Source organism: Chaetodon trifascialis, chromosome 8 (genome assembly GCF_039877785.1).
Source record: "Chaetodon trifascialis isolate fChaTrf1 chromosome 8, fChaTrf1.hap1, whole genome shotgun sequence".
Taxonomy (NCBI): domain Eukaryota; kingdom Metazoa; phylum Chordata; class Actinopteri; order Chaetodontiformes; family Chaetodontidae; genus Chaetodon; species Chaetodon trifascialis.
The window spans coordinates 10020002-10266347 of NC_092063.1; the positions used below are offsets into that span (position 1 = coordinate 10020002).

Here is a 246346-nt window from a genome sequence, read left to right on the forward strand (position 1 = left end):
TTTGTCACTCAACGTAAAATTTAAAAGCAGCGTTGCTTAGGTTTACTTAATGATTTGCCTATAATCAACACTTTAATCATCGCTTGGTGCTCCATATGTTCAGCTCATCATCAACACTTTCTCTAAACATACAGTGCATCTATATAGTCTTTAGGATCAACCTGACCACTGAGAGCAACATAAACACAGCACATATTGAGTTAACGTTAGTTTCCTTTTCTTACTCAGCAGTATACTGGCAGCTTAATAAAAACTGGACGGAAAATTTTCCTGCTCACATGTACCTCAGGTCCCAGCCTTGCAGACAGTGCTCTCGTCTCTCACCAGCAACTGAGACACAATGATGCAATTAAGGACTTTAATTTTCACGTCTGTTATGCTCCCATGGATACTGTCTTCTGCGGCAAAAGATGAATACATGGAAGTAAGAAAACCAAAGGTAAAAATATCTTTTCGGGTTTATACAGCGTGTAAATGAGCGGGTGGAAGAAATGCATAATAGTCTTGAGTTGTGAGAAAAGTATAGCTATTATGATGATTTTTTTTATTTATTTTTTATTTTTTTACAGAAAGACATTGTAAACTTTCCAGACTATGATACCCCTCCAGACAGAGACACTGACCGAGCAGTAGTTCCTAAAGCCATTGGTAAGGTTTGTTTTCGACAGTTTTCAACAACTGTTTCAAAGGCGATTATGCAACACGTGCTGAGGCATTCTTCCACATTTTTGTGAATGTAGCTAAAGCCCATATTATGTAATAATGGGGCTGATCAAGTGTCCTCATCTCAACTGTGTGTAGAGCATTTTAAGCTGCACAGTCACGTCCCAAAGACAAATGAGATCAAATGAAAATGTTCTTCTGTAAAAACAAGGTGATGGAACGACACTGTGATCTTTTCAGAGCTGCCGACATGTCTGCTGTGCGTTTGCCTGAGTGGATCTGTTTACTGTGAGGAGGTGTCCCCTGAAATGTCAACTGTCCCCGCGCTGCCAAAGGAAACTGCGTATCTCTATGCACGTTTTAACAAAATCACAAAAATAAGCAACAGAGACTTTGCAGACATGGGTAGATAAAAGTCATTATAATGATCAACTATAATGGATAATAACTAGAAAGAATGTCACCTTTCAAGCTCTGTGTTTTGTTTTTTACCCAGCCCCATTAAGAAGAATTGACCTAACTGGGAATCTCATCGCTGAAATTGACGATGGAGCTTTTTCAAAGCTTCCCAATCTTGAGGAGCTCATTCTGGCAGAAAACAGACTGACTAAACTTCCCATTCTGCCCACCACACTAATATCACTCAATGCAAATTTCAACAAGCTTAGAACCCAGGGTGTAAAGGCAACTGCTTTTAAAGTAAGTTCGCAATCAAGATCTCATTTTAAATGTTGCAGACATCATGTACTTAACATGTGTTTGGATGATTGATACAGCAGGCAGCCTAATGCAAAAGAGCATTTTTCTGTTATTGCAGAAACTCACGAGGCTGGCATATCTTTGGCTCGGAAACAATGAACTGACAGCAGTGCCCCATCTTCCAGAGTCTCTTCACGTTGTGCACCTGCATGTAAGTTCATCTGTAATTCACTGCAATCATAACAATTAATCAAGGAAGCTCTGTAGAAGCAATTAGAGTTCTGTCTGCTGAGTGGTAGCTACACAACGGGCCAATTTTGTGTCCTTAGACTGGTCTCCTGTGTCTGTTCCGCAGAACAACAAGATCTCAACAATAACAGATGAGACATTCTGCAAAGGTAACACCAGTTACTACATCAGGACCAACATGGACGAGGTGAGACTGGATGGGAACCCCGTCATGCTGTCCAAGCACCCGAACAGTTTCATCTGTCTACACGCTCTCCCTATTGGATGGTACAACTGAAATAACCAAAGCATGCTTTTGGTAAACCTTGGAGGGGAAGTACTGTGTAAAATGAAGGATGCACATACATAGATAGTACAAATAATATTTGCAAAATACAGTTCTTAAGTTACATTTTATATTAACAATCTACCATACAGTTCAAGACCTCTTACAGAAATTATTACAGAAATTGTGTCTTATTAAATGCTATCTGCCTGTATTAAGCACACCTGTGCCAAATCATCCAAGATGTCCAAATACAAAGAACCTTTGCATTTCCTTCTTTTATACCAATTTGGCTGAGACTGTTTTGTCTTGGCAGATGTTTTTGACATAACACATCAACATAGACTCTGTAAAATCAATATATGACCAGTGCTGAGATTTTTTCACTTGACTTCACATCAGTAATATTATTATTACTCATGTTTCTTAAACTGAATACCATATAAACAATAAAACCTGCATGTTGGAAGTGATTTTTCAGCCTTTCACTCTGGACTCCTTAATGACATTCATAACTGTGACACAGTTGTTGTAACTCAGTAACATGCTATGACATCCATCCCGGCCTGCTGGAAACAAGGAAGGGAGCAAGAGTCCAAGAATGTGTCCTTAGACGACACAAGTGAAGTCCATAATAAATCCGACCGTCGTTCACTTGGCTGCAGGCTCATTGTGAACGATCAAACCATCTGCTATCTTCTGCTGGTACTCCCGTTCTGATTTTTTCCTTCGGTAGACATCATCTGGAAAAACAAAAACAGAATTAAGAGACTGAAATGAGACAGGACTACTGAGGCTACATTGTGAGTGGTTCATGCTTGCCACCCATGTTTTATTAACAATATGGCAGACAATTTGGCTTGTCATAGCTGGGAAAGCACAGATGTAATTAATACACCAATGGTGAGCCAGTTCCTGGATGCTGGCATGGCTGTCTGGAACACTTAATGGAACTGATCCATCTTTAATGAAAGAATTAGTTTCACATAGTCAATTAGTTCCTGTGAAAAGGACCTTTAAGTTATCCTGCAGAATTTTTGCAAAGTTAAAAAAAAAACAGAGTTTGTGACTGCAACAAATATGTAATAGGGAAAGTAATGAGAAGCTGAGGAAATAAACTCGGGATGGGAGTCTGTTCTCTGCACAGGAAAACATGTTTCTCTATCCCTACATGGCCTCAGAATACTACAGGATAAAATATGAAGGGCAGCTTTTTATTTCATTTTTTAAAACGAGGATTTTAATCCTTTTAGCTCTCCTGAAGTGGCACATTTGAACACAACAGGAATGAAGGGATGTGGGTTCAGAGAGAGTAGAAACATATTCTGGTTCTTCTGAAATCTTTTGACTGATCCATTAGTACATCTACCCTCCACAGGTGCAGCTACAGACATATCAATGAACATCAATAATGTGATGTACACTGATGGAAAGTGCATTTACTCGAGTCCCGCTCTGAAGTACTGAGAGCACTTATACTTGAGTCTGTTTCTTCATGTTCTAATCAGTACTACTACTCTACTACATTTGTTATATAAAGAATCAGAGATCAGTTTATAAAACATGAACCACTAATGATAGATAGATAGATAGATAGATAGATAGATAGATAGATAGATAGATAGATAGATAGATAGATAGATAGATAGATAGATGTGTCATTTATGTCACTTCTCTATGTCACTTCAATTTATCTTTAAAACGTTAAGTACATTAAGCACACACTTCTGCACTTGAGTGCAATTTTGCATGCAGTGATTTTCTAATATTGTGGTACTTCTACAGAATGAGATAACCACTGGTGATATCTATTACAATATTATCGCATATTATGGCTGCCATATTGTCTTGATGTGCAGTATGTTGTCACTTCCTGCAGTCTGCATCTGTAGCTTATGTGACACCAAAAATATCATTACTTATACTGAGGTACTAAGTCAAAAAATACTGTGCTTTTTATCTGTCTGTGTTAGCAGCTGTGAGTACTGTGTCCTCCAGCAGTTTAACCCATCAGACTGCCTGCACTGTGTTTCCTTTTTCCATCTTTCTGTCACTTTTACCACATTTTCTAAAGACAGTGAGGCAGAGAGGAGAAAGGCTGGAGTACAGGACAGTGTGGGGACATATCTGAAGGTCAGCGAGGGTGTTGTGTCCCAAATCTCTAGATAAACACAGTCCAAACAGCATGTCCCCTCCATTCTGGAGTGCAAGTTACTGAAACATGTAACAGGGCTTTTTAAACAGAGTGAAGAACTTAATACAGCCTAATAAGTCAGACTGAACTAAATGCAAATCAGACAAGGAACAGCTCTCACTTTGAAAGTTTTTGTCTGTTATTGGTTTTTAGCTGCCGTTAACAAATACTCAAGAGGTAACTTACATACATAGGCTAACAGCGGCTAGTAGCCGTCCCCATCATGCTAACGTCCGCTAAATACCAACTAAAACCAGGGCTTTGCTAATACGAACACAATTTATCATTTTACACTCACAGAAAGTCTCTCTTCCTATCCTAACGTTGATCATGATCCACTCCATGACACCTCCGATGCAAAAGAAGATGGGAAGGAACCTGTATGTCCCAAGAACACGTTTACCCGGGACGAGGTCCAGAAGATAGGCGAGATTTTTACTCCTACCAAACATCCTGACGAACACAAATACACAAGTCGTGTGTCGATAGACGGTCCGTACTGTAGGGGTGAAGCTCCTGCCCTAAGCTGTTAAGCACGGACCTTTTACATGTCCTTTACAAACATGATGGAAGCCATGAACGTATGGGCGCTTGTTTTGTTGCCTGGCACCAAGCAAATGAGCGGCATTGTCTGGAATTTCCTGGAGCCTACGGTAGTTCTGACGCTGGAATATAAAACGAACGCACCCAACAAGAGCCGTAACATCCGGTTTTGTATGCGCGTGTACGTTGCGTCAAATTATGTGATAAAATGGAGTTAAAAAATTGAACAGCCCAATGAAGGTTTCAATGTCACAAAACGTTAATAACTTTGTTTTTCTTCTGTCCACACATTTGTGGAAGAAAAGATCACATAAATAGGTGTTTAAATGAGACAAAAGTGTGGTCACTGTAGTGTCACATGTTGTTTGCCTTTGTAGTTTTAGAAAAAATAAATGACCACTGGTTCAGTACTGACAGTGAAAATTTGTTTTCATGGTCTGTGCTGAATGTCTTTGGGGCAGATAGTCGTTTATCGTCTAATTGCTGTGCAGACAATATCAGCAATGTCACTTTGATTTAATGATATGGAGTTCGGCAGATTATTAAAGTGTGACTGTCAGTATTGTTTGGTCTGGTTTGTTAAATTGACTAATTTATGGACGTTTCAGTGTGTTTCCAGTTTTCGAAAGACTTTTCTATTGGGACTCAATAAATAATCTGAAAATAGGTCACTGGGTGGAAATCAAATAATCCCACTGGACTGGCAAACGAAACAAAAAAATGTTGGTTTCAACATTGGAAAAATTCTTTTCTGCTTATTGTAGTAGCTGCAGTTACTGAAACATTTTCTTCATTGCATTCAAATTACTCAAATTAGTTTTTGGACAGGGCACATTTGTAGCTGCCATCTATAATTTGTACTTTGCAACAGACCTACATCTCTGCCAGCAAATATTTTATAGATTTCTTTTAAATTGATGTCACATTGCTCAAGTACAGATAGTGGATTTACGACACTATTTGTCACATCCTTCTGACTTACAGTAAGACCTGTAGTGCAAATGTTAATTGAGACAAGGTGAAAAGTTCAGCCATAAAAAAAGTAAAATAATGATTGACAAATACACAAATGGGTTTATTTTGGCTGGGATGACCAAACACATCACTTTTGATATGAGCTCTAAAGTGTAACAGTATGGCACAATACCACAAAGCGCACACAGCAAATACGTATACATACACAAGACACTCAGACACATGCAACAACGACTTGGGTCTTAAGAAATAGTACCATACAAGGAGATTATAGAGAACTAGGAGACTAATTTTAAGATCTACTGTAAACTCATTAAGAAATTGGGCTAATCAGAATTTATTATCATTATAAAACAAAAGTATCCTCCTGACAGCTTGGGATCAAAAAAAAAAAAACTAAAAATGTTCAGTGTCTCTGTCTTGTCCAAAACATGACCAAGACAGCTTGTGTGTGGGGTACAAATCTTTTCAGTCCGTCTTTTCCCCTCAAATTGTGACCTAAATTTACATGACATTGATGCTATATGTAGGCATAAAGTCTAAAATCAGGGCTACCTGTTTACAGTCACTTTATTACTGACTTCAGAATAAACAGATGCAGGTACTGGAACCATAATAAATCACAATTACTCTTATTAAAAAAAACATTGTACCCATATTTTTAGCATCATTTGGTTATAATATAGTGTCCTACGTGGATAAAATCATTGCTATGGGGTCTTTCTGCTTCACAGGAATGCTGTTCTTCTTTTATAGGCCTTTATCTCAGCAAAGTATTCATTTTTCAAGAAATACTAAATATGCAGCGGCAGCACAGATAAGAAAGTGTTCCAATAAGATAACACTGTTACAACTGAAACAGGTGAATAAATCAAGAATTTACATTTTCATTGTTTTTATCTGTTTCTATCTGTCTGGACTTCTGCACTGTACCACACTGAGGGAAAATCGTTATCAGTGATACATTACTGAAACAGGGCTCAATTCTGTTCTTTTCTGTCACAATTTGTGTAAAATGAAGACAAATCAAACACTAACGTCACCTACAACACCCGTGCTGTAACTCAGTCTTCAACTTTGTGAGCGGGTCTGCAGAAAGTCCAGTGATGTTCCACCGTGTTCTCGTTTGCACGCTCACTCATATGATGCACACGAGTGTTGCGGATCGTGAAGCCTTGTTTCATTATGTAGTCCATGAGGTGAACCCTTAGGGACACCTCTTGATGGTAGTCACATGGTCCAAAGGTGAACGACACTTGGCAGTCTCTGGTGTCCATCATGTGTTTGTTCCACTTAGTGAAGTTGTTGGAAATACCTTCCAGCAGGCCGTGAACCTTCGTAGTTATGGTTAGCTGTGTGATGATGACAGCGACTGGGTTTGAGTATTTTGAAAGTTTCCGAGTACTAGAGAGCTCCACAACCTGCTCGAAGATGTCGGGAGGGTACAGTGGCTTGGGATCATTAAGGCACTGGATCAGAGGTTCGATCTGGTAGAAGTCGGCCTCTTTCCTTAGGAGGTCTGTCTCTGTGAAGTCCACCGGGAGGGTAAGTTCAGATGTCCGCAGGAAGTTCAGGATGTACCGGAAAAGTGTTCCATCTCGATCGATGAAATAATTCCCTTGGGAATCGCGAGTTGTGGGGAAATCTCCCCGGAACATAGCACCCAGCATAGAGTCTGGGTATCGCTGTAGGGTGGATAAACTGGTGGTGTACAGGTGGCCTCCCACGTTCAAGGTAACAGGAGTAGTCATCTAGGGCAAAAATGCAGAGAGAGGAGGATAAAAATCTCATGTTTATCACAAACAAACATCTCACATCGCTCTTATTTCTAGTCTGACTTCCATGCATTTCTTACCCTATGGCCCCAGTCTCCATTATCCATTTGTAGAACAATACCCACTTGGTCAGAACCAAAATAGAGAGGGAACAGATATGGTTTTTGCTTACTTCAATTTCACCTGTGGAAAAAAAAGTCACATTAACATGAGCTGTGACATAGTGTGCAGAAAATGAGGGACACGGTCACAGACTCAGTCAGGACTGCGACTAACAACCAGTTCCATTGTGGATTAATCTGCCCATTATTGTCGCGATTAATCGATTAGTCATTTGGTTTATATCAGAAAACTGTGAAAAATGTTGATCAGTGTTCCTCAAAGCCCAAGATGATGTCCTAACATGTCTTTTTTTTGGTCCACAACCAAAAGACCTTCATCTTACTGTCAGAGGCGAGTAAAGAAACCAGAAAACATCAACAATTAGGAAGCTGGAATCAGTTTGTGACTTTTTTTTTCTTAGAAATTACTCTGATTAATCCATTATCTGAATGGTTGGTTAAATTAATAGTTGACAACTAATCAGTTACTTGTTGCAGCTCTTGACTCATTCAAATCATATCGTTCATTTTGTGTGTGTGTGTGTGTGTGTGTGTGTGTGTGTGTGTGTGTGTTGGATTACATGAGTACAGTACATGTTCTCTCTGAGAGCCTGATTACTGCTTGCTTTGTGGATTAAAAGAACACACTGCATTAGAGCACTTGTGAGTTGTGTTCTTTGCATTCACTTAGACTTAACTTTTCAGTGTGCATGCTGTTTTTAACTCAACAGTCTCAGTGTAAGGTCAGTGTAGTGGCTGTCTGGGAGCTTTTGATCATACTCCATCATCAGAAGATGGAATTAAAACGTTCAACCTTAAGGCAACGAGGCTGTGAAGTGCTCAGAAAATAAGGGACTCTGAGCATCTGCATCTCCGTAACATCTGCTGATGAAGATAGTGTGATATTAGCACCAGCACCCCAGCACCTCCTCATATTGGTCAAGACTCAGGAGCAGAGGTGATTCATCATCATATGTCACAATGCCTCCGGGGCGAATTGAAAGTGAAACTTATCGCCGCTGAATGAACATAAACCCATTAAATTAGATTTTGTACGTTTCCCAGTTAAACAGCGACAATGCGAGTTTACTATCCAACGTTAATGACGTGGTGAATGCTAAGGAAGCGAGCTAACGTTAACGTTTGTCTAAGAGGCAGCTGGTGTTAAAAGTAGCCATCCAACCTCTTTCCACTTTCTCTGCTGTGAAAATGAAAGAAGCTGGCTAACGAGATGACATCGCAAGTAACAATTCTTAAATTACAACAATTTTCGTATTAAGTTGGATGCACTGAGCTATGCAGCACTTCATACAAAGCGAGTACCACACTGGATAGGTAGCCTGCTAGCTAACTGCTAGCTAGAGAGCTAACATAGCTAGTAGTCCGCGAACCATTGACGTTAGCCGCTGTTACTACCGAGGTTAACGCCGGGGTCTTAATTAAGACTGTCTGGAAGTAACATAGACGTTAAAACAAAGCCTTACCAGCTCGCCCTTTCCGCTTACTCCCCCTTTATTGTACAAAAACAGCAGCCTGCGCTTGGCATTTAACGGCTCAGCCACACATTCATTGATGTTTGCCGCTGGTCGCATCGAGCAGCTGTGATCGGCTCGAGGCTGCAGTAAAACTGCGCACACAAGGAGGGTGAAGGAGGGGAGGAGGTCCTGCTGCAAGCACAGGCACCTCTGCATGAATACACTCACACATCTGAACACAGCCACACAGATACACGCACTAAGCTTTTATTATCATGATTGACATCGCTAAGAAATGCGCTAGCACTATAGACCTCGCTCATTGTCTTGCTGTAAGATTTTCAAGCTTACGTATGCATATCACGTACAAGGGACATGTGAAGCATTGCAGTGCAAAGTGATAATTAATAGCGTTTGGATTCAGCAAGATTTCTTTGCGCCACCTCTGGCGTCTTGCTGCAAAATGATGAACTCCAGGATGAGTTTAGCTGTCCGACATGGCCTCTCCATCACCACAGAGTGTCCACAGTTCTCCAGCAGGTCCACCCTGCATCCAGGCAAGACCTCTGCAATGACTGTAGCTCCTGAGACATCCACCACCTGTCCAAATACAGGACAGATATCACACCTATAACCTGAAGTTTGTATTCAGCCGCATGCATTTTACGATGAATTTAGAAACAAAAGACTGCTGGATCACTGTATTATCATAGATTACCTGGTCTTGTTTGCCCCATATCACTTGTAAAGGTGCAGCGATCAGATGTAAGTGCTCCTGTAAGGCATATCTTGATTTCTCATCAACAATCTCCATAAACACTAATAAAAAAAGACACAAAGTTACTGGTAGGTCACATGGTCTATACGGTTCACTTACATGGGAAATCCTAAAATGTCTCACACCAAAATGAACTAACCTTCTTGGTAAAAATTGTTGTGCGGCTGCCGAACATCTACCAATCCTTGAAGAATCTAAACAAAGCAAACATGTTTAAACATGGTTGCCTTTGACAAATGCAGTGAGGTGAGGATTATTCTTTAACTGTTTCTGCGTGCAAACAGAGTGAAGACTATAATGCGTATATTTTCAAGTGGAGGCCTGACCTGCTGAGGGATTTTAAAGCGAACATGAGAACAAAGTCTGAACATGTCCTCCATCTCCTCGGGGGTTGTAGGGATTAACGGGATGTTTAACGTGTAATTGCTGTGCTTCAGGTCCTGCAGATGATTGTCAAATTTGGTCTCACATGGGTGTCTTATACCTGCAGGATAAAATGAGTGTTTTGTGATTAGAAACTGATGATGTGCAGTCACATTTTGTTTGAAACCGTGAATACAGGTAAACAAATGAAATGTCAGAAGCAGCAAATGACTGTGGGCATGAAAATAACGCATGCTCTGTATGAATGAATTTGCTTTTGAAGGAGCACTCCAGCTATTTAGTGTTGCACATACAAAAAGTTGGGGGATTTGAAAGAGGAAAATTCAAAAAGAACACAATCAAAGAAGCAGAGGCAGAGATAACCAGATGCCATAGTCATATTTCCATCACTTTTGGGGACATTACACAGATTTACATTCATTTTTATTCATTTACTTACCATAACCATAACCACTACTTGCCTACCCATAATCCTTATCCTAACATTAACCCAAGTCTGATGATTTACATTATGGGGACCTGTATTTTATCCCCACAATGTGACTGTGTACAAAGATTTATGTCCCCACAACATGAGTGGACACACACACACACACACACACACACACACACACACACACACACACACACACACACACACACACACACACACACACACACACACACACACACACACACACACACACACACACACACAGTGACTGACCGTCTGGACAAATGAGCGTTATGCTACAGATCTCTGAGGGGTAGCACGCTGCATAAACCCCGGCTACATTTCCTCCCATGGAGGTTCCAACCAGATGGAAAGGCTTCCTGTTTAAGCGAATGGTTTCCACAAACTGGGAAGGACGAGGGACAAAAACAGATTTTCAGTGGAATGATTTCGGTACCTGACAAATACGTCCACATAACTCATTGTTCTCTCTTCAGTGTACCTGACGGATCCTTCTGACCTGTCCCTGAATGGAATAATCCTCTGTGTTGGTGCGTGTTGTTCCCTCATGGCCAGGCATGTCCACGCACACAATGTGCAGATGTTTTGGTAGATACTAGAACAGTAGAGAGAAAGTAAATCTTAAAACCATGACTGTATGCACTGAAGCCAAGAAAGGCCGTAATAATTGGACTTTCATATTCAACTGAACATGCACCTAGTTGTGAAATTTCATGTTAGAATTTAAATATCACATAATTTATAGTATTGACATTTCTGAATTTGTGATTTGAATTCTGAGTTCAAAAATTCAGATGTCAGTCACTCATCTGAATTTTGACCTGACTACAGTATCTTTATCTAACAAGCTTAAAATGTTGTTTTGTTTTGTTTTGTTTTGGTTTTTTACATGATCTGGAAATGTCAAAGAGGGGAATTCAAACCAGATAAGGTCAAATGGATAGTTTTTCAGAGTAAACTATTTTTTCATGGCAACAAACTGTTACATTTAGTGTTGCAGAGCTGACCTTGACCACGCTGAGCCATGTGTCTTTGTGAGCAGAGAAGCCGTGCAGCATTAAAATGGAAGGTCTCATCCCAGGTTTTCCTCTGTAGGCGTAACAGAAGCGATAGCCGCCGCAGTCTGCGTAGCGCACCTGCAGGCCCAGAGTCCTCCTCCAGTACCTGAAGAGGCGCAGGTATGTCTGAGCTCATACACAGAGACATGCCGCACTGGAATTTCACATTTTAGCCACAAGATAATGAGCTTGGATTCAAATTTTTATGAGCATGTGTTGCCAGCATTGCCATTTTCTTCACAGTACTGTTCAGACAGATTAAGGGTTTCATGCTGAGGCAAATTTTGGGATTTAATCCAACACTCACAGGTCATCATGCAGCCATAAAAAACACAGGGGTCTTGGGTTTGAATATTTATCTCAATGTAAACAACATAAAGCTTCAATTATGGCCTGGAGAAGGCTGATAATGGAAAATATAAGGGAATAAATGAAGGAACTGGTTAATAGGTGGCATTCACATCAGTTAATAAACATATAAAGTGAATGGAGGAGAACACAGTCATCAACCTCACCAGTAATACACTTTAATAAGTGCGGAGGGGCAGAGAAGGACAGAAGCAACAAAGGCCAGGATAGGAATAGCCAGTGTTCCCCCCGCAATGAAAAACAAGTTCACCACATCTAGATCGGCTGCCATGGCTCACCTATAGGAACATTACACACACACACACACACACACACACACACACACACACACACACACACACACACACACACACACACACACACACACACACACACACACACACACACACACACACACACACACAGACAGTATCTCATGAGCATGTCAGCTGCATCCATACAATGTTTTTGTGGAGGTGGTAAATTACTCATCAAAATAACACATGGAACATCCTGCCATGCCACAACATGCCTTTTCAAAAAAAGTAAAAACTTACTTTTCAGATTTTTATCCTCCTGGTGTGACTGCCGGTTTACCCGCAATTCTGCTGATCAGCTTGCAGATGCTTTAGTTTATCTGCAGGTATTGTTTGTGTGTTGAAAGCAGAAATAGGCAACTTATCTTCCTGAAAGTTGAAATAAAAAAACATGTCCCTGTGGAGTGCAGTTGGTCCCGGCAGATTATCTTTGCCCTGGATAAACTCATTGATTATTAGTCATCATCGGGGAAACCGGGCCACCACATTATTCGGTCAATCCTTTAAAGTGAACGTACAGGCCAGACTTTGCTCCTGAATGAGTCCAGGTCAAAACTCTCAGCAATAAATTATACACAGATGTTCTGTACATCACTAAAGCTGCAATAAAGAAATTTACATGACAATACAAAAATACACTTTGTACAACAATGAAGGATAACTGCTGTGAATTACACAAAATATCTACAGCAGTCTTTTACAACAGAAGCAGCTAAAGTGAATAGAATAAATCTACAAAAAAGAAATTGTGTGTAACAACTGATTATTAACCAACTGCTGTGGAAACAAGGTATACAAACATGCCCCCCTTGCAGTGGCAGGATCACGTTCTTTTCACAAGTGTCATTTCACAGCAATTCGAGCTTAAAATGGCAAATGTGTGATATTTAGCGAACACTATCTAACACTGTTCCTCACAGCACATTTCCACAAGCTTTATTTCAATTCGTCTTGATGAAGGTGGTTTTCAGGCCCCGGCTGCTGCTGCTGTATGATCATCAGCTTTTGCTTCGGAGTATGAATCACAAACTGAAGAAGTGTTTGATGTTGAATAATTAACAGGACAAATGTGGTATTTTCCTGCCACTGAAGACAGTTGCTGTAACAATGCTGCATCACTGTGAGAATCATAGAAGACCCGGCTTTTTTTAGGTTCTTTCCAAAACCTCCTGCTGTTACTGCTCCAGGTTCTGTAACTCAGAGGAATAAACACCAGTTATGCCATAGAAACATTACTGATGAGCAGAACTTAGAGACTAACACTGTACAAATAAACATTATTCATTTGCCAAATGAATAAGTGTAAATATATGCATGTAGCTCTAAATTAAAATGCTTTATTTTATGGTGCCCTTGAGTCCTACACTTACCACTGGGTGTCATGATAGAGGCAGACTGTGGAGTGTCTCTGCTTTGCAGTCAGGAGTGAGGATCTGAGGGCTTTGTGCACAGACCACTGGGTGTCATGACATCCACAGAGGATGAAGCGTCATCAGCTCCGCTTCAGTTGACAGTGAAGCTTTGAGGGATTTGGGTACAGACCTCTGATCCAGCTGTGGAGTCCAGATTTTGACCTCTGTCTTAAACACTTTTTCTTGACTGAAGGGAGGACACAGAACTGATGAACTCTCAGAGCCTCATCATGAACATACTGCCCCTGAGGTCATACTGGCATGATACATCCCAGGATGTCCTGTGTAGCAGAATGCCTTAAAATGAGGTTATTTAAAGGTCCCTAGCAGTGTTTTACATGTGCTTGCCTGTGTATTTAATGCATACAATTTTACATTGCATCACAACTTTGAGCAGATAGTAAGTTATATTTTCTGAATAAGAGGGGAGATGTTTGTATAGAAAGATTCAGCTACACGTACAAAGTTAAAATCCTCAAGAGCAAACCCCAACTGACCCATCTCCACATTTTTTCAATTCAAGCTCAAATATTGTACAGCATCATAAAATACACATGTAAATTAGAGCTAATATGCGCCCAAGACTACACAGTGAAAATACCATACCAGCTGCCATTCTGCTGCATCTCTGGTCCACTACAGATGACCTACATACAAAGTAGAGCAGAACAAATGGACACGGCAACTCTGCAGAGAGGCTCGCCATGCGTGGGAATGATTCTCACATTTGGGTTTATATAGGACGAAGAGGATGTCCTCAATCTGCGAACATACACAGTGCATTCCCCAGGTTGCCCGAGCTACGGCCTCACGTCACATTAGCCGCATCATTCTGGTCATCACATCGTAGGCAGAGAGGCATCATTGGCGCAGCAAGGCCTGCAGGATGGATGCGACAGAGCCAGTGTAGCACAACAACAAAACAAAACAGGGTCAGATGCGTCACGATGGGCGACTCAGTGGTTTCCTCCAGAGCTACGACATGACAGACTTGGCAAAGTGTGAACATTTAGAAACAGGCATCCTGTTGAGAAAGAAACTGCATCCTCTTCCAGAGGCCTACCATCAGTGTGGTCAGCCTGCTTAAAGGGCATATCTGTGCTTAGTGCTTAACCCTATAATCTTCCAGCAGATGTTAAGTCCCCCGCAGTCAGTAGTCACATTAACTCAGATTATCCAACTCTGATCAAACCCTTGTAGTCTAAGCAGCCTTAAAACAAGAGAGAGGAGGGTTGAAACAGCATAGGGGGGTGCTGTTTGACAAGAATCTGATGTGATCCCTGCTGTCAGTGGCTGAATCCTCTGACCATGACAAGGCATATATATGTATATATATATGTGTGTATGAGTATTTTTCTGAACCTGTCATATAGGTCAAACTGCAGGCCACTATTACATCTGTCCCAACGTTGCGTGTATTCATCGTACCGCTGTGTATTCTGTGGGTACGCTTGGTTTTTTCTGTGGTGCGTCGCTGATCAGCTGACATAAGCGCCGCGCTCACCTGAGAAAACCTTTCTTCAAGGAGAACACTCTGCTCCCGGCTGTCAGCATCAATCAGCTTCTTTAAATGCCATCTGCAATACAGAGCTTTTAGAGGAAGGTAAAGCAGGCAGTATGGGATATGAGAAGATTGAACCTAACAAATTCTGTTGTTGTAGGGTAGATGATAAAACATCATCAAAACACATTTCCCTTCTCCTAATGTTGAAAACTTAAGAAAAAGAATTTACCTCAGATATACTGTGTGCAGCTGCACAAAGGTTCAGATGATTCAGAGGATGCAAAACCTACAGTAGCAGGTCTGACCTCATCTCCATAAAGCCTGGTGGCTTCAGTGACCTGCTTATGCAATGACTCTAAGGTGCAATTATGAGGTTAAGATCTTTAATTGAAGTCACGCTTACATTTTAGAGCTGTTATTCATGTACTGTAAACCCAAGAAAATATATTACTTCCCATCTCTTTACAAAATACATAGATTTTGTACTTGACAGACTTTCAGAAATACAGCAAATTGATTAATAATAGACATTGAGATTTTCCACAAAAATCATATAATGCATGCAAATATATAATCATCAGAAAATCCTGAATACCAAATTTAGGTCTGATCTTATTTACAAATTCAGATTAGTGTTATTCCAGTTTAAAAAAACACGACATTTCAAGTACGACACCAGTTTCTTGTTTTGACTAATGGTACGATGTGATACAGTATCACTAAATTAAATAGCATGCATTTAAATTATATTGTGGTGTGTGACATAATGCTGGCTCCTGACTGACTACTGACATAGTGAATGTGTGATGCTAGGATGTCTGGGTGGCAGATGATGTACAGTAGCTGGCAAAGGAGCAGAAAAAGTGGAATAAAAAAGCTAATTTAATACTTTATCATTACCATTACCGTCTATGGAAGCTTATCTTAAATGGAAAGCAAACTGTCACACATGAGTTGGGTACTTACAACCCTCAACTTGGCTCTGATAATGAAGGAAAACCATCTTTCCAGAGTTTACATATTTCTCTCATTTCAATTATCGTAATGAAAACAGCTTTCAGGACCATTAATCACGTTTGGCAGAAAAACGGCAAAATGAATTCCTCCTCAAATACCCTCCCCAGGTTGCTCACAAGTGGACGGTTGTTGAAAACAACTCATGTTTTGTGTCTGGGGCATTCATCATACACTCAATCAGGAGCTACATTACTGTGACAATATTTATTATTCTGACAGTTACAGAGATGTGTTACATTTAGGGAGGTTCAAACTCCAGGTGATCCATCTAAAATATCATATAGATTTAGAATGAATTAAGTGTGCAGATTATCTTTACATTCATTAACGGATAATCCTGTAAGTCACGATAGTAAACAAAAACAAGACCCAGATAGACTTCCTTCAAATAACAGACGTACAAACTTATTCATTTGCACACAAAACTGACATTCTTTTATTAACCTCTGTCATCTAAAATAGAGCATCTTAAAATTAAACAGTGTTAAGTATGAGCCCTCCTAATTAATAGTGCAGATATGATAAGGGGGCAAGTGCAGAGAAATCTGATGACAAATATGGATTCACGTGTGGTGTGTGTATGTTTGTGTGTATGTGTGTGTGTGCGTGTCGCCCTCAGGTCCTGAAGAGCACAGCAGCAGTCACAGCTGTTAGAGCCACAGCAACCACCGGCCCCCAGATCATCCATGGCTTCTGAAAAAAAAGAAAAAGTGCGACACAGAAATGGAAACATGAGCGTCACCACATGAAACCCGCCCATCCAAAGACCGCCAAAGCTTTGACAGAGGGAGCTTGCCATTGAGATCAATGCATTGCACAGAGAACACGCGTTAGCTCTTTCAGATAAAGATAAGCCCATCATAAGCCAACTGAGAGAAACAGTTGTTAAGCATTAGCCATCCAGACAAGACAAACAGATGTCAGATGTTTGAACTGTATGATTAGAGAGGTTAGAGTTTCTAAGACGTCAATATCTGGAGTTTATCCCCCCGAGGAAGGCATTCTGGGGAATTAGGAAAACCAGATTAAATCATGCAATGATCTAAAGACACTGATGAGAATGAAAGATGTAGGCCGACTTGACAGGAGTAACGTGTACCTTACTACCACAATGCGCCGAAGCACCAATACAGCAAAGCCAGGATAAGGCCGATGACTATGGCTTGAACAGGCAGCAATAGGGATGTCTACAGAATGGAAGGGATATTATAGTAATCAACTGCAACGGGACATACTTTAGTTGGGTGTAGCTTTATTAATAAACCCCTCAGTCAAAAGTCTGTGTCTGTAATTGGTGTTTGTACAAAATCTCAAAGTCACACACGGCTGTCAGTGTCTAAAAGCAACAGTAAAAGACAGTGGATGAGTAGAGGGGAGCAGGTGTGCTGAGAAAAAAAATATATATATACATTTATTGTGAATCCTACAAAAGATTCACCTTTTATGCCGGAGATATTTCACAAAATAAACAGATGTTAAATGCACTGTTGTTGCGAAATCTGAAGCAAAGCTCAACTCAAGGTGTGTGCTTCTTATGCAAATAAAAGATATGGTGTCATTTATCATTATTTCTACCCTTCATGCACTTCTTAATATATTATTTGTCAAACAGTTCTACAGGCTTTGGTTAAGACAAAAGAATGCCTTCTCCTTTCTGCTGAATGTATGACAGACCAGCACTCACCTTTGTTCCTTTCTCCTGTAATTCCTTCATGTTGGCTTTGCACTCCTCGAGTTCATCTGTGAGCGACTGTTTTTCCTGCTCAGTCTTCTCATATTTCTCCTTTAGGTCTGACAGCTCCGTCTTAGCCTCCTCACACTGCATAAAGCACATTATCATCTTTTACTTCAATTAATCACAAGACAAATTACTTTCATTATATTTTCATGGCGAATTTGGCTAACGAGGGAGCGTGCTGGGCCCAGAAGTGAGTACTGAGTATTGCTGATTGATTTAAGATGCTAAGTGTTTCTCAAAGGCTTTGTCCTCTCGCAGGGCTTCACAGGACGAGCTCACTCTAAAAGGGACACTGTGAGAGCACTCAGTTTCCACTTTCATTCAGTGACTGAAACAGCAACACCACACTGGGGTGAATGACTTGTGGTTCAGGATGACTTCATCTCTGCTTTCTGCTATTCAACAGAGCCCCTCCTGTCTGGGTGTCACAGCAGTGGCTCATTCCCATCCAGTCTGCTCAGCCCGACTGGGAGCGTACAGTAGTATGCCATGGTCAGCAGCAAGCTCAACCTCTGTTAGGCATGGGAGAGAGAGCTCTTTTTAACCTTGGAAAAGCATCCTCCAGGTGTTAAGCACAGCCTCTGATGCCCAGAGCAAATAAACATTAGGATTAGATGACTACAGAGAGCCGCTGCCTGGCTGATCGTCTTGTGAATGCATCACAACTTATCCTAATGTCCTGAATGGCCACCATTATGGTATTAATAGACTGTAAGATAGGCTACAGTGTCAAATTATGTATACAGGCAAATGAATTACTAAAGCAACATAACACACTACATGCGATCAGGGCCTGCCTCAAGCATGTCAAAGCAGAAAGTCCTAAGTTTAGGCATTGAAGCAAACTTATCAACTTTCTTAACTGGAAAAGTCACCATGAAGCCATCATTAACTGCAGTAAAATCCATTTTAAGAAAGAGGATTGAACACCATTTGGTGATTTGTTTGGATTTGTTAGTGCCTTGCTCACAAATAATCTTTACTACAAACGAGGATGAACTCTAAATGGAGATATACCATAGTACTAAAACATACTGGTTCAGCATATTTGATGTTTGGTGTCACAGCTTTACCATGACAATGGACCAAGGACTGTATCAAGGTTTTGACAATATTATTACCATAATCAGTACAGAAACAAAAAATATACAACATACTGGCTAGACAGATTAATGCACAATCATGTACTTGTGTGTTTAAGTAGAATAAACTTGACTTGGAGCCTAAAATGACACAAAGGGCTGCATTTGTGTGTGAGCCATTATGTGGCCAGTGTCGACAGCTGAACTGGTTACAATGGACCTACATCTGTTACATCAGTGGCAGGACTGAAAAATGCAACTGAACAGCAACAAGTGTGGACAAGGTGTAACTGTCAGGTTTGAGGGGAGAAGTATTCTTAGCCTTAGAAATAATTCCTGGGAGGGATTCTAGGATGCTTGACACTTGGTTGATGAATCTTGAGAACATACCTCTCTCTGCAGAGTCTTGCTGCGGCTGTCCGCTTCATCCAGCTGGGTTTGCAGACTGGCGCTGTCCTGCTGATGCTGGAGCTGCAGTGCCGAAAGTCTCTTCTCCAACTCCTGCTGGGATCTCTCCAGGGCTTTGAGGCTATTGCTCAGCTCAGCATTCTGGGCACGCGAACTACCAGAAACAAAATAACACGCAGTTCAATTGGTGAAGGATCATACAAAGAGAGGTGTGTGGTATACACTGGAGCAAAACGTGTTGGAACAGCGTCAAGCAAATGAGACAGAGGCAGCACAAAGGTGGGGGTGAAGTGGAGCTCTGGATAATGTAGCTCAGTGCACTGACCTGGCAAGGTCCTTCTCCAACTGCTTCTGTTTCTGCAGCACTGCCTCCTTCTCAGAGCGCAGTGCTGCACATTCATTCTGCAGGTTGCCCTTCTCTTTCTGGAGAGTCTTGAGGAGTTCGTCTTTCTCAGCTCTGAGGGAAGAACACTCATTTTGCAGGCTGCTCCTTTCCTTCTGGTGCTTATTGACAATGTCCTGTTTTTCAGATCGGAGGGCAGAACACTCCTTTTGAAGGCTGTTACACTCCACCTGCATGGACTGCAGCTCACTGGCTGTAAAAAAAAACAATAAAAAAATAATGCAATGGTGCAGAGCAGATGCTTTTTTCTTAATTGGCTTACAGATTCAATGAAAACTAATTCTAATAATATGTGTAATACTTTCTGTATGCTTGGACATGCGAGTGTACACCTGAGTATATACTGTAAACAAGTCTCTCAGTGAGTCTCTCAAAAGAGCCAATCAAGAGGTCCTTAAGTAACATGTTCTTGAGTAGTGATCAATGTAAAGATTTGAGAAGAAGAGACACTGCCTGAAATTTAATTTAGTCATTTGAAACTGATCTATTCTACTAGAAAACTGTCTTGTTTACATTCAATGCATGTACAAGATGACTGCAATTGTGTCAGCTACGTATGTGTCCTTTTTACCAGCTATCATCATCATATTTTGTATTATGTGTATTTGTACAATACAGCACCTTGTATTTCTGCAGTTTTCTGCCACTGCTTGCTCTGTTGCTGAAGGTCACGCTGTAGGTCGTCAATCTCATGCTCATATTTGGTGGCAGTCTGACGCCATTTGTCCAGGTCCTTTGAGGCCACTGACAGGTTAGTCTGGATAGCAGTAACGTCACGGTCTCGCTCAGCAGTGGCTGCCTCCAGGGCACGTTTCAGTGCCTTCACCTCATCGCGTGCACTTTGCAGCTCGCCATGTGAACTGGAGGATACGTCTATCTGCTCTCTGAGAACGCCCATTTCATCGTGGAGCTGCTGCAGCTGGCCTGTCCAAACCATGTTTACTCTTTAGATTAGTAAATATTTTCATGAGGATCGACAAAAAAACTTTCCAATCCACAAACACAAACGTACCATGAAGAAGTTTTATCTGTTTTGCAGATTTGTCAGCTTGTTGTTTGTTTTCTTTTCTCTCTTCCTCCAGGATACCTATGAAATATAACTGCATTATTTCATGCATTTGCAGTTGTCTCAGTGTGTAGAGTATAATGTGAAGACACTGGTGTGTATCTAACATCAAAATGAGCATTTTTACCTTGTAGCTCCATGTATTTGTGCTTCTCGGTATTAACCTGCTTCTGAGCCTCTCGAAGTTCATCATTCAAGCGCTGGATAATCTTTTCTGAGTCACCGGAAGACCCCATGTTTGATCTTGTCAAGTCATCTGATAATGACATAGACAAAAGAAATGATTATCCAAATAAGAAGATCATTCTCCAAACATGAGTGTATATAGCTGTATATAAGGGTAGAGCTTCTTATCTAAGTCACTGGTGTGCATACAAAGAGATTAAACTGTAACGTTTAAGCCATGATGATAGAGGCGGTAATGATGGCAATTCAACATGGTAAAAATAGAAGGATAACTCAAAGTTGCACCATGTTAATTTTGCCTCAGTCCCAAATATTTAACCAGGGCTGACATACTAGATGATTTCCCAAGATATTAAAATGGGACTATTACATAAACTAATTGCTAACCCAGAAATAGACACAACTGCATTATCTGCATTTTCTATCCACGCTTTCATTTCCAATTGTCCATTAAACCAGCAACACATGAGTCTCTGTCACATCCACATTACTGTAAACAATACACAAAGGGAATGGACAAGCCAAGGTTGTCAAGGGTCTGTTGTGTTTCCTAGAGGTGGAAACAAACCCCACAAATACTTGGGCTTTGCAATGCTCAGTGAATATTTTGATCCCCTAATCTACCATGGCTAGGAAAAGAGATGACCTCATCTCACGCTGAGCATTTGGCAGAGGGGACAACAAGAGTCAGGACAGGTCAAGCATGTGCACCATAAATGGACACATCAGAGGACCGAGACTGCCGTGAAATGCCGCATTTGTCATGAAAACTGTGATTTCACTGTGTCTGGCATGCACGGCTACACAAACACACAGCACAAATATACACACATATTGTTAATAGTGCTACCAGATGGCATTGATAAATGTCCCTAAAATAAAAGCGTATGAAGAGACTGCTCTGGGCTGATGGCACTCTCTGTCTCAAGCACATGACCACCCTGCTGTGTGCCAGACAAAGGATGGGTGGTCAGTGCAATGTGTGTATGAGGTTGTGTGTTCCTTCACACATGCATATGTATGAGTGAGAGTCAGAATGTGAGTGGGCTCCGTGTAAGTAGGGTGGCCTCAGCGTTCAGTTTGTGTGATAGATGAATGTCCTCCAGAGAGTACGAGATCACGAGAGTATTTGAGATGATAGCGTGCAACGTGATATCTTTAGTAACATTAGTTATTACAGGCATTATGTCTTAATGTCAGAGACTGACACCTGACAAAGTAATAAAGGGATTAGTCTGTGTGTAAAAATACCTCTCTGACTAGTTGGGGATATTGAGCATCACACTGCCTCAAGTGACGACAGAAAAAAAAAAATGTAGGAGAAGTCTTTTTTTAGCTCAAGTGCTGAAGGCTAGAGCCATCATGCTCTATCTTTCCCCGCTGTCCGTTTCCTTCCCAGTGAATGTGACGGTGTTCTTTAACGGAGTCAGAGGGTTAGCACTGCTCGCACAAAATGCTGAATATCTGCTGATCAAACCGCCAGGAGAGGTATTAATTTACAGCCACAAAATGTGCTGTATATGACTGAAACGGAGAGATGTCCTCATCATTTTTGAAATGACTGAGACAGTGCTGTCGTGAGGACAGCGTTGGTTTTGTGCTGCCTATATGCTGTGCAGTGTAGCATTACAAATTCATTCATCATGCAAAATTGATTCACTCACTGATATGCTTGCACATTGCATGGCATTATCCACTGTGTTCTTTTAATAAGCCACCCTAAATGTCACCAACACACATTTGTCAGGTGACGTGTCCTTTGTGCAAAGAGACTCCCATCTTCTAATAACATGTTGACACCAGAGAAATCAGCCTCTAAAACAAGGCCATCTACATCACTGTATGCTCTCAAGCCAAGCAACTGCCCTTACAGCTACAGACACTCTTCTTAAGCGTGACTCATGCTTTTCTCTCTCTCCACATTGGTAAGATATGCTGTGTCAGGTAAGAGCCAGGAACAGCAAAACAATGCCAAGACACTTCAATTCTGAGTACGTTTTCAGAAAAATACAAATAGGGTTACCTTTGATGAGTGATACATTATTCAAGGGATCACTCAGCTCTTTCTCATCCATTTGCTTATCTGCAAAAATAAAAATAAAAAAGGTATTACTACATATTATGTACAGAAATAGATATATAGCGCCTGACAACGTGGATATTTTTTTTTTTTTGAATAAGCATCTTAACTACATTATTGAGACTATGGTTGATGTGGTTGTGGTAAAAGATTTGAGTAGTTTTAAAAGGTCAACACAAACTGCATGCTCATCTATGAACATAAGTATATGTAGAAGAGGCAGCTGCGATAGTTGCTGATAAATTCCCTTGGAGGACTAGGTCACTGAACACACACAAATAAAAAGGTTAAGAATGATAATTTGGCAGGAATATATTACCTTAAGTGATCCAGGAGCTACAGGACTCTATGAGCTGAGGCTACAGCAGTCCCTGACATGAAGAACTCTTCTCCAACTATCAGATTTTTTCAGATGCGAAATGGAACAGTCCAAGCAGTGAGGGGGGGGGGGGCACCGAGGGAATGACGGACACTGTGTACCGGACCTCTCTGCTATTGCTGGACTGAAGCCAGTGAAGGCAACGTCTGGTTGAAGTAAGTGAACAAATACCTTGAGTGTGATTAAAATGCTACTCTAGAGCTATGTCAGATGTGTGTCCTCAAAAACACGACCCCCCTCTGTTTTGTGGCTGAGGTCCCCAGCCCCTCCACACTAGGTCATGCATCCGAGTAGGGCATCTCGGAAGCTGCAGCTGCATACTGACACAGAGGGGTTTTGTTCGGGGAGCTGAGCTGCTCTCTGGACAGTTGGTACTGATGTAAAAATCTACAGGATGACACAGAAACAGGAGAGGCCAGTGTGTCTCTTGTTTCGCTCTGTGTGCCACTCTTTCGTCACTTTAAATTCATAAATTATTGGCCTTTAGGGTTAGAGCTACATGTCATACTGAAGGGTGAAGTTGTGCTGCAACTATTACAGGGACAAACTGTATGTATTGTTTAGCTAATCTGTGTTGTTTTGCACTATAATTACTCACACCATGCTTTGAAATGTTACTGAGGTAAAATCAACATAATGAAAGACAGATTTGAAAAAGCATGTCACAGTGATATAAGCAAATAAATGTGGACCTCTGCAGGCTTTTAGAACTTATAGCGTCACATCAAAAATTCTCTGAATAATGTATGAAGTCCACACACAAACATGCAGGTTGAAAATGGTGGGTCACGCTTTAGAGAACACTGACATTAGTTAACTTAACACGTTTTATCCTCCTTATCATGACTGAATGAATTTTGCTGTGTGGCCAGATTCTAGCATGAGACCTTAACCTTGGTTAGGAGGGTAAGTTCGTAATGAGGTAAAGGTTTACAAATTAAAGCTGGAATGGTTGTCAATAATCAACCATTTCAGCCCGTTACTCTGTTCCAAATGAAATTTACAATCTTTACAAACCCTATCCTGGTGTCCTACGAAGGCACTATTCTACTCTAGGGAACAATAAAGAGCCTCTCTCCAGTTAAAGGGATTAAGAGCCTTAAAGAGCACACAGTAAGTGCTCTACAATAAGTGGTACCCACATAGATCTGAACATAGACAGATCTGAACCACATGTTATGGGTGTAAGATTCAATCACCTTTACTAAAGCTCTGCAGCAAAAAGATATATTTAGCTAAAACTAATGCAGTCTAATACAACAGCCATGGAATGAATCCTATCTTCATGAAGGTTGTAAATTTCAGGTTTTGCTGAAACTGTTTTCGAGGTGCTGACACGATTATTTTAGAGGGTTATAACATTCATGAAGGTACGATTTATCGCAGGGATCTTGCATTGGACTACATTAGTTTTAGTTAGGTGTACCTTACAAACTGGCAACTGTGTGTATAATTATGTATATGGCTGGGTGTGGAAATACACAGTATATCAGTCACTTTAGAAGGAATAAAATGTGGCTATTTTGTAATATTCATCCATTGGAAATCATAGGTCGTAAACTTTTGCTTGCTGTTTGAGAGGTGTTTATTTGACTTTATCATTTTGGACATTAAGGTAGTATTTAATATGTTAAATATATTAAATTAATATAAACTGAAAACTGATGGCAGTGGAAATATTGGGGTAAAGGAATTAAATTAGCCATTTTTATGATACTTCTGAGTTTAACGTTCACTTATCTTTACCCATCCCAGAGAAAATGAATTTAAGCAGGTTGCACACTCAACTGAATGACTTAAGTTAGCGTTGAATGGCGTTGTCATACTATAAAATATTTTTACCTCACATTCTATACAACTAACATTAAATCAACCAGGTTAATGCTATGTATCATCTTACGTTATATTTAGCTAGCTAAGCTAACGCTAGGGCTAAATCAGAATGCTACTTCACATTTAGCTAGCTAAGTTAAAAAAAAAACGCCACTTGATATAAACTTTATTGATAGCTATTTGTTTTGTTTGTGAACTGCTATCGCCTTAAATTTTGAGCTACAGAGCTAAATGTGACTAGAGGTAGTTCAGCTGCCGTCACTTACCACCAAACAGCTCCAACATATGACACAAGTTAGCATTAATTTCTTATAATGGCCAACTTAGCCTTCACTAATCAAATGAGGTTTAGCGCTAATTGCAAACGGGAGGTGTGGTTCGGCGTCAGTTGACGTCACCTCACGTTAGCTGCCATTAACTCCGCATCATGTCCCTGCTTAAAAAGCACGCCGTAAAGCGCTAATTCGGGAAACAATTGTGTGTTCATCCTTCTTTCACAACTTCATTGAAAGTTGCTTCATCGGTGTGGTGGGTGTTGCCTTCCAGCCTTACGTGTCAACCTAGCGGTCCGTGCGGCAGTTTCACTCACAGGAGTGAACCAGAAGTGATAACTTAGCCAGTGAAGCGAGGCAGGAGGTGGGAACATCACTGCAAGACGCTTCAGTCAGTTGACTTCAGCAACCAGATGTCCGACAAGTAGTTTATCTCATTTGCTACTGCTGATCTCGAGTATTTTCTGATCCCCGATGACTTCCTCAATCTCAGCTTGGATTTGGAGTGAGAGATTTTGGCTTCCCGAAAATGTTACATGGGCGGACCTGGAGCGTCCGCCACCTGGTGCGGAGTATCCCCGAATGAGACACGTACTGTACGCGTTGCCTCTGGCTGTCGGAGTTTTTCTTCTAAGGCTGCTGTTTGAAAGGTAAATGGCAGCCTTGTTTGCTGAGATCTATGGTGAAATTTCTCATTTTTGGTGCCTGTTATGTGTGAGTTCATAGTCTTGTGGGGCAGCCATTTGGAAAAAAACAAAAAAGACAGCTACAAAAATGGGAAGATCACAATGCAAATGTCACTTCTTGCAGCAGTCTTAAGACATGAGTCACTCTGCACGCAAACTATCCGGAAACTGGAGAGGACTAACTCTCTGTTGCATTCAACAAATTCCCTTTGATTCATAGTTGTACCAGCCTTATCCTCTTCCTGTGACAGATAATTATAGTCCACAGTCTGTGACAACATGCAAAGTAACTCCACTGGCTTGAGACACCAGTTTACCTTGCTCAGCAACGATGGTTTTCTAAGGATGGTTCAGGGAGGGGGAAACAGAAATAACATGTCATTATCACATAGTCCAAAGACTTATGTGATCCCTTAGAACTGTGCATTTCGTGCCTCGGGTTGTGGCTTTTATAACCAGTCTGTGCAGTAGATATCGCATGCAGAAAGGCAAAGTACAGCCACATTAGAGCTTTTGCAAACTTTCTGAGCTTCATTTAGAGCAAAATCACCTATGAAAGGGCAGCCCAAAGTCCAGTCTGTGCTTCTATTCATTCAGTCTTTTTCCATGTTGGGGGAAACTACTCCAGATAAGTGCTAAGTGTTGTGAGACTGCGACATAATAAATGGCTTCAACGTGAACACCGCTCAGCACAACCAGATGAACCAAATGATCTTGTGACACACATTAGTATTCTGGTTAGAGACTGCTGTCCCATCTCTGTGTCCCACCCTCTCACATGATGGGTCATGACACTCTGTTTAGACTAGGTGCAACATTCCCCAGGATTCCCTCGAACGCTCGCCTGTCTCTCCCCTGTAGGCCCTATTGTACTCTCTTAACCTCCCTCTGAAGACACCCATGCACGCCACACATTATTATATGGGAAAGCCGCATAAGTTCATCCGTTCGTGTCGGTGAGGGCAGCCCTTGGCCAGTCTTAGTTCTTCATCAGTTCTGTAGCCTGTACAAAGTGCTTAACTTCTCTCTCTCTGACTCTCTCCTTGTCTGAATGTGTCTCTGAATACCACACCATCTCTGTGTCCCCACCCTGCCCCCACCCTCTTCTTCTTCTTCTTTTTTTGCCTTGGTTTGTGTGTATACAGGCTAGTGGCCAAGCCCTGTGCCCACATACTTCAGATTCAGGCAGGAGTGCCTCGGCAAGCTCAGCCCAACGATGTCCTGGAGAGGCTGTATCTGTCCAAAACGGTACATAAGGCCCATGTTTGTTCTGTAGTCCATTAAATGCTCCTCTGCACGCTGGAATACAGACGTTCCTGCACTGGAATACACCACCGCAGGCGTAATGATATGTTCAATAAATATGTCATGTGGTGTCAAAATCATACCTACTGGGATTTCTAAGGAGCGATTTCTGTTTGCCCTGTACTGTCTTCTTTAGTGTCCAGACACGAGGCAGCTGGACGGTCTCTCCAAGCAGCTGGACTGGGATGTACGGAAAATACAGAGATGGTTTCGAGTCCGTCGGAACCAAGACAGGCCTAGTATGCAGAAAAAGTTCTGTGAGAGCATGTAGGTTCCTACTAAACTGCTGTATAGCGTGCACACAGAACTATCTCAGCTACTGCTGGATTGACCACCACAAGGTTGACGTTTGTGGTATTGAGTGAAATCTCTTGATAACTTTTGGTTGCCATGAGGTTTGGTTAAGACGTTCATGTTCCCCTCAGGATGAATTTGAATAACTTCCTGTAACATTTCATTGGCATCACGACATTCACATCAGTCTAATTAGTGCTTAGTGGCTTACGTTAGCATGCTAGCATGCTGGTAAACATAATAAATGTCAGCTTTTTCATTGTGAGCATGTTAGCATGCTGACTTTAGCATGTATCTTAAAGCACTGCTGCTATCATTAGCATGACTCAGTCTTGTTTTTTTCAATAAGCGAATAAGTGACATTGCTCTGTTTTCCCAATTCTACTGTTTTTTCTTTCACTTCAGGTGGCGATTTACATTTTACCTGGGGATTTTTATCTATGCCATTCAACATTTGTGGGTGGTGAGTTGAATTAGCATACTACATGCTTTTGGATAATACTGATATTGTTGCACTGAAGTTGTGTGGCTTGAGTTTTTTGGAAATGTGAGCAGGGCTTTTGTATATTTTTGTTGTCGGCTTAATCATTCACACATTTTATCTGTTTCTGTCAGTCGCCATGGATGTGGGACACCAGACAGTGTTGGCACAACTATCCTTTTCAGGTTAATAATTTTTTTCATGAACTGTGTAATCATCACATCCATCTGCCTATATTATAACTAATCTGCTCAAAACCAGAATGTTGGTTGGTCCAACTTATTTGTCAAAGGTGTTTCTGTTTCACTCTCTCCCAAAGCCTCTAAGTCCAGGACAGTACAACTACTATGTAGCTGAGCTGGCTTTCTATTGGTCTCTGATGTTTTCCCAGTTCACCGACATTAAACGTAAGGTGAGTCAGCAGCTGCTTAACTAACACTGTTATGCTGCCTCCTAATTAACACCCCACCCAATTACTTAACGCCCTTTTTATCAGAACTGCTTTGGATATTCCCTTCATATCATATCTAGAGCTTAACAATTAATTGAAATATTACTGAAATCACAGTATGTCTGAGTGCAAAATCCAAAGGTAAAATGTGTCACAATATACCATTAGAAACAAATCCTATTCTACACGTAAGGAAGAGGAAATGCTATAATTTTATTTTCAGTGAAAATTAAATGCAACAATCAACAATCCCACCAAAATTTCTTTATTTTTTTGCATATTGTTAAGCCCTAAACATTATCCATTTTTCTTTCTTTTTTTTTTGTGTGTGTTCGCAGGCTTAACTTTAAAGGAGCAATATGTAAGAATTTTACTCTATTTTACTCTTGTAAAGTCTGAATGCTAATCAGCTAGCTGCGGCCCCTCCTGCCACATTCCCCGCTGAGACACCCTCACCCCGGGCCTGAAAACCTCCTCCTCCTCCCGACAGTCAAAAACCTCTCTGCTAGTGGTGTAAACGCAAGCACTTCCCCTGGTGCTTCGCACTGCCAGTCCAGCCAGAGTCGGCTGCGTGGCTGACGAGCTGATGGCACCGATAGTTAACATGAGTTACTCTGGTGATAGCTGCCTCCTATTTGTTTGCTGTGGGAGTTCAACAGGTGGCCATTTCTTACATATTGCTCCTTTAACACGTCAGTGTCACCAGTGTATTAGGATTAACATATCATTATGTGCTCTGGCAGAACAGGTTGCACAATGAAACACTGCTAACCACAAAGATTTACACTGTGTTTTATTTATAGCCTCACGTCAGCCTGTCAGCCCAGTATTTACACAAAGCTTTCCAATTGTTGTTGTAACTGACAGTCTTCATGCACGAAGACCAGCAGAACTATTCTACAACCAACAACTTGATCTAATTATTGAGCTGCAGGTGCTTTTTACAGTAGAAGTAGCTTGAGCATCCTATTTACCATTTTACAACTCGCTCTTCCTGTCATCTCTTCATTTCTTTGATGGCAGGATTTCATGATCATGCTTGTCCACCACCTGGTCACCATAACACTCATCACATTCTCCTATGCCAACAACATGCTAAGAGCTGGCACTTTGGTCATGTGTGTACACGATGCATCCGACATCTTCCTTGAGGTAAAGAACTCGCAGCACCTGTTCTGAGAAGCAAACTGGAGAGGGCTGGCTGGAACTCAGCAAACACTTGGATGCAAAATGTTGGCACGCAGGAGCTGTATTGTGTTGTGAGCTGCTTGTGCTACCTGTCTGGCAGGAAAAAAACACATTTCACTATAGCATTGACAGTGACAAGGTACCACTGAAAAGTAGAAATTTAAAGGTATGCTATGGAGGATTTTCCTAAAAAAACCAATGTATACTTATACAAAGTAATCGCTCTCAGACCATGAGCAGCACGCATCCAAGTGAAAGCTACAAAAGTGGCAGACACAGCACTGAACACTGTTTACACTGAGTATCCAACAGTTCCTGAATAGTATATCTTTTAAGCATAAGGTAGTTTAAGTAGGTGTGAGCTACTTGAAACACCTGCCTGACAGAAAAAACACATCTCTTATTAGCATTTCAAGATGTCATTGCTAGAAATACAGAGATACTGGTGTGATATTTTCTTACTTTGACTCATGAATGCCTTATTTATACCCAAAGGCTGCCAAGTTGGCCAACTATGCCAAGTACCAGAGGCTATGCGATGGCCTGTTTGTGGTGTTCAGCCTAAGCTTTTTCATCACTCGGCTTGTCATCTATCCTTTCTGGTGAGACAAAAAAGGGTTTATTTACAAGTCACACACAATTACATACTTTTGCCAATTTGTTGCCAACTATTAGGAGACATTTTAAACCAAGTGTAACTAAAAGTTGCCATAATAATGTATTTAGAGCTCCAGTAACCTCTGAATGTGTGCCTGTGTTGCAGGATTGTTAACAGTGTTCTGTTTGAGAGCTGGGAGATCGTTGGGCCATACCAGGCTTGGTGGTTGTTCAATGGGTTGCTGTTGGTGCTGCAGGCTCTTCACATCATCTGGTTCTACCTCATCGCTCGCATTGCTATCAAAGCTATATTCAAGGGAAAGGTTAGTCTGGCTGTCTCTTGTGTCGTACAATTTTTAGCCTCGCTACCACCGCAGATTTAGAGGTGACAATGTCGGTCAGTTTGTTCCATCAGTTTTGTCTAGACTGAAATATTTCACCAACTATTGGACCGATTGCCATGAAATTCATGGTCCCCACAAGATGTCTGTGACTGACCTTTGTGATCCTCTGACTTTTCCTCTGCTGCCATCACCACAAGGTTGACATTTGTTTTTAAGTAAGCTGTCTTGACAACTATTAGACGTATAGCCGTGACATTGTGATATGAGTGGTCCCCAGGGGATAAAGGCTGACTTTTCATCTAGCACCTGTTGGTGATTTGTTAATTTGTTTCAGTGGGGACGGCCCAGTGGGAAGGTTAGGGTTAGGTTTGGCTTAACCTTAACCCTTATGGGTCTGGGGGTGTATTTTCAGCAGCACAGATGCTACTGAATAATCACAGAATTATTTTAAGAAGCTGTGTGTCTCTCTGATCCTCTGTCTTGCCACAAAGGTGACAGTACTCTGTAGAGTATATAGGCTACAATATAGAGTATATTGTTCATAGAATATTATAGATCCGAGATGAAACTGACAGAAGGGACTGTGTGAAAAGGCGCAATTACAAAGCCGCCTGCTTCTTCAGAACCACAGACAGCGCCATGGATTCATCAATACACAGTACAGTTAGGCCACTGATATTTCAGAGCCAAGGTCGGGACCAGAGATTCTAACTTGTACAAACCTCAGTTTGATCAGTGAGTCAGGCAGACGACCCCTCTGCCCCTGGACTCTCTGTGCTACTACTGGATGGGGAGGGAGGGATAGCAGGTTAACAAGGCCGGGTTATATTGGTCATTTTGCTAACAAGGGGGGTGGCCTCTCTCTGTCTCTCACCACCTGATCCGGTGAATCATCTGTTTGTTTTCATTTTACAGGTGTCGAAAGATGACCGCAGTGACATCGAAAGCAGCTCGGACGAGGAGATTTATTCAAATTGCAGTAAAAATCCCAGTCAGACCCTAAAACCAAAGAGCAGTCACACTGGTAACCTTAATGGAGAAACTCATGACCACTGAGTACCATGAGGAGTATTTACCTCCAGTGTGACTTTTACTCACCACCTGTGCCTGTGTGACCCACTCTGACCAACTGAGAAGACTTTAAACCTTTTTTTTTTTTTTTTTTTTTTTTTTTACACACTTAGATGTGCTGACTTGTGCAAATGGAGAGAGGACTTGGATACAGGGCGAGTCCATATGTGGAATACAGACTTGGCATTGTCTTACTAAGTCAGGTTTACTCTGAGGTTTACACCTGCTTTTTGCTCACAGGAGTTGACAGAGAAATGTGTGCCTGCGTGCATGCGTGTGTGTCAGTTCTCAGTGTTACAAATTGCAGCAAGTGCATAGCAGTGCGTGTCTACACTGCTACTGTCACAACTCGTTTTAAGTATGTAAATAGACTTTATTAGTGAAACTGGTAATATATGATACAGCTGTAAAACAGGTCACTGCATCTGCCTTACTGAATATATTGCAAAGACCTCTCTTAAAATGCCAAAGGTTTCTTAATTAAACATTGTGTCAAATCCAGTGATGATGGTGAACTTTACTGGATAATGAGTAAGGCTGCAATCATTGATGAATTGTTTGAGCAATAAAATGTCAGAAAATAGCAAATACGTAACAATCATAATTTCCTTAAAGGTGAACTTATCATATTGCTTGTCTTACCAGACCAACAGCCCAAACCCAAAGATATTTATTTACTCTCATGTACGAAAGATAATATTTTCAAGATTTTTTTGTTTTTTTTAAATGACTTAAACAATGAACTGATTATAAAAATTGTGTTATTTTTCTGTTAAGCAACAAGCGGACTGATCCACTAATCATTTCAGCTGCGGTATATACAGTGCTGTAGGTGATCCTCGGGCGGTCTGTGAAATGATGGGCTCATCTGTCCTCTTCAGTATCTTATTCTGTCGCACTCTTCCAACAGTTCAAAAACATCCTCACTGAAGTCGTTGTACTTCAGACTGAAAGAGTTTGAGAAACGAGGAGTAGTTAGATGTTTGATTAAACTGTAGTACGCTGGTTCAAGATTGTTTATTATAAACTGAATGAAATCAGGCTCACTTCATCTCCAGCATGGTCTCGCTGTCCTGCATGACCTGGACGAGGGCTGGGACGGCAGCATCAGTCATTAAATTGTTTCTCAGTTCCAGGCTCTTCAGGGTCTTACTGGCTCTTATAGCAGCACACAAGTCGTCAACACCGGCATCTGTCAGCTGAGTCATTTCAACACTATGGTAAGAGAGAGGCACATGACTTTAAATGTAGTGCACACGAGAATGTAGTTATTAAAAAAGTGTAAGGAGAGTGTTTAACTCACTCCAGTTCCTCCAACAGACAGTTTGGATGCGCAATAGCATCCCAAAGATATTTAACCCCTTGGTCACCAACATCACTTAAACCTACAGACAGGGACTTGAGTTTAGAGGTCCCACTTTTCAGCAATGAGCCCAGTTCCTTGAAGACTGGCTGGGTTAACTCGCATCGATTCATGCTGTGGGGTGGAGCAGAATACAGTTATCTGAATTTCACCAAATATCTGTGAAAGGTGGTACTTCATCACTGGCAAGTCAAAGGAGGATTGAAACAGGTGGTCCTACCGGAGTGTTTCTATTGGACTTCCAGGTCGAGTGAGGGCTTGGCAGAGCAGCAGCGCCCCCTTCTGGCCCAACTCATTTACTGACAGGTCTAACTCGGACAGAGAACAGTGCTCTGACATCAAGGCGTCCATCAAATGAGGACAGCAGTCACCTGTCAGTTCGTTGTCGAACACACTAAAATAAAAGACAAACAAAAGGTCACTGATGGCAGAAAAACACTTATATAAAAGATATGACTTCTCACACACACTGTTCATGTTTTTGAGTGTTAAGAGACACATTCAGATGGGGCCTTTTGAGCGTCCTTTTCACGTGCTCTAATCACTCTTGCGGATCATCAGAGGAAAAACATTGACAGCAGTTTTATCATCTTGAAACACACACTTACGTGAGGCTCTGCAGTTTACAAAGTGGGTGTTTTAGGGATTTACACAAAGCCTCCATTCCACTGTTACCAATCACGTTTTGTGTCAGGTCCACTTTTCTCAGCTCTGATTGGCCAGAACACAAAGCTGCTGATAAAGCCTCCATGGATTGCGCAGTCAACTTGGTGTCTCGAAGGCTGTTGATGAACAAAATAAGGTCATTTTTTAGACAGTTATTTAGACATACACAAACAGCTCTGACAAAAAACAATACTATTCTGAGTGAAGAACATACTTGAGCTCCTGTAGTTTGCAATGAGGACTATGCAGTGCTTTGCACAGTTTAATCAAGCCCTGGTCCCCGATCTCATTGCTGCTCATGTGTAACACACACAGCTGAGAGGCGCCTGAGGTCAGGACAGACACCAGCTCGTCACAGCTTGCCTCTGTCAGTTTGCATACTCGAAGGCTGGGTGAGTCAAAAGCAAAATATCAAGGACAAATTTACAGAACTCAGCGATTTTAAATCTAAATTGCTTGAGCTTATCTTACTTTATGTCCAACACCTTGGACTCTCTGAGTCCAGTGCAGAGGATTTTTAACTTTTCATCTCCGAGGTATGTGTGATAAAGATCCAGCTCCTTGGTGAATCCTCTTCTAAGGGCTGAAGCCAGATGAAGAACAGCACCGGTACTCAAGGAGCTGCTTGACAAGCTGGTGCACACGAGAGTAATCTTAGGTTTGACAACATACTGAAGACATAAATTGAAAGATAGCAGGGCATATGGACCTATACCGTAACTTACATTATCTTATGTGACAAGCTCATAGTTGGAAGCAGCGCCTCTGCTTTCTCCTCTGAAAAATTGTTTGAATTGTACAGATTCAACTGCTCAATCTCGCCAAGGAGACTGAAAACATAATTCAGAGCTACACTGTCCTTGTGGCTCAGGGCTCCGTAGCTGATGCCTATTCGTGCTGAGGGGTTGATGATCTCTCTCACCAAACTCTCATTTTGAGCTTGCTGAAGCAAATGGTAGCAGTGGAAGTGTTTCTCTTTGTAGTGTCCCTTCATTGCAGTCTCTGAAGTGCTTTTAAACCAGCGTTTAAAATCTGCAATTCGTCCCAAGTTCAGCTCCCCCAGCAGGATCTCCAGTGGTCTGCGCTGAACTGGCTCTGAGAGGGCTGACAAGAAGACATCTACAAACTCTGCATGGCCTTTGTGCTTTTCCAACATCTTCTCCACACCCTCAGGCGTCGACTTGTCCAAAAAGAAAGACACGGCCAAGAGGAACTCCTGCATCATTTGGGAGTGGAAGGAGAAGACACATCTTTCTGACTGGTCACCATCTACTTGCAAGAAAACACTGAGGGAGGTAAGAAACTGTTGGAAACCAAAGGAACCAATTTCCTCCTTGGTGCAGCTTGAATGCTGGTCAAGGAAGCAGTGAGATGCCATCTTGCCGAGGGCCAACACTAGGTCTCTGTTGAAGGCCTCGTTCAGGGAGAGCATCTGAATCAGGTGGACCAGGATGTCTACATACAGCTGGGATAATGTCTCAGGAAGCTTTGTTCCAGCATCCATCAGAGACTTGTATATAGAACAAACCGTCCAACAAAACCTTGGGGAGGTGCAGATATTATAAAAGCCAAGAGTCCTTTCCATGTGTATTAGTGCTTTGTTGGCAACAGCTGGGTCAGGAAAGAACCCATTAAAGTAGGCTTCTCTTTGTGGCTTTCTAAACCCCAACACTTCCACCTGGGTGCCAGTCAGAGACTTCACACATGCTGTAGATCTGGCTGTCACCACAAAGGCAGCTCCTTTCAGCAGAGATCCATGGAGCAAGCTGGCCACTACGCAGGACAGTGAGGCCGCCTGGTTGGGGTCAGAGCAAAGCGTGTGGACGGAGGGGTCCACGCTCTGTTTGCAGTGATCCAAATCATCAAAAACAAATAACACACACTCAGGCTTCTGCATGACAAGGGGCATGGCCTCAGGAGGGATAAGACCGTGATGGAGTAGCATGAGCGTCTCCAAGGAGAGTGCCCCATTGAGAGAATTTAACTCCCTGATCCGGAAATGGAAAACGTAAGAGAAGTTTTGAAGGTGGTCTCCTTTGGCCCAGTCCACAACAAGCTTCTCCAAAGCAGTGGTTTTACCCGATCCTTCAGGACCAACCAGCATCACATTTTTGATTTCACCAGACAGAGCAGTGTGGACGGCATGATCAAGGGAGCACAAGTTCTCCTCCACATTTCTGTCTGTCACCTGAGCTTCAGAAGTCAGCGGGGATATGTACTTGTTGTTGTGTATCACACTGACAGGCAGCTCTCCGCCAAGAAGTGTCGACATGCCTTTTGACATCCGGATGTGAGCCAGCACAGCTTCTTTGTCCATTGTGTAAACAACTGTTGAGAGAGACATAACCAGTCAGTGTGATGCTCTGCAGGCATGCTGCCTGCGTTCATGTTATTCATGTCTGTTAATTACAGGGTTGTGAGCTGTACTTCTCCATTTTGTAGGCTGTCTACGAACATATCTTACAAAGTAAAGTAACAGCAGAGCCAGGCAAAAAGACAACAGCACTGAAAAACAGTATTACAGTTTTCCAAAGAGAACCAGAGTAGTTACCTTGTACACGGTGATGTTAGAAAACAGTAAATGAGACGACATGCAGTCAAGAAAAAAAAAAAAAGTATCGTTAGAGAGCAGAAATATTTCTCTCTTAATGTTGGGGTAACGCCTACACTGACATTAAAATGAGTGGACGGAGCTTCCGGGACTGAAACTAGATCCCGTTAAAAAAAAGGGGCGTGTCATTGCGTCACCGTGCAGCGCGTGCACGCACGTTGGTGCCACGATTGAAAGCTGCCAACGCGGCTGACGTAGCGGTGAATGGGCAGGGCAGATGTTCCCCCGCCCCCTCAGCCTGACAGGTAATCAGCGACTGACACGCCGATGTGTTGGTAATATAATGTATAAAGTTACGTTAAGATTATCCTGGGCTTAAAACGGACCGGAGCGTCTTATGCACTCCCACAGGCTTTAATAGAACTGGCACTTAGGCGTAGCCCCAGGTTGAACGTTAAACGTTTTGTCATGAATTGACTGGCGGAGCATCATCCGCCATTTTTAGTGTCATTATCTGTCACTGTCACATGTCTTTTATTATCGGAAATGTAAAAAAAATACGCATGAAAGACAAATGTCCAAATCAAAGAATGTAGTAAAAGAGGCAAAGGAGCAATATACTACAAAATCTTTTGTGTTTTACACCTTCAGTAAACAGCCAGTGGATGGCGCTCTTATGTTAACCCTGTAGATAACTTCAGTTACCCTAAAATCCTGAATAACCATCATTCTTTGTAGTGTGTAACACATAACATGTTACAGCCTACACAACTCACAAAATGTCTAATATTAAGTTCCAATCCAACACACCTCCCCATCTATCTCAAACATTAACGACACACTTTGTCTGTCCTTCTGCTCCGTCCTGCAGAGATCTCCTTTTCCCCATTGTGCTCCTGCCCCCCAGTATTCGTCGAATCGTCACCCTACCTTTGTGGTGATTGCCAAGTACCTGTTTGTCAGTTTTACCTTGTCTGCCACTTGCCCTCCTGACCTTTCTTTTTTGTGTGTCTGTGCTCAGGTGTCAAATCCTCACCTGTCCTCCTCTGCACCCTGCCAGTCTATTCTCACAAAAGAAACTGGACATGTCACTTTCTGGTCTCTCTGGATTCTCTGCCTTGTCTGGATTCACCTAGTGCACTTTCTTTGAATACCCATTAAACCGTTACCTGTTAACCTCCTCTGTCTCTGGTATTTTGGGTCCTAAATACTCTAAAACATACTGTAACAGATCCTGCATTTGCATTTGCGATTGGCTGTTACAGCCCACTATACAACAGTGTTTACTGACCATGTTGAAGTTTCAGAGAGTAACAGAGTTGTACAAGATAAGACTATGTCGCTAGATGAGAGGCAACAGTGTCCAGGTGTTAGCTGGTATTCTCCAAAAATGCCCAATTTACTGTTGATATGACATCATCAGTCACTACAGTTCACTTGGTCTGGAACGTGATGTGCCTTAAACCTGCATTCTTTCTAATGGCCAGCAGGTGGCGACTCCACTGGTTACAAAAAGTCTGATCAAATATAAACTTATGAGAAAAAGACTCAAATTCTCACTTGATTTATTACCTCAGTAAACAGTTTTCTAATGAGTTAATGGTCTCAATCACTATTTATTCTTCATTCTTCTTCTTCATCACAGCATGATGTTCACTGTGTAAATTATGATCCCATTTAGAGTAAAATAGATGATTAAGCAGGGTGTGCTTTTGGGCTCACCTATCTTGTGATTGACAAGTTGTTACCACGGTGTGTCCTCAGGTTCTCAGTAAGGTCCATTCAGGATAAGGGTGTAGCAATAGGCATCTGTGGCAGCTGATTGAGCCTATGATCCACTGTGATCCACTATGATCCTCAAAAGCCCTTGCATTTGCAGTATGATGAACAGGGTGTCAGTGGTGACGTTCCCTGAAAAAAAAATGCTCTATTAATTTGCTGCTAATGCCAACTGAACATTTCTACTGTTGCAGCCTCATATTAGAAATAATTAACTGGTGAAACATGAGCTGACTTTTATTGCTATTATTAGATCAACCAGGACTGAAATCTGCAAATCTGAACTTTACTAGTATTTCCATTTTATTGTACTTTATACTTATACTCCATAAATTTCAGAGGGAAATTTTGTATTTTTTTTACTCAACCACATTTATTCAACAGCTTTAGTTACTTGTTACCAGATCCCAGGTCATTAATACAAAATATAATAAACCTAAATTCTGCTGTACTATAGATGAAGCTATCCAGCATTATACTGTATAGAATAGTTAAGATTAACCACACCTTTACTAAATACAATGCAAACAGAATGAATCATCATAATCCAATAATAGAATACTGTATCTATGATTCTGACTTTCTGTGCATTAGGGTGTGGGAAGCCCAAGTCACTAAGCCTTCACTGTAACCCAGCCCATGCAGATATGATGTTGTGAAAAACATTAGCTCCAGGATAAAGTGAGCTGTAGTTTCCCTTGACGAGCACTGGATAGCACCAATGAATTCTTTCCCCAGAGCCATGGCTGAGTTTCATCTGGTCATCTGTGGTCTGCATTGGAAATTTCATTATGTAAAGTGTAATTTTGTGCAAAAAGGAAAGACATGACAGCTTTTCCCAACACAAAATTATCCAAGTCTTATTTTAAGATACAGTATCATACATTTTCTCTGTTCAGATCAAATATACAGACTATAAACCAGCTGTGTTGCAAAAAAGTATATTTTGAGTTACATGCAATGCTGTTGTCCATCGCCTGTGCCTCAGAGGACGTTTCAAGCCTCTTTCACCTTTAACAGCATCACTGATAGGTGTGGTCAGATGTGTCCTCTGTTGAACCTGTAAACACACCCGACAGTAATGTCACTGGGGCCTGAAGTACACCTGCACATCACTGCAGGAAGGTGAAAAGTTAAACTTCTGGGGTCAACAAAAACAATATTTTCAGAGGATGTAAAGTTACTCTTTAACGATCCCCTCCAGAAATGTTTTTTCACATGTAAAATACACTGCGTGGAATAATAATAGTAATAACTTTCCTCTGATATAGTTCCCACAAAAAGTCCAATTACCTAGTCAAAGGTTTTTTAAAATTACATATTTGTCTCTCATATGCAAATATTTTTCATTTCACAAGTTGAACTACTGAGCACAAGATGTCTCCTCCTTCAATCTTAAGTCCATTCTCAGAGTTTGTGACCTGGAGGCTTCAACTTGCCCATCGCACTTGCATAAGTTGTGTATTGAACTGTGGCTATTGGCTTCCAGGATGAAACATGGTTGTATGCATACATATGCAGCTGATATTCAAGGTGAGCGCAAATAAACTTTCCTTTTTCAGCAGTGTCTAACTGCATATATGTCGTTCCGCAAAGTAAAGGTCAAACATAAAAGCAGCAATGCTGAATGTAGGGGGGGCTTCTCTCACCACCATCAATCCCATGTCTTCTTAATTGTTGCCCAAGAAAAAGAACACTGACAGCTGAATACATCTTTATTTCAAACACATAAAATGCCAATTAATCTGACGTAAAACAAGAAGGGAAATGAACAAATTACAGATTACAAAAAGATTCATGTAAAGGTTTGCATAGCTGACCATAGCTATCCAGCAGGTTGCAGTAGCGTGTTTTCCTGATTTAGCTGTATATTCTGTTTTGGGTCTCCACTGTTTTGATGAGAATTGCACCTGACTTTCGCTGGGGTTCTATGTTAACTGGGACAGCTGTTGGCAAGAGGACAGCAGAAGAATCACACACTGCAGACTGTCATGACAGTGGATATAATGGTGTTATCTTCAGCTGAAAATGCTGTTCATACCTTTGGTGGGCACTTCTTGGATATTGACAATAGAGTCCTGTCCAAGTCTGTCAATGAGAAAGCAGGAAATACCTTTAGGAAAAACCTAAATCAGCTTGAAATCAGTATGCTATTATGTTACGAGAATTTGGACGCTGCTGAGCTCGTCCAGTACAACTCACCTTTCCTCCTCTCCTTCCAGCAGCTTCCTGTAGGTGGAGATCTCTATGTCCAGGGCCAGCTTGACGTTCATCAGCTCCTGGTACTCTCTGAGCTGCTTAGCCATGTCTTGCTTGGCCCTCTGCAGAGCCAGCTCCAGGTCCCTGATGCGATCCTTGGCATCCTGAATGGCCCCCTCCCCACGCTGCTCCGCTTCACCTATCTGGGCCTCAAGGTTGGTACGCTGAAAAAGGTGCAGCCATTGATGGTGTAAGCATTGAATAAGATTTTCAAATGATGTCACTGAAGCCTGTGGTAACAGCCAAACCAAAATACTTATAGGCTATTACACAATCTGTTCCATAATAATCTGGTGAGTTCAACACTGATTGAGGATAAGCAGTAAGGTTGAAAAGTGTAGCTCTTGCTCTGTGTGATAAAGCAGATTTTTGCATTCCTCTTTACACCTGATTTGTCACTGATTTGTAGCACCTATCGACAAATAAAACTCTTTTTTTTCCAGACAATACAAATGCACTTGCCTTTCACTGTTAACCTGTCAGGCACTGTAAACCTTCACTCACCTTTGTCATTACAGCCTGGATCTCATTCTGCAGGCGGCTGATCATTCGTTTGAGCTCAGATATATCCCCCTTGCTGTTGCGCAGCTCATTGGCATACTGGTCTGCCTCAACAGTCATCTGGTTAAACTGGTGCCGGCAGAAATTGCAGAGGAGCAGAAGCAGAGGAACAAACATGAGCTCAGTAATTATCAGGTTTGACCAGGGTGGTTCCCGTCAAAAGGACGGTATTCTATTAGATTCATGAGCTGTAGCTTCTAAAGAGAAACGTGTTTTACCACAAACTTTGTCACATAAACCCTGACATGTAATCATTCTTCATTTATGTAAGGTGATGTATTTTAGTGCTTCACCTTCTTCTTGTACCAGTTTTCAGCTTCTTCGCGACTGTGGGCGGCAGCGTCCTCATACTGAGCTTTAACTTCAGCCACAATCTGATCCATGTTCAGGCCACGGGAGTTGTCCATCTGCACCACCACAGAGGTCTCCTTCAGGCTCTCCTGCAGCTCACGCAACTCCTTTTAATGAAACAACACGCACAGCGGCAGTGAGTAGATGAAATACATGTTTTATATACTGTATATGGGTTATTTGATTTAATATCAGAAGATTTTCAGTCAATAGTTATGTACCAAATCATGTAGAGCCTGGAGGAACTTGAGTTCACTGTCAGCACTTGACACCTTGTCTTCCAGATCCACCTTCGACAGATAGCCTGCATCTACATCCTGCAGGCAGGCAGTATAAAAACAAACAACTTTTTCTCAGTGCTTATACTTTTGCATTTGACAGACACAGTTACATTTCATGTGAACTGCTGTAAAATATCCGACTGACAATGTTTAATTTGAATTGTAGTAACATAGCAGTTTTGTAGCCCAACAAGGAAGTTTATTAGTAGAGAATTTGCTTGTAAAACTGAATGTAATGAGATTTAATAGAAATTATTCAGAGCTGAATCTGCCTAGTATCTATCACAGCCATCATGACTGCATACTTACCTTCTTGAGTATGACAAACTCGTTCTCTGCTTCATTCCTCTTGGTGATCTCATGCTCGTACCTGAAACAGCCCGCAAATATCTGATTACTCATACAGATTTGATCAAGCATGCACCATCTGTATGAAACTCTGGCTCACAGACTTAATAGTGGTTCAGTTCCTGTCACAAAAATGCCTTACTTTGTCTTGTACTCATCTACGTTTTTGTGCATGGCATTGTTCTCCATGTCCAGTTTGTTCCTGTCATTTTCAAGAGACTCCAGCTGTCTTTGCAGGTTGGCGATGTATGCCTTCAGCATGGGCTCAATGTTGGAGGACGTGGCAGTCTGTCCCTGCAGCAGCTTCCACTTGGTTTCCAGCATTTTGTTCTGCTGCTCCAGGGATCTTACCTGCGCCACAAGGAGGAAGGACCAACCAAATCAAATGGATTCTAACATCTTTTATACAGGCCGTGTAAGTCAAAGCCAATAATGTATCTGTGAGAATTATCAGAATCCTAAAAATGACACAAAAGAGTTTTAGTGAAATTTCCTCATACCTTATCAATGAATGAGACAAAACGGTCATTGAGACTCTTGATCTGCTCCTTCTCCTGGCTGCGAACAGCATAGATGGTGGGGTCGATGTCTATGTTCAGTGGTGTGAGCAGGCTCTTGTTGGTGGTCACGGCTGTAATTGGGGCCCCTTGGAATCCCCCAGTGCTGATCTTGGGGATGGAGTAGGATCCCATAGACATGCTACTGAAGCCCCCTGCGGACATGCGTAGTCCTGACCGGCTGCTGCGCTTGCTTCTCAGACTCATGGTTGTGCTATTTGGAGATCTCACTGCAGGAGAGGATGAGGAGTCCAGCAGGCGGTTGAGCTCTGTTGTGCATCTCCCTGTCTTTAGAGTGGTACTTTATAGACAGGCCTGGGTGTGGCAGTGATAGTGAAGTTATGTCGCTCCCCAATGTGGGGAAACCAGTCTGACACATGCCACCTGTTCTCCCACCTACCCCTGCTGAAAAAGTTGCATTGTTCCTGTTTCACCGGAATTCCAGCCTGGACTGCAGCATCAGTTGTGTTGCATTTGAGCGATGCACTAAGGTGCTTTTCTAGAGATAAGCACTGGATCCATTCAAAACTAGAAAGAAAAGTTGGTACTGTGATGTAAGAAGTCACCAAGAGCCAAAATCTTGATGATAAGTCAAAGCAAGTTTGGAATCAGAACAAATATTTGATTTAGCTTTATGCCCAAATGAGAATTCAGAGTTGTGTACAGTAGTGCTGCAGGAGCAGTCAAGGAAGCAATAAAATAAAAAAGTTAAGGGCAATTCAAATGAGTGTTTTGAGTTATTTAACCTGCAGGATTGTCTCATGTTCTCCATGGAAAATTCCATCCATCCATCTATCCATTGTCTATACCCGACTATCCCTTTCGGGGTTGCGGGGGAGCTGGAGCCTATCCCAGCTGTCACTGGGCGAAGGGCGGGGTACACCCTGAACCGGTCGCCAGTTGATCGCAGGGCAACAAATATACACACAACCATTCACGCTCACACTCACACCTAAGGGCAATTTACAGTCACCAATTAACCTAATGAGCATGTTTTTGGTCTGTGGGAGGAAGCCAGGGTGCCCGTAGAGAGCCCATGCGTGCACGGGAAGAACATGCAAACTGCCCGACCCGGGGATCGAACCGGTGACCCTCTTGCTGTAAGGTACCTGCTGCCCACCGTGCCGCCCCCTCCATGGAAAATTAAGGCCGCAAAAAGGTGACAATGATCCACTGCAGACAATATGTAGATTACCTAGAAAGTGTGTCCAAATATTATTAAACCATTTAAGATATACTGATTTGGGGAGGGAAGTGTGGATTTAGTCAAGTTGTAATTGGTGCTACAGACATAGTGTTTTCCTTCTTGATTAGTGTTATGTCATCATAAGTGGCAGGCAGTTGTAAACCACAAAACTGGGCTGTCCTGTTGATGTCAAACAACCTTGACTTTCCTTTCAAACTCTTCCTCTCTCCCTTTTCAGACTGATTGCGCAATCATCCCCTCCCTTTAAAAAAACAGCTCCACAGAAGTAAATCTCTTGTACAACCAGGGTTAGGTTTATTCTGGAGACTTATTCTGAAGCTGTGCCATCTACACTACATCAATACATTATTGTAGGTAAGTAAAGCGCTGTGTGTGTATGTACACCAATACTGGATATTTTAATCATCTTAAATGTCTGTTTTAGCTCCCCTCTTGTCAGATATGAAGATTGCTTCGTTTAACGTCCAGAGGTTTGGACTCATGAAAGCCTCAGATCCAGAGGTCATGTCAACGCTGGTTAAGGTAAAACAACCCAGAATAGTAAAGTGATTTCAGCCAAGACAGCCAGTAAAACATCAGCAATGATACACAGGGTTTGTGAATTCTTGGTTCATGTCACTGATGTGATATTTGGGAAGCAGCCAAGAGGAGATGAAGGGGTGATGTACAATAAATAAGTGTCAAGTGTGAAGATTATGAAGCTGTCATGTTCACAGAGACGAAGAGTGACGCACTTCACTGAGAGCTTTTATCTTCTGTAGATTGTGTCCCGATACGACATCATAGTGATTCTGGAGGTGGTGGATGTGAGCGGAGATTCTGTCAAGCACCTCTTGAAAGAACTGAACAGGTGAGTTTCCATCTTTCATTTCTGAATGAAGCAAAGTTGTTGCTCCTCACTTCGAGTGTGCTGACTTTCACTTCCATCGCAGCGTCAACACGACCCATCACTACGCTCTGCAGCTCAGTAGCCGCCTGGGAAGGAACAGATACAAGGAACAGTTTTTGTTTCTTTACAGGTAAGATATCGTCATATTGTGATATTTCTCCTAATGTAACCATCAAACAGCTGCACCAAAAAGCCATTTTTGTCTTACTTGAAGGGATGATGTCGTCGACCTGATTGACTGCTATCAATATGAAGATAACCAAGTAAATGATGTGGATGCTTTCGCAAGGGAGCCGTATATTCTCCACTTCAAACCCCGCAACACAGGTCAGTCTCTGCACTTGACTGGAGCTTAACAGGAAGTTGTGGCTCTCAGTGTCTTTGTTCATTTAATTCTGAGTCAGTTGCTGTAGACGTTATAATAACACTGTCGCCGTCATGTCTGTGCTGTGTCTGAGTCATCTGTGCATATGGACCTGTTTGTTTTTTCAAGGTAAAGGTGCCTGATTTAGTCTGACATGTGATTCAAATGAGCAGAAGGCAGGTTTATCAAGTTAAGTCGGTTTGCGTCGCCTGTGTGCATCCACACACATTTAACATACGTCATGATGGGGCATGTTTATCGGAGCCGAGCATTTGTTGTTGTTTTGGTTTGCAGTGCTGAAGGATGTGGTGCTGATCCCGGTCCACACCACACCGTGGGACTCGCAGAAAGAGCTGGATGAGCTGTACGACGTCTTTCTGGTGGTCAAAGACAAGTGGAAAACTGACGTAAGTTGCATCATCTTGTTGCATTAGTGTTTCACCTGAAAGTGCTTTAATGAATTCGTGGTCCAACATCCAACAACTTATCGTTCTAGTTTGCACTCCCATACTAGAGGAATCACAACAATTATATGGCTCCTAAATTATTACTAACTTATTACTTGGCTACTTTTGATGAGTTTCTCTGTGTTCCTACATCCAAACTAATAGATTTAGTAACCTTTTTAGTACTAAAATGACCATTTCTGATATCCTCTAGAACATAATGATCCTGGGGGATTTCAATGCAGATGGCGCATACGTCACCCATAAGGACATGAAGCAGATCCGCATTCGCAGCGACAAGAATTTTCACTGGCTGATCGGTGATGACGTGGACACCACTGCAAAAACATCAAACGAGCACACATACGACCGGCATGTGTGCATTCATAAACTCCAGAGAGGATTTTTTTTTTTTTTTTTGAGAAAGATTATTTCTGCCAGGAGGAAACTGCACATATTGGCATTATATCTGAATCAAATGAATGAATTCATTCATCTCTCTCACAGGATTGTCGTGTATGGAGAAGATATGCTGGCAGCCATTGTGCCAAACTCCGCCAAGCCATTCAATTTCCAGCAGGAGTTTAATATGTCAGAAGAAAAGGTGAGTTGTTTCTTTAGCCAGAGTTTGTAGATCAGCTGTCTGCTATCTGTCAATCTGGGATGCACAGCAGGATTTTATGTAAAGAATTTACTGCCAGCAGCTATACAGCCTTCATGTTTTGACTGATGGAAGACACTCCCACTGCTCTGGGCCATGGTGTGTCCTACTGGTTATCACAAGAGACAACACAAGTCTTAACTATCTTAACCATGCAGCTAAGTCCCAAACTGTGAAAGCACTGCAGGATATAGGACGTGTCATTTGAAAAAAATAATCAAATATGGCTCAATACCTTTAATTTGTTGAGTGCATAATTCAATATATGATAAAAAAAAAAACAACAACAACATAGGCCTTTCCATGTGGTCATTTTATTATTCATTGAATTTACAGAAAATGTGCTATGCTGTGAAATGCAATGTTATCTAGATATGAAATGACCTTTATCAGGATATTAGATTTTGGTCATAGCGCACAGCCCTTGTTATAGAGCTTTTTAACTGCTCTGTTTTGTGTGAATATCCCTCATTCAGTATACACATCCTCCCGCAGGCCCTGAGAGTGAGCGACCACTACCCCGTTGAGGTCGAATTACATAAAATTCCTCCTTTCTGGATGACAAAGAGCCAGCAAAGAGGTGACAGCACCGATGCCCAGACAGCATCAGGTAACAGAGGTGAAAAGCAAAACTATAATTTACTCCTTCCTGCCACTGATAGACATGGCGTGAAGTATTTGAGACAACAGCTGACCCACCTGTACTCAGTGGTGACCTCTTTTGGCATTTACAGTGCATTGTTGCCTCTTTGAGCATACGGTGAGAAGGAATGCTTGGAATTTTGAGCAGTTTCCTTTCAATCAGTTTACAGCTCAACCAAAGGTTTTACTTGCCTCCTGTTTCTTAAAAGCACATATTTAAACTTGGAACTGTCCACTTTTGTGATTTACCATTGCTGCCTTTGTGGCGATAACAACAAATAACTTTTACCCTAGAGGACTTAAATATTCAGTTTATGACACTTTCTTATTGTCTTGTAATGTTATTAAAAGAGCAAAAGCAGTAATAACAAGTGTTGTCAATGGCCAAAGCCTAGTGTAACTTATTCCTTTGCACCAATGCAAAGCCAAAATGCACTAAATTCATATTTAGTCAGAATTAACACCAGAACCTTACTAAAAGCCCAGCTGCAGTAACAGAGTAACAATAACTGTTGTCTCTGCAAACTCTGACTGGTAAAATTCATGAATACGTGTTTAAACGTGTTAAATGTATTTAATGTAAGATTCATTTTGTAAAATAACAGTATACTTGTGCCCTTTTAACATGCAGTATCTACATGTTTTATTTGGTTTTATGCAAGGTCTGTGGTGATTCTCAATCAGGCCATAAAAAGGTATGAAATTAAGATTTTTAAAATGATGTATCTGTCACACAGTTTGGCAAAGAAGCATCAAACTTCAAAGTCCTTTTCTCAGCTTCACTCTTTTAGTAGTTACTGCTCCCTGGCTTCGTAAAGCAGTATTACTGGATAATCTAGTAAAAACTCACCATAGTTAGTTTAAGCCAATCCCACATACACAGTCGCTCTGCCTTATTTACAGGAGCACCACATTTCAGGCTGAAAATAGTTCCCAACAAATACACAATTTCCTCCTTTTTAACTTACATTTGTAAGAAGTAGTGTTGAGCTGTTTCAGTAGAATATTTAATAAAGTGAAGTACATATTCATGACCTGCATGTCTTCTGTAGGAATGAGGGCGAGGAAGTGGTAAAAGTGCTGAGAAATGAACTGACACGCTGAATTTTTTGACAACAGGCCATCATCAGCCTTTAACATAGAAGCTCAGTGGACTGAAATAAGTTGAAACTATTTCCTCTAAACGGTGCTGAACGTTTAAAATGATGATTTGTGAACATTTCAGTCCCATTGAGGCACTGATACCCCATCATTTGCCAGACAACATCTATGTTTTTTTTTTTTGTTTTGTTTTTTCTCTCGCAGAGAGTTTGCAGGTCGATGTGCTGAAACTGCAGAAGGAAAACCTTTTACTGGAGAGAGAAAAACTTCAGCTGCAGATTTCTCTATTAAAACAGCGGCTGGCCACACTCCAACTGAAGGAATGAGGAGGAGGATGTCAAACATTGCTGCTCTGGTTAAGCTGCTTTTCCCTGATCATCACTTGTGTGATTTAGGATGTATGTTGCCAATGAATAAGTCATCGTTACATGTACATATGTCGATCTTTTATTGTTATTTAATGAGGTCAATCGCACTGATATGAAGCAGCACTGCGTCTGACCTGAGAACAAGCTTAATATGTCGTCTGCTGGTCAAACTGTGGAATGAAACTTATCATTGACGTATTATTCTGAATTCTGTAAACTTTGATGAAACCAAAATAAAAAAAATAACACAAGCAGAAATGGAAGATAAGCAGTTATTATTATTATTTTTTTTTAATCAGTTTTCTTTTTTAACGTAGTGACATTACGCAGCATCTCGCAGACAGAAGCAAATAAGGCTGTGACAGCACAGTGACGTATGCTGCATTCAAGTGTACTCCGTTTTTCAGGCTTTCCGTCGTTTAGCTGCTACTCCTGTAAGCTACATACTTTCGGTTTGAAACAACAGAAACTTGTAAAATTTTGCTTTAGACGGTAGATATTCATAAGATGCAAAAATAAATCGGCACTTAACTTCATTGGATGAGAACAGAGTAATACACACCTGCCGTCCTCTGAGGAGCGTTCAGTTTCCCGATATTCTCTACGATAGAGGAAGTAAACACTTCAGTCACGTGACTGCTGGATCCCTTCGCTCAAAAGGACCCGACTAGTCTGACAACAACAACAACAACTGTGCACGAAGGTGTTGACTGCGAGGCGAGCAAAGTTTCTCAGCCTGTACCGAGCCATCTCTGAAGCCACAGCAAACCATCGCTCACCTGTCCGGTAGACAGGCCTTTTCGATGCATTTCAGAGGACCGAAAACACCGCGGGGATCATGGATGTGCACGATTTGTTTATTAGCTGCAAAAAGGGCGACATTTGTAGAGTGAGGTAAATAAACGCTCGTGATGTTGCCTTGGCTTCGGTTGTCTTTGCCTTTTCGCTAAAAGCTCATTTAATATGCTTTGCATGGTTTCCTGTTTACCTCAGTCACGTCCCACAGAACATTAGCCGTCATTTATGTGACCAGCTGTGGGCTGCTGTCTTGCAGGAAAACAAATCTACCTGAATTGTTTTGTAAAAAGAAAAAAACACTGAAGGTAAACACGGAAGGCAGGGTTGCTAACATTAGCTTTGATGAGCCAGCTGGTTGTCTTTGCCAGCGTCTGTAGGTCAGCTCCTCGGTTTCCCGACGCAGCGTAGGTAAGATAAAGTTACTGTGCTGCTAGGTTTCCTGGTCGGATGCCTTGAGGTGTAGACTGGGGGAGGACACTCCCCCTGCAAGGGTGTGACCTGCTGGAGCAGTCATTAGACAAGACAACACAAGTCTTAACTATCTTAACCATGCAGCTAATTCCCAAACTATGAAAGTACAGTTCTCCAGCCCTGCAGGGTACAGGAGATATCTTGATGCAAAATATCAGCCTTTCAATGGATGTAGTGTTGATCAAAGGGGCCATCAGACACAGGCCTTGTGTAATGACTAATCCTAATTCATGTAATGTGCATGCAGCTGTGTAAACAGTGCATCTCACCCATTTTTCCATCTTCCATCCAGATGTGTGCAATCCCGCTCTGATGTGATGTCAAAGCGCTGTAACCACATGTCTCTGTTCTCCTCCCAGGTACCTTGTTGAACAAAGAGATGTGGACCTCAATGTAAGAGATAAATGGGACAGCAGCCCTTTGTGAGTAGCATTTAGGCAAGCAGTTTAACTCTGTGGCATGTGGCTCCTGTAACAGCTTAAAATGTGAATGCTCTTGTTTCTCAGATATTACGCTAGTCTCTGTGGCCATGAGGAGCTGGTCCAGTACCTGGTGGCGAGTGGTAAGGCTGGATTTATGTGTGTTAAGCAATGCCAACATAATAAAAATATAACTGTAAAACTGTTGTAGTTTGATGTTGTTATAATCTCCCTGTTTCTTTCTCTTATCTTTGCCTTCAGGTGCCAAGTGTGAGGCCAACACGTTTGATGGCGAGAGGTGCATGTACGGCTCTCTGAATGACTCTGTGCGATGCCTGCTCAAAGACTACAAGCGTGTCGGCATCCGCGCCATGCAGCGGGAAGACTTTAACTACTTTCTGCACATGTAAGGCTCGAGTGCCTGTTGGCCACTGCTGCAAATGATCTAATTCCTCTCCGGAGCAGTTCACTCTCATCTATTTTAGTAGTTTGTAGTGTGCAGCGAGCACAGTGTAGTACCTTTACGGCTTGCTTGCAAACCTGCACACCTCCACCTAAACCAAACATTTGTGTTTTTGCTTTAGGTTGCTGGAGCAGGGTCAACACAGTGACGTGAAGTTCTTGGTTCATGGACAAATATTTACAGCCCACCGCTGTGTCCTCAGTGCACGCTCGGAGTACTTCACGCATATGTTTCAGACCAAATGGAAAGGGAAGAACCTGATCACCCTCAAACACCCTTTGGTAGATATCAATTTAATGAATTATGTGTTGATGTGTGTTGAGGGATTTCTGATACACAACAATACAGGCATATTGTGTATATCTGTGTGGGTAAAATTGGTTTTGATTTCAGGTCAATCCTGCAGCCTTTGGAGCCATCCTGCAGTATTTTTACTCAGGTGTGTGTGTGCGTGTGTGTGTGTGTTAGAGCTGCAGATATTCTGTCCACTCCACAGTTTTAAGACTGCAAGAAAATTCAGTCCACATCATTTTACCATTCTGGATTAAATGGAAACACAACACAAATCTTGTATCTGCAAAATATCACTGTAAATAAATTAGCCAAAAATAATAAAATCAAGAAAGACATTGGCAGACCACCATGCTCATACTAGTCTACTGTGTGTGTAGTCCCCTAAAGGAAAAAAGTATAACAGCCCCGACTCTCTTCTTACCGTTTTTTTCTTAATGTTATAGGACGAATGGATATTGATGTAAGCCTTGTTGAGGACTCCAGACGACTTGCTAAACAGTGTAAAATGGCAAATCTCATCGAGGAGCTGGACAATACATGCAAGCAGGTGTATAAATTTGGTAAGACAGGACTCCTGGTGCACATTTACTGTACACTTCTAACACACAGCTTATCAAAGAGTCTCAAAATACCAAAATGCATTTTAATTCTAGTGTCTCTTCTGGAGCTTGGGTTGGCTTTTAGCCTCACGTCAATCATGTCTGTCTTGTCTGTTGTTTTTCCATGTCTCTCCTCATACTGAAGTTTTCAACAAGCCAGGAGTCTGTGTGAAGGTTCTCAGCTTGGAGTCTCACAGCTGCCAGCTTCAGGAGGAGATTGCTCAGCTAGCAGACTGCGCACTTCCCCCTGAGCTAAGAGTGAGGACATGGCTCACACTACACCTGCTGCGTTAACAGTCTTAATGAGCCCATGTTGACTCCACATTTTCTGTTGATTATCCCCAGGTTGGATTTGGTGAACTTCCCTTTAACAGAGTGGACCACTTCCCCACTTATCCTGACATCTGCTTCAGAGTCGACGGCTACGATTTCTTGTGTCACAAGGTTCGAATTACAAAATACACAGTATTCCTCAGTGACACAAAAACTGCCAGATCCTCTCACTCCAATGTTATTGCATGTTTGTCTTTGCCTCCAGGCCTTTTTCTGTGGACGTAGTGATTATTTTAAAGCCTTGCTGGAGGACCACTTCAGTGAAGGAGAGCAGCTGCAGTCCCAGCCCAGCACCCCAGTGATAACTTTACACAACATTTCCCATGAAATATTCATCCACGTCATGTATTATATCTACACTGATGGCACAGAGGTGAGTGCACGGCTTCTGTCTGAAATGATTTTGTTCTGCTGTTCATCAGGGTGAAAACATGTCGTTCAGTGAGAAAATTAAAAACAGTTGCTTGTTGTTCTGCCAGCCCAGAAGTCGTAAACAAGATGAAACAGAAGCCTTACGGACCAGTTTGTGGCTGACAAACCGGTTTCCCCTCGAGGCATGAGCCTGTTAAAAAGGAAGAATGTGTGTTTAGGTGCCATGAAGATGCAGCTCAAGTGTTCATTTTTTTAGAAATTGTCCTAAAATGATTTGATGATAACATCAACTTTCTGATGAGCTCTTTCTGTTGTATTCCACATGTGGAATTTATTATTTACACTTTCAAACTTAAAGCAACTACAATCAGTGCACAGTGTTGTGCCTGAACGCGTTCATTGAACGATAGTTCATGAACTCGTTCATATTTTGGGTGAACGTAAACTGAACGTACTGTATTACTGCCTGATGAACGTTACTGTGAACTCGTTCATTCTGGTGTCTGTGAACAGCACGCTCTCTCAGTTAAATTCGCTCAATAGGGTGTCAGATTTCTATAGAGCCTTCCAGGCGAAAACCCGGCTAAAACACACCGTAAACAGGCCTTAATATTTAGCGGAAAAAACACCCAATCTAACAACACCAGCCACCAGTGTCACACTGCCAAATGCGTCATCAAAACTAAAATCAGCATGGAGGCGTTGTATGATCATTTGAACGAGTTTTTTGACAAGGTCGGTGAGGATGGGAAAAATCTTACATTTCTGTGCAAACTTTGCCCGCCGGCTTTCAAAAAGAAAATCCGCACCTCAGTCACATGGGGTGAAAGCTGCAGCTGCTACTGGTGTGGACTGAATGGACAGCAGCAAAGCGTTAAAGCAGCAAATGCTGTCTCATCATTGCTAATGTAAACCCTGGTTGGATAAGGATTCAAAATTGGATATGAAGATGAAATCTGATGCAGTTACAGTGTTAAAACTGATCAAATAATTGCTGTCTGTGGTTCTATATGGGCTGTGGCAATAATTTTGAAAAGTAATAGCTCGCAGCAACAAATGGGAAAAAACTCTGAACTAGTTCATTTTTGGAACGGTGAACTTAGTTCAGAATTTTAAATTATGAGCTATGAACTGAACTAGTTCATTTTAAAATGTGTGAACTGAACTTTGAACTAGTTCATGTAGAAAGTGAACTTTCCCAACACTGCCAGTGGGTGCAGTAGTGATCGGGGGATGGCGCCACCCGACTCAGTCATATGTTAGGATTAGCTGTCAATCATGATGTTCCTTTTGGTAGCTTGAAGTCATGAATTAAAACCAAATTTATTAAATACATTTTTCATTTAAAATGTTTGATTTTTGAGTGGGACATGGTTCAATCATGTCCCATCTGCTAACATGGAGGGGCGGGATTTATGATGTAGAGTGCAGCTTAGAGTTCCAGCTTGTTCCCTCACTTTAAACTGTATTTTGCTGGGAACATCCACTAAAAAGCACAATAACAATAACACTTTTTCACACCCTTGAGAACTAATAAGCTGGTAAATTGGAGGTAAATTGGTTGAATTTTGAAGTTGAAGGGAGCACAGAACACACACAAAGCCCTTTGGCAACTAATGTTAGTTGAATGCTCGTCATCATTGTCTGACAGCTGACTGAATTTTTTTAATGCCCAGCTAACAACAGACACCGTGTTTGACGTGCTCTCCGTGGCTGACATGTATCTGCTGCCGGGGCTGAAGCGCCTTTGTGGGAAGACGCTCGCTAAGACGATATGTGAGGACAACGTTGTTTGCATGTGGAAGACGGCAAAGCTATTCCGTCTCTCCCGGCTGGAGGATCAGTGCGCGGAGTTCATGGCCAAGATCATTGATCGGGTGAGTGTCTTTGTGTTTACGGTGGAGGGGGCTTTATTTTGGCTGCGTAACGAGAGGGTGTCTGGGCTGCACACAACACTTCAGATTCATGCATTCTTTCTATGTACAGTTATTGATATTGTTAACAGATCCCAGGCTTTTCCTTTAAGGAACAGTTGGACATTTTGGGAAATACATTAATTTGCTCTCTTGCCGAGAGTTAGATGAGCAGAGCGATACCACTCTCCTTTCTGCACCTTGAATATGAATATAGCCAGCAGGTGATTAGCTTAGCTTAGCATAAACACTGGAAGCATTGACAAAGCCATTGCACATAGCCAAGAATAGTGTGAGCAGGTAACTGACCATAAGACAAAACAAGATTTAACATGTAAATTTGTGACCTTTATAGGCCAGGCTAGCTGTGTCCCCCTGTCCCCAGTCTTTATGCTAAGCTAACCATGCCCTAGCTCTCATGCATTTAGCAGACAAGCAAAAGAGTCATATCGATCTTCTCATCTATCTCCTGGAAAAAAGGGAATCTCCCAAAATGCCAAACTGTTCATTTAAAGGACAGACCTCTGAGGCCATACAATACATTTTGTTGTTGTGTCCAGGTGGTGGGGTCCATGTTGTGGATTTTCTTGTCAGCCACTCTCAGTGCCCCCTCAGGACAAATTAACACCTCTGTTACCTGTCTAACCTGTCTGTCACAGCTGGTGGAGCAGGCTGAGTTTGCAGAGATCATTAAAGAGGATGCAGAGTCTTTGGAGGACAGACAGGAGACCGACTCCGTCCCCCTGGTGGACGACATCCGCTACCACATCGCCAGCAACGTGCAGGCTTACAGCGCTATCGAGGACGCCAATCAGAAACTGGAGGCCCTGGAGGAGCTGCTCTGCAGCATTAATATTTACTGCTGAGGGGTCGGTCGGGGTGGTTTGTGGCTGCAGCTGCCGCATAGTTTTAAGCTCATCAGGTGGATGCTTTGGGAGGGGAGATGCGGTGGTGTAAACATGTAGTGAGAAAAACATACGCATCTGTATGTTTGTAGGTTTTCTTTTATTTACAATATATTGTAAAGAGTATATATTTTCAAAGGATTTTCTGAGGTAACAGGGACATATTCAGAGCAAGCTCTTTACGTTGGCTGTTAAAGTTTCTTTGAGTGAGAAATGCCAAAAGATATTTAGTATAAAGGATTTGAGGAAACTGAATTATATATTTACAACAGAATATCTTTGAATTGCACATGCATGAATTCATTTTAGTCACTTTTTCTAGCTGCTAGAAAAAACTAGCTGGTCATTAAGCTCTTTAAAGATGTACTTTTTGCCCCAGTAAGGTCAGCACCAGCCCTCACATCAAACTTGAAATTGTTTTATGCTAAAAGAGAGCTGAACAGTGCGTGTCAGGTACTGACAGTCAAAGATTTGTTCATTCATCCAGAAAAAACTTTTGACCTCTAACTCCTTATTTTGAAGTTACATAGAATATAGTTTTATGATGTATTTCACGTGCAGAAGCATGCAACCTTTATTTTGGATTTGGTGGCAGAACTTCACCTCCCTATTCAACCCCTAACATTCCAAGACTTATCGCTCTCTAACGTTTTCTGTCCTTTGTTTAAACCTAAAATGGAAAAACATTTTCTGCTGCCGTGTGTGACAGCAAACCTCTCTTAGCTAGTGTGTGCACAAGAAAATAAAGCTCTTAAAAACTGTTTGCATGTAAAATCCACCTCCAACACAAGTGAAACTTATTCGTTTTTATTTATTTCAAAATATAATCTATTGCTCAGTCTTACCCTGCTGTTACAAAAATGGATCAATAGCTGCTCTTGGTTTTGGTAATTAAATGTGGTATTGCAAGAACAAGTAGTGTTTGATTCAGTGTATCTCATGACTTTTGATGTGTGTCATCGTGGCTTCATAAAATGTTGATCGGTCTACAACTTTGGTCCAGACTGAACTATCTCAACAACTATTAGCTAGATTGCCATGAATTGCTGCTTATAAATAATAATGTAAAATGTACCACTACACTTAAGTGTTACTAATAATAATAAACATTATTTATATAGCACAGTTCATACATAAAATGCACTCCAAAGTGCTTAACACGAAAGCAAATGGCAATAATGTGCTAAAACAGTAAGAACAAGGAAACTAAAATATAAAAAAGTAGAATTAAAACCAAACAAATGAGAGCCAAAAAAAGTAAATGTTAGAATGCTAACATGCTAAACTAAGATGGCAAACGTGGTTACACCTGCTTAGCGTCAGCATGTTAGCACTGTCATTGCGAGCATGTGAGCATGCTGAGGTTAGCATTTAGCTGTACCAAAGTACTGCTTCAACAGCTCGTTGCTTGCATAGCTGTAAACTTCTTTCTTTTTTCCTTAAAGATTATTTTACTTTGTTAAATACATCTGAAAAAGTCTCACAGATGCCAGTTTAAGTTTTCCTTAAAGTATTCAGCATTTATTCAAAGTGGGGGAAAAAAATCCTTCCATTTGTTTTATCATTTGATTTAAAAAAAAAAAAAAAAAAAAAGCATAAATGTGTGCATGTGAGGAAGAATTTCCCTGGATTTACCTTTTAGATGAAGTGTAGGAAGGCACCTAGAGATGGCGCCATTTCTCAGCTTATCATCACTCGTGATGCGCTGCCTTTCAGCACACACAATGACTGTCTCTTAGGAAAACACACCTCTTCATGCAATGTGGGAAACACATAAGTGCTTCATCTGGGTCTCTGAATTCATGGGAACATTTTCTGAATGGGGCCGTTCGACAGTTGTCCATTTTTCATTCACTCGTTCATCACAAATCCACAAAGGTATGAAGAGGGGCAGTCAATAGTGAGGCACTGTTACATGTAAGCAGTGATTTAAAGGCGTGCATGTGTGCATGAGTGTACTTCCACCATAGTGTATAATTACCATCCCTGTTGGCTCCATCACTCTCATTTCAAAGGGTCTTGGAGGTAAAGACAAAGCTGTACGTCACCTTAATGGAGCCCTGAGGTTCAAAGCAGTGGGTAAGCTCAAATCTCAACAGGGAGTCACTGTGGAGCAGAGCTGCTGTTAGGACACATTAGAAAGCAGTTCAACCGAAACACTAAGGCCATCCCTCAGACAACAAAACCCTTGGCTTCCCGCCCAGTGTCTTGAAGGCTTACATGTTGAAAAAGACAAACAGCACAATTAGTTATTACCCCAGCAAGCTTCCTTTGCGAATGCTTTATGGCTGCTGCTAAGCAACTCGGTGTGGGTTTGGTCTTGGGTGAGAAAGTCCAGTTTATTGGGCTTCAGATTGACGACACACTGTGAGGACAAATGGATATTTATGCTCTGTACAGGAAGAACTTCTATTTCGCATCACTTTATTTAATTTCCACAGTGACTTTATTCAATTTCCATGGAGACTGTGTCAAACCAGCGTCTCTATGATAGACGCTTGGTGCCTCAGTTAGTTCCCCTTCAGTGTCTGTAAACATCTAAACTGGCCTCAAGCCAGAGCGGGACAGACTAAAGCCTGGTATCTGTGAACACTGGATGTTCATAGTTCCCAGAGGATGAAGCCTTGGTTGTTGCTGAGTTATTTCTACATCTATTCAGTGATTGCCATGGATTTGCTGTAGATATAGAGGATGAATGTGGCTGACTTTGATCATCCCTCTAGTGCCACCAGGCCAGAGTTCTCACTTATCCTGTGAAATATCTCAACATCTACTCAATGCAATGCTGCTAAATTTGTCCCCAGAGGATTAATCCCAATGACTCAGGTTATCCCCTGACTTTTTCTCCTCCACAGGGTTCGTGTTTGTAGTTTTGACTAAAACTATGGATGGATTTTCATGGAATTCGGTACACACAATCATGCCCCCCTCTGGAGGATTTGTAAAAACTGATGATCCTGACATTTCATCTAGTGCCATCATTAGGCTGCAGACTCTTGTCTCCCCCACCTTGATTGCACAACTCTTCTGTTGTCAGTTAACATGAGTAAATCTATTTAGATCTCATGGCCAGTGTGTTTCTTGGCTCAGTGGCAAAAACACTCTTTGCAGCCTGTCAAGCGATTAATCAGATTGTCCTTTTGCCCTTTGCGATGTTATTTCTTGAGAAATTTACAAGTGAAACCTATTAAAACACATAACAAAAATCTAACAGTGTTATTTTAAATGTGCTCAGCTGCCATGAATTATATGATTTAGATGAGTCACATGAATAACGGCATGAAATTCCTGCATCCTCTGCTTTCGGATGGCACCTATTAATCTAATGTGACGCGTGCTGTTCATCAATATGCTTATCCGCTACATATTTTGATATGTTGCCATCTATTGCAACACACTGGCATGCTTTCCTTTATAAAAGACACTGACTTGTACTGAAACAGTTATATTTAATTTTTTCTCCGTCAAAGTTATGACTCATATTTCTGTCATGTGTCCCATACGGTCCTTAAAAAACATTTTCATGCCTTGATGATTTCCATGTGTTTTTGCAGGGAAAAAAACAATGTTGAAGAGGGCAGCAAAGGGTAAAATCTCTTGGCTTCTGCCACTGCATGACTCATTGAGACGTCACTGTGACTTCTGTCTCCTCAAGGGCAAAAATCTAGCAGACGAATGGCAGACGAAACAGCTCCATTTTCTGCTTGTCCTTTTTACCCTCCTAACAATAAAGGTGTTTATCAATCTAGGTGTTGGTTTGACTCCTTGGCATGCAGTGCGATAAATACATAAAATTTTAGTGACTGTAGTGACAGACAAGAAAGAGCACTACTGAGAGGACAGAGTTTGGGTTTGGCCCTGCTGTTTACCTTTTCCTTGTTCTTTCTCTTTTTTTTTTTTTTTTTGCATTTTAGCATCTAAAATCTCTCTGGTCGTCCATTCTAGCTGATGCTGGTGGTGTCTTTCATTCAGGCTTTGCTGTTTCAATATGAAGGTTTACTTCAGGTGCTAGCTGGGTGACGCAGGCAGAACATGCAGGGCTGTGTCATTCATGCCATCTGTCTGCCTGATTTTCCAGGAACAAACATGCTCATCTCTACCATGATGCTTTTCTATATGTGGCTCTCATGTAGGGTTCAATACATGTAGAACAGACGGAAAAGGCTGCAGGTTGTCCAACACTTTAAGCTCCTTTGTACTTGTGCTTCCCTTCTTTTCACAAAGTAAACATTGTACATAACAGTGATAGTTACTCGTTACATTGCATTACTTTGCAACAATAGTCTGATAAATGTAGTGGGGTAAAAAATAAAATATTTTCATTTGAAGTGTAGTAGACTCGATGTAGCATAAAAGTAGCATAAAACTGAAATCCTCTCATAAAGTAAAAGCACCTCAATATCGTAATTAAGTCCAGTATTTGAGTAAATGTACTTGCATTTCACCTACTGCTTTGCAGGTTATGATTTTACATGCACACGTACATATATATCAAACAGTCCATAAAGCGGCACATTTAAAATGCTGTTTACACATGAATGCATCAGTAATAATTAGACAGTCACATACTATATCATTTGAATGCTTTTACTTGTAGTTCAAGTAACTTATTTGCAGTTTGCACAGTTACACAGTCCAAATGTGGGAATTCTTGCTCAGTTCTCTGAGTCATTTAATGAGGAAAAGACCATAAAAGAAAGGTGGAGTAACAAGAAAGGGAGATGGGAATATTTGGGTCATAAATTGATTCAAAAGGCCACAAAATGAAATTGAAGATAAAGAAATGAATGCAAAATAGACACAGAAATAACTCTCTTGTGCTCCAACATTATAGAAGTTCAATCCATCTGTCTTAAAGATTGTTGTGTTCTGCGATGGACGGACATGCACATTTGCGACCTTGTCGGTGTGTATTGATATGTCCTCACATGCGAAGGAAGACATAACTCACTCCTGCTGTCACTGCCAATATCCTAATTTGCAATTAGTTAGGGATTACCACCTGAGAGAGAGAGAGAGAGAGTGGTAAGCCCATACTTAGCTAGAGACTGACCTGAAAAGCTTTGGCTCTCTGTCCAACCCCTTTACTCCTTCTAACACCCGACTTTCATCTTTCCATGTTCAACATTCATAAAAAAAAAAAAGCAATGCTGTGTGATACTGACAGAAGAACTGCATATAGATGTATTATTCTTGGATGTATATTCTAGTCCCAGCCCTGGTTTGGTGCTACAGAACGCCTGCGTTTACATTTCATTAGGGAGAGTTAGGGCTTGAGCCAGTAGGTTTGTCCTGGCCAGCCATTACGTAAGAAATGGCACAGCAAAGACAACACGCGCACTAAACTGCATGATAAGTTCCCGCCAAGCGGATCTCTTTATAGGATTGTCTTGAAATGAGAGAGCTTCAGCAACCAGCAGTCACTTTCCCCCACTTTTCCACCGTCATGCTATGCAAACACCACGCCGAGGATGCCTGTAAAGTTTCAAAAACACCAAATGAAGCCGTTAACCAGGATTTCTGTTTATCTCCCAGCTCTGCGTGGGGGCTCCTCTTGGAAGTGTGTGACACTCAGATGCTTACACTTAACGTAGCCACGGTAATATGGGATTAAGCCTTACGTGTTCCCTTGGAGTATTAGCACCCAGGACGCAGAGAAGCAAGTGAGCCGGGGTCTTATTAGTCAGCTTTGTCGAAGATGGTGGGCTCTCTGAGAAAGATGAGTAAATATATCTGGCCAGTGCATCTGCAAATCACAGGAGCAGGAACAGTACATGAAATGCTGTGGTGCAGGTCATTGTGTTGCAGTTTTATTCTTCCAATATGAGTGCACACTTTGTCCTTCATCATGTGTCAGTCTTGTTTGTGTGTTGGTGTATAGTGCAATGTAATGCTCCACCTGAGGTGAGTCACAAGGTTGCCAGTTGAGAACACAGCCAGCTCTGCAGATAGATCCCAAACAGCGTCTGCATGAGAGACAGGATTACACCGTTACCATGTGACTGGTCTGCCCTTAGACAGACCTCTAACAAAAGACTAAGCTAAATCTATTCAGGACAACAACCTCCGGCTCCTGAGCTCCACGAACGTAAACAATCAGGCAGACTTCTGCATCAAACGTGCTGAGAGGATGACACATCGTGACCTTGAAGTTAAAAGGTTCTCGGTAGACAAGGAGTTTACAGAAAGCAGTGAGTTAGTGTCACCTTAGTGCATAAAATCAAAATCTTAATTACTGATGAGAGTTATAATATCAGATCTTTAGGCTCAGACAACAATTTAACTACATGTTTTTAGATTTAGACCTGAAAACATGTGGTCACATGACCTGATTCTCTATTGCTGATGTTTTCTTTCCTTGTTCTATTTTTTTTCTTCTGGTCTCTTTTCTGCTCCCTAATCAGCTTCTATGGTTGCAGAGTCATCAGTGCCGTCAAATCAAAACTGTGAACCTGAAATGTTCTCAGATTCCCTCATTACAAATGTGTCTTTCACTGATGTCGTCTCTGAAAAAACACACTAACGTTCACTTACTTTTGAGTACATCAACTCTTGCTAACAGACTAGCATCATCTGTGTATTCAACTTGATTGGTCGTCCTGTGGGGTCCTGTGTGGTGCTGATTGGTGCTTAAAGACACAAATTAGAGATTGGCTTTAGAGATAAAACCTTATTCTTCAAATGTAAGTAAAAAAAAAAACTACAAAAAATATTTTCGCAGTTTCACATGAACAGCAAAGTTTGAAAAAAGTCATGATTAAGACCTTCAACTAACATGACTTCACATTAATTATTATAAACATCACTTCACCATAGTGTTTAGGATGTTTACTCCATGGCATGCCTGCCATTGTAACTTGATACAAGCTAGATAAAGCTTTCTCTGCCTTGCGTGTGCCAGCTACTTTAGATTCAAGGTTGGTTTTTGTCACAGCTACAAACAACGAGCGTCCAAACTCGCATTTTTTTTTCAGTCACTTTCCTGTTTCCTGGCCCTTTCGGCCTCAGGCGTCAGAAGGCGGTTGTCCTGCTGACAGAGCTTTTGTTCTCTGCAGGAGAGAAACCAACGCTGGAAGTCTTTGCTTTTAAATACACTTTACTTACAAGATTGACATGAGAGGTTGCCCCGAAGGCTAATGAGGAAATGTGCAAGTAAAAGCAAACACAGCATAAAAATGAGGAACAATCTGTTCTTCCTTATAATTTGATTTGTGGGCTTTTGTTTTTCATAACATTGCACAATGACATACTTTGCCTCATTTCTGGATAAGTATTTAAAGCAAAAAAAACCCTAGTACATCTCAGCATTAGTCAACATGCCCTCACTTCCTGTTTTTGAAACAACAGTGTAGTTAAAACTGATCTTAAAGGACTCACTGCTAAAAATGATTCAATTAAAACATCTCTCACGACTGACCTTTTGATAAACACACTGTGCTTTGTATTAGTGGACGGCGTCTCGACGCTCCCAGAGAGACTTTACCTGCAGTACATGACATACAAGCACGTGGCTGTGCCATCTGTTTGGCATGGTTGGTACTCTGGATTAAGACTACACTACAGTGAACTACATGCACGAGTGTTGCAGACATAGGAAATAATTTACATGCATCTGTTTGGCTACACAAATATTTCATGCTGACACTCTGCAGATATAATGTGAAATACTGTATAGAGTTGGGTACCGCTGTCTGAGATACCATTCAGAAATATCTTAGAAATCGTAACTAATGGCTTCATTAATGGTTTACTGATCATCTAGTAATGCTTTATAAACCAGTTATAGACTATTAACAATAGCAACACTTGGGTTGCCAGATCGTGATACCTCACTTTGACTGGGCAGCCCATTTCACCACTGATTTCCAGCCATGTTGAGTCCACAGTCGTGCTAGCAGCTCTGAGAGACTGCACTCAGGCACAGTGGTGCTATTAGCCAAATGCTAACATCTGCACGCTAACACTCACAATGTTCCCTATGCTAGTCTAGCATATTAGCATGCTATCATTTGCTAAGAACTTCATTGGATCAGAATGACACTGGACCTATAATTGATTGTGGTAGATAAAATTCTCATACTTACAAACTTCATACAATTTACTCATGTACTGAAACAGCTGTGTATGGAAACACTGAGGGGTCACTGTGGGAAGTTTTTCTCTGAACTGCTTTTCCCACCTTCATCTTGTTGGCCTCCGTAGGTATATAATGCTTAAACTGACATGAACTGATGCGTGAAGTTAGATTTTGCTTTGTTTGGGTTGTGTTTGTTTACATTTGTATTTTGTGTGTATACATTCAAGGCTGATCTTATTTAATTCACATTGCTGGACATTTCCTGGGGAGATTATATGTAGGCCATTCATGTATAGGAGATAGATGCTGGTGGGAATACATATTGGAATTGTTTCATATCCAGTTAATTGTCAAGACATTTCTTTAAAAGCTTGACGTCAACCTGCTGGTGGCGCTAGATGAAAAGTCAGAAATAAACAAAGTCATAGAAGCATTTTGTAATGAATTACCAACATTTCAAAATGTATGATGACCAAACAGGAATGATAAACACCTGCAAATGACAACCTGGCAACCCAACATTTGTTCCTAATCATGGCTGATACCTAATCTAGAAAACTTTCTATTATTATTATTATTATTATTATTATTATTATTATTATTATTATTATTATTATTATTATTATTATTATTCTTCCTCTTCTTCTTCCTCTTCTTCTTCTTCTTCTTCTTCTTCTTCTTCTTCTTCTTCTTCTTCTTCTTCTTATTATTATTATTATTATTATTATTATTAGAAAGCCAGTTGCAGCTCATCAAGGCTTTTAGAGAGTGATTCCAAAATAACTGAGAAATCCCAGGTCTCTCACAGCGCATCAGACATTGAACGCATCTGCTAAATGTTCGCTGCGCTTTTGCAGATTATTGGCAAACGTTGCAAGTGAATGTCAATCAATATGCAAATGAAATAAGACCGCGATTCGTTATTATTACAGCGAGAGACTGTGGGGGAATGAGGGGAAGGGTGGATGGAGGGAGGCTGTCGCTTTAAGACGCTGTTGCATGGAGAAGCTGGTGATTTTCCACTCAAACTGATATTAAACGCGCACCAGCTCGTAGAAACAATGGTCTCACAGACAAATTGATTAAATTGTTTCACTCAGCGTTACAATAGGCTGCACAACAAGGAACAACAGGCTGCTTGAAACGAGGACAGGTAATCCGGCATCGTCTTTCCACATCAAGTCAGTAAATGAGGTTAATGTTGTTTTTATTTTTTTAAGATAATTGCAAGAACTGCGCTTAAACTGTCTTTTGAGATTATTGATAAAACATTATATGTTGAGTGACTCATTTGTCACCGTGTTTTGATGCGGGCCGATGGGCATGTTGATTCATTTTATTCGCTGATACAAACATCACATTTGCGGTCTTTCTCTTTGATATGATATCGTGCCCTAATTATTTCCCTCACGCTTCCGCTCAAGAAGAAAAAAAAGAGAGAGAGAGGAAACCTGCGCTTTAACCCTGCTGTCAGAAATAACTTAAGCAAATGATGTTTTGGTTATAAAAACGCGAGTTTGGCCTTTGAACCAGCCGATAAGACGCCGATCCCCGTTTCTCTGATGGTTGTTTGGAGGTCTGCGGTGATGCGTTCAGGCGCACCGCGGCTTCACAGACGTGTTGTGTGTGTGTCCCGCTCCAGGTGCACCTTCACCCTCTCCACACCCACAAGTCATCCACTGAATGAATGAGTGAATGAATGCTTATGTACCCTTTAGAAGAGAGCCTGATGAGCTAAGATGTTTACTAGCTTATATCTAAGTGGGACATACTTAACCTACTTCTTCTGTCTCCGCCCTATCCAGTTTATGATTGATTGACGTGTGTCCTTTAATAACCCCAATCCGCCTTCTCAGCAGGATAAAAACTGAGGGGTCACTGCACCTTTTTTAATTGGCTGCTGAAAAGTTCCAGAAACTGCATGCAACTTGCAACAGGTGTCTGTGAAGGGTGCCCCAAGGGCCTCCTGCAAAATAAGGAGTGGCTTGTGAATATTCACAATAATTTTACCCACTATTGATTATAAAAATGTGGTTTTCTCATTTAACGGTTCAATATTTCTCATGTTTCTTTCTTTTTTTTTTTTAAATGCTGTACATTCCCAATTTTATTCAAACTGTCACCATGTTTTAATTCAATCACTGAAAGTCATTCAAACCTCAAGACAAAAATGTTTTTTTCTGCTAAATTAAGAGATCATATTGTTTGATTGTCTTGTAGCGATGTAATTTCCTAGATCCATGTAAGACCCATCAAACACAGCACAGAATCATTCATCTTTACACAAATCTGAGCCTTGAATACAAGGTGTCTGATCACCACAAGCTGAGGATCGAATTTAAAGCCAGACTAGACGCAACAAATCCAAACTTATGATGGTTTCAGGAAGAAAAAAAAAAAAAAGTACGTTGAAAGTGAAAACTGAAGAGTGAGCTGACGACATGCAAAAACAACAGGTCCAGGTTGACAGTATGATTTATAAGATATGCTTTCGTTCAGCAGTAACTAAACACTTTCCACAGGCTTGTGATCAAACACCATGAGGCTTTCTCTTTATTAAAGGGGAACACTTTTATGAGCTGACACACATGAAAGAGGCTTTCATTCTGCTGCAAGCGTCCACCTTCAAAATACAAACCCTCTGGTCTCCCTCACAATAGATTAGACAGCGTCTGTCAAAGGTTGCATAACCAAAATAGTACGCAGAGCATGACACTGACCAAAATATGATGGATTATGGCGTCGTGCAAAGCTAAGAGGTGTCAAAGGTGTGTGTGTGTGTATAGTGTTTAACCCACAGCTTGTCATCAGCTGATCCTTGTACCCCATTTAACTCTCCAGCTCCTGCAGAGGAATCTATCAGGTTTTAATTGACTCAGCCTTTGCCAGCCTTTATCCAGCCATTGTAAGCACTCGGAGCAGTGAGTGGTATCTAAACAGACCACGGACAAGCAGAGGACACACATGGCCTTATTAGGAATTGTTATAAGCTGATACTGTACTGGTTTACATTTCCCAGATAACAGACCACATGTCATGAAAGAACAGAGGACAGCGAATCGAAATGTCCCGCATACCAGGAATTATTACAGCATATGCAAGAACAAAAATAGTTTTCACACAGAGATGCTTGGAAGTGGCGTGGTGATGTTGTGAAAATGTGCTTCAGATTTTAGCGACAGGAAAAAATAAAAAAAAGGCACTAAAACTCTGAATGGTGCCTTCAGTTCCTCCATTTGTTCATGATCATAATTCAAGACCCACCCACAGTGTTGGACCACCCTTTCTTTTTCCTCTGACTTGTCCTCTGTGTCTCCGACATGAATAAGAAGTGTGTGAGTGTGACACACACTCATCCCCCACCACTTGGCTGTGTGTATGTTTGTGGGCAGGGAGTAGTGAGAAGTGGAAATTTACAGTCTCCCATGTTGGTACCTGAGTTGTCTGTCACAGCGAGGCTGCATCCAATCTCTACTTTGGATTTAATTGTCTTTAGCCAAGGGGCGGGCCCCGCTGTCAGCTCCACTTCTTCTGACCCGTGGTGGCATGAAGGCATTCAGTACAGAGGAATGGTGACAGCTGAGGGAGAGGAACTCTATACATAGTCGCAGCCATGAAGGAAATGTAAGTTTTCTAACCTGCCTTGCTGGAAAGGAGGCTTGATTTTTACGGGTCTGAATGAAGTTTTTCTGTGTGAATGGGCTAAAAAAAATAGTTTTAAAAAGTGTAAGGGTTTGGTGGATACTGTAAGAGTCTGTTTGTTTGTAAAAGGGTTAAATAAATAGAGGAAGAACGGCAAATAGATTTAACTGTTGACTTTTGTGATCCATATTGACAGGATGTCTAGGTAAAGGTCAGTGATTTCAGTTGAACATCTGTCAGGATTTTAGCAGCAAAAATATCATGCTAAGACTTTTTTTTTTATTTTTATTTTTTATATATATAAGGAATTTATAGTCAAGTGTGTCTGGATTAAATCCCAAGGACAGTTTGTCTTAAGCCTTATCTGGCAGGCTGATAGCCTCCTAACACCACACACGCAGGTGAAAGCATACAACGAGCAGACGGGAGTAAAAGGGGGTAAAAGGGATAAAGAGAGAGAGGTAGAAACAGGATGAGAAACAAGAGTGGGCAAGAACTGATCCAGTTATGTAAGGAGGTCTGAGAATGGAAAAGCGGTTCACGTTGACTTGTCATGCATAACAGGAAGAGAGAGAGTCGAGAAAATGATGGGACACAGTGTGCGCACGGGGGCTTGGAGGGGCTGCTGTTCGAGCGTTAAGTGAGCGGCCATGTAGTTCCCGGTAGGAATGTGAGAGCTTTCAGGGAATCTTCTCCTTAATGTGGATGTTGGTAGACAATCCCTAGAGGGGGGCGCTGTTGTTGTCACTGCGATGATCTGAGTTGTTCTAATTTAAGTTCCGCTCATTAATGTCCATTTTTAAGTGGTCCATTTGTTCAGTTATACAATTTGTTTTCAAGAAAGCTCAGGTTAATGTTTTGGAGGCTTTTCAGTACAACCTGTTCTTTTACGAAGGCCTCGATGAACAACGCAGTCTAAATATAAGAGGAAGTATTTGATGTTGCTCTTTAAAGACAAGGAAACCTTTCTCTCTGGCATTACAGTTAATCTCTTGTCTTAGAATTAATTATAGCCTCATTGTTCCTCTTTTGTTCTTGATTATACACCAGCTGGGAGCTTAAATCACTTTCAGTCTTGACATGTCTTATTCAGTTATTCCTGTCCTATTAGGGTTTCTTTTCTCCTCTTTGGCACATGCGGGGAAATAGGATACCTCGGTCAGAAAAAACAAATCCTGTCTTTCTTGGAACAGCGGTGTACAGTGTAAACACTCAAGTGAACTTAAGCTGTCGTATCTTCCGGAGAGCAGCCAGGGCTTTGGGAATGCAGAGGGATATCTTCCCGTCTAAATTTGGATTACGCTGGACTGACTTGTTGCTGATACAGTAGCATAAGAAGAAAGCTAAAAGACAACTTTGGTGGTGGGTCAGGCGAGGTCTTGAAGGCGTGTATCGTGTCCAAACATTCCCTTCCTTTTTCCCTCTGTGACAATGTGCCCCCCTCTGAGCAGAAACAGTTGGAAAACAGAACTACATGTACAGCAAATCAAAAGCGCTGTTGTGAGTGTGCACATGCTGTCTGGCTCCACCGCTTGCAGCATGCACAGAAAATACAGATGTTTTTTTTAAATATTCTGTTTATCTACGGATAGAGTGAGTGATTGAGTCAGATAAAGAAAGACAGCAGGTATTTTAATTTAATTATCACTGTGTGAAAATGGGATTTGTAGTTTTATCATTGAATTACATAGCTCAAGGCATTTTCAGTCTCCCCCAACAATTCTCAAGTCTGAATGACCTCCATGCATCAGATTATCAAGATTAGCAGCCTAGCACTGTATATCATGCACTCAGTGGTTACACATCATGCTGTAACGCCATCAGGAGACAGCATTATCTCCCTAATGCTCCTCCCTATCTGTCCCTTATCCCACTTACCTCTGCCTCTCTCTTCTCTTTGTCTGTCTCGCCATCTCACGTGTCCTTTTCCTTTTTTTTTTTTTTTTTTTTGTGCCATCCACAGCATGGCACAAAAAGAGAAGCTCCAATGCCTGAAGGACTTTCACAAGGACACCCTGAAACCTTCACCAGGGAAGAGCCCAGGCACGCGGCCCGAGGACGAGGCCGAAGGCAAGGCTCCGCAGAGGGAGAAGTGGGCCAGTAAGCTCGACTTTGTCCTGTCTGTGGCCGGAGGCTTCGTCGGATTAGGAAACGTGTGGCGCTTCCCTTACCTTTGTTATAAAAATGGTGGAGGTAGGCAGAAGACACACAGCAGATGCTAGATGGTTAAGCCAAGAAATGGTGACTGTAGCAAGAAGATGTCTTACTCTGAGCTGTTTCCTGTCTCCATTACCCAGGTGCGTTTCTCATCCCTTACTTCATCTTCCTGTTTGGCGGCGGCCTGCCTGTGTTCTTCCTGGAGGTTGCGCTGGGCCAGTACACCTCTGAAGGAGGGATCACCTGCTGGGCTAAGCTGTGCCCCATCTTTACTGGTCAGTCCAAGAAACACTGCACATGCTCGCACACAGAAATAGAGGCTGCGCATCGGTGCCCAAATCATCCCTGACGAGATAATTTAATGTTTAACGCTGAATAAAAGTCTCATTTGTCCAAACAAAAATTCTGCCCTGATTTACTTCCTGTTTCAGGCCAGTATTCACCCACCCCCTCCCAGTGTAAATGGACCAGTCATACTTCATTAGGCTGCTTTATGTTGCGTGAAAAACATTACGCAGCACAGTGCTGAACATAGAGTATCATCAGGTATCACAGAGGAAGAATGAAACCAGTCCACTTTAATTCCAGGGTCAGCCTCAGGTAGAGCGCACACATGTGTCCGCGCCTAAACGCACGTTCATGTAAACATAAACAACACATAGCCATCCTTTGATCGCAGATTTGGCGTGTATAATAGATTGATGAGTTCTCGGTTACCATGGAAACAGACTAGCAAAAAACCCACCAAGTTGCCTAGCAATGGGTAGTCTCACGCAGCAGGTCTGCATGAAAAGATCATTTTCGTTGAAACGGAGCTGCGGTGGTGATCCACTTGTTTTGTCTCAGCTTATAGGATATTACAAACACGGTGTGTCTTCTGTGAGTGTCGTCAGGCTCGGCATCTCTCACCGGTCTCATGACCTGAGATCACCATGAGCTACTGATACTCTAAGACACTCTAGGACCCCTGATTCCTCTTAGGTGTAGCCCCTCTTACCTTTGAGTGACAGCTGTGGACAAGCACAGGAGCGCTGCACCCTCAGCAGCTGCCGTCATACCCTTACTCATGTTCACACCCGGGATGTGACATGAAAAGGGAGGAAACTGCGTGGCACCGGATCTCTAGCAGCTGCTGATGGTCTCCGCTATTCACGGAGCGCTGAGGCTGCTGTCTGTCCATCTGGCACAGCGTCTGGCACAGCAGAGAAAGTCCACAAGTGGTCACAAAACTGGCCAATCACAAATCTTGCCATTGTCCCGCCTCCGCCGCCTTCACATGTTTTTATCACACGGAGAATTCATGACTTTACTCCCCGCACGCCAGCACACAGTCGAGTACACGCACACAAACACACACCTGTCACCGCATTGGCTCATCTATCAGTTTGCATTTGGAATGTGGGAATGAGGAGGAGGGGGCAGCGGAGATGATCGGTTTAAAAATAATCTTGAGCAGTGGAAGAGTACCGGGGATTTCTGTGCACAGGTTCATGGCAAAGTCATCCAAAAATAGTATAAAAACACTGAGGACATTATAGCAGTAGATAGCACAGTCACGTCTGAGAAGTAATAAAGAGTTAGTTCTTTGTTCTTTGTTGTTTGCTTTTAAAGCTGTTCAGTAGCAGTGACTCATGCTGTTGAAATGTTTGCATTAAGCTTTCATTTTGTAGGAATTCTTCTTGGTATTTCAGAGTTTGTCATTTCCTGAGAAACAATAAAAAATCTTAATCACTCATCCTGCACTTGGGGGTGTATACATCCAGTAAAATGCTTTCTGAATTTACGCACATCCAATGCTACTGGCTGCTGTAAACGCCCTCCCTGGCAGCCTGTGTTTACTGGAAACATGTAAATATGCAGAGGCAGATAACACTCTGGCCATAACATGGGAAGAGTTAGTTAACACCAGACTGAAAATCAATGTGTTACTGCCTCTTCTGGTTGAAAGTCACATTCAGAATCACTGATGGGTGTGGTCAGATGTGTGCTCTGACCACAAAACAAGATTTCCAGCTGCTGTTAAAGCAGCTCTAATCAGTATTTTTATTAAAAAAAGGATCATATGACTGCTTGTATGGGAAAGATGTTGCTCATCGTGATTTACCTGCTCTGAGCCAAACAGCAGACAGACACAGTTAGCGACAAGCCGGTGAACACAGTGGAGCATTTAGCAGCTAAGGAGGCAGATATTTCCTCCAGGAGTTGGTGGAGACCAAAAAAGGAGCTTAAACAGATGCTGCTAATGTTTCTCTGTTTGCCATACGAGCTGCATGTTCAAACTAAGCTGTCACACAGGCGAAATAGAAATCATAACTTGGATGATGTCTTTAGTTAAATCTGCCTTCTTTCCATCTCCTCTGCAGGTATTGGCTATGCTTCTGTTGTGATCGTATCTCTGCTGAACATCTACTACATTGTGATCTTGGCCTGGGGACTCTACTACCTGTTTCAGTGCTTTCAGCCAGAGCTCCCCTGGGCTAAATGCAAGCAGCCCTGGAACACAGAACACTGTGTTGAGGACACAGTCCGCAAGAACAAGACCCTATGGCTCGCAGCCAACATTACCAACTTTACCTCCCCTGTCACAGAGTTCTGGGAGTGAGTAGTTACTGACAGCATGCCTATCTAACACACACAGACACACACACACAGAGGCTGTACAAAAGTAATGCTGCCTCTTTATCTTGCTTGCATAATGTGTTTAAACAAGCACAGTTCCTACAAAAGGTTCAGTTTACTTTTAGCTCTCCACCAGTTTATTAGAAACCTTATTTGTACACCACCTTTCATACGTTCAGTGCAGCTCCTCAAAGTTTGGCTCTAGTTGTCAAACTGAACTGAAATATCAGCTGGAAATCCCAGTCTTTTTCATGCATGTTTGCTTTGTTAATTTAGTGACAGTTTATCACAACAAGCGGCATTAAATCCGAAGTGTTTATCCAGCAGTGGACACTTAAATGTTCCAGCTTTAAAGCTCATCCAAATAGTCTTCTCGCCACTTTAAGTATATTCAGACTCTGGACAGGCCGCAGCCGCAGAGCAACACAGAAAGCAGAAGTCATGTGATTATTTGGTTTCAGCTTTTATTGCCAGTGTAATTAGTCACTTGTGGTCATAATCTACTGATGCCACGTGACGTGCTTCCTTTATGACACATCCTCTTCTGTTTCAAGTCCCACAAACTGCCACTAACCTGTACCTCTGTATCCTCTACAGACGCAACGTTCTGAGCATCTCCACTGGGATTGAGGACATAGGGCCCCTGAAGTGGGACCTGGCCCTTTGTCTCCTCGCAGTGTGGGTTATCTGCTTCTTCTGCATCTGGAAAGGAGTCAAGTCCACTGGGAAAGTGAGTGCTGAGGCGTAGACACATCCTGTACTTATTGTGTTGCTTGGATGCTGTTTGGCCTTTAGTTTTTACCCCAACCAGTCAGTGACAAAGCATTGTTGCTCTGAGAAAACCCACATGCTTGGAAGGCAGTTAATTTGGTTGATTTAAAGACACAAGCCTCTGCAGTCCTGGAAGTTACTTGTTGGCCAGACTCACTGTCGGCTGTAAACAGTAGACAGCCCCTCCTTAGCCCTCTTTCTGTTTCAGTCAGCGGGACAGAAACTCGACCAGAGTTTCTGAGGGAACTCTGTGAGGAAAATTATTAACACCAGTGGATTGATTTCTGTTTTTATTGGAAGGTTAACTGTGATTAAGGAGCCGTAAAATCATCACCCCTAAATCTTTAACCAGATAGCAGTTCAGAGAGTGAGAAGCTTTTATGCCTTGTAGTGCACCGCTTTGTGCTCTTCTGGACATGCACTCCATCTCAAACCCTCAATATGACTTCTGCAGGCGGCAGGCATCACTGGTCACAGGCCTTACCTACTTCTTCTCCGTGGAAATACTTGGGGAAGGGAGGAGGCCATACCAGATACAGAGAACAATGTTTCTTTGTGCTGCAGTCAGAAAAATATGAGATCTTATAAAGGAAGCATTGTTTATCCCTTAAGGATGATGACTCATAAGTCCTTAACTTTTTCAGTATTTTTTGGCTAATAATTCCTCCGTCCTGTCTAGGTGGTGTACATAACAGCGACTTTCCCATTTGTGATGTTGATTGTGCTGTTGATACGTGGAGTGACCCTTCCCGGGGCAGCTGAAGGGATCAAATTTTACCTGTACCCTGACCTGACCCGCCTACAAGATCCAGAGGTAGGATTCTCCTCTTCTTCTGTTATCGCTCCCAACTGTGACTCCTGACCTCATATCTTTCACATTTCTGTCTGCAGGTCAGGTATTAAAGGAATAGTTTGACATTTTAGAGTCAATTGACACCTCATGTCTGTCTGAAAAATGTGACACTACAGCCAGCAGCCAGCATGCCAGCAAAATCCACCTTCCATCACCGATAAAGCTCGCCAATTAATAAACTATAGCTCATTCGTTTAACACATGCAACCAAAGTGTAAAAATGTCACTGTGAGGTTACCACTCAACCAGGAAAATAACAGCTTAATAGCTTAACTGCCCATAAAACCACAACGCCATATTTTACTTTCGTTTTTGCTCAAACTAAGCCAAGGACATTTAACATGTTACTTAGAGAGCTTTAGAGGTGCTGGCTAGCTGTGTTTCCAGTCTTTATGCTAGGTTAAGCTAACTGTCCGCTGGCTGTAGCTTCGTTCACAGACAGATACTGAAGTGGATCTTCTCATCTAGCTTTTGGAAGCTAACTCACTGTCATGTAAATGTAAAGTTTTATGGGTCAAAGATAATTTTTCTTTTTTTTGTTACGTAACTCCATTACATCATTTCTCACGAGTGACTGGATGAACATCCAGACCAAGCAGCCATGTCTCGCCTGACTAGCCCCCGTGTGCCCCGTGCCAACGCTGAGGTGTTGAAATAAATGAGGTTTAATTTTGCCTCACATGATGTCCCTGAGGTTTCAGATAGAATTACTGACATCTTTGCCGTGACACTCTGTGGTGTCTTTATTGGAGCTTTGCTGCTGTGGGCATTGTGGTGACTGTTATTATATGGTAGCTCTATTTAATTTGTGGTTGCAATATTTTCACAATAGCAATGGATCACATATGTACTTTTCCGTGAAAGGGTTTGCTTGTAGTGATTACCCACGGGTAATTATCGCAGATCCCCTCAGCTCTACTGAGCTTTATAGCATCTTTAAGCTCATTATTCTGGTTTTATGGCTGTAACTTTCCTGTTCTGATTCAGCGTGACTCCTCGTGTTGTTTTTCAGCCATTTCCGGTTAAGAATCTCTAAAAACCACTACTTGATCAGGCAAATAGACACAGTTGGGGACTAGCTGGTGAACATAGCATTTAACAGCTAAAAAGTCAGATATCTCCCTAAGGAGTTGGTAGAGACCAAAACTGAGCTAAAAGAGAGTTAATATGACATTTACATTCATCAGGTGTCCAAAGACATGATTCCAAATGATGCTAATAATCAACCATTTGCAAATATTTTCATGCCATCAACTTAAAATGGGAGAACAGTCCTGTGCGCTTTTTGATTAGCTTACCTCATCTAATCTGGAAAACACTGCGAAAATCAGTCAACCTCTTTCTCTGTCTCCTCAGGTGTGGATTGATGCAGGAACCCAGATTTTCTTCTCCTATGCCATTTGCCTGGGAGCCATGACATCACTGGGGAGCTACAACAAATACAAGTACAACTGCTACAGGTGAGTCGTGTTTCCGCTGGGGGGAGTGGGACAGTAGTAGTGACAGCAACTCGTGTCAGAGACGGTTGCGTGAAAAGAAAATGGGAACTTCGGTTCCGCTTGTGTTCATTAACAACCTCCATGACATATGTGTGACATAGGGACTGTTTGCTGCTGGGAGGCCTCAACAGCGGTACCAGTTTTGTGTCTGGCTTCGCAATATTTTCCGTCCTGGGCTTCATGGCACAAGAACAAGGGGTGGACATTGCCGATGTGGCAGAGTCAGGTACGAGGGTCCAAGGTGATGGCAGCAGTGATGGTGGGTGCTGCTGCCAAAAATAGCAAAGAGACAACTGGAAAGTTATCAAAAGCAACAAAAGATTTTAAAAGAGGGGAAAAAAAGTGACTCAATATTTGTCTCGGAAACGATGATGCTGAAATGTAGAGGTATCGGCAATTGCACACTCCTTGAGTAAAAGCCTCAAAGAAACAGAATTGTTACTTCAGTGTGAAATATGCTCCAACCTTTCTGAGCGCACATCACACTGTATTGGTCGGGTGATGTGTGTTTTAGCTACACAATGAGCTGCGGTGTTTAAGAGCTCCTGTACTGGGCCACCCTCATTATTACAGGTGTCCTCATGTCCCACATTCAACCTGCTCATGTCCTTTAGTAGCTTTACATCTTTTTGACCAGGGGACATTGGAAAGAAGATTGGCAACATACTGTTTGTACTTTGTACTACGTGCACTGGCGCCCTGTGGTGATATTTCTGACCAGCAGCACTGCACTGTAAGACCAGTTCTGTTAACAACCTGTGGATCTCTTGAGGTGGACGCCACCGGTTCTGTTTCTGCCTTCCTTTGTACTTTATGTGGACTTTGAAGGAGATGCATCTTCTTTCAGCATGCTCGCTCTGTTCCATTAAAATTAAACTCTTGCTATCTTCAAGGCTGCAACTTGAATACAATCATGTGAAATCAGACTACAATTGTTTGACAATGACAGTAATTCTTTGATGGCATGCAAGTGTGTCCATGCAGGATGTCCCACCATACATGAAAACACAACCAGAATTCATAAATTACAGTTTATTTTTCATGCATTTTGCTCAGCTAAGCAATTGTGCTATTAGTTTATGTGATTGCTGACTTTGTGTCTCATGCTCTTATTATATCCTGTTGAATTGATTCATGGCTTTGGTAAAATCCTCATCTGCTTTATTTAGATTAGATTAGATTAGATTCCACTTTATTGTTATTGCACACAGTTAATACCAGTACAATGAATTTCAGTTCAGCATTTTACCAGATAGCTCACACAGTAGCAAAAGTGCGCATAGATAGGGGAGAAATACATGTGAATGTAATTTATATAAAAAACAAGATACAAAATGCAAAGCAGCTATGATATGTCATTATGCAACTACAATGAGTACAGAATAAACAGCACATAAGAAATTGTGTGTGCAGCAGAATGGTCTAGTTGTGTTGTATACAGTATAAACAGTAGGCAGTCATGTAATGTGTACAGTGTAAAACAGACAATATGTACAGTTGACTATAATTGTTGATATTAGTCACTATAGCATGAGAAAACACTGTAAGTAAAATTTTATTTCCTTATAGCTACTCAACACTTAAGGCCAAGAGTGAATAAACACTCAATCATCTCATTTCTGTCAACTGTTGGATGTATTCGATCATATTTCCTGTAGATTACTGGCAGTGCCAGACCCTGCTCAGCCTCTCTAGCTCAATCTTTACATTACTTTTCCAATCCCTTCATGTCGTCCAAGCTCAAATCAGATTGAAATGTTAATTCTGTCTTCTTGTCTCCATCCCCTCTATGCTCTCCCTCCAGGTCCCGGCTTGGCCTTCATCGCCTACCCTAAAGCTGTGTCCATGATGCCGCTGCCAACCCTCTGGGCCATCCTGTTCTTTATCATGCTGCTGCTTCTGGGCCTCGACAGCCAGGTCAGTGTTTTCACAATGACAGTCGTGTCAAGATATGTACAGAATAGTTAGCTGGTGTACTGCCCATTAATTTCACACATGCACTTGCTAGGCCACATGTTAGTTGGCTCCTGCCAGCCTCAATATGTAAAACACATTTAGTGTCTCTCTGATCCACAGCTAATGTCCCCAAGGTATCAGATAGCTGACAGATAAGCAAAACAGCCTGTTCCCACAAAGGCATTTTACTACCTCTCCACTGCACTGTGTGAGGATTATATCCCTTATAATGCCCTGTAAAACCCCATATTAAGTTTTTAGAAGTTGATGGACGTTTGCCAAACATTTAGTTTGCAAAAGTCATTAAAATGGCTTGCATGCAAGCCATCTAGCTTTGATATAAGGCAGATCTTTGATTAAAAGAAGATAATCTAAGCAGACAAAACATTTCTACTCTGGCTATATCACATTTCCTGCCTCCAAGTGTAATTCTACTCCTGTGCTAACTCAGTCCTGCACATGGCCGGCTACTCATCTCAGCCAACTGCAAGATCCGGCTGATGCTCTAAATTTGAGCACATGTAAATGCAGCTATCTCCATGAGAGAAATGGTGCCAGTGACAGAGTGTGTGTGTGGGGGGTGGGGGGTGCATTTTTTGACCATAAATTTCATGCAGATTTTTTGTCCTGAATGCTATATATTGTTAACATCGCTCACACATACATGCCACTGTTATGTAAGGGGTTTTTGTTTAGGCTTTTGTGCAACAAAGGAGCATGTTCTTGGTGAATAACGATAGTTTGAAGACAAGACAATTTCATAATTTTTGTTCTGACATTATGTAGTTTATGAGGCTATGCAGAGACACAGGGGAGCAAGAGCAAGAGACACAGACGGGGAGACGGAGACAGTGATTCACTGTTGCTTTGTTTCTGTTGTGTCTTGGTAGCAACAAACCAGTGCTGCAGAGAGGAGCCCTGTTTAAATTCTCATTACTGCCCAACAAAGACAGCTCTTATTCTCTAATCACTGGTTTGTAGAGGCAAAACAAGAGCTGCATGCACACAGAAGGAGACATTGATTTTTTTTTTCCCATGAGAACTTAATAGTGGCTTTTGTCCCCACAGTTTGTTGAAGTGGAAGGACAGATCACCTCCATTGTGGATCTATATCCATCCCTCCTCAGGAAGGGTTACCGACGGGAGATCTTTATAGCTGTGATGTGTTTCATGAGCTATCTCCTGGGACTTGCCATGGTAACAAAAGTAAGTTCACCAACAGTGGCTTCACGGAGCCTCTGCGCTCTTACTTGCTTCTGCTAGTTATCCTGTTTAGAAAAGGAAAAGAGACTCTGCACATTCGGATCATCGGCAGAGATAATGCAACAGATTTTCCACTTGCCTGTTGGCTGCCTCATTGTTAAGACCTAATATGGCTTCCTATCACCTTCACCACTCACATCCTGTGTGTCTGAATGGAACAATTCGGAATGCCGTTTTCCGTTTAGCAGTTAACTGTGTTTCAATGACGTCTCAGCACCTGTTGAACTCTGCCTCTGTTGGTTGGGTGCCAGCATTCTCGCTGCTTTCAACACCCTGCCCACCCTCTCTGCTTTAATACCCCCCTCTATCTCTGTGACTTTCCTTCCTTCCACATGCATCAGAGAGATAATTAATGCAGCTTTTCTCCTTTTCTTTTTCCAGGGTGGCATGTATGTGTTTCAACTCTTTGACTACTATGCAGCCAGTGGTGTGTGCCTTTTGTGGGTTGCATTCTTTGAATGCATTGCTGTAGCCTGGGTTTATGGTAAGTGGAAACGACTCTTATGTGATAGGGGTCTGTACTGTGTGTCGTTTTTCAAAGTAATGATCCTGAAGAGGTGGAAAAAAAAGCACAAACGTTCTCTTTGGTGGTAAACAAAGGTGTCCTAGTGGTTCTTTTCATGTCAGTAGTAAATACATTTAACTGCATGGAGGGGCGTGGTGATGGGGGTGGGGATGGTGTTGGTCCCATGCTAGACTGCGATTGGCTGCCCAGGGTTGCCTCCCATTAAATTAGATCTTACCATTATTGAAGGAAAAAATTTAGCCAAATGAGAAAAAAACCTAATTGGAATGAAAGCAGTGCTGCATCTTGCAGAAATCATCTAGTTTATTTAACATGTTAGTCTTTGCATGAAAGCATCTGGTTCTTTTTATGGTAATAAATCATGCATCTGCGAAACGTGCAGTTACTGTAAGTGTTTTGTTGTGTCCGTGAGGCTGAGTGTCAGAATAATGATGCCATGGTGGGAGCAATCCCTCATATTTGCCAATTAAATATTAAATATAACATTAAGTTGTTCATTTATCATCTATAATGCTAATTAGTGCACTGAAAACAGAAAATCTGTAAATAATCTACAGTCTAGCAGGCTACTTTCCATCTTTAGTCCCTTACCAGATGTTAAAAAAGGAATTAGACCGGACTAAAACCACATATTATGAACATTAATATTACAAAAGACAGGCACATTTACAGTCCTAACACACAGAGACCTCTTAATGCAATAAAACACATAGTTCACTACAGTCAACACTGAGGAAAGATAAATGATGACCTAGTAAGGTAGTTAATAACTGACAAAGCTGAGACTGTTTATAGTATATACAGCACATGGAACATGACTCAGTGGAAATATATGCCACAGTTTGGGACAAACAGAGATAAGGGACCATAAACCTGATCATGTCCAAAGGGAAATATCAGGGTCATCCTGTAATAATAATAACACGTGAACAGTAGAGACTGATGGTATATGATGTACAATGTTCATTATTTTGACCATGTGTGCTAGAATTAATTCTCTCTTCTCTTTGTGTTGGACAGGAGTTGATAATTTCTATGATGGACTTGAGGATATGATTGGCTACAGACCAAACCCATGGATGAAATGGAGCTGGACCATAATCACTCCTGTTCTCTGCATGGTGAGAGATCAGCGGCAGCTTTTTGTACTGTTGTTTTATTGTACTGTTGTCACGAACATGTGACGTGTTGATACTTTCAAGGTCACAGAAAGGTTTCCAACTAGTACTAAATGAAGCATGTGTTTTTCAGGGCTGCTTTGTCTTCTCCCTGGTGAAGTACAAACCCTTGACCTACAACAAGGTGTATGAGTACCCTGACTGGGCTATCGGTCTGGGCTGGTGTTTGGCCCTGTCCTCCATGATTTGCATCCCCATGGTGATGGTCATCAAGATCTTACAGTCTGAGGGACCCCTGATCGAGGTGAGCTGACTCGACCCTTTTTGTGCCTTTAAAGGAACAGTTTTACAATACTCTTTATTTGCCTTCATGCTGAGAGTTAAATGAAAAGATTGATATCACTCTCATATCTATACCCTAAATATGAAGACTCAGGACATGGTTAGCTTAGCTTAGCAGAAACACTGGAAACAAGGAGAAACAGCAAGCCTGGCAAAGTAACAGAATCCCCCAACCAGCAACTCCAAAGCTAACAAATTAACACATTAGATGTTTAATCTGTACAAAAATCAGTGTAAATAGGCTAATGTTCTGTAGCACTGCCATCTTGTCTACTTGTGGAGAACAACGTTTCTTTAGTCGAGTTTTCGAACAATGCAGAAATTATCATCATGAGAGAAACAAATTGAAGACTTTTAGCTAATTTAGCTAACCTCCCTCCAAAATGTGATAAACGCATCATAGTCTCCCATTCTTCAATAAGCAACCGAAGGTCACTTATGCTAGCTAATGTTTGCTTACGTTAGATAATATGCAATAAGTGGGGCTGTAAATATGTGAAACAGCATGAACATTATCTCACTTAGATTACCTCATTAGATTAATTAGTAGTTTGTGTTTTGTTAGCATAACATTAGCTAACCCTATCAATAACTAACTTAAATTTTGTAATATATTGCTCCTTTGCGTCTTAGAGTGTACTTCATACATTTCTGATGATGAGCAATTCCCATCTCTACAGTGGTCAGCTGGCAGTAAATATGTTAGCAGGTTAGATCGCTAGTTGTAGTGCTAGCTGTGCTACCCCTGTTGGTCACATGACCCTTGTCAACTTGGTCCGTCAAGAGTCAGGCAACCAGGCTGGATGTAGCTTCGTATTTAGCATAACGACATCAATGGCATCAATCTTTTCATCTAACGCTTGGCAAGAAAGCAAATACGCAAAATGTTTAACTTTTCCTTTACTGCGTTTTTTTATATATTGACTCAGTTTTAGATTCACATACACACAAATACAGATGTGAAACATGCTGAATTATGTGTTGGTACCACCGAGCCTTAAACTGCTCCAGTTTCTGATGATCTCAAACGTAATCCCTTGTTTCCTTCCCTCAGAGGATCAAAGCCGTGGCAGCCCCGGCGAAGTCAGGCGTGAGCTCTCGCCCGAAAGAGTACAGCTTGAAGGGCAGCGAGCTGACACAGCCCCTGGACCCAAACGGGAACAATGGCTTGATCAAGCCCACCCACACCATTGTAGAAACAATGATGTGAGCGCTCTCTGTGAGAGGAATAAGATTGATGTGCTTTCTGTGTTATGATCATATTTGCTAACATTGATAATGGTAGGTTTACATTGTCCAGTATATTCACATTAGAGATACTCTGGTTTGATTTCTATGAAGAGAGTTATATATTATTGTTGGAATTTTTTTTTTCCTCTTGTAATTTTTTTTTTATTTTTTACTATATCAATATTGTTGATGTTACAACTGTTGTCTCTGTAGTTGGCACTGATCTCAGCTTAGGCAGTATTTTGAGATAGAACATGTTCAATGTTTACTACCTTTCTGTTGATTCCGGAGAGATGATGAATTTGAATTTTTTTGGTGTATTAGAAGAAAAGATAAAATTCTCACTTCACATAAATTCAGTAAACTAAACGAGTAATTAAGTGTGTAAAAGGTAGAAAGTGTTTTAACACCCTGACTTGTTTGTGGCAGCCTCATTGCCCGAGCTAACTTCTAATCTCTTGTTGTTGTTCATCCCTGCAGTGAAAATGAATGTACCATGAGCCACCCACATCTGTCAGAGTACATATCTGTAACATGTTAAGTGGCAATATGCAGTGTATAGAGTTAATCTTGCTTGACGTCCTTTAAGTTACAAGTTGAACAAGGCCTTGGCCAAATACTGTGAGAAATGCATTATGAAGAAGATCCGTCCTCAAAAACGGTTGAAGAGGAAGTAAGGGAAAAAGGGAAGTGGCATTTTTTTGAAGTATTTGTACACTGCCTGTGTGACTACTATCAGTCCCAGTGCATTTATTGAAACCTCTCTTTGCACTTTATATGTCGTTTCACCTTTATTGTAGTATTTGTTTTTATTGTTGCAAGGTATTGCAGTTACATTTGCAACCCATTTCAGGAGGAAACGTTTTTAGCTTCTAACTTTTTGATATTGTAAACTTTGATATACAGTATCTAGTTATCTCCTTGCTAAGACAATGACAAAATAGACTAGGCTAATCTGACATCCAATGTTCTGATTGATAACTGTTCATGGGATCTGTGAGAACATCACTTAAAAAGTAAAAACCTAACTCATATCTAAACATCCTAACCGCTCTATCCCTTGTGCTCGTTTCAGCAGCAGACGTGCTCTGCAGAACTACCACTGGATTCTAGTTTTTCATGTTTAGGCATTTGTACTGTAGAATTTGAATTGTTTGTAAATCACATATGCCTTTTTGTAACAATTTTATACTGTACATCATATGAACACCATCACAGATTAATTGATTTTATTAAAAACTCAGCAATTCGTCATCTAAATATTGGTTACATTGTGAGCCTGGATTACATTTTTCAATACACAATATTCATTGAAGCAATGGCATTCTTGGCTTCTTCAAAATGCACCATCATCATTTAAAATAATTGCGCTGTTCAATAATTGAACAACTTGCACAGCTGAGTCCAGAATCTGAAGGAATTGTTATCCTGAAGCATGTGCAGGAGCCACCACAGTACCGTGCTGCTTTGTCCATAAAAACTTGTGCTACTTGGAAATTCAAGTGTACCAAAGTATTTTTGTCTCACAGTTGTCCCCTTTGAGATGCACATTGCATCTTTTCTATATAGATTACAAATAAACATGTTTTTCTTTGGGAATTTCTTTGTGTCAGTATCTTTTATTCTCTATATGCACGTCTGAAGCATCTACACCTGTAAAGAGGAGAAATGCCTGCACACTAATGTACAGTATTTATTTCCATCAATATGTGAGATATTTAATTTTTGAGGCTGAAAATTATTGAGTGACAGGACTGACATGTTAGAAGCTTTATAATATGGCCCACAGTTGACATGGTACCAATAAATACTGGTGCTGGAATCATACAATGGAAGAAATCTACTATGGGGATCAAAGGAGCGAGGAAGAGGAAGAACCTATAGTTAGTACAAACAACATGAGCTAAATTGTTGACGCAGCTAGCTATAGTTTTACCCGTCAAGTCCCCTCGAAGTTTATGCAGTACACACAAAAATGATTGATAAATTCCTCATTATTCCAAAATTTCCATTCCTTTGAGTTTCCTACCCCTGAACTACACTGCTGCACTCCAGCACTGAAGTGTGATCATTTTGGAAACATAACACTCACGCCCATCCATGAATCACCATCAAGGGATTTATTAAGAATAACTCAATTTCATTTGCATCTTGTCAATATAGAGCCTAATTAAAAGAAATTCCCAAATTGGAGGTTTCAGTCTCAATTCCGGTCCTCGGGCCCCACTGCCCCTGCGATCAACTGGCGACCGGTCCAGGGTGTACCCCGCCTCTCGCCCGTTGACAGCTGGGATAGGCTCCAGCCCCCTCGCAACCCCAAAAGGGATAGGTGGTATAGAAAATGGATGGATGGACGCAAAATGGATGGATGGATGGGCCCCACTGCCCTGCATGTTTTAGATGTTTCCTGCTCCAACACACCTGATTCAAATGAGCTGCTCGTTATCAAGCCACTGAAGAGCTTGATGACGAGCCGATCATTTGAATTAGGTGTGTTGGAGCAGGAAACATCTAAAACATGCAGGGCAGTGGGGCCCGAGGACCGGAATTGAGAAACACTGGAGTAAATCCAGCTTACTACTGGCCAGTAAACTGCTTAAAAATGACTGCCTGCAGATATACATTTTGAAATGCTCAATTACTCCCTTGTTGCCAATCATCTTGTTTTCTTCCACTGTACCTGCATTATAGTTCCAGTAGGATCCATAAAGTATTCTATTGGTACCTGATTCATACATGAAATTACATTAAATACAAAATGTAATCCAGACTGTAACAGCTAAATACACTAAATACATTTTTTAGCTTGTATAACTAACCTATGTCACTCTACCTGGATAACAACTAACACACCATAATACCATATTACAAATAACATGTGAGCAAAAAAAATGGTGTGCAATATGTGAATTAAAGATGTTTCTTTCCAGTAATCAAACTTTTACTTTGTCCAACTTGTTTCTACATAGATGACATCAGAGTCAACAAGTTGTGCAGCAAAATTTTCAGCTACTTTCCAAGTTATTCCAACTTGACGGGGTGTTCATTTGAATTTTTCTTGCTGGAAACTCATATTTCCAACACACACATGAATGCAGGAATAGAGTATTATACAATGGCTTTGTTCAGCCAATCACAATCAAGGACCGGAAATGTCAGTTTCCTAAGCTCAAACACTACACAGATGATTTAGAGACTGAATCTATTGTCTTCATAGACATGCAGGCCATGCAGGAATGACTCCAAGCAGGATATCGCTGCAGTACTTAACAAACACTGTTAAGTATTGCTCCCTTTAGTTTTGGACTGTGAGCAGTAAATTTGATCATATAACTGCTCTCCCCCTCCAAACTTGATCAATAGCCTTCCGTCTATGTTGACTATATGAGACTTTTACAAATCAAAATACATCTTGATTCCATCCCTATAATAGCTGTATATATCCACTTGTACGTATGTTCTCCATCCAGCCGAGCATACCACCCTGACCTACTTCCACTCCCTGTGACTGCTCATTGACACCTGTCCTAAATCTTTCAGGGTGTCATCCCACCATCAATCTAACATCCCCCAGCAGGTGGTAACCGCAATGACATCTCACCCACCGAGATGGGTCTGTCTTATTTGGGCATGTCTCTAGTTTACGTCATCTAGATGATCAACTTAAGTGACTGGGTGCAGGCAAAAGGGAGCACTACAAATGCGTCGTGGAAATGCAACAGCACTTTGTGAAATTACATTACCTGAGTTTGCAGATGCACTTCTGTGAAGAGTCAAGGGAGAGACAAAGAGCTAAGACTTTGGATTTTAACAGCTGTGCACAACAGTGAAGTACAAAGAAACTCAGCATTTGAATATTAGGCATTGTAATTCCTTCAGTGAAATTCTACTAGCATTGCATAAAAGGCTAGAAAGTTCACTAGGGAGAGATCGAGCACTTGTCAATTATTAATGAGTCCTTGCACATTTATTGTGTCACAGTCAAAGAACTGGTATGGGTGGGCCAATTCATTGGTGAGGCTAGTCAACACGATTGACCGCACTAGAAACTGTGTCCCAAATCCACGCTACATACTGATTCTAAACAGGCTTTTAGTGTCCTCCCAATAGAAAAGTGACAAAGTATATCAATAGCAGAGTGAATAGGGTTGATTTTAGAGTGTGTTGCTGTTGATAGACACTTTTCTCCCACAATGCAATGCACAAAGGTAATGGAGGAGCTACTCACAGCAGCTAAAATCAAACAAAATTGTGGGTGGTGGTGGTGAGACATTAAAAAAAAAGTATATGAGGCTATGTTAGCTAAGTGCTAGTGTCAGCATGCTAACATACTCAGGATGACAATGTTAACAAACTGGCATTGAGCTGGTATGTTTACCATGTTTCACATGTTAGCATGCTAACATTCACTAATTAGTACTGCTGAGGCTGTGGGACTGTCCCATAAAGTGGGACTGATGATGGTGCCAGATGAAAAGTCAGCTTATTAATCTAGAGTGAAACATGAATTAGATGGGAAGAAGTTCAATATTTAGTTATTTCAGAAAGTGTAAATGATATATATTCTAAACTCACTACATGTAAACTAAAATGTTTCAAGCATTTGTTGATTTCAATGTTGATAACAGACAGAAATCACTATTTCTGCAGTATAAATATCCTGAATCTCAGTCAGATTCAGTACATACTACCGCAATGATGGGGAAGACTTCTGACTTGACAAGGGTAATGCACGAACAAACATTGCTGAAAGGGCTGGCTGTTCAGAGGGCAAAGTGTGATTGGAAAAGGTGCACAAGCAACAGGGACGACCACAGCCTTTGATTGTCAAGCAAAAGCTGATTCAAGAACATGGGGGAGCTTCACAAGGAGTGGACTGAGGCTGGAGTCTGTGCACCAAGAGCCACAACTCACAGACGTGTCCTTGAAACGGGCCACAAGAGTTACATTCCTAGTGTCAAGCCACTCCTGAACCAGAGACAACGCCAGAAGCGTCTGTCCTGGGCTGAGGAGAAGAAGAACTAGTCCACTGCTCAAGTCCAAAGTCAATACAGCCGTCTAGCAAGAGATTTTAGAAAACTTCATGCTTCCGTCTGCTGAGAAGCTTTATGGAGATGCTGATTTCCTTTTCCAGCAGGACTTGCCACCTGCCCACAGTGCCAAAACTACTCAGAGCTGGTTTGCTGACCATGGCATTACTGTGCTTGATTGGCCAGCTATCTCGCTTGACCTGAATTCTATAGTGCATCTATGGGGTATTGTCAAGAGGAGGATGACAGACGCCACAAACCCACAATACAGATGAGCTGAAGGCTGATATCAAAGCAACCTGGGCTTCCAAAACACCTCAGCAGTGCCACAGGCTGATCGCCTCCACTCCACGCTGCATTGACGTAGTAATTCGTGCAAAAGGAGCCTAGACCAAGTATTCAATGCATAAATGAACATACTTTTCAAAAGTTTGAATTTTCTGTATTATAAATCTTTCCTTTTTTAATTGATCTTAGGAAATACTCTAATATTTTGAGACACTGGATTTTTAAATTTCATGAGCTGTAAGCCATAATCATCAAAATGAAAACAAAGAAAGCTTTAAATATTTCAGTTTATGGGTAATAAATCTAAAATAGTTATTATTCCATTATTTTGGAATGAGTTTTGTAATTGGAGAGAGCCAAATCAACTATGGTTTCATAACTTTATTCTCATAAAAAGAAATACATTTCTTAATTTATAATAAATTAAATAACAAAAATAAAATAATATTCAATAAATCTTTCAAGTTTCTTTGAAACAATTCCTGATATATTCAGGGAGGATGTGAAAAAAAAAAACTGTGCAGCCACATTCAGTATCACAGCTTACATGAAGATACTATACTGTATGCGCATGTACTGTAAATAAAAATAAAGCACTGCATACCATGATACATTATACAGTAAAGGTACAATACAGTAAATTAATATAAAACCTTAAAAATAGGCCTCTGTATACAACATGACATTAAATATAAGACGAGACTGAAATCAAGAAAAAGGTACCGTCCCATGGATGAATCAGTCTCTAAGGCTGCTCTAAACGAGATGTTGCAACTATCTCACAATATCATCACGGCAGCCAATACATGAAACCAAACGTGTTTCTTATTTCCGGAGAGGCAGCTTTGCCAGATGAGCTGCACAAAAGCTTTATAAAAACACAATGTCATGATAAAAAAAGGGAGCACTCTCACAAAGGTCCTGTTGGAGCATACAACAATTTTGCCAGTGTTGTTTTCGTATAAGGAAGATTACTTGCTGAGGACAAACCCTACGCATGCTTTACCTGCTTCTAGACACTGGGAGGAAAAACAGCTACGGCAGAGAGGAAGGAAACAGATGATCAATCCAGTCAGATGTGAAAGTGAAAACAAAATCATTCATCACTGAAAATTGAAAGGCATTTCATCCTCCGTTTTGGGAAAGGATGTGATTCACTTAAGGAAGCATAGTGATGGACCAACTCATAAGTCATTCTGGTGCAATGCCACATAGAGAGACGCAGATTCACTCAGTGAAAGTAAAAAAAAAAAACTGAAAGGGGAATTTGAGCAGGTCGTATCAGAAAAATGTGCATTATGTGCAAATGCGGTGTGCATGAATGTGAAACTGAAATGAACATCTTTGTAAACATGTGGCTGGCTCATCACTGAACGCTGAAGCCTCTCTGGAACCATTCAGAAACCATTTCTCTATATTGGACACCCACTTTAAAGCAGAAAGGTTAGAGTGTCTTCACAAGCATTCCTGGTATTAAGATATAACGGGATTTGAAATATAGTTAATGTTGCTTGGCAAGTAGCAGAGAGCATTTATGTCTATTTGGAGGCATTACCCCCTCTCTAGGGCAGGCAGTGTGGAGGTGAGACTGGAAACGACGGCAGTGAGCCAAGTTGTGGCTGAAATAACTCAATATGCACAATGCGGCTTGAACCTTGAGTCCATTAACACCTTGTGCATCAGTGTGTTTGTGTGTGTGTGTGTGTGTGTGTGTGTGTGTTTCATATGCACGCAAAGCATTGCATGTGCATATTTTATGTGAACAGCAGTTGGGTAAATGCTCTTTCATTGGGAACAATAGGCTCATTAAACCAAAACATAGTGTACGCAGTGCGTGTGTGTGCAGCACTTGACTCTCTGGAGCTGAGGCGTGTGTGTTGACATCCTGGCTCAGTCAGAAGCTATGACTCCCCTGTTATATAACCCTGCATGTGGCTTTGCCTCTGGAGGGGGAAGTGGTTGGGGGGGCTGGATGCCCTGAAGCCAGAGCCTCCTCTGAACTGCATCATGTGAACGCAGTGACTAGAACCGGCAGGAGTGAGCACATGCACTTGTAACTGTGTGAGTGAGAGAGGCTTTCAGGCGGTGAGAGTGGCCGTTTCTGGATGTTCTGCGTGTTGAACACGAGTGCATGTCTGTCTGAGAGGTACAATGTGACGAACCTAACCGTGCTTGACGAGATGTGTGTGAGGTCCCGGCGGAACAGTGATTTCAAAAGCGAGTGTCTATCCTTGCGGTCACAGGGCGATGCTGTTGGCTCTGCGCTCTGGAAAGCAGAACAGCGAGTTTGAGGGGTCGTCACAGTTGTCGGGCAGCCCAGTGTCTGCTGCTGCCAGTGGATTCCTGCTAATGACCAAATCCAGGCCGTCTCCTGCCTCTATAATTAAGGGCACTGTTAGACAACAGTCCAAGTCCCTGGTCCTGACACGGTTCACCTGGAAGATCAAAATTAATGAGATCATTCACCATTCAACGTGCTACGACATATTTCTTTAAAAGAAATAGTTGCTTGCTTATTGCTTCATTGTTGAGAGCTTCGTTTTATTTAGTTTTCTAGCAGGAAAGCTATGAAAAACACTTCCAGCTATGGGCCAGACACATAGCAGGGTCTACACCCAGAAAACACCAAGAACCCCCCCCCCCCCCCCATATTTAAATGTACACAGACAGATTGCACAGAATAAGCTTGCTAATTCTCTGTTTCCAGTTGCTAAGCTAAGCTAACTGTGCTAGCCATGGCTTTAATATTTTTAACTCTCTGAAAGAAGTGAATAAGCATATGTCTTAATAAAGCCAAGAGACCGTTAGCATAGCAGAATGTTTCCTCTAGCTAGTTACCCTTGTTCTCAGTCTTTATGCTAAGCTAACCGGCTACAGGCTGCAGCTCATAGACTGTGTATAAAGATGGACGACTCATTCCACTTCTTTCCACTATACAAAATTAGGCTTAAATATCCTGATACGGATGCTGCCATCTTGCACCAGTGACATCCTTTGGAGCCAGAGTCTGTGCAGTCCTTATCCAGGGATGGAAAGGTGGTATCGATGTCCTGCCCATACACCGTCTCCGTTGCAGATTAGGGTCAGCTGACAATGATGTTACGCCCCCTTTTTATAGCATCAAATAAATAATTAATAACAAACCAAACAGAAAAATGAGCACTTCACATAAGCGTATAGAATAGTATGAGAAACCGTATTTGGGAAAAGTGTATTTGATGTGTACTTTGATTTTTTTAGTTTGGTCCATGTCCCATCAGCTGACATGGAGGAGGCGGGGTTTATCACCGAAATTACAGCCAGCCACCAGGTGGCAATCGTGATGGTTTGCTTCATTTTTGGGGAGCTGTCATATCATCCGTCTTTATATACAGTCAGTACTGTAGCTATACTGTACAGAGATATTGATCCTCTCGCCTAACTCTCAGCAGAAAGCCAATAAGCAAATTTCCAAATATGTCAGATTTCTTTCATCTTAATGTTTGTTGGAACAAACAGTACCTGAAGAATGCGGTCGAAAGGTTTTAACCCTGCTCGGTCAGCGGGGCCATCCGGGCGAATCATGTTGACATAAACCCCTTTCTCCAGGAGCCCGTCGGACACACTGAAACCAAAGTCGTGGCTCTCAAGGTCCTTCCTTATGGTCATCTGCAAAAACAGGGAACCTCAGAGTTAATGGATATTGTATAGCACAGCACATATTCATAAACATACAGACTTTTACACATGACCTTTGACACTATGTGATAATATGCTGCAGCAATTTAGTATTTCACCTTTATAAAGCTGGGGGACTGGTGAGAGACTTAAAAAAGGATGGTCAGAAATTAATCCATCAAGGGTCAAAAGTAGTCCAAAAATATTGGCTTCTACTAGTAATGCAACTCAATAGCATCTTTCATTGGATCCAGTTGCCTCCTAAATGCCTGCAACCTCTAAACTGCACATCTCCGGTTTCTAAATAGGCTTCACGTTAAAAATTTAATGTCTCCAAGACTTGACAAAGCTCCCTCCAGAGTCTCAGAAGACCACATACAACATTAGATATTAAACGACTATTTTCTCAGGCTGAGTCAGCAGTGCTCTCCTTGCCAAGTAAAGGGATTCTGATTTGATGTTTCCCTTTAACAGCCAGTACTAGCACTTAAAATATAAATGAATACAGAGTGCTAGATGAGAAGATGGATGCCACTCTTATAGTGGTCTGTTAAATATGGAGCTGCAGCCAGATAGTTAGCGTAGCTTAGCATAAAGACTGGAAACAAGAAGAAACATTTAGCCTGGCTTTTCCCAAAGATAACAAAATTCTATTAAAAACATCTCTTCAGCTCACTGACACACATGTTGTGTCTTGTTTTCTGTCTCATGTCCGGTGACTTTCTACAGCGGATGCTAAGATGAGTTAAGCTTAACGAACAAGCTGCTGGTAGTAGTGTGGGAGTGGTATTAATCTTATCTAACCTTTTGACAAAGTGAAGAAACTATTCCTTTAATTTGGTGACCGGATGAAAGACACAAAGCTGTACAATAGTCTGTAAAATATAAGGTGTGCCAGGTATTTTATAGCCACGTATTTTATAGCATCTTTACTTCACAATTGTAGTAATTGTTGCGCAGCTATTGAAGTGGGTTTTTTTTTTTTTACAGTACTGTACCGGTGTGTTTTATTGTGTCCACCTTCTACCTGCTGTATATACTAAACAGCGGAAGTTTTTACAGCCACACACCTATGTGTCACTGTTTCTCTTTGGACTTAGACCGCCACTCCAACAAGGTCAGTGGGTATAGTCATGACAAGAAACAGCTTTAAGGTGAGATAACTTTCCGTGATATCATGTCGGATGTGTCAACTCAAAACATTTTTAATTTCCATGCTGCAGGACTGTGATGCGTCCTGTTATTGCTGCCCCAGTTTCAGCCCAGTCAAGATGTAAAGATGACAGCAAACATGCAAGCAGGCACAGGATGGGGTCACAGCGTGTGCAGCTACCTGGGTATTGTATAATGAGTGTTGTGTGTTTTTGTCGTACACACACTGCAAGTCCTGACTGGCCAGGTATCCACTGGGTCCAGTTACAGTGTACCGACAGGCACGGTGAGTTAAGGAAAGAAGGCACACAGGTATAAACTTTATAATGGGCAGATTCCCTCAGGGTGCTGTTGTTTGTACCATGTTCATCAAGCCGTGAGTGCAGCTGAGTGATTGACCAGTGATCATTAACACTTCAGGTTGCAGGAGGCAAATTACAGTGCACTTATATAGTGTATATAAGAGGTGTCAGACTTTCTGGATACTTTGAGAATATGCTCAGAAAACAGGTCAGATAAGTGAGCAATGACTTTGTGTTTAAAGGTCCAGTGTGTATAATTTAGTGACACCTAGCAGTTAGGTTGCAGATTGCAACCAGCCGACTAGCCCTCACCTCACCTCTCCCCTACAGAGGCTGCTCAACCCATGAAGTGTTGGGTTTGTCTGTTCTGGGCTACTGTAGAAACATGGTGGTGTAACACTCTGTGGAGGAAAACCTGCTCCCCCTGTAGATATACAAAGCTCAGTCTAAGGTAAGGAAAACATTTATTTTCAAGTGATTATACACTAATGGACATATAATTAGGAATATTATTTTTCTGTTCAATCACACACACTGGACCTTTAAGAGTAAAGCACTTTTTATAAGATTAATAATATTACAGGGTATGGTAATATTGTTACAAGGTAAAAGGAAGATAAAATGGATAAAATAGGGTAAAATATAAATTTACTTTGGCACATTATGAGGCAGACATTTTAAAAAATATATATGGGGTATTTTTATTGTTTTTAAATAATCCTAATTTAGTTTTTTACATTATTAGTGTTGCTAGGGATCAAAACATTAGGCTGAGTATGGGCAGCTAAATCATTAACAGAACTACCTTGTGCAGTGCCAGGGTGGTAGGGGACAAAATGTCAGAGGGGTCCCCTTTGCCCCGGGACGGTCCATCTCTGGCTCCGGTTGACATGTTCAGGTTGCTTTTGTTCTTAGACTCGCTTTGGATTTCCTCCCTCTTAATGGGACTAATTTCAGATGGAAACATTGAGTTTTCATTGGTTCTGGTCTCCTCTAGGTAGAGACTCAGAGCGCTACCTGTCATGGACGCCTGGAAGAACACAAAATCACAGGGATTATTAGAGCATTGTGTATGAAGGGGAGAAAAAAAGGCTTCCATTTGGACAAATAAAAACACATTTAACCTCTCATGAAGTGTGCGCAGGGCCTGATTAAGAGGCCAGCAGGTGCCTGGCCTGCCTTGTCAGATTTAATAACAGATTACACACTGGAGATTATCATAATGCTTCATCTGGCATGGTCATTTCGGCTGACACCGATCTATGAATACATGAGTAGGACAAAGCAGATGGAGGAGGAAACGGGAGTGGGAGGGAGGTGCAGATGACAGGCAGGCCTACCTCCAGCTCCCTGAGAATCTCTGACTGGCCGCAGGTCTCGAGGTCCTGCAGAGCCTGGGACCAGAAGCTGTCTTCCTGGTTCAGGGTGCCATGGCAACGAGGGGGGCTGACGAATCTATGACAACGCAGGAACCAGAACATGAGAGCAGCCCTGTGGTCTCGAGGCTGGAGCCGCTTACAAAAGCAGCATGGGAAATGCAGTTTTTGGGGCCGCGTGCTGTAGAGTCCCTTTGGAAAATCTCTCACATTGAGGGTTTACTGCAAATTCTCTCACTTGTGGCAGCTCAAACACTGAGGAGTCCGCTAGATTAGATAAAGCCTTTGAAAGAGTTCAATTTTACAAAAGTCATCCAAAAAATAGCAGAAAATTGAAAACATGTGACACAAAAGTTCAAGGGGGAAAAAAAAGTGTGAAGAGACAGATAAGGCTGATGTATCCTTGGGCGCTTTAGGTGCTTTCTGAGGAAGCGTTTTTTGGTGTGGACAAGGGGTGACAGAAAAAGATGCATCTATGTGAAACACCAAAGAGCTCGTGGGCAGTTAGTAAAGCAGATGAGAGAGAGAATACCTGAGAAAGAAAAGAAAAGGACAGTTTGGAAAAGCACAACACATGAAAGCATACAACACAAAATGAATTCAGCTTGCCTTCATCAGTGAACCCAAGAGGGGAAAACAAAATCACAGAAGCTTTGATTGACACACAGTGGTGGAAAAGGTACTCATTTACTAATAGTATAGGAATATTATTGGCCAAATACACTCAAAAATATCAAAGGTGAAAGTAATCGTGATACTGATTTAACAAAGCGTATGCAGCATTTTACTACAGCTGCTCGACGTGAAGCTAGTTTAAGATACTTTACATATAGTTAGCTCGTTGTCCAGTGGTACCCAACCCAGGGGCCGGGCCCCTCTGAAGGGTCACAGATAAATCTGAGTGGTCATGTTAGATGATGAATGAGTGAGGAAATAAGAAAAATTCTGCTACACAAATCTGTATTAATTCTTGAGCAAAATATCCAATAATTTTTCCTCTTTAGGCCTTAATTATGTAAATTAAACAGTGTGATAAGTTTAGAGGGGAAACTTCTCTTTGCTAACAACTTAAAGACATCTGAAACATCACAAGGCGCCCCGACTACGCACGGGCTTCAGCTGTGAATTAAATGTACTTTTCCACCACTGCTTGTGCACAGAACGTGATTTAAACCAAATCAGCCCTTTACTGTGAAATCAAAAACACTCAAAGCTGCACTGACATGAAACGAGATGTTGGCGGGAAGGAATCTGCAGGTGTGTGCACTTACCCAGGCATCTTGTCCCATTCATCCTCAGTGAATCTCCCATCATACAGCGCTGACTGATGGTGGACTAGGCCTACAGAGCTGGAACTGGTTTGGCTCCTGGGCTTCGAACGCCGCCACTCATTTGGATTGAGCAATATATCGGATGCTTTGTGAAGATATGTCCCTGAAAAACCGAGACAATCCACTGACCTCATTGGATGCGGCACAGGAAATGGGTCTTTTTTCGACAGCGAGTGTCCTGTGAGGCTCACCTTGGCTACCGTAGCCTGCGTCAAACCCTGAGCTATCCCAGGAGCTCATTGCAGAGTCTATACTGGGCACAGTGGCAGAGTAGACCTCAGAGTGTTTGCTGGTCTTCTGGAAGTCTGTCAGTTCATCCTCTGTGTCACTTAGAAACGCAGCCTCTCTGTCCGGAAGATGCCGGCCATCAGACTCTGGAAATGGACAGCAGATCAAATCAGCATTAAACAGGGAAGAGATGCACTTGCTGTCATTTCTATGGTATCACTTTCAGTGTCTGTAAGCTTCAGAAACACCCAAATCATTGCACAATTTCAAAAGCATACTGGTTTTCTTTACAACCTTATTTTTGTGTTTTTTTATATCTTTATATTCTCTGTCTATTGTGTATTTGTATTGTATTTCTATTGAGTATAAATAAAGTAATAAAGTGCTTTCTCACTATGAGATCAAGAGGAGAGCGTGTGATCTGTGAGGGATGAAGGTAATCTATAACTGAACAAAAACATTTGGAAAAAATTAATGACAGCCAAAATGAAATGTGAAGTGAATTTTAATGTTTGTTTTTGATGTCATAAAGCAACACTATTATGCATCCTTTTAACTCTTATGATCGCCTATCCTTTATCTTAATGATTGATTCCCCAGTTTTTTGTATTGTGCTCATTTTTGTCACAGTTCTGAAACTGTTGTTTGTAAGATCAAGTAAATAAGTCATAAGTTGGGGGATAGGAAACCTACGGTCGGCTTGTTTTTTGATCTTGAGGGTGACCGACTCGCCGGCCATCTGCAGGAGATGGATGGCTTCGCTCAGCGGCTTTCCTTTCAGACTGACCCCGTTGATGGCCAGGACTCGGTCCCCTATATGGATGGCCCCGGTCCTGCAGGGTTGGGAGAGCAGAGGAGACAGAGATACCAGAGTATACCAGACAGTACTGACAGGCTGGCCGGGAAGCCTGTCAGGCTGCCAGCGCGCTGACCGAGATGGAAACAAAGAGGCTTCTTGTTACAGAAAAAGACGAGACGGCCATTGTGTGCGGCCTTGTTTATTTTAGAAAAAAAAAACAAAAAACAAACTTTTTCCAAAGTGGGCCGCTACAGATTTGACTAACCTCAGCCTAATCTAAGTGTCACCATCTTCTCAAATAACTATCTTGGCCCCCGGCCGGGCACTCCTCACCTCTCACCTCAGCCCTCCTCTCACCTCTCTGCCAGGCCTTTCTTGGTGAGGCCGGAGATGACAATGGGGTCAAAGGGCTCCTCTGTGCCAGAAATCGTGATGCCCAGAGGTCCGTTGTATCTCTTCAGCTCAACGGTGTAGATAATAGAGCCTGACATCTCCAGCTCATCTGCAGCACATGGGGGACACACATCGAACACTTCTTATGATAACACACATAGAGACGTTTGAGCAAATGGACAAATAGTAAGAACTATTTAACAAGAGAGCAGCAAGAGAGAGGTAATGCAAGAGAGCATTACCTCCTTGCTCTCCATTAATACTGGACACAAAAACAAAGGAAAATAGGCTCTGGGTTGAAAAATACCTGTTTCCCTTGAATATATTTGGAGTTTGGGCTGTTGGGTTACCAACAGTTACTATTTTCTGACATTCATATGGACCAAGCAATAAATCAATTAGCAAGTAGTTGCTACTTGTAGCCCAACCTAGGGGTCAGGCCTCCTTCAAAAGGGTCACAAGATAAACCTGAGGTCACAAGATGATTAACAGGGTTGGAAAAAAGAAAAACAAAGGTTCAGCTGCACAAATTTGAATTCACTGTTTTGGCCTTTTTTTCCCCCTTTTAATTGGATAATTTTACTTCTTTAGGTCAAGAACAGTTATTTAAGTGAAACCACTGGAGAAGTTTAAAGGGGACATCACTTGTTAGTGGACAAGTTAGAGACATTTCAAATGTTGTCAGAAGGAAAGCCAAAGAGGAACCACTGGATGTATGTGTTAATTAATGTACCAATGTTGTCCTCATCTTTCTGGATTCGGAGTTTGACCATGTCCTCGGCCTGCTGCAGGACGTGCATGGCGTCCTCCATGGTGCAGTTCTCCAGACGCACACTGTCGATGGCCAGCAGCCTGTCTCCAGGCTCCAGAGTGCCTGTTCTACCGGACACAAGAGTGAGAGGATCACAACTATTAACTGGAAGCAGGGAGCTGCATCTCCTGACTCAGTATGAAAATCCTATTAACCCAGTGTCTCAGTGGGATCCTTGGGGGTGACCGTAACCTCGCCCTCAACCTAATCAACACTGAGCCTTCTGAGATGTAGCTGCTCTGCCCTACTGATCCAGTTTTGATAGCTCAATCCAATTAGTCGTCTATTACACAGTGGATTCACCATACAATTTTATTTTGTTCATGAATAATCCCACATAAGCCTAGAAAACCGAGTTCACTTTGGACTGTAAAGTGTTGTGTGTCTCCCTGAACTGAACAGACCATTTTTGTATATATATATATATAAAAAATGGATGTGACTGAGAGGAGCTATAAGCAGTAATATCATTAGCTGTGAGTGATGATGGGACATACCTGTGTGCTATGCTTCCTTTCCTGATGTCAGAGATGATGAGGGGCTTCCCAGGTTTCTTACTTGCTGGTAAAATAGAACAAATATCAGAGTTTCTCTTCTTAGGATGCATGAGATGAGGATGAAACCGTGTTAACTCTCAACCTTTTAACAATCACCCCAACTTCCTTTTCTCTTTGTTGCACTAATGAAACTTCCTGTTTGTGTTTTTCAGAGCTAGTTAGAGCTGAAAGGGTAATGATGAATAGCAGTACTGGCCTGTTTTATTCAGGGGTAATGAGGTATGTACCCTCACGGTTTTGCAAGCCTGGGTTTTATGGATCACAGAACATTGATTCAAAGGAGAATTACAGCGCGCATGTCTGTGGAGGATTATTGAGCAACACTGCCCCCTGCTGTCTGTCTTGTGAAGTAACAGACTCACCACTGATGGTGATGCCCAGCTCCACGCTTCTCCTCTTGGGTAGTTTAACGTGGAAGGTGCCACTGCTCGGAACCACTGACTCTGATTGGGATTTGATGTAAAGATAAATTTAAGTAGGAAAACACAAATATTATACAGATCGCACTATAAGAAATCATCTTCACAATACGATACCTGCGACGTCAAACTCAATCTCCACTGTGACCTTATTGGCCAGAGCTGAGTCTCTGAGCAGCTGATGGGCTTCCTCCAAAGTGCCATCTTCAGTCGGGATCCCATTAATGGACAATAGTCTGTCCCCAACCTGCAGCAGCCCACACCTTCACACAGAAAAAAACAAAATAAAAGAAACACCTCTCAGTAATAAAAGACTCATATACTTCTTTAAAAAATATCAGCAAGTAGAGCTTTTAAGTCCTCGGAGGAACGAGTGTCTGACAGATAATGAATTAAAAATGTTCTAAAGTTGCAAACAAACTCCCGCGTGCTGTCTAACTTGCATTCATTTGTGACTTTTCAGTGCTCAACTTTCATCAGGCAAATGGTCTGTGAGAATGAGAGGTCATTTTAAATAGGCTGTAAATCTGCAACCAATCACATTCCTGGTGTGCAAAAGGAATACAAAAATACCAAACAACAATTTAGTATGTGACAGTCTCCAATGTCATACACAGAGCTAGAAAAGTACAACACTCTGTATATCATAACAATGATAAATGTACCCCCACTGCTTCATAAATGACTTTGATGATTAATAAAGTTCCAACATTTTGGGTGCTTAACTTTCTATTAAATCTGCTAATGGCCTCAATACGCCCACACCAACATCAGCAACGCTCTGTATTCCTGCTTCAATGACATGCTTCTGACGAGTGACACATTCAGCCTTTATGACACCGCATGTCACATAGGCTGAATGTTTAAAATGCCATCTATAAAGTGAAATACAGCCTGAAGGCTTGGCATAAACACACTGACTCGCTGACCTTACTTGCACTTGAAAATCACCTCAGTAAGCAAGCACACAAACAGAAAAGAAAAAAAAAAATCACACATCTATCACACATTTAATCAGACCCCTAATTGCAAGGGCAAACACAGAAGCACTGTCAACTGCTATTAATTCACTAACCACTGCTGCTCATTAACCTTGTATGGAGGCTGACACGCCAACATGCAGTCTGACGCTGTACTTGAGTCACTCCTGTCCAACTGCTGCTGGACTAATCGTGTTACAAGACCCAGGGGAGACGGCCCTGCACTGCCGGCACAGACACCATCATTAATCTTGCAAGACAAGGACAGATACGATGCACTGGCCTGATCGGAGCTGGGTGTTAATGAGACTGCAACATGTAGTCTTGATCAATACAACATTACATGCCAATATAGGCGGCTTTTCACCAATAAAAAGAACCACATGATGCATCAATGTCTCACAGATAATGTGTTCTAAATCCACTGCCGCTACATTAGAAACAATCTTGGGATTAAAGTTACCATTGTTATAAAATGCTGAGACTGATCTGGTGACCTCTGACCTCACTCAACAAGGAAATAAACCATCACCATGCCAAGAGAAGACAAGCGCTACAGCTTTTGGCCGTTGACCCCTTAAAATGATTGTTGCAAACCCTACCGCCTGCCAGTTCAACCAAAGACCACTTTTCTCCTTGTTGAAATCTTTTTAAAGAAAGAAAAAAAAGACTAATACTCTACAGTCATGCTAGCTCCCCTGCAAAGCTATACTTAGGCACAGTGGTGCTTTGAGCTACATGCTAACGTTAGCATGCTAACACACTCATTGATGATGTGTGGCAGGTGTTTTTTCTTTTTTCTTGTTCACCATCTTAACTTAAGCAGAGGCGGTTCAGAAACAAGATGGCACGCTTCCGAGCCATTTCCTGTATCTGTGAAACAAGGGTTTGCCCACTTCCTGCCCCTTTAGGAGCCTAGCCGCATGTTGGATAATGGCCAATTCTTCTGCCCATAGTCACCAGAGTAAATATTGGACCCATTTTTCCACAAGCCACATGTTGTCTGAACACTCTGACACTAAAATAGCGTTTTCCAGACAAATTAGGAGAAAATTGACTTTGTTCAAGACCTGGCTCTGTCTCAGCAACACAGTATTGCAAGATCTTGAGCTAGGATTAAGCTAGCCGATGAAAATTAGCAACAAAATAAGGCTCAAACATGAAATTTATACTGTATCTAGTGTTGCATTGGTTACATGGACAAGCAATAGTCCATCAGTAAAACCTTGGAGTTAAAAATGTCCAATGGAGACAGGAAGTGAATACCATTTCATACCTATGCTAGCATTTGTGGATTAGCATTAAACACGCGACTGAGGCTGATGGGAATGTCTGATGGAAAGCAAAGATGAGATGAAAGCCTGAAATAATAAGATCAACTTTGCATAGCAGACAGTATGTTTCTTCTGCTTTAGATCATCTTATGGCCCCTCAAATTCATCTTGTGACCCCTTCTGTGGGCCCTGACCCCCACTTTGTAACCCACAGTAGCTCTAATGTGCCTGCCTTCAGTTGAAATACTCATCAAGACACCAGGCTAAAATTAGCCTTTTTTCCACATGTGGCTGAATGATTAACACTGGGGCCGCCTAGTTCAAGGTGACTCCCTATATGATATTTGTTTACTCGTTAGGTGTCCCAGCGCGTTACCTCTCAGCTGGGCTGTCGGGCTCGATAAAGCGGATGACCGGAGGAGCGGACAGGGTTTCTGTAGCAAAGACACCCCCCTGCAGCTGGATCCCAAAACCTGTGAGCGGATCCCCCCTCAGGACGACCTCGCTTGTTTCCACATGAAAAACCTGCCCCCCCGGGCCGACAGAACTGGACGCCAGAGATACTGAGGGACAGGGATGGAGGAAGGGGACACATCAGAGAGAGATATTAGTGGAGAAGTGACAGATAAATGGAACAAGAGAGGGATTGTGGGAGACAAAAAAATGGAGGAGGGTAAGGGGAAGAGACATGCACCCACTGAGACGACAAGGGAATGGAAAGGGAATGAGTCACTTATCAGAGTTTATGTCAGTCATGTTTACGTCAGTGATCAGTCAAATCTGTTCACACACTGAGGGGGCGAAACAGGAATGAAAGGTGTTTTTAACAGAGCTGTGAAACATCTTTAAAGGGTCAGTTCACCTAAAATACAAAAACTGGTAGTATCTAGGCCTACAGGTAGCCTTTAGTCTACAAAGCAATACAATGGATGTGAATGGAACTTCATGCCAGGCTCTAGCCTTGTCAGCAGCTCTGTGAGCCTGCACAGAGGCACAGTGGTGCTTTCAGCTAAATGCTAATGACAACATGCTCATGGAGACAATGCTAACATGTTTGTGATTAGCAAGCACAGTGTTTACCATGTTCCTATCCAAGTTTAGTGCGCGTATCATGCTAATATTTGCCGATCTGCACAAAAGTACAGATCATGACGCTGCATGAAAAGTGTTTTCAAAGAAACAAATAGTCTCTGTTGAAACTATTGAGTCTGACATGGTGAGGTCTGTGTCCACGGATGGAAAGTCTGTGTGTTTGAGTAAATACAATGTATATACCAAAGAGCCAAAAGCTAATAAAAAGCTGACAGAGATGTCTGCAAAGACAAGTTAAATCCTTCAAATGCCCAAACAAATCCCTTTCACCTCCACTGTATTAACTTGGAGGCAGAAATCTTGCATACACACACACAGTTGCCACTTTTTTAGGTACACCTGCCTAAAACTAATGCAGTTTAATACAACAGTCCTGCAATAAACACCACCTTCATGGCCTCAGTGGGGTGGACAAAATAATAGAAACACCTGTAAATCTCACAGCTCAGAAGATTGAATGAGAAAATGCATGTCTTTGATTTTTGGTTGACCTGACCCTTTATTGCTGAGCAAAAAGGGTGAGGCAGGCACTGTGTCATACGTGAGCTCTTGTGGTCCTTCTTCCTGTTCCTTCTCTTGCCAGTCGAGCTGCGGGGGCTGGTGGGAGCAATCGGAGGGAAGGGGCAGGGCAGCGTGTTGCTACCCTGGCTGCTGAAGCCTGAGGTGGCTGTAGAGGAAGGGGAGAAGCCACCACTCACCAGAGCTGAAAGGAGACATAGCACTACACGTATCAAAAGGCCAGTACAGTTAGAACAAACCACATCAAGCATGACATTTTATTCACGTCCACAGCAGCAGCACACGCTCATGGGAACACGCAACAAAAGAAAGGAATGTGGAAACAGTGTCGGAGCAAACCTCTTGGAAAAGATTTAACAAATGTGCTGAAGAAAAGGCTCCTGCTATGGTGTCTCGCCAGCAGCAGTGCTGTCACAAGTGATAACTTACATTTGCAGTGGTCCTGCTGGTTGTGTGGGTGGCTTGGGCTGCTCCATGTCTTGCCGTGGCTGGCATGTGGGGGATGGCAGTAGTTGCTGCTTTGGTCCCAGTGATGATGGTTGCTCTTCTGCACTTTTACTGCAGCAGTATGGAGACAAACACATCCATTAGGTAAAACAAATCTACTCCTCTCGTGTGCACTTTTCTAAATTCTACCCATGAAATCACGCTTTCATTCCCATGTCTAAATTTGTACCACACTGCACTGTGCCTGGAGGATAATGCAGAGCACAGTAATTGATATTTAATGTTTCCGTCATGGTACACTAGATTAAATCCTGTGGTTTCATGTATTTTGATGAGCATCTCAGAATCAGTTCAACACACGGTGCAGAACTGGCTGAATGGGAAGTGGCGAAGGGTTTACAAAATCTTACTTTTACTGGCAAGCTTCCAAAAGGCTACATGCAAACTGGAGATCATTTTTATCATTTCATTATCAAAAGATCCCAAAGGTGCAAAAGCGATGTGAGTAAGTTGACCGCTGGGCATGATGTTGTTGTGTTGAGCAGGAAGTGGCAGTGGCTGTTAGGAGGCATGTGGATTGACCTTGATTGGGCCCAGCTGAAAGCTTGATTAGTGATGATCCAGCGTGTGTGTTTCTGCATCTGATTGGCAGACGGTTTGGTCATAATGTGTTTAAATTTAATCCTGTGTGATAACATCCATTTTTTTTAAGCAATTTCAGCTGACTTTTCCCGCTTTGAACGAAATGGAGATGGCAGATTGTTGCTAATTCTGAAAGACATCTCATCCCTCATGTCAAAGCCTGTATAAGGCCATGCATTCAAACAGTATCTCTGAAGCACTCAAAGGGAAACAACTGACCTCCTCCTGTGTGACACAACTCAACGATGAACCTTTCTTCACAGATTCATGCAGCTAAAATTGTCACCGCCTGTTACATGTGACAGTAATCCTTGCTGCTTCATTTGCAGGAGTCTAATCTCTGACAACTTGCCCACATGGATGGAGGATTTGCTGGAAACATGCATGACTGCAGTAGTGCCAGGGACGTTTGCCATATTCAGGGAACCTGGTTAAATCCACCCAAATGTAATCAGAATACACACAGGAGGAACCTCCGGGCCTTCTCGAAGAACCAGTTTCTATCAAACTCAATCAAAACCTATAAAGCTTCAGCTCCGACAGCTTACGTTAAGCTCACCTTGGGGAAGCTCTCCAAGAAATGTGTTTTTCCAATCTACGCTGGTGGAAAGAAACATTAACTCCTAATCTCTTCATGGCCATATCAGTCTTATTAAATCCCTAGAGGAGATTAGACAAATTGCATCTTATAATCATGTCTTATCCTGGGGTGGAAAGAAGCTGTGAAAATATCGTTTTATCACAATGTCATGGCGCCTGATTCAAGACTGAATAATTATTGAATAGACATTTCAGAAGACAAGATAAACGCCTGTAATTTCATAGAGAAGCGATACCTGTGCTGCACGTTGAATTGAGACGGTTCAGTGGTCAACCGGAGCCTGTGCAGTTCAAATAATTCACGGAGTAGACTTGGAAAGTGTTCGTTTGTATGTCTTTTTCAGATGATTTAACCCTGAATGAATGTAAGACACTGATCACCAATAAATCAGTAAGTTCAGATTAAAGACAGATGTGTCCTGGTGCAGACTGGACCAGGTGACAAATTAGCTAAGGACAAAGAAAAAACTGCAGAAGAACAGATTCAGTGTCCTCAGACAAGACTAAACCACAGCTTATTTGTCTTTGTCATGTTGTATAATTTGATTTCTCACATGCTCACATGTTAAGGAGCCCCCGCAGCTGCTGACCCAGAAACAAGCCTGCAGAACATGGCACGAACATGATCTCTGACAGAGAAAGTGTGTGTTTGTGTGTGTGTGCCAGTGGCTTGTTGGTATGCATAAGAGGCCGAGTGCATACCCAAAGGCAGTGGGATTGTGGCTGGCAGCGCGTGCACACAAACACACAGAGGCTGATTCACAGCACGTGGAAGGAGGCAGCTGGGAGGCAGCCAGGCTCCTTACAGCTGCAGGTAAAACAGCTCAGAGCAGAGCAGTCACAGTACATATGGTGAGGACGGCATGCTGGGACTCCGGCCTGTCAGCTGTGTATTCTCCACAACATACACACACAGCTTCTTCAAAGGATGTTAATGATGAGGTGCTGAAACGACTGGTCGACTCTGTCCTCGGTGAATACTTTGCATTGGGCTCCACAAAACTTGATTTGGTAGTTTGCCATGAAATTGTGACATATGTGCAGTTTTACGTTTTTCATATGCTGAAAAAAGCCCATCTGCACAATGTACATATCTTAATACACAGATCCTTTGTTTAAGTGAAAGAGTCACTACAATAATGTAGAAATAATCCATTACAAGTATTACTTATGTAAACGTACTTTATTAAATACAGTATTAGCTAACTAGACTTAAAAGTATAAAAAATAAAAGTACTAATTCTGCAGAAAAATGTCCCCTGTGACTGATATAGAATCATATATAACATTTTAGATTGATAGTGATGCAACAATGTGTGATTTTACAGTTGTTGCTGGTTGAGGTGGAGCTAATTTATCTACTTTACTTTACATGGTGCTGCTTCTCATGTCTCTCTATGGTGTCTATTTCGGATGCCTCACAGAGGTTTGTTATGCTTTTTGCGTCACACACCTGTGTCTTGCGGCCTGAGAGGAAGTCTGCTCTGACTGGCTGGGAGGATTTCCAGTTTCACGACATCACATGTGCTGGCCAGTAGCTGCGTGGCCTCCATCAGCGAGCAGTGCTCTGCGCTGGTCCCGTCGATGGACAGAAGGATGTCACCTACATGCAGCGCTCCACACCTGAGAGAGGGAGACACGGGCAGATTGTTCAGGAGAGTTTTTGCTTGGTGGGAAAGTGTGTGTGTGTGGAGCACAGTTTCACCTTTCCACCACGCTGGCTGCCTTTATCTTGTCTATAATAATAACTTGTTTGCTCCTGTATATTGTTGTGGTGAGGCTGATCCCCAGGGTGGCCGAGGGACTTTTCACAATCTCCACCAGCAGAGGGCCTGAGGCCTGCTGCACTGCCTCTGAAACAGAACAGACCCACAAAGAGCAACAAGATCACTGGATGCATCTACAGCTGGATGCTGTAAATTCTCACATGCAACATATTGCACTCAATGATCATAAGCTCTAAAACATACGTGTTTCATATTTTCATTACTATGGCACTGTCATAATGCCTGATAACAGCTGAGCTGACAACAGTAACATCCTCAGTTTTTAGTGCTACTTATTGCGTGTTGTAAAACATGTTTTACAGCTGAAGTTCCTCTTTGAATTGTAGAAAACAGGATGCTCTAACAGATGAAAAGATGCGAAAGGATCCTGAATGCGCTGGTCTGGTCAGTGTTTTGGTCAGTGCTACGTGTTACATGAAAGGTGCTCACTGTGAATAAGGCTCATAGCAGAAGGGTGAACACTGATGGTGAGAAACACTGCTCAGAAAATGGATATCTGACATTATTTTTGGGTTACTGCATGTAAATCTTAATGTGAAATAACATAAAAAAGACACACAGAGAGACATTTTACTGTCCTCTGTCTTTTGACAAAGTTCCTTTGACATTTAACTGTCCTGACTGGAGCAATGATAAAGGGGCACGTCGTTTTGGGTGCAGTCATGAACGTGCTACTTTTGTCTGAGCTGTTAAACTTCTGAGTGTTTGTCAGATCAGGACAAATGAAGCGCTGCTCACTATAAAATGATGTGATGTCTGCTGTAAATGTGAGGACTGCAGCAGTGTTACACAGGCCGAGCTGAAGCATTGAGGAAAAACTAGAACCATCTTACCACTGAAAAATTGTTCAGATTTTTCCAGATTTCTCTCCTAAAATAAACATCTCACATCACTGTGAATCCTCTGACTGGTTTGGTCTGGAGGCAGGAGGTCTGAATCCTAAACTCCCACATACAGAAAGATAATGTGTGTCAACTGTCCTTGGTGACCTGCCCTATTTTGCTCAGAGCAGTGCAGAGTTTGCGATCTTATGGAGAGTTAGTCACCATGATCAAATGGAGGTCATAATCTGTAGTGAGTTCCTGTCGTCAGTGGCGTGTTTTACTACTTCTTCCCTCAATGTTGAGGAGCTCAAAATAGATTTGGCCCGTTCCATACTCTCAACAGTCAGACTGACCTGTGTTTGCTGTTCTCTCCTTTTACAAGTTGGCATCAAAACGAACAGAAGAAACATTATAAAAACTGTGTGACCAAATAATGCTGGTATGCACTGTTTATTGTACTGGAGACCCATCAATAATTCAGTTAAAGGGGCATTGCACCAATGTTTTATAATACCTTCTGGGGGGGCTTTAATTGCGTAATGATGATGATGTCATGGTGATGTCATCAGTGTTATCTTAGCCTGGGCATGGAGACCACACATTTATATCAGAGAGGCTACATTACAAACCGGAGAAGAGGAGTTGGAAAGACAGGAGAGGTTATCAGGCTGGGAAGGTCTAACAGTAGCTGTTGCATTATGGGAAATGAAGGATCCAGTATTTTTGGAGTTTAACTGACACCAGTTTTACAACAAAATTGTTTTTGCTTTTTATAAATGCTGGAAACTCCACTAAAAATGGGCGATTGACTCCTTTCCCATTGCCAGTAGATGAGTTTCTGTTACAGAGATTACTTTTTATATCTCTTACTTCAGTCTCTCTTTCAAACTCGAGGCCGACTGAATGATCATGAGCATTTTGAGTTTCCTTGCTATTTATGCACCAAAGTCCAGAAAGGAGTGAAAATTAGCGCGTTCACCCAGGTGTCATGTTTCCATCCCTGTCATTTGGAGCTGGAGCTGATAAATATCCTTGATTACTTCAGAGTCATTTGACCCTGCAGTGAATGGTGGTTGTACCCTTTTCCAATGAAGATAAAAGCCAGATGTTAGCGGTGTTAATGAGTTTTCTGTCCAATGTAAAGGGGTTTAAAAGTCTGAATATTTTGGCCGCTGCTGCTTTGATCTTGCACATTCTTTTTGTACTCTGTCGCTTGTTAATCCCCCAAATTTATAGAAGTGTTATGCTAAATCACTGGAGCTCCCCTTTAATACACTGCTTTTAAAGTCTCACGTCCAATCTTATTTTATGATGTTAAAAAAATGTTAGCAAAGCGGAGACTGCAATGACTCTGGCACAGAAACGTCATTTACTTTTAAAACAAATATTGAGATTAAACCCTGCCATGATTCAGGCGTGTAGACAGATCCACACATTATAATGAAACACTGAACATTCCCCATCAACCTCTTTCCTCTTGGAAGTGTGCTCACGGGCCAGTGTGACTCCCCTGGTGGCGTCTCCAGCACTGACACTCACTCACATCCGCACAGCCAAACGGTCACATTATTTACCCTCAGAGCAACGCTGCCCTACCATGCCTCCACATATTCCCTGTGTGTGTGCTCACCCATGACAGAGACGTCATACTCAATCAGGAACAGGGCTTCCTGGCCGCTCTGCATCAGCATGGTCAAGGCGTCAGCGTGCTTCTCTCTGTTTAAAGGCATCCCGTCTATGCTCAATACTCGGTCTCCGGCCTTCAAAGTGCCCTCTCTGGGGAAACACAGAAGGAGACGGAGAAGATAAAACCCAGGCGACCAGCGCAAGATGCTCGAACAAGCGTTGAAGCACCAGTCACAGTAAATCATTAAACAGTTCCACATGAGTGTTCCCTCCCAGGTGAGATGGAGGATAAACGAGATAAACGGCCGTAAAGCCTTTGAAGGTGAATTACGTTTGCTCCAGTTTTCTGGTGCTCTCAGTTTTCATGGGGAAAAGTGCAATGTTGCATTAGCCTCAGGATGAGCAGTGCCCTTTCTGCTTTGAAGATAACATACACAATGTGTGTCACAGCCATGATTTCATGCAGCGGCCTGAGCGTAGAGGGATGCGAAAGATATAACGTGCACGTCAAAATATTGTGGATTTTAAATCATCGTGACGCATAATTCTATATGGATGAGAGATAAATATTTTCATTGCAGGCAAAGATAAGGCAATTAGTAAAACTCATTGGGCCATACATGGAAATACACACTATAGAAACATGCATGCATGCACCCATACATTAATCTGAATAGGCTCATTCATGCATGCTCAAGAAATAAATGCATACATGACACACAGATAGCTACGCTCGTACTCACACAAACACTGTGAGTCCATGTCCTCACCTGTCAGCGGGACCTCCGGGCCTCACGTAAGTAACCACCAGAGGGCGAGACCTGCGCCAGTCCTCATGAAAGCCTCCTTAAAAAAAATTTTAAAAAACACAGCAATGCATCTGAGCAAGATGAAGCAAATTATCTTTTACTGATCTACACAAAAGCGTCACGTCCACCCACCTCTCATGACGAACCCAAAGCTGTTTCCCTCCTTGTGTAAACACACCTCTATGGTTTTGGTCATGACTCCTGAGGGATTCTGGACTGAGAGGGCAGAAAATTATTATTAGAATCCTCTAAAGCAACGTACAAAGCTTTCACAAAACTTTGTGTTGTCTGAGCGTTGAATCAGGAGAGCGTTGTGGAAACATGTTTAATTAATCTCAGTGGGGAAATTAATTCTCTGTATTTGACCCACACTGATGATTTAGGAGCAGTGAGCAGCCACAGTGCAGCGCCCGGGGACCAACTCTGTTTCTGAGGCCGGAGCCTTGATCAAGGAAACCCAATAAGCATTGATCTGCAGGTCGAAGGTGTCTAGATGTCATGGTTAACCCCGGGCTAAAATAAGTTTTAGTCGTTGAGGCTACAATGATTTTAATTTAATGACTATAATTCATCACGAAGCCGGTCTGCTACACAAATATACAAACGGCACTAAAATGAATGTTTATCTAACTTGGTGTCAAAAAAACTTTTTAACCAAATTTAGATCCATTTTAATCTAGACATCAAGAAATCTTTTCACCCACAAATCACCAAATCATTATACCCAAAATGCCTTGCAATGCATTTCAAATGCAGAACACCTGACGAAATGCAAGCATGCAGAAACGATGGAACGGACATGTGAAGCTTAAATTTGATGCTGAGGTCTGTTTGTGTTTTTGTTTTATTGTCTGGAGCTTCGACGAATAATCTTATTCCCATCCATTGTGTGAGTTTAAAATGCACACGTCTGAGCATTTGTTGCGCTCTCAGGCAGAACATTCATGTTGCAGAACTTCACCTACCGAATGGGGGCAGGTCGTACTCCACCTCCAGCACCACGCGCTCCCCGATGTTCTTCAGCAGGCTGATAATCTCATCATGGCGAAGCTTTGACAGGTTGATGCCGTTGACTGACTTGATGTAGTCTCCTACATTCAGCTGGTCGCTCCTGTGGGAAGTCATGGACAGACCATGAAGATGAAAGCTGGGATACCAACCAGGGGGTCCCACATCACCAGGGGCCCTAAAAGCTCTAAAATCTCTGAGTGTCAATCAGTTTTTGGAATTGCGAGTTTGTTACCAGAGAAAGTTGCACCATAATATCAGTTATCAGCATCTGCAAAGTGGCTTGTAGTGACAGACCCTCTCTCTGTCTTTCAGAACTTTTCAGCCACTTTTGTCTCATTGTTTTAGAGTGACAGCCCCCAACTTTCACTCTCGTCCCTCAAAACTCGCTGGAAGCTACCTGTTTGTTTGAGTTAGGCCCAACAACAGGAGCCCAGCAGCACATGTTGGCACTAGACAAGTTGATCCGGCTGTCGTCAAAATGAGATGTATCTAATCTGAAATTAATACTCTGCTGTGGCAGGTTTTTACAGCGTGATCCCACTGATCCAAAGAGGCAGAACAAGCGCTGTCTACTGTGAACATTTACACAAGTAATCATGGTTGGTTGTATGCATTTGTGTGCAGACAGTAATGATAATTTGATCTTAAACCCCTCTGCAGTACGGACACGAACATAGAGAGCCAGCTGTGGAGAACAGCGAGCGGATGCTGGGGTGGGATGGCTGAAAGCGTCTCCTCCACAGACCCGGACAGAGATGATTGTACATGGTGTCTCACATATGACATTCTGAGTCAACACGCTGTTCATTGGAGAGCAAATTAATTAAAAAGATGCTCTGGCCTGCTCGTCCCTCTCACCTTTGGGCGATTGCCAGTCAGAGCTGACAGCGGACAGAGAGAAACGTCTTAACCAGCAGAGCCGACCGGCCTGTCATCCGGTCCGGTCTCGTCACACGATGTCACTGCCGGTCTCTGTCTGCATGAGTGTCTCTCCACCCAGTAAATTAGCCAGCACTTCCACACAAGCATGAACTCAGCTGTTGGAAGACAAGCTGCTTGGAAGAATTAGCACAGTGTCTGTCTTTAAACCTCCTAGGACTTGACAAGCGAATGGCGCATTTGGCCAAGACGTTTTCAGGAGGCCTGCGTCATTCTTGTGTGTTATACTGTGTCACACGCTGCTTAATCATCATGAAATGTGAGTCCTCCACTACGTTTTCCTTTCATGTGTTCGCCGTTGGGGAAAATGAGTTTAATGTCGTTGACGTTGGGGAAAATGAGTTTAATCGAACGTTGATTAATGAAGTAATCTTTGAACAAAAGAAAACAACCTGACAAAAGATTTCTATTGAGTAATTACTATCCAACAGTGACTTCAGCAAGAGGTGGCGATATAAAAAAAGAAATAATTAACATCTAAATTTCAACTGAGGGACACATTTCTTGGGGATTGAACCCATAAGCTCTGTGTTATTCTGTGCATCGAGCTGATCTAACACAACGCCTTCAGTCCTGCACTTGGGGCTTGCTGGTGTAACTTTGCAACACGTGTACATTTGTGGGAGCAGAATAACAAGTGCAGACAGCTTGATGTGGTTGCCAGGTTTTAACCGCATCACAGAGCAGAGATCTCACCTGGCAGCTAGCCCACCTGGCCGTAGGTTTGACACTCTGGGCTTGCCGTCCTTATCGGACCCTCCGGAGATGGTGAGGCCAAGACTGCTGCCTTCCCTTTTCATCAGGTCCACCGTGGTCACTCCTCGGTACTCGTCTGCTGACAGATACAGACACAGGCACAGATCCACAGTCAGCATTAGCGTCTGCTTGACAGAATCACCCTGTCTGAGAGGCAACGAAAGACTTTTTCTTCATCTTTCTTTCCTGAACCTCTCACAGAAATGCTCTCTGACACACGACCACATACTTTATTTTCTCACTGTTCTGTCTTTTCCTTGTTCCTTCACATCTCTCAATCTGAGTGAATCTTTGTGGCAGGTTCAGGAGGAGGAGGAGGAGGAGGAGGAGGAGGAGGATGGAGTCAGTTTTATTAATACCACACTAAATACTGGTGATGGAAAGAAATTGAATGCATTATTACAAAAAAGACAGACTCATCAGGTCATAAATTGAAATCCGATGGTTACTCTTAAGTGAATGAAAATGATTTTGACCTTAACTCTGATGGATATATGTGGCTATACGGTGTCATCAGAGGACTCATTCTGTCTCGTGGTCCACGTTGTGCTGTGCTGTTAAATCGTTCCATGAGAAGTGCGGTTTAGTGCAAATGACAGGTATGCCGCACATGCGTTTTTTTCGTCTTATCTAAGCATTCAAAACAGTGCAACATCAAGCGAAACATCGCAGACACGTGACTCTACATGCACACGGACAAAAAAACTCAGCACGACTCTTCTTTTTGAGGACCTAAGTGAGTTAGGCACAGGAGCATGAATCAGATGACAGAACGACGGCAAAATTATGTGAAGTCAGGTTTGACTGTATTGTACCTGAGAAGCTGCGCCTCTGGGACGAATGCGACTGGTCAGCTGCCCCGGACTCCTTGCTCCCCTTTGAGTATGGTCCTTCATCTGAGGAGACAGCAGGGAGGTATGGAGGTGCTGTTATGAGGCACTGTGATATGTTGGGAAACTCTCCAGCAGAAGGCGTAATGAACACAACCATCCATTGCACATCATGACAGCTGCACATGCTTTAATGCTTTGCACCCTGGGTAACGTGAGGGCTCTGGGAGGGAAACAGCACTTAGCCAACAGCCACATCCATCCATCAGCCATTAGCCAACCGAAACAGGGTGATCAACCTGAACTCAGGACCCTGGAAGGTCATTCCACTTTGTTTCCACAACAATCCTATAAAAGGGTCAAGGGTTTAAAATAGCTCCTCTCTGTCTGCAGCAGAGACCCTTCAAAACCATTAATTTAACACAAGAATACATTTGCAGCGAGCTTGATGTATGCAACCACTAAAGCATGGGAATTTTCCTGGAGGAACAGCATGCGGTTAATGGACTGTTCGGGCATGGAGAGAAAATCATCATTTTCATGTCATTTACAGCAGCTGCTACAGAAAGCTGAGAAATGTTCAATCTGCTCTGCAGGGAAACTGATTTTTTTGTATTTTTTCCCCCCCGCAGTGGGACCCAGTTCTGACACAGCACACGGTTGGCCTCAGATTAGCAGAGCCACTGCTCGGCCATCTGAACCTGGATGCAGCCGGACAAACGTGTCAGCAGTCACAGTGATGAAGAAACTTGACTTGGCACTTCTCTAATCCTGTCCACCGCAGATTACCTTTTCAGCTGTCCAGCACAGTGATTGAACGTCATATTAGAAACTCACAGAGGAGCTGTGCTGATCCTCTCTTTAAGAGTGGAGGGGCCACGTTAGTGTCTTACACTGCAGGCATTAAATTTAAGTAATAAAGTGGCAAAAAGACTGAAGTCTCCAATGACTGCTTTGATGCAGAGACTGGTTAAATACATTACTTCTCTCATACCTCATATTCAGAAACTATGGAGTTTATAAACCAGAGGTTTTCAAGGCGAGCAAGATACTGAACGGGGTGGAAACAACTGACACGGCTCATGGAGACAATATAGCACTCCATCTTGGAATGATAACTCAAATTTGAACACACAGACACGGTACCCATGCTTTTAGAGTCAGTGTGACTATTGCTTTCAGAGGATAATATTACATGTACAGTCAACATGGAAAAACACAATGGAATAAACAGTCATAAATCCACTTAGTACAAAGGTAAAAGACACTCCTTATAACTGAACTCACCTGAGAATCATCAAATTTTCTCTAGTGTCAAAGTACCTGAGTGATAGTTGCCTGCACACCCACAAGCACATTGGAAATAAACACCCCTAATAGCCAAGGTTTGTCAAGGTTGGTCACTTTGCCAAAATGTGAATACACATATAGGCTAAATAAATTTGCAGCCCACAGCATAACTCACTGAACCCACAGCAATGTTATACTTCATGTTTACATCCATCCGAGACTTAAACCACCAAATAGAAGTAAGACAAAGAAAAATAATAGGAGTAATAAAATATTAGCTAAATAAAATTGATCTAAATTTTGGGGGGGAATTTATGGGTTGTCAGGTGTCTTAATTTTGTCTGCAGGCCTGTCAGTATATCAATTCTTATCTGCACTGATGTGTAAAGACTGAACTGGGGGAAGCGAATGCTGGGAGGGCATCAAACCCACTGCCTCCTCTCTGTCCACATCAAGTTTCCACATCTGCCCCGTTGAAGATGAGGCCTTTAGACAGCTGAGAGGCATGGATCCTTTGTCAAAGCCTCTCTGACCTGAAACCTTTGGGCAGGCCCTGCAGTAAAGAGGAGGATTCAGCCTTCTTGTGCACATAGCAGCACGAGTGAGACCTTAGCTCCAGAAATAGCTACAAAATAACTGGACTTTGCATATTATGGCAATGCACGGAACATACATATGCATGATATGGTATTTCACACTAATTTACACACATCCTTGCACAGATACCCTGTCCAGTAGCTGTGAGGCACCAACACACATACACAAAGTGAGTGACACATCACAGACACATTAGGCTGAGCAAAAGCCTCGTAACCACGAGGGCTCCTGAGGGCCCCTGACAGTCCGGCAGCTGTCATTGCAGTCAAAAGGCAACATTAGCTGTGGGTAAGGCAGACCCAATGCGCTGCACGTGACTGAACGCTACTGTACCATTAAGCCATACCTCAGCCATCCCCCTCCAGCTTAAAATAACCACTGCTTACCCTTATGGCTAGAATTAAGATCAGGATGGAACTGATAAATAAAAAGCCCTGACAATAAATCAAATGTTCTTTAAAAGAAAAAATCTCCGCTCTGTTGTCGTTGAAGAGGAGGTCAGTTGTTGGCTCAAGGATGCGCTTTGCCAGAGGAGCTGCATGTAAAGCAACTCAGACGAAAATAAAATCATACGCTCCTGCATAAATATGTGGCGAGTTAATTAACTCCTGATTTAATTCAGGACATCCGTCTTATGACCAATCAGAATGTAGGTTAAATATCGGGGTGGCACTGACAATGACAGTGAAATCATCACGCTATTTTCAGAAGCAAAACTTTATTTATAAACTGGGCCCTGCCAGACCCAGTTCACGTTGCTATATCTGCCCCAATTACACATGGCAGGGTGGTATGCAGAGCTGGTGGTCGTGTCCACTCACATTTAAATCTCTTTCAAGCCATCACAACTATAACACATGCACTGCAATGAGTCTACGCTCAAATTAATATTCATTCAGGCTTTATGCATTACAGATTACAAAGAAAAGGACAACTGAGGTAATACTTTTCAGTGGAGTGGCTGCCCCTCAGATTAACTCCACATTTAAGATATAAGCTGCTCTTTCCAGGTTGGTCAAAGATCCAGGTGATCCCTGAGCCCCCTCCTGCCACAAATCCTCCACTGCAACACCCAAGCTGACCCCCTTCGCTCTGCATAGATCACAGTGTGGTGCTCTTACCAACGCTGTTCTTGGTGTCTCTCCTCAGACCACACAGCATGGCTGTAGTTTAGTCAGCGCAGCCACCCCCGGGAAGTAACCTTGCTGATTTGTGGTAGCGGGCAGAGAGCTGAGGTTCCACCTGAGGTAAAAAAACAAAAAAAAGTAGGCAACCCGAGAGACCGAGCCTCAGCCGCTCAGATAAAACACAAACACCATCTTCGTTTCTTCATTCCTTTGCCCCAAGTCCAGCATTTCTTTAACCTTTGTCCCTGTTTGAAAAACCAAGCGAGGAATTGAGCTCCAGAGGGCAAATTCTGATCCTCAGATGCTCTCTAGCTCCCTTCTCTGTTTAAACTTGTTGACAAAAAGATGTCTTTTCTCCCCAATCCTCAAAAATACAAATCTACCAAGCCGTGTTTTTCAGTAAAATCCAAAGCAGGGAGAGCAATGGTTCATGTCCTCTTCTCGCTGTGGTTCCATTTTTGAGCTATTCTTTCTAATCACTCGTCCTTTTTTCTCGAGGGTTTATCATCCCCCGTTCATACACTCACATGAGCTCACACACAACCCCTCTCCCTCACACAGAGCCAGAGTGAGTGTGTTTGCTCCCTCTCTCTCTTCCTCTGCCAGAGGGGTTCAGTGAGGCAGGCACATACAATAGTCACTCCCTCCCCCAGCACACACACACACACACACACACACACACACACACACACACACACACACACACACACACACACGCACACTCACTCTTTATCCATTTCCCACCAAGTCAAACACCCCTTGCATGCACATCCTCAAACCCAGCCACACACACGCTGAGATTACACACGGCAAAACTGCACACCCTCAACTCTCTGCACAATTAACACCACCTGCACATTCATTGTCAGTGTAAGCCCGGCACAGTGTCACGTTTCTCTCACATAGAGACTGCACCCATTTTAAAGCGCTTGTGTCTGCACAGTGCTAGTATCTCTCTCTTTCTCACTCAGACACACACACACACACACACACACACAAAATGGAAAATGCATATGCAAAATTCCTGTGCAGAACAGCTGCCTGTTTGAGAACATGTCACAATGTTATTCATAAAAGCAGTTGTCGTGCACGAGGCTGCGGTGACAGATTGTACTTCTCCAGTGAATCAATGGTGTACAAATAGATAGATAGAAAACTTTATTGATCCCCAAGGGGAAACTGCTTTGCCACCCGATAAAAATACATACATCCACTTAACAAACAATACAAACAATTCCATACCATTGCACAAAAACAGCTGTATCGACATGGTTGGATACTTCATACTCAAAACAAGTGAATTAAATTGATACAGGCAAAGATAAGTAAATAAATATACACCTCCAGAAGGTAAAAAACAACAAACAACCACTAGTTAGTGATTGTTGTAAAAAAATCTGACTGCTGCAGAACAAAGGAGCGTCTGAGTCGTTCAGTAGAAACATGAGGCATCACTAACTGCTCACTAAATGAGCTTTGAGCTCCTTAAATGTATTGTGGAGTGGGTGGTTTTCGTTGAGAAGGACTGTTTTCAACTTCTCTTCAATACAAATACAAGCCAAGAAAGAAAAAAAAAAGAATATTAAGAATCTGAGGGACTGTGTGACAATCAAACACACTTCCTCGGCTAATCCCAGGCCCCTTTAGAGGTCCCTCCACCCAAACACAGAGGGACTAACAGGTCTGCTGGGGAGACCCGCACCTGTCTGACCATTTGTCAGGCACACAAGCCTCGACGCCTGCCGCTTCCTGACCCCCTCTGCAGCCACCAACAATAACAAACACCCTCCTCCAGCCTCGCTGGCAGCCCCTCGGCGCCTCTTCTGCCTCATTTGTTTGGCTCGCTGCAGACAAACTGTTGTCATCACTGAGACTTTGGAAGGAGGGAAATTAAAAAAAAAACAACCCATGGTGGGCTACAACACCAGCAGAAACCGCACTGCGCACCAAAACGCCCAAAACTCTGAACTTCATGATGTGAAATTAAACCCTCTGCTCTACAAATGCTTATTTTACAGATGTGTAAAGTGATAACAAACATTTTTCCATGTTTCTACCCGCTGTTGCATGGGGCCTAATTAGTCAGCTGTTCCAGTGGACACAATAGCCTGCTCTTCGGTGTAGATAATTTCCTCTGAGACTTTTGTCCTTAATACCCCATTTACAATGTGAGCGAGCGTAGTCTTTCAGAGCGAGACTAATTAATTTCCAACAGAATAAAGAGAAGCGGGAGACAGAGAAGTGTGTTAGACTGATAAAAAAAAAAAAAACCTCTGAAAAGGCAAATGTTGAGTTGGAATAAAAATGGACTCTTCTGCGTTTCCTCTAGACTGTTATTGATGCAGAGCGAGTGATAATGTGATGATTAGATGATGAAAGTTGAGTTTTAGCATTGACCTTGACATACAGACAAAGGTTAGGAAACAAAGTAAAGCAGAATTTATAAAGACTTGAAAGGTGCTAAATATTTAAGTCTCTCGAGAAGAGAATGTCCTGTGACTGTTTCCACGGTTTACTGCTGGTTTGTACATTTTTCCATGTTTTATCCACATTATTGTTAAATAACCTACATTTTTATTTTATTTATAGACAAAGCGAATATTCCAGGCCTGAATTAATCTGCTCCTCAATCAAACTGACCACACTGCCATCTCATGGTGGTCGGATCTAGTTGCAAGTGAGAGCCTGAAAAGAAAAATGACTAATTCGTTTGTCAGCCAGCACCGATCAGTGTGTGACAAAAAAAACAACCAAAAGAGCCAGAGGATGAGGATGTGTCACACACACTCATCCTTCAGCGTTCACCTTTAATGTCGATCAAAAGCCCAGATTTTAGTCAGGCAATGCCTGCTGCACTCATGCACACACACACACGCACACACCCCTTAACTCTGTTTTTAAATGGTTTTGCAATTTGGTGAGAAACAACAAAAATTATTTTTCAAAACTGCATAAATTGGCAAATAACTAAAACCTTTAAATGTCAGCTCTTTTTAATATTAAAGTGTGAGATTTAAAGAACACATTACCAAAGACTAAATAAATAAATAAAAAGACGTCGGCCTCACCTTTGGACCTCCCTCTGATGATGCCCAGTCGACATCTGAGGGAAAAGGAGAACATCCTCCTCTTTCCTCCTGAAGACCGGCTGCCTTTCCTCAGGGAATCTGTCTGAGGGAAAGCAAAGGAGAGCTGCTTGGGAGCGAGGCGCCCCTTTCCAAACACCACCCTTGCTGACATGTTCATTTTCTGACCAGTGATAAGGACCAAAAACAGATTCTGCCCTCTTCCTGACACTCTCACCATCTCCGAGACATCGCAGTCTCTGCCTGTCCTGCTGTTTCCATGTTCTCCTCCCCCTCTGGAGAACTTCCAGCCATCTCAGGTGAGTCTTTCCAAGCCACTCCACAAGCAGGTGCAGGTCTTTAAAAGAGGAGAGACTCAGATCCAACACCGTGGCCGTGTTCTCCCCCCAACCATCATTGGTAATTCACTTCCTTCGGTTCCAAACAGCCACAAGCTGACTGGCTAAATAAATGTTATGTTTTTGCGTCTCTGGCAATGTCAGTTTTACCGGAACAGATGGTGGAGGGCTCAGGGCTGTGGGGCACAGCTTGCCTGCCAGAATGCAATGGAAACTTTCTCTGCAGGGAGCCGGCTGTGAACATGGCAAAATAATATCCGATCTGATCTGCCATTTCAACGCATTAACTTTTGATAACATTTTATTTAAGCTACTGGTGTTGCATCAGAGTGTCAGCTGCAGATTTATCTAAACATGCAGATACATGGTACCAAACAGACTGCTTGGCATCAGTGAAAACCCTGAGAGGAGACTGTGAGTCAGCCTCGTCACGGTCTTAAAGTACCAGTCTGTGAATCCAGTCTTTGCTTACTTTATTCTACCCTGATACAGCGTGTTATTAACAGAGCGCTCTGCCAGTTTTACACATGCAGATCAGATTACCGGTCATGGCTGGCACTGCTCAGTCTGAGAAAACCACCGCATAATGTCACCTGTGGCTCTGAAGGGAGCTGTCAGTCCAAGATAATAACCCAGATGATGCCATAGTGATGTCATCGGGGTTATCTTGGATGAGGCCAGAGACTACACCCTGCCCAGGATCAGTTTCACGAATAATCAGTGGTGGTATTGCAATTTTTTACTTAAGTAGCAACGCCACTTTCTACACTTTACAGCTTTATGTCCTCCATGCAAGGTTGTACTTGAGTAGAAAAAAGTTGATCAAAATGTACTCAGACTATCAGAAGTCTGACTGATCTCTGAACACTTAAGCAGTATTTTAATTCTAGTCGAGGTGGACCTCATGCATTTCATTTATAATGATGCAAGCATCATATTTGAAGAAGCTGATCATGTTTTGTAAGAAAGATATTGAATGCAATCACAGCCGTAACTCAAATGTAATTAAGTAAAAAGTACAATATATGCCTCTGAAATGTAGTGGAAGTCAAAAGTCATATGAAATGGAAACACTCTGCCGTGTGCGAACACCTTGTGAAGTATAAATAAAACAAGAACGTGATAATGTGCTGATCCATTCTGTCAATATCTGCTTATTCTGAAATTGATGCAGCAACACGTTTCAAACAAGTTGGGACAGGAACAACAGAAGACTGGGAAAGATGTGGAACGCTCCAAAAACACCTGATTGGATCATTCCACAGGTTAACAGGTTCATTGGTAACAGGAGATAGGATCGTGATTGGCTATGAAAGGAGCATCCTGGAAAGGCTCAGATGTTCACAAGCTGGAGGATGGAGTGAGGTTCACCACTTAGTGAACATGATTGTATAAAGGATGTTACTATATGGGCTCAGGGACAATTTTACTGTTTAGTAATGCTTGCATTGTTTTTAATTTGTATTTTAAACAGCACAACTTTTTTGGAGTTTGGGTTGTTCAAGTACCTGAGTAAATGTATCAGTGTGCCTATTGTGTTTCTTTTGATAAGGACAGTTAAGTGACAGAACTGATGAGCAGGAACATGAGGATGTTTCCCCTTTAGGAAGGGTCCAATTAACGGACATTAAGACATTATGGGAAATGTAGGATTCAGTGTTTATGGGATGGGATTACAGGTCAGTGTATTTTAGCGTCTGCTCCATCAACTTTAACCAGTCTTTCTTTTTTTTAACCGTCTCATAAGTCCCCCAACTTAATGGTAGTGTGATACCAAACTGCTGGAGTGCCCCCATCTCCTTGGATCTTCAAACTGGAGATCACACAGACACGAGTTCATTTTGTCTTTTCAAAATGTCCAAACTGAGCTTTCGTGCACGTGTTCAGACTCGTCGCAGAACAACACAAAGCCTAAGTATTTGACGACCTGGAAGAATTTTGGTAAAAATGGAATAAAACAACGATGCAGTCCAGAATATTCTTTGACAGCAAGAAGCCTTCTGAACTGTAAAAGCATGTTCTCTTTCAAAAGCTACCCCAGATCACATCTTGGAAAGAAAACAGTGTTATACAAAGTTATGTAGCCTCCTCCATTTATAATGTGGGTCAACACTCTTCTTCGGGCGTCTTGCCCCTTTTGTTCTGTTCCAGTCTCCAGTCATCTGGAAGGAGGTGAGGAATTACCCCATTTACACAAGGGAGAATACAACTGGCTCTGCAGCCATCGGTGTAGATGCCAACTCATGTGCCCGAGTTATTTAAATACTATTTTGACACCTGTGTGCCATGTGAAAATAGCTTTCCTCTCTGAAGTATCATACACCAAATGAATGACCCATTTATAACTCCCTGGTCTGTCCTACACCTGTTAACACACATTTCCCTTTTTGAAATTAGATTTCCTTCCACCAGTGTTATCAGCTTTAATAAGGGTCACAAGCAAACTTGTCCTGATGTTGTAAAAACATAAAACACTTCTGGATTACATTACTTCTGCTGTTATCAGGTCCAATCAATCTGAATATCCCAACAGCCAGAGGACAATTTCAAGGTGTGAGTCTGAACTGCCTAACTTCCAAACATTTCAGCCAACAAACAACCCATTAAATTTCAAACTACGAAACAAGCCTTTCTCCTCCTTAACCAATCTGTTTGAAACTTCTTGAAAGATGGATATTAATATCATGTTTCACTCGTTCAACAACCCTGCTAACAAGCACAGAAGTGCAGAAAAATGGTCTACAAGCCAGTTTCTATTTTAAAGCGTTTATTGTGAATAACCAGTTTATTCGTTCTCCTCACTCCTGAGCCTGGCGTTGGGGTTGGTGATCTTGATGGCCAGCTGAGCTGCCCTCTCCACGATCAGCTTCCTGTTCTTGGAGGACACGTTGTGGGCGATCTCAGCACAGTGAGTCCTGCAGAGGTAGAGGGACAGGTAGTAAGACAAGATGTTCAGTGTTTTAAGTGTTGCAGCTTTCAGCTTGAATCGACCAGTTCATCTTCAATGAGTCGATGTTGCTTTTCAGGACATTTTAATACCGGGATGAATCACACTGGTTGGTTGTTTCACACTGACATTAAGCAAAAGCCACACTGAAACTTTTGGTGTTTCTAAAACATGCTATTAAAGAGACATCATGGCAGCGTCACCAAAAACACCACACTACATTAAGTCTCACAATGCTGGAGCACCAATCCTTCCTCGACCATGCAATCGATTATTAAAACTGAGGATGATGAATTATGCAGTTGCTAAATGTGAAACTATTAAAACTTTGAGAAGGAAAATGTTCCTGTGTCCATCTGTAGTGCTTTTGACTTTACTCTTGCAAAACAGCACAATGACCACTGCAGCAAAAAACATTTCTATCACCCTAACAGTCTGTTGAAGTTTCTCACTTATCCAAACAATCAGTACAAAGGTGGGAAAAAGCAGACTACAATCAATACTTAACATGCTATCTGAACTATTGATATAACAAGGACCATTTAGAAAAAAAGTAACTTAAAATCTCTAAAATCATTGCCACCATGTCTGGAATGAACCCGATTCCCAGATAATGATCGAAGCCTGTTCACAAAGCAGCTTGATGAGCTCAACAAATGCTTAACTGCAGCCAAACAGTAAAACAACATTGACCAGACTGACATTTCCAATGTATTTATGTGCTCCATAATAATGACTGGCTGCTCAATTTGCTGCCAGAAGCCGCCTCCAAAAAGATGGATGGGGAAAGCCAAATATATTGCTTGAAACACAGATTATTTCATGGTTTTAGACATTGTTGGCAAGTCTGAATCTACTCACTCTGTGGTGATTAACAGGAGAGACAGTTTTAGGCATAAGCTGTCGAGTTAGCTTGCTTAGCTAGTTAACATTATTTAAGTCATACACCATTTGAGGCAAACCATCTGTCTGTGCAGCATACAGTTACACACAATCTCTGGAAAACAGATCAATTCAACCCTCTCTGAAATTTGCTGGACATTGATAAAGATGCTACTTTGAGGGTTTTAGTTCAGTCTGATTTAACTTTTTCTGAGATTAAGGAGGCAGTATCAGGGAACAATCCATGAGACAAGCAAAATAATCTCACCTCTTCTTCGAGAACTAAAAGGATGTGACTGCAGCAATATAGAGGGGTTTGCTTTGAGCTGTGCTTGCTTCTTGCTGTATTGTAGTAACTGCTGCCTGCTCGGCCCACCTCTCCTCCACTGTTCACTACTTTTAAATGCTGATTTAAAATAAACTGACATGAAAACTAACGCAAAGCCTCTTATCAAAAAAGATAAATGATGCTGGACTTCCTCATACAAGTTCCTGCTTTTATAAAGCAAAAATACTTGTCACCTTGTGATTACTTTAACCAGATGTCAAGTGCTGGACTATTACAAAGACAATGTCAGAGCAGTTTCCAGCCTTCTGAATGAGGACGGCTGTGTGATGTGTTACAGGGTGCTTCTGCATGGTTACTGATCACAGCCTACAGTATTCACTCTGTTGTGTTTAATAAAATCCTAAATTGCCACATAGCTATGGTAGATTATACCAGTTCAATTCCTGCTGCCATTCAAGTGTCAGTTCAGTCAGTTTTCCCTCCGAGTGTATCTACACGTGGGTGGTGTTCTTTGATAAGGTTTGAGATCTGTCACAGACTTCTGTTGCCACCTCAATATATTTACTAAACAGAATTTCTTTTAAGACACTCAAGGCACTGAAATATGACTTGGAAAACCAAACAATGCTCCAGATAGTCAAAAATGTCAGTTAATCAATCCACACATACCTCAAAAATATGAAATGGATTTTTTCTATGAAAGCTTCAGTCAAAAACTGGACTTCAATTCCATTCACCTCTTTTATGATCAAGTAACAGTAAAAGTCTCAGTGAGTATTTCAAAATCTCTGCAAATAGAACAAACCTTTTGCATCCCTGACAACTTCAACTTTGGTATGCTGGGAGAAGCAATCATCTTATTAACAACTTACTTGTTACTCATCATCAGGACCTCAAGTTCCTTGACATTGTGGACCAGGAACTTCTTGAAGCCAGTGGGCAGCATGTACTTGGTCTTCTTGTTGCTACCATAACCGATGTTAGGCATCAGCATCTGCCCCTTGAACCGCCTGCGGACCCTGTTATCAATACCTCTGGGCTTACGCCAGTTTTTCTGTTGGAGATATCAAAACATATTCAATTATTATTTACTTGCAAGTCAAACCTAGGAAGTAAAAGCAAAATTTCAACCTAGCTGAGAATGTCCTGTTTTTCAAACTCTTACCGCAATCTTCACATATCTGTCAGATTGATGGCGAATGAACTTCTTGGTTCGCTTCTTCACAATTTTGGGCTTTGTGAGGGGCCTGAGGGCTGCCATGGTGACTATGGACACAAAAAATAATTACAACTAATTAACCATGATTATGTCAGCTTCTGTGTTTCAACATTATACCACAACGTGCTACGTACTACTGGAAGTTTATTAGCATGAAGCACTATGGGTAAGTGGGGGCAACATGAAGAACTGTAAGAAATTTAAACATTAGGTAGAGCATTGTGGTTCCTGCAACTGGCGCACAGACTAATACAATACTAGCTCCCACTGACAAAACGATCAGCCGGCGACTAACAGCAATTAACGAAGTGTACATTCACTTTTCTGTTGAGCGAGTGTCAAGGTAAACGTGTGATCCAACTTCAGCTAGCTGGCTAGCTAGCTTGTACGATGTAGTCAATGTTTAGCTAGCTAGATAGCCATGCTACCGTACTCCATTTACTCCGCTCCAACGATCTAACAGAAATAAAAACAATTACGTCTAATGTTGGCAATTACAAATTATTATTCACAACGTTTACCAATAAACCACGCTGCACACCGGGCCCTTAATGAATACTACAACCCCATTTCACGGAGAGAGCGCTAGCAAGCAGTCAGCCGCTACAGAAGCAGCACCTTGCTCCAGAACTAGATATTTAAGCCGGTCTAAAATGATAAAATAGTTAATTTTATCTTACATACATAGAATGACCGTCTATAACTGGTAAACCATATCCAGATGGGCAAAAACTGCCAAAACTTTCTCGGATTAACATAGATTGTATGAACTCACCCGCCGATGTAAATCCAAAAGGGACTTCGGCTACGGCGGAAGGGAAGAAAAGGACTTCCGCGAGTGTCGCAAAGGCTTATGGGTAGTGTATTTTTTCCAGAGTACTGCACTTTAAGACACTTGTGGTCCACTTTACACTTATTTCTTCAAAATCTGTGCAATGAAACAGTATGAATTTCATAGTTTGTTGTTGTTGTTAGTTTGTTGCTCACCGAATGTCATTTTATAAAGATGTGCGCACAACTGTACGCCCACCTATCACATTTGTTGACTGTTCATGAAGCAGATTTGTGCGCACTTCCTGATCAGATGAATTTTGGGGGGCGAGAAGGGGGTGGGGGGTTCTGCACTTCTCTAAACTTTGTGTGGCCACATTATTAATGAAGACACATGTGAGCATTCGAAGCTGAACCGAAAATACCACCAAGTGAAGTTCCGTTCCTGCTCAAGAAGAGGAGGCGGTTCTGACCGAAATGCAGCATTCGTGGGTGGGGAATGAGAAAAGGTAAATGATCTGCCTTTCATCACATGATTATTGGTGGTAAACTGTTTGTGCGTGGTTATTTAGAGCATGTATGAAGACTTGGGCGGGTCGTATCTTCTCGTTTAGTTGTTGTCCAGCGCGTTGGCATGGAGAATCAGCCTATACTGAAGTGAGCGTTGCTTGATGTTGTATATTTTAGCTCCAAACTAAATACAGAGCGTTTTTTCCATCTCACTGGCCTAACTTTCGTTTCCCGTTACTTGCAGTCAGAACCGCACTTATGGAGTGGCCAACCCCGGTTATGTACCAGCAGCAGAGGGGGCACCCGGTAAGATCCGCACAGATAATCCAGATTTTGTGCTGACCTTTAATCTCGATGTTGTGAGGACATGGATGTGATTTTGAGTGTCGTTATTGCACGCTTCTTCCTATTGAACAATGCGCGCGCACACGCATACGCACATGCACACACTCTCACACACGCACGTGAGTGACGTCGCTTCTACGTGCAGGTTAAACAGAGGTTTGCGACGCGGTCCGCGGCTGTAGAGGCTGTGTGCGCGTGGGTTTTGCCTCTTATAGTGTCGGGTGAAGGAAGTAAGCGTGTGTGTGAGCGTTTAGTGTGTCTGAAAAACATCCGAGAATGGAAAACACAGAGAGCCAAGGTAAGTCACTCTCTCTCGACGCTGTCTTCAGGTATTCTTATCGAGAAACATGTTACAACTTGGAGACGCAAACATTCAGATGGATTCTCTGCAAAATGATGCATTAGAGTCCTTAACTATTTTTTAATAGGCTGGTGGTTTGTGTTAGGCATGAAAATATTTTACAAGATTTAACATTTGAAAGTTTTCATTCATGTGAATGACTGAACTGGTTCTTCTGGTTTCTTTTAGCAATGTTCGCCCCACCCGCGGCTGATTCCCAGGGCCCGAGCGCTCCTCCGGCCAACATGTTTGACAGCATGCCTGGCTATGAAGGAACGGTGGCGGGAGGAGGAGGTACAGTACTGTATGCCGCACGTACTGTTATATTCACTTCCTGACCACTTAGTCTACTTTTAATCCAGTGCAGCAGCTCTGCCACACATTCTTCTATGCTCTATTTTAGTTAAAACTTTCTGAGCTGTGTTTATTTAACTACACGTTTATTACAGAGGTGGTTGTTAGTGATGGTGTTGTACTGAAGTGCGCCCCCCCCCCCCCCGTTTCTAAATGTGGTGTCCAAAACATTAGGAACACCTCTCCATATTTTGCAGTCCAGTACAACACCCCTGCAAACAACTTGAAGAATAAATAAGTCAAAACTTAACATTAGAAGCTGTGTAAAGGTAGAATTTACGGCTGAGCTGTTGTTCTCGGATTTTACAGGTGTGCCTAATAAACTGGTCACTGACTGTATATTAGGCATGATTGCTCTTAGGATAATAACAAAAAACTATCAATATCTGCTGTAGGTGGATTTCTTCCCCCTCCCATGCCAGCTTACCCAGTTCCTCAGCCTGAGCCTGGACCAGAGCAACCACATTGGAAGTAAGTCTCAAACTGTTTAACTATTTCCTTTTTTTTTTTTTAATTTTTTTTTTTTTTTTTTTGGGGGGGGTATGGTTATTACAAAACACTTTACAGATTACAAAACACTTTATACACTATGACATCTTGCACTTCCTCTTAAAAGAATAGACTACATGACAAACTGTGTCTCATTGCCTTCGCCTCTTTCAGTATCCCATCTATAAATGAAGATACAGCCCGGGAGGCGTTTGCTCTGTTTGCCTCCAGCAAGTGCTGCTACAGCTCAGCACCAGCAAAGGATGGTGTGATCACCAGCATGGAGGCATTCAATACCTACAGGGTGAGAGGATGTCTGTGCGTGTGTGTGTGTTTGGAAAACCTGCTTGAAAAGTGTGTAAATCAGTAAAAATAATAGCTTGTATAATAGTTTTAGATGTTCACTGAATAAGCAAAGTAAATGCCTCTAGATCATTTAATATAACCAGAGAGAAAAGGAAAATGACTCCCACTTCTGCTTTGTTTAAGTACCGCCTGGAAACCTTCACTGAAACAAGATCTACGGAGTGGAGTCAGGAGCCATATCACGGTACAGTGCTGTTACTCTGCGCCGATTGCATGAGTTGAAATCTCTGTCTGTTGCTGTCAGTCAGCTGTTTGGTGATACTGATAATTGATTTATTTGGATCAGGCCAGTCAGTGGATGCCTTCGCCCAAACACCTCCAGGGCCTTGGGATATTCCTGCTCAAGCCCCCAGCTTTTTCATGGATGGCAAACAGAGTGTCAAGGTTCCCTACACATCATCTGTGAAGGTAAATTATATAACACGTGTCTGGAGAACAAAAAAACTCTTCTAATTGCTTTTATAGATTTTCCCTGACAAGAAACATTTCTTACACAGCCCTGCCACGTTTGTGTGGGAATTGGAAGAAAACCTTGCAAAGACTGTGCCGGTGCTGGCAATGTAAGTACTTTCCACAGACTTCACTGAAATGGTTACTTGAAGACCTTCATCAGGATCATCTGATCACATGATTTATTTTCTTGCTGCTGTCAGAAAGTTTGTTGGGTCTGCAATGGATCTGGTTTCCGCCACGGAGAAGATCGATGCAACCACTGCAATGGCAGAGGGAGGGAAAAGTAAGTGTTATCCATTGCATCTCATAGATTTCTAATGAAGCAACAGTGACAGTAAGTTCAGTACTATTTGTGCTTCTCCTAAAAGACACTGATAGCTTCTGAATATTACTCTGTTTATAGTTGCAGCCACTGTAACGGACAAGGATCGAAACAATGTGACACATGCCGTGGAAAACAGCAGCTTCTGGTCTACATCAAGCTCACTGTGAAATGGTGCCAGTTCCTCATCTCTCAAGCATGTCTGACATCATCAATATTTCTCATTAGCATGTAACAGCTGTAAAATCAAACTGGATTTCTTCTTTTCTTTCTGTACATTTTCAGGACTAACAACATTGATCACTATGTTGTGGAGCAGTCAAGTGGACTGCAGGTGGACAACCTCAGCAAGGTTTCTGGCAAGGAGCTTTTCAGAGACTCTCAGTACATGGTAAGTTTCTCACTTTCTCAGGGGGCACAAGATGAAGGTATGGGACTATTATGGTTTCTTAATATCTAAAACATGCAGGTTGCTTAGATTTAGTTGAAAAAAAGAATGTGTGGGGGTGTTTGTATGTGTGTGTAGTTCATGCCACCATTGCATAGTGCGCCACTCGGGCCATCCTGATCCAAAAAGTCTGGAAACGCTACTGGTGTACAACTACAGTTTTTGTGTTCTGGGCTCTGATTGTGTGTGTAAAGATCAGGGCCATGCAGAGACCTTTGGAGGGGAGGTGCTCAAAGTTAAACGGGGGCACATGGAACACGAATTTGAAACACCATACAGAAACATATCTTGCAATATAACCAGTTGAATGGTAGCAACCCATATTCATAAAGAATGTAACATGGAATCACAACATACCATATCATTGTCCACACCTCATATATCTGTTAGAGGCCAGTGCAAAGCAAAATTAGTCTCTGTTTTACCTGATGGGATACATTGAACAGCTTCTGTTGAGGGGGTTGGTGAGGAGGCTGCTGCTGCTGCTGCTGCTGATATGACATTTCATACCTTTTCAAAAATTGTACTGTATAGCCACGAATTTAATCCATTCATAATCTGCCCATTATTATTGCTAGCGCTAAATTAATAAAGTAAAACATAATTAAATGATATAGAAATCATGTATTTAAATATTTTTGTGCTTTTATTCAGTTTGACTATCGACTTTGCACAAGACAGCAAGGTTCTAAAAGTTCTATAATTTGTATGCATATTATATTTAATTTGTGTGTAAATGTTATAAACAAACAAGTACTGATATGTTTAAATGAGAGGTTGAGAAAATCAAAATTCAAATTCTTCTATTTTTGTTGTATTTATATTGTAATAGTCCAAAATTATGTGAATATGCATATTGTATAGTTTCAGTAAAATAACATAGTCTATGCCTCATTGCCTCTAGAAACATAGGAAAAAACAGCTTGACAGTAAAATAACACGATATCTCTCTAATGCACTTTGCCCATGACAAGAGAAACATACAGAAACAAACAAACAAAAAAGCCTTACATACTTTCCCCCCACAGCACGCTGTGTGTGGTTAACTAGCGGCTGTAACTTGTGAGAGGTGTGTGTGCAGAGTTGAACGACACAGAGGATGCTCATTGCTCACTTCACTTCGTGTGAAGAATACACCGTGCAATACGCTGCAAAACCTATTCACCAGACCAGTTGTTTACTCCCTCGGGTCTTCTTCGGTTTTGTGAGACTAGCAGTGGCCGTCTCCAGCAGCTTAGCGATTAGCAGCAGGGCACGTCTGGGCACGTCAGGGCAGCGACAGCAGAGTGAGGGTGCGTTGTGAATCATGTGACCGACCAAGGTAGATCTAAATTATTATTATTTTGTTTTATTTATTATTATTTTGGGTCACACAGACGGACTTTCACACACACACTTACAAAAAATATATATATGTCACTTTGCCCCCCCCCCCTCCACATGCCTGGTAAAGATCCCTCTTTGCCTAATATTTTTCTGATTACTCTGTGCAGGTGTACCCAGTGATGGGCTTCCCTGACCCTACAGTGGTGAGTGCCTCACAGCGCCTGGTCAATGAACACCAGGGCAAGTTCTCCCAGACATCACGCATTCTACAACAGGTACCATTTTGATGTGAAATAATATTTTGTTACTGGCAGTGGTGGAAGAAGTAGTGACATGTTTTACTGAAGTAAAAGTAGTAATACCACAGTGTAAATTTACTTGTGTTACAGTAAAATGTCCTGCATTTCAAATCTTACTGAAGTACTTCAAAATATACAGTACTTAAAGTGCCAAAAGTAAAAGAACTCATAATGCAAAATGTCTCATTTCAGAAAAATATGTATTAATAGATTACAATTATTGCCGTGTTAATGTCTACTGTACAGTACTAAGATAAATGTACATAGTTATATTCCACTGCTGGTTAATGCATTAGATCAAAGCCTAGCTCTGTGTTAATGTGTTTTTGTAACATGCTCATATTTGCTTTCTCTCTCTGCAGCGTCAAACCATAGAGCTGATCCCTGTCACCAAGGTGACCTACTCATGGAAAGGGAAATCACACCTTTACTTTGTTTATGGGAATGAGTTCAAAGTTAGTGCAGATAACTATCCTGCTACCTGCTGCTGCACTGTCATGTAATTTCAGTGGTGGTGTATGAAGGATTTTCCTGACTAGATCATTGGATACCTAAATAATTCAGTTTTACTCTCAAGTCAGTTCTTCTGATGGGGATTTCTCTGATGTGTTGCCAGTTTTGACCTTATGAAAGGTAAACAGAGGCTAACAACTGGTTAGAAGGTCATTTTTATTGTTGCTTTCCGTTTGTATGCATGTACCTCAGAAACAAATTACTTATTAATACAATATAAACCATGATCATGCAATATTCTCTGAATCATAACCTTTTTACTCTCATGTGGCAGCAGATTTTTTTTTTAACTATCACTAAATCCAAATATTTGATACTGAATATTATTTTTGCAGAAGTCATACTTTTTATATAGTACGTATGTTAACCTAAACCGTTTGCTCTCACGGCAAAACTAAGTTTTTAAGTAACTGTAAATCTGTAACTGTGTGTGATCTCGTAGGATAAAAATTTGTAATTCTGCCTTTGTATTAATTCAGCCATTTGAATAAAGGATATTTCGCAATGTTTTGCTGTTCAGTCGTTTCGTCATAAAAAGTGGACTGTCGCTTGTGAAATGACGTAAGGAACGTGTTCGCCATAATGATAATAAACCGTGAACACAAAGCTACAATAAAGCAAATTAAGCCTCGGCTCTGAAACGTTGATCGATACGTAGATATTCACCTAGAAGTCATCAAGTTTGGACTGATATCGGTGGATACGAATCTTGCTAAATCTGGTAAAACCGCAGAAGAACTGAGCGGAACAACGAGGTAAAGTTAGCACGCTAGCTAAGTAGCCAGGTTTACCTGTGATGCTGCTAGCTAATACCTCTATACGAGGTTATATGTCCAGGCGGGTTTCAGCTATGACTTGAATCTGACACAGTACGCCTTGCATGTCCAGACAGACCAGGCCTAATATAAATGACTACACTGGAATTCAGGAGTGACCATTTTAAGAGTGTCGCTAGCGGGCTAAGTAGATCAGCTTCCTTGTTTAGCCACAGCTAGCTAACGTTAGCCACATATCGCAACAGGCAGTGTGTTGAGTTTGTTCCAGTAAGTATCGGCTATGAGTGAATGTGGGAAAACACGCAGAGTGTTGCAGCTGAGATTGCAGTTCCTAATGAAATCAGAAAAGATGCTAAGATATGTTTGTCGATATGCTAACTTGCAAAGTCCTGCGTGTTTGACAGTTGCAGTCTCTGGAGGGCAGCTGCACCTGCACACTCAGTTATGTGACGTCTGTGAAGCATTGGAGCGAATCTGCTCCTTCGCTCTTTGTTCTGTCGACCGTAGCGAAATATCTATATTTATACACACACACTGTGTGTGTAACCACAGTCATGCTTTCCTCTGTTTCCTGTTTTCGATGCTGCTTTTGTTGACTTTTTATCATTAACGTTAAAAGTCTCTACATGCAGCAGCATACTTTGTTCCAGCCCTCTGGGGTCGAAGATAAAAGGGGACTAACTTGTAAATAATGTCTTACTGATGAAATGTACACGTATTAAGAGCATGCCATCCTGACAGGCTGCGCTATGGCGTCGGCATCTGCCAGTGTGGACTCCAAGGCAGAGCTGACTGCTCTACTGGAACAGTGGGAGAAGGAGCAACAAGGCAGCACACAGGAGCTGGTCAACATCCTCACCAAGTCAGTAGCTATGCTTCTTGTGTGCTCTCAGTTTTGATGACAGGTTAGATCCACAAGCTGTGTTGGTGTGCCTTAAAGATGGTAAATGTGTTGATGTGCTGCAACTTTCAGAATCTCAGAGCTGGTTGAGAAAGAGACAGAGGAGTACCACAAAGCAGACCCAGACCCTTTTGATGATCGACATCCTGGTATGGAAAAAAATAACAGCAACACATGATGGCAAGATTACTGGAGGTTTTAAATATTGTCCATGTTTTTGACATTTCCCTCTTGGCCACTAGGGAGAGCTGATCCAGAGTGTGTGTTAGGGCACCTGCTCAAGATCCTGTTCAAGAATGATGACTTTATGAACACAGTAAGAGTGCATTGAATTCAGACTGTTTAAGTGCAAAATTTGTAGCATCTGAGTCACAGGATGATTTATTTATTTTTTGACCCTTTGCAGCTGGTGAACAGCTATGTGATGACCAGCAGAGAATTCTCCCTCAATGCAGCAGCTTGTCGCCTGCTGCAGAACATCATGCCTGGATTGGAGACAGCTGTAGTGTTTCAGGAAAAGGTGGGTTATTTTCTGAGTCCATGATAATCCAGCGCTTTGCTCTGTTCTCTTCTTCAAACAACGTGTTCTGTTTATTTGAGCTGTTATTTTACCCTGTGATGTTCAGGTAGTTTTCCAAATGCCTATCCAGCATGTTGCGTTCAAGGTACATTAGTTATTACATGTTTACGCACCTTCTACTGGTGACTTTATATATTTGTGTTTAAGCCTTCTGACATAAACAATGAAGTCAACCATCACAGTAAAAGAGGAAGTTGCATACAAAGGAACGACCTCGGGCACACTGCTATCTTTGGTATTAAAGTAGTCACTGAGTCAGTAGTACTGAACAGCAACCCCATGAAATTTAGGTGACCAGACAGATTAGCTCTCCAAAAATGTGGTGTTTGTTTGTGGAGTCACAGTCCAGCCTGCAGTTTAGTTACTCTTTGACCGCTGCTCTGTGGCAGTTGACATGAGGACACGGATAAACTCTTTGTTTAAAAACAAAGTTCATCTAGATTAAAACATCTACAGTATTGATAATGTTGTTCAGAACTGCACATGTGAAATTGTGATGGAAGCCATGATACATTTATGTTTGACCACAAAATGAGAATGAGTCTGGATAAAAACAGTTATCATTTTTATGATTAAGAATCTGTTCACATTGTCTTTCTATATGTATTTCAGCCTTTTCCTGCATTTTTTTTCCTCAGGAGGGCATTGTTGAAAGGCTGTTCAAGTGGGCTCAGGAGGCCGAGCAGCCCCTCCGAATTTATGCGACAGGCTTGTTGGCCGGTGCTATGGAGAACCAGGACATTGCAGCCAACTACAGGGAGGAGAACTCTGTTTTGGTCAGTAGTGCATTCTGCTGTCTCAAATGTCAGTTAGCGATAGATGAGGTATAACAACAACGGATAAAACTGTGTCATCCCACAAAGCATCAGAGCAGTTTGCTCATCGTTAGTAGTCGTTGTGCACGAGCGACTTTTCATCAACTTGTTTTCCATGCTTTACTTTGACAGGTGCCTTTGATGCTGCATCGGTTGCGTGAGCTTCAGGATAAGGATGCTGAGAACAAAAGGGAAATCAAACGGCCCAGCCCCAGGAAGACTTTGAGTGAGCCTTTGCTACCTTTGGATGAGGAGACTGTCGACGGAGGCTTTGAAGAGAAGCCTTTCACACCGGGCAGAAACGGAGGTGAAAGGGAGGGGACGGGGCCAGAAGAGGATGGCGAAATTCCCCTCTCAACCATCGAGCCTGAAAACGAGCATTCGTTCCGTCTCAACACCCCTCATAAGACCAGCAGCCGTGCCAACTCGGCTGTAAAAACCATGATGAAGCCCATGTCCGCACCAGGTTCGCTGACAAACCAAAGCGCGTCTGATGGTAGCAGTTACCTAAGAAGGAAGGCAGAGCGGGAGAGCGGCAGGACCTCGAAACACAAGCTAAATTTCTCTCTGCCGGAGCCAGAGAGGAACTTCAGTGAGCTTTCCAACAGCAGCTGGTCTGAGATGAGCCCCTGGGTGATTGGCAACAACTATCATCTGTACCCTCTGACCCCAGAGATCGAGCAGAGGCTCATCCTGCAGTATCTCACACCTCTGGGAGAGTATCAGGAGGTTTGTCTGCCTATACATTGATTTGTTTTTCACTTCATGCAAGTTATGCATTGCCCTTGTCTTGTCACAGAATCTCCAGCAGATGTCAGTCTTCCTTAATTAAAATCAAAAAAATGATTCTCTTCTCATACCAAGATAAATTGGTTTTGAAGGGTCTAACAGGCCTTTTTTTTATGTTTTGACATTGGTTCCAGCAACTAGCCAGTTACAAGGTATTTATGTATTCTTGATGCCTCTTCCTCCTGTCTGCAGCTGCTGGCGGTGTTCATGCAGATGGGAGCTCGTGAGCTGCTCATGCATTATATGGATCTAAAGCAGACCAATGATGTGCAGCTCACCTTTGAGGCTCTCAAGGTAAACCCTTATCTCCTGTTGTTCGCCCTCCAAGGTACTGAAAAAACACAAGGTCAAGCCCTTTTAGACTTACTTCTCTACTTTTCTCGCAGTACCTGGCTTCACTGCTGCTACACAAGAAATTTGCTGCAGAGTTTGTGGCTCATGGAGGAGTTCAGAAGTTGCTGGAAATCCCCAGACCCTCTATGGCTGCGACTGGCGTGTCTCTGTGCCTCTACTACCTTGCCTATAACCAGGATGCCATGGAAAGGGTACAAAACAGACACACATCATACAAATAAACAGTGACAGCTGGAATATTGCCATAAATGTGCCAACAGATTTTTTAAGCTTTATGTGAACCATAGAGCTAAAGAGATTTCTAGAGGTTGGCTGTATCATTATATTGCATAAATTCTCTGGAACTTTGTAAATAGTGATATTATGATGTGTCTCAAAAGCTGTCTTTGACTGAACCTAAAGACTGCTTTACAGTTTAGTTAATTTTGTGAAATGAACACCAAATTCTTCTATCTTATTGGTCATCATTTTCACTTTATAAATCCTCCTCTGGTCACGTTGGGCTGCATCTCTGCATGAAAAGTGCTATACATATAATGTTATTGAAATAATTAATAACAATGAATAATTAATCAATTTCATGTCAACATTAATATTAAGGTACGTGATGGAAATCCATGCTAGATTTGATCAGTGTTACAGCTGTAGTCTTAGTGCACATTTATATTCATTGTAATGTGTCCTCTGCTCTCAAGGTGTGCATGCTGCCCCACTCCATCCTGTCAGATGTGGTTGGTTACACGCTGTGGCTGCTGGAATGCTCCCATGCATCCGGCTGCTGCCACGCCACCATGTTCTTCTCCATCTCCTTTTCTTTCCGTGCCGTCCTGGAGCTCTTCGACAAGCAGGACGGGCTCCGGCGCCTTGTCAACCTGGTAGGACAAACCACGTATGATCCTCACCTCAGCCATGTGAATTTAACCATCTGCATCATTCACAGAAAATCTGATATATTGGAGATAAACTGAGCAGTCAATGCGATATCACAACATAAGACAACAGCTGCCCATCGTGCACTAATGTGTGATGCGATCTGACTGTTTCCAGATTAGCACGCTGGAGATCCTGAACCCTGAGGACCAGGGAGCGCTGCTGAGTGATGATGAGATTTTCTCCAGCAGGCAGACGGCCAAGCACACCTGCATGGCCCTGCGCAGATACTTTGAGGCCCATCTGGCAATCAAGGTGGAGCAGGTGAAGCAGTCCCTGCAGCGCACAGAAGGGGGTGCCCCCATTCACTCCCAACCCTACTATAAGGTACGCAGAGGACAAAAGATAAGTGAGATTGACATGCAAACGTTTTTAAATGAATTATTCAGATATTACGTTTCATTGTGTAATCTTGTGTTGTTGATGCCAGAGTTTGTGTTCCTATCTCGTTCCCCAGGCTGTCAGCTACAGCCGTGAGCAGGTGGTGGAAATGATGGAGTTTCTGATAGAGTACGGTCCACTCAGACTGTACTGGGAACCAGCAGAAGTCTTTCACAAGCTGTCTTGCGTCCAGCTCCTCCTGCAGCTCATTTCCATTGCCTGTGACTGGAGGACCTACTATGGCAGGTATGAACCAGGCAGTAGTTCTCATCTGTGGCCTTTTCCTTTGTTACACTTCCCCTTTCTACTTATTAAATGACTGTGATCTTGTGAATATTTATCTTTCCCTGTAGGAGCGATACGGTGCGTTATGCCCTTGACATCCTGAGTATCCTCACAGTCGTTCCAAAGACACAGCTGTTGTTGTCTGAGGCTGTCGCTGTGCTTGATGAGGGGGGGTCCTCTGTTTCTACTGTTGGTAAGTCTTATTCTATAAGATCCACCAAAACCTTGCTTTTAGTTGTTATCAGCAGTATTATTAGTACAACTTTTTTACTGATCTGGAGCCTGGGAAAACACATTATGAACAGGCGAATCTCCAATTTGTACTGGTGAGCATGGAATCAAGAAAAAGATGGTGGGAAGAAAGAGCGAAACTGAGAGTAAAGGTTTAATGTCTTTCAGTTCATGACATGAACCACTGATACATGTCATTTGTTACTGTAATTCAACTACTTTGGCAGCAGTTAAAAATGTAACTAATTACTTGTTCAAAATAAATGATGCAGTTGCAATTACTGAAATGAAATGGACTCAACTCTGAAGAAAGTCAACTTAGAATATGTAATATGTAATAGCATTACACTCTGTAGAATGTAATAACATGCAGTAGCCTTGCATTTTTATTTTTGTTTCTTTCATAAGGCCTGTGCCCAGCCCTGCAGAGAGGTGACACAGCTCCAGGTATTATTTTCCTGCAAGGTTTTTCATTAATTTGTTTGTTTTTTCCTCTCAGGGATGAGTATAGTCCTGGCAGTGGCGGAGGGAGAGGTGTTTGTAAATGATGCCGAGATTCAGAAGTCAGCTCTGCAGGTTGTCATCAACTGCGTCTGTGCTCCGGACAAACGCATGTCCAGCATTGGCAAGTTCATCGCAGGCACCCCTCGTCGCCGCCTGCCTCAGCAGACCAAAGCCAGCGAGAGCGTGCTCATCAAGATGTGGAATGTGGTGCAGTCTAACAATGGCATCAAGGTAAAAGATGTTGACCAACTTACCCTGCACCGCAGAAGGATCTCTTCATCGTGCACAGGATTTATATGCATTCTCCATTATGGTTTGCTGGTTCTGTAAATCACATGTTTTATCATCAAGCCAAATCTTTTTCTGAAAGTGGACTGAACAGATGGAAACCTCTTGGTCAGGAATGTCATAATTACAAGTTGTGTATTGCCTGAGCAGAGAATTGTGGGATGGCAGTCTCTTTTAAAGAAGGGTACATGTTTCCTAAAATAAATAAGATTTCAAAGGGAAGCACTGAGGCATCTTTCCTTAGCATTTAGAGAATTTGTCCACTGCTAATCAGGGCTACAGCCAGGTCAGTTCACTTAGTTAAGAGTCTTCCTAATAAAAAAAAAAAAATAAAAAAAAAAATAATAATAGTGTTATAATAATAACAAACATTTTTAACATGTCCTCAGTTCTGTCAGCCAGTGTTTTTAACTTCTATTTTGCTTCTGTCCTGTAGGTGCTGCTGTCCCTGCTGACGGTGAAGATGCCCATTACAGATGCAGATCAGATCCGAGCTCTGGCCTGTAAGGCTCTGGTGGGCCTGTCTCGCTCCAGCTCCGTCAGACAGATCATCAGCAAGCTGCCTTTGTTCAGCAGCGGGCACATCCAGCAGCTCATGAAGGAGCCCGTGCTGCAGGACAAACGCAGCGAACACGTCAAGTTCTGTAAGTTTGCGGCTGAGCTGATCGAAAGGATCTCTGGGAAGCCGCTGCTGATTGGCACGGACGTGTCGCTGGCGTGGCTGCAGAGGGCCAGTGTGGTCGCTCAGTCTCGGATCTCCTTCCCTGAGAAAGAGCTGCTGCTGCTTATTAGGAACCACCTTGTGGCCAAAGGTCTTCATGACACAGCCACCACACTCACCAAGGAGGCAGACCTCCCGATGGCCTGTCTGTCTCATTCTTCTCATTCACCTTCTGCTTTTCCTCCTGTCGCCCCCCCACTCCCTTCCCCCTCTGTTGCAACTCTCCCCCGCACCCCACGGCTGGCCAACGGTGTTGGGTCAAGACTCGCAAACCATCCCTCTCATTCATCCACCCCAGGATCCAGCAATCCACAAACACGTCCCTCTACATCACAACCCACTGGGTCCTCTTCTGCTGCTTTCCCATCAACGGCCGTCCCCCACTGTAGCAATGGCTCCCCGCTGATTGGACGAATTGTTTTCTCTCGCGAACGGCAAATGGGGTGCGGCGCTGTGAGCTGCAAGAAACCTCGGGTGCTGAGGCAGAAGTCTGATCACGGGGCCTTCAGCCAGACTCCAGCCATGAAGAAGCAGTTTGACAGGCACCTGCCCTCCCCGCCTGCGTTAGACAGCATCATCACGGAGTACCTGAGGGAACAGCACGCACGCTGCAAAAACCCTGTGGCAACATGCCCGCCTTTCTCTCTCTTCACCCCCCATCAATGCCCCGAGCCTAAACAGAGACGCCAAGCACCCATCAACTTTACATCCCGACACACACGGAGGGTTATATATCCTAAATACGGGGGAGTGGATGGAGGCTGCTTTGACAGGCATCTCATCTTCAGCAGGTAGGTGGCTTTGTTAGATTCATGTTTCCTCCCTTGAACACAAAGTGCGATGACACAACGTTTCTCTACACTCTTTATTTTTTCTGTCTCCCAGGTTCCGTCCCATCTCCGTGTTCAGGGAGGCGGACGAGGACGAGAGCGGATTCATGTGTTGTGCCTTCTCAGCTCGCGAGCGGTTCCTGATGCTTGGAACGTGCACGGGGCTGCTCAAACTCTACAATGTGTTTACAGGGCAGGAGGAAGCCAGCTACAGCTGCCACAGCTCAGCCATCACTCACCTGGAGCCCTCTCGGGTCTGTAGAGAAAGCTGTTTGCGTATCAACAATTGCATGCCAGGTCTTTTCTCTCGCTGCTGAGTGTAATCTCGCTTGTCCTTGTACATCTAAGATATTTAAAGTTCTAATTCAACATATGTTTTAGAAATTGTCGCTTTACTTGGAGAGTAACCGCCTTCGCTGCTCTAAAACCACTGTAAACCACGGCCTCCCGGGCCTAATTGCTTTCATAAAACTGTTCTTACATATACCTGGCAAGGTTTCAAAGCAAAAAAATGCAGTAATTTAATGGTAACAAATAATCGTTCTTCCGCCAAGCAATGTAGTTCTTCAGCGACATTTAGCAGAATGGTTGCCAAGCAACACAGACACAGCAAGACACAGATACAGTGGAAAGCATGCCTACAGATTGGGCCGATTAATAATATTTATCTGCATATCGCCATTAATTGTTTAATTGTTGGAGTAGTGAACTGTTATGTTAGCACTACTCTGTGCTGGTCCAGGGGCGTTTGACTCTGCACAGGTGAGTTTTAATTGCGCAGAGCCAGAAGCAAGTATATTACTTCAGAGTCTTTCTCTCATTGTATTTTGGTAAACTGGAGGTGTCACCTTTTCCTGTTTCTCACGGTGGCACAAGTCTGACTGGGAGCCTGGTTTAGCTCCATTTTGGTGACTGTTTTAAACTCAATAGTCAGACAGAGTATTTTTATATGCCCTAAAATGTATGAAGGAGATCTTTAACCGTCATATTTTGTGTTTTTAGGATGGCTCTCTGCTCTTAACGTCAGCCTCTTGGAGTTACCCTCTGTCTGCGCTGTGGGGCATGAAATCAGTGTTCATCATGAAGTAAGTGATGTTTGCGCAAGAGACTGAACCCCTATTTTCACCAGCCACATACAAAATTCATTCTGTCAAGTAAAAATCTGAAATAGTGAAACGTTGAGAGTGCGAAATTTCCAGAAAGCGTGTAGGACATGACTGCTGTCCGACCACAGACGATCGATCAACAGTTCAGCGAAGCCTGTCTGCGGTCGCACTGCCTCCATGTATGTTGTCTGCTCTACCCAATGATGAAGCAGCTTTCTGCTGTCAAAAGAGGGAGCTGCAGAAAGGAGATGAAATGCTGTTTAATTATGCACGCTAACAGCCTGAGGGCTGCAGTCTTCACTTCATGGGACACAAGCACTTGGCTTCATTCATCTGCACAGTTTAACCAAGGCAATACTGGGACACTGCCGATGGAGTCAGATTTGTTCTACAATGTCTTAAAGCAATTTTAAGTTTTAAACTATGCTGCTATTGTACTCACGCTGGCTCCATGTTTTTGATTAAATTTTGAAATGTTGCTTGTGTCTTCAGGCATTCCTTTCCAGGCGATCATTACGTGGAGTTCAGTAAGCTTTCGCAAGATCGAGTCATTGGAACGAAGGAGCATATAGCACGAGTACGTATGTCAGCGTTTTTCTACCCACGATTGTAGGAAATACAGAAAAACATCACCTGTCAATGATGACTGCTTACGTTCTGCTCGTCTCTTGGCCAGATTTATGACATCCAGACAGGACAGGTGACTCTGACTCTAAACAACCCAGACCTGGCAAACAATTACAAGAGGAACTGTGCCACCTTCAACCCGACAGATGACCTGGTCCTGAATGATGGCGTGCTGTGGGACGTCCGCACGGCTCAAGCCATCCACAAGTTCGACAAGTTCAACATGAACATCAGTGGCGTGTTCCATCCCAACGGCTTGGAGGTCATCATAAACACAGAAATTGTATCCTTGAGATGTCAATACTTGGTTTGATAAGAGCACACTGCAGTAGGAGTTAGCCCAACTGTTTAGATTAAGAGTCTACGGCCATGCCAGCACTTTGAGCTAAACGCTAACATCAGAATGCTAACATGCATGCACAAACATCTCCTAGGATAAAATGAAGAAGTGATGACGTTTTATACCCAAAAGGTGAAAGATCAGCATCACTGTGACCTCATAACGTTCTTTAGAAACACTTTTCTGGTCATTATTCAACACCTTAGCTCAGGAACAGAAGGGGAGATTTTGACCACATTTCACATTTGGTCAGATACTGAACTAATCTTTGGCATCCACCTTAAAACTGTGGTGGTTGTATAGATCATCAATTTGTAGCTTCTGTGCAGCAACATCCATATTTGAAGCATTGTAGTCCACCACAAGCTCGTTGCTCCTGCTGATATCGGGCTTCAGGTGATTGTTGTTGCACCACGTGATGAAGCTCTCTATCAGTCCTCTGTGCTCTCTGTAAAAATAATCTTTTAAGTGAAATCATGTGTCTCTCTTGAAATTATTCACTGGAATCATACATGTCAACATAGTGACAGCTTCCATTTTGCCCAGAAATACACTCAATACTCTTTATTGTTCAAACTCTTCGCCACATATGTTACCTGAGTTTGGAGAGACATGGATGTAAAGTGCAGCCTGACTGGTTGGTGGAGGCCTACAGCTGTGACATATACAGTCTCTTTAATTAATTGCTCAGATTAACAGCCTCGTTGCTTTGCATTAAGAGTGCTTGTTTAATATTGGACCTAACTGATGATTGGACAGAAGAACATTTCATAAATCTGACCAGGACCAAACCCCCCCTCCTTTTATATCAGTGTTTAATTTTGTAGTTGCTCCAGTGATGAGATGACTATCGAGCTTTTATTTCACTGCTAAACATTAAATATTTATTGCACTGAAAATTGATTTTACTACCCTGGGGATGGTTTTAATCGCTGTGCAATTAAACTCGTAGCAGATTTAGTTGATACAAATGAAAAAGGGTGTAATGGTCCTTAGTTGGAGTTTCAGTGGGATCTGCGGACCTTCCACCTCCTCCACACTGTTCCTGCTCTGGACCAGTGCAGAATAGTCTTCAACAACAATGGAACTGTCATCTATGGAGGTAAATAAGCCGCTGCATGATGGGTAATGTGGAGCATTCGCCAAAATGCTTGTTTAGCCACGTCTGGTCTCTCTCGCTCGTCGCTGTTTGCCGTTACGGTGGTGAGGCAGACTGTGGCATTCGATCCAAGTGCACGCTCCATCAGAGGGAGGCAGCAATGAACCAAGTGTAACCGTATGTTTCGTGAGGGTAGGCTACAGCCGACACACTCGTAAAGAATAAGATTCATTTTCTAAACAGAAGACATGCACTACAATACAACTACAATAAAATGTGCTTAGAGGGAATTATTTTCACTGGACTTTATGATTGTCCTGCTAAATGAGCAGTAATAACCGAATAACAAAAGCCCAGCCAACAGCTCACTCCACAGTCGGTGCAAGCGTGTGAAAGGTGTGTTTGAGTGAAAGGCTGATAATTATGAAGCAAAATGAGCATGTGTGTATTTGAAGAGAGGTGTGAACAGAGCCTGTAGAGGTGTGTGTGTGCTTGATACCACAGTCACTCAGAGCCATATGGGCTGAAGGCTCAGTGTTGGACCAGCAACAGAGAGAACCAGCTGGTTCACGCCACCCCACAGGAAGAGCCATGGGCGCGCTGTAATGGCTCTGCCCATACGACGACTGATCCTCTCAGGAGCCCAGACCACGGCTAACCAGCTCGCTGTGCACAGTTTTTATTTATTCTCTCATTCATGCTCTTGCCCTTTGTTTTTTGCAGCAATGTTGCAGGCTGATGACGAAGACGACATGATAGAGATGCAGATGAAAAGTCCCTTTGGTTCATCATTCAGGACCTTCAATGCCACAGACTACAAACCTATTGGTAAGGCGCCCTCACCTGTGGAATATGGGCAGAAAACAGCAATTTGCTAAAACCTTTACATTAAATCTCTCCTTGTTTCTCCTTGTTTGCTGTTCAAATAAACTCATCTTTTCTCCATGTCATTCATGATAATTGTAATACTGTAATAATTTATTACGTTATTTACTGTAATATTTTCTGCGTTTATGTTCTCAGCCACGATTGATGTCAAGAGGAATATATTTGACCTTTGCACTGATACCAAAGACTGCTACCTGGCTGTGATTGAGGTAAATGCTCATCATAATCTGGTGTTAGGATGCAGTCATTTTTTTTCTAAAAGGGGGGATAATTTATATATCTTTTAAATATATCAAACAATTTAACTTCCTTTTCCTGCGGTCCATCCCACAGAACCAAGACTCGGTCAACACGGACACAGTGTGCAGGCTGTATGAAGTTGGCCGACAGAGACTTGCAGAGGAAGAGGAGGAGGATGAGGAGGATCAGGTTCTAATGTTGCTCTTTTATATTGAGGTGTCTCCTCAGGGATTAAAAATGAGTTGTGGTTTACCTTTTTCTTCCTGTGCTCCAGGAGGACGACGATCAGGAGGAAGATGACGACGATGACGAGGATTCAGACGATGACGTCGATACAGATCCGCTTATCGCCGAGCTGGAGAACGAGAACGGCGGCGAGGATGAGGACGATGAAGAGGAGGATGATGGGAATGATGAATTCACGCCCTCTGATGAGGAGGTCGCACGGCTTCTCGGTGAGGATGTGGACGTTGGGGATGACGACGATGACGACGACAATGACGACGATGACTCTGATAATGACGATGTTGATCTGGATGGTGACAATGGTGAGTGAGCGACACGAGGCTCCTATAAAGTCTCACAGTCTTGGTGAGATATATTGATTCAAGCCATTGAAAGGTCCTCAGTGCACCTAAATACATTTTATTTGCCTTCCATTTGTCTTTTCTGTGTTGTTAGCTTGATTTCACTGCACGTGACTTTTCAGTTCTTCAGAGCTGGCTTGAAATTTATCTGCAGATGTTGTCAGAGCAGCAAGTCTTTTTGCCCAAACATGCAAAAGTGCAGGTGCATTCACACTTGGCTAGTTTTGCAAGTAAACCCTGTACACACATACATACATACAAGTCATTTTCAGACACTCATGACTTCTATCCTTACAGGGATGATGATATTTAGATTAAAACTGGCTGTTGAGAAAATCTCCCAAACGTTTGGTCACAATGAAGAGTTTGATAGATGTAACATTATATGATGAAATAGACAACAAAATAATAAAAGTATTGTTAAAGAAGAGTGTCGATAACATGACGACTGTGATATCATGATGAGGTTTTGCCATCTGAGCAGTAAAATTAATGAATTGTGCTTGCATCGTGAGTACAGATAATGGATAGATAGACAGCAGTAGATTAAAGCAGTCAATTATTTTGAAACTGGATGTGTTTAGAAATCAGGTAAATCATTTTGTTTACCAAAAAGTATTTACTGAAACTTGTCCATGGAATTAAATCTGCTTAATCTTCAACACAGTACGTTGTGACTGCAATTATAATAACTAATTGTGTCACAAGAAATGAAGTGAGGAATTGGAAACACTTTGGAGAGCGCCGTGTGGAGAAAATAACACCAGAAACAATAACACACGGTTTCAATACGCTCCTTGTGTTGCCATTATTTCACAATAAGAGTACACTGAAAATCAGTTTGCGTTCAAAGAACCACTCAGCTGGATGAGAATTAACAGGTTCTCTTAGCTTGATAACGGCGTGTTAGCCTGGATAACTTGAGCTACATTTGAATGGGGCCTGGGATCTGCTCTCTCAGGTAAATGATGCATCGAGGCTGATGTTTGGTCCAGTTTTCATGCTTGTCTGGTCACTGTGAAGAAATGTTGCCTTCCCCAGTGGACTTTAAAAACTGCTGTCTTAGTTTATTCTGGACCTTGAGAGGGAATAACAGAGGAAGCATGAATTTGAGAGAAAAAAAAAAAAGATGTGCTCTTTTACATTTTGCCAAAGCTGCTTTGTTTTTGCCATTTTGGCAGTTTTACTCTTTTACTCCTATGCAGCACAAAGTCTCTGCATCCCTGCATTTCTAAATCCGTAATTCTCTATCGCACACACAGACAGCTCCGACAACTCTGACCTTGAGGATGACATCATCTTATCCCTGAATGAGTGAGGAGTCACTGGCATGTGGCGCTGAGGAGCCGGGTAACATGTCAAGACTTCTGCCTCACAGACATTTGAGCTGGACAGGAGAGCAGAACAGGAGGCAAGAAAAGAGGATACTATCAGGAGATAAGGTGGGAGATAACTTGGAGCACTGCCAGACTGAAACAGTAGGTATCTGCACACATTGAGACTCTGAGTGACAGGACCAAGGAAGTCTCACGGAGATGGAGGGTCGGAGGGGGGATGAGGGAACCAATGCACACAAATTGACTTAATAGTGGGCAAAAATGATTGTATTTGATATAGTTTTATAAAACAAGTGGGCTTGCTGATGAGCGAAATGGCTGGGGTGCAGATGCAGTGAAGAAGAGTTTTATATTTTATCACATTTTACGGCTCTTTAAATGAGCCTCTTCATTTGATATTGATTCACTCACTTTTTAAGCCTCTGTTTGGTCACAGATTACTGTTTGTAGTGAGAAAGGCTTACATTGCAGGGCTGTGCGTCTGCATTTGTGTGGCAAAGGATACAATGCTCTCTCAAGCTTGTATTTTGCCAGACCGCCAAGAATAATCACCAAAAGGTAATGAAGTATTGAAGTAGGCAGCTAATGTAATGCACAAACATGTTGCCAGTGGTTCATTAAGCATCACGCCCACCTTCAGGTTTTCTTCCACCACAAACCGATGACCAAAACGTCACACACAGCAGTGCCATTTGTTAACATCGCCTTCAAATTTCATTATGTAAATAGGGAAATTAAAACAGTTTTGAGCTCTTGGATTGTTGAAGAAACCGTGACTAGTGTGAACACTGTAAGAAAAAGACTATTCACACCTGCTCACTGTCAGCACATGACGTACTATGGAAGTTTCTACAGCTCTCTACCATTTATTTTATGCGCCATTATTGTGCCACACAAGGGTTTGGGTGTAGTGGAGTTTTTTTTTTTTTTAAGATTACAGGGTTTCCTGCTGTTAACAGCTCAAATCAATCACATGGATAAAATGTAACTTAATTTAATGTCAAAAAAAAAACTGAGAATTTATCACAGTGAGTTTGGTTCAGGACTGATAATACAGCTGACCTCATCCCTTGGAATAAAGACTGATCTTGCTAAATCTTGAAAGAGAACTTAGAAGCATTGGACGTAAAAGATGGTGGTAAAATTCAGCCTAATACATCAATTTCAAATTGAAGTTTCCCTGACGGGAGGCTTCAAAATCTCAACTTTGTGAAAACAAATGCCTTGTACTTGCACATGTTTTGAAAGCAGTGCAAACATTTCATGATTTCTCTCATGTTTTTTGCCTTGTATCTATTCATTTTGCCTGTTTTCTTTTCCATAAGGAGACTTTATGTTGACTTTCTTGCGACAGTTTATGTACAGCTTGTATGTATCTAAAGTATTTTTACTATAAATAAAGCTACAAAATTAGTTCTATGTGCTTCTTCAATGAAGTGTGAATGATGCTTGCAGGCAGTCCATGTTTAGTAAGCTGTCATAGCAGAGGTGTGGTGAACATTTGTTTCTCTTCAAAGGAGAAAACTGGAGAGCAGGCTGAAACTGGTGTCAGTGCAAAGGTCAAATTCACACATGAAGTTCATCAATATATCTTTTCACCTGGCAGCAGGGAGCTCCTGAGGGGAATCCTTAAGTCTTTGGAGCATTAGGGAACTTACCTTTTGTTTTGATAGAACACAGGTGATCTAATGATCTCCATAAGGTTTTGTGCTTGCACTATTATTATTTCCAATATACCCATTTTTATTCCAGCTCTCATAATACCCACTTTTATGCAGATGATACAATCTTCTATATACGCCATTCTTCTCCAAATTGAGCCACATAGTGATTCCTTAAACATTCTTCAGATAAAATCTGCATAACCTTAAACTTGCACTGGCATACACCAAAAGCAACTCCAAGTGCTGCATGTACAGAGTGTTAACAAGAGCATGAGTCAATATAATAAAACTAGTGCAAATCGAAATTCACACACACACTAGATAAGCTGGGGCCATGCTAAAAGTGGCCTCGCTGTAGGTCTTAGACGGGACCCTAGGAACAACCAGGATACAACTACCAGAGGACCTGAGGGATCTAGTTGGTACATATCTTAAAACCGTTTCAAACAAGTAGACGAGAGTGAGCCCACGTAGTGATTTGTATACCAACAAAAGATTATTAACATTAATTAAAACTAGATTGCCAGCGTTTAAAACAGGTGTAATGTGTGCTTTCATTTTCGTCCTGGTGAACACATCAGCAGCCGAAGTTTATATTAGTTGAAGTTGATCTGCGGCTTTGACGATCGAGATTGATAAATACTGTCTCCGGTCCTCTCATGCTGCTCACTAACAACAAGAATAGAACTACTCACTACTGCTATTGTTTGGAAATGCATCCCCCTAAAGCGGCCTCGGTAGATCACATCTTTTCTCACATTTGAAAACTACTGTTGGTCAGATGAGACCTGGGATTGGTTAAGTCTTGATACCACATGAGTAAATACCAAACTGGTACTGCCTTCTGGTACTTGGCACCATAGGGACTGAAGGACTGAACACTTGAAAGTTTGGTCCAGTTGCATGAATTTAAACTTCATCTTTTAGAGACATCTCTGAGTCTTTCTCATGCTGTCTGTATGCATGTTTGTGTGACTGGCTGTGTTTGTGTTGTTGTGTGTCTTATCTCAGTTCTGGTTCTCCTGCTGTACTCTGGTCTCTCTTGCAAAGCATATCTACCTCAATAAATAAAGATTATGATAATATGTTAATTCTATCAGCCGTGTGCCTCAACGTTAAGGCAAAAATCATAATCTGCTTATCAGTAAAGTTAGTTTTGGTAAATTATTCTGATTTCCAGTGAGATGAGATTACAGTCTTCCCAGCTGCTTTTAAGTGGGAGAAACTATGCAGGAAATTGAGCTAATAGACAACCTACGAGGGAAAGTGTGCATTGCATGAAGAATTAGCAGCAGATGATATACACACACACACAGAGACCCACATTTATTGCATGTTAAAGTGTTTATATGCCTTACATTTTCCACAAACTGACATTACTCATGTCTTCTGATTGTTGAGTGATGCATGCAGGGATTTGCCACTAAATTTTCCTGTGGCCTCCGCTACAGTTAATAATAGCACACATTAAAATAGTCACACAAACCACATTAAGAAGGATCAAATAAGTCTTCTAAATTGTGTGTGTGTTTGCGCACGCTGGCACAGGCACATGCATGTCCATGTGTGCAGACAGTGATTATTTGTACAGGCAGCTCAGAGTGCGTGAAATGTATGATCCTGGGGACTGTAAAGGAATAAGAATGTGTGTGTTTGTGTGAAGGCAGGTGATGGATGAGTTGGTAGGACATGCTTCTTATTACCTCCTCAGCTTGCTCTTATTGTCTGCTGGCTTTGGGAGTGTTGAAACAGATAGCAGCTCTCACTGTATTAGGCAATCCCTGTTTGCAGTGGACCTGAGTCTCATCCTCACAGAGCTGCAGCATCAGAGCTAAATGTGGCCGCTGCGCTTCCCAAGCCGAACAAGTAAAATATGGTTAAAAAATGTGATTAATGCGTGAGGTGCTTTCAAATCTTTCCTCATGTCAAATATCCATTGTGGCAGGTTTTTACCGTTGGTGTGCAGTACTGTCACTTGAGCACATTTTCAGCAAGTATTGGAGAAGCTTATAATTTGTTCTATTTTATATTTCCTCCAGTGTTTATTAGCTGGGATGCACATTTAGCTTGTAAAACGCCCCACACTCCTCCAGCTTTATGTATGTGATTGGAACACCGCCCACAGTGTTCCACTTGAGGTAATAGACAGATGGGAGTCAGTCACAGCGTTGCTATGATGGAGAGAAATTACCCTGCTGAATACTGCCCTCCCTCCCACACTACATCAAGCTCACTGGACGCTCAATATTCACCAAATCACTCTATTTTTCTACTCATGATTGCCTTGTCTATAGGACAAGACAGCTTAGTGCACTGAAATGACCAGATGAGCAGTAAGTAGTGGGTGAGATACTGTATGACAAAGCTTCTTGCACCAATGCTGTGTATTCATCTGGTTTATAGCAGTGTAAGTCTGTGTTTATTAAGTATGTTCTATGTCAGCCTGTGCCTTCAAGTCCTCTGCACTTCATCCAAACTGAAATTATTATCCCATATTGATGGATTTTTGTAGCCTGTTAACTCCACAGGTTTGAAGCCTCACAGCAAAGTAATATGCATATCAACTTTACCCCACAGACTGCTTTAACAGCAGTGACTCACTGCATGATAAACCGGCATGCCGTAACCTCACACGTTGGTACTTTGTGCACAAGTCTCAGCTGAATTCATTGCATCACATACAGTATGCGTCATTCCCATTCAAATCAGTCAGCTTCCACGCACACTGCCTGAGCTGGAACACATGGTGTGTATTTTATAGGCCGATTACAGTATTTTATTTGACTCTTAAGCCATCAAGTGATTAATTAAGTTCCATGTGTGGAAGTAAAATATACAAACAAGGTAACTGCACATTACTAATACCTCTTCATCTGAATACAGTTACATCCACAGATTACACTCTGCAGTTGGAGAATGCAGCTAAATTTTTGCCTGAAACAAGCTTCAACTCATGTCCTGAGTGAATTCCAGGTGACATCCACTGCACCATGGAGTTAGACTGAGCACAAGTCACAGGTGAATGAATAACGCTGAACTTACTTTATGTGGTTTTGATCATCTGTTATATGTGAACTACGTGTATAAACCAGCCAGTGGCTGTGTGATAGAGGTCTGATGGGAAATCCACAGTTTGCCAAACCCATCAATCACACTCCAAGCTGAAATCTGCCGTTAGGAATTGGTTGCATCTCATCTGTGTGGGAGCATGACTGCACTATGACAAAGCATCGCCGGTAGTGGGTCTGTTTCTTTGAAATGACTCAACCAGGAGGTGCTTCCCCACATGGTCCGGCCTGATCTGTAACACCGGGAGCTACTTTATGGCCAACAGCCCCCTGAGCGACTCATTCAATCAAAAAAGGCAGCCTGCCAGCCACCATCCAGCAGCCTAGCAGGAGAAAATGCAGTTTGTGTTTGTGATGGATGCAACTGCCATGCAGAGAGAGAGAGAGAGAGAGAGAGAGAGAGAGAGAGAGAGAGAGAGAGAGAGAGAGAGAGAGAGAGAGAGAGAGAGAGAGAGAGAGAGAGAGAGAGAGAGAGAGAGAGAGAGAGAGAGAGAGAGAGAGAGAGAGAGAGAGAGAGAGAGAGAGAGAGAGAGCATATATTTGCAAACGCTTGACACATCAGTGTTGACAAAACGAGTCATGTGACGACCGTGAAGATGGCGCAGCTTATGGTATATTGCAGTTTCCTCAGCGTTTTCTTTCACCTGCTCGACAGTCGGGACCGCTGAACGCTATCGCGACCTATTACCTCCTAATTACCGACCGATCCAGCCCGTGCACGCGGGCTGAGCAGCCTATTGTGGATCAGCTGGCCTGGAGCGCGATTGGCTAAGAGGAGGGGAGGAAAAAAAACAACAAAAAGACAGAAAAACAAAGAAATTAAATAAATAAGCTTCGAGGAAAAGAATTGTCTCCGTTCCACTTGAAATGCGGCTGCAGTAACACCTTTTGTGGAGAGCAGAAAACCGCTCGCCGCGTGCGTGCGTGCGTGCGTCCCTGCGTGTGTGTGCGTTACATTAGGTGGACACGGAGACTGCATCAGACTGGAGACGCACGCCGGGACATAATAGAGCGGAGATATTGAGGCTTTGATGGTCCTTCCTCCCCCCTTTGCACACACAGGCGTCAGGATACTGATTCCGGTCGAGACATGTAGTCCCGTGTACGAGCAGCCAGCGTCGTTTGTAGCCTTCAGCTCACGTTTTTTTTTTTTTTTTTTTTTTTTTTAGCAGCATCATCTCACGATATCGACATAATGTGGCTTGCTCTACCGGAGGGAAAATAACCAATTATGTGGATACCTACAGAAGAGGAGAAAATCGGAGTTGGTGAGTCAATTACGCCCGTTATTGATGATTTACGACGTTTGCTTTCTCGCTTTTTAATTGACTTTAATCATACAGCGATGTGATGGCAGTCTTTTTTTTTTTTTTTTGCACGAGAAACACCCAGTTTTTTGTTCATCGGCACCCCGCAAAGGCTATCCAGCCCATTTCTTTCTGCTGTTATGCCCATTACACCCAATGAAAAACATACACTTATAATGGCTGATATACAAGGCCAGTGACTGCATAGAAAGGGAAATTGCGTGGGCTGATACAGCCCACAACCCACCACTTTAAAGATGCTATCGCAGTCTGTACACAACCGCAGGCGGTGCTTTACATCAGGCTCCTACTCTCAGTTTTGTGGTGTTGTTAAAAAAAATGCGTCAATGTAGCATTTTAGCCTTTTCTTCTAAAGAGCATATGTGGAGGGGGGGAGCGGGGAAGGGGAAAAAAAAGGCGATTCGCGTTGAAGCCACGAGGGGGCATCGTGACTGCGTCCCCCCAACAGGTGTAGGCTGGAGTGAAGCTGGAGTCTACCTGTAGACAGAAAACTACACTGCTGCTGCTGCTGCTGCTGCTGCAGGGACTGCACTGTACACACACACACACACACACACACACACATACACACACTGTACATCTCCTCCCTGCGTGTGTGTGCACTTTGACCCCGACAGAGGGGCAAGCGTCCAGTGCAAGATCAGCATTTCTCCTGTCAGATGATGATTAAAAAAGCAAACATGAAAGCGAGCTGCATGCAGTCTGAGAACTAGAAGAGGCACAGATAACGCCATGAGGAGCCGTGCGGTCAGTATAAACTGGCCTCTGAACCCCACAGCCACGGCCAAAGTGTCTATAGCGTATGATTATACTATAGAGGCTTTTCATTAGGGGGAATGAGTCATGTCCAGATGCTCTACTGCTTGTTACTTACAGGGCTACTCATGCTGCCTCGCACATGATACCCCCCACCCCCCCGCCACACACGCCCACACATATACACTTTGTTTAGAGGCATTATTACATTTGTCATGACCGTTTCATAAAGATGCAGGATGAGAGCCCCGACGGCAAATCCACCATAATATCAGCACTTCTAGTGGCTGTACAGTAATCTTATCTCATTAATCCTTTTCTTGTTCGTCCATTTAGAGCCACTGCAGGGCTTTTTTCAAGCGCAAATATCATCGAGGGGGTTTGGGCAAGGAGGGAGGCAGAAAAGAGGTAGTTTAGTGCGGGGAAGCAACAGTTCGGCGCAGCCTCCGCATCAGTCGGTGTGGAGTGACCTGGCGCTGTCCGCGGTGCTGAAATGTGGAGATGACGCTGTCCACAGTGCTGAAATGCGGGGAGCTGTGTACCTACACAGTACATACTGTACCTTGTAAAGGCAGGCCGTATGACTCTGGTCAGTTCCCCCCCTCCGCCTCGCATAACATAAGAGGTTCAGTTTTTCTCCAGCATCCTTGTGGATGAAGCCTATGCTGCTGGCCTGCTACATTTACTGTCAGTGCAGCCCCATACACGGCCTGTTATCATCCCCTCCTGTCTAATCTGGTTATTAGTGGAACCATTTTGCATATCTTCTTTGCTTATTTTGTCTCTCACCAGTATCACCATAGACCGATATCAAACCGAGCAGGCCTTTCTGTTCCCCCGTGTTGTCTTAATGGGCTCCGTCTAAACAGGAAACAGTTGGAGACCACCTCATGAAACGTTAATGCCTTTCTTAGAATCGCTGCCTATTCATTATATTGTTCTTGGTTGTGTTTATGCAGGGAATAATGTTGCAAATCACTTCTCACGTAGCAGCAAAGGCCTGGGTTGAATGTGCTGTGGTGCTGCTCAGCTCTTTCCACTCCAAAACTGCAACTGATCATTATTTTAATCACCAATTAATCTATAATTAGTTGTATTGTTCCCGAATCAATGATTCGTCTGTAAAATGTCGAAAGTACCCCAAAGTAAATAATCATTACGCTATAAAAAACCTCAGCTATTAATTTGTAAATATTTGGAATTTCATTACTATCAGATTTTTCAAGAAGTATCAGCATTTTTTCACTAACCCGTCCTCAGTGCAGTCTTCTTCAAATGGTTTGGTTCTGCATGTTGAACTTTCTTTTTCATTCTCTTATTTGCAAATGAGTCACTGATGGATTTCTCTCACATAAGCAGCAATATTGAGAGAATTTATTTACACTTTTATTGGAAAGAGCTCTGACTTACACTCGGTACCTGCCCACATGAGAGTGGAATGAATCAGCTGGCTTCATCTGTGGCCACATGGACGTGGCTCAGACACAGACTACTGTAGCAGTACACGGAATAATCAAGCGGGCTAGGCCACCATTATCTGAAACGGACAGCTCGAGGATCAAACGTGTCCATGACGGAACAAAAGACAGAGCTAATGTTCAGATGAGGGTGGGATTAGAGAGATTAATGTGGCCCAAAGTAGCATTTCTTTGTGGTTTTAGCTGTGATTTTAACTCTTAATCTGATCCGCGGTGTAAAGTTGCTCAGCCTCATTTTGGTGAGCACTTCTTGGATTCATCACAGGCACTGCACCACAAAGTTCACAAGTACTGTAGTTTCTTTTACCCTAACTGACATGCACAAATACGTATTGTTGCATGTGTGATGGTCAGGCTCATGGCGATTTAAAAGTGCTGTATAATAAGGTCATCTCGCAGCTACACAGACGCCTGCGGCTGGGTAGCATGCCTAGATTTCTGTGACACTGATTTGGGATCAGATGTGGTCAGATTCTCCCCTGCCTCCATGGCAGAAATCCCTAGTTTAGCAAGTCTTCAGTGCAGTAATGTCTCTGAGTGAGTGAGTGAGTGAGTGAGTGAGTGAGTGAGTGAGTGAGTGAGTGAGTGAGTGAGTGAGTGAGTGAGTGAGTGAGTGAGTGAGTGAGTGTGCATTCAAGTCGTGCTGAACAACATGACTCAGTGGGCGAAGCCCAAAGAGCGTTGTGTAATTTTTAACTTAGCTAGATCTGGGACAGGACTACTCAAGCCAGAAGAGCCGGACCTTCATGGTCTGCATGCACACTGTGCATTACTGCAACAGTTTAAACAGTTCAGTTTCAGTTGTACCAGCTATGACTGAGACTGGAACTAAAAGGAAATCCAAGAAAGTAAATTCGTTTCAGTGCTGCAGCTTAGATGAGCACAGCGTCCTCTTTAATAAATGGTTTCTCAGTACGGTGGTGCCATTAGCACTCAGTTGTTCTGAAAAAATAGCAGATAATTTATAAGCCGTAATCGTGTTTACTGTTGTACTGGCAGGTTTTTGATGACATCTCCGCTCTCTCTGCAGCACATTTCTCCCCCGGGGGTCGTTGTACAGTCCGGAGCTGTATGTGCCTCTCACTGATTCTAAAGCAAGGTCATCAGGCCATGCATGTTGTGTCTTAAGCTTCACTGTATTACATGCAGAGAGAAAACATTTTTCAAGACATGGCAGCATGTAATAATATTCGCACAGGAAGATGATGCTAGCCTCACCTAATCTGTTGTAGAAGAACAATATATATTTAATATTATAGCTTACATACTGGCTCAACAATAGAACTGCACAACAGGAAAGTGAAGGGAAAAAGGTTAAAGGTCATCCTCAAACACTCAGACTGGCTTTCTATTGAGTATTTAGTGAACACTTTTTGTCCAGACATAATTCTATATTTTATTAGTGGTTTTGCTGCAGGGAATATTGCAGATGACAAAGAGCTAGTAATGTGGTGAACACATTAAAAACTCTGAATGTGTGTGTGTGCCTGTAATACAAGGCAAACCTCTCAACATAGACACAATGTTTGTGGTGGGTGCTACAACTCTCTTTTTTAACACCATGGAGAGCTCCCTTTTTTTTAGTTTTTAGGTGCTGTTCTGGAAAATCAGCTCCAGCTTCTGTTCTCACTTCACGCCAACACAGAAGACTGGGTCCTTCAGAGACTCTTTTCAGGCAATAAAAACTTTTTTGTAGATTTCTGAAGAGTAAATCTTTACAGGATGCAGGATTTTGTTAAATAGTAAAACAGCTACTTTGTAACTGTGGATCTGTTTGATTCTTTGCACTTTTTACTTTAAAATGAATATCGCCTGGCTATAGGTTGGAGCTCTGCTTGGTTATTTTGGTTGGAATATAACTAAAATGTACTTCTCACTTATTTTAACATAGTTTCTCTGCAGAGGGATGAAGCAACACATACACAATTAAAATAAATCCATTATATATACTGCAGAAGAGGGCAATACAATATTATAGGTAAGGTGGATTCAAGGGAACATACAAACACTCAAGAGTCAGGAAATAAAACTGAAAATTTCAGGTAATTTTTAAAGTTATGTTGAAGCCAAAAATAGATAATTTCCTGGATGTTTTTGTTGATTGTTTGTGCTGATATCAGCTGATGATAATCACAGAAGCAAGTCAGATTTTTAAACTCACAGTCCTCCATTAAAGCAGAGTGTGTGGTGTGGTCTTTGTCGTTCGGTTGTGTATGTGTGTGGTTCAATGTGTGCATGGAGCCACACATGTACACAAAAGGTAGATCATATGTGTTGAGGAGGGGGCAGGTAATAAAAGATATTTTTCTCCTGCTTGCTCCTTATGATCATGGAAAGTGTGTTGTATTGTTTCAGATCTTGTGTTGGAAGCGTACGCTGAAGTGATTAAGGTAACCAGTGAAATGAAAATGAAATATCAATCTTAACTGTTTCTGTAGTTTTTGGAAGAACGATTCAGCTATTCCTTGTTTTTGGTCTTTATTTATCTGCTAAGTCGATAATCATCTTTTTGCTGCCGTCAGCATTTTTACTTTGCTTTAACTGCAGCCGAAAGTCACGACCAGATGACTCAAAAGAATCCAGCCCTCGTCATGTTGTGAAGTTACTACTGTTGGGAACTCCTTATCTCCACTGTAGGAGCTGAAGCTTCTCAGACTGTGAATCCTGCTCTTGTATTTTGTGGTGTCACAGTGGGGGGATCATGAAATCTTTAAACCAGGGCCCTGAACTGAGTGGGCCCGTACAGAGTCTGGACCAAAATGCATTTTGTGCTCTGTAGTTGTCACTTCTACTTCGTCGTGAAATGTTCAAAACCCAAACAAGACATTCCTAAAATACAGAATGCTTGAATTGTTCTATTATGTGAGAGCAGCTGGGATGTTAGAATATGTTTTTTATTTCTTTGCAGGCAAAATTTCCCCCAATGGATGAGCGGGAAAAGTATATGAGTGCTGTTTAAAAGCAGGGTCAGAGCTGTGTTTGATAGTTAATGAGTAAATGAATGTAGGTGGTGTTTGAGTTATGTTATGGATGAGTTGATGTACGTGTGTCATACATAGAACAACGGAGGTGTGTTGAGTGGAGAGGAAAGTGAAGGACAGCTGGAGTCTCCTCCTGTGCTCAAGCACCATAATTCCTCCCAGTGAGTTACTGGTTACACAATAGCGGCCATAAGATGTCATGTGGATTATGAATGCAACTAAATGGAGGAACAGTCTGGACTGATATACTGTGGCTGAGTAGAAATGTTTGCTTTTGCCAGCGTTTTCTACTGCCTGTCCCGTCAGTCCTTCCAACATCCTACGTTCAACATGTTGAAGTCTAAAGATGAATTTTGCTGGTTATGCTTTGAGGATATGCTAATGCTCTGCAGCTTTTAGCCACAATGAAAGAGTGTTTACACAGCTTGGACGTTTTGTGAGGGAGGACTATGAAAATATGAGCCTGTGTGATGCTCCCATCTCTCTCTCGAACATGACAATCTCATCCCTCTCTGACGTGGCCTCTGCTGAAGAGTTTTCAAATGGTGTGAGTGCACGTTTTGCAATTCAAATGAAATAGAGGCCATTAAAGAATAGGACTCTCAAATAGGAAATACTTAGCCCTGGCTGGAAAAGGGCCTGAGGCAGGCTGGAAAAGGTAACGAGGAGACTCTTTAAGTCTATCCATCTCTGCTCCTCTAACACCTGCCCAATAAGCTTGACTTGACTCCAGTGTCATGCAGCATCCATAAGCTTGCCATTTTAAAATGCCCAGATCCCTGCAGCAGTTACAGTGAAGAAAGAAAGCCCTCCAGTTTGTAGATGATCTGTTGCCATAGTTACCCGAGCACAGGAACTGAGCACTTGTTACCCTCAAACAGGCAACGGAGCCGAGCCCAAGCCCCTCCTTCTCTTCCTCCCCCTCACTAGGTCCCCTGGCTAGTTCATTAGCATAATGATTCACACCAAACTCTCCTTGAAGGGCCACCATTTGTAGGTTTTTAAAATCGTCAGTGGAGCCTTGTCATTATTAAACAAGTTTGTCTTTGCTGAGGCTTGTGTACTGTATGTTGCATGGCTCACGTTGCACTGCTGCACGGATAACAAAATGTTTCTCCGTGTGGTCGAAGACTGCATGATGCTGTAAAAGCAGGTGGCATGGAAGATTTATGCTAATGCCGATTCATGATAAAGCAGCGTTTAGCCATACTACTTAGCAGTTTGTGTGGGCTCTATTTTAGGATACAGTTCAATTAACTTAACATTGCACAAAAATAAGGCCGCTTAAGAATTAATTGCCTATTAAAATGACTACTCACTTCAGGGTGGGAGCTTGTTTACAGTTTGCTAAGCAGTGGTTCCTGTGTGACACTGTGCTTAGATGTTTGCATTAAACAGCTTATTAAAAGCACTGCTAAAGCCCCAAAACGCTTGCTGTGGGGAGACACTGCAATGTAAAGGGGGCACCTTTGCTTAATCACATGCCACAACGATGAAATTAAGCAGAGAGGCTTATCCATGACATGATTTCCCTCGACAGTCAGCACTTACTCTATATATAATTACTATAAGGTCAATTTTTTTTACAGCACTGTTGTCTCATGACTCCTTTTTTATTTTTCTGCACAGTGATCTGCAACTTCCGGTCACCAATATGTCAGGCCCTGGTCCTGGAGATTGGGGAAACTGTACAGATTCTGGAGAAGAGTGAAGGTAAAAGCAGTCCAATATCCTATGGATACGCAGATGCACAGTTATTGTGTTTGATTGTAAATGATAGACAGTTCTGTACAGCAGAGAGATATCAGGTAGCTTACTTAACGTGGACACTACTGTTGTGAGGTGGTCATTTTCGCCCAGGGACTTAAAGTCCTCAGTATTTTATCTGGGAAATTGGGGAATTTAGCTACTGGGGGGAATTAACATCTTTTTTAGTATGGGGTCTAGTTAGTTGAGTTTATAAGATGTTGTTGGTTTCCATTGGGATTTTCTTGAATGAAAAGTACCATTTAATAGAAAATTTTGAGAAAACATCACTGAAGCTAACTTTTTCGGTGTCCAGTGGGCCAGTGGGACTTCAACTCATGTTCCCAGCATTTCTCAAATCCTAGCTATAGTCCTGTTTTAACCTATTTATGATGATTTAGTCTAGTCAAAGCAAACTCAAATTGTTAGCTTTACTTTGTATAAGAAGCATTGTTTACTCTTATTGTAATGTTATTGTAACAGTTCTTATTGTAACAGGTAATGTTATTAGAATGACGTTCAATGTTAAAGAGTACCACAGTAAAACGGTGTAATGGCTCATACTGTGAGCTGTACATATATATGTTTGACTGTAGTGAGGTTCTCTCATATATATATGCACTTTGCTCTTCCTTCAGGTTGGTACAGAGGCTTTTCCACCAAGAAGCCTTCTATCAAGGTAATTGCAACAGCATATGCAAAACACTATTTTGACATTGTGTTGATTCCAGAAAGACAAAATCCTATTTGGATTGTCAAAAAAAGAAAAAACAAAAAAAAACCCCCATACCATTAAAATTTTTAATGTGTATGTGTAGAGTAATTCTGCAACATTTATGCAGAATGTTAATTAAATACATTTTTGGAGAACCAGTATTTAAAGGAACAATATGTAAAACTGTAAAGGAATTTACATTTAATAATTCAACTTTCTCAGTTGCCTCACGGACTGTGGACTGATTTCTATGCAAAGGACTCTGGAGGGTTTTCCGAGAAAATCCTAAAATAGTGACATTTATGTGCACTCCAGAGTGCCTCTCAGTGCAACACTAGCTAACGTTATCTTAGAAATGGAGTCCGCAAACGTCAACAAATGACTGTCACCCACCACAACAAAGTGAAACCTAACATTATTGCAAAGCATGTGAAATATATTGTAATATTGCAGTTTTAACTAGCTCACGTTAGCTACCATTAGCTCGCTTGCTAACAAAGATGAATTGCTGGCTAGCCAACGTAAATATTGCCATGAGTGGATAACTAATTCATCCAGACTCCTGGGCTGATCTGCCTTGTAAATTGGCTATCTTGCTGTTTGCAAATTACTTTATCAGCTAACATTACAAAGTAAATAATGCTGATCCGTGCAGTGTGCGGCCACAGGCGTCATTAATAACAAGGGTTTTCTGAAAGTTCCACATATACCTTTAATATCGGGTTAACTCAGATTTTATCAAACAAATGCAACGTCACCAAAACAACTGTATAAGCGGTTGCTTTTTAATATATAATAATCTCCTCCTGAAGGTTGCATCAAAGAGCAGTGCATTTTTGTGAATGATACTGTGATTTGAGAGATGTGCATCCCAGAAATAACTTTGTCTAGACAACAAAGACCTTAATGACTGATTAACTTATTGAATAGGGCTTTGATTGGACAAAAATAGAAATCTCCTGACCTGTATTTCCAGAGGCGCTTTCATAAAGACACCATTTAAACCAAGCTCTTGCTTCATAGCACAAAAGCTCCAAATGTAGTGCCATCTCCAAGAAGTTCAAGATGTACACGATATAAGATAATGTAATGACAGTATAAAATACAGTAAAATAGATACACTGTGCATCACCTGTGTATAAAGCACACCTTGGTATGAGCACATGATAGGGCTGGCACTATCATTTCTTTGAAATTGTAGTGTGGCACTTCACAGATTAAGAGAGCACCGTTCTGAGTACATGCTGTATTTCTATTGTGCTGCTTTTTCTGCTGTGCAGAATTTTTGGAAAATCCACATTTTGTTTTTCTTTTAGCCACCAGATGGTGCAGTTAGTAATCTGAAAACCATTATACCAAAACAAGCTATTTAAAAACATACAATAAAAATAAAACTCCAATTTAGTTGTAGTCATAACAGTAAATAACTACTTACATCTTTGGTCAAGGCAGAGAGAAAGTTAACGTGGAAACCAGGACTGAGCAAAAGAATCCAAAGCTCTCTGCATTCAGTTCAATCTGTTCATGCAGCATCATTATGATAAATCCTCTGCACAATGCTCAGAACGAGGAGACCATAGCTGCAGAATTCAGAATTATACAACACAATCACTGCTGACAGAGATCAATACTCTGCACTGCAGTAAATGGTTATTACATATGCTTCCCATGATTGTTCAGCGAAGGATGTTTATGACATACTCCGTCCATCCACGATGATGTGTAGCAGAGCGGGAGAGTCATCATACAAAGTTGGAGAACAAGGATGCAAAGTTTGCAGAGTACAAACAGTAGTATCACCACATACACATATAAAAGATATATTATTGGAAACATGAGTGCAGCAGGTAATTGCTTCTATTTCTTCAAACTGAAAACTAAACTGAAATGTCAGAAGTGTTATGTGATGCTGCTGGGATGTTTGAAAGAAAGCACAAAAGCTGTCCAGTCCTGGTAAATGTAGGTGTTAGTGGCTACATGCTGTCCTTCTCTACTCTCATCAGCTATTTACAGTTCTTACTAACACCCTTCCATTTTGTTATGTATGCTGCCCACATTCATTCGCCCCCATACTCTCTCTGAGCTGAGAGAATTAGTTGTGCTCACTACGGCCGATTCTTCACATCTGGCAGATTAGAATAATAAAGATGAACTGCAAGGGTGGCATTTGGCACCACTCAGACTCTCATGCCCTTCCCCTGCTAAGCCAGACCACAATAAGGCTCCTGCACGTTGCTCTGCCTTTCGTTTCTCTAGTGAGTGAAATCACTATGGGCTCCTCTTTTTTTTTCTTTGCATGCCAGAAAATGTGAGCACACAGCAAAGCAGAAATGTTCAGAATGCATACAAAGGGAGTGTAATCTTGCATTTCCCTCAAACGCCAGCAGAACTGTGCAACCTTTTTCTTCTTTTACAATTGTAGCACTCAACACAGTTTAGGTTACTCTACCTAATGGCACAAACATAACACAAAACTGTACATCTTGGTTATGCATTGCAGGAGAATTAAGAACCTAATCCTGTCACACTCAGTAACATCTCTGCTCCTTCCTCTGTCCACAGGGTATTTTCCCAGTCAGCTATGTCCACTTGAAGAAATCCACAGTGACCAACAGAGGGTAAGTGTAGGATAAAGTGTTGGCATTTGAGCTTGTGCAGCATCATAATTAAGGATGCATTTATTAAACATTTGAAAAATAGATATTTTTTTGAACTTTTAAAACATACTCCACCCTGATACATCAGAATAAAAAGAAAAAAAAGGGACACAAAACAGAGTAGGAAATAATTGTCCATTCATTCCCAGATATGCTGTATCTCCAGTGTCCACATCCGCCATAACAGAAATGTCCATACAGGCTGGTTCCAGTCTGGAGATCAAATAAACTGTACATTAAGTCACATTCAAGAGGGCCTCTTAAATCAGCACTGATATGCTTTCTGATATTATCAATACAGCGACCCCAAATTGTGACAGATTTACAGCATGAGAAGAAGAGTACCTACTTCCAAATAAAGACAGGAAATCATTTCCATTCTCAAAATATCCTTTTGAGCTGTAACCATACGAAGCATTAAAGCCTGCTGGGTCTCATATCTGACCCAACAGTTTCTCTCTCGACACTGATTCTGATGCTTCATCTCAGGGTATCCACTGGTACCAAGTGCTGATATGATACCAGTGATCTCTTTTCCCCAAATATAAAGTCTGTGTTGCTCACTGTGTGGATGTCATTGGAATCATGGCACTGGGCATTTCTGTAGTTTTATATCTGAGTCGGCGGTCCGCTGTGACTGAATGCATGTAGCTGATAGAAACACAGAATTTTAGAATCACGCTGGCAAAGATACTGTACTTAAAGGCTGTGAAGAACATTTTTTCAGTCACGACTATGATCATCAATCATCACTATGAGTGGTGGGTTTCTACATGAACACAAAGATTTCTGTATTTGTTTTCGTTCTTGTTATCCTTACTGGTTTGAAGTGGGTGGGGCCTAGTTGGAAAAAGGTGATGTCATGTATTTCCATACACCAACCAGAGTATTTTGCTTGTCTTAGCAGCGCTGTCAATCAAATATGACCAAACCAGTGTTGAGTGTTAAACCAAATGTTTCCTTTTCCAAAATTGAACTGTAATTGTTGCTTTTTCCATCATGAATGTTTAATGTAGAGAAATACTTATGATTTGAAAACAACATCAGTTATGTCATGGCCAATACCAAACCATTAAATGAGGTCAGTATTGGCACCGATACTGATCCAGCGTCAGTGTCAGAGTGCTGTATTCCTAATCACAATAACAGCAGAGTTCTCCAAATGTACTGCAGGGGGTCCACACTTAACAGAATATAGAAATACATGCTACCCTCAGCTGTATTTGGTAATGTTGCAAATATCTATATATTGACCTCAAGTAGCCAAGTCTTCATGGTTTTCAGATTTATGATTTTTTGTTATGCGAAGAAATGTGTTTCCAGTCCAACACTGCACGACATACAAAGATAGAACAAAACAAAGATGTCTGTTTGACAAAGTTTGAAAACGAATGCATCCAAAGATAGACTTGACTGTGTTGGTTAACCAGTTTGGGCTGGGCAGTTTGACGATATGACAATGCTTTTAATATGTCTGACTGCTTCATTATTTATTTCTTCCAAAAACTGTCTTTGCAATCAATTATAGTCTATAAAGACCTCCTTTTGTTCTACCTTTTTGCCACCTAATGCACATGTACTTCAATACTGCAATATAAAAGTACACATAACCTGAAAGACAACCAGTGTCAGTCAAACCCAACAGCCACACTGAGAAACACCTTGTACATATATAGAGAACATTACATCATCTGTGTAAATGTGTTTATTATGAAGCAGACACATATAGTAAAAGAAAAAAGCCTGTTACATTTATTGCATTTTATGTAGGAGGGGATTGCAGCTCAAAATACTGAAAACCTGTTTAAACAGCATCAGCCGTGCTTTCTCTCGACAGATCCATCGCTTCAAAGACCTTTATTGAGACATAATGGAGCATGATATGAGCAAAATGATAAAAAAAAAACCCTTCTGTTTATTCTTTACTGGTCGGGAGCTGATACAGATTCTGATCAATGCCAGAGCACGACGCTTTGGTGACGCTCCAATCTTCAAGACAATCACCATCAGACAGCTGTTGTCTTGTATGCGCATACTCTGTCACACACACATGTACACACAGCGGTCATCTTCAGTTCCCGTCACAATAGCCGGTCATGGCTGTAGAGGCCAGAATAAAGGTGAAGACAAAAACAGGCAGCAGAGCTCTTTATGCTATGGATCATGGATGTTAAATCTGCAGGCTGGGATCTGCGGCTCAGTGTGGACTGGGAGTTTGCAGTTACATCACCACCTTCCAGTTGAGCTACCACATAGCAGGAGGACTCTCACTTGCACTCAAACAATTAAAAGTGCAGACTTGGAAACTGACGTTATTATACTTCCTCGCTCCAGGAGTTGCACTTTGGGGAATCTGCTTTGCTGTCTCATGGAGTTAATGAGGTGACACACCTACTGCATATCTGTAGTTCTCCCAAAGCATCCCTACCACAGACAATCATCCTGACTCATTTGGTCATGGATGGAGATTCTACCCTTGTTGCAAAAACTATGATACAGTATTAAAGATAATTCTTTGCAGCATAGGGCAGAGCTTAGTGAGCAAAGTGCAAAGTGCCACAAGAGATCTAACATTTGGTGTAATGTTTTCCAGTGACTGTGATCCCACAGGAAGGATGTGTGTTGTGGTTTTACCAGAGTGCTCCACATCCGTTCCAAACTGCAGCCAGAGAAAATCTTCATGATATTACCTCCTTTTCATTTAATAGCTGTTCTTTAAAAATCTGGCCTGTATGTTTGCATTTGTCAGTGATGTTACTTCACTTTTGTTACTAAGACCATCAAATGTGCCTTATTTAAACAGCTCCAAAGCCTCCACACATGTCTTCTGATTTAACATATGTAGTAAAAGAAATTGAGATTTCATGGGTTGCAGGTATTTACTGACCTTCAACCACTAGCCTAGTGTTAACCCTGGTGACTCCAGCTGTGAACTAAACCAGGTGATTTGTGAATGAAGGTTAGCAAGCTAGCAAAGAAGACACAACCCGCCAATAAGATGGAGTTACTGAGATTTTTCCTTTTTTTGATGATGGCTAACTGTGTTCTCAAGCCTGCAGCCACTGCACAAAGCTGGCGTGTAGCTAACTACGAGTGCTAACACCATATTCTGTGACCACGGTAAAGTGGGCTAAGTTGTATGGATGGTACTTTGCACGAGTGATTGTTGCTATCAGCATTATTCAGTCTTTAATATGGGTGAAAGAAAGAAAGTCCCTGATGATATTTCAATGCTGCATATTTGTGTTTAATTTCACAGTAGGGTCATAATTTCTGTTGACCTTTACCTGAGGTAAAATGCTACATCCAGTAATTATTAGTTACTTGGCATTTCTTCTCCTGCCTTCTTTAAAGACTGAATAACACCAAAAAAAAAAAAAAAAAAAAAGAAATCAGGGGTTAACAGAAACACATGAAGGTCGCAATTTCTTACATGGGTCATCAGAAAGTGGGAACACACTTGGCCTGGAAAGTGAACAAAAATATGTAGCATCTAAATATGGTCATGTACTTCACCCTCCTTTTACCCATTTTAAAGACCTAACAACAACAATAATAATATGTTTTTTTTTCCTTTAGGCTGTGTGAGACAGTGGTGCCCCTTGAGGACCCTATTATCACAGAGACTACATCCACACTGCAGGAATGGGGTGTCTTGTGGAAGCAGCTCTATGTGGTCAGTAGCGCTATATTACAGTACATCTCACTCATATCAAAACAAAACACTGAGCAATAAATGCGAGACTGGATCTACCATAACCAAGATTTCCAGGGGAGCTGGGAGAAAAACAGCCTTTGCAAAGAGAAATTGCATCCATCGTTGTTTCTTTTGCATCCTCCTAAGAGGTTTTGATGGAATAGGCTTTTCCAGTATGTTTTCTTCCCTGCTCTTAATTCAACACCTGGTATAACTTGGTCTGCCAGCAAGAGTAGTGAATAGCCTGAGATACAACCCAAACATGCAGTGACAGCTCCTTTAGATATTTCCCCATAGCATGTCGCTCTGACTGTCACCCTACATTTTCATATACTATCTATGTAGGAACAGAAATGGTGGTCAGACACAGATAATGGCCTACAGACCTGTCACATGCAATTTCATGCTGTGTCATTCAGCCATTTATTGATCTTGGCCTGCCTCTCATAGTTTCTGCTTCATCTTAAGATCCACCACTGCTTACCACCTTCAGTCAGCTTTTGCTTGCCGGGCAAAAGTGATTACTGGAAACCTAAAGCATCCTTAATCCTGCTACATGTCGAGGGGCCAGGCAGAAGTGGTTGGTAGGGTTTTGAGTTGGGAGCTGAGTGGATACGTTGCGGAGCTGGCAGCGAGTTTTTACATAACCTCTCACTGAGGACTGCTCATGCTCAGAGCAACTAAGGAGCCCCAGGCATTGGTGTGGTGATGTAACTTCCTCTGAAGCTCGACTAATGTGAAGCGCTGATTTAACAGTGCTCGTTTTGGTGCTCACCCCCTGTGTGATATGGGCCATGTTGCCACAGTTGCATCCATAATAATAGGATGTAGCATTGGCTGGATGTTGATACATTTCACCTTATTGTTGCCAATTACAATTCATGGTATTACTTCAGGGAGCAATGGCCTAAGCATAACTGTGTATCTGTTATAATGTACGTAATTAGCCCCACAGAATAGATGTCTTAAAGGGCTCATCAACCCTGACAAAATCTTTGTTTTTCAGGAGCTACCATCCTTTGAGAACATGCAGTGTTTATTCTCATTAAATTTACATGGGCATTGTGGCAGCGCTTAATCTTTGCATTTATGTAAACAAACCTGGGTGGTAATGTGGACTTGTCATACCATTAGGGAGAACAGAAAATGCATGAATTAAAAGTGTTGTCCTTGGTCTGTGAGAGATGCAAATTCAGGTCAAAGCAGACTTGCAAGAGAATTTTTTAGTTTTGTTTCATTAACAACATCAATGGGCTTTAAATCTCAGCAGCAAAACATAAGTGGGTAGAGTGCGTTTAGAAGGTGATTTTTGTCCTGATCGTACTTGACATGACTGTAAAATAAATCACCAGATTCTGACATTAGAGAACCGTCTGCATGTTGTTTGTCTCAGTGTTCAGCTTTATAGTTACAGAGCACTAATACACAATTAACCAAGCTGATGATATCAGGTAAACTCTGGGAAGAGTTTCATTAAGAGTCTTTACATAAATGCTGCAGTAGGAGGAGATCACATATCCTAACTAAGTCTTTTTTGGCTGCTTCATTAGAAACACAAGGTGGATCTGTTCCATAAGCTGCGCCATGTGATGAATGAGCTCATTGACCTGCGTCGGCAGCTGATCCAGGGTCATCTCGCCCAGGACCAGACTCGTGAGATCAAGCGGCACATCACCGTACGGCTTGACTGGGGCAATGAGTGAGTTACTCTCGCACTGAGCACATTATTGAGAGAGTGGGCATGCTCGACAGCAAACATTTGTTTTTAACTGTTGGCTACTGAAGAATACCATATTTCTTTGGCACTGGAGAGATCTGCAACACTGGATGAGTGGGTGCGTAATAGCATCCTCTATGATGTAATTTCATGGTCATTTAGCAGATGAGTGAATCTCAAGCGGCTTAAAGTCAATGCACATCCCCCTGGAGGAACTGTAACTTACTGTTGCCAGTTTCAAACTCCATCAAACTGAGCTGTGACAGGCATCCATAATGGAGATAAAGACGCGAGGGCTCTAGCTCAGCTAAGGAGTAGCTTTATGTGAAGGGGCCATCTGTCAGTTTAATATAAGATTCATCGCAGAATTTCTCATAGAAGTACACAGACATTCACTTTGAACTACATCACTGCTCATATATGATATATGTTGATATGTGTTAAAGTAAAAAACACTCACAAGTGGAGTCTATAAGGCGGTGTATTTTACAGCATGCGTGCTGAGGCCAGTGCTCTGCAGTGCAGGCTGACCAGAGAGCTGTAGTGATCTGATTTCATGGTTAAAAGATCACAGCAGCAGTGATAGTACTCCATTTGAGGCTGCACAATTGTGTTTAAGTCAAGGGTTACAGAGTGTGGGTGTGATATACAGCAGCATGAAGCAGACATGTAAGGTAACAAAGTGCACTGACCTCAGCACTGAACCTAACCTCTTTATCCCAAAGACCCTTTGGTGGTTCTCTTTAATACAAACTCATGTTGAGCAGATAAGTACCGTTCAAACCCAGAAATCCTCATTTCTCCACAAGATCCCAGTGTTTCCAAAGATACCAGAAATGTCTTACAGACTTGTTGGAATAAAACAATGCACAAGATTAATCTAAAACTGTCTGTTTGAGCCATGAAAAATTGAGTCTTCTGAGTATTTAATTCATTATATCAGTGATACATCGAGCTGGAGATCCTGAGCCAAACTGACACAGAATACAGTTTATATGAACAGAAGTTTTAAGTGGTGATGCTTTTTTTGTGTGTATTTACATGTTTGTTACCTTCTATTTTCACTCCACTACATTTCTGAGGGAAATATTGCACTTATTTTTTCAGTATTGTACCCTGTTACATTCATCCCGCAGCTGATTGTTTTGCAAATCCAGGCTTTGGTGATGAAAAGTGACAATTTCATGATGCATTTCTGGAGTTTAAGCTGACAAACATTGACAATGATGGTCATGATAATGGCTCCTTTTACAGTGATATACACATCACAGCACTGATTAATGAAACGATGCAGTATTTTAGTGTTTTGTAGCTGTCGAGATGGAGTTACATTTAACAAGTTTAAATACTGCAGCTCACGATGTTTGATAATTAACCTTGTGTTTTGTTACCTTACAGCAAAAGTTCGACATTTTGGGAAACACGCCACCATTAACTACCTCTGTTTCTTGACCATGAACAGTTGCCAGGCAACCAGCGGAGACTCCAGGAAGTTACTGTGCTTAGCCAAGAGATAGTCTGGCACATAACCGCCCCCAGTAAAACAGCAAACTGTCATTTTTACACTTCAGGTTTTGTTACGGATTAACAAGATATATCATGTTAATTATTGAGCTTTAGAGGTGCCAGGAAGCAGATTTTTCTACCTGTGGACAGAGCCAGCTTAGCTGTCTCCTCTTGTTTCAAGTCTTTTTGATAAGATAAGCTAACCGGCTGTAGCTTCATGCTTATGAGAGTGGCATCAATCTTCTCATCAAATTCTCCACCAGAAATCGGATAAGCATGTTTCCCAAAGTGTTAAACTGTTCCCTTAATATGCAAACTAGTAACTACAGATGTCGAATAAATGTATTGGAGTAAAAAAACAACATTTTCCTCTGAATTTAAGCGCAGTACTTGAGTAAAAGGCATGTTTATAAAGGGGTGTTTGCAGATTATATATATTGCAAAGTTGAATGAGGCATCTAACTCCAAGTAATGTGAGATTTTAATGCCTAGATGCATTTGATGCACTCAGTAAAAGTTGAAATGTGATACTGCATGACTCAGATCCTCATTTTTTTTAAAACAAAAGCTCTGATTCCTTCCTTCAGTACTTTTTTTTTGGCTGCTGTCTCATACACCCCTAATCTCTCTTTCACCAGGCACCTTGGCTTAGACCTTGTTCCCAGGAAGGAGTTTGAAATGGTGGATCCGGATCAGATCAGCATATCAGAGCTATACAAACTGGTATGTTTCTGGGATTATTCTTGAACCAGTGCATGCTGTACAAATTCACCTCATGAATTATTAAAGGCAATGAATTAATCACGTAAAAGTATGTTCTTTGAAGGATAAAGATGCAATTAATACAACTCTGCAGCATGTACGTACTACAGATATCTGTTGCAATGACTCAAAAGATGCTGTCTTTAGACACCATGAGCTGTTTTTTTTTTTTTTTTTTCACTGTATGCCTTTACTTCATGGCACAGCCTGGTTTTGCATATAAGAATGTGTTGTTGGATGTGTAGGGATGTGTGAATGTACCGATTATCAAATCATCCATAAGAAGGTGACTCACAAGAGAAAGGGAGCGCGATTCAGCTGTTGGAGCTGCCTCATGTGACCTGCTCTTTATGCTTATCTTACCGCCATATTGAGTGTGTCCCTTTCCTTGCATGCACGTGACTGACACAAACGTGATTGCCAGCTAGCAATGCAGACATAATGCAGAGTGACAGGCCCAGGTGAGGCGATGGGAAAATGCATCCAAATTAATATTTTATTGGTATTTTTTTTTTTTTACATAAATTAGATATTTTAGTCCTGGTTTGAACAACCGACCAGTTAAAGACACATTTCCATAAATGATGAATGCCTCAAATGTATTTCAGTGATATGGGACTTTCAAACCTATAGGCTATACACAGAAAGAGGAGACTTACTGAAGCAGATCCAATTTTAGAAATATGCGATTACAGCACAGATGTTATGAAATCTACTGCTGGAGACTGTTATCTAGGAGGGAGATCCTTTCTGGTCAGGAGTTGAAGCTCCATATGCTGATCAAAACACTCTCCAACTGCCCCGCAGCCTCCCATTATCCCATTGCCATGTTTCTCAGCTTTGCACGCAGAACGTTTGTGCACTAAATGCTCTGTCCAGAAACAACAGCGTAGCTCTTCCTTGCCAAAAAGCCTCCTGACTCTGTCGATGAAAGTGAGCTTGTTTTTGGCAGGGCACAAGGCCTTGGCACCTCTTCAGGTAGGGGAGTAGAGGAGTTCTTTCAGGCTGCTGAGCAGAGAGGTGTGTGTGGGCGATACTGGCTTTGTCCTCTCCTCTCCCACACACTCACGTTTTGCCTCATGTGGGCTTCTATTAGCGCTGCAGGAGAAGTAGTATAGCCACTCAGCAACATACGTAGGTGAAATTTTTGTCAGATTTGAAGCATCGACCGAGGCATTGCTCGGGTAGTGTGTGTCTGAAGCTGCTATAAGGTAAATAAGTTCAATGCTGTGTGGGAAGAGTAAAGAATGGGCCGACTGATCTGACATCTTTGCTTTCAACTTCGCTCTTTTTTAGCATGTATCCAGCAGACACTGTGGTCAGCAAAGCACAAACCAGGTATGGTCTTTTCAAAGCTGTTTATTTACTAAATCATCAGAACCTTTCATACTGTGCCAGTCCCCTCAACTCTCATTTTATCTTTCTTTTCCAAACACTCTTTGCACCAAACGAGTCGCCTGCAGTCAGGGCACTCTGCTATGACACGATCACAATTACACTCTCTACTATTGGTTGCCTGTAGTCATGGTGATCAAGGAATTTCTCTAGTTGCACTAGAGGAGGATAAAAGCTTGTAGGGTGAAAAAGCCTTGATGTAAAATATATATTACAAGGTGTCACCAGTATGCTCCACAGCAGCCTCACACCAATGCTGCCAGAGTGGGTCAATTTCCCACTGGGACCACATATACCCCAAGATGGTACTATGGCACAAATGGTACTATAGGGCACATTAGATAGTTCACTGTCCACTGAATTTCATTTGTGTGGAAACACCGGTTTCAAGACTTGTTGCATTAGCACTCCATTTAGGGATTCGGTGTGTTTAATATGTAATTTTCAGCTAGACCTCAGTAGATCTTCCATCAAGGATAGTTTTTCACTGAGAGAAGGCCTTTGAGGACCAGTTACTCATTTGGAGAAAAGCACTTGTTTGCTCTATTGAATTCGATGTGGAAGATTGCTACCACTCTTGTGCCTATCCATTAAATATGAAACCATTACCAGCAGCCAGTTAGCTTAGCTTAGCTTAGCACAAAGGCTGGAAACAGGAGGAGCAGCTTTCCTGGCTCTAACAAAAATGCCTACAGGCACTGTAGCTCTAAAGCTTACAAATTATCCTCCCATGAAACCACAACACATCGTTTGTGCACTTTTGTACAAGAAATAAACAACATATAACTTTAATTAGTGAGCTTTAGATGTGCTGGTACGTGGATTTTGCTACCTTTGGACAGAGCAAGCCTATCTGCCTCCTCTTGTTTCCAGTCTTTGTGCTCAGAAAAGCTCACCGGCCGCTGACGGTACCTTCATATTTAATAGGCAGGTGTAAATCTTCTCATCTAACTGTCTGCAAGGAAGCATATTTCTGAAAATATATAACTAAGGATAAGGACCCTGGCAGAGTCCTTTGCAACTGAGACAAAAATGTAAGATGAGATGGACGTAATCACTGTTGTCATGCATCAAATAAATACAGATGTTTTCATCACAGGAATGCAGCCTCCATGCAGTTTCCCATCATTCATTCATCATTTCTTTATTTCGATGACAGCCTGTATGCCTACTGGGTTTACTGTAAATAGTATGACTTGTGAGAGGATGAAATTCACTGCAGAGCATTTATGAATGAATTATTCACCCTTACAGTACCCCCACTGATGTGTTAAATCAGCTTATGTATATACAGAGTGGCAGGTGCTTGGCCTGGCTTGCAGTGAGGACCGTCTTGTTAGCGGTCACTTTCTTCTTCATTCCCAGGGTGACAGCACGAGACAGCGCCATGGTGACGGTTGCCGTGTCCCCGTGTCGCACCACCTCTTCATCAATTTGAAGAGCTTTACTTACAACAGCATCAGCGAGGATGCAGACGTCTTCTTCTTCCTGTACGACACTCGTGAGGGCAAACAGATCAGGTACACAGAGGAGTCTGAGCGCACGCACAACAGCCCTGAATAATCCGACAGTGAAATATGCATGTGTGCAAGGGCAGAGAGATGCATGCTAACACACACACACACACGCGCACACACAGACACACGTGGCTACACACTATCTCTGTCCAACAGATTGACAGGGGCAAAATGTGGTCGACAGACACTCTGAAACTGTGAGCTGGCTCTCTTTGCAGTGAGAAGTTCATGGTGAAACTGAACAAAAATGGAGGACCAAAGAATCCAGAGAAGGTGGATCGTCTGTGTGCTCTCTTCACGGTAACCTATTTTCCCTTCGAGACATTCAGTACAACCCTGATTCCAAAAAAAATGGTTTGGGTAAAACATAAATAGAACAGAATGCGATCGTTTTCTTATCCTTTTTGAACTCAGTACGGACACAATGCATTTAATGTGTGACCTCATCAGCTTCATTGATTTTTGTAAATATAAGCTTCTGAATTTGATGCAGCAACATGGAAAGTTGTGGAAAAACACCTTTTTGGATCATTCCACAGATAAACAGGTTCATTAACAGGTGATAGTATCATGATTGGGTATGAAAGGGGCATCCTGGAAAGGCTCAGTCGTTCACAAGCGAGGACGGAGCGAGGTTCACCACTTTGTGAACACATGACCGTACTGTAGAAAGGATGTTACTACATGGGCTCAGGAACACTTTATCGGTAAACACAATTTGTATGCAAATGCTTGCAACGTGTTTTTATTTGCGTTTCATACAGTGTTTGAACTGTTTTTGGAATTGGGGTTGTATATATATATTTTTATATGACCACATTTTTAATGAAAAAGTAATAGAATTATTATTATTACAGAGTCTAACATGTTTCATCCCATTTCTCTGTAGGACCTGAGCAGTAAAGACTTGAAGAGAGACCTGTACATTGTTGCACATGTCGTAAGAACTGGTAAATAATGTGCACCTTCATGTTTAATGACAGAGATTTCTGATTTCTCTGTGCTGCTTCCTAGCAGGTCATTCTCCTTTTTTTGCGTCCAGGTCGTATGCTGCTAAACGACTCAAAGAAAGGCCCGCCTCATGTGCAGTACAGACGACCTTATGGCTGCGCTGTTCTGGCCATGAGTGATGTTTTCCACACCATCACAGACCTCAAAGAGGAGAAGGACTTTGTGCTCAAAGTTTATACGTGAGTCTGCGTGTTCTTCCTCTTCATCTTGATTATAAGTAGAAAAGCACAAAAAAGGCATTTTAAAGTGTGAATATTATCATAAAAATGGTCTGTGTACACTTTTCCGTACCAGTCAGTGTGATTGCTTGGTGGTTGCATGGCTTCTGTGCTTTTGGAAATAGAATGAAAGAATTTATGCAATGAAGCGGGAACGTGTGAATCTTCTGCGGATGTCTTGCATGACAACCTAGTGCTTCAGTGTTGATGCCTGGTGTGTTTCGACCAGAATGATAATGAAGTGTCCTCTGGAAAATCAATAGCTGCTCACCCCGGGCCTGAGATAGGGCACTTGGCGTGTTGTGAATCTGGCTGCTTCTGTTAGGCTTCGCCACAGAGAGCCACTCCTGTACGCCGGCCAACCCAGCGAAGGAGGGAGACACAGAGAGAGAGAAGGGAAGAGACCCAGAGAGATGACACTTAGATAATTGAGCAAAGCTGGAGGACAAAGAAAAATAACACCGAGCTCAGCATTTTCTCCTGTCAGTCAACAGCTAGAATGTCTCCTCTGTCCTCCCCGCCGTCCGCTCCGGGTCAGAGGTCATTTATACACTTTGCCTTCCTGTTGCATGACATTTTTCTTGTTCAGTACTTTCAGGATAACCATACAGCTTAGTGTGAAATAAAGATTTCTAAAATAGAAAGCTGTCGTTTTTATTGGATTTCTCTGCTGAGGCGAAGAGCTCTTCCCTTTAAAAAGCAAACAGTGATTCAGTGCTGAGCTGCCTCCAAACTGTCGGCTCCTATAACACTCCAGTCTGTGCATTTCCCCATGCCATCCCAGGGGCCTACGGGCCCACAGTAATGAAAAAGGCTGGTAGAGAGCTGGCTGTCAGGTTTGCTTAGTGAGCTGTGCATTTGGGCTAATGTGCTGCTTGATAGCACCTCCCCCTGCTGCTACCTTTTCTCCAGGAGGAAATCGTCTCAGGGACACATGCTGTTCATGTAGTCCCCATGCGCACAATCCTGATCCCTCCATCTGGACCCACTAATGGGTGCGTCGTTAACAGCCCTACCCAACTGTCTTTCTCTCCAGATGTAACAATGAGAACGAGTGGTACCAGATACATGAGAACATCATCCGCAAGTCCAACACCAAGTACTCAGCTCCCAGCACCAACTATGGTAAATATGTTGTCTCTACAGATCTGTTGCTGATGATGAATGTTTTTTTCCAAAGCAGGTAGGGGGTCCAGGTCTCGTTCAAGGACAGTTGAAAACAGGTCATGTGATATATGTTAGCTCAAGAGTTGGATATGCAGTCATGACGTTTTGGACATATGGACAGTTTTGGTTGTGCAGAGTTTTGAGGGAGAGCACTATGGAGATTAAGGGCTTTTCATTTCCTTAAGGCCAATTTTCATTTAAAAATTTGAAAATGTCTCCCTAGACAAAGACAGGGTAATGGTGAACATGGTGTCTATTGTTTTTACAAAGTAGTTCTAAAGAAAACTGCCCAGCAAGGTCTATTGATCATCCTGAGAAAGCAGGACATTGTTTCTGGAAAGACGTGTTGCTATTGGCTTGAAGTAAAATCAATAGAACCAAAGTGATCCACTTTGGATACAGTGTTGATCACTGTGAATAGTGTGACAGTATATACCATGACCATACCCAAAGATATTTCACAGAAAACCATCCAGATGTTCACATTTGAGCAGCTGGAAACAGTGAATTCTATTTTCTCCTGCACCTGCTCTAAAAGCAAATTAGCATGTTTCTCAAAATATAGTCAAAATATTCCTTCAATTCATTCAATGAGCCAAAGAACACACATTCCCATATTTTATTTATAGATGGGTTTAAAATTGAAGTTCAGGAAAGCACATAATACCCTTATATTTAAAAAAAAAAAAAAAAAGATTAATTTGACATTACAGATGATTGTACTGTATATCGGCCACCTCTAACTGTCACTACGACCTGAGGGAAAAAACACGTTATAATGCAGGTCACTTGGTATTTAACAGTCTTGCTGTGTGGAACTTTCAAAATGTCTTCACCGTAAGCGTGAACGCTCCTCCGTCACTATTACTCCTCTTTTTATGAGCATCCCACAGTTTGATATATGACTCTTGCCTCAGAAAAATCTGTCACTAGGTTTGTGCCCATATTTTTGCTTGCTTCTTTGCATAATTCCTCAACACCGTTTCTCCTCCCTCCCTCTGTTCTCCCTGCTCTTATCTCTCCATCCACTCCTCTGTCTATCTTCTCCTCCCCCACATTCTGACTAATGTCCTTTAAATACCCCGCTGTCCCTCCCTTCTCCCATCTCCTTTCTTCTTCGTCCCTTCGCTTTCTTTCCTTCGATTCCACTTTCCTCCCACAACCCCACACCCCCTCATTTGCCCCTCCACCCACCCCCCTTTACACACACACGCACGCACACACACACACACGCACACACACACACACGCACACATATATACATATACATATATATATATATATATATATATTCCTGCCCCCAGGCCTCATCATTTCCCTGCAGCTGCTGCGAGGTGAGCTGGAGCAGATCAGACGGGAGAACCAGGCTGTGTTCAACAGGGCCCTGGCACTCACACGCAAACTGGGTTTCCCAGATGTCATCCTGCCAGGTAAGGAGGCAAATAGCAGTAGGCGGTAATGGAGACGGAGAGGTTCAGGGAGGAGGAGGAGACCAGAGGGCAGATGGTTAGAAGGAATGAAAAGAGGGGAAGGTCACAGATCAGGGTACAGAGGATGCAGATGAAGGAGCAGAAGGATGACGAGTGGGCTGTGGTGATGAGGAAATAGTCATTTACAAGTTGGTTTCACAGCACGCGATGTGTCTGTATTTTGCAGGGGTGGAAAGTAAGTACATTTGCTCAAATACTGTACTTGCAGTCAGTATAATTTACCTATTTGTATAGCTATTTGATACTACATTAGTTATTATTACTACATTGCAACACTAGTGGCCTCATGTCACACTTCAGATATCTATGAGTTGTTTAAGTTTCACCAAAAGGTTCTGGGAGGGTTTCATTTAAACAACAGTTATTGTATACTATAAAAACAGCAAAAATAAGAGAAAAGTCATAAAAAGTGTCTCAAGTTTGTCCAGCAGCATTTTTTTTTGTTTCTTCTGTCCTACCTCATTAATCATGTCATGACCCCTCTTTATTTTTATATATTTCTTGTGATCCTTTCAGGGGTCTCGACCCCTCAGTTGGGAGCACCAAACCACTTAACTCTATATAAAGTAGTTAAAACAAGACACACATCGATTAGCTACAACACTGGACATTGATGCATCTGTATTAACAGTCTCATAATGTCAGAATAATGTAGCAATCACGGGGGACATTTGTAAGTACTTGTAGCTGATCTGTTCATTAAGATTTTGAATCCAGGCTTTTACTTCTAATGGAGTATTCTTGAGTTGTTGCATGTTACTTAAAGGATCTGAGTCCCTCTTCCACCACTGGTGTCTTGGAGACTCTCAGTCCGTCTCTCCCTATTTGCGTGAGATCGACATTTAGGTCAGGTGCTGAGCAAATTATGAAGAGCAGAGGTCTTCAAAGAAAACTTAAACAGAGCGAGAGAAAGGGAGAGGTGTGTGTTTATTTCGGTATATTTCATCAGATAACACCGCTCTGCTTTGTGTCTACTGAGAATGTATGATCCTCTCCTCTCTTCTCCTCCTCTCTACCCCCCTTCTCTCCTCTCCTCTCCTCTTCCTTCCTCTCCAGCTCCTTTCCAGTTAGCCTGAAATACCTCCCAATATCAACCCTTGTGACTCATCCGTCCCCAAGGAAATGACTTGGATATAAATAACTATAATCTGATTTTATAAATAACTGCAATATCTTCCTCCACTGTTGCCACTGATATTTATTCTATTAAACACTGACCTCACAAAAAGGTGCTGAGGCAGTCATGAGCTACAGTGTACAACAACTCAGCGGGGTCACTTCTCATTGACAAGAACAATGACGTGTGGTGCACATCTTAGTCTGCACAGCTGCTTAATTTATGTTGACCGCTCGCAGTTCGTCTCTGGAGCAGAGGCTGACGTGTACATTGTAACTTATTAACATTGCCAAGGCAGGAGGCATGTTTGTTGTCATAGTCTGGGAATTTCTGAGATGTCTTTGTCCTGTTGTTGTGGGTAACATTGTAGCTCAGGCTGGAGAGGCTGAGACAGTGCTGCAGGGCAATGATTCTGCTCGTGACGCTTAAAGGAGCGCTCCACTCATTTCACATCGCAGGGAACATAGAAAAATCAACGCAACAGACCCAGAGATACTGTATTTTTTAAGCATCCCTCTTCCTTGTCAAAACCTGGTGCCTACATTACCCATAATACAACACAATCGAAATCAGCTCTGTTGGAGATTTGCGTGGGTTATGCTAGTAGCTGCTAATGTAGCCTAAAGCCGCTTGCTGCAAACCGACAGGAGGCATGGTCCTCATTTCTACATGCACTGAGAGCCGATTTGTCCCAGTGGCCACTTGCGGTATTGCAACAGAGGAATCAGCTGCAGCCCAAAAAGTATTTCCCCCATAAACCAGCATTAGAAAAGATTCTGTAAAACTGTTCACAGGACACTTCGAACTGCAAATAAAGTCAATCATTGCGTGACTGGGTGCCATCTTTGGGTCTGGTATCCAGTTCCTGTATTAAACCCATTCTCCACACCCCCAGATTTTTTTCATTTTCATGTTGTCCCCAACTGAGTGAGTCACAATCAGCTTTCTTTCTGCAAAGGTTTGATACAGTATTACAAGACCTGTAAGTGGACTTTGATATGCAAAATCAGTGGGTTTCCCCTTTAATTAAAGTTTCTCCTGTGTAATTATCCCAGGTGACACACGCAATGACCTGTATCTGACCCTGGAACGTGGGGAGTTTGAAAGAGGAGGCAAGAGCGTCCAGAAGAACATCGAAGTCACGCTTTATGTACTCTACGCCGACGGGGACACACTCAAAGTATGACACATAAGCACATGACTTATTATGCACCGTATCGTTAATACTTGACTCATGATGAGTGTAAGCTTCCTCCCATACATCCACACACTAATTTGATACGTCATTAACAGCGTATGCCACTAAAAATAATCTTCCATGCTCTTTTTCTTCTCAGGATTGCATCAGTTTGGGCAGCGGGGAGCCCAACACCAGTGAATATCGCTCTTTTGTCCTGTATCACAACAACGGCCCTCGCTGGAGCGAGATGGTCAAGCTACCAATTCCCATAGATCGTTTCAGGGGGTCTCACCTACGCTTTGAGTTCAGACACTGCTCCAGTGAGTCAGTAATGCATCCCAGTGGCAGTTGTCCCTCAGTACATAGGTTTATTAGCACAGATTGGATCATGCGCTGAGTTATTCAGGTATGTTTTGTGCTGTGTAGATGCTGCATGAAATTATGATGTGCTTCCTTTCAGCTAAAGACAAAGGAGAGAAAAAACTGTTCGGATTTGCCTTCACTCCTCTGATGAGAGAAGATGGGACCACACTGTCAGATGAAAGCCATGAGCTGTATGTGTACAAGGTACGTGCAGGTTTAACACACTCATTTTAGATGTATGGCGCTCTGTGTCAACAGGAAAAAACAACACAGAATGTAATAATGATTGTTATATTAAAACAAAGGTGAAGTGAAAGACACACTTTGGTTTAATTTTAGCTTTAGCTTTCAAATTAAAGCGTGCACTGCTAGCAGCTCCCTGTGAGCTTTAATGTAGTTTCTCAGCAGTCGACCCTGGGTTATAGTCTGCCCTGACAGCATGTAATGAAATTCACCACCCAGTTTGTCTGTTCGCCTTCACCAAAACATGTACAGTAGCTACTCTGTGAGAGGTGTGAACATAATTCACCAAGGAGTTTCAAGGAGTTTGCATTTGACTTAGCACTTCTAGATGTAATGGAAATTCTAATGTACTGTATTCCACGCATGAATATTAAACTAGCATCAATATATCAATATTAGAAACCTCCTATGACCCTATATACAGTAGTATATCCCTGTCAGACAACCCTAACCCTAGCAAGCAACATTAGTATGCTATGAAACCAGAAAGCTATATCCCAGTCAGGCATGCTAACATTGTTAGCATGCTAGCATCATATATTTTGATCAGTCTAATTTGTTGTTGCATTCTAAAGTTGCACCCTTTTTGCATGGTAGTACAAATAATGTGGCACTTGCATGCCACATTATTATACTCTGAAGCCAGAGAGCTACTCAGAGTAATATACATATCATGCTAATACTCTTAAGAGGTATGTCAACTTCTTTCATTGGGCGGTGACGGAAGAGCAACTCAAATGTCTCCAGAACTTAATGAATCTTCTCTTTCCCTCTGTTATCCATCCCATAGTGTGATGAAAATGCCACCTTCAGTAACCAGGGCCTGTACCTGAGCCTGCCCTGCTGTAAAGAGGACTTCAACAGCTGTCCCAACCTGCCGGCCAACTTGCCCTTCCAGAGGAGCCCCAAAGAAACCTTCTGGGTCTCCACAATACTCTGCTCCACCAAGCTCACACAAAATGGTAATCTAACACCTGACATGCTGTTCTTTATATACGGTGTTTTCACTTCCTGCTCAGCTCAACTCACTTTCTTCTGTTTTCAGTGGACCTTCTGGCCCTTCTGAACTGGAAGGCCCATCCAGACAGGGTGTTGGACATCCTCGGTCGATTACGTCAGATAAGCGGAGAGGAGATTGTCAAGGTCACTGCCTTCACATTATTTATCTATCTTCTGTTATTGTATAAAACCATATTTAATACTGTTCACAAGTCACATTATCATTGAAGAACTTAAAAATGGTTTTATTGTGCCGTTTTTGGGTGACGGGGCTACCCTTTGTTTCTATTTTAGTCACCATCAAGGCGTGTAACGCGATGGTTGTGCTGTTCCCTTTTCTCCTCACAGTTCTTGCGAGATGTCCTGGATACGCTCTTCTGTCTTTTAGATGACAACACTGATAAATACGGACCACTGGTTTTCCAGTCACTGGTAGGAAAATTAAACTATATTCTACTATTAGATTTATTTTGCCTATGAGGACAGAAAATAAGCATAATATCTATGTGTTGTATGTGTTTAGGTGTTCATCATTAACCTGCTCAGGGACAGCCGTTTCTACCACTTCAGACCCGTCATGGACTCTTACATCCAAAACCACTTTGCTGGGGCTTTGGCATACAAGTACAACAACATTTACTTAATTCTTTCCACTGAGCATATTCAAAGCAAATGTAAAAATTTAGTATCAACTAATATTGTCTCTTGTCATTTCAAACCTGCAGAGAGCTGATTAGATGTCTGAAGTGGTACATGGACCGCTCGGCGGAGGTCGTCCGACAGGACCACATCCAGGAAGCCATGAGGGTAAAGTATCACCCAGCTTCCTCTCTGGTCTGTCCTGGCTCATTCCACTGGGATTAATTAGTAACACATGGGGAAATGGTCAAACAGAAGGTCAGATAAGGAGTGTTGTGATGCCATGTAAGTCTTCTGGAAGTGGAGACAAAGGAAATTATCAAGAAATCTCTGCAGATACTAACGAGTGTGGAGTGAAACACTTCCACATTTCCTTTTTTCCAATGAGATCTCGTGAAGAGATATTCTGTTAAGAGACCTGTTAGATTTTCTCTGGATTGTCAGCCACAAAACCCAGTCAGTGCTCAGTGGTTATTCGTTGTTAGGGAAAAGTTATCTGACTGTATGTCTCCATCTGCATCTTGCTAACACCCCCCTCAGGCTCTAGAGTACCTGTTCAAGTTCATCGTCCAGTCTCGTATCCTGTACTCGAGAGCCACCTGCGGGATGGAGGAGGAGCAGTTCAGAGCGAGCATCCAAGAGCTCTTCCAGTCGATCCGCTTCGTTCTGAGTCTGGACAGCCGCAGCTCAGAGAACCTGGTGTTCACGCAGGTCAGATAGTTCACACCTCGAACATTTTCACTGTCTGCCGCTCTGATGACCGCAGAATGATTTATTTTACCTTTGTTTGTGAACATTTATATTTTCTTTATTATTCATCCTCTCAGTTTTTATTCATGATTCACTGATTCATTTTTGTTTGTTCACGTGTTTTTATTGTTTCATGCTTTGTACTTTTTCACTTTTTCATTCTGTGCGTTCTGTTGACTGATGCTTCAATCCTTCGCCCCCACTGTTGCCCCATCCTTGGCTTGCTCTTGGACAGTTTAGAGGTGTGATCAGCTGCATGCCTTTCTGTGGTCATACTCTGGGCCTGTCGTCCATCTCAGTAAGTCACAGCGCCCCCCTGTGTCGGCTCCACAGTGCAACAGAGGTTGCGTGTCTACCAGCCGGCACTAACAGGATGATGCATTCTTAGATATCTGATGTACAGTGTTTACATTTGGCAATTGTACTGATTATTTGAGTCTGAATAGAGAGAAACTGATAGTAAGGCTGTGGAAAGAAGCTCCTTTTGTGAGATAAATAGCAGGCTTAATTCTGGGCTATCTCATGTCAGTCTCACACAGAAAACAACCATATATGTTATATTTTTTGTGATGTTTTTATACGTGTAAGTGTAGAGTCTTTGAAACATATTAATCCCTCTGTGCACTACAAATTCCTTCTCGTCGTCCTTTGTTTCTCCCCCCAGGCAGCTCTGTTGAACAGTTTCCCCGATATCTTTGATGAGCTGCTGCAGATGTTCACCGTTCAGGAGGTAGCCGAGTATGTCAGGGGCACCCTAGGGAGCATGCCCAGCACTGTGGACATCGGCCAGTCTATGGATGTAGTCAAACTGCAGTCCATTGCTCGTACAGTAGAGAGCCGCCTCTTCTTCTTCCCTGGTGAGACAAATGCGAAGGTCTACGCAAAGTCTTTTTTTTCCCCGAAGATACCAAAACAACCATGTGTGTAAGCCTAATGTGCATAACGTGCTTTTCAGTTTCATCCTCACTCCTTTCTTCTTCTTCTGTCTCTCCTCCCTCAGAGTCTCGTAGTATTCTGCTGCCGGTGGTTCTGCACCACATCCACCTGCATCTGCGCCAGCAGAGGGAGCTGCTCATCTGTTCTGGGATCCTCAGCAGCATCTTTTCCATAATTAAGACCAGCTCCATGGTACAGTATATTGCATCATATGCATGCAAGACATATATGACTGAAAATCTCATGTGATTACAAAAAAGTATACATTTTCTGTATTTTATATGTGATCACGCAATTTCAGCTGTAGCTTGTTAGCACAAACACTAAGGCATTCACATTAAGAGGCATGCTTGCATCTCTGTTGTTGACTCAACATATCTCTGCTTCCCTCTACTCGCTCTCCATGTCTCAGGAGTCTTCTGTTCAGGAGGAAGTGGAGATGATGGTGGAGAGTCTTCTGGATGTGCTGCTGCAGACTCTGCTGTCCATCATGAGCAAGTCGCACTCTGTGGAGACGTCCAGAGGACAACGCTGTCCCCAGTGCACTGCAGAGATAACGGTAAGCTTCCGCTCAAAGCGCCTCTGTGACGTGCATCAAAACAGGTGGAATTAGGTGAATATTTTGAATTGATTAACCTTTGTTAAATAAGTGTGCCCATAACTGTCGTTTTCCTTCACACAGGGGGAGTATGTTTCCTGCCTTCTCTCTCTACTCCAACAGATGACTGAGATCCACTTTCACCATCTACTCAACAACTTCCATAGCAAGGAGGAGCTGAAGGTGAGGGGTGCTCTGAGTCATAGAGCTGAGCATGATTATAGCATTTTGCTGCAGCCTGCTTGCTACATACCTTGACTGCATACACTTTCTTAATATATTCCTTGGCAGGAGTTCCTGTTGAAGATCTTCTGCGTGTTCCGCAATCTGATGAAACTGACTATCTTCCCCCGAGACTGGAGTGTCATGAGGCTTCTAACTAGTCAGTGAGTCTGCTTTTCCATTTTTGTCATGCAGTCTTTGTCCCGGAGATGGTAAGGGAATACAGCCAACCAATAGATCAGACTCGCTTCAGACAATCCTGCTCTGAAGGTGACGCTTGTGTTGCAAATTTCTTCATCTATTTTTGGCAGCTACCTGGCTTTGTAAGATGACAATGTAATGTTTGCTTTCTGCAGTATCATCGTAGTGACAACACAGTTCCTGTCTCCGGCGCTGCACAAGAACTTCTCAGAGGCAGATTTTGATTTCAAGGTGCGTGTCGGAACAGCGGGGGCGGGATTTCAGGAAACCCGCCACACCACAAAGTCTGATGCTTTTCCGTAATTCGGTTTCTGAAACGCTATGATTCAAAGTGGCATTTATTCACTTTTGTTTTTGTCTGTGGTGCGTGTTAGGTGTGGAACTCCTTCTTCAGCCTCACTGTGCTGTACATCAACCAGCCCAGTCTGCAGATGGAGGCGCTCGGCCCGGCTAAGAGAAAGAAAGTCCTTGACAAGTAAAAAACAGCATATTTTCATTGTGTGCATTCTTTCCAACACAGCTTATTTATTTATGTAACCTTCTATTCTTCACCTTCCACTCTTTTCTGTGTAGGTATGGAGATATGAGAGTGATGATGGCTTATGAGCTCTTCAGCATGTGGCAAAAATTAGGTGCGACACACAGCCTGACTCCACAGCATCCTCCCCTCACACACACACACACACACACACACACACACACACACACACACACACACACACACACACACACACACACACACACACACACACACCGTGCTCCAATGTGTATGAATCTCTTTAATCCAGGTGACAACAAGCCCCACTTCATCCCAGGAATGATGGGTCCCTTCCTTGGCGTCACCCTGGTCCCTCAGACTGAGGTCCGAAATATTATGATCCCAATTTTCCATGACATGATGGATTGGGAGCAGAGGAAAAACGGCAACTTCAAACAGGTCATCATAACATTATTATGTTGCGAACATCAGACTGAGTGCTGCAGCAGGTAAAAATGGAAGGTTTTTTGCCACATAACATGCCCACCTCTTTCGTCTGAACGTGTGCGTGTGTGTAGGTGGAAGCAGAGCTGATGGATAAGCTGGACAGCATGGTGTCGGACGGGAAAGGCGATGATAATCACAGAGAGCTCTTCAGCCTCTTGTAAGCATCAAACCTGTGTTTAGTGAGCCTGTGAAGTGATGCTGCTCTCGTTTTATTTCCCTCTAACGTGCTTGTCTGTGTTGTTTGGCTGTCACACCACAGGACTCAGCTATTCGGCCCTTATCCAAGGTGAGGAGAAATGCCGTCACAGCGAAGGCTAAGACGCATTTTGATTCATATCTCTTTACTGTCTGTGCTCATCACCTTTAATAAGAACACCTTACTGTATTTTCTGCACAGCCTGCTGGAGAAGATTGAGCAGGAGACGTGGAGAGAAACGGGGATCTCATTCGTCACATCAGTCACAAGACTTGTTGAGCGATTGCTGGATTACAGGTATGGTGAGACTAAGATGCTCATATGAACGCCAATGGTTTATGTCATGAAATTGCAGAGCAGCGAGAAAAATAAACCATTTTTTATGTGCAGGGACTGCATGAAAGGAGACGAGATGGAGAACAAGAAAATTGGTGGTTCCGTCAACCTTATGGTGAGACATTCATAGCATTTTAGTCTGGATTTTAGAAAAACATATTTAGGAATGTTTCCACACATGGATTAACCCTTTCTTTTCTTATTAATGCACCAGCAGAACTTCTACAAATCAGAGGTCAACAAGGAGGACATGTACATCCGTTACATCCACAAGCTGTGTGACCTACATCTCCAAGCAGAGGACTTCACAGGTAACAGAGATGATCCTATGAGAGGCAGCGGATTTTTGTCTTGCCTTTGCCCTGCTGCCCTGCGTGCATCTCTTTCCTTTCATTTGATTTTACCAATAGATGCACCTGGAGAAGAAGCAGAATAAATGTAGTACAGGCTTGTGGCTGCAGGAAAAAAAAAAAAACACGATATTTACAGCAGAAACATGACTCTTTTGGTTAAGGGCCCTGCATACTGATGGCCTGAATAAACATACAAAATCACAAGGCTGCCAGCCAGTTTGAAGGAGTGGGATTGACTTCTCATTCAGAAAATATCGATCTTTTATATCCTTGTTTTATAACTCTGCTGCAAAATAATCCAAACAGCAGAGAAGGGGAAATGCTGCTTGCAGGTAAATTTGGCCTGATGAAATCCGGTTTGACTGCACCTTCAAGTTGGTGTGGGCGTATACAGACTGATCCTCGCTCTCCAGTTTGGGTGGCAGAAATGTTTAGCATTAATCTTTATGATTCTTATTTGCACATGGAGCCCAGAGTAGAGGGCTAATCATCAGAGTAACGTGTTTAAAGTCATTTAAGGCGATAATTTCAGGCTTGGATACATCTTTTTTTTTTTTTTTTTTTTTAGCAAATAATTCTCTGTTGATAATCAGAATAAGTTAAGTTGGTCTGCCCTCACAATCAAAAAGAGAGTCATCTTATGTAAACTGGTGAAACTCCACCACAGCTGTCTGTATTCCCCATTCAGCCACAGATAAGGAAGATAATAGATGAGAAAGTATGATGAAAACAGAGACTTGCAAAGTAAATACCCTTGACAGGTTAAAGAGACAGACCAAATGCCTGGAGATAGGATAGGTTGAGATAAATGTGAATACTAATAATAAAATTATTGCTCAACAGTCTCCACTTTGAACATCAGCCCTTTTCATGTTTTCTGATTCGGGGATTTTTTAAAACATTTGTGCATTATGCATGAGACAAAGGCTAAATTAGTAATTTGAGGGGTAAATTTTAATCACGTCTGGTAATGCCACTCTCAATCATGTAAACAGGAAATTTGGGGAAGTTGTTGGTTTATGTAATCGTGTAAATGGTTTAAGTGTTCTTGCTTTACTCACATTACTGGCAGCGGAGGCTTCATTGTGTGCATGTAAATGTAGCCAAATATGACTAATTAAAAGCAACCTTATTCATCACTTACGTAAAACAAACAACAGGCAGCTGGCAAGATAATTGAAACACATATTAGTGTTCTGCAGAGTTGGCTGTGATTGCACATGTTTCTATAGTGTGAATCATTGTCTGCCTAGAAAGAGCTTTCCTATCTTCAAAGACAGGGATTCAGCTTGGAAAGGGTGTCATTTGTCTTTGGTTTTACACTGTGGATGCACTGGATTCATGTTGTTGGGCTGTTTATTTTCGGGTTGCACATAATGATCATATCCATTATTGATGAATCTGCTGATTTTCTTGGTGAGTTTCTAAAATGTGAGAATACAGTGAAAAATAACAGTTTCATCAAATTACTGCGACACTCAAAAGCCAAAAGATACTTAAATTATTATCTCACAAGACCAACAAAGGAAGCGAATCCTCACAATTGACTAAATGATCATTAATTTCAGCTTGAGTTTATTCACTCCATGTGACAACGAACCTCAACAAAACCACTTTTTCCTTCATTATAGTCAATTGTCAGTGTTACACACCGCTTTATTGTTACATCACAGTCAAGACAGCCAAATGTCCAAGTATTTCAATATGAGAGGAGGCACCAAAATTTCTCATTGAGACTTGCTTAGTCGCCCAACAGTAAAGTCCTTTATCCTTTACTGCTGACTGAATAAACACATATTGCACAAATAGCAGTATCTACTGTCTATTTAGTTTATTTACTGTCACCTCTCATGTATGGCCCATATTCACTGTAAGTACCTTATATGTAACAGCACTGTTACAGTCCAAATCTCACAGTACAAATGCACATTAAAAAGTATTTAGAGATATAAAATAATAAACTGTATTCCTCCAGCACGTTATTGTCCAGCTGTGGGTTGAGGATGAAAAGCTGCAGTAGCTGCATTAGTGACAGACAGCAGCTGATATGATTTCAACTGTGCAGGTGCACTTTGAACCTCTGGCAACCAATATGCCAAAGCATCCTCGCCATCCTCTGGGCAGCTTGAGCTCTGTGCCACCGACTGCGCTTCCTGTCATACGCCATCTGTTCACAAAGACCAGACCCAAAACGTCTGGTTCAGCTCATCACTGTCGCCAGACATCAACATCTGTAGCTGTACTAGACAGCGGATCATCATGACGATACACTTTTATTCTGATGACCTTTGACCTGTGCCCCCTCGACAACAGAGGCAGCGTTCACTCTGCTGCTGTACTGGGAGCTGCTGCAGTGGGAGGATCGGCCCCTGAGGGACTTCCTTCACTACCCCTGTCAGAGCGAGTGGCAGCGCAAGGAGAACCTGAGTCGTAAAATCCTCCACTACTTCAACAAGGGCAAGGCGAGTGAATTTTTTATAGCTTGATGTCTTCTTCCTGTGTTGACTGACTTCAGGCCAGTTAAAACACATCATTTGTGACCCGCAGCTGCAGCTCAAACAGTAAAACGTGAAAATGGAGGCTAACTTAACTTTATAGTGGCGCGATAATATTAGCGGGTTTGTGTTGGACAAGTCGCATCAGACTCTAAATCAGCTTCGGTAAATGAAAGTCACATTAAGTTTTATAGCTTTTTAAAATGCTTCTTCTTTTACACAATGTTCAAATGGCTGTTTGTTCTCATCTGCAGTGCAGCTGTTCCCAAACATCATTACATTTTGCCCTCATTAACCCTCATTACAATCTTGCAGTCTTTCTTATAATTTTTCTGATGTTTTTACCCTGATTTGCATCTTTTGCCTCTCCCCCTGTGGTTTTCATGGCTCTATTATGATGTATCCTTTTTCATTCTGCAGACAAATGTATTCTTCAGAATACTTACATCTATTGAACTGGATTCAGTGCTGAGATCCTTTACTGAAGTAAACGCTGTAGTACCACAGTGTACAAACCCTCCAGTATGAACATTAAAAAAATCTATATATTCTGCCAGGAGTGTCATATTTGGTAATTATCACTGATACATTAACCTGTAAGCTGCACTGTAATGTTGTGGCCTGTGGACGTGGAGCTAATTTTAACTACTTTATATACTGTTGGGTAATTAAATATTTAACAGCATTTTAAATATTTTACAAGCTGATCAGATTTTATATGTAAAATCATGTCAACTAGAGCAAGATAAATGTAGAAGCACAAAAGTAGTGCAAAATGGAATTACTACGGAATACTGTAAGTACTGTACTGTACTTCAGTATTCCCTGAGCTTTATCACTTGGGTAAATATACTTTCCACTGCAGGTTTTATAGCTGAAGCGAAATCCTCTCTGCACTGTCGAGGACCAGAACTGTGGATTATCCGAACAAAAGCATCCAGTTGTTATTGCTCTGGCGCACATCCTGTGTCTCTGTACTAAAGCAAACACTGAATATCATATAATATAAACACAAACATGTAGCCTTTGCCCACATCACAATACTACTCAGCGAGGGTCAGATGTCTGCCCAAATGTGATTTGCCTCCCTGAATCACTCGTCTCTGGCTGGTATTCATCCACAAAATTAAATTAGTTGACTGGTGTCTGTGTTTTGGAGAGGACAATGCCCTCTGGACTCTGGAAGCAGCTGAGAAGGAAACAAAAGTCACCTCCTTCATTAACTCTGTGTCATCTCTGGTTTTTATGGCTGCTCTTGAAAAAAAAAAAAAGTAGCTGTTCGGTGCTGTGGAGTCACCTGCTGTAACAAAATAAACTCAGCCAGGACAAGTGGAAAATTATATGTGTTTTAAAGAGCAGCTGCTGGCAGCTGTAGCGGATTTATTGAAAAGTATGTAGAAGCAGGACTTTGAAACAAATATATCCATATAATATATGTACACTACACAAGGTGTCGTTTCCTTTTTCACTGCACCTGAAATACTCCACCTTGTGCCTTGCAATTTACAAGTGGTCAGGGTGGTACGGTGACGCAGCAGGTAGTGCGCGTGCCTCACAGCGAGAAGGGCGCCAGTTCGATCCCCAGGTCGGGCCTTTCTGTGTGAAGTTTGCATGTTCTTCCCGTGCATGCGTGGGTTCTCTCTGTGCACTCCGGCTTCCTCCCACAGACAAAAAACATGCTCATTAGATTAATTGGTGACTCTAAAATTGTCCTTAGGTGTGAGTGTGAGTATGAATAGTTGTTTGTCTATTTATGTTGCCCTGCAATCGACTGGTGACCGGTTCAGGGTGTACCCCCCCTCTCGCCCGTTGACAGCTGGGATAGGCTCCAGCCCCCCCGTAACCCCGAAAGGGGTAGTCGGTATAGAAGATGAACGAGCATGTGGTCATTTTTCAAAAACCTTTCGAATGCATTTTTGAACAATTTGGGATTTTTTTTTTCCTTATTTGTATGACCTGTGCAATTCTTCCACATACATCAGCTCTTCTTCTTCTTCTTCTTCTTCTTCTTCTTCTTCTTCTTCTTCTTCTTCTTCTTCTTCTTCTTCTTCTCTGTATTTTTAACTTGTGTTGTTAAACATTGCCTTAAATACATCCTACAGTATGTGACACTTCATGTCAACACCTTGGAGTTGTTGTTTGTTAATGTGTTAACTTTGATAAAGTGTTGGGGAAAAAGTAGGTCAAGTTAACAATAATAAATATGGAGCCCAGTAGCAGTTTTATTAATAATACTTTGTGAACCTACTTTGCACAAGAAAAACTAAATGAAAACAAATCAGTACCACAACTGAATAACATAAACCCCTTTCTGCTGATATGTTACATAAAATCATACATGAACTCTTGAAAATATCGTCTCCATGGAACATAAAGTGTAAAGTCAGTGTTATTGTTTGAAGTGTTATTGGTGGAGGCTTGACTGGTCTTTATGATCATCACTGTAGAAGTTAGTAGTAAACAGGGATACATGTTGATGTACATACAACTGCAAAGAAAAAAGAAAAGAGACCAAAGGCAGCCTGACATCAGATTGTCCTCTTTGCAGCGATCACACACATATTGAAGCTATATTGGATTCAAAATATTTATTCATATATTTTTATCTGACCTTTGAAATACAAATATAGCACAGTAGACAAACACGCCTCATATAGGCTCTTATGAAGTTTTTTCTCCGACTTTCAGATGATGATGCCTCTGTTGGCTCAGATTCATTCTTCTCATGTTCAGGAGGCTACTGTATGAATCTTCCTGTAGTAAATGTGTTTACGTCTAGAATGACCATTAAGTACTAATCAAATACTGTCCAAGTCCAAAGTTTCTGAATCTCACATGGCCATTGAATTGATGATTTCTCTTTACTATAAACGATGCTTTAATGATTTCGTCCATTCACTCTGGATCTCATCTGTAATATGACTTTGCAGTGCTGGGAATATGGGATCTCTCTCTGCCGCGAGCTGGCTTTCCAGTACGAGACTTTATACGATTATCAGAGCCTCAGCTGGATACGGGTGAGTACCGTCTTGCACACTTCCTGTTTCTGCTGCTATTATCCAACAATCATTCCTCTGTGTTGCTGCAAGGTGGGATTTTCAGCTCCCTCTGTCATTATCATCGTCTTATAGGGTACGAAGTGTGTACGGCGTCGAACACAATGTGCTAATTACCTGCGCACACCCACTCTCATCAGGAGATGCAGAGGATTCAGCAATGTGTGTGATTAAATCATTATTCATCATGACTGTTTTGCACGTTTATCATTCTGTGACAGAAAATGGAGGCAGCGTACTATGACAACATCATTGAGCAGCAGAGGATTGAACCAGAGTTCTTCCGAATGGGCTTCTATGGCAGGAAATTTCCTTTCTTCCTCAGGGTAAGACGAAGTCTCATCGCGTCCGTCCTCCTGACACAGTTATGATTCTGCCGATGTGCACAGCCACACTCCTTCTCCTTCATGCTTCAGCAGGAGACAGTCAGCTACAGAAAACAGAAAGCCTTTGTTGAAAATAAGACTAAATAAGTGAATCTAGCCATGATGCTGCATCCATTCCTCGCAGAAGTTGTTAATAAGAACCAGGTAGAAAGATCAGCGGCGGGACGTGTGGCGGTAACACAGCTAAAAATTTTGCGGGCTAATTAAGAATTAGGAGCTGCGTGGGTTTCCCCTCCACCAGCCATCTTGGCGATTGATATCATGAATCTCATCAGAGTCTCAATCTCATTTCATTTAGAGGCTTATTTAACCATTCCAGTTTTTGTGTGCAGGAAAATAACAAGCCTAAAAGCTGAACAACGCCTAAAATACGTCATTAAAGCAGCTATAATACAATAGGCCTAGATCTTTTCAGGCACTCACAGGAGAGGTTTTAGTGACTTAGAGGCCTGAGGCAAAGCCCAATGTGAGGCCTTTCTCCATTTAGCTTAATTCAATCGTAGCCGGTGAATAAAAACTCTTTTCAGTTAACAAAGACACCAAACTAAATGACGGACCCAAATGAGGATTCTGTCAGTCGGTGCCTGTTGTATCTGACTGTCTGTGTGTGCAGTGGTGCAGTTTAGTTTCTTGCAGTGGGAAAACTGGAACGTCACCCCAACCCGCCTCGCAGACACCCGTCCCTGAGCGACACCCGATAAGCTCCAACACAAACAGTACATGCATTCACACATAAGCGAGGGCATTTCAGAAGACTGGGTTTGTGTCATCAGGATGAAACAATTTACTAAAAGCAACACAAGACTTTCACAGCCAAGCACATTTACAGCCGGAGAGGTCGAAACGTTTTGAACTCTGAGCTGATTTTCTACCGTTTTCTCAGTTTTTAACAGTTCAGGCTTTTATTTTAAGCTCACATTGTTCTGCGTCAGGACATATTGCATATCTTTATTGTTTTCAGGGGAATCTGCTCCATAATGAGTTGTTATTGTACTGAGTTATTGAATTATTTAAAAAATGCTGCTCTGTCATGTATATATGTAAACATTATGATCACGTGTAGGCTCGTAGGCTTTGTAGGCTTGTAGGATAGATGAAGGTCTTGTAGTAACAGTCATATCAGCCGCATCTTAAGACTGAGATATATAAACCTCATGAAGGTTTGCAGAGAGGGAAAGAGTACTAGAATATTATATTCAAGTAACAGTGCTGTAACTTTAAAGAAATTTTGGTCAATTAAAATGTACTCTGAGCAAACGTTATCTCTTAAATGATTCTTTGGGGTTTGTCTGGTGATGTTTGATGCTGCTGTTAAATTGAAGAAGACCTTTAGGCTACAATAACATTTAATGTCAATCCAACAACAGTGGTGACAAAGCAACTTCACACCAAAGAGGCCTGATGTCCAGAAACAAAACAATAAATTCCTGATTATTAATTGTGAGCATACAATGGCTTTTCTCTGTGTATCCTCACTAGAATGAACCAAAACAGAGGACAATAAATTAAAGAGGGCGCTGCTGTAGAGCACCAGTTCACTTATTAGTTTCTAGTTCCTGTGAGGTCTCAGCATCATGCGCATCAGTTTCTCATCGGCATACCTCTGTCAGTCTTGAGTAAATCAAGCTGTTGTCATCCCCTTTCTGCAGAACAAAGAGTTTGTCTGTCGCGGTTATGACTACGAACGGCTCGAGGACTTCCAGCAAAGGATGCTGGGGGAATTTCCACAAGCCATCGCCATGCAGCATCCCAACCAACCAGACGACACCATCCTGCAGAGTGACGCTCAGTGTATCCTGCACAGTTAATGGACTAAAACTGAGAATTATTTTCAATATTAATTAATCTACAGTTAAGTTTTTTTCTGTTAAGAGCGTGACAGCTTACAGTGAGTGTTGTGTATGTGTTATGAGGTTGTGACAGATCAAAACACTGTTGAGGTTGTTTTCCAGACAGTAGGGGCAAACGCTCCCCTTAAGCATTTCTTTTCAATATCCCTCCTGCTCTTCCTCCTCCGTGAATATGCGTGTCTGTCTGTCACTTCCTTGACACTTGGCTTCTAGACTTGCAGATCTATGCGGTGACTCCAGTGTCAGACATCTCTGATGTGCCTCAGCTGGAGCGTGTGCCTGAGAGGATCAAGAGCTTCTACCGCATAAACAATGTCAGCCGCTTCCACTATGACAGGCCTTTCCACAAGGGGCCCAAGGACCGCGAGAACGAGTTCAGGGTACGGTGGGCCAGCAGTGCCTCTCTCAGTCCATTTCTGCCTCACACTTTAGTGTTTTTACACAAAGAAACACTGAATTTGAATGTAACACTAGTTAAAAGCATGACATGGATCAAAGTGCAGTGAGATTCATGCAGTGATTTTTTTTTCTGGAGACAACAGATCACAAATTTGCCTCAAAGGTCCTACAGTCTGTACAAAATACGACAAAATACACCTAGTTAATGGCCTAGTAGTTAGAGGATATGTGACCAGCCACGAGAAAACCGGCAACAAGTCTCCCGGGGGGCATTTTGAGTTATTTACAGATTCTGAAAGTGTAGTTTCTAAGCTTTCCAACGATGTCTAACACATGGAAATCTGAATTGTCATGCAGAATAATGCTAATGATACACAAGAGGCAAAGCTCAAGTGCACCATTCACACAATGGTTAGAGATGCTGAATCCTCTAGAGGACAAAGACCCTGATCCAAAACACTCAAGGAAGAGAAACTAGAGGGAGATGAAGGCACACAGCTTGGAGGCCTACATGCTTGTGGGACATGGAACAAACAGAAAGATGTCCAAACATGACAAACATTAACTTTATGTACTCGGCTTAATAGACTGATTGAGACTGAGAGGAATATAAGGAGATCGCATGGGTACGAAGGGGCCCATTTACAGTTTTTTTTAAAGTTATCAGAAGCATCTTAAAGTCTGATGTGAAGCGGATACAGAGCCAGTGAAGTGAAACTAAAGTTGGTGTGATCTGTTCAAATCTTCTTGTTTTCATTAAAATTCTAGCTGCAGCATTCTGAGCCATTTGAAGACTTTTAGTTTTAGCACCGTGAAGGCCTGACAGCATTCCAGCAATCAAGTCTGGATGAAACAAAGCTGTGAGTCACCGTCTCCGCGTCAGCCACGGACAGAATTTTAGAGATGCCGCGGAGGTGAAAATAAGGTTTTCTTTAATGCGCTGATCAAAAGAGAGAGTCGGGTCAAACACCAACACAATCGCATACACTGTCATGACTTTGAGGTATTCCCCCTCAGCACATTAGATACTCTGTAAGCTGCCTCATGTTTTGTTGAAATCTTAAAATTGTGATATTAGGCGTTCACTGAAAATGATTTCCTGTGTAGCAGCCTTTGTAGCTGTTACTGACAGTAGTCCCTGCCTGAGCCGCAGGTGCATTAGTCATAAACACTGCAAAATGATGTAATGTGGCAAGAGGAAAAGTTTCCAAAACCATGACGACATAAGCCAGAGACAGAAAACTGCATTAGCACAAAATGACCCCAGATTGAATAAATATCTCAGACTGTCTGAGAAAAACGATTAACTGCAGCTGCTCTATTTACCGCAGGACGTTTTTATTGTAGAGCTACGACTAATGATTATTTGCGTTATTGATTAAACCGTTAATAGTTTGTGTCAGAAAATTGTGAATGATGGTGCCCCCCAAAAGTCCAGCTGCACTATCAAAAAAGGCAACGAAGACATCTTCAAATAACTTTGTGGAACTTTGTTTTTATCAAGCTAACAGTCCAAAACCAAATGATGTTCAATCCTTCATCATTCATCACGGAAAAGCAGCAAATCTTCACATTTTGACAAGCAGGAAACAATGGATTCAGGGATTATCACAAACATTGATGAATAATTTTCCGTCAATCGAATCATCTGTTAAACGTTTAAGCTGTAATTGGGTTGTTGTCACTTTACTCGCCGCTCTGGATCTAGCACAAATACAGCTACCAGATCCAGAAAGCCTACAACCCGCAGGGCTTTAGAGGCTTGGACCAGACATGCTACTGTACTGTAGTTTCCTCTGACATGGTAACCTAAATTTGGAAGAAACCACGGCGGGATTTTTCACTTTTACTCGTGGCTGAACTGACCTACATGCTACGCTAAGACACAGTTAGGAGGTTTCGCTTCTCCCAGCGTGATTATTTCTCTATCACACACAGATAGCAGCCTGGATAACCGCTGTTCTCTGCCTCCATGTTTAACAGAGCCTGTGGATCGAGAGAACAACCCTGATCCTCTCCCGTCCTCTCCCTGGGATCTCCCGCTGGGCGGAGGTGGAAAGGAGAGAAGTGGTGAGGAGCTCAAACATTCAGTCTGCATCATCTTCTACTTCACATGCTCCTCCTTGGCAGTTTTCAAAGTTTTTGAAGTCACCCTGATAGCCATGCTTCTGAGAGAATATGAAATGTGTTTATGTGCACACACTTCCTCCCCTTTCATCGTGGATTAGGTTGAATGTGTATTTATTTCCAGGTGGAGGTGAGCCCTCTGGAGAACGCCATTTACGTGGTGGAGAATAAGACCCAGGAGCTGCGGACTCTGATCAGCCAGTACCAACACAGACAGCATCATGGCAACATCAACCCGCTCAGCATGTGCCTAAATGGGGTCATAGATGCTGCTGTGAACGGAGGCATCGCCAGATATCAGGAGGTAGAGAGAAAGAAATGGGGGGGGGGGGGGTTATTGCATTTCTGAACTGGATTTGTGTTGTGAGAGATCTCATCTTTTGACTCTTGTACCACAGGCCTTCTTTGATAAGGACTACATCAGCAGTCACCCCGAGGATACGGAGAGGATCACACATCTGAAGGATCTGATGCAGGAGCAGGTCGGACTCCGCTTTGAAGTTCAGCGTATGTGTAACTGCTGCTTAAACAGGCTCAAGTGATAATGGGGCTTTTCCCTGTCGTTTCCTTGAACAGGTGCACATCCTCGGTGTGGGCCTGGCTGTCCACGAGAAGCTGGTGCATCCGGAAATGCGTCCCCTGCACAAAAAGCTTGTGGACCAGTTCCACATGATGAGGACAGGTTTACATCATGTGAGCAGTCCCTCATGTGGCTCAATGTTTCTGTTTATTCTCTCTGAGTCTGTTACCGTGTGCGATGAAGTGCTAAAGGTGTGGCAGTGTGTTTCTATTGAAGTGTTTTAACGTGTGTGTGAGCAGTGTGAATATTCAGAGCAGTATATGGTTGGCTCCCAGCAGGGTGTGCCCGGCGTGGATCGATTCGGCCCTGCAGGCTGCCAAGGGGTCAACTCTCCCAGAGGCATCCTCTCCTCCCACAGCCACATGAGTCCTGAGAGTGTGCGCCTCATACACAGACACAGGTCCGTCTCTCACACACACACACACACACACGCACGCACACACGCAGACCATCAAGTTTGTAGTGCATCTCTAAAGTCAACCCAAAATTCAATGAAATGAAATGTGTGATCAGGGTTTAAAGAGGGTTAAAAAGTTGTTTATTTCTTTCCATCTGCTTTCTCAATTGATCATCCTGTTTAAGGTCACCTGGGGCCAAAACCTATCCCAGCATGCACTGGGCGAGAGGCCACCATTCTATCACAGGAATAACACATATAGATAAACACCTCCACACTACAGGCTCTTTTGGGCAAAACTCTTTAAACTAAACCCTTCAACTTAACCTCAAGTGTAGCCACTCGACAACGCAGGATTAGTAAAGATGTCCTCTCTTCAAAATGTTTGAAAACTGGTACATGAAAGGTACCGGCATGAACACACAGAGATAAATGTGTTTTACAGTCTCCAACGTCTCTGTCCTGCAGCCCTCTGAACCTTCAGGGTTCGATCCGTCACTCGTCCTCCTCCCTGTCCTCTCACACATCGAGCGAGGCCGGAAACCTCGTCATAATGACCGACGGCCTGATGGGGGAGCACCCCGAGGAGGCGTTACACATGCAGGTCAGGCTCGAAATAAAAACACACGCTGCCATGAATGTAGTGGCGATGGTATGAATTTGTATTGCACATTATAAAAGGCAAATCACATGAAAACTGGTCTTTTCAGGACATGAAACATTTTATAATACTTCAACATTGACACTCAAACTATAGCTGCATTTTAAAACAGCTGTCTCAAAGCACATGATTCATTACTTTCCTCTCAGCTGGATAAACTATCAAAGGCAGATACACCAAATATAGCAAAGACGTTTTCTATTGTACAACACTGAGTACGTTTTGCTTTGCAGCCGAGCCCCTCGTCCTCCAGCCTGAGCTCAATCCGCTCCAACTCTTCCCAGATTATTAACTCTGCTCCCTCGAGTGCCAGAGGTGAGTAACACAGCCACATGAATTATGTTGTTATGGGTTTTATCTATTACAGAAACTTGAGAATTAGAAAATACCTTTCATAGATGTCTCATAAATTATATATAGAATGCAGCAAGACGTAACGATAAGACTATAAGACCTCTGTGTTACATATAATGAGGACAGTGCAAGTAGAAATAGTACATTTGTCCATGCTTTCCTCGGTCCAGGCTCCCCGTCCTTGCCCGATAAGGCCAAACACAACCGGGAAGTGATGATACTGCTGCCGTCTCATCGCGAGAGGGCCAACAACTCCATGTACTACAACATGGCAGAGAATGGACAGGTAGGACTGCACCGTAATGATGTCTCAACGCGCAAAACAAGCTAGAAACAAAACTTGTTTCCAACTTCTAATTACGCGCGCTGTTGCTTTCTACAGAACAACCACATGCAGCGTGCCTTAGTCCAGCAAGTTAGCCCCTGTAAGCCGTGTGCTGATGCTCACATGACCCTACCAGAGAAAGGTAGCACGCCAACAGGTTGAAATGACAGTAATATGTAAAAGAGATGTATCACTGTGTGCGCTGACGTGTAAATGTTTTCCTCCTCCAGTGTTTCCGAACGCTCCCAGCAGCTGGAGTCTGGATGGAGAGAACAGGGAGCAGGTGTCCTACATGCCAGCTTCTACTGGAGGGGTTATCATGCCCCCTGTCCCACCCAGGTCCTTCCCACCAGGTATGTCCTCCTTTTACTTCACGCTCATGGTTTAGATGGTGTACATAGATTTACATTTCAAATGCTTTCCCCTGCAAATGTCGACTAGCAAACTGGGCGTCAGTGATGTCATCCAGACAAACGCTGAGCTTGTGAGATGCCGGCTGGCTTTTGAAGCCTATTTAAGACCTTTACTTAATGCATGAATTAATTACCTCCTCATATGAATTTCGCTCTGCAGGACACTTCCTGATGCACTGTGATGCGTTTCATCACCAGAACAGTGACCCTCCGCCCGCCCTGCCGGTCCGTTCGCTTCGAAAGGTACAGCCAATTTTTTAATTTTTAATTTCAGGAACATGTTCTGGCAGCTGTTTTTGGATCGGATAGAAGTAATGTGCAAGTGGTTTCGGTTTGCTCTTTTCCTGTGCAGTGCTTTACTTCAGTTAAAGTAAAAGTACTCGTTCTGCAGATATACGGTCTCTGTGACTGATACATCAGTATGACGTTATCAGATAGTGGATACTGATGCATCTGTGTGTAAACACTTTTAAGTACTTTTAAGTACTTCATATACAGTTTTATCCATAGGTTCCAAATCTAAAGGGCCAGAAGAAGAAGCTGAGGGCTTGTGAGAAGACAAATAAGTTCTACTTTTCTGTAACTTTCAGACTTTTTTTTTTTTAACATATTGCAGAATTTTACCTCTTTGGCCTTGGTAACTCATAGACTCACAGACATTTGAAACTTGAAAAGGTACCAACAAGACCCTTTTTTTTGTAAAAGGTCACAAACAAAAAGGTTGGGAACCACTTTTTTCATCTTAGCTGTCAGGTAGATGGAGCGGATTAAAGGTTACAGTATTTCCCTCTAAAACATAGCTGAGTAAAAATACATAGCAGCAGAAAATGGAAATACTCAAAGTACAAGTACCTCAAAATCTCACTCAGCTGACTGAGTCCATAGTTGACAGTGGCTCTGTCTCCTCCACCTCCCACTCCTCTTCCACCTTCTCATTATCCTGCTTTGTCCTTTTCTTTCTTCTCTTCTCCTTGTTCTTCTTTATTTAAATCTACACAAATACCTCACACAGATATTTTAGATTTTTAAAGTGAAATATTCAGTCTTTTGTCACGGTATCCCTGCATTCGCAGCGGCTCCCACACGTTGTCTTCACTTACAGTCAATTTATTAAATATATAAAGCTGAAATGCCTGATGATGGAGTGCAGACACTGTTCTTCACTCCAGTCATAATTACAAAGCTATATTCAAGTGCCTCAGTGTTGCTAACACAGTGTCAGAATGATGAAGTAGTTGTTGACTCTTCATCTGCTCTCATTTGTAACTTGTCTTTCCAATATTTCTAACAGTATGTGAAGGCAGCGTGAGTGGTTGAAATCCAGGTTGTTGTGACAACACTGGAAACGCTGTGCTTTACTGAGGATCAAGAGAAGCACACCCATGACACCCACTGTCGCTCTGATTCTCTCTCTCCAGTCTCCTCTGCACCCGATCCCCGGCTCTCCCACCAGTCCTCAGTCAGCTTTGGGTGGCAGCAACTCCACCCTGTCAGGCAGCGCCAGCAGCGGGGTGTCCTCTTTGAGTGAGAGCAACTTCGGAGGCCAGTATCCAGACCCCGGCCCCATCAGGAACGACGCCTTGGAACCTCTTCCCAGTCACCTGTGGTCCCCCCCTGACGAGTACCTGGCCTCTCCCTACCTGCACATCCACTACGGCGGACCAGAGATTGACCCCGTCGACCAAGTCCGTCCTTTCCACTACCGCAGCCCCGCCTCGCACCCGCACACCCACCCGCATCCCCACGCTCACGCCCACCCCGGCCTGGACAGCCACTCCCACGGCCCGCCGCCTCACCACCACGCTCCCACTCACGGCCCTCACCACATCCCTTACCGCAGGCCTCAGCCTCCAGCCGTGCCGCCTAAACCCTACCTGAGAGAGGGCTGCATCCCCGAGGAGGAGCTGCCGCCTCAGCCCATCCCGCTGCCCCGCAGGATCTTCCACTCCCCTCACGGCCACAGGGAGGACCAGGGGAAGCACGCCTGGGAGCAGTGCATCAGCGAGGAGCACGAGGAGGCGCAGTGACGAGGCTCCAGCTGTATTTCATTCAGAGCTTTCTTCTCCTTGTCTTCTTCCCTTCATTTGCACTGAGTTAGAGGAGCAGTAAAAGAAAGAGTCTCGCGGTGTGCAGAGGGTTGCGTTCGGTTGACCTGTCTCCATTTAATTTCAGTGCTCATGAAGGAAAGAAAAGAAGGCGTGAACCCCGATGAATCCACAGAAACTACAGGCACAGCTGCTGTCACTGCTCCGCGTGGCCTCTTAGATATAATTAAAAGAAAATGATCTGTTGAACAATGAGACAGAACCACTTTGTTCAGAAATTGATATTGATTGTACACACTTGTACAACTCGTCTGTGAGCATGTTTTTTCATTTGAGAATAATACGACAACAGTTTTGTGAAATATGACAACCGTGATCATAACCAACGTGATCCCAGGTGCGGTATAAGCTCTGAACTCCCTCAATCTTGCTTTTCATGTCATTTTCACAACACGAGGTAACGACAGAAGGTTATTACTCACAGCGAAGTGACTTCTCTGCTTTAAATGCTTCATACATATGAATTCTTATTTTGATAAATAAATACATAATACAAAATACATTATAGTGTTTTCAAAGGCTTATGTCCATTATGTTTTTCAAAACACTGTTAAGTGCTCCTTAATAGTGAATCATATCAAATGGCGCACTCTAATCTGTGTTGCTGCCGGGCTGTCATAAATCACAGGTGTCTATGGTTGGACTCTTGGACCGGCATCTCAAGGGACGCGGACATCAGTCACTGACGATTTCCCATCCGTACCATGTGTACGGAAAACTACGTGAATGTATTCAGACGAGATGTTCTATTTGTATTGCACAAGCTGCAATGCTGTTTCTTTTTTTGTTTTAAGTGCTTTAAGTTCAGTCTATGTTGAAGAAGTCTCTATTCGTCTCCTTTGTGTGACAAAGATATCTCGAGAGGAACACTGAGGGGGAAACTGAGGACAGTGGCGGACGGGTTCTCTACCCGTCATGGTGAACGAAGAAGGGATGGAACGAGAACTCTCCGCACCTCAAACCGCCTGCTGGACACTGAAAACTAACACCATCCTCTCTCTCTTTCTCCCTCCATCTTTTTCCTTCTCTGCGTGGTTGTCAGACCATATTAAACAGTGAGGGCTGAACCCTGGACAGCTGCAGTGGCATTGCGTCGCGTCTGATGACACTGTCTAGACCCCTGCCCGCTGAGTGGCCTGTCGAGGACCCAGTTCAGACAGCGTTGGAATCGCCTACCTGCCTTAAGTGCACTCAAATGCAGTTTGACCTCTCATCCGGACTGTGAGAAGCTCATTTCGCGACTGCCGCTCTCCTTTTCATTGTGTTCACTATACACTCCCTGAAGGAAAAAAAAAAAGATATCTACCTAGTGATGTTTTTGTATGGTTTCGTCCCGCTTTGGTTTCAGATTGTTGTTTGGTTTGTAGCGCTAATATTTCTTATTCTGCCTGCGGCTCTTTCTCGATCACCTTCTGCTGTGTGAAAACTAATGGTGTGTTTCAGAAGAAGGCTGAAGCCCGGACTGAGAGAGGCTCACTTTGAGTGGAGCGGAAGAACAGCGCTGTTTATTGCAATGTAGTGGGTTGGAAGGATATAGCTAATATTTTAACAATTACTTGTTTTCCTGGTTGTTTTTTTGCAGGTGGATGCTTTGTGTTACTGTACATCGAGTTGTCAGCTGACTAGACAACATCTATTTTTGTATGTGAGATCATCAGTTGTGTGAACATATTTCAGAAACCGTACCGAGACAGAAGGCCCAGGTACTGCTTAAGCTGCTGTACTCTGTATGGAGATGAACCTGAGGTCAGATATATACAGTATGCGAGTATCTCTTGTGAGTCTGATGGCATTGAGGATAACTGCTGACTGAAGGGATACTCAAAATATAGGTACAATAGGATTTTTCAATGTAAATTCTGTTATTGTACATACAGCAGTATTGTGAAATATTTTTGAGAATTATTGCAGACGCCCCCAAAAAGGTTTATCGTTGTTTTGTGTATATACATGTACTCCAGAGATCAATGTAATTGATAAATATCTATAATCAGTGTTTGAAAAAGGACAAATCCATTAGACTGTGGCTGTCTCCACCGTTCTTGACTTTGAGTCTTCTCATATAAATACTTTATACACTTTTCAATGTGCTTTCCTGTACATATGGTGTTAGCATGATCAAACAGTGTTTGGTTGTAAAAGTGGTTTTCCTACTCCCATAACTGCTGTGGTATGGAATTCATTAACGATGCCAAACATTAAAGACAATCTTTTATCAGCTCTAACTCTTCCTCCTTACCTTTGCTGTGCTGTGATTGGTGGAGCAGTCTGTTAAGTGGACAGTAGAGGGCGCTGCTTGTCATGAAAATGCATGAATCAGGCACCAAAGTTGCAAGGATGCAGTTTTTGTTGTGCCTGCACTGTTTTGTGAGTGTGTGTGGGCTTCAGTGTTGAAACAATTATTGAGATATTTTTCTGAAAGCAGCTCTAGTCAATATAATGACAACAGTGAATCAAATGGGAATGTGAAAACAATGTGAAAGGGGTCACTTGTGGTGATGAACCTGCAGAGGCTGCAGCTCTACTGCTTTACAGAGCCTTAGAGAGACTTTTAGCTAGTTGTTTAGCTGTCGGCCCACAACTTTACTGCTTTGGTTCACTCTCACAGGTCACAGCATTGTTTTTCAGCTGCAGCAGTCAGCTGCTCTCAGTGAAAATGCTCTAAAAACACACTGTAAACTCAGTATGGACAGCAGACACAGTTAGCGATTAGCTGGGGAACGTAGCGCAGCATTTAGCAGCTAAAGAGCCAGATATTTCCCTCAGGATTGGATAGATACCAAAGACTGAGCTAAAAAGATGAGCAAATATTGGATTTACATTCACCAGGTGGCCAGAAACACGACTCCTAATGAATGATAATGTTGCTCCAGAGCTGCTGGATGAGTCAATAAGCAACTGCTGTCTACCAGATTTGCCAGATAGCATGTCAGCGTTGTTTTCACAACGATATGCTTTATACATACATGTGTACAAGCTGGAGATCATTATATATACATCTGAAAAGCAATGTAAGTATAGCAGTGAAATAAACGGTGCAGAGTGGAAGTGTAAAGTAGCCTAAAATGCAAACGCTAAAGTAAAGTGCTAGTACCTCTAAATTGTACTTGAGGACAGTACTTGAAGGGTGTGTGTGTGTGTGTGTGTGTGTGTGTGTGTGTGTGTGTGTGTGTGTGTGTGTGTGTGTGTGTGTGTGTGTGTGTGTAAGTACAGCATGTCACACAACCCCAGGGTCCTCCACAGAAGAAAGAAGAGGGAGGGGGGGGAGACAAACTCTTCAGCTGCAGTGACAGCTAAGGTCCCTGCTCTCTCCAGCTCAAGCTTCACACTGTCAATAATATCACACTTTGATATTCAAACACAGCATATCTCTTTGTTTGATGTAATGCAGCTGGAGTTTAAGTTTTATTTATTCATATGAAGGAAAAATAAGGCAGCCTGTGTGGCAGATTGTTCTGTGATCGCCTCTGTAATGAGTACTGATGTGTGGCCTACAGGTGGCACAAGGGATCCATTAAGACTTCCTGTTGGATGGTAAGAAATAATCATCCAGTCTGTTTGAAAATAGCACACATCAAAATCATCATCAAAGTAGAATTTATGTACTGATGGTAGATATTCTCCAAAAGGTAGAGAATTTTCGCCTTTAATGTTAGATAGATAGATAGATAGATAGATAGATAGATAGATAGATAGATAGATAGATAGATAGATAGATAGATAGATAGATAGATAGATAGATAGATAGATAGATAGATAGATAGATAGATAGATAGCAAAGAAAGTCAAGGCTCCTCTGTGTCATATTTTAGCCTTGTCGCTGGGCGGACTGGAATAATACCGAAGTTGTAGGCGTGTGTCTGTTTGTCTCTGAAAGCGAACGTCTTTGGTAACAATGAGGACTGTGCACTCTGTGTCTTGCATATCCACGATGCAGTCACAGGAAAAAAAAAAAAAGAGAGGAGTTAGGATGAAAGGATTCTCGCTCCCTCTCCAGAGGATGATGATGCTGCGGTGCATGCTGATGCAGATACTGAATTTCATTTTTCCAGTTCTCTCTCTCTCTCTCTCTCTCTCTCTCTCTCTCTCTCTCTCTCTCTCTCTCTCTCTCTCTCTCTCTCTCTTTGTCCTTTTCTGTCTTCTTCACAAACTCCTCTGTGTTGAAGTCCCACTATATTTTGTCTTAAGGGACTTACAGTGAGTGCATTCAGTGTAATGATGTGCTCTTCACACAGAGCAGGATGATTCTGTGTCTGTCTGTGCACACTTGCATGCATGTCAGTGCATTGCTTGGCATGCAGACACATCTCCTTTCCTCTTCTGGGGGTTTGCTCTGTCTCATTCTGCTGTTATTGTTTGGGGCCCAAGAGCACACTGATGTGAAAAGCATCTCTCATAAATTCTGGCAACTGGAATGACAAGCTGCCATCCGGCCTGCATTTGGAAGAAAACAAAAATAACCTGGATCTGGCATTGCATCTCTTTGTGGCACCGTTTCCACCCCCTGCTATGTTAATGTGACATTGATTTGGTTCAAATGTTGCGCCTCCTCTATGACTGCCTGTGAACAGACTGACAATGTTTTGTGCGTCAGTGTGCTACAAAATAAAGGTAGAGGGAAAAAAAGATGAAAACTAGGAGACAAATGCATCAGGAAACAAAGACTTTTAATAAATGAAACAATACTAATAAATAAAGATTAAACAAGTTGCACATTCAAAATAAAATCCAACAAAACACTGAACAGTAAAGTACAGTACCATAGCACAGATTATTAAAAAAAACAACCCCCCCTCCACATTTACAAATTTTCTTAAAAACTTCAAGAGGCAAACATAGACATTGTATAAAAGCATCATACAGTAGAGCATCTGAGTATAATTTACAAATTTATTGGAGGATAAATACTTACAGCTGATCCCTAACTTGAGATACACATGTAAAAGTTAAACATGTGTTTCTCAGGTGAGGTTCCAGCCCGTCTTTTAGTGATCAATAACAGTGATGAGGTGACGATGAAAGCAGTCCATCAATTCATGGGAAACTCACAAATTATCTATAACCGTAAATAAGTTTTAATAGCTTTGTCCACATCTCCATTGGTCTCTTCTCTGTTGGTGCATCAAAGAATAAAAGTCAAGAGCATCTCTGCCAGCGGATATGGCTACATCAGGCGTTTGAGGAAGAACACTGCAGCTGTCCTTCGTCCGACTCTCCAGACGCACGGCTTCATCAGTAAGGAGCAAACTTCTGTCTCTCTGGCTTTTTGATGCAGTTGGCTGAGGAGATTTTGGCGGTGTAGGCAGCCAGGGTGGTGTGGGAGGGTGCTGCAGTGACGGCCACGGCCGGGGCGGGGCTGGACAGAGTCAGAAAGGGGACGGACTTCACCCCCAGCAGGCCGGAGAGGGGCATGGCGCCGTAAGGGGTGCCCAGCATATGAGCCGGGGTCAGGGCGCTTACGGCGGCCAGGGTGGGTGCGGGGGAGGCAGCTGGGGAGGCTGGCTGGGTGAAGGCCATGTTGAGGTCGACCGGAGCTGACATGGTGGCCGCCTGGGCCGTGGATTTGGCTGTCTCTAAACTGTGAGGGCCGAGATAGGAGGAGGGAGGATGGGAGGCATGGAGAGAGGACAGAGAATGAAGATTAGAGGATTATACTGTTGCTGCAACACTGGGCGAAGTTTCTTGAAGATTATTAAAGGGGAACTCCACTGATTTTACACGTCAATTCTGTTCACAGTCGCCTCATAGCAAGAGAGCCCCGGATTCGATTCCCAGCCAGGGCAGGACCTTTCCATGTGGAGTTTGCATGTTCTGCTTGTCTTTGTGCGCCACCAGAAACATGTATGTTAGATTAATTCTCCTGTCAGTGCCTATTTTCGAGGCGTTGGTTTAGGAATAGAGCAGGTCCCCGGGCGGTGCTCAGTGGATGCCCACTGCTCCTAATACTTAGGATGGGTTAAATGCAGAGAATGAATTTCCCTACGGGGATCAATAAAGGATAATTTAAGGTTCAACTGGTGTCAGTTACCTCAGCTCAACTGATGTCATTTGACAAGTTTGAAAATGAAAAGAAATTCTGGAGGCTAACGACTCGAGGCTGCACGAGCCGCTACGAGCATACCACACCTGAATGAATGAATGAGCTGTTGGTGGTGGAGTTGAACTTTGTAATGTAGACCTTGTTTACACTTAGGGAAAACGCATATGTTTTCATGCGGTTTGGCCTCTCATTTACACGCAAACAGAGTTTTTTTTCACGTAAAACGATCAATTTTAAAACTCCGACTAAAGTGGAGATTTCTGAAAACGTCGGTTATTTGTCGCGTGTAAACTGGGTTAAATGGCGTTTTAGGTTCCAAAACGTCACAACATGCGACTGAAAATACTTAACGTCATGTGAGCGACCTATGTTTACGCTCGCGTCCATAGATTTGGCATAGTTATGATGCGCTCGACGGCGTATTTATCTGGGTTTCACTTTTTGAAAACGATGTTGTGTGCACAATGTTATTTTTGAAAACGGAGGGGCCAAAATATCCGTTTTCCAAAATACCCTGCTACGTGTAAATGAGGGGTAGTAAAGTTTGGTTTGACAGGGAAGAAGAGTGCAAGGAATAATAAAACATCTCTGGTTCTGCTGCATTGATTTTGATGCTAAAAACAAGCTGCTAAATGCTAACCTCAGATACAAAAAATGCCGAATCAGTTGAGGTCCAGGGCTATCTACGGGTTTAACTTCAAAAAATGGGACTCATGGATGATAACTACTGCTGGTTTGGGTCCTGGAGACCCCTGGGCCTCTATAACATCTCAAAAACACTTTTAACATTGTTTTATCAGCTTGATGCTTAAGGACACTTCATTTAGTATCAGCAGCCTGCCTCCCCTTTTCCTCTTCTGTCTCTCCCTGTCTGTGTGCGCGTGTGTCACGCAGGTCACATCGACAGGATTGGCTCCACCTGTTCACACCTCCTCATTACCTGAGCACACCTGAGATGCCTCAGCCAATTATCCATCTGCTCTCCAGTATTTAAACCCCGGCTCTGCACCCAGTATTAGTCGATTCATCTGTTGTTGACAGTAGTAACAGTTGTCTCCAGTCTCTGTCTTTAGCTTGGCTGTACAGCTGTTTCCGGCCCGCCTGCTCTTTGTTTCTTTGTCTGCCTCAGGTTTTGTTCTCCGTCCTGCTGTTGAGTGTACTCAGTGTGAGTTCATCTCACTCTCGCTTGCCTGCCAGTTCTCACTTCAAGTTACTGCTGGATCGTCTGATTCTTCTGTTGCACATTTCAGTATTATTTATTGCATTAAAAAATAATGCTCATTGTAAACCTCCCTGTCTCTGTGTCTGTGTGCAGCCTTTTGGGTCCTTGCTTGAAAAAAACATTTTTATGAGAATTGCTTATAAACATGCTTTTGAACTGATGACATGCTTCAGAAGTCCACTACAGAAAGTGGTGTATTATTTCTGTTTGTGCTGTCAAGCACAGCGGATTTTTGTATATCTGTGATTGGTGCCGACAGCACTCTTTATCCAGCATGGCCCTCCAAAATCCACAAATAAGTCTATTTTCGGTTATTGTGGGAGAGTTTGTTCATAAGACAAACAGAGTGAGACTTCTCTGAGGTCTGACTGATCCAAACATTAGTGACGTCAGTATGTAGGATGACATGCTGTATATTTCTTCAGTGAATGACTTTTTGGTCTCATATTTCAATTTATATAAAGAAATAAACATAACAGAAAGTAAATATTCCTTTTTTTATCATCTTTTTTGCATTCATGTTATTTGATTGTTGTTTTTCTTTTTATCCTGTTTATTGGTTTGACTTATTTTATTTGTATTATCTATTGTTCTGTGCCCTGATATGTTCTGTTTTCTGTTCTGTCTTGGGTTGCATTGTGATTGTAATATATTGGAAAAGTTAATCAAAAAAAGAGACCAGAGCTGCACTGCAAATACTGAATTCCAACAAGGCACTGCTGCTTTGTCGTACAACACAACCAGACTTTTACTCATTCCCTGGAGGCCAATTACCCACAGAACAAGGACATACCTCATTATCACTTATCACTCTATAGCATAACCTTTGACCCTTTTAAACCAATGCATTTCTCTTGCGGTGATTCATTAGATAGCTGTACACTGGGCCTTACCAGGAGGTAATGAGGTACTGGGCCAAGTTGATGCTGACTGGTGTTCCTGTGATAGTGACATGACGGTCACTTGTCCCGTCCAGCTGGCTGCCGATCTTGATCTGAGCTCCTGATACCTGCCTGATCTCGTTGATCTTAGTGCCCTGACGGCCGATGATTGAGCCGATCAGCTGCAGAAGAGGCGAGACACATCGGTCAGTTTTGATGGAAAGACGAATGATTATTGACAGCGCTCATGATTTACAAGGAGAGGATTCATTAATCGTTTGACTGAATGCAGCTTGTTTCTTATTGTTGGTTGCAGCCGCTGATGAAAGCGATTCTGACAAAAAGGGCAGAAGTGAAACACTAGAACTGTTGAGCTGACTTAATGCAGACCACTTCAAATATTGCAATTACATTGTCTTCAGTGGATTGGTCATCCATCATGCATGTCAGAAGCACTCCCCCCAACTTCACCCTCCAGAGTCTCCCTTAATTGCTACTGTGTGTGCACCGGTAAAAGAGACGAGAGAAGGCACATTTGCCTCTCATTAATCTGAGTGGCTAAAAGGTTATTGATTCCTCAGAGTGGTGATGACTTCCCAAACAAATCACTTCCCAAACACATGCCAGCTAGATGCATCTCCGCACTAATGGAAAACATAATGGGAAAATAACTCAAATGTATAACATACAGTCCCATCGGCTTGAGCGTTGCCTCTGCTGAGAGTAGATTAGACAATGACACGAGTTTCACTGCATTCCAAAATACATTATCACTTTTGCTCTGCTTTCATTACCCAACCTGGACCCCTGCCTATTAGCACCAGTAGATATTTAGCTCTGGGCTGCGTATCAGCTCAAGTGCAGGGTGTCAGGGCTCAGCGACAGGGTTATGCTGTCAGATACATTGTGAGAGGGACAGTGATAAAGTACTTGAAGCGCATGTGTGTGTTCGTGTGTGTGCTGGCAGCTTCTCTGATGCATAGGTAGAACACACACAACGCACACAAGCACGGCGTTCACGCCGCGCTCGTCCCTGCGTTTCACATTCCTTTCCTAAGAAGTAAGCAGCCTGTTTCACAATGTCTGATTCGTCACACAGCAGCCTGGTTGGTCTGCCTGGCTAAAATTGGCTCGGTAGTTTATTTGGGGGGGATGGTGGGAAGGTAAGACACACAGAGAGCAGCCGGTCTAAAGAGCAACTCTAGAGACAATGGCCACTGCAGACCTCAAATCACAGATAACGTCTCTCCCGGACTGACACCAAGAATCTCTTCTGGACTCTGGGCTTTTAAAGCAGCTGCCAACAGAGCCCAGCTGTCAACAGCTCAGCCTCTTTGGTGTGCATGACCTCAGACAACGGCATTCCTATATGAACAACCTTAAAAAACAAGCAGAGCTAAATAAATGCCACAGGAGACACAGCAGGTATGCTCGCTGTGGTGATTCTTTTTCCTGAGCATACAAATAACATTAATGCAGCACAGTGCTCCTGGTCTTCAGCTGTAAGTGGCCTATATATTGTTGAGCTCCTGCTGAGGCAGTCATTTGAAAGGACACAGGAAGAGGGATGGGATGGTGAGGGTGCAGCCATTTTTCTTCCGGCTAAATCTTCCTTAGTGCTGACTTGGTGTAAGCAGTTTTTCAATGCATGTGTGTGTGCGCACAAGTCTCCCTCAGCATTCAGTGGGCGAGCACAGAGCGGGATTGTGTGGTCGGACTGTGGCCGACCCGAGGGGGGACCGAGGGCTGAGGAGGCTCCGTCGTGGCTGTGAGTCCTCTCTTCTGGAACAATGGCTGGAGCTCACAGCTGTCCCTGTCATGTACAGCACTGGACTCCCTCATTCCTCTGATGCATTGTGCCACGCGCCATGTGGGGGTTTACTTATGGAAAAAGCCTTCAGGCATTTTAGAAATGTTGTTGAAGGGTTGTGGCTATATTCTGTACAGTACAGTCAAACCTAATCAATCCAGCTCTTGTTTTCCTTTTCTTCTCTGTGTTGTAAAACAAAGAGAACAAAATGAAAATCAATTTTAGAGTCTGGAAAATGCTCAGGTTTTTTTCTTTGCTGATATTTGTCATTGCAGGTGTATTTTGAACTGACAGTAGAGAGCACTTCAGGTCAGGGCTTCCAATACAGTTTCAAGGATAAGATATCCCATATTTTTCCCATTGTTAAAATCCAGTGAAAAGACCAAAAAGCTATTGAAAACACATTGCACTGGGCTGTCAATGCAACACCCTGTTGCACAGGGTGACATGTTCAGTACCATGAACTTGGTCACTGTAGTTTATTTTGAGTCGATCCCACAAACACCATCCTGCTGCTCTTAATACTCACACTCACAGTCCCCAGAAATGACACTTTTTACTCCTGTTTAAGTAACATTTGCCGGCTGTTTTCGGACCTTTCTTAGCCTTAAAATGAAACTCTATATTTGCGAGCTGATTTTAAAGATTGGACAAACACATTGATTATTTTGGTCTTTTCATTGGATTTGTTGACAGTAAGAAAAATGCTGTCTTTGTTCTTTAATTTCCTGAACATTTAATTTTTACACACGATTGTGGCTCTGTTTTTACGCTGGATATAAAAGCTACAGATTAAATCATACATTATAATTTGCTTCATTATATATTCTACTTCAGCACAGAGCTTTTTTTCTCGTTCATTCTTCTTAATGAAACCCAATGGGAAGCAAATTACGACAATTAATAGCCAGACGCTCTCTGTCCAAACCAACCAAACCTAATGCTTGACTGACCATCTGAAGGGAAATGTAGCCTGACTTTATTTTGAGGTGAATCTATGCACTGATTTCTCCTCTCAAATTGGAGAGACGTTTCATCAAACCCTGGCAGAGGCTAAGCGAAGAGGGAAAGGATTTTTGTCTGTTTTCTTATTGGCTGTTTTGACAGCAGACAGCCTCTAAGTAGGTCAGGGAACATGAGAGGATTTACTGAGCACTCATGGGAGTCACTCTAAGACACTGAAACTGCAGCCCAGACAATAATGCAAAAGGATCCATATCAGCTCAGAATCCCCTTAACCTTGGGTTAGTCTGGGGTTAGAATAATGAGGATAATTAGTAAGTTGCCAACACGTCTCTCATCTCTTTTGAAGTCGCACCAGACGCCTTTACAGCCGCAGCTGCCACATCTGAAGTCACCTGCTCCTGTGCTGCGTACATGTGAGATGAGCGCTGATTTCCTGTTTATCTTTTTTCTTGTTGTTCAGATGGGAAAATATTAACAATGTGAAGAATACAAACTCCAAAGTTTTGGATTGCTTCTCCTTACATCATTGGGAATAAGCAGCTCCTGAGATGTCTGAGAGTTGGAGTCCACCCCTGATGAGAGAAAACACAAGCATTGCCTGAATGAAACATCACATCAGACATTTTAATATTCATTCTGCTCCACACAAACGGCCATTGAGATGCTGGAAAAGCCCTTTCAGCGCAGAACTGCTCGATATAGTAAAGCAGTTAATTTCCATTTTAATGGACCGATGTTTAACGGCACTCATTCTTTCCTTTCTCCCAGTTCTCTGACTCTGTGGAACGTATCATTTCACGTAATAGTTTCTATGAGAGAGCTATAAAGCCTCTTCTCCTCCTTCCTCACTCACACAAGCACATAATCAGTGCAGTAATGATGGCGAGCTTTCCTTTCTCACGTCTGAAGGCAGGTCGGAAAGCTGCGGCAAGTTACAGATGGAGGAACAATGCAAAGAAAAAACTCTGCAAGCTGGTTATTTTATTGAACACAGATTGATTAACTTGATTGTTTGCTTGACCGTTGGAGCAGTGGGATGTAGTCAAGAGCAAATACTGGCTGGAGTTACTGCTATACATACCAGATATGATAGTCGAAGCAGGCTGGGCAATTGGACTCAGGCCTTGCTGCATTGACAGCTGATGTAGCTTGGCCAGCTGTAAAACAGAAAGCGGGCCTTAATGCAGTGTACGCTAAACCCTAAGCTACTCATGTCATATTAAATTATAATACTTCCACAAATGGTCATACCTCTGAGTGTGGAATGCCATATTGGTTTTGCAAAGTGTAGGCCTGAAAGAGAGCATCCTGCATTAGGTAAATTAGAGCAATAAAGCATCACATGCTGGCAATAAATCTGCAGCCTCTTAATGGAAGTGCTTCACTGTCAATACATGCCTGTTTTTCAGAGTAAGAGAAATGAGTGTTCATCGTTCAGCCCTGAACTTATACAGAGGAGTGGCTCTGAAACATGCCGGACTTCTAGCGGTCTAGCAGTGCAGGAATGGTAGTTTTGGTTTCGTTTGTCCAGGTTTGAGATATTCATCTCTGAGATCTCTGCCTCCGCCCCAGTGCAACAGAGGTGAATGGCAGGTTCTCGCAGCATTAAAAATAGCATTCAACAGGAACATCTCTTTCCAGACACAGTGTCCCTGTTGCTCTGGATAATCCACAGTACCCGGTGTGAACAGCTTTTTATACCAACCATTAAGTAGCTCCTGTTGAAAGTGTTGGTGGACTAAGATTTCTGAAGTACACACAGCTGTTTAGTCTTTTTGTGTGTGTTTTTTAATGAAATCAGTGTTAGTTCCTCAGTGTTTGTGGTCCCCCAGACCTCATTTTATTGATAATTCCAAAATTAATCAATTTCTACCATATTTTGAAAAAAACAACAATATCTGACTTGATTATTACCCCATAAAAAAGCATTGGAGTTAAAGCCCCTTCCTTTGCCACAAACCGGGTTCGTACGTTTGATGAAGGTGATAAAATACATAAATGAGCATTAAGCATAGTTATTACAGCATTAAGGAAATATTTCACGTTTTATATGCGCTATGGCCTATGCATGAACAAGCATTAATTCTCTTTATGTGTAAAGAAGTAACTCACAGACATATAAATAGTATAAATAAATAGTGGTGTTATTAACAATCTGTTATAAATCTCCGTTGACAGAAATCCAAATAGATTTATTTGGGATTTGGGCAAGAGAAGCGCTGCATTAAAAAGGGCAAATAAAGGTCAAACTATCTGCATGAATAGACACCACTAGAGATGAATGAAAAATAATTTCTTTCCTGTAATTTGGCTGATCTTTGCAGGATTTGCTCAAAGCACAAAGAATATTACTATCATTGTGCTGTGGTAGATTAGTTGAACAGTCCTGCTTGTTGGCTGCATGTAATGTAAAATTTAGCGTGGAAGCTGTCAATCTTGGAACATAATCTTCTTCGTTTTCTCTCACAGTTCAAGATTTATTGGTGCTAAAATATTTAATATTGTGAATATTTGACCCATGCAAAGCCTTTTGCTTCATTCCTCTTCATACACTCAGTGAGATGTTGCATTGTTGGCAGCGCCTGACTCCACCAAACCCCTGGTTAATCCAAAAGTGGGCAAAAAGGTGGAGTGTGGGTGGAGTTGAGCTGGGCCGAATGAAGCCTGGTTGCTGAAACCTAGCTAGCTGTCACTGTAAGCCCATAATTATACATAACTTTATGCCTTAATATAATTTAAACAGGTGAGTTATATAAACCTGTATACAGTTGTCATGGACAGAAAAGTTACCTCCAGAGATTGATTTTTTTTTTTATTCATTTTTTTTCTTTCTGCTGTAAAGTTGCCCATTTTAATATGGAGGTCTATGGGGACTGACTGGACTATTTGAGGAACTACAGTTTTTGGCTCTTCCGTGTTGGCTTCATTTTTCATCCCTGGAGGTGCTTGTTTCTCTTCTCATCGCCCATCCCACATATATCTCTAATAATGCAGACTTTCCTTTTTTTATCCTTTTTAACATATACTCTATTGCAAACACTACAAAAAATATATATTTCATGTTATATCTCATCAACTTCATTGATTTTTGTAAATATATGCTTAGCAATATGTTTCAAACAAGTTGGGGCAGGAGCACTAAAAACACCTGTTTGGATCATTCCACAGGTAAACAGGTTGATGGGTAACAGGTGACAGTATTATGATTGGTATGAAAGGAGCATCCTGGAAAGGCTCAGCGAGGTGCACCACTTTGTGAACACATGATCATATAAAGGATATTACTACATGGGCCGAAACACACTTCATAAAACAGCTTTTCTGTTTGTTTATATTGTTTTTATTTACCTTTTATACAGCGTCCCAACTTTTTTGGAATCGGAGTTGTATCTATTCTAACTCTGTCTGTCTGACGCCAGCAGTCTGGCTGCTATTACCAGTCCGTCCTATATGGTCATATACTGGAGAGGACAGCTCAGCCCTTACAATGCATCAGTACATGACAGCTGTGTTTATATAGGAAAGCACAAAAACACCACAAATTAGTAGCAATAATCCCGTCATTTACAGCACGAGTGATCTAAATTGTGAACTCTTTATATTTCATTACCCATAATTTTTTTTTTTTTTTTTTTTTTTCAATCCAAGGCGAATTTGTCAGAGCCTGCTGTTTCCATTATGATATTATGAGAGTATCTGCTATTGCTGTCATGGGAGGAATATTCCCAAAGCTGAAATGTTTCTGGTGCAGAGCTAGGCAGGACTAAATAAGAGACGGCAGAGCTGTGGCGGTGGTGTGTGATGGCATCGTGTTTCAGGAGGGGTTATAGCCCTTATGACAGGGTAGAACAATAGCTGCGGCTTTACGCTCAGCTGTTGTTTTTAATGCCTCATGCCAGATGATGGACTGTGTAAATTTGGACATGCCACACAACCCCTCCTCTCAGTCACTCAGATCCCCCATAGCCCTGAGAGTCATTCGTGCACTCCACAGTGAAGCTTAAGCCCAACGTTTGAAAAATGTGAGGGAAGTTTTATATTCAGAAGAATGGAAATTATTCACAGATTTCATATTAATGGTTGTCCAGATACCTGCTGGAGGTCCAGGCCACCCTGGGTGACTGAGTACATGGGGTGGGGTGCAAATTCTGATGCCTCGAACACCTGCAAACACACAGGAGACGCACAAGGGGAAAACATGTAGCTCATTACATCATGTTTAGAAAGTCCAGACAGTCATTATTTTCACTATTTGAGTGATGATTAGTGAATAAAAACTTGAATTTTTTTCCCTGGGCTTTCACTACGGATCAAATTTAGTCTGAGATGTGCAGTCGAGGCTGCATTTCTGACACTTTAACACACCTAACAGGCTTATAGGCCATGACTCATCCGCAGACCCTTTCCCATTCCACTTCATTTTCTCCACTGACAAATTATAAAAACATCCCTTATCGCTGTGCAGCCTTCATTAAAGCCATCTCCCACTGACCAGGACCTCGGCCCGAGTTTAATTTGATAGCTTATTATGGGGAATATCAAAAACACAAAGCCATTCCAGAAATTGACCAGAGTCTGAGGCAGCACAAACAGTGTCAGAACTGCTGACAGCTATGCAGAATATCTGGCTGCTGCTGAAGCCAGAGGAGACGGCAGGTCTCTAGTCTCACTCGCTAATCTTGTGACTTGCTCCACGGGAGGGTGGATATCTGTCCCTTCTCAAACAGCGGCATCTATACCACTCAACCCCCCCCCCACACACACACATACACACACACAGCTGTGTCCAGACGTTTTTGACCCTGGGTGGCCCAAGTAGTGCAGTGATTCCTGCAGGGATGGTCTAAAGTATGTGTGCATTGACCATATGCAGTTTCATGTAAGTTAGGAAGGTGATGGTGTCAGCTCCACATGCTCATCCAGCGGTTGTCAAACTTTATAGCCCCACTAGGGCGATGGCTGCTAGCAGGGTTATGCCAATATTGGTCAATTTTGGTCAGTCAGTCACTGTGGTCCAACGTTCACGGTGCCCAAAGGATGAATCCTAATGACTTCCAATCTTCTCACTCTTCATTTAGCATCAACAGCAGGTGGCAGTATGTGTAACATCAGCCGTAACATCTATTAATGAGGAGTCATACATGAAGAACGCCAAAAACAGTCTGTGCAAGTATCTTATCAGATGAGCGGAGGCTTACCTGTACTTAATGAAGAGCAATGTCAGTCAAAGCCATGATTTTTGTAAAACATGTCACATGGATTTTAGTGTATCACTCAGAGGGAAAAGCGATGTGAGCCAGGATGACAAATCTGCCAAGCACAAGCGAGCCCAAAGGCGCCGAAACATGCTCCACCAATGACTGTGTTCATACTATCTCTGCCATCCATTTTCACCCTCTTCTACCAATTGTCTCTCTTGCCAGTAGCAAATGAAGCATAATGTGTGATATGTACACATCCTTCAAGTAATACATATTTTAAGTGTTGAATTTATTTGCCCTTTTGTGTTTTCATTCATGTAAAGCAGGGACGTTCACAGCAATTATGCATGTGGGCAGTGGCAAGGGTGGTGGGATGGCCCTAGGCAGGGCATGTGTCTTATTTTCAAATCCCAATATTGACAAGTATGGTGAAATGGCAAAAAGGGGCTGGGTGATGCTAGAAAAGAACCAGTCTGCTGACCGATGTCATCAGAAAGAAAGAAAAAAGAGCGCTAGAGAGAGAGAGAGAGAGAGAGAGAGAGAGAGAGAGAGAGAGAGAGAGAGAGAGAGAGAGAGAGAGAGGTTCAAACTCTGCTTAGTTTCTCACCTCCAAGCAGCATAAAGGCATTCCCATCATCCTTCACTGTACTTTGTGTTTAGTGCTAAGTAATTAGCAAATGCTAGCATGCTAACGCTAAACTAAGATGGTGAACATGGTTAGCATTGTACCTGCTAAACATTTACATTTACATTTTATGACGATCACTGTGAGCATGTTAGCATCCTACTGTATCATAGAGAAAGTTGTGTGGCAACATCTCTCACCTGGTTCCCTGCGATGAGGACTGCAGCTGGTGACGGGCTCGGCCTATAGGGGATTGTGGCACCCTTCGGGGGAGACTAAGGAGTCAAAAATAGACAATAAATCTTCATCATAAATCTCACAGACTCAAATAACCTCCGCACATTTACTCTGAAATGACATCAGCAGTTCTGTTAAAGGGCGCAGCGCTAAGCAAACCGTGTTGAACTCTGTGGTAAAGTAAGATACAGTAACAATTAACGATGAACTAAACTGCTAATGACACTGACATTATTCTCTTCCTTGTTTTCCTTTTGATAATATTAGTGATTCATTGAATAATTGAAGCAGTGTAGTGAGAGTTCTTTGAGAATAATAGCTCTGAGCTTTAGTTTGCGTCAAAGCTGCAGGCTCTGCAGTGGTTTGCCCTCTGGATAAATCAAGCATCCACTGACAAGGAGACATTTGAAGATAGAATTCTTCAAACACCAGTAAGAAAAGGAGATTATACAGTGTACATGACGCTGGATATCTTATCGAATAACTGCAATGTGAGTGATACTGTTTTTGGCTTTAAAATGTAGAGCATCTATTCTGCGGGAGCAGTCACAGCAATTTCTTTGTATAACTTTGCATAATTTAAATCTTGGAGCCAAAAGCAAGAAGCCGCTGGTACAGAATCCTAATGAAACTTGCAAGCCTTTGAAGAAAGCCCTGGAAAACTGGATCAAACTAGCAATTAGTCAGTCAGGTCCAGCTGCAATGCTAAAACAAAAAGGACTTGTGCACTTGCATGAACACACAGGGAGAAACTGTGCTTGGGGTTGTTTTTCTCTCATCTCCTCCTCGATTTTCTCAAGAGAGCTGTTGTCTAAAGGTGGACAGATTTTGCTGCAGGCCAGTTTGTTTTCTGTTAGCGACTTAGTGTCCTCGCCAACAATACTGAGCTGTGGCCTGAGAGCTGCACCTTCTGACTCCACCCGATGACTTGCCCAGCAGATTATAGCCCAGAAGGACCAGACACGAAAGGAACTCCATACTTTCTTAATATTTTCCATGTTATGGGTAATGCTACAGAATCCATGTTCAGCAGCACTCTGATTACAATTGACTGCTACACAACGCTGCCATAGGTAGCGTTACATAACAAAGACCACTAACACGGTCTGCTAAAAATGCATTAACTTCTGCTGCAGTGGAACAGGCAATGACTGCATGCTGGTAAAATCAAAAAACATGAATGTCAACAGCAATGAATTCCTTCACACAGCTGCAGCAGCAGCAGAGCTCTGACAAAATGTCAGATGAGTGTGGGTATGTAGAGTAAAGACAGGAATGGTACGCTTCCTACCTCTAGGATTACTGTGCAGATGAGCTTGACACACTGGATTACAGAGTCTTGATTCCCAGATATCGTCACCCCTCGCTCAGTGGAGTTGGGCAGCAAATCCCCTGCCACCTGTATCTGAGCTCCAGTGCTCTGCAAATGATAGGGGTTTAAAAAAAAAAAAAGATTAAGTCTGATTCTGCAGATAAGACAAGTTGTTATTACACCGCCATGTCTCCTTTCCATGCCTCTCCGCTGGCTTTGCTGACCTTATATTTTACCACCTATGCCGAAAGAGACCAACTGCCCTGTAGTATGCTTAACATCAAGTCCTGTAAGGTTAGAGATAAATGAAAAATCACCCATGGTCAGTAGACGTAATTCTCTCCATTTTAGCTGATATATTCCTAATGTAGCATGTCTGCAGGCAAGAGGGAGTGCTTTTTATGATTTATCTGCATTTGCCGGTGTCTGGCAGACTGCAGGGTTTTTGGAGGCCATTGTTGAACCACACACGTCACAAAATGCTTCCATAAGTGAGCATGTGTCCTGTGGCAACCAAACAAACAAAACAAATCTGCGACTGAAACAAATTTGGGTTATGAGCAAGACAAGAAAATCCGTCTAACCACAGAAAATCGACTGGATGCCGTTGCTGGTGAAGGTAAAGGCTAAAGTGAGAGAGACTCTATTTGTAGATCAGTACAGAGCTAAAGTTACAGTGTCAGACATCTCTGGCAACAGATCTGATAAATTTAATCCTAATGTTTCAACTCGGCCTCAGTGTAGTCAGGAGTTTTTCCCTTTCAGAGTTGCCACTGCTGACTCACATCGTGTGTTGTGTTAAGTGATCCATCTAGACTGCATTGTCTCACTCATTTTCCTGCCTTCATAATCTGAATCCAGTTTTAGTGCAGACACCACCACTTTGAAATACCTCAAACCACTGGCTGAAATTCAGTGCAGAAGTTCACGTTCACCAGACGATGAATCCAAATTACTTCCATCATCCTCCAACTTTTCATATTGTGGTCTTTGGTCAAAATCACTTCAGTTTATGATGCCTGCAAATCTAACGACATTCCCATCCGCCTCAGCTGTACTTTGTATTTACTGCTAACTAGAAACGTTAGCATGCTAACTGGATACAGAAAGATGGTCGACATAGGAAACATTTAAGTTACAGCTACTAAACACCAGCATGTCACTGTGAGTACGTTAGCATCAAGTCCAAAATATCATACTTAAATTATACTTTCTGAAGAATGTACTATGTGCATTTTGTGCTATTTTTATTGCCTTCAAGTATATTTGTGCACTCAAGTAGTTCTTGAGTACCACTTGAGCAATACTTGAGTATACTTGAAGTGTATATAGTATGCTGCATTGGCACAACTTTTTCCAAATTTTAAGTGTACTGAAGTACATCAGTGTAAATCATGATTCATAAGCATTCAAACACACTGTCAGAACAACAGTATTATATCATCAATGTGTTGGAAATATGCTTAAATATACTTCAAATAAAGTGAAATTAAAGTACACTTTAATTAAGCATGCTGATAGTGTATTACAAAGGTCTTTGTAAGTACACTTTATTACTATCAGTGTTTCTAATTTCTAACACTTTTTAGAAGTACAATTTATAATACACTTACAATTAAGTACAGGTTTTTAAGTACTTTGAAATACCATTTTAAGTATTGCAGAATCAGTAAATTCATTTTAATGCACTGAAGTAGAACTTAATGACATCTCATCTCATTTCTTTTATTTTTAAAAGTATGTGTCAAACACACTTCAAATTAAGCACAAAAAGTAAAAGTGTATTTTTATGACTTTCTATACTTAAGTTATTTCTTATACACTATGCACACTACTTTTTGACCTCGGTGATGTTAGCATTTAGCTCAAAGCTTTGCAGTCACTCAGAAAACCTCACAGAGTTTCTAGCATAGCTGCAAATTCAAAGTTGTTTTAACTGCTTATTAATACTGCTAGTGCATCTTTGTAATTCTTGTTTTTTATATAAATGCTGCTTCTTGTCACTCGTCTGTAGCTCTAATACAATTTCCATGTCATGATCTATGACTATGCATTCATTATTTTCCACTATTTTGCTGCTCCAGATAAATATGATCACTACCTTTCTAACCTTATTATAACGATATAGTTGAACAGTTAAGTTTGTGATTTTCATCTAATACATACCTAAAATATATTAGTGCAAGCAGGAGGACTCACACTAATAGGGCAAAAGAAGAAGAAGAAAAAAACCCCGCAGAATTGTGGAAAATGAAATATTTTTCCCTTCCAGCTGTAGTTTTACCCTCATCTCCAGGAGCACATTTGTTCTCTTCATATTTCAGTGCTCGCTCGGCCTGTGCAGCGAGGACGAGGAGGATGGAGTAGATTTGTGCTCTGGCTGCTCACCTCTCTGATCTCCTTTATCTTGGCCCCTCCCTTCCCGATGAGAGAGCCACACTGGCTGGCAGGGATGACCAGCCTCAGGGTGACGGGTGGCTTGGAGCTGATGGTGCCATTGGCCACCAAAGCAGTCAGGTCCTGGAGGGAGATATGGGAAAAGAAGAGAGTCTGTAGTGAGAGTCAGCAGGAAAGAACGAGGAGGGAAGAGTCCCAGAGGAAAGGATCAGGCAGCAGGGGTCAAGGTGGAAATGGAGGGAGAGAAAAGCCACTGGAGGGTATTAACCCCAACAATTAGGGCTGAACAGGAGCTGGATTTCAATGCGGCTCGTATCAGTCGTCAATTTGGGATTCACATTAATCTAAACATCCTTTCAGTTTTATCAAGTTACTGATTAACACTCTGCTGAATGTTTTGAATACTGAAAATCAAACAGTGAACACTGAGTGAAATTAAAATCTACCCAATTATGCCATGTTATCATGAGCCAAGTCAACGTCTCACTGCTTACTGGCAAAATCCTATGAAGACCAAAACGGGCCCTATATTCATTATTCTGAACAATCGCAATGCAGCCAAGCTCAATTTCTCCTGCATCAACAGGAACTGAACAAAAGCAAAAGCAGATGGGATCCATACTGTAACTGGCAGGTGGAGCTTTGGGTGGAAGGCAGAGAGGGCAAAAAGCAATCCAGCATAATTAACCTCTGCATGTTTCAGTATGTTCTGGAGAGTCCACAAGAGGCATGCAGTCCAGTCCAGGGTGGGGTCTGAAAAGGCTGTTCAATCACTCATATTAACGACTGACCTCTTCATGAAAGGGAAAATATTAATTGGAGCACTGGTGGTGACCAAACAGTGCTATGAGCTTTTCACTCACTCTGCATGAAACTGAGCCAGAATAATAGCAGCCGTCCTTCCTGCTGCAAGCACACTGAAACGGGTCACCTTGAGATTTCTTTCTGGAGATAGTTTCAACACAACTGATTGAGTGGATTTATATGAAAGATGACTTTTTCTGTTGGTGGACTTATTTATACTGTGATAAGAGTCAGATCCATGCAAGGTGAAGACAGATACACAGTAATGTACGGTGATTTTCACTCGCTTGGTCCTTTTTCTTGTAATCAAAGAAACTGCTGTGAGATGAGGATCAGTTTAAAGGAATCGAGGCTCAGCGTTTAAGGACACACATTTGAGTGTTTCCTTGCTAAAAAATATCTGCGTAGCTCAAAAGCTCACTAATTAAGATGTTAAATCCCATTTGTTTAATTTGGACTGAAGTATAAAAACAAGATGCAGTTTTATGGGTCTTTCTGCGATGCTAAGCTAACTGTCTCCTGGCTCCAGCTCCTTATTTAAAGCACAGATGTCAGAGCGGTATCAGTGAGAATGACTGCAGTCCAGTTAAACATCATTTTAAAGGTATGCGACTTTACAGAGACAAAATGCAATGATACGACTCACTTATTCAACATCAAACCCTCGCGTTAAAATGTACATGTGCATGATAATAGAAGCCCAAGAAAATGGGCACAGAATATGTCAATGTTATTTATATCTCTTGTATGTATTTATAAGTTTAGACAGATCAAGTATTTGAATCAAGAAGCTCACTGGCTTGATGAGTGTTTTCACGGTGCAGGTAGCAAACATCCTGCGTCTGCTCTGCTGTGGGTGGAGACTGAGCTTTTAATTAATGAACAGTGTGTCTCTGTGAAGCTTTGAAATGTAAATACGCTGCGCTGTCTCCCTTCCCATCAGAGTTCAACCCACAACAAATGTGTGACAGAATGCAACACGCTGCTTGTTTTTGAATGGTTTCTGCTTGCCACAAAATTAGCAGAGTTTGACTTAAGACGGGACAGTGTGGATGCGTAACCTCAGGGGATTTTACTTATGAAGGGAACTGCATAATGTTTCCAATAACTGTGAACTTTAAATTTGAAAAGCACATTCTGATGTTGCTCTTGTGCCTCCCTGCTCCGTGTCTATATTTAGTGAGGCGGATCAGGCTCTCTGACGTCTCGTCTCATTAGAAGAGGGGCACGCAGCTCCTCTGTACAATCACAAGACTCTGGGCGTCATTTTCTTGATTTGATCTAAAAATATGAGCCACATCTTAATAACTGTGAACGTTCCCATACTTCCATGTGCCATGCGAGCTAAAAAAGAATAAAAAATCTCAAAGCAAATTGGCGGAAATAAGACAGGGGGTTACACAAGCACTGCTCGTACAAAGACTGGCTGGGCTTAAATCCTCAAAGCATATTGTACTGCTGGTGAGATAAGGAGTCCAATACGGAGCGATTATGTGGCTTTCATGCATGCTGTTTCTCAACACCTGGAAACTAAACACATGCGTGATACTAGTGCATTTAGTGTGTTACTACTGTAGATCTTTTTTATTTTTTTTTTTATTTGCACAAACGTGTGTTTTTGCACTCATGTAGAAGCAACAATTTCATCCGTGAAACACAGAAATGATCCTGTGTAACCATAAACTACTGAGACACACACAAATGCCAAGTCTAATACTCAGCGGCCAAAAAGCAGATTATTACCCTTTGTTTTTAATTAAAGGTGTCAGACGTACAATAACTCAACTATGGTGGAAGCTGCGCGTGGTGGGTCAGCCAACATGTTGCTATGGAAACTCAAGAGTTTCAGGGTTGAAAAGAGGTGAGTGTGAAAGATCCTTAATGAATACTGCACTGTGCTCCCAGCCAGCATGTGTTTACTGAAGGCTGTCGACCTGAGCAGGGAGCACCTGTTTTCTTTGCCAGCGTCTGCTGTGATGCTAAATCAGAGAGAAGACGGCTCTCGCTCCACCGTATTAATTAGTGCGCTGATGGACAGTCACCACGGGGACCAATAGCATCAGGAGCCTGTCATATATATGTCTCATTAGCAGAGCATTAACAGGTACAAATTAGTATCGTTTGTCCTGTTTTTTTGAGTGGACTGAGCATGTGTTTCCCAGTAAAAGGTATAAATATGTTTAAGCAAAGAGGCCCAACAAATGACTGACAGGGTCCTGTACAACACACATCATGTCATTCCAGTTACAATAGTCAAAATGGTTTCACAACAGCAACATAATCCACTTATCCCAAATAATCATCTGCAGTGTAATCTTATCTGAAAGCACACCAAGTGCTATAAAACACAGCAATTTTTTTTTTTTCTCTCCGTCTCTTCAGTTTAGAGTATAATCGATAGTGATAAAAGCACATTAGTGGTAATGTTGAGAAGAAGCTCGGGAAATGATTTCTTGTAATAATGTGGTGAAATGGCCTCTTTTTTCACCTCTCTTAAGCAAGTTATTTTGGCTCCACGAAGACTTCGACAACTTCCAAAAACGAATGCATACATTATCTGATTTCGCCCTCTGCAAAACACTGTGAGACACATGAAATGATCTTCAATGGTATCTCGCTTTGTGAGATATGACGCCTCGTTTGTAATGGAAGTCAGTGGTATGCATTGCGGTTCCAGTTACCTCCTCCAGTTTGTACGTGATCATGGTGAAGGCTCTGAAGACGCAGTCTGTGGAGCCGGTGATGGTGATGATCCTCTCTGGACAGGAGCCCTCTGAGATGTTGACCCGAGCGCTGCTCTGTGGGGAGACAACTCATCAAGTCAGTTAACGGCCAACATTAACAGAGCAGTTTGACAATGTGGGAAATGCGCTCTCAATACCACTCTCATATCTGTCTATTTAATACAAAGCTACTGTACTGCCAGCAGCAGGTTAATTTAGCTTAACGCCTGGAAACATCTGGTCTGGATGAATAGGTACAACAGCGTTTGGACAGAGGCAGGCTAGCTGTTTCCCTCTGTTTCCAGTTTTTATGCTAAGCTAAGATAACCTCATTTCATGCCAGTTAATAGTAAGATAGGGACTAAACAAATGAAAATACACAGCAAATATCAGTTAAACTAGCTCTGTCCCAAGGTAACAACACGCACCTACCAGCACCTCTGAAGCTCCCTAATAAACACATTATATCTGGTTTGTACAAAAAAAAGGTGCTGGTTTTCAGTTTTCAACAGATCCAGGCTAGCTGTTTCCCCCTGCTTCCAGTCTTTATGCTCAGTTAAGCTAACCAGCCACTGACTGTACCTTCATATTTACCGTGCAGACATGGGAGTGATATTGATTTAGGTTTCAAAATGCCAACAGTGTTCACAGCGGTCAGCGGCATACTCTATAATACAGCACACACAAGGGTAGAAGGGTCATGTGACACGATGTGAAGGAGGCGAGACTGAAAGCTGTGCAGCACATCTTTGTTTCTCAGACTGACATCTTACAGAGTTTCTCCTCTGGGCATTGGCCTCAGACGATCAATCTCCTGCCCTCCTAACATTTTGTGTCATTGTATTTCTCAGCGTCACATGAGCAGAGACAGGGCAGCACTGCGACCTCTAGGACATCTTCTCCAGTCACTCCAGTGAGTCATGTTCCCACTGTGGCTGTAATGCCTGGGGAGCGACTGACAGGATGAGGCTCATACAGTTGGGAAGTAACAAAAGCCATAACCGGCTTGCTGGCTGGATGAATTGATGGATGGATGACTACCATGGGCGAGTGGTTCATCCAGCAGCTCTGCAGGGCGGCATTGTCCCACGACCTCACTATTCCTCTGTTTATACTTCTGCCTCATAAAGTACGACATAAAACCTTAGCCACCAGAGAAAGAATCAAATATATCGCCGCAGTGTCAGCCTAATTACTTTTTAATACAAAGAGTTAACCAAGCGGCATGAGTTTGGCTGCACCCTTGAGATTTGTAAGAGTGAATGAAGGACCAGATGGGAAAAAGGAAGTTGTTTTAAGCAGGGAAAGAAAGAGAAAAGGGATTTGGTGAGGGAGCAGCTACAGGAGGGGTAGTGAATGATGGAGAGTGGATTTAAATTGAAAAGGTGCTTTTATTGCCCAAAGGGTAATTCGGACAATGCACCTGTTCTGTATGCTTTTCAGACTCAAAGCTCCAAAACAGGCAGAGACGACAGAGCCTTATTATTAATTCATACATACATATTCTGAGGTTGAAATCTTGTGAAAACCTCTTATGGTCAAAGACAAAGGCAGACATGGTCGGGTTCACGTCTTACGAGGAAGAAATACGTGTACTTATTTCTATATGACTTGCTGACACGCACATAGCCGGTCACTCACAAACATACATATAATCAACGGTGCCATGCCACTGCTCCAACCGACCATTAACCGATGGCCTCCCTCCTCTGTGCTGCCTCTGATTGCCTCATTTTTTCTAACCCTAACCATCTAACCAATCATCTACTCATAATCCTAACCAAGCAACAAACACTAGCTAACCAGAAGGACACTGGCCGCGTCCTCCATTTTTCAGACTATTGAGCTTTTGGAATAATGCACCATTTGATCAATGGGCTGTAAACAACAGCAAATAGCGCAACTCGCCAGTGGTAGAAGAAGTATTCAGATCCATTACATTAGTAAAAGTACCCATATAGCAATGTAAAAGTACTTCATTACAAATAAAAGTACTGCAGGAAAGACCTCAGTAAAAGTACATGAGTATTAGCAGCAAATAGTTAATAGTTAATGTATTAAGGTAAAAGGAGCGGTTTGGTCCCTCTGCCTGATGTATTATTATATATGACATCAATAGATTATTAATACTGAAGCTCTGATGTGCAAACAGCATGTTACTGTTTTAGCTGCTGGAGGTGGAGCCAGTCCAAACCACTTAATATACAGTTTTATATACAGGGACACCAGATATATCTGAGGGGTCATGAGATGATTAATGGAAGAGGAAAGTAGGAGATACACAAATGTGTTTTTGGACTTCTTCCTCTAGGCTTTGATTTTTTTGGGTGAGATATTGGATTAGTTGAACATTTATTGAAATTAAACCATGTGAGGGAAAAACAGTATTTGGTGCAGTTGTTAACAACTGGTAAACATCTGAAACATGACCCAGATTACACTGCTTTTCTAAGACATTAAGCCAAAAAGGTTGGAGACCACAGTCATTAATAACATGTTTTATTTTAAAGGCTATACTGTCTATTGGGTAAAGTCTTCATCTTAAAAGTAACTACTGTAGTAACTAAAACTGTCAAATAAGTGTAGTGTTCCCTGTGTAGTGTAGTGTGAAATGTAGACTAATGTGGAAGAATAAACATTTTAGCATAAAATAAAAATACTCAAGTAAAGGCTCAATTGTGTTTAATGCTGTCGCAAATGTCCTTAGTTACTTCCCACCCCTGTAACTATGCAGAAAGTGAATCATTGTCAGAGATGATGAACAGTTAAAGCTCTGAATCATGCACACCGCACCTCTTCTCGTATTCGTTTCACCGTCTCTCCTTTCTGGAAAAGAGAAGATGAAGGACAGCTTTAGACAGATTCAAATGTGCTGCAGTTTGAAAAATACTTACATCACGGTGTCCCCGACCTCTAAGTGAAACCTTCCATTTCAAACCACGAAAGTCTGATTGGAATTCAGCAGAACAAATTTCAGCTTGAGTTTCATAGTGCAATGTATCGCGGTGGTGTCCTTTGCACTGCTGTATCAAATAAATCTGTGCGTCTGAAGGGGGACGTACACCTGCTGTAATGGCTGTATATGCAGTGTGTGTGAAGACCTCCTGCCAGGGACAAGAAAATTTTGTCAGACTTGTCACACTGCAGCACATCCTCTGCTGGTTTTTAGATTGCTTCTTCTCCTGCCCCCTCCAATTTCCTTTTGGCTTAAGTCCATCCAAGCGCTTGCACCTTCATGCATCCGCTGATGAACCCTCCCTTACAAGAGCATCAAAAACAGTGTCATCTTAGACACACCCGGCTAATTTATGTTACATTCTAGGAAAAACTGTTATTATATGTGCTCCATTGTGACTCTGGTGCCGGTCTGCTATTGATGAGAAAGAGATGAGAGGTTTGCCAAAGAGATAGGAAAGGAAAAAAGGTTTGGAGGGTGGAGTGGCAAGTTATTAGCCCAAGTACTACAGATCAAGTGCCTCTCTCTCCGTCGAGCTGCACAGTATGTGCCAAGCTCATCTCTCAATTTCTCTCCCGTTCTTTTCATTCTCTATTTTCTCTTAGATATTTTGATTTCTGCAGCATCCATTGTGACATCCTGCAGCACTCTTTATTTTCTGTATTCATTATTTTTTTTATTTTTGTCCCTGTCCTCTTTCTTCTTTTGATGTCTTTTGTTGGTGTTGTATTGCAGGGTGGGATTGTGAGAGCTACTGAAGTAACATAGAGCAGCCAGGCCCTTCCTAACAGACAGTAAAAGTGCCCACAAGGGGCCAACAGTAATATGTCTGTGGAGCTCAGTTTCAGCAGGAGGCTTCCAGTCAATGCACTAATGTTTTTGTTTGATGGATTACCGTGTTGCATTATGGGTGGTGGGGGCGGCGGCGAGGTCTTAAGAGGGTCGGTTTGAGGCAGTTACATTTAGGATGGGGATATTCAAAACAACAATTGTTTGTAAGAGGGCTTTGAGGGAAATAATTTCACAAAGGCTTGTTCTGAATCCACAAAAAAGGCATCAATAAGATATCTGGCTTAGAACAATGGATAATAACAATAGATTTACAGAAGATTAAACACGGGCATAGCACCTCAACACATCGACCACATTTGATAAAGGAATATCATTCTGTTCTATGATTAATACCTTTATATATATGCAGTATTTTGTGTATTAGAATAAAAATGGGAACTCTCACCTTTCCTATGATGCTGCCAACCTCCTAAAACACAAGGAGATAAAGGTAATTAGAAATAGTAAATACAAATTCAAAAAGCAGAAACATGCATAATCTCAATGTGACATTTCGTTATCTATAAACTATGAATTTATAGTGCTTAATCTGTGAGGATGTGAGTCTTATATGAATAAACAATGTGAGCAGGAGGCTCGCACCTTTCCATGCATGAGCAGTCGTAGTGTGAGGGTCACTCCCAAGCCCCCGTCTCCAAAGTCCTGCTCACAGTTCATAGTGGTGTGGGAGTGGCACGCAGGGAGACGCATGAACAAGGCTCATTCGCTGGTCACACAGTCAGACGAAGGCCAGGACTCGTTCTCTGGCTCTCCGACGTCCTTCAGTGCTGCTCTGAGAGAGAAAAGGAATGAGTTCAAATACATTGCTAATTATGTCAAAGGAAGCGGCATCATCCACTGAGCATTACATACCACACTATTAATACTAATGGCCATTCATTTCTCGGAAACCGCATGCTTGTACCGTATTTAATTGCATTGTTGACTAAATGATCATTGGCAGAGATCAAAGACATTCAGATAAACTGAGGACAAATCAGAGCCTAAATCAAACACATTTATACCATCAAAAGCCTTTCAAAGGACATTGAAATCAAGTCTGTCTGCGAGGAACTTCTTCATTAGTTTGGGTCAATGTAATATTGATGTTGATTCAAAACAAAGTCATAATGAAGAGCATTGTGTATGCAGGATATTGACCAGAAGCACCAGCAGTGTCAGCACTGCGAGCTCTGGGGTCCTAATGGACTGTGGGTGGCCATCGATGACTAACACACTATCTTCATTAACTGACGAGCAGTTTCTCTCACAGCGAGCGGAGTGCATGTTGAAATTGGATACCAAAAAAAAATAGAAATAAGAAAATTTCATTTTAGATGAGTGTGGCCTGAGATTCATGCAAAGTTAATCAAATTCAATTCGAAACAGTTTTCATGAAACTGAAAATGTTTGGAGTTTCTCTGGGGACCTGGTTTTATCTACTCCATCACAGTTGGTCTGAGAGAAGAAAAAAAAAAAAAAAAAAACGCAGTTATGGGGAGACAGAGCAGAATTTATGCACAGACAGCAAATGAGAAGCATCTGCACTGATCCCAGAATGACAATGTGGCAGCGGCTGTGTGCATGTCAGTTATTTGACATACGGTATGATGATTAATGTGTGAGTCACCTGGCTGCTCACCATCTCAGCATGATGTAATTAGTTCATGGAATTATTCATGTTTCCTCTTGATTTATATTTGCTTACATTTGTCAGCGTGGACAGGGGGAGTAGATAGATAAACAGGCTATGTGATACATGAATATAGCTACGCTGAAATGCTGTGTCAAGAGCAGAGCTTTAAGGCAGCGTTAGATTTCCCAGAGCACACAACAAACGCTTACAATAGGCCTGCAAATAAAGAATATTTTGTTTATAAATTCACTTTCTGTTTGAATATTAAGCCAAAAATGATAATCACAATATCCTAGAAACATAAGATGTTGCCTTCAAATGCCTTGTTTTGTTTAAGCATCAGTCCGCAACCCAAACAGATTCAGTTTACTGTCACACTGATCAAAGAAAACCAGTAAATCCCCTCACTGGAGAAGCTGGATCCAGAGAGTGTTCATCATTTTTACTTAAACGAGACTGAAGCTGCGGCATGCCCTGTCAGAGCTGCTTGTTGGATGGTCGAATGGCTTCGTAAATCTGCCACCCCCCCACCTTTCTGACACCCAGGGATCAGGGTGGGCTGTGTCCAACCATTTCTGTAACTTTCCGAAACCGACAATCTGACGTTCGCACCCATTTCACGCTGCTATTGGCCAGCTGTGCCGGGGTGAGAAAGTAAGAGGGAACTGTCACTTCCCATGAACGTCTTCTAGAGGAGACTACGTAAAAATGAATGTCATTATCTCCAAATTTTAACAACGTCAGGTCAGTCACACTGTGCTTTGGAAAAATGATGCTTTACGCTTTGTTTGGGAGTTCTTCCGCATATGAATTGAGGGTCTACAGATAGAGGGTGTCATTCTGTAAAGCCCCTTGAGGCAAATTTGTGATCTGAACTTGACTTTGAGCTGAAAAATGCTAACCTTAGCATGCTAACATGCTCATAATGACAATGCTAGCACGCTGTATTCAAATACATCACCTGGGAACCATGATGTTCGTATAAAATCTTGCATCAATACATCTGGTGGATAAATGAAAACTTTGACCTGCTGGATGAAAAGTCAATGGAAGTGATTAGCTCGTTCAATGAGTTTTTGTACCAAATGTCACAGAAATCCGTCCAATTGCTTCTGATCTCACATCTCTGGAGATATGCATCAGTGTGTCTAAAAACGATGTAAATAATTCATTAACTGTCAAAGCGGTTGCTGATTAATTTCTGTTGTCTGACTCTACAGCTCTGCTCTCATCACTGTAACAAACTGCATTTGATTTGAATGATGCTTTTCAGACATCTGAGGAAAAACCACACCTGACAGTGGAATCCTTTATCGTCATGTTTCATGTTAGAAACTCATATTCAGTAACAACACAGTAACTGTCCTCTCCTTTTTCACTCATCAAGGCCACTTGTTTGCATGCCAAGTACATTCCAACCAGCCTACAGAGCCACTGTACGCCAGCCTACTGCTACAATCCTACTGACGCTGGCTAACACATGTGTGTGTGTCTGTGTGTGTTTTATTAATCTGCATGTTGTCTGTAGATCTGGTGAGCTATGCGAGGAGATCATGTTTAATAAATGGGTGTTATTTTAGATGAGAACCAATTCCTGAGAGAGTTGTAGGCAGGTTTATTGCTTTTGCTTAGTGCACAAGGCCATCGCTGCTTCACTGATTTATTTATGCACTGGATGCTTGCAAAGACACGTTCAAATGCTCACACACATCCTTCTTAGGATGTCACAGAGCTTGACTGCCTGTATGGGTTTAACATTCCCTCCATGGCAGCAGCACAGTCTGACGTGCCAGCTTGTCAAACTGGTAGTAAGTGGAGCAAAGTGTCATTTTACTGGATTAAATCGCACCAAATTAAACTTCCTCTGCTTTTTTTTTTTTTTTGAGGGAGATGCTCATTGGATTGACTTACAAAACTATCAGTTAGAAGCTCATCTCCATACAATTTCCATAAATATCAAACAAAGCCCCTGGGGGGCTGACTGGAGATAAACAAAAAAAAAAAAAGGAACATTTTTGCTGGCTGTCAGCGACTGATATAAGGCCAAGCAATCATGAATTTAAGCTTGATCGATGCATCCTGAACACGTGTTATCACAGAGCACATTTGTGCAACCCGTGGGCTAACTTCATTATGTTTAGGCACTGAGGGGCATGGCTAAAATGTTAGCACTTTATTGCATTAGGAGCTAATGGTTGGAGAGATCATTATGTGCTGCTCTGTGGGCTGATAACAAGGCATGTGCTCTGTGTCTGTGTGAGGGCGGTGAGCCTCTGAACTCCTCATTTCCAGAATCCCAAGCAGCAGCGTTCCAGGATGAACAGAGCTCCTCTGTTCTAAATTAGACCTGGTAACTCAGAACAGGGAATTAGCAAAGTGCAGACTGCAGCGCCGGGCTGCCAAAATACAGTCAAACCTGGAGAGAGAGAGGCGGAGAGCTTGTCCACTGTCCTGCTCCGCTGTCACTGACTGTGTAACCTTGGTCCTGCTCTGCCTGACTGAGTGCAGCATGCAGGGGCTCCTTGTTACGAGTCACTGCGTGTATTCATCTTTATATACACTGAAATAAGCACGACATTGTGAAACCAAATGACTGACACAAAAACAAATAGCCATAAAAGGCAAGTCTCAGTGTGCTTTTGACCAATTAAAAATAGCAACTAGGTCTAAACAACAGGCCTATTAAAGGAGAATTACAGTTTATTGCAATCCATGAAACTAGTGAATAAATTGGCATGAAATGTTGTACAGACATTCACATCCCTCACATGATAAATTCTAATTGCTTTGGTGATCCTGTGATCCTCTGGCTTTTTATCTACTGCATCAAATCAAATTTTTCGTGTCTCAATATGAGGAAACTAATGACATTGTCATCAGCTTCAGCTGTACTTTGTGCTCAAAGCTAATTAGCACATGTTGCTACTTTGCTAAACTAAGGTGGTGAAAACACTAATAAGCTTAAACATTAAATATTAACACTAGCATTGTAACACAAGTAATAGCCTCTGTACAGTTGTGTTCATAAAGCGGTGAACCTTTCCAGGATGCTCCTTTCATATCCAACCATGATCCTATCACCTGTTACCACTGAGCCTGTTTACCTGTGGAATGATCAAAACAGGTGTTTTTGGAGCATTCCACAACTTTCCCAGTCTTTGTTGCTCCTGTTGCAAAGTGTTTGAAACTCTTTGCTGCTATCAAATTCCGAAATAAGCATGTATTTACAAAAATCTATAAAATTGATGAGGTTAAACATGAATTATATTGAGAGCAACTTGATGTTCTACTCTGTATTACAGAGATGTATTACATCTTTGGGTCTGTTGGTCAGATCAAACATAAGATAACATAAAATAAAATAATGTAAGATCAGAATTTGTTGATCCCACACAATGACATTTGAAGACATTATCATAGATTCTGGGACACTCTGTGTTAACTACTTTTTAACATTTCATTGACTAAATGATCACTAGCTCACTTGAGAAAATAATTGCCAGATAAATCAATAATGAAAGTCATCATTAGTTGCAGCCCTAGTACAAATAATACCTCATATAAACAGAAGTTTAGCATAAACCAACTGTAACAAACTATTAAAAATATACAGAAATTTATCATGTGAGCGTAACTGAGAACTGACATACGATAACAAACAGTTTATACACCAGATATAAACATGTGCTTATAATCATGCTAAAAACTACAAAAATACAACCAAAAGATGTCATAAACTGACATTTTCCTTTCAGATATCGAGAGGTGGGTTTATTTTTATTTTTTTTATCTTTCCTCCATGAAGCATACATCAAAGATGTCATGGATAAAAGCAGCCAGCATACATCCCTTGGCAGCCAGCAGCAATAGGTTTTTTTTTTTTTTTTCTTTCTGGTGATGTTTTCAGGAGCATCTACGCCAGAGAGACTGCCGAGATGAAAAGGATGTTGTACAACCCACTTGTCAGGAGGACTGGACACCTGTTCTGAGGCAACCATGTCCCTCACTCAACCGGCAAACAGACGGCTCTGGGTCGGCTTAGAGGAAACGGAGAAGGAATGAGGACGTGCCTGGTCTCCATGGCGAAAGACAGAAACAGGGTTCCCCTCTGCTTATACATATACAGCACAGGGGCTCGGGGGTATTGAGTGTCTGCTCGACAAACACACAGGCAGAGAGCATGGGCTGCCCCCCCGGGTAGGCACATATAGAGCCCTGAGTGAGAGGGTGTCAACGTGTGCACAGTAAGGGCAAGAGGTGAGAGACCATTCACACACATGCTCACACAACCCCCCCCCCCCCCCCCCCCCCCACACACACACGCACACACACACACACGAGGAGTCAGCCACATTCACAGGCTTGTGTGCACCAAAACAAAGCACACGCATAGCAACATACAGCTGCTGGGATGAAAGGAGCTAACAATTCACACACGCTAACACACACCAACATGAAGTGTCCTGTTGAAACACAAGAGCGGACTTTGATCTGCTGAGAAACACCATTGGAGGACATTCTGCAGCTATCCGTCACGAGGAAGCTCAAAGTTCTGCCATGTTTGAGCACGCGTAATGACAACGACCGCATCGCCCCCAGAGTTGATTAAAAAGGGGGAAAAATCCCATCCAGTGGAAGAGGGGAAAGAAATAGACTCCTCTAAAGGCTCCTCTTCACCAGCGGTCAGCCAGTCAGAGTTAAATGAGACCCTCAGGGAACAAACCTGCACATATACACACAACAACAAACACACACACACACACACACACGTCCACACAAGGCATTTGGAGTTTCTGTCTATTGACTACATACTGCATCCAAGAGTATGACCAGAAGCTCTAAATAGTGGATGGTTTTAACTAACGCAGCTAACGACTGCACATAAAACAAAATTCAGCAGAATTACCACTTCATGCCGAGGCTTCTTGATTAAATGGACTCAATTCCATGTGAATGAAATATTCAAAGAGGGGCTGCATGTTTGGATTAGCTTTAACTGCATCATCGCCGTAAGTCACGCTGGGATTCATCACTAATATTGCTTTATGAGCCGAGCAGCACAGTGATTTTAATGCTCAGAGAGGACTGTATATGCAACCTAAAACTCTTGCACAAATGAAGCATACTTTAAAGCTCCTCTCAGACTCTCATGAATCATATCTTAGGCTCTATCAGCTGTAGCTACAGTAAGCTAGGCTTAAAACTTGTTACCAATCTTATGTTTTTCTCAATGACATTAAATAAAGCTCACTTTCACCCAAAATTGGACAAACTATGGCAGAAAATTGTCTGTTCAGCAGGGTTCTTCCCTGTTGCTAATAATAAGAAGCTGATTTCTTGGCCTTTAAGTTCAATATACATATATCCTATAGCTCTATTATATGACACTTTGACAGGCAAAGCTCACATCTTTAATACTTAACAGGACTTTATTTGAGCATGAAAAGGTTTCTTCACTGTGGGTGCCCCTCCACAATCTCTCCTCTGAGGTGAGAGAGGAAAAAAAGGAAAGAGACAGAAGGAGAGGGCTTCAGCTGTGAAACAGGAGAGGCTTGAAATTAAAGAGCAGTGTTTCATCTCTCAGCGTGTCTGTCTCAGCTCTGTCACATATAATGGGAGGGGTCAGCCCTCGGCACAGAGGGGACCGTCCTCGCCTATCAGCCCCCGGCTTCATCTGGTGTTAAAGCATAACCGTGTCAGCCTGCAGTGCGAGCTGCCTGTCAGCCACAAGGCTCCAGAGAGGGTTATCAGAGCCCTGGGCTGCCTGCTGCTCCTGGAGCCAGATCGGCTTCCCTGCAGCAGAGGGGAGGCCAACAGCCGCGCTCGCTGCGGCCACTGCACCTAAATGTGGGCTGACACTGATAAGATTACCCCAAGGCTGTGAGTTTTTAATCCATAGTCTGTGCTGCTGTAAAGCGTGAATACAACTACAAGATTCCCCTGCAGATTATATTAACAAATGTGCTGAAAAGTCACAATGAAAGTTTCTCATTTGTAGCGCTGTGACAAAATTACTGACGTAGGATTTTTTTTTTTAAGCATCCTCTAAAACTGTGTGGGATTTCTGGCTGACATGACGGATTTATAGCGCTATCTAGTTGGTTATTAAAAATGAGGTTCTAATTTATAACTAAGCTGTAATATCCTCCCTCATCCCCCAAACATATTTTGGACTACATCACAACTAAGAGTCTCTTATCTGTGCACAAAGCGAGATTATTTCCCACCATTATGCCAAGGTCTGTCATATCTCAAAGCGACGTGAATCAATACTTTCAGGGCTTCTTCTTGTCACGGCAGCTCACAATCATGTCAATCTGGAGGCAGAATCTACATAATTACGAGTGAATCTAGCAGCTAATGAACAGCAGCGTAATTGACACTCCATTATTGCAGTCTATCTCAAGCCATCGGTTTCTGTGACTGGTCAGGCTGGAGCAGTATTTAGTTAGTTCTGCCTCAGTGGTTATTAATAAGCGTATACCCTTGAAAGAACATGGCCACTCTGCGAGAAACATACATTGACCAAGTATGCAGTTTTTTTTTTTTTACAAAGGATCTCGTCTCCTCATTAGGTAAAGCTGAATTCCTTCCTCCTTCTCATTATTGCCAGGAGGGATAAAACAACACAAACATACAGATACAGGGCCGTGTTTCTGAGCTGTCAATTGTTATCTCCCAAGTGGCTGCTGGTTCCAGACACACAGTGACACCGTCTGAGCCTGTCTTTACACTGGCTTTAGTTAGCATGGGGACAGCCTGGCCCAAGCCCATATACTGTGCGCTTGTCCTTTAGCTTTCCTTGCCTCAGTCTAGGGCTGCAACACATGATAAGTATCACTGTTGACTAATCTGCTGGTTATTTTCTCAGTCTTGTCTTTAAAATATCAGGAAATAATGAGAAATATCTGAGGTGATGTCTTACAATTCCAACAATGAGTCCAAAAAGCAAATACGTTCAAATTATTATCGTATATGGCAAAGAAAAACAGCAAATAATCACATTTAAGAAGCTAAAACCACTGAGATGTTTGGCTTTTTATGCTTGAAAAGTGACTTTCATTGATTATAAAAATAGCTGCCGATTCATTTTCTGCTCATCGACCGATTGATCGATTGACTGATCGTTGCAGCTCTATATGAGTAGCAAACTAGCTGTTTACACATTACAGATCTCTAATGTTACATTCAGGAAAATCTCGAACTGGCTTTGTATGTCAGTGCTGTTTTCATTCGATTATACACTTTGACTTCTCCAGAGTGTTTATCCCTCTGGATTCAATCCTGGAATTTTCTGTTCATTTGCCTTGCCTTGACTTACAATGGCACGCTTCTTATTATTAGAGAGCTTCTATTAGGACCGTATATCATTCTGAATGGTTTTTTTGGCATGCTGGAGAATACACTTTGGCAGGGTATTAACTCTAGCTTTTATCCCATCCCTCTTACTGGATGAAGGTCACTCTCTCTATCTGCAAAATGACTTTCCTCTCTTCTCTTTCATCCCTGCTTCCCTCCCATCCTCCACACCAGGGCATGAGTCAGAGAATCTGACACCTCGGAGGAGAGAGGAGAGGGAGGAGAACAGTAGAGAGAGAAGGGAGACAAATTGAGAAAGAAAGGGGGAGAGATGGGGACAGTCAGAGGGAAGAGAGACGAGCTGATCGATATCGCAGAGAAACATGAGAAGACGTGGCCTGGCCCTGCTTCCTTGACGTTAAAGCCACTGTATTAAAAACGGCAATTAAATTAATCAAAGGACAGATGGTGCAGGCGTCCTTGCTTCCATGTACTACAGTATCCTTTATAGTGGCGTACAGTATGGTTGCAAAATCACACTGTTTACAGCATCGCTACACTTAAGTTGGCATCTTATTTGGTACACAACGGTTCCACACACGTTGAGCTGAAACTACATATTACATAAGCTCCTCAACAAACCCAGCACAAACCCAAAAATAGTGCAGTCCCTGTTAAATATTTCAGGCACTCGGCAGCTGAAGGGGGGGATAAAAAGCCTCTCTCCTTCTTGGTCGCAATACAAAAACAGACACGCACACACTGATGCAGATGGCCAATTGAAAGAAAACCTCCATTTAGTGTACTGTAGAGCAAAGCGGATTACTGTCACGAAGGCAGTATTTTAGCTCATTCGCTTGATATACAGCACTTAGTCACTGGAGTGGCGTACTTAGCATACACCTATCCCCATTTCTTGAGTCACTCTCTGTACAGCAGAGACAGCATGAAAGCAGCTCTTTGAGGGTGACTTCTGAACTAAATAAATCACGCTCATGAGACTCTTTGAGAGACACAACAGGAGAGTCACGGGGCCTGCTGGGTCAATCTTTGCAGTTCAACACAGTGCTATCTTTTCATAGCAGGGACAGCCCGCGGCTCTGTCAGCCACAGGGTCAGTCTTAAGAACAGCAGCGAGGGTCACATTCTGCTCCAGAAGAAAGGCTCCCTTCATAGCAGGACAAGAACATCCAAAACAAAGGAATCTATACTGTTTATTTGCATGGAACCTGCCAGATCACATGATATCAATAAGTGCGCATGTGATTTTTGTCTTCTGCCTTTCTGGTATGGAATACACAAGCGTAGCACGCTGAAACATAAGGATGATTAACTCGCAGCAGAATTCTATTTCAATCGACAAAGCCAGAAAGAAAAGAAGGAGCTAAGCCTCAAGAGTCTGTAGTTATTAGACAGCGACAAGCACAGGTTAATTGCTAAAATGCAGGTTAATTGCTACAGGGGATTTATCTCAAACATTGGAGAGGAAATTAATTTGTATCATAACAACGCTCCTGTGACAACAACAACAACTAAATTAACGCCTGAGTGAAGACAACGATGCTGATCTGCCTTGTAAAACGTGTCCAAGTGCAAAAGCACTACAAGTTATTACAGATTTTCAGTCAACGTGGGGAAGAGAGAGAATGTAGGACTCATTTGAGAGGAGAATTTAATGAAAATCTGCATACAATTCAAGATGTTTTGTCAGTGGAGGCGATTCTGTTGTTAATGGTTAGGAAAGGTCTTGTAAAAGGTGGTTGAACATCCGTGATCTCTCTCCGCAAAACTGTTTACTTGATGACTGCAAGCTAAAGCTAAGCGCTGTGCCTGTGTCTTTCCTCCGCCTTCTGTCTGCAAAAACAGCATCTTAGTAGATGAGAGGGATTATTGGCAGTTCCCAGACGCTGGAGCAGCACGTGTCAGGTCTGGTTTCTGTTATTTATGAGGCCTCTCAGCCCCAGCCCTCACTCTGCAGCAGAGATGCAGGTGGGGTTTCATTATTGAAGATGCTCTCCCACTTCTTATTAGATCTCTGACTCTCAGAGTGCATTAAGGAATTGCATTTGGAAGGAGAGTCAGCAATACATGATGGTCTGTCTTTGTGGCCCCTGGAGTCCCTCTGAAAGATATGTGTACCTCTCACATCAGCCAAATTGTACGTCCTATTCCCTTTTTCCCTTTCAGGAATAAAGAGTGTATTTGCGCTCAAGCAGATGCCCCCTTCACCACACACACACACACACACACACACACACACACACACACACACACACACACACACACACACACACACACACACACACAGAGGAGAATCCTATTCCTCATTGATCTCCGTTATGTGCTTGGGAAGATAAATCTGAATCATGTTCTCCTACTTCTTCCAGTAAAATAGCCATACAATGCAATACATCCAAATGAATCGCTCCACAAACAGCTTACAGTTACACCCTAAGAGATGTGCAATTCTCCAATTGGGTCCCATTTCTCTCCACTTATGTTTGAGCGTAAACATACTGGAGGAGCACATGCAAGATTCATGAGCGGCTCCAGGCAGCCAAGACCATGATTTCCTGAATCAATCAGCTGGTCCACTATCGGATGCCTTTTTATTGATCCTATTGTACTGAAGAGCGGAAAGATGATCAGTCTTTTGTATTTCATAGGGGCCTCTTGTGCTAAAGTGGATAAATGTGGGCCAAAATATGCAGAGCGTGTGAGTGTTAATAAAGCTCATTTTCATTCCAGATTTTACAATATTAGAGGAAAATCAAGGCTAACTTGTAATGAAGCCTCCTGGTTGATTAATATGCTGACAAGCCTCTCTGCTAAATTAAACCAATCCTTCAAATGACTACTATTTACCGGCTGTGGATTGTGCTTAGCAAACAAAACAAAGGCAATATCTGGAAACAATGTGGACAAAAAAAAACGCCCCACAACTATCTGTTAGTGGATTAATGCACTACAACTAAACTGCACGTGTAGTTTACAAAATGTGAGCAGAAATTCTGCAAAACATGTTCATGCCAAACAGCATCTGCGCTGAGTTTTGCTGTTCTTTCGGGTCAGCTTATCAGGACAGTTCTTCTATCCAGTGTAAGACTAACGCAATTAGGCATCTTCGTGAATAATGGTGCTGTCACACACACTCGCTGCCTCAGCACCAGGCAGGCGCCCACAGTGCCGGACTTGTTGAGAATGATCTTTGTGCTCAGGACTGGCCCGGCCGACGGGGCCCACTTGCATTATCATAAAACCGTCCACACACAAGAGACCAATTGTCCCCTCGGTCTCACTGCGTCCCCTGCTCATCTGGCGACTTTCTGCCATATGCTGTATTTAACAGCCCGGTCAGTTTATGGCTTCATTTATCTAGTCCAGGATTTCAGCTCATACTCATGAGTGCGTCCAAGTAAAAACACAGGAGGTTGTTGTTATTATTATTATTAAGAAGGACAGCTTTAATTCAGTGGTTGCTCATTAAGAAGAAGTTTGGAGGCTAGATTACAAATACAAGTGTATTTGTTTGGTGTACTGCAAAGAAAAAGACGCGGAATCACGACAATGATCGAGAATGTCACCCATTGGACGAGAGCTGTTTTAAGTTGGAGAATTGGGAACATGCTGTCCAAAAATGTGCCTTTCCAGAGAGTCACTTACCTGTTCTCATGTAAAAGGTCGCAGTTCCCACTAAAGTGTCCCCATGGATCTGAGATGACCGAGCTTTGTATCCACATAGAGTCCAATGACACGGACGCGTAGTGCGGTCTGTCCTCCCGGTGTGTCAGCAGACTGGAGTGCAGGGCGCCTGTGCGCTGAGGAGGGGAAAGACGCACTCTCTCTCACACACACACGCACACACACACGCACGCACACACATACACATACACACACACAGGCGGCGACCACCCCGCTCACAATTAACCGAGGCAGCCCATGGGAGAGAGCCGAGTGCTCTCTGGGTAAGAACTCCTTTGGCTGGGCTGCCTGCAAGCCTCCGCGGTGTTTGTCCCCCCGCCTCGGCCGCTGTGGCGTGCTACCGTCCCCGCAGGACCTCTACCTGGAGCGCAGCGCGCTTCTCCCCGCGCGTCACACCGCAGACCCCGGAGCCTCTGCGCCGTGTGAAATCTCAACATTACCGCGGCAGTCACATTTGCAATCTATCAGACTGTTGTCGAGAAATGTGCTGCACCATCTTGTCTCAATTACAGTGAGCGTTTTATTGGAGAAATTGACACTGGGTTAGGGTCATCTGATTTTAAGTCATGATTTGCTGTTTACCCCTTTAAACTGCAGTTAACTGCAAGTGAAACAGCTACCCCAGGCCTTGGATGAATCTTGCCAGGGTTTTCTGTCAGGCTGACGGCCAACACAACATGTAGATCTAATAAAAGTGAGCCACGTTTTAAAATATAAAGCGCAAAATTCATTGGCTTGATCAAAGTTGGTTGCGCAAATGTGAAAATGAGGCTCTTGGCATTTTCTTTTGAAGTTTGTAGGGTTTAAGATCAGTAACTTTCTCTCACGCAGCGCCATCTTGTGTATTAATTTAGATATTGCAATTGTTCCATCATACTGTATTGTATTGTAAGGGAGGAATAATAGCTGATTTATGTTTTCTATTATTATTTCTGTACCCTCTCGTCCTCTACAGGGTCTGGATTTTAATATTATTGTAAATTATACGGGAGCAATATGAAGTCCAGCTATCTTTAGCCATTGGCAGACACTCTTTTCCTTTGAGACACGGAAAACAAACAACATTCAGGGACAGAGTGACATGAATCATTCTATTTCACACCAGGCAAAATGTGTCTCTGATGAATATTCACTTGACAAACGGCTCATTAATTTAAAGACAGTGAAGCAAGACACCTAGACAGCTCCCACTGCTCCTCTGTGAAGGAGGGAACGTCTGGGTAATTTGAGCATGACATCTCCATCCATTTCACAAATTATCTCAGTTGTCTCTCAGGTGCCTCTCATTCACGGCAAAAAAATGAGAAGAGGAAGTAATGCAAATGCATGTTTATATTTCTAAATGAAAGGCCTTTATCCATCACTGCTTGACATTTTTACTACCGTTGCTGTAAGCTGTTACATTTTGTTGCTTTGTCTGTCTGATGGTGACATTTTCTCTTGGCCGGGAGTCAAAGAGGCTACATAAAGGAAGCTCAGGGGTGGACTAATGTGTGGATATTTGTAGCAGATACATTCACACAGTTTGTTACTGTTGTTAGCGGTTTATTTCCAAAACGTATGATGAGAATAATGGATTAAGCAGCTGCGGTTACGCTTTCTATTAAGTTACACATATACAGCATGATCTAGTTGCTTACTGACACATAATAGTAGCATATTCACTCTTTATCCAGCACTTATTAAAGCCTGATTCTGGATGATAATATTCTACCACTGCTAGGCCACTGACTAAGAGGTCTCGCTCAATAACCTCCTAATTACTGCTTACTGATAGCTGTTGTAGGCATACACTAATTATGATCTTAATAACCTACTTCTAACCCTTAAGAACCTTAACGTCAAGAACAAGGCATTACTAAGTGTTTTATAATGACTAATAAAGAGCCAATATGCTCCTATGCATGTTAATAAGCAATTGGGTGCACATATTCATGCTGATACCTTAACATAACAGTGTTGCTGCAGCTGCTGGGTTTCAGCACAGTTTAAGCACTTGCAGGATCCCTTATTGAGATGAAAGAAATGCAGTTGTCTGATATTATTACCACAGCCCTAACTCTGTACAGAGTGAATAAAGCCATATTAGACCCCAACCTTGAGGGAAGACACATTACATTATGTCTTAAACCTTTTGACAGGGACACATAACTTTGAAACAAGCAAAAGAAGAATAATATGGCCTATTATTGTTTAATCTGCCACCCATTCAGCAGCAACTCAATGGGAGTTTCTACATAATGGCGCCCTATGAATCAAGCACTTAACCATGTAACAGCTGTACTGAATAACTGGCTGTGGTCCGTCGGATCCAGTGACGTTGTCTTTCAAACAGTAGGAGGTGCTGTGTGATTTCAAATCCATCTTGCAGAGACAGGATGCTTTGTTAGAGTGAGAAAGAAGAATGCAACCACCACTAGGGGTGTGTGGGTCAGACCGCTGCCAGAAATCAGTCATGGTGATGTGGCTTTAGAACAGCTAAGGTGTACTGTCGATTATGACACAGCCATCGACTGGAGAAGGAACTGTGACTGCGTCAATACACTTGCCACATACAGTGCAGGGATGTAATTACCACAGTGAATCAAGATTGGACAAGCAGAGAGAGCTGCACTAGGGGTGGGATTTCTTAGAAATCTATCAGATTTCCTCCCTGCTACGTGTGCGCAGATGTAATATTTCTGCCGACGAGTGAAAAGTGTGAGGATACGAGAGGGAGATATAATAACATGTTCATTTTGATTTAATTTCATGGTTGGAATTCACTTTTTAGTGACTGAACCACCTTAGGGTTATGCATCTGTATTTCGATAATTTCTCATTTAGTTTGGTTAAGCCTGAATTGCTTGCATGTGTTTTCATTTTTACAGCATCATTTCTAAACCCAAATCTAGCTGGAAATTAAATAGTGATGTCAAATTCTCAAAAAGCATTGCTTGTGCTGAAATCAGCCGTGGTATACAGGCCCCCATTTGCTTTGGCAAACACAATGTATATCATCCCTGCTTGTCTGGGAGCATTGAAGCTTAACAAATACCTCTCATACTAAATGGCACTGAAACAACGAGAGATGACACGATGGCAACAACTACAATTACTCAACCGTGGAATGTCTCTCTTCTTCTTTCCGACCCTCTCATGCACAAACAAACATGGCTTAACATTCACTGCGTTGAATTTCACAGTATTTTTTAAACTTTGTCTCGCCAAATGGTGATTGAAGACATTTTCTGCTTTTGTCTGCTTCCACATGCCAGAGCTCACAGCAGGTTCTTCTTTCATTAAAGTAACTTCTGCAGCAGTTTGATCTTGAAAGCTGTAACAGTCTTTGATTCCCTCTCAAGCAAGGAGCAATGGCCTGACATTTCTCTATTTTGATGTTTACTCATCTAACATGAAAGCGATTGCTTGTACAAACTTAATAAGTTCCTTTATAACTCACATGATAACATCACAGAAGCTACAGGTGTTGTGATGTCCGCTCTACCTACTTAAAGAAAGAAAGAGACCCACAAATAAAACAGATACATGCACAATGAACTCCTTTATGGTGTTAACCACCGTGCATTTAGATGCAGAATGGTGATTTATATTAGAAAGCACATTTCCATATATCTTTCTTTGAAGATATATGGCTTTGCTTTGAAGCACATGTATTATTTTGAACAATGGAGGCGAGGGAGACATTGGATGGAACAGGCTGGAGTTGGAATACTAATAAGAGATTTAGCCTAGTATTAAATAGCTTACAGAACAAGGATTATGTTTGCCATGCTCTATGAGTGTTGTTCTGTTTTGTAGGCTATGTAATTAAAGAAAAAAAAAATTCTCATGCAGAACAGGCACTGGGGACGACAAGCCACCATGTGATGCCATATTTCCATTTATTTTATTTTCCATAAATGTCGTGTGTGTCATAATCAAATTTCATCCACAGCTTCTAAGACCCCTCAATTAATGCTGTTCATACAAGCAGGAAAAAAACTAACAAAGCACACATAAGACGCAGAGAAAGAAAGAAACATAGTGCCGAGACGGAGAAAGAGCAAAAACAAATAGAAGATCAAACAAGAGAAATTAAACGACAGTTCTACAAAAAGTCGAGGTTAAAGCCGATATAGAGCAGCTTTTAAAGAAGTCCACTGACGGTCTTCCCTCAGATCCCCCTGGGGGGTTGTTCCAGGTGATTAAAGGTGCTTTTAGTTGGATATTTGATGTTTGTGTGAAAGCTAAGATCACTATCGACAATGTGAAAGGGGTAGCAGTGAAGAATCCACAGAGATTTATCACCTGAATTTGCAGCTTACAGAACTCTATAGTGAGTTTCAGCTCATTGTTTAGCTGTCCAATGCACAACTTTACTGTTTTGGTTCACTCTCACTGCTCTCACAGCGTCAGTCTCAGCCATAACAGTTCTATAAAACCCTCTGTACACTACCTGCTCAGACACAACCTACAGGCGACTATCTGGTAAATGCAGTGAAGCATTTAGCAGCTAAAGAGCTAGATATTTTCCTCAGGAGGTGGTAGAGAACAAATACAGAGCTAAAAGAGAGTGAATGATAATTGTTACCTCAAGTGGTAAACAAAATAAAAGCTCTCCACCATTTGTATAAAACATGGACGCCGTCTCCATGAATATGAAGCTCAGTGACAGTGGCTCCAGCCATTGCCATCTGGTGCTTGACTCCACCAAACTCCTAGCTAATACAAAAATACACAAAGAGGTGGAGCAGAGGTGGGCTTCAAGTGGTCTTTTGAGGAACTGCAGTTTCTGCTTCAGTGTGCTTTGGTCTTCTGCTGCACAGAGGATTGTGGGTCAAAATAGGCATAAAAGCATGCTGGCCTGCATAATGCGACCTGATGCAGTAGGACATCCGAGTATTTTTGGCATACTGCATTTGAGATACTATATATTGGGTCATACTAAATTGTTTTCTGGCACATTATACTAAGGTATGGGTATTGTAATGCAGCATTGACTCAAAAACTCAGATACAGACATTTACCTTGCAGTGATAGAAGAGAGAAAAGACGAAGAGAAGAGAGAAGAACAGATATACTTTATCGCATCACATCACGATGCACACTACATGCACACGCCATGCTTCTTGTGAAATTAGTCCTTCCTCCGCGGCAGACCAGGAGTGGTGGGCTGCCAGCCGACAGCGACGCCCGGGGACCCAGTTCTTTTCATCACCATTGGTCAGCATGTTTTTGATGTTGTTTTTCTTTTTTTTTTATGGAGGATACCCCAGGTGAACACGGGGAGAACATGCAAACTCCACACAGAAATACGAAATATGGGCAGCAGGCACCGAAGGCATGGTGGAAGACATGCCCCAAGCGCCCACAGACGGGAATCGAACCCGGGACCTTCTAGCTGTGAGGTGACAGTGTTGCCACTGTACCACCGTGCCACCAATAGGCTTCATCAGCATTGTGTAAACTTGTTTGCCAATGGCTGGAATGTAGTGGGTGTTCAATTACATGTAAAAGTCTAAAGGTTTAAGCCTAAGCACCATGATTTCATTTGTTGTGCAACAAATACCAATGCACTGATCTTTTGGCTAATGCAACACTGAACTAATGCTGTATTGCTCAGGAATCTGAAAGGAGTAATCACAACTATTTGCTTCACAATGTCAAGTCGAAGCTATATTTTGTTCCTCACTACATTTATCCATGTTTTAACGGCCACAGAGCACCAGTGATGAAAAACAAGTATTTTTAGGACACTTGGTCATGGTGAAAAGACTGCATACATCAATACGGCACTGTAATCTACTTAAGTCCTTATACCATTTGATTTCTAAGGAGCGGTGATAGTCTAGTGGTGATAGAGGCTGGTCAAGAAAGTGGCAAAAAAAAGTGAATTATGAATGCTCTCGCCTCTCAGCTATCATCAATGTGTCCTTGAACAAAACTCAACACTGCAGTCAACTTAAATGTGTATCTCTACCTGTGTGCCCAGTAAACATGTTATTTACTAAAATTACAAAGTTAGAAGGCACCAGCAAGCAGAGAGGAGTGACCTGACAACTACATCTACCATTTAGGATGGTAAACGATCTGTT

General features: G+C 42.2%; 17 protein-coding genes and 1 long non-coding RNA gene across 33 annotated transcripts; 9 read left to right on the forward strand and 9 right to left on the reverse strand.

The window, feature by feature from the left end:
* Nucleotides 1-305: 305 nt before the first annotated feature.
* On the forward strand, nt 306-1888 carry ognb (osteoglycin, paralog b). The gene is made up of 6 exons (XM_070969227.1): nt 306-439; nt 570-648; nt 904-1068; nt 1160-1362; nt 1481-1573; nt 1718-1888. The coding sequence occupies exons 1-6, from the start codon at nt 341-343 to the stop codon at nt 1886-1888; spliced, it is 810 nt and encodes a 269-aa protein (XP_070825328.1). The 5' UTR covers nt 306-340.
* Nucleotides 345-4651, reverse strand: LOC139335573 (ubiquinol-cytochrome c reductase complex assembly factor 5). The gene is made up of 2 exons (XM_070969228.1): nt 4369-4651; nt 345-2619 (listed from the first exon to the last, which is right to left on the reverse strand). Exons 1-2 carry the CDS (start codon nt 4520-4522, stop codon nt 2528-2530), a joined length of 246 nt encoding a protein of 81 aa, XP_070825329.1. The 5' UTR covers nt 4523-4651; the 3' UTR covers nt 345-2527.
* Nucleotides 4652-5668: 1017 nt separating this feature from the next.
* Nucleotides 5669-9206, reverse strand: kctd6b (potassium channel tetramerization domain containing 6b). 2 transcript variants are annotated; one of them, XM_070968213.1, is made up of 3 exons: nt 8949-9206; nt 7444-7546; nt 5669-7339 (listed from the first exon to the last, which is right to left on the reverse strand). In XM_070968213.1, exons 2-3 carry the CDS (start codon nt 7468-7470, stop codon nt 6653-6655), a joined length of 714 nt encoding a protein of 237 aa, XP_070824314.1. In that variant the 5' UTR covers nt 7471-7546; nt 8949-9206; the 3' UTR covers nt 5669-6652. The 2 variants fall into 2 exon arrangements, with proteins under 2 accessions (XP_070824314.1, XP_070824312.1); XM_070968211.1 differs by lacking the exon at nt 7444-7546 and having other exon boundaries at nt 8949-9097.
* LOC139334928 (uncharacterized) lies at nt 8596-17491 on the forward strand. The gene is made up of 4 exons (XR_011602408.1): nt 8596-8707; nt 11032-11085; nt 11598-11733; nt 16831-17491. It is a non-coding gene; the product is annotated as an uncharacterized lncRNA (long non-coding RNA).
* On the reverse strand, nt 9191-12254 carry abhd6b (abhydrolase domain containing 6, acylglycerol lipase b). The gene is made up of 8 exons (XM_070968210.1): nt 12129-12254; nt 11563-11719; nt 11037-11150; nt 10808-10940; nt 10044-10201; nt 9857-9911; nt 9658-9758; nt 9191-9539 (listed from the first exon to the last, which is right to left on the reverse strand). Exons 1-8 carry the CDS (start codon nt 12251-12253, stop codon nt 9360-9362), a joined length of 1023 nt encoding a protein of 340 aa, XP_070824311.1. The 5' UTR covers nt 12254; the 3' UTR covers nt 9191-9359.
* On the reverse strand, nt 15567-23567 carry slmapb (sarcolemma associated protein b). Of its 2 annotated transcripts, XM_070968208.1 has the most exons (10): nt 23494-23561; nt 23118-23177; nt 21036-21164; nt 20855-20929; nt 20464-20766; nt 19765-20035; nt 19422-19593; nt 17896-18030; nt 17311-17398; nt 15567-16904 (listed from the first exon to the last, which is right to left on the reverse strand). In XM_070968208.1, exons 2-9 carry the CDS (start codon nt 23167-23169, stop codon nt 17315-17317), a joined length of 1221 nt encoding a protein of 406 aa, XP_070824309.1. In that variant the 5' UTR covers nt 23170-23177; nt 23494-23561; the 3' UTR covers nt 15567-16904; nt 17311-17314. The 2 variants fall into 2 exon arrangements, with proteins under 2 accessions (XP_070824309.1, XP_070824310.1); XM_070968209.1 differs by lacking the exon at nt 17311-17398 and having other exon boundaries at nt 23494-23567.
* Nucleotides 23568-26042: 2475 nt separating this feature from the next.
* LOC139335691 (ceramide synthase 5-like) lies at nt 26043-32660 on the forward strand. Its single transcript, XM_070969428.1, has 10 exons — nt 26043-26308; nt 27490-27592; nt 27786-27916; nt 28349-28406; nt 28559-28609; nt 28744-28836; nt 29899-30027; nt 30559-30665; nt 30827-30983; nt 31920-32660. Exons 1-10 carry the CDS (start codon nt 26133-26135, stop codon nt 32058-32060), a joined length of 1146 nt encoding a protein of 381 aa, XP_070825529.1. The 5' UTR covers nt 26043-26132; the 3' UTR covers nt 32061-32660.
* Nucleotides 32661-32799: 139 nt separating this feature from the next.
* On the reverse strand, nt 32800-36428 carry LOC139335690 (NACHT, LRR and PYD domains-containing protein 12). Its single transcript, XM_070969427.1, has 8 exons — nt 34830-36428; nt 34576-34737; nt 34319-34492; nt 34047-34220; nt 33659-33832; nt 33379-33552; nt 33123-33290; nt 32800-33022 (listed from the first exon to the last, which is right to left on the reverse strand). The coding sequence occupies exons 1-8, from the start codon at nt 36419-36421 to the stop codon at nt 32953-32955; spliced, it is 2688 nt and encodes an 895-aa protein (XP_070825528.1). The 5' UTR covers nt 36422-36428; the 3' UTR covers nt 32800-32952.
* Nucleotides 36429-40140: 3712 nt separating this feature from the next.
* Nucleotides 40141-43105, reverse strand: LOC139334813 (keratin, type II cytoskeletal 8-like). Its single transcript, XM_070968001.1, has 9 exons — nt 42735-43105; nt 42377-42585; nt 42196-42256; nt 41827-41922; nt 41548-41712; nt 41198-41323; nt 40637-40857; nt 40476-40522; nt 40141-40380 (listed from the first exon to the last, which is right to left on the reverse strand). Exons 1-9 carry the CDS (start codon nt 42996-42998, stop codon nt 40295-40297), a joined length of 1275 nt encoding a protein of 424 aa, XP_070824102.1. The 5' UTR covers nt 42999-43105; the 3' UTR covers nt 40141-40294.
* LOC139334814 (deoxyribonuclease-1-like) lies at nt 42519-48684 on the forward strand. Of its 3 annotated transcripts, none has more exons than XM_070968003.1 (11): nt 42519-42649; nt 44216-44352; nt 44423-44520; nt 44760-44848; nt 44931-45017; nt 45102-45214; nt 45546-45658; nt 45912-46069; nt 46205-46301; nt 46854-46977; nt 48306-48684. In XM_070968003.1, exons 3-11 carry the CDS (start codon nt 44440-44442, stop codon nt 48425-48427), a joined length of 984 nt encoding a protein of 327 aa, XP_070824104.1. In that variant the 5' UTR covers nt 42519-42649; nt 44216-44352; nt 44423-44439; the 3' UTR covers nt 48428-48684. The 3 variants fall into 3 exon arrangements, with proteins under 3 accessions (XP_070824104.1, XP_070824106.1, XP_070824105.1); XM_070968005.1 differs by having other exon boundaries at nt 46854-46968; XM_070968004.1 differs by having other exon boundaries at nt 44216-44348.
* Nucleotides 48685-48860: 176 nt separating this feature from the next.
* Nucleotides 48861-55951, forward strand: abtb1 (ankyrin repeat and BTB (POZ) domain containing 1). Its single transcript, XM_070968000.1, has 12 exons — nt 48861-49363; nt 50098-50160; nt 50245-50300; nt 50419-50563; nt 50742-50901; nt 51014-51059; nt 51358-51474; nt 51659-51771; nt 51859-51957; nt 52052-52219; nt 53895-54095; nt 54791-55951. The coding sequence occupies exons 1-12, from the start codon at nt 49308-49310 to the stop codon at nt 54995-54997; spliced, it is 1431 nt and encodes a 476-aa protein (XP_070824101.1). The 5' UTR covers nt 48861-49307; the 3' UTR covers nt 54998-55951.
* An 8081-nt stretch (nt 55952-64032) lies between these two features.
* Nucleotides 64033-82688, forward strand: slc6a6a (solute carrier family 6 member 6a). 2 transcript variants are annotated; one of them, XM_070969183.1, is made up of 14 exons: nt 64033-64266; nt 68719-68948; nt 69053-69187; nt 71276-71510; nt 72129-72261; nt 72982-73116; nt 74512-74615; nt 74756-74880; nt 76459-76571; nt 77679-77816; nt 78255-78357; nt 79420-79520; nt 79651-79821; nt 80914-82688. In XM_070969183.1, exons 2-14 carry the CDS (start codon nt 68720-68722, stop codon nt 81067-81069), a joined length of 1878 nt encoding a protein of 625 aa, XP_070825284.1. In that variant the 5' UTR covers nt 64033-64266; nt 68719; the 3' UTR covers nt 81070-82688. The 2 variants fall into 2 exon arrangements, with proteins under 2 accessions (XP_070825284.1, XP_070825283.1); XM_070969182.1 differs by lacking the exon at nt 64033-64266 and adding an exon at nt 66455-66737.
* Nucleotides 82689-86773: 4085 nt separating this feature from the next.
* Nucleotides 86774-118125, reverse strand: LOC139335078 (glutamate receptor-interacting protein 2-like). 7 transcript variants are annotated; one of them, XM_070968497.1, is made up of 25 exons: nt 117651-117754; nt 114577-114697; nt 111554-111634; nt 110679-110814; nt 108998-109143; nt 108165-108248; nt 107994-108069; nt 107228-107373; nt 104692-104839; nt 104440-104609; nt 101727-101855; nt 101320-101481; nt 100063-100249; nt 97550-97695; nt 97376-97456; nt 96954-97017; nt 96379-96524; nt 95610-95754; nt 95147-95286; nt 94417-94599; nt 94166-94328; nt 92859-92973; nt 92324-92548; nt 89909-90055; nt 86774-88842 (listed from the first exon to the last, which is right to left on the reverse strand). In XM_070968497.1, the coding sequence occupies exons 2-25, from the start codon at nt 114614-114616 to the stop codon at nt 88645-88647; spliced, it is 3258 nt and encodes a 1085-aa protein (XP_070824598.1). In that variant the 5' UTR covers nt 114617-114697; nt 117651-117754; the 3' UTR covers nt 86774-88644. The 7 variants fall into 7 exon arrangements, with proteins under 7 accessions (XP_070824598.1, XP_070824596.1, XP_070824593.1 ...); XM_070968495.1 differs by having other exon boundaries at nt 110679-110817; XM_070968492.1 differs by lacking the exon at nt 114577-114697 and having other exon boundaries at nt 117651-118125.
* Nucleotides 118126-120756: 2631 nt separating this feature from the next.
* rpl32 (ribosomal protein L32) lies at nt 120757-124174 on the reverse strand. Its single transcript, XM_070968611.1, has 4 exons — nt 124119-124174; nt 123290-123390; nt 122997-123178; nt 120757-120921 (listed from the first exon to the last, which is right to left on the reverse strand). The coding sequence occupies exons 2-4, from the start codon at nt 123383-123385 to the stop codon at nt 120792-120794; spliced, it is 408 nt and encodes a 135-aa protein (XP_070824712.1). The 5' UTR covers nt 123386-123390; nt 124119-124174; the 3' UTR covers nt 120757-120791.
* A 208-nt stretch (nt 124175-124382) lies between these two features.
* ssuh2rs1 (ssu-2 homolog, related sequence 1) lies at nt 124383-130388 on the forward strand. Of its 3 annotated transcripts, none has more exons than XM_070967943.1 (13): nt 124383-124623; nt 124869-124930; nt 125499-125603; nt 126059-126134; nt 126327-126456; nt 126642-126702; nt 126805-126926; nt 127016-127078; nt 127172-127254; nt 127375-127467; nt 127579-127684; nt 129235-129342; nt 129729-130388. In XM_070967943.1, exons 1-13 carry the CDS (start codon nt 124592-124594, stop codon nt 129867-129869), a joined length of 1182 nt encoding a protein of 393 aa, XP_070824044.1. In that variant the 5' UTR covers nt 124383-124591; the 3' UTR covers nt 129870-130388. The 3 variants fall into 3 exon arrangements, with proteins under 3 accessions (XP_070824044.1, XP_070824045.1, XP_070824046.1); XM_070967944.1 differs by having other exon boundaries at nt 124599-124771; XM_070967945.1 differs by lacking the exons at nt 124383-124623; nt 124869-124930 and adding an exon at nt 125118-125267.
* Nucleotides 130389-130418: 30 nt separating this feature from the next.
* LOC139334779 (DDB1- and CUL4-associated factor 1-like) lies at nt 130419-145902 on the forward strand. Its single transcript, XM_070967941.1, has 25 exons — nt 130419-130634; nt 131397-131517; nt 131629-131705; nt 131799-131872; nt 131963-132076; nt 132775-132912; nt 133084-133680; nt 133933-134034; nt 134127-134285; nt 134790-134969; nt 135142-135351; nt 135482-135651; nt 135759-135883; nt 136421-136656; nt 137150-138225; nt 138320-138518; nt 139267-139349; nt 139863-139947; nt 140047-140280; nt 141346-141439; nt 142160-142264; nt 142460-142533; nt 142658-142753; nt 142839-143112; nt 144414-145902. The coding sequence occupies exons 2-25, from the start codon at nt 131405-131407 to the stop codon at nt 144467-144469; spliced, it is 4671 nt and encodes a 1556-aa protein (XP_070824042.1). The 5' UTR covers nt 130419-130634; nt 131397-131404; the 3' UTR covers nt 144470-145902.
* Nucleotides 145903-149783: 3881 nt separating this feature from the next.
* LOC139334691 (dedicator of cytokinesis protein 3-like) lies at nt 149784-201852 on the forward strand. Of its 2 annotated transcripts, none has more exons than XM_070967763.1 (54): nt 149784-150488; nt 157393-157476; nt 158148-158188; nt 160787-160842; nt 164461-164557; nt 166129-166277; nt 168440-168524; nt 169860-169901; nt 171324-171478; nt 171694-171775; nt 172365-172425; nt 172518-172665; nt 173741-173829; nt 175176-175301; nt 177534-177658; nt 177816-177978; nt 178119-178225; nt 179055-179226; nt 179310-179407; nt 179612-179695; nt 179787-179887; nt 179989-180070; nt 180443-180613; nt 181317-181509; nt 181653-181780; nt 182001-182147; nt 182271-182369; nt 182478-182572; nt 182765-182840; nt 182984-183084; nt 183183-183241; nt 183398-183546; nt 183666-183751; nt 183854-183880; nt 183992-184087; nt 184181-184241; nt 184341-184437; nt 186793-186941; nt 189905-189991; nt 190252-190356; nt 192066-192207; nt 192480-192646; nt 194649-194735; nt 194917-195096; nt 195191-195274; nt 195369-195485; nt 195648-195772; nt 196238-196373; nt 196664-196745; nt 196955-197070; nt 197167-197251; nt 197340-197462; nt 197683-197765; nt 198941-201852. In XM_070967763.1, exons 1-54 carry the CDS (start codon nt 150452-150454, stop codon nt 199547-199549), a joined length of 6246 nt encoding a protein of 2081 aa, XP_070823864.1. In that variant the 5' UTR covers nt 149784-150451; the 3' UTR covers nt 199550-201852. The 2 variants fall into 2 exon arrangements, with proteins under 2 accessions (XP_070823864.1, XP_070823863.1); XM_070967762.1 differs by having other exon boundaries at nt 184344-184437; nt 195630-195772.
* Nucleotides 201853-204277: 2425 nt separating this feature from the next.
* LOC139335266 (poly(rC)-binding protein 4-like) lies at nt 204278-240862 on the reverse strand. 2 transcript variants are annotated; one of them, XM_070968787.1, is made up of 14 exons: nt 240231-240862; nt 228236-228425; nt 228039-228062; nt 226639-226671; nt 223804-223920; nt 220310-220441; nt 217901-218029; nt 216573-216647; nt 214639-214710; nt 211798-211839; nt 211628-211703; nt 211069-211118; nt 207783-207952; nt 204278-205205 (listed from the first exon to the last, which is right to left on the reverse strand). In XM_070968787.1, exons 2-14 carry the CDS (start codon nt 228341-228343, stop codon nt 204860-204862), a joined length of 1374 nt encoding a protein of 457 aa, XP_070824888.1. In that variant the 5' UTR covers nt 228344-228425; nt 240231-240862; the 3' UTR covers nt 204278-204859. The 2 variants fall into 2 exon arrangements, with proteins under 2 accessions (XP_070824888.1, XP_070824887.1); XM_070968786.1 differs by lacking the exons at nt 226639-226671; nt 228039-228062; nt 228236-228425; nt 240231-240862 and adding an exon at nt 226740-227093.
* Nucleotides 240863-246346: the final 5484 nt, after the last annotated feature.

What these genes read in the sequence shown, in the direction of transcription:
- ognb (XM_070969227.1), top strand. Translation starts at nt 341, where the DNA reads ATGATGCAATTAAGGACTTTAATTTTCACGTCTGTTATGCTCCCATGG. An exon ending in TAAAGGCAACTGCTTTTAAA is followed by an intron (nt 1,363 to 1,480) that starts GTAAGTTCGCAA and finishes CTGTTATTGCAG; the next exon opens with AAACTCACGAGGCTGGCATA. An exon ending in TTCACGTTGTGCACCTGCAT is followed by an intron (nt 1,574 to 1,717) that starts GTAAGTTCATCT and finishes TCTGTTCCGCAG; the next exon opens with AACAACAAGATCTCAACAAT.
- LOC139335573 (XM_070969228.1), bottom strand. Translation starts at nt 4,522, where the DNA reads ATGTTTGGTAGGAGTAAAAATCTCGCCTATCTTCTGGACCTCGTCCCG. An exon ending in GATAGGAAGAGAGACTTTCT is followed by an intron (nt 2,620 to 4,368) that starts GTGAGTGTAAAA and finishes TTGTTTTTCCAG; the next exon opens with ATGATGTCTACCGAAGGAAA.
- kctd6b (XM_070968211.1), bottom strand. Translation starts at nt 9,056, where the DNA reads ATGCGACCAGCGGCAAACATCAATGAATGTGTGGCTGAGCCGTTAAAT. An exon ending in TAAGCGGAAAGGGCGAGCTG is followed by an intron (nt 7,340 to 8,948) that starts GTAAGGCTTTGT and finishes TTTTTGCCCTAG; the next exon opens with ATGACTACTCCTGTTACCTT.
- abhd6b (XM_070968210.1), bottom strand. Translation starts at nt 12,253, where the DNA reads ATGGCAGCCGATCTAGATGTGGTGAACTTGTTTTTCATTGCGGGGGGA. An exon ending in AGGTCAGAAGGATCCGTCAG is followed by an intron (nt 10,941 to 11,036) that starts GTACACTGAAGA and finishes CGTCCTTCCCAG; the next exon opens with TTTGTGGAAACCATTCGCTT. An exon ending in CAACAATTTTTACCAAGAAG is followed by an intron (nt 9,759 to 9,856) that starts GTTAGTTCATTT and finishes TTTTTTTATTAG; the next exon opens with TGTTTATGGAGATTGTTGAT.
- slmapb (XM_070968208.1), bottom strand. Translation starts at nt 23,169, where the DNA reads ATGGATGAGAAAGAGCTGAGTGATCCCTTGAATAATGTATCACTCATC. An exon ending in CAAATACATGGAGCTACAAG is followed by an intron (nt 20,930 to 21,035) that starts GTAAAAATGCTC and finishes TATATTTCATAG; the next exon opens with GTATCCTGGAGGAAGAGAGA. An exon ending in TTGGAGAAGGACCTTGCCAG is followed by an intron (nt 19,594 to 19,764) that starts GTCAGTGCACTG and finishes TGTTTCTGGTAG; the next exon opens with TTCGCGTGCCCAGAATGCTG.
- LOC139335691 (XM_070969428.1), top strand. Translation starts at nt 26,133, where the DNA reads ATGACTTCCTCAATCTCAGCTTGGATTTGGAGTGAGAGATTTTGGCTT. An exon ending in CCATTCAACATTTGTGGGTG is followed by an intron (nt 28,407 to 28,558) that starts GTGAGTTGAATT and finishes TGTTTCTGTCAG; the next exon opens with TCGCCATGGATGTGGGACAC. An exon ending in AAGCTATATTCAAGGGAAAG is followed by an intron (nt 30,984 to 31,919) that starts GTTAGTCTGGCT and finishes TTCATTTTACAG; the next exon opens with GTGTCGAAAGATGACCGCAG.
- LOC139335690 (XM_070969427.1), bottom strand. Translation starts at nt 36,421, where the DNA reads ATGGACAAAGAAGCTGTGCTGGCTCACATCCGGATGTCAAAAGGCATG. An exon ending in AGCTTGTCACATAAGATAAT is followed by an intron (nt 34,738 to 34,829) that starts GTAAGTTACGGT and finishes CGTGTGCACCAG; the next exon opens with CTTGTCAAGCAGCTCCTTGA. An exon ending in TGTCTGTTGGAGGAACTGGA is followed by an intron (nt 33,291 to 33,378) that starts GTGAGTTAAACA and finishes CTCTTACCATAG; the next exon opens with TGTTGAAATGACTCAGCTGA.
- LOC139334813 (XM_070968001.1), bottom strand. Translation starts at nt 42,998, where the DNA reads ATGAGTCTGAGAAGCAAGCGCAGCAGCCGGTCAGGACTACGCATGTCC. An exon ending in AGTTTGTCATACTCAAGAAG is followed by an intron (nt 41,923 to 42,195) that starts GTAAGTATGCAG and finishes GCCTGCCTGCAG; the next exon opens with GATGTAGATGCAGGCTATCT. An exon ending in CCAAGAAGTGCCCACCAAAG is followed by an intron (nt 40,381 to 40,475) that starts GTATGAACAGCA and finishes TCTTGCCAACAG; the next exon opens with CTGTCCCAGTTAACATAGAA.
- LOC139334814 (XM_070968003.1), top strand. Translation starts at nt 44,440, where the DNA reads ATGAAGATTGCTTCGTTTAACGTCCAGAGGTTTGGACTCATGAAAGCC. An exon ending in CTTCAAACCCCGCAACACAG is followed by an intron (nt 45,215 to 45,545) that starts GTCAGTCTCTGC and finishes TTTGGTTTGCAG; the next exon opens with TGCTGAAGGATGTGGTGCTG. An exon ending in AACGAGCACACATACGACCG is followed by an intron (nt 46,070 to 46,204) that starts GCATGTGTGCAT and finishes TCTCTCTCACAG; the next exon opens with GATTGTCGTGTATGGAGAAG.
- abtb1 (XM_070968000.1), top strand. Translation starts at nt 49,308, where the DNA reads ATGGATGTGCACGATTTGTTTATTAGCTGCAAAAAGGGCGACATTTGT. An exon ending in TTTAACTACTTTCTGCACAT is followed by an intron (nt 50,564 to 50,741) that starts GTAAGGCTCGAG and finishes TTTTTGCTTTAG; the next exon opens with GTTGCTGGAGCAGGGTCAAC. An exon ending in TCTACACTGATGGCACAGAG is followed by an intron (nt 52,220 to 53,894) that starts GTGAGTGCACGG and finishes TTTAATGCCCAG; the next exon opens with CTAACAACAGACACCGTGTT.
- slc6a6a (XM_070969182.1), top strand. An exon ending in GAGTCAAGTCCACTGGGAAA is followed by an intron (nt 72,262 to 72,981) that starts GTGAGTGCTGAG and finishes CGTCCTGTCTAG; the next exon opens with GTGGTGTACATAACAGCGAC. An exon ending in CCCGCCTACAAGATCCAGAG is followed by an intron (nt 73,117 to 74,511) that starts GTAGGATTCTCC and finishes CTGTCTCCTCAG; the next exon opens with GTGTGGATTGATGCAGGAAC.
- LOC139335078 (XM_070968491.1), bottom strand. Translation starts at nt 117,888, where the DNA reads ATGGTGAGAGTGTCAGGAAGAGGGCAGAATCTGTTTTTGGTCCTTATC. An exon ending in CTTTGGGTTCGTCATGAGAG is followed by an intron (nt 108,070 to 108,164) that starts GTGGGTGGACGT and finishes ATTTTTTTTAAG; the next exon opens with GAGGCTTTCATGAGGACTGG. An exon ending in GAATGGGACAAGATGCCTGG is followed by an intron (nt 92,974 to 94,165) that starts GTAAGTGCACAC and finishes GCGTTGTCATAG; the next exon opens with ATTCGTCAGCCCCCCTCGTT.
- rpl32 (XM_070968611.1), bottom strand. Translation starts at nt 123,385, where the DNA reads ATGGCAGCCCTCAGGCCCCTCACAAAGCCCAAAATTGTGAAGAAGCGA. An exon ending in ACAGATATGTGAAGATTGCG is followed by an intron (nt 123,179 to 123,289) that starts GTAAGAGTTTGA and finishes TATCTCCAACAG; the next exon opens with AAAAACTGGCGTAAGCCCAG. An exon ending in GTCCTGATGATGAGTAACAA is followed by an intron (nt 120,922 to 122,996) that starts GTAAGTTGTTAA and finishes CTACCTCTGCAG; the next exon opens with GACTCACTGTGCTGAGATCG.
- ssuh2rs1 (XM_070967943.1), top strand. Translation starts at nt 124,592, where the DNA reads ATGCAGCATTCGTGGGTGGGGAATGAGAAAAG. An exon ending in GAGTCAGGAGCCATATCACG is followed by an intron (nt 126,703 to 126,804) that starts GTACAGTGCTGT and finishes TATTTGGATCAG; the next exon opens with GCCAGTCAGTGGATGCCTTC. An exon ending in AATGGCAGAGGGAGGGAAAA is followed by an intron (nt 127,255 to 127,374) that starts GTAAGTGTTATC and finishes CTCTGTTTATAG; the next exon opens with TTGCAGCCACTGTAACGGAC.
- LOC139334779 (XM_070967941.1), top strand. Translation starts at nt 131,405, where the DNA reads ATGGCGTCGGCATCTGCCAGTGTGGACTCCAAGGCAGAGCTGACTGCT. An exon ending in TCACCTTTGAGGCTCTCAAG is followed by an intron (nt 134,035 to 134,126) that starts GTAAACCCTTAT and finishes CTTTTCTCGCAG; the next exon opens with TACCTGGCTTCACTGCTGCT. An exon ending in TGGAGGACCTACTATGGCAG is followed by an intron (nt 135,652 to 135,758) that starts GTATGAACCAGG and finishes CTTTCCCTGTAG; the next exon opens with GAGCGATACGGTGCGTTATG.
- LOC139334691 (XM_070967762.1), top strand. Translation starts at nt 150,452, where the DNA reads ATGTGGATACCTACAGAAGAGGAGAAAATCGGAGTTG. An exon ending in CCGCCTCTTCTTCTTCCCTG is followed by an intron (nt 181,510 to 181,652) that starts GTGAGACAAATG and finishes CTCCTCCCTCAG; the next exon opens with AGTCTCGTAGTATTCTGCTG. An exon ending in TAATTAAGACCAGCTCCATG is followed by an intron (nt 181,781 to 182,000) that starts GTACAGTATATT and finishes TCCATGTCTCAG; the next exon opens with GAGTCTTCTGTTCAGGAGGA.
- LOC139335266 (XM_070968786.1), bottom strand. Translation starts at nt 226,997, where the DNA reads ATGTGCTGCAGTGTGACAAGTCTGACAAAATTTTCTTGTCCCTGGCAG. An exon ending in TCCTCATCGCAGGGAACCAG is followed by an intron (nt 214,711 to 216,572) that starts GTGAGAGATGTT and finishes GTGTGTTTGCAG; the next exon opens with GTGTTCGAGGCATCAGAATT. An exon ending in ATGGCATTCCACACTCAGAG is followed by an intron (nt 211,704 to 211,797) that starts GTATGACCATTT and finishes TCTGTTTTACAG; the next exon opens with CTGGCCAAGCTACATCAGCT.